Source organism: Cuculus canorus, chromosome 5 (genome assembly GCF_017976375.1).
Source record: "Cuculus canorus isolate bCucCan1 chromosome 5, bCucCan1.pri, whole genome shotgun sequence".
NCBI lineage: Eukaryota > Metazoa > Chordata > Aves > Cuculiformes > Cuculidae > Cuculus > Cuculus canorus.
The window spans coordinates 58,153,360-58,441,717 of record NC_071405.1 but is presented as its reverse complement, the minus strand read 5'-3'; the positions used below and the strand labels follow the sequence as shown (position 1 = coordinate 58,441,717).

Below are 288,358 nucleotides of genomic sequence, written 5' to 3'. Positions count from 1 at the left end.
CTCAGAATATATACTTTTCTCCTTAGCCTTTTATCTTTCTTTTTGGCAAATATTATTAAAAAATTAACTCAAACAAACTTGATTTGTATTTCATCTTATTTACAATAAATAGAGACTTTCCAGGTATCATCAATGAGGTATCTGCAAAGTGTTGGTAATACAAACATTTGGCAGATAACAGTGGATAACGCGTCGACTTATTTTGGTGCCATTAAATTGAAAATAGAAATTTGCCAATGCCACCGCACAAAATTTCAGAGAATGTGATGTTTCATTGACATTATTATAGTTTTTATAGTAAACATGATTCTTTAATTACTCTGCACCGCTTCTCCATATACAAATGCAGAGTCTTTCCATTTATCAGTTGCTACTCGTTATGCCCCTCCTGTTCAGGAGGAGGGAGGGGGAGCTGGTCTTTTAAGTGTTTCCATGGTAGCACAAAAGTGCTTACAGTCACCTCAGGGGTTTACTCAAAATTCCAGTCTTTACTTTGAGCTCAGTCAAAGTCACAACAATCTACAAGAACTTGGCAAACGTTTTTTTTACAAATAGCAGTAGTTCAAATACAGTCAATGTCACCCAAAAGTGTCAAGAAGTGAGGAAGATTGCAAGAGGAAGTGAGGTAGATTTGAGAAGAGAGAATAAGCATGGAGAGAGATAAAAAAAAAAAAGAAAATAAAAAAAGGAGGAAAAGGGGAATAGAACAGAAAAATAATCACCACCTAAATCGATCCAGCAGAGATTTCAGCAGAAAATGTGGTCCATGGGGCAGCAGGCACGCGTGTGCTTTTTGGCATGGGTTATTTATAAAGGAACTATACAATGCACACAGAGGAGGGGTCTTCCCGAGCTTGTAGAGTACCCCCGCTTGGAAAGTTCTTGAAGTGCAGCATGCACTAATGGTTGGACTCAATGCAGTGGGTCCTTTCCGACCTGGTGATTCGATTCTATGATTCTATGATTCTATGATTCTATGAATAAAAGTCCCTTCTGAAAGGTTCCAGAACTGGGTCTGGGGGCTTTAGTGATGACTCAGAGTTCAAAAGACCCTTTCCAGAATAGCCACTGCTCGCACTCTTCGGGTGCATATGCGCAGTCAGGGGCACCCTTGCCTCTTCTGCTCAGTTAGGGTGATTCAGCAGTTTTCAACTATTTATAAGGTGCAAAGTCCCCTCCCTTCTCTAACCACAGCCCTCAGATACTGAGGTAGGAAACTGCATAAAGCCCCAAGCACACACAGTTTCACATTAATAGGAGTGTTTAAGACACAAAACCAAATCATTTAGAAATCAACCCTTACACTACTATTAGAACACACTGATGACAGCAGTAGTATTACCCACTGCATTATTATCCTCTACATTGTTTTCTTGCTGAGAGGACTTCCTTTCATTTCTTTTCATTGTCTATGAACAGCAGCTATACAGTATGAAATAATTCCTTGGTTTTTGTGTAGCATCTCCCTCCTGGACAACCAGAGTAAATTCTATTTACAGATGGATTTATTTTTAGAGATAGCTATAATAATAATAATAATAATCATCATCATCATCATCATCATCAATCCCTGACACCTGATATCACCAATTATGGAATTTTGGTCCTTTATTATTTACCAATGAATAAAGTGTGAGATGAAAAAATCTCATCCATTTCTTCCCACTGACGTATTTAATACACTTTTCCATAATTTCTTCCATTCTAAGTAATATTTGTGATAGTCCAATATTGTCCTTCAGTTACTTGTTGTCTGCTTATATTTCTGCTGTTTAAACTTTAATCAATTTTTACTTATTTCATTTTTTATTTCTTTCATTTTAATTATAGTACTTTAGCAAACTGTTTCCCACTACCATTACATGTTAGAATCTCCGTTTGTGTCATCCTAATTTCCTAGCAATCTCTTTAGTTTTTATTGCTTTCTGTCACAAAGTTTTAAAAAAAATAAATCTTGAAAATGCTCTCACCCAAAGCTGTACTTAATATCTGTTCTATAGAATATATAAAAATAGAGGAGCAGTCTTTATAATGGATGTCTTTTTATTCAGGCTGTTGTAAATGTATCCCCCTTCCACTTCAGATCAAATCTACGTGAATTACACTTCCAAGAGTTCTTTCACATTCTACATGTCATATATCATTTTCCAAAGAACCATGAAGTGGTTAAGTCTCTGACAACAGGTTTCACCTACAAAACACAAATCTGCCTCTGAAGGCAGCTGTATAGGATTGCAACAGCCTACGCGTATTTGCTCAGTTTGTAATTTTGCTGTCCTGGGTAGTGACAGGTGTCATCTGTCATCGGAGCAAAGATACATTCATTTGTGGTGATATACAAGTAAATCTTTCACTTCTACAAACAGCTTCTCAAATCTGCTTTGGAGAGAAGCGGTGTAGGTGACTTCCTTAAATTTCTACCCCAGAAGTGAAATTCTGACTTCACTATGATTCCAAAGCCTTCAAACAATTAGGAGGGCTTGATCTGAGCTGATCTTCAGAAAAAAAATGAATGGAATGTGCCTAGAAACATCAACAGCCAAGAAACATTAGCATCATCTTTGTGTGTGTGTGTGTGTAGGAATTAAAATTCAGCTCCAGTTCCTACTCCACTCAGAATTTTGAAGAACGAGTGGCATAGGCCTTCTAACATATAAAGATGCAAAATACCCCTGGTGACCTGGTGACTTCCTGGAGGAATACAGCTATAAAAGCTGAGTAAACCAAATTAAATAGCCCCAAGTGTTAGCAAGTCTGCATGTATGGCCTACAACCTCAGCCATGGTTTCTGCAGAGCAGGAACAGGTTGTTCCATGGGCCACCTTTGTATTTCCTCACTTCTGAATAGACTCAAGAGCCAGACAATCCCTGGGTAATTAATACTTGAGCTTCAAAATAGTGTTTTTCTTAATCTATGCCACACACATGCCTATTTATCACCGAGTGAGAAAAACTAGATAATCAGAGAAGCAAGATAATGATACAATCTGGTTCTCCATAGCAGTATCACGCTCCTCTGAGTGTAGCAGCTGTAAAAAAAATCAAAAAAACCCCAAAGAAGTTGACACAGCTAAGTTTTCAGCAAGTTACCAAACTAGTTGAGCATCCCTGACACCCTAGAGGGGTAGTAGATACAGGTTCTGCAAGACTAATCCATCTGCTTTGATGTAGCAGATTCTGGTTAACGTGGCAGAGCAATCTGAAAAAAATTTTTTCATTTTCCAAGAGTCAATGTAAAAATTAATTTTGCTTCTGCCAAGGTATCGTCAAATTTCCTGAACACTGTTTTCAGTCTGAGATTTAATCAAATTTAAATATATAAGAAACAAAATGCTATGCTTTTTCTTCCAAATTTTACATGTTTTTCACATAAAAACATAAGCAGACTTGATTCTGTTTTAAGAAAAAAGTGTTACAAATCCTTACCAAAACTCAGCTTGGAGCTTTTAATTATATCAAAACCAGGTTAAGCTACTTTCAAATTCTGCATGTGATTGTTTTTCTCATGTCTGATATCAAACAAAAAATCATAGACCCTCTTAAGCAATCTTACTCCTTACACAATACCGTTCTATCTATCTAACTGAAGAAGTCATCTGTGTAAGTTACCGGAGAGAAAAGTGCTCCAATCTTTTCCCATTATTGTCAGCCTTCTGGTCTGAAAGCCTGAGAATTTTTCTGAAACAGTTGAGGATTTGCTTGGATTTGTAAATGAAAAAAAATTACACTTGTCCAGTGCTGCCCTGACGTAGTTGTGGTTGGATTTTTACTTTTGTAGTCTGTAGTCTGGTTGCACTTAGTATTATTGTTCTTATTTCCAAATTTAGGTTTATGGAACCAATCTATTTCCAATAAGATCATTCACTAAAGCCCCACCAAGAATCCTGCAGGCTGGAACTTTCAGTGTTCTTTAAACTAGAGCCATCTTCTACATTACTCATTGCAAAAACCACAGCTCTTCATCATGTGCAAGAAACTGGAAAAACATGTTGAAAAAGCATTCTTCAAATCAAGTTTACCGACAATTCAAAATTTCTGTTAGCCAAAAAGTTTTTTGGGTCTTTTCTAGACATGCTGATAGCTTTACAGGAATTTAACACGTGGCTGCTGGCTATGACAATGTACATGTTGAAGTTCTGCAGCCCATGAAGACAACTACATAGTTTTGCACATTACCCAGATCCACAGGTACAGAGTGAAAAAAAAAAGCCATGTCACAAACTGCACTTAGCACATGGCTTAACCACTTTGCCTTCTGCCAACAAATCCATTTTCTCTCAGACTACTTCTGACATTCCAGTCCTCTGAGCAATTCTAAACAACTATTGTTTTCCAAACATCAGCATGCCGCAAAAATGCTTTCTACTTTTCCCCCTAAATATAAAATTTCTCTCAGAAAATATCCCTGGCCTGATATCAACACTGAACAATATTTAGTCTTGCAGATCTAGAGATGTATGATGTCATTTTGTGATACCAGAAATAGATTTTAGATTATGGGAAAAAAAAGTCAAGTAATTGAATGTTGAAGAAATTATGATTCTTTGTTGTGGGAAACTTTTTAGTGGGTTTTTGGTTTTGGTAAATCATTTATCAATCATGTATTTGTTTTATTTCTATGGATCTTTAGGACATCCATCTCCAGAATACAGATAGTCTAAGGAGTTTTGAGTTTTTTTCTAAAAAGTGAATGCTTTGGTGCCTTGTCAAAGATGTTGAAGAGTTCTTGGGTTTATTTATGTTCTCCCTAATTAGGTATAAGGCAGGCAGGCATTCCCAGTCTGACTCAAATATTCGTTGCTCTGAAAAAAACTATTCTTTTCAGCAAAGCAAACTTTTTTCTTTATGTTCTATATTCCTAATTTTGCCAGATCTACACTTTGTAAATTTTTTCTGCTTTGTATAGTATTAATGTTCTTTGTAACCTCCAGAAAACTTTGTTTCTATCCTTACTCAGATTCCTTTAAACCACTAGAGTGATACAAAGGCACTGGAGTGTAAATAACGGGAAGATCCTGATTTTCCAATCTAAGGAGAAGAAAACTGAGTTTTTATTAGAGTTTAGTTCCATTAGAAAACTATGACAATTACTTCAAATGAAAACATATTTTCTTTGGTTTCACTGGCGTTATTTTTCATCCAGGAGTTTCAAACCATTAGAAAACAAACCTGATTATTAATAACCACAATAATGGTTTAACTGACAAGTCTTCTCCGCTATCTGAATTAACAAAGCATGTGGCGACTACTCAAGAGGTTTTGTCTATTTAAACAGTTTGCAGTTCCTTGCTTAATACTGTGTGGTTCTAAACCTAGTTCTAGCTTAACTCTGTTTTGTTGAAATCACTACTGTCATCTAATTTAGGCACATATAGAGGAAGAAACAGAGTAAATGTACTTATCTAGCTGGAGAATAAAATATATATATAGTCAGTCACATGTTTTGGGATCTGTAGTTCAGGTATACATCTAGGAATTAAATGTAGAAAACAGAGAATAATTAGTAAATTCGTGTCTGCCAGTTTTGTTACACTCGTAAGCATAAAATCGCAGACTGTGGAACAATGAATGAAGAACTATGATAAAGTAATACATTTTAAAGCATTTTTAAAAGGATGGGATGCAGAAAGAGTTTTATGACCCAACATCATGAGAAAAAGAGGAAGATTAAAGACCAAGAGAAATGAACAAATAGGTTTTACCAAGCAGGTATGGCACAATCTTAAGTAAAACAGTCCGTGAGAGAGTAGCAAATACATTGTAGGATTGCTACTTGTATATTAACAGGGCTAGAAACATTGAAAACAAAATTAAGGATCAATTAGAGTCTTTTTATTCCAGATTGACCAAAACATACTAAGGTTTGTAGTCCTGGACAGAATGATTGCTCAACATCAGGAATTCAGTTACAATACATTTCATAGGCAAAATAGCCTAAGATAAAGCAAAGTACTTCTAATTAAGTACTTTGCCCTGAAAGGAGCACAAAAAAATCAGCAATGTTAGACCTTCGGTCTGTTTAGTCTAGTGAAATTTCAAAAATAACTGCAACATAATAAGAATTATTGATCATTGTGGCTTAGCTAATATTTATATTTTCCAAAATGTCAAGACAAAAAAAAAAAGAAATTTAAATAACAGCACAAAGAAGTAACTTACTTTCAAAATATACCATCAATCCAACCAAATACAGTAAAAAAAGTTATAATTTATTAGAAATGTGCGTTGATTGGACAATGCCCTTCAAAAATTGTTGGTTCAGCACAGCAGAGTATAAAAGCAGCACAGAATATGGATATTCATGGGTCCACAAAGAGGAAAAGTAGATATGAAATACTACAAAAATGTCATGACAGACACTGCATAGTGCAATAAGAAGAGTAGGAGGAAAATGAGCTAGGAGGAATGTACTTAATACAAAGAAATCAAAACAATGAGAAATTTTCGCTGACATTTCTCACAAAGGTCACTCTGAAAAGGAAACAACATCAGTCAAATTGAAATAAAAAAAATAAAAGAAAAAAGGAAAGATAAATATTTTCAAAAACCTGCACCCATAGAATAGGTTGACTTCTCTACTTGTAGCAGGATAAGCACTCAGACCTCCAGTTTCAGGGCTTAATAAAGTATGGACTTCATTTGACTCTAGAGAAGGTCAAAAGAGCCTGACTTTTCAGATTTGAGGAAACTCCCAACTAAAATTAGCAGAAGTGGGATGGGGCTAAGGCACTCCAAAGAAAATCTTGTCTTTTTCCAATAGAGTGACTGGTTAAAAGGGAAAAAAGAGTTACCACTATGTAAATTAATTCTATATTTTAAATATTAAAAATGATAAAACTTATAGCCTAATAAGACTATTATTAAAGATAAGACCTTCTGAGGTATTTTTGTATGAAAACAAGCACACATTTAAGAGCAAAGTCCTCTCAAGAGACTTAAGAATATCAATACAAAATAATGTATTAGATCCTGAAGATTCTACTCAGTTTGTCCTGAGGGAAAACTTTGAACAAATTTAATTAAAAAGTCTTTAAAATCCAGCAGAGACTTTAAGTAATAAGATTCAATCCTGGCACTATTGAAGCAGTGTTTTGACAAAGTTTATGTTTCAGTCCAAAATGCAGTAACAGAAAACATTTTCTATTTTGTTAAAAGTTGCTTTCCGTAGTTTCTGATTTGCTCGTCTGTAGTAGGAACATACATTCACCTTCATTTTACAGATGAAAAACTGAGGCATACAGAGAAAAAAACCCAACCACTTGTTTAACACTATTTAGATATTTTTAAAAGCAAATTGGGATAAAAATAACGTTAAAATCTGGCTCTACATGACTTTCTGTCAAATAGTTGTGGACATTGCAAGCACAGGACCACACTTGCTTCCACGGTCTCATCTCCAAGAAGAAGAGAGGAGAAGCAATGGATATTAACAGACAAAGATAAAAACCAGAACTTAGCCTTTCTTTGATTGTTTTTCCATGTGCATATAAGTGTAGAAGATATCCTGATAATTCGAATGCTGAATGGCTAAATAGATAATCCCTAGAGCAGCCAAACCAAGGCATGGGCAGTTGTGCTGCAAAAAAAATCGCATATTAATGCACGGGAAATCCACTTAATGCTGGTAAAACTTCTGGGAATATCCATATAAGCAAAACAAGTGGCTTTAAAATTTCCACTAAATTTGTTTAGTAAGGGTTTCAACCTTTTCTCGTGTTCAACACTTTTTTGACACAAGCCAGCAACGCACACTTGCAGCGAAGAAGGCCAACGGCCTCCTGGGCTGCATTAGGAGCAGCATCTCCAGCAGGATCAAGCAGGTGATCCTTCCCTCTGCTCCCATCAGCACATCAAGAGTGCCGAGTCCAGCATAAGAGGGACACAGAACACGTCCAACAAAGGGCCACAAAGACTGCTAAGCAATTGGAGCGTCTCTCATATAGAAGACTGTTGGTACAGTTCAGCCTGAAAAGGAGCAGACTTAGGAGAGAATCATATCAATGTGTACAAATACCTGATGGTGGGAGTAAAGATGACAGAGCCACAATGAAAGGACTTGAATCAATGGACACAAACTGAAGTATCTATCCTTGAAGACATTAAAATACAAATGGACACAACTCTGAGCAACCTGTCCCTATTTCCGCTTGATTTGAGCAGGAGGGGTTGGACTAAAAGGTCTCCAAAGGTCCCTTCCAAACTCACCTGTTTTATGATTATTCAGAGGAAACTGTGGCATGGAGGCAGCAGCATCACTATGAACATGTAAATGTCTTGGCCAGTTTCTTCACTGAAAATTACTTTAATCTCTAATTTATACCCCAGTCTAGCTAGTCCCATTTTAAAACACCACTGTGTTTGGGAAGGAGGGTTGTTCCCCTGTGAGTAGGAGCCGGATAAAAGGAAAAGCTGGATAAAAGCCTATCAGAAAACACACATTTATTTCTTCCCTGCAAATATGAGTCAATTCAACTAGTGATGTGAGCTAAGTAAAAGAAGCCATACTGCAAAATTTCACTTGGGGAACATTGCATGAAGGTGTTACTGCTAACAAACTGTTCTAATGTGATCTTACAGCCTGACGAACTAATAGCTTTTGTAGCTGAATGACCAGCCTGTTCCTGTTTGTTGTAGTGTTGTACTGATGAGTGCTTGCATAAGGACAAAGCTAATACTAAAGGAAATCTTTGGGTCATAACCACAGTGATCTCTGCCGTGAGAGGCCCCTGGATAAAAAAAAAGCTTATATTGATGTCAAGGTAGCAATTCTGCTATATGAGAGGTGGATGTAGCAATTCTGTTTTAAGAACATTTTGATCTTGAGAGCATTCCCACATCACCACCTGCAACAAGAGATGTAACCTTCTGTGGGTTGGTCCTATAAACTCTTCAGAGAACATATCCAGCTAAATAAAACTGGCAAAAAATAAGTTAGGCTAATACTGGAGCCAAACTCTGCAGCGCACACACTAGTTTTCATCAGAAGCTAACATTCACTACCCATACACACTAAATGGTTTTCAGCTGTTAAGAGGTATTATGCTCTTTAACACGAATATTTTTGTGACAGTAAAATGGTTGTGTGGTGCCCTAAGGTTTAGTTATGAACTTCCACTTTTTTCCCCCACACTAAAGATATTGTCCACAGTTTTTTTAACTCCCTGCAGTGTACTTGTCCCATGGAAAAAAATCAATAGAATTGAACAGAAAATCTTGTACATCTGGTGGCATATTTCCAAATTAAAGAATCATATCACTATATGGTACTAATAAATGGAATAGAAAACAGCTGCTGAAGACATTTGTAATATTTAGTAGGGGTTGTATTGAAATAGACACCTCATTAGCCTTTAGGATCACTGAAGCTAACTCTTATTGCTGCAGCTGATTTTTTGTGAACCCCTTCCCACTAGTCATAACAACTTTACCTTAGTTTTGGTCAGACCCCATAATACTTTTTGAATTTTTAGAGTCTATTTTTGTTCAGAGAAAAAGAAAATTGACTTTTTTTTACTAGACAATGTTGTCTTTAACTGAAAGTGTCTGCTAATATTACAGGAGCTGTTGCGGATATATCCTGAAATTGTCTTTGTGCATAGCTTCTTACATTTTTCTTTTTGCTGCAAGTGAGATAAAGGAAATAAAGCTAAAACAGATTTATGTATCAATTCCCAAGATGTTTAAGAAGGACATCCTCTTACCTACTACACACAGCTGAAGCAAATGAGCTCAGCTCACCAGGAAGAGTTGCCAAGTGAAAAACAAAAAAAGCTCTATGCAATTTTCTAAGTAAAAAATTCAAAGCTGCATGACCAGTTTCAGTAGTGTGCAGAACTACTAGGATGTTGCAGTCTGGTGTGTTCAAAAGTAGTTCTGCAGGGAGAGTATATTGATTTAATCTCAGATTTGGTAAGATTTGAGGGATAAGATTGTTGGCTCTGAGGAACAACCACACTTAATACCACCTACTAAGTATGGTTTTACTTTCACAGCACTGCCTGCTTTTGTAGCATGAAGGCTCTGAGCATAGCACTGACATTTTCCATGCTGCTCTTTGAGTGGCAGCTTTGAAAAACTTGGAGCTGCGTCATCAATTGTTCCAACAGACCTGTCCAGAGACAAGGAAACTAACATGGATTTATGAACTCTACGTCTATGAATGCTCACATCCAGCCACATAGGGCTCTTATGTATGTCATGCTTTATTTTCATTTCTGCAATTTCATGGACCCTTCTTATGGAAAGATGTGGGATAGAATGTGTCTTCCTAATTTTATCAAAACCTCATTGTTTAACGGAAATACAATACTTGGGATGGAATATCAGAGCACTATCTGATAGAAAGACTAGGTAGTTAGATTGGGGAAAATCTAACTTTGACATACCATTTTCACAGACATCAAACCACGTAAACTCAATTTAAAAGCAAAAAGTAGCTCATTCATTTTCCCCTTTCAAATCATCAACATTAAATAATGGAAGCTTCAAACTCTGCAACCTCTGATGAACTTAGAGCATGAGAAAGCAGAAAGTGGTGATGGGGCCTTAGCTCTACTGATCAAACTAGCCCAGAAGTAAAGGACTCTGATACCACTAACAACAATTTGAAGATGATCTTATGTTATTCACATAATCCTTTCTTTACAGTGGTTTTAAAAAACCTCACTCAAGAATAACAATTGTCTAGCTGTTTACTTAAACAAACATGACTTTTTTTAATTGGGTTTAATCTCCGCTTCTCCCCACAATGTCATTTGTTTTCTGCAGTGTTAGCACTACCAGGAAAATGAAGAGGTTATTGTCCTACATAAGTAACTTACACATGGACAAAGATACCAAACTTTAGATTCCTGCTTTGGGACTAGACTTTTCATAATCCCTTCATAATTTAAAATCCCAGATAAGAATGAACGCAGCAAAGAGAAAAGAAAAAATGCTGAAAGGATTCTTGTATCTAAGGCAAGGAAAAAAACCTACAGTGGAGCAAAACGCAAGAAAGATACACATAAATAAAACACAACAAGGGTCCTTTTAACTATATAGCCCATTCAAGAATATTGTATTTTCTGAGCTATACCTATTTCTGTTCAAGACAAAGACTCTCCCCTACTTCAGTAGGAGTTGAATTAGGCTGTTAATCAGGAGCTCAGAGCCACATCAAAAATACAAGGGTAAGATGGTTTTAAAAAAAGTATTTTTTTATTGTGAAATGTTCCTTTGGACTTCTAAAAGGAAAATGCTTTGCATTTTTTTTTTTTCTAAAAGAATAGGCCCCAGACATTTGGAAAGTATCTTCTCTGAGTCACAGGCACAGGATTCTGCAAAGTACCCCTTTATGCAATCAAAGACACTCAACCTTCCAGTGTTCTATGCACGTCAGTACATCAGATGCACTATTTTGGGCATCCCACAGGCACTCCAAGATCAGGCCCGGTCTTGGCGAGCTTTGCAAATCGTGTCTCAGCCTGATCTGACACTCCAACCTCACAAAGCTGCAGCTTCTAAGTGTTACCGTGTCAGTGAACAGGAAGCTCAGCACAGAGACTCAAACACATCAAAGAATCTATTGACTGCTGAGTTACGAGGAGACTCCCTTCTCCTGAGCTAAGGGACCACGGAGAGAGACAACATATTTGCTGTATTACCTTTAGAAGTCATACGCTGTTTGCAAAAGGGGTTATCTTGTGTCCACACTCTCTGATCTAAGCTAGTGTTTGTTTATAGAGACTGTAAAGCAGGAGGGCTGGGAACCAGGAATGTTTCACAGTATTACTTGTGGTCCCCTCTATAAAGAGGTCTTTGAGAAAACCTTTCAGGGTGCGGGCCAGGGTGGGGGAAGAAGTCACCTGTAACAGCAGCCACATCAGGAGATGCCTATTTCCAGGAAAAAAGTCTAACTTCTTTTGCAGGGTCTGAGTAATCATCCGGATGTACATTTTGCTTTTCATAGAAAGAAGAAAATAAACTAGGAAGGGCACTACAGCTCAGTTCAATACATTTTACAACTGGTGAGCCCAACACTTGAAATCAAATACTCCAAATCTTCTACTGGTTCAGTGGCTCCCAACTAATTTTTCTGCTTACTACTCACCTTAGGTGGTATCTGGAATTTTTTGGCCACGTTTTCAAAGAAAATGACCCTCTAAAACAGTTATACATAATTCAAATGCTGCTGTCATTAAAAATATGAGGTCCAACACTATAAAACAGAGACTAACTCCATAGCTTGGTAATGAAGAGTAGGAAGGGAAAGACAAAGAGATGGTTATGAAACGTATTCTAACCTGTCACAGTGAGACAAAGCTCAAGACAATCGCTTCACTCGGTAAAAGTGGACATGCTTTCAAATACAGATATTTTGTTACCCTTGGTTGGAAAATATCAGTGTGCAAGAGTAAACAGCAAATTAACATCAAGTTCCTTGTGAACCCTAAGAAATTAATGATGGAAAGTTTTCAGTCATTTACTGAGGCTTATGGTGAAGAGTGCATGCCTCCTGCATGTCTTTTAGAACCAGTGTTCAAAGGAGCCCATTTTTTGTTGTTGGAAGATGTGAAAGCAAAAAAGGTGGAGATCCTCAACAGGTTTCCAGCAAATGATCTGAGGAATTGCTTTGAACACTGGCAGCATCATAAGCAGCTGTGTGTCAGCTCAGAAGGGAACTATTTTGAAGATGATCATAGTTAATTTTCTTAATTTGTTAAATAAAAATTACAGGGACAGTTTTCTTTTTTTTTTTTTAAACCTCATATATAAAATTACACGTTGAAGTCCTCGGGTACTTATTTTATTACTGTTAGCCCATCTGCTTGATATAGGAATTAGAAAAATCTGGTTAAAAAAATCAGTATCAAGAGTAGCTAGTCAAGAATATGAAAGCAGATCTCCACTACACTAACAGGTAACAAAAATGTTTCTGGAGTGGGGAAAAAGAACTTTCGTTACTCCAGGCTACTTTTAGTTTATGAGGTGTCTTCTGAGCATACAGCAAATCTGTGATACACACAGGCTATTCAGTCTGTTGCCTGGAAAAGACGAGGAAATGCTGATTGTCTTGATATATCAGTGATTCCTTTACCCTGAAGTGCAGCCAGGAATACAGGTCCAGTCGTGTAGTGGATGTATTAAGGCGTAATGGAGTTCTTATATATATAGTTGCTTGTCTTGTAACTGTATAAATCACACTTAACCTCAAAACCAAGGAAAGACTAGCATTTTTGCAGGCACATGTGTTTGAACTAGGGCTTGCGGCTATCCTATTCACAAAATGTCAATCAACACCCTTTTGTCCTGTAGTTCTTTATGTCTCATCACAGTGGTTCACTGTGCACATGCTACGCTTCTCATCATATACTCTATTATTAAATCAGTCATAAAGTCATAAAAAGATCAAGGAGTCTCAGTATTATTTCAGTAATACTATTACGAGCTGCTAACTACTGTTTGCCCATCTGGAATTTTGCTATGTTAAATTCACTGTTTGGTTCATTATATACTCTATGCACTTTTTGTTTGTTTGCATTGTTTAGATTAAATTTCTCTGTGTAATAAGAAAAAGTCAGGTTACACTCTGTTGCCTTCATGGCAGTGAAACAAGGGCTCTTTAGTTTTAGTTCTCCACATCTGTGAAGTGTCTACCCTTGCTTATAAGCAAATATTGCTCTGAGAAACTAATACTACCTGAACTACTCCAATGCTATTGTACAATTTCGAGAAGCACAAGGAAACGGGGGGGGTTGAGTGGTAGGGAAAGACTACTTAAAATTTTATTTTACTTATAATTCTTCTATGAAAGCATTTTAATTAATGTTAGGTATTTCAATGAAATCACTTTAAAAACCACTGTCAGGACCTATTTCATTTTCCTTTTCCAAGGACTACACAGCTACCGTGCCTGATTTGGGTATAACATAGTTGCAAGTCACTGAAAGGTTGAGAATACGGCCACATACAAGAACACTTAATACACTATGATCTCTTTATACTTGAAGCAATGCTTTTGTGACAGCTCTGACTCTGAGAGTGTCTCACCACTTTCATGGTGAAGAAATTCTTCCTAATATCTAGTCTAAATCTGCCCCTCTCCAGTTTATACCCACTCCCCCTTGTCCTATCCCCACAAGCCTTTATGAAAAGCCCCTCTCTAGCTTCTCTGTAGCCCCTTCAGGTACTGGAAGGTCACTATAAGATCTCCTCGGAGCCTTCTCTTCTCCAGGCTGAACAAGACCAACTCTCTCAGCCTGTCCTCTTAGGGAAGGTGCTCCAGCCCTATGATCATCTTTGTAGCCCTCCTCTGGACCCGTTCCAACAGCTCCATATCCTTCTTACATTGAGGATTCCAGAACTGGACACAGCACTCCAGATGAGGTCTCACAAGAGAGGAACAGAGGGGCAGAATCACTCCTCTCGACCTGCTGGCCACTCTTCTTTTGATGCAGCCCAGGACATGGTTGGCCTTCTGGGTTGTGAGTGCACATTGCCAGCTCATGTTGAGCTCCTCGTCAACTTGCACCCACCCCCAAGTCCTTCTCTTAAGAGCAGGGCAGCTCTTAATCACATCAATCTCCATCATGTACTGAAAACGGGGATTGCCCCAACCCAGGTGTAGGACCTTACACTTGGCCTTGTCAAACCTCATGAGGTTCTCACAGACCCACTTCTCCAGTCTGTCCAGGTCCCACTGGATGACATCCCTTCCTTCTGAGTGGCAACTACACCACTCAGCTTAGTGTCATCTGCAAACTTGCTGAGGGTGCACTCAATCTCACTGTCAATATCATTGATAAAGATATTAAACAGCACTGGTCCGGACCAGTACGGACCCCTGAGGGACACCATTTGTCATGGATCTCCATCTGGACATTGAGCCATAATCAAGAGCATTGACCACTGCTCTTGAATACGACCATCCAACCTTGCTGTCCACCCATCAAATCTGTATCTCTCCAATTTAGAGAGAAGAATGTTGTGGGAGACCGTGTCAAAGGCTTTACAGAAGTCTAGATAGTTCGCATCTGTCATTTTGCCCACGTCCACCGCTGTGGTTACCCCATCATAGAAAGCCGCTAAGTAAAGGGGTTTTTTCCTCATGTTAAGGTGGAACTTCCTGTATTTGTGCCTGTAGCCCCTTGTCTTGATGTACCATTGGCCCATCTTCTTCACACTCATCTTTTAGATATTTATAAGCATTGATAAGATCCCCTTCTCAATCTTCTGTTCTCCAGGATAAACACACCCAGATTTCTCAGCCCTTCCTAAAAAGATACATGCTCCAGTCCCCTTGTCATCTTTGTAGCCCTCCACTAGACTCTCTCCAGTAGTTCCTTATCTTTCTTGAGCTAAAGAGCCCAGAGCTGGACACAGTACTCCATATGGCACCTTACTAGAGCAGAGAGGAGAGGGGGATAACCTCCCTCCCCATGCTAGCACACTCTTCTTAATGCACCCCAGAATACCATTGCCTGCCTTGGCCACAAGGGCACATCGCTGGGTTGTGGTTAGTTTGTTGTCCACCAGGACTCTTGGGTCCCTCTCCACAGAGCTACTTTTCAGCAGGCCAACTACTGACTCGTGCTACTGCATGGGGTTATTCCTCCCTAGGTGCAGTACTGTATGCTTGCCTTTGTTGAACTTTATTAGGTTCCTCTCCACCCAACTCACTAGCCTGTCCAGGTCTTGTTGAATGGTAGCGCAGCCTTCTGATGTGTCAACCACTCCTAGTTTTGTATCATTAGCAAATTTGGTGAGGGTATGCTCTGGTCCTTCAACATTTATGTCAATGATCTGATGAACAAGACTGGTGCCAGTACTGACCCCTGGGGAACACTGCTAGCTACAGGCTTTCAATTAGACTCTATGCCACTGATCACAACCCTCCAAGCTCTGCCACCCAGACAGTTCTCAATCCACCTCACTGTCCACTCACCTAACCCACATTTCCTAAGCTTACCTATGAGGATGCTATGGGAGACAGTGTCAAAATTCTGCTTAAGTCAGGGCAGATGATAACCACTGCTCTCTCCTCATCATCTCATAGGTGCTACATCTCAATTCCGTCTCAAGTTCTTCCCATGACACATAAGCAACTGAAATACCTACTGAGACAGTTTTGCCTATCCCTATCTACAAAGCAAGATGAAAACTCTGAGTGAGTTATACTACATCAGTAGTCTTGCAGAATTCTGCTTACAAGAGTATAGCTCTGAAAACCTAAATTTGTAAGGAAGGCGTTTTCTGCCATGTAATTAATTTCTGACAACTTTTCTTAAAGTCAGCAACACAAGTTGTAGATGAGCATTCCTACAGAGGTCACGCAAGAAGCAAAGGTTCAAAGCTCAAAGCAGTGCTTGTGCAGTCTTCACTTTGACAAATGTGGAGTACGTTTAGTTTCACATAGATGATTGTGTAGAAATCTCAAAATCTTTTGTTCTTAATCAATCATTTTGCTCAGAAACTTTGTTTTTACACTCTGCAGGACCTACTTTTATTTAGGAACGTGACATAAAACAGCACCTTGGGTTCAATAAGCAAGCTCAACAAAAGTAATTAACGAACATTTATAGAAAATTATAGCTGACACTGATCATGCTGTAAAATCAATAGCAATGTTTTTGATGAGCCGTGAACTGTATTCAAACATAATCAATACAGAAGAGGGGGAAGAGGTCATTTGTCAAATACAAAAGCCAAAATGACAAAATCCTAGTTCCCGTTTCTAAGAGTACTACAAGCAGGATGGTTTTGAAGTAAAGGTACAGACCATAGCCTAAAGATGGAATCTGAATAATTTAAAACCTTACAAGAAGGAGAAGATGGACAGTTACTGATATAAGAAGCATTGAAAAGAACAGATGTTTTCAGAAGTTCATAGACTGGCTATTAGAAATGCATTAATGTATTCTGAAACCATCGTACATGGATTTAAAGACCTGTTTAAACCTATATTATTCCCACTCTCCCTGTTCAGCTCAGCCATCACCTTGGATTGTTCAAAATCCCCTGCAAGTAAACTATTTTAAAAAGTTTCCATTGTTTGCAAACAGGAAGTTATAAGAATTTCCTAGACCTAGAAACTTAGAAAATTCAACAGCTTCCTATTGAGGTCTCTGAAAAATGTTTGGGCTTTTTTAATTCATCAGCGATTCAAGCAAAGTCTTTCTCACAGTGTTTCAGGGATTGTCATTTTTTTGCATTTTTATGACAAATCACTTCCTAAAGGAGGGGCCTCGAAGTCTTTATTTTTTAAATAAATTACACATTTCCTCAGAAGATTTAAGTGAAATTGTGGTATTCAGAGATTTATCATTTACACAACAAATCCTAGATTATTAATGTCCGATTTATTTTTCAAATATGTAAAATAGTTTCCAGATATACTTGCTCAAATTCTCTGAAAAAAATGAAAAACAAAAAAAGTTATTTTTTCCTACTGGATGCTGTAATACAGGGCATTCCTGGAAAGGAGGAAACTGGAGTAAGGTTAAAAATACATCTAGTTCTCCTTAGTTCAAGTGACTAAGTTGAAAAGGAAAATTTGAGCTGGTCCTTAACTTTCCCAAACCAGTTTGTTCTTACTGTCTTTGTACTTTGTGGTAATTGATACTACGTACAGCTTCATAATTGGTATAAAAAGGTGGTCATAAATTATTCTCTTACTATGACTATCACATATTTAGGGTTAGGTCTTCATCTTAAGAAGGAGAAAGCTGTCTTTAATAGCCTTTTGTTTACTTCTCTTTAAAAGAATAAAAAGATTTAAGACATTTTCACACAGTGACACTGTGCATTCTGACGCTGTGATCTAGGGATTTTGTCAATTCCAGATTAAAAGTCATCTGAGGTATTGCCAAAATCAGAAACAGAAAAGAATAAGCTTAGTTAAATTTATAAATTCATAACTTTTATGTATTTTGCAAGGAGTCACCAGACCTCTGTGTAAGTTATAATTCTGTCTCCTTTTTATTAACAGTATATTCATTTTTCAGTTCTTTGTAAGGGCTGGTTTTATCTTTTTACCAAGATGATCAATAATGGGTTCTCAGAAAAGAGAACTGAAAACTCAGAGGCCTTCACAGAAGGGCTATTGCTGCTATAGAGCCAACATTTAACAAGAAAATTGTGAGTCTCGTTGTTCAGTACATGGGGATAAGACCCAAAGAGGAGCTTCACTTCTTGGGCATACTCTCCTTTTTTTCCTCTGCAGTATCTGGAACAGATTTCCTGCATATTCCACTCAGGAGCTGAGGGTAAAAGCACTCTAGGCAGTCTAGCTGATAGCAGCAAGAGTTGCACAGAAATGGCTTTGGTTTTATGCAGATGAGCAGTATTTGTCTCTAAAGAGCAGCACTCATGCTGTAACGTTGAAGCACAGTTCAATCACAAATGCTATCAAACCTCCTAAAAAAACACGTTAACACATAGTTTAATAAAAAGTATGTAGAAACCCCATTTTTCCACAAAACTGTTTTGCAGGCAGTAGAAAAGCCAGTTTCCAACCTACCACGCTAGTAGCATGACAAGCCATTGCTAAACTGCTACTGGACTGGGTCATTTTCAGCGCTGCCACAAGCCTAAAAAGACCTTCTTTAAGGGAAAGCAGTTTACAGTCTGTGTCCTTGCTCAAGAAGTTTGTCGAGAACGCCAGCTGAAATGTTGATACTGGTATTATAGACTGTGATGCTTGAAGACTAAACAGAGAACATCAACTTAATCATTTCAATCTGAATTCAGGTCATTTCAGCCACTCAACTTGATGTCAACATCACCCCCACCAAAGAAAGAAATGGATCACACTGTAAAGAACGCTTTCAGAATCTTAAAGGTGACATACATGGAAAAAAGTATCTTCAGCATTTGGGGATCCCAAGTCAAAAGCCTTTCCGTAGCTTCTGCATTGCACAATGCTTGTTTAAAATACATTCATTCAAATTGTAACGCATGTAGATGGTTCAGAAGGGAGTATCCATATTACTATTTAATCTATGTTCACAGCTGCTTGAAATAGTTCAAACTGAACTCAGAGAAAGGGGATTTGCAGTTTCTCTTCAAAGTACAGAATGTACGGTGTGGATCATCAAGTTCTGGTGTGTCACTTACCCTTCGCACAACCCTTAGCCAGAAATAGGGAATAGATTATAAAGGCATGAGGTTTCTAAATGACAGCATTACTGAAATATGCATACTCTTTTTTACATCACAAAAAAAAAACCCAACTAGAATACAGCATATTAGATCAAGTCAGGCAAGGTCAATGCAGCAGCAAAATACTCAGTTATTAGCTTACATTCAGTATGAAAAAATTACTTATTCCATGCCAAGTCTATTATGAAACCAAAGCCTGCAAGATGTTGTATGTATACTTTTATGACTATGCTATACCATTTTTGCTAGTAAATCTTTCTCAGTTTCCAGACATGTCAAATTTTTTCCAGTAAAGGCAAAAAGTTTACGCTTACAGCAAATTTAAGTCTTCTAACAGCAGTTAAGGAAGCTCACTTACTAAACAAAGTCCAGCCTCAGAATTTTTCAAGATGAGAATGGATAAAGCCTTCTGGTTACTGACCTTATAGTTGACCCTGCTTTGAGCAACAGATTGGATTAGAGACTTCCCGAGATCCTTTGCAACCTGAATTTTGCTACATATCCTTAAAACAAAAGGCTGCATTACTATGCATTTTGAAATTACAGGAGCTACCTCTTATATTGCTACACAACCTAAAGTCAAATGTTTCTTTAACTACTAGCCCTCCAAAAGACCAAAAATTCTTTCCATGGGAAAAAAATCCAAAACAATCTCCATTCTGTTTGGTGATTTGTTTGTTTCTTTGAGGGTTTTTTGCATCATTTGCTGTTTCTCCTAACCTCCTCAGGTTTCTCACTCCCCCATGCTTTGCCTATCAAAATGTTGTTGAATACATAGATGGAATTTGGGCTGAAAATATGTGAAATTGAGTCAAATTTCCTCTTCGACCTTTGACAGCAGCTGGTTTGGGATACCAGTGTAGGAAAAGTGAAATAAATTAGGCAAGCAGAATAAGAGACCGGGGTTTTTTAACTCTCCCATTTGCTTCCTTCCACATCAGGACCTCACTTCCCAGACCTGTTCTGAATAAATACATTAATTAGCAAGATATTTATTCTCAGCAACAAATTACCAAATGGTAGCAAAAGGAGAGCATAACCAAAGCTTCAGTTATATGGGGGATCCAAAATACCCTCAAGACAAGAGGAGAAAATGTAAACTATCATCCAGCCCAGCTCCCACACTGGACTAAAACTTTCTTCAGTGCATTTCCTCCCGTACACCCACACACAGAGCAGTTTTCATTTGACTCTGTGTAGAGGCTTGATATGAAAAAAAAAGACACAAAATTTATTTGCAATCCTGGTCCAAATTCCAATGTCGGTGCCAAAAAAAGAGGATAGAAAAAGGAGGAGGGAAAAAAAAAGAGAAAAAAGAAAAAGAGAAAAAAGGTAAAAAGTAAAAAAGGAAAAATAAAAACAGAAACAGAAAAACAGAAAAATAAAGGAAAAAATGGAAAAAAAGAAAACAAGATACAGAAAAAACAGAAAGAACAGAAAAAAAATAGAAAAGAAACATAGAAAAGAGGAAAAAGATAAAATAAGAGAAAAAATAATAAGAGGAAAAGGGGGAAAAAACAGAAAAAACACAAAAACCAGAAAAAAAAAACCAGAAAAAAAACAAGACCTCCCCCCCCCCAAAAAAAAAAAAAATCAGAAAAAAAGAAAGTGTGAAAAAGGGGGGGAAAAGCAGAGAAATAATGGAAAAAAAAACTGGAAAAATAACAGAAAAAAAAAAAGGGAAGATAACGTGAAAAAAATAATGGGAAAAAATGAGGAAAATGGGGGGAAATGGGAAAACGGGGAAAAAAACAGGGAAAGGGGAAAAAACAGGGAATGCAGGACAACGGGGAAAAAAACAGGGAAAGGGGAAAAAACAGGGAATGCGGGGAAAAGGGGAGAGGAGAACAGAAAAAAAATGGAAAAAAATCCCAGAAAAAAAAACTGAGAGGGGGAAGAGGGAAAAAAGTCATTGCTAGTTGAGGTTCACAACTAGAAATAATGTAGACATTAAATTCCTCTTGTGCATTGGGATGTACACAAGAAACTGCAGTTTTAAAAGTAATAATTTGATAGGAAGGTTACTCAGCCAGCTACTAGAAGGGTAGTATAAAAAAAAACCAAACCTATATTTTCTTCTTTTTATCAGATCGCCTGTCAGGTTTTCTTTCCCCTGAAATTCCTCAAAACAGACTATGTGGCCAGATACTGATAAACAGATTAAGCTGCTAGGTGTTATGCATGTAGTATGGCAGTTAATTTTGCAAGGAACAGACAAGGTTTCTTATCAACACCATTCCTTTAATCATTTCCATTTAATATCAAGGGCATAATGTGACCTCAAATATAAAAGCAAAATCATCAGCCTAACTGAAGGAGACACACCACCTCGGACCTCAGTCAGGCTGTACTGATTTACATTTCTAGAATATTAGGCCAATGTTGAAGCAGAGTTTGCCAAACATCACATCTACCTTACAGAAGCTGTAGAACATTTGACCCTGCAAACGCTGTAATAATGGGACCACTCAGACGGGAAGGGGGCACAGCGAATCGGTTAACAATGGTACCATGTGCAATTTGTAAAACGGGAGCAAAAATAGCAATCTACCTGATATGGATTGGAGTAAAGTGGTCTTAGATCTGTAACACCAAGAACAGCCAAAAGACTACAGAAAATCTTGGCTTTATATCCCCTGAAGCTGGCTGCTCCTGTTACCAAAAATGCCGGAGTTCATCTTAAATTGATTACTTGAGGAACATTCTTCGAAGCACTCAGCCACTCCAAAAGCTCACTGCGTACTACAAAGTACTGAATAAACAGAAGCCATGGATCATTTATTCGATAATCTGATTAAAACTGACATCTGATTATATGCAAGATAAATGGCTTCTACATTAAGCTGTTCCCTTTCACCTTTTCCTTTGTATGAAGATTTATCAGTAATGTACATATGATTTATTAGTGATGTCCTTAGTTTTTCACTTAGGGAGTTCTGGTATCAACAGATAGTTGGAGGAGATTATCCCATGGTGCAAGCTGGCATAGAATCACTGAAGGCAATGAAATAATGACAAATTATATCTTCTGGCTATCTGGCCATCTTGAGTGACAAACATAATTCTTAAGCTATTAAAACTGGACAAAGTTTTCAGATTGCAATCATCTTTATTTGACAGCACTAGCAACTTGTCTCCCTACAAGAGTCCCTGTGCCTTCTGCACAAATACTTCTTTAATTTTTTATTAATTTATATTAACAATATTGACAAAATGCCTGGTTTCATTGAATTGTCAGATGATCAAATTTGAAAGACACCTACCCTGAAATGTTTAATTCCTCTCAAGCAATTAATTTATTTCATAGCTAAAAAGAAACCAAGAGACTCAAATCTTTATTACAATCAGAGAGATTTCATATTTACCCAAAAAGGGGGAAAAATGAGGACAACGTGAGAACAGAAACACTTAAAAGTGATGCAGTAGGCTTGTTGTTCTTGAGTTGCAAAACTAGAAGTTCAGAAAACAGCAGAAGAGATCATGCTAATTGTAACAACACTTTGAATACTTCAGCTTTCAGCTGTGCTGTGATGGTACTGCAAGTATATAAAATAAAATATATTTTAAAAAAAAAAACAAATCCTGATCTAATCTATAAAAGGAGAGGAGCTCCTTCCATAGATGTACAGCGGTATTTGCTCTTCATAGGATCTGTATGATGAGAGAGTGCTCAGAGGTATCCAGTTCTGAAACACTTCTGCTAATATGTCTTTTAATATCTACTAATGGAAAAATAAAAGTGATGGGAAAACTAAAAGAATAAGATACATTCTTAATAACTGCTGTAGGGTGTGGAGACAACACAAGAGGAGATGGAAGGCTGGGAATACAATATAGCAGTAAGACTAGTAGATGAGAAAGAAACTAATGTTAGCAAACCAGAAGTTGAAAGTTTATTGGGGTTGGGTGTCAAAAGGTAGGAAACTTGAGCATGTCATGAAAAAACAAAGTCTAGTGGCCAGAGCTGAAAGTGACCTTGAGGGTGTTTACGGGACACTCCTCCCAGCTACAGGATGCAGAACAGCAGTAGGTATGAAGAGCATTGTACTAAAAAAAATTTCATCGAATCAACTGATTTATTTTCCAGTATATTATAATTAAGCCACACAAGAAAAGACAGATGCACCTACTGCATTTCTGGCTGCTATCATACTGTACCAACAACACATTCAGGACTGCCCCAATATCTATTCAGCATATGCCAGACAGTTGGTCTTGTTTCCCAGATCAGGAAGGAAGATAGTAACATTTTCTGCAGACTACTACTAGACATTTGTTACCATGGAATCTGAGAAGCCAAACACTCTTTATCAAGTTTAAATCTTCTCTGAAATCTGCATTTGGGTCATCAAGTTGACTGAAGGTTAAAGGGAAACAGTAACAGGCCTCAGTTTTCTTTTTCTTAAAGTTCTTAGAATCATAGAATAGTTTGTGTTGGGAGGGACTTTAAAGATCACTTAGTTCCAACCCCTCTGCCATGGGCAGGGACCCCCCACTAGATCAGACTGTCCAAGGCCCCATCCAACCTGGCCTTGAACACCCTCAGAGGTGGGGTAGCCACAGCTTCCCTGGGCAACCTGTGCCACTGCCTCATCACTCTCATGGTGAAGAAATTCTTCCTAATGTCTAGTCTAAATCTGCCTCTCTCCAGTTTATACCCGTTCCCCCTCATCCTATGTTCTTAAGACATACAGGAAAACATCGGTATAAGAGGGTGAATACCTGTGTCACTTGTAACATAAAATTTTTCACCAAGTATCTTGTCTCTATTTCTACACAACTGTCAAGAATGCAAACAAACTCTAGATCAGGGACTCTCCCACTAACTCACAGTAAGGTAGTTGATTTTATTGTTGAATTTTAAGGGATATTAAGTCATTTCTTTTAAATAATAAAGGCAGTACCACACAAAATATACCTTTCTACTTTCCTTGGACATCTGGAATCCTCCCTCATCCACTTTTATGCTTTTCAAACACCAATTTCATAAAATTCATGGGCTTATACAAAACCAGACCGCAGTGGTTTCCTACCAGCCCAGTATTTTAATCAATTATTCAAGGCACTTTAGACAGTAGGAAACATTTATCCTTGATATCAATGTGGTTTTAGTAACAGTCCTGGCAAAACGAAGAATTGTCTTTCACACTGCAAAATGAGAAACATTTCTACTAAACACAGCCATGGCCTGTTGCCACCAAAGCAAATATTACTTTCATTACTCTTTTCAAAAGACCAGACTCTTTCGCAAGAACAGTATTCACATCACCTTTAGTCAAGTCTCCTAACGCACAAGAAGTAAACTCAGAAAAAGAAAGGAGCGTTAAGATCAAAAGTTCCAGGATCTTTTAATGAGAGTAAAATCTTTCCACTAAAAGCTCTCCAAATAATCAATTTCACCAAATTATTTGTAAAGGCCCGTGAGAGAATATCTGACACAAGCTCATATGGTGAGAGCACGTGTGAGGCTTCTTTAAGATGTTTGGTCTACTCATCCTGCTTTGTCATTCTTTCTAGACTCTTTGCCTCCTTGCTGTCTGTCTGACAAAGCTCTGCACGACACAGTCTGTGTGCCAGACTCCTCCAACCATGACAAACTACAAACAGGAATGGACTGCAAGTTCTCCAGAGAGTGCTGATGACCTTCTAGAATGGGCTGCTCTTGGATATTTTTTTTTCTAAAACAAAAAAAGGCAGTGGTATCACAATGTTGTTCACACAACGGATTAGAGAACATTTCACTTCTGAGAAACAGCTATTTTACTCCTTAGAAAAAAGGAGTTGGGTAATGGAAAGAGCTTGACCTATTCGTCACAGCCTCAGTTTACTACAGATCACAGACAGAAAAGCGAGTTTTAGCCATCCCCCACCTGGCTGGAAAAGCTAATTTCCTATGTGATAAAAAAGAATTTCCAGTATACTAAAATTCCTGTAAGGATTTGGCATTTGTCTATACCTTCAGAAGATTTTTCAGTAAATCTTATTGACGGAAAATGAATCTACCAAACCTTGATTAAAACCAAACATGTTCTGGTGCAAAGACAAGAATAGCCAAAGGCAAGAGTCACTTTGTAAGTTATCACAACCATCAGTCATATCAGGCCAAACAAAATTGCTATAGTTAGTGGAGGAGACGTTATCAATAACTAAGCTGTGTGCCAGAATGTGAGGTGCTTCAGAGAAGGGAACAGAACACAGCATCTGTTACCGCATAAAGTAGACGACACATAGTCATAGCTGGCTGCAAAATCAAATCAGCCATTTTAATACCCGTATCACCACACAAGGTCTTTCTGAAGTGCAAAAACCAAAGTAATAACTTCAAAAAATCTCACAAGTGCTTTGCTTATGCAGTAAGATAGTGATCGTGGAGTCTTATGTACACTGCTAGAAATTAATCTCACTAGAATAGAAAAGGTAATTGCAGCCTTTACTCATTATATGACTCAGCACTAAGCCATCCTGGAGCAAGGAGACAGTGGATGAAAGGAATGGTTTGGAGAACATTAGGGTGAAATGGACTTTTTTGATGAATAAAAAGAAGCAAAGTTTTCCAAAATGACTTTGTTATTGATATCCAAATTTTTAAGATGTGGTCATTTGCAGGTGAAGCCCAGGTGTTACAGACAATAATTGGTGTGTTTCCTTTCCACAGATAGAACCTTCAGTTACAAGGAGTTCATCAATGATGATTCATACACGAGGAATCCCAAATATACATCTATATATAACATAGATAAGTCATGGCATGATGCATTCAGCACACAAGTCAACATATTCAACAGCTTAAATCATGTAAGGGGAAAGCTCTTCCTGTTCATTAATGACTAATATTAGTCAGTCCTAAATAGGCAAACCAAAGGGAAAACGTGTGTGACAATTCACTGCCTTGTCTTTTTTATTTATTAAGCAAAAGTTTCTTGAGTTCATGCTGTCTGCACAACATTATTTTAGACTCAGGTAGATTTCTTGAGGTTTTGGGTTTGTTTCTTTAAAATCACAGCTGTAATAATCCAGACCCCAAAATTCAAAAATCAATTCAAAAGTCATGTTATCATACTCATCACTTAAATAAAAAGAATATCCTACTAAAGAAAGCTGCAAACAAAAAGACTTGATTTATCACATTTTACTACTATTAAGTGATATTTTAATAAACCTCTATGAAACTTTTCATCAAAAAGCTCCACATTAGCAACATTATGCAAACAAAAAAGATACTTGGTGAACAAATTAGTAGATTCTGTTCACCATGCTACTTTTCTGAAATACAGAAGTTTTAGGAATTTGATGTTAGAGAACAAAAGATAAATGCAGTCTGAAGATTCTAATTTTCAGTAGAGAACTAGCTCTTCATCTCAAAACTATATTTCAGCAGAATGATTTGCTCAAATCAAAGTTGATACAGAGAGATATTTTAAAAAACTTCAAGTGGTCAGTCAAAAGTTTTGCTACTTAATGTTAAGCTACATCTTGAGCTGCTCTATGTTTTTATACTCGAGTTCTTTGAAGTCATGTTCACTTTATCAACTGAATAGTATTTTAGGATGTTTGGTAAGATTTGTATTTCAAGAGGGTAGTTTCCCATCAAAGTTGCATTGTAAAACATCCATGAAACTTAAATGATGCAGCTGTGCTACCCAAGGAAGAATTTTACCTTATTTAGTCATTAATATAACTAACATCTAATGGTAAATTTTAGGCACTGTGTCAGAAAAGCAACTAAGTCTGACTTCAGTTAAGTATACAAAAACACTCAAAATTATTCCAAAGGGATTGGATACTACCTGGAGCACCATTTTAGTCAGGACTACTTTTCTGAATCAGACCTTGACACAGAATGAAAAACATCCAAGTAATCACAGGAAGGGTTTCTTATTCTTAATACACAAACAGGTGAGCTCTGTAAAACACGTTCCAGCAGTACCCTTTCCAGAGCAAACAGCGGGACAGAACATGAGCACACGCTCATTCTCTCCTACTGACCCCATTCTGGAAACAGCAACCTCCAGCAGGCAGTGGGAGCAATCGAGATTTAATTTTTCAAACTGCTAAGCAAGATTTTCTGCAGCTCATCTGTCAACACACGTATTCATGTGATATTTAGGACGACAAATGTGGTGGCCAAGAATTTACCGCAGCCTACTTCTCTGGTAGTCTGTTCACTTGGCTTTAGCTAAAACATTTAAATCCAAAGGACTCCACAACTAACGTTTTCTTCTGTTTAAATGGATAATCTCTTACTTAATCGATTGTTAGCTAAAGATTCTAGAATACCAACACTGCAGGCTGACGTCCTCTCTAGAGGCAACAGAGCAAGCTACAACACAGTTTTCCTCATGATATCTCCTCGCCTTTAACATCTCTAAGCATACAGGTTTTGCCTCTGAGGTTAGAGGCAAGTTCAACGACTGTTTGGTCATCTCCTCCTTCTGAGGCTGATATGAAGAAGAGCAATTACTTCCAGCTGAGAACAGACGGAGAGCTAGGCAGAGTTCATCAGTTTATTAGTTCAGCTCTAGGAAAAAAAAAAAAACCTTTAAGACGATCAGACTGCAGTAAAATCGGATTTCACTACTTCATTTGGAAAACACATACAACTGAAAGGAAAGGAAATGCAGCTGCTACTTATAAATGTCAAGCAGTCATCAAACCATTACTGTTCTCCTTTTATTCTTGCCAGTCCCTCAGTAACTAGCCATTTCCGATCCAGTACAACAGCTGTAATATCGTATATAAATGCATTAATGCTCTAGGGAAATGTCCTGTTTGGGAGAACACTTATTTTTACACAGCTAACTTAAATAATCTTTTTAGGTTTTCTTTTCGTTATCTCAGTACTGATGATTTACAGATTTCACAGGAAGCTTCGTATCAGCCAAAGTATGACTGCACAACCAAAGAATCTCCATATTTCAGGGAAATGTGTAGGCCAATTGTTTATTGGAAAATGTACAGATGTAATCTGGGATTGCTCAAAGATTCAATGATGGGTTATTTTTTGTGATGTTTTTCTGCAAATACTCTGCTTCCACCAGAACTCTGTCCTTATATGTAGAAACACAGTCTGTAACTTCCTGTGACGTGCAAAATGCTACTATAGATGCTTTCCCTCTAACTCATCAAGTCTCCCAGACTTCTGCCCACTCTCTGATGAAAGGAATGTCACTATGCATACTACACTAATTCATTCCAGTGCTCGAGACCTCACCAAATTTCACACCTACAAAGACTACCACTTCAGTGTGTACTGCAGGGCAAATATTGCCATGGATTTGGGCCAAGAAAGACCTTTTTTTTTTTTAAAGCCAATGTCAACAAGATTTTTAGATATGCTGTCCCAGAGTATGTCTCTCTAAAGGCTACTTCTTGACTACACTTAAGGCAATGAAGCTCAGGTTATATCTATTATGATGATCAATTTATTTCACAAGGAAACAGATGATGAAAACCCTCAAAAATAAAATCAAGAGCTTGCAATTTGTAACAAAGAGTCTATAGCAGATAATTTTTATTCTTTGCTCATTATCATAATAAATGCAATATTTCATTGTATTCTGGTCTGGTAAATATTAAGAGCATTCTAATAACATGTTCCAGTGGGTTGCTGGTTTAATATAATGCAGAAACTGTCCACCCATGCTGAATATTCACACACTATGCAACTGTTATCTACTTCAGTCATTTATTACATGCAATGAAGGAAAAGAAGCTCTAAGTATCAAAATACAGACTGTTTTACTGCAAATGTAAATATTGTTTATTAAGTATTGATAATTATCAAGTAATAATAAGTAATTGCTACAAACTGTCACAATTCTTTCAGTCCTCAGTGCCTCTTTTGCCGGTTTTGTTTCAGAGGTGGAAGAATCTCAGGGTGAAGGCTAGTTCAGCTCACCTCAACTTCACAAAGAAAGCAAACAGCTGTTGCAGATTTAACCTAATAATACTGCCACCATCATTTCAGAGTTCTTGCCTTACTACTTACAAGGATGGTATTAGGTTATTTGTTTTTAAAATCTATTACAAGAGTACAATATTAAGGAGAAGCAATTAATAAAGAATAAATTTTGTTTACTGAAGCTTTTGTAATTAAATCATATTAAATATCACTCTGAAAATAAACAGATCTTAGATCTGAATGCCAAAATGTGAAAAAAAAGACTAGAAATGAACTCTAAACCAAGAGGTAACAAACAAGCTGTGGAGAACGAAAGCAGGTAAATAGCTAAAATTCATTCTTGATTTTTTTGTTTGCTTGGTTTTGCTCATCTTTAAGCCTATCCGAACAACATTATGACTCATTTTTTACATCTATTGTATATCTAAGATAAAGTTTAAAGTCTCATCCAATGCCACTGTGTGAAATACTCCAACAGCAACATGTTCACACTGTGAGGACTCTCACCAGTACTTTCAGATTCAAATAGCATGGAACCAAAGCCAGGAACTTCTTTTTCTTCAAATCTATGTTGTACCTCTCTGGCTGAATTTTAGGCAGGACACTGGAAAGCAAATAATAATAAAACCAATCATTCTCATATTTTTAATTTTTTTGCTTGCTGTTTTTCATAACATAATCCAAGATCAAAGCATTTCAATTTTTTTGGCAATTAAAACACTTTTTAAGTAATAAAAATATCAATCACATTATGAAAAGTTTTCAGAGTTCGTTTTCTAAAGAAATAGGCAGTGAACTTTCATTTTGGTTTAAAACCATTTTATTCCAAAGTATATATACACATATCTGTAGGTAAGGCTCAACCTCTGAAGACTAGCAGGTTCTATTGTGAAGTCCTGTATTTTTACTTAAATAGATGCTAATAAAATCAAGCAAACAAACAAACAAAAAAAGACAATTTGCCCTAAAGAATTCTAGCTTGAAGTTTCCATTGCTGCAGCTAATGGATTTTTGCAGTTACTTCTCCACTGTTGGAGCTCACTAAGGAATTACATCAGATTTGTTCTTATGACCCAGGAAACACTTCAGTTTTGTCCTTACGGGTCCCTGTTGCTTTGTCTTGCTTCTTTCTCTCTATCTACAGTGAGAGTTAAAACCACAAATCCAATAAGATGAACCATTCATTAAAAGTATGTGAGATGGTACCTTTTTCTTCATGTTTTTAAGCAGCAAAGAAAGAAATAGAAGGAGAAAAAGATCATACATCTACTTCAAAACATCATCTAGAGAAGCCATGCAACTTCCAGAAAACATGAGGGAAAGAGCATTACTGGAAAGGGTTTTTCAGAAGTAACATCACTAATTATTATATCTGCTGCTCCATGAGTTCCTTCAGACAACAATAGGCCCCAAGGTTTATTATGTCAATTTTATCTTTTTCTTCTAAAGTAATCTGCTGTTCCTCTCCACGCCCCAGAATCCAAGTTCAAACTAGGACTGAGACTTCTCACTCTATACAGCTACCTGAAAAAGCGGACACCAGTTGGTTTCACCTCCACTGAGCCCCTAGCAGAGTGCATGGCAGAACATGAATTAGTTGCACCTGCAAGCAGTAACAGGTCAGACAGCCTGATTACTACAGCCATGAGGCACATAGGCTGCCGTTACTGCAGCCCAGCTCCAGCGTAGTGCCCAACACAAGAGTCCCACAAGCTTCCTGAAAAGATGGACTCAGTTCAATTACTTGAGCTGACTACAACTGCTTGGATTCCTCCATTTCTACACACAAGTCCATCTCCCTCCTACCATGTAAGTCACCCAAGTTTCACTTTCCCACAACCAGGAAACAAGCAAAATAAGCAAAAGTTACGCAGTCCAGCTATGACTCAGTGAAAGCATCACTGCAGATTTTCCACTCACCCTGTGCCGTGGGGTAGGACCTCAGAAGACACAGTTCTTGGAGAATTCTGGCCAGGTGTGGCCAGGTTTGTTCTTTCCTCCAGAAACAAGGTTCCACTTCAACTCACACAGAGAGAGGCTCTCCTGAGCAGTGGCTCTCCTCACTGCTGGAGAATGCAGTAACTCATCCCTCTAAGCACAGCCAAAGCTGCTTCCACTGGGCTCAGCTCCATTCAGCTTCCCCAGTAATCACAGTAGCCAGCTGGGGACCCTCAGGGCTCACCCCTTTGCCCTTCCTTCCCCCTCACTGCATGCACAACACCTGTGTAACAGTCAACAGTAAACAGTAAACATTTAGTCAGAGACAGGAGCTTGTGTGATATCACTAATATTTCTTAAATTCTGCCATTTCTGTCTTTGGTATAGACAATCAGTCTTATGCTGTCTCTACAACTACCTGAAAGGAGGTTGTGGAGAGGAGGGAGCTGGCCTCTTCTCCCAAGTGATGGGGGACAGGACAAGGGGGAATGGCTTCAGGCTCTGCCAGGGGAGGTTCAGGCTTGACATCAGGAAAAAGTTTTTCACGGAAAGGGTCACTGGGCACTGGCAGAGGCTGCCCAGGGAGGTGGTTGAGTCACCTTCCCTGGAGGTGTTTAAGGGACGGGTGGATTTGGTGCTGAGGGACATGGTTTAGGGAGTGTTAGGAATGGTTGGACTTGATGACCCAGTGGGTCCCTTCCAATCTAGTGATTCTATGATTCTATGATTCTATATCAGGCAAAATTTTCTCCCTGCTGTGATTTGTCCTTACTTAACAATTTATATAATAAAAAGAATACTTCTTCGGCAAAATTTGTCCAAGCAACTTATGAATGTAAAATAGACAAAGAATAAAGAGTAGAGATCATTATCAATCAAGGCTCATGACTGGGCTCATGATTGTTACCTATCATAGAATCATAGAATTCTATTCTGCATTCATTGTATTAAGCCAAGGAAAAAAGCTCTTTGCACCAATCCAGAGGAGAAAAAAGAGGCCCTGGAGTAGAGTGAGGGGAGGTCTCAGAGGACTGTTATATCTAAAATTAATTTTTGCATGTGTTTGCATCTGTACCTGTTAGAGTAATGATCTTTTGTTCTCCAAAAATTACAGAATACCTATAGATATTAGCATTTGGTACAGCAATTCTGCTCTTGGAGCACCATTTATCTTTAACATAACTACGGTAGGGCTTTCCCAGTTGGTTTGTTTATACTGTTTGTTGGCCTGCTATTACTACGCGCACTACAGTGAAATGTGCTTTTTTCATGAGGTTATGTACAATCTTGCAACAGCATGCTACAAGCTTTAGGAGAGGGCATATAAAAGTAAATATCTCCTACAGATATGACCTGTTCCTGTCTTGAGTTCTGCCCATGCACGTAATATTTTAGTAAGGTTCCTGTAAAGAACCAGAGGACTCTGAAGCACACTTTTATGTCATAATGACCTATCAGAGTTAAATCCTAGCTGTTATATGTTTGAGAACTCATGGGAGGCATCTTCAGGTAGTATCCATCCCCACGGCTCCAGTGAGCTCTACAGAAAGCCTGCAAGACCCTAAGAAATAATTCAAAGATTTGTTAGAACCACACAAGACAAGATGCAAGTTCTTCGCGCTGATGGAAATAGCTTTAGAAAACAAGGGTGCTTTGACAGACCAGTATTGCTTGACTTCAGTCTCTTGGTCTTTTTCCATTTGATCCATCTTTTTCACCTTTTCCACCTATCTTTTAATCCCCTCCTGTCCTTTTTTAGCCTTTCTACTTATTTCTTTCCCCTTTCCTTTCTTCACTGCTTTCTCATAGCCTTCCCTTTTCTACCACCTGTTTGCCAGTAAAAAGTGACACAAAATGGGAATCCTGGATGACAGATGCATGTTTGATCCTTCTCTTGCTAATTTATTGAACTACACAGAAAGAAAAATCCCCACTGCTGTTCTTTCTATAAATTGTTTAACTTTGAAGAAAGAATAGATTTTAACAATCTCAATAGACCTACTCATTCTTCCATTTGCTCACTACCATGTTTTTTTCTTCACATTTATACAATTCAAATGAAAGGTTCGGTCCTGCTTTCTGTCAACAGAAATAAGATCAGAGGTTTCCTTCCATTTATATTTCCTCCTGAAGTATGTTCTCCGCACCTTTTTTTAAGGTTTCTTAGCCCTTAGCCTCAATATTTTGCATGAATTTACATAGATTAAAAAAAAAAAAAAAAACAAGCAACAACAAAACCAACCCTTTTGTGGAACTCCATAGACACTGCTATTTTGATGTAGCATGAAACGGTTTCCTGGAATTCAACAGCTTGACATTCCTAGACATGTAATGATGCAATATCATGGATAACTCATTTTTAGTCTCTCTCCCTTCATGTTTTCAGAACAGCCTGGCAGCTGTGACTGGCATGATCTGACAAGAATAAACTTAACTGAAAGCTCTGTCACTCCTCCTTTATATTTCTGTTTACTGCTTTGGTCAGCGGGATAAAGGCATCACACATACCGCAAATGCTGAAGCTCCATTACTATACCTTACAGCTTTGCCAGCCAAACCTACAACTCCTGTGGTAAATGGTGAATGAATAGTTGTTGTAAACAGCTCCTCAACAACGCACAAGATATGAGTGTCTCATAAGTACGTGAAGTCTGAAGTCTCCCTTTAGAACTGGATGCTGCTTTGTTCAACAGCCACAAACAATTCACAGTCCACGCTCTGCTGTGGTCCTGGTTGGTCTTGACTAGTGGAGTTTAAATTCTTAGCAATATCCAGTTACTGACCACATTTGTGCAAAGATATCTTTTGGCACTGGTTTATCTCAGTTAACAGAAATGGGGTTGGAAACAGTAGGAAGCAAATTAAGAATGTCTGGCAAGAATATTTCTCTTTTGTGTCCCTGTCACATTCTTTTCTGGCAACACCAGTGTCTCAATGAAACACGAACATGTGTGTAGAAAAGGGCTATGTTACGCATTTGTGCAATCGAGCCATGTTGCACTCCAGGAAGAACATCGACGCTGGTGTAACTGCATAGATTGGAAGGCTCTTAAGACACGGACTATTTAATTTCTCACGGTCTGTATTAATAAAGTAGGCATCCAAGCGGTGCCAAATCTTAGCAGTTTTGTGAAGCCTGTAGCAGAGTACTGTTATATTCTTTGTTGCAATCAGTTTCATGCAAGTCTATGATTTTTTTTCTTATAAACCTAGAAGAGTGCAGCATCAATCAATTAATATAAATAACTGAAATAGATTTTTTAATATCTGGTGCTATATGTTCAGTCCTGAGCTATTAATGTGTCCAACCTACAATACAAACTGTTTTTTTTAATAATTATTAGTATGCCAGTGGAAGCTTTGCTGTGATTATTGTGCTGCTGTACTACAGAGGAAACTGTTTTCACCAGCTTACCATACCTGAGCTATCTTTTGTGTCCCTTTTTATCAGTTCTGGCTCAAATCCCTATCAAATTTGAAGATTATTTCCAGACAGAATACCAAAACCTACAAAGTAAGTCATAATAAAATAAGAAATTATCCAGCAATTAGGATTCTTGATACCTAATATATCCTTTAAAACAGTAATTTCCTGTGTGAAAACAAACTGCTGAACTCTGCTTCTAGAAAGATGCAAAACAGGTTTTCTCCTAAGGTGAAGCTTTAAATCTTAGTTATCATAGAAGTGAAAACAAACATATAAAAACACTGGAGACCTTCTAAAAATTAAAACTTCATCTTTTTATATATATGTATAACCAATTATATCACTGCAGAGAACATGAGTCTCTGCACAGGAATATTGGATTGATTCCTGGCCCCAGAATGATTGCCAGAATTTTCAATATCAGTATCTACTGAAATTCTCTGTAGGCCATGGTCAAGGTCACCTGCAAATTTGTAATGTAAGTGTAATACAAGTGGGCTCAAGGTGAAACTGGGGGCCCCCTATGTATGACACAAACGTGGTGATTTTAGTAGTCAATAGAAGGAGTAGAGACCAAGAATGATCATAGGAGACAGAGCTGGAAATCCAACCCAGGGCCCTTCGGTCCCTTCCAGAGTCTTGTTCGCCAGAACATGTTGCTTCCAACAAGCACAAACCATGGTGTGATTAATAAGCTACTACCAAGGGAGCTGTTGAGCATCTGTGGAAGCAAGCATAAGGTCCAATTCTATTTATCAGGAATAAAATTAATCATTTTGAGTTTTAAACCAATCTATTGGTTCAATTTTGCTGAGTTTTTATGAAAGGTTGATGAATGCTCATGAATTGCTTTCTGTCAATAGCCACAGTTAACCAGTAATCTCCAAAGTGAACAATAACCTGACATTTTCTTTGGTCTGGTTTTCTAGAAAAGGGAAAATTAAGTGATCAAGATACTTCACTGTCTGTCTGTGCTCACCCCAGGAACTTTTGATCCTTCTGGTCATCTTCAGCCACGTTTGAACATGGAGTGGACATCTGAAAGACAGATGAACTTTTACAAAAATCATTAAAGTGGGTAGAAGAGAGAGACTCAACTTAGTGCCCTGAGAGATACTGTCAAGCAGGATTCAGCTATTTTGTATTCTGGTTGGCAGCAGATAATGAGCCGTTCACCGGAGGATTTGAGACCAAAATATTCAGCTCACATGCTGCCAGTAGTCTGTGAGATGCTGAAAGGAATGTAGGAGAATATAAAATTATTCTAGTGTTGAGGATTAGATTATAAATGTAAACTGGAGAATAAGCCTACTTGAAACTGTACTCCCTTCATTTCGCTGCTTGTTTTTATATTGCTTCCATACTGGCAAGACTGTTCTAAGCAATTTTTCTGAAAGTAAAAAAAGAGAAGGTCCCAACCTCAAAGAATTCCTAAGCTAGGAAATAACAGCCACATCACAAATATCGCTGTCTGAGTTAGAATGAGATAAATAACAGAAAGGAAAGATTGCCAGTAACCATCATAAACTGCTATTTCTATTATATCACTATACGTTCTACTTCTTTTTTTCATCTTCCATTCTGTTTTACACAAACTGCTCCAAAGATTTCTAAAATAAATACAAATAAGTCAGCAAACTTTTCACTTCTCTTTTTTTATTCTGTATAAATAAACTTGAACTTTAGCCACAGCAACTCTCACCTTGTTTGGCCTTGAGATAACTCTTTTTTGTTTCCCCAGCTCACTCCAAGATGACCTTTGCAGTCAGTCAGGAAATGTCTAGAGATTATGAGCAGACAGTTGCTTTGATGCACTGTGGAGCTGGTGCCAGTGGGAAAGAATAGTATTTTTTATTTTATTTTTTATCAGTTTTCAGGGAAAGAAAGAGCATTTTTAAAAGGGAGATTACATACCCAGCCTTGTCTATTTTACAGGCTTGACTTTCTGTGAATAAAACAGGATGCTGCATGAGCATAGGACTGGATCCTTCCATCTAGTTCACACTATGCAGGATCCTGTTTCAACAACTTCGTACAGAAAATTTTTAAGTTATGGATATAGACCAAACTGAAAGCGGATTAATGTAAGTCTGCCTTTATGTATCATACCTCCCTTACTGTAGAAACCACCTTTCCAAGCCTGTCATTTCTCCCACATCACACAGATCCACATTTATTGCCTTATCCTCTTTGTCTTATGTTGCAGCTTTTATGGATCTGCAGAGTTAGGGCAATGCCATTTTTTCCCCAGGTAATAACCTAGCTGGTTTAAAATGTCCTTTGCTATAGCCTTTGTGTCCTACAGGTAGGAATGGATTGTGCAGTTGGTCCAAGCGCGGAGCTTCCATCAGCATCACAGGGACTATCACATATAGTTCATACACAGCATCAACTTACTAATCCTGAGGAAACTGAGAAGTAGTCTGTGCCTATATGATTTTTCTTGCTGCTGGACAACAGCTGAAATAGAAAATCTCCTGCTGCTACTGTTTTATTTGATCTATTCAGTACTATTTCAGTGTATAAAAATCTGTAATATTTTAACAGCACCACCAAAAGCAAGTTTTTGCTTCTGATGTGGGGAAGCCTTCTTTCTCACATATGTATCTGGTTAATTTTCTTAATGCACACCTTTAAATATAGAATTACTACGATTTCTGAAAATAATTTGCACAGAAATCTCATGAATCAGCAGAAATGCTTTAAAGTTACTATTGGCATCCAGGTTCTGTTAGTTTTGTTCTTGAATGAAAACAGCAGTGTCGTTAATAAAAATATCAGTCTTGATAGAGAACAAATAGCTTTTGGTATAAATAGAGCACATGGCACACATGCAGCTTTTTCAGGAAGTCAAGGGGAGTGTTAACATTATGAAAAGCCTGTCCTGTCTCAGCTTCTGTGTGTAGACAGAAGGATCTGTAAGGATCTGCTGAATCTCCCACCTGCATTTGAAATATTCCGTATAAGAAGTTTGTCCTCCTACTGTTCGAGGGGTTTCCTCTTTATAAGGTTGGAGGTTGGGGGAGTGGTGTGCCCTAATTTCTCACCAATACCTGCCCTTCTTACCAACTGACCTGCTTGTAAGGAAGCTCTTAGTCCTTATCTTTTATACTCACATGCCCCTCTGCTGACACTCAGCTCTCCACTCTGTCTTCATGGGTAAGGCAGTATGGAAAGTGCTGATAAGAGGATTAGCTGGTGAAAAAAATCCCAGGCAACAGTTTGCAACCACACAGCATTTGTGCATATCACCATGAAGGCTGTGTCCCTGGAGAGAAATATATCTCACTTCGATTTTGCTATCTCAAAGTGGGCCAATTAGCCTAGGTTTGTCATCTAGGCTTCCTCTGTGTCAATGGAGAAAGAAATGAAAGCCATCTGAGAGAGGCAAATCTGTCCGCCTATCTTAGAAGTCTGCCTTTGGAGGATATCTTATCCACGTCTCTCCACAGACAATGGATGCCTGGTGGTAAGATAGCTAAAATTAGTCACGACAGGGTTAAAACAGATCAAGTGGAGACTTCCACACTTCCAAGAGGGAGAAGAATAAGCTTCCCAGTAAAAGAGCACAGTTGTGTTCAGGGTCGTTTCTTGCACTTAGCGTCAATGATTGCCTCCCTAGATCTAAACCTTCGGAGTTGGACAGCAGAGGAAATAAACAACACATACTTCATTGGAACTGCATGGGGTGGCTGTACACACATTAAAAGAAACTGAAAAAACATATGGTCCATGGGAGCCAGGAAAGCCATCTGCAGAGGAAGTGTACAGGAGAGCATGCGAAGCAGCAAGCAGCAAACACTCCCGAAGAGCCGCGCGTGTCTCACACAGCAGCACATGTGACATAAACCACATGAAAGAGGCCCGGCGTTCTCTGCTGTCAAAACTGCCAAAACAAGCAGGCACAGGGCAAGTGGGAGCAACAGTATGGTCACAAGCACACATTGAAATACACTAGTAGAAAGAGAATGTCTGAAGTGCAACAAGCAGACAGAAAATCGTAACGGAGCTTTGAACTCCAAAAGTAATCTTTGCTGCCCAAAGCTAGGGTCATTCTTCTGTTTTTCTGTTTACTGATTTCTGTACTACATTGTAACATCTTTATGCTTGGCTGATGGCTGGGAGTTCCAAGCAGAGCCTAACAAATCCAATGTGATAATAATGCCCTTTCCTGAGACAGGAACCTTGCCAAAGCCAAGCTAGAAATAATAATGTTAGAAGCAATGTTTTAATACTAGCTGAGCATATCTTATAGTCCCATTTGAAACTAAAACAACAACAAAAAAATTTGATCATAGTTTTGAAAGCCTGGAAAAAAAGTAGCGATGTGTTTTTGTTTGGTTGTTTGCTTTTTTTATTTATGGGAGTGGAAGGGATGCCAGTTCTTATGGTGGAAGCTATCTGATCCTGTTCATCTGTGAAAAAGTACTGCTGCTGTTGTTGCCCCGGTGTTATGGAAGTAGAACCTAATATCAAAGTGAGGATGTAATCACTAAGAGTCTAGCAAGAGCTTCAGAAATAAATTTATAGTACAACTGGTTGACATTTAGAAGATACAGTACAAGAACCTTAGGATTTGATACTAAAACCCCTATGTGAGTTGACAATAAAATGATCTGCCAGAATGCTCCTGTTCCACCAGGACTAAATCTGGCACAGCAAGAGTAGATATAATACACCAGCACTAGGGAAGGAAATCCTGTTTGCAACAGCCTCCACTGCTGTTTTAGCACACAATTGACTCCTGCATATTTCCATTCCTGATCCTACATACTCTCATGGAATAACATAATTAGTTCACAGAAGTACTCCTGGAAAGGCTCTGCCAAGGTCCCACGCAATGAGTTGAGAGCATGTCCTAAGTGGGTCATTATGGAAAGTCCCTTGTAATTCATTCAGATTTTAATAAAAGGAAAACTCAGCGTTTAATAACTCCTCATCTGAACCTGGATTTGTTTTGTGACATGATACAGGAGAGGAAACTATACCTTTACAAGTAATAAAAGAAATTCTAAAGACAACTGAACGTCTGTGTTTGTGCTTATTTTACTAAGATATGTCTTAAAGGTAAAAGATGGGTTAATTCTTGCTTTTCTTCAAAGCTTAATTTGTGAGACATGTTTTCTCATCAAGTAAGGCTTAAAAGAAATATACCAGTCTGCTCAGTGGCATTTCTCTCTGTGCTCCTGCTCTTCCAGTCATTGCATAGGCATGGACCAGCACACCTGATGGTCAAAGAGAAGGATGTCTTCAAGTGTAGTTTAAGGGATTCACTCAGGCAGTAAAAACAAGTAGCACTTAAAACTAAATGCAGAGCTTAAATGTAGCAGAATGTAAAGCTTAGAACCCTCAAAAATATATTTCTCTATTTTTAAATGAAATGAACAAAACATTATCCCTATTTCTGTTGGCTGCCAAACTGAATAAATGCTGAGGTGCCTGTTTCTACTCCCTATGCAGATAGTTTCTCCTCAGTACGTACAAATGCTCATGTTAACGACAGATGTCTGCAGTTCCTGAATAAAATCCTTACCTTTTGTTCTAATGTCAAGCATGACGCACTGTGGATACAGCAGAGTGCTCCCCTCAGCATCTCAGCTCTTCCTCCACTGTGGGATCCTCTCAGCAGCCTCATCCCAGGCTTCAAGAGAGGCTGCAGGAAGATTGGTCTCTGAGTATGGCTGCTCCTGTAACAACACCCCAGGAAAAAAAGTCCTTCCTTTCTTTCAAATATCTTTTCATGTGTCATAGAGGATTTCACGAAGCAGCACCAAAAATATTAGGATCAGTGCAAAAGCATAAAAAAAATTATCTCAAAAACAATTCAGGACAAGTTAAAGCAATCAATGATAGGGTTAAAAAGTAAAATGAATTGGCAAGGAGGGATTCCAGAGAAAGATAAAGAACATATTTCTTTGAATAAAATATTGAGTAGCCATTGCTCAGCTTACAACTCTTACGATGTATATCTGTCCTAAGAAGTGACTGAGAATACTTTCCATGGCCTTACACAGTAAACTTCCTATGGGAGCGTATTAACCATCCTTTCTGTTTACTTTGCTGAGTCTCATAAATAACCAAAAGTAACCCCAACCAATAAACAACCTTCCTCTCATCTTTGCAACCACAGTGATAAATATATCTTTTGGTACCTCTTAGAATATATCATAAAGATAAACCCTGTGCATGCACCTGGTTTTGGCCAGTCACTGCTCCTTTCACAGTTTATGTTTATCTTTTGAGGGAAGAGAACTTTATTTGAATGAACCTGGGCAGCCCTACACCTGACCGTCAGTAAGTGTTTTCTTCTAGTCTTATAAGCTAATAGACTTAGTTAGAAGAAATATCTGCTCTTTCAATTAGCACAAAACCACTCAAAAACACCCAAAACTCAACACATACAAAAAAAAAACACAACTCAAAAAATTGTCAAATTAGCATGATTCTCAGGTTCTCAAATGCCTGCATGTCTATAGTCGATGGGATAAGTATCATTAACATTTAAGTGGAGCAGCGAAACAAAAAAGATCCGTATATTGTACATAGCGTATTGAAGAGAAGATTGTATACTGTAGATTGTAGCTGTTTATAGCATTTAACCACCAAACCTCAATCTAGTTACATTTTTCTAATGCAGAACTATTCTGAATTTTATTTAGATTTTACAGTTCCAGGTTCTCCTCATGTGGCATCACCTGCAGAGCCAAGCAGAACAAAACTGATCATATGAAAGCATCAGTCTACAAGGAACTATTCCATCATCTCATGATCACGTCTTCCCTAGACAGACAGAGTCAGGCTGGCTTCGCCTAGAATATCTTCACATCCTCTGTGCCTCAGCTTTGACTTCCATGAACAGCACCAGCGCTGGTCCTGCATTCCTCCTCCTCTCTGTGTTTACTCAACGCCCTTGCAATGCTGGGTTAGCACCCAGCTCCTCTCACAGCCCACTGAGCAGCACCTTTGCAGAGCTATTGCAGCCATTCCTCTGTGATAGGCGGTGCGCTTATGCCTGTATGGGTCATTTCCAGAAACATACCTTTGGAACAGACAAATGCAAGTTTACATCACATTCACGTGGATTTTAGAGTGCAACGGAATAATCAGGCTTCTTCAGGTGTGCATGAGAATCAAACTATGGTCAAAGATTTCTGCCCTAAATTCAGAGTGTTTCTCCCTATTCTGTAGCAGCTGAACTAAAAGAATGTTTCTCTACTCAAACTTGTATTAAAAAATGAGTCCTGAGTGGCTACAATACTATCTATTACATTTGCAGCAATATGTTGCATGCTGCTTCAGAAGATAAAAAATATATAAAATTTGAGCAAAAACTAAAAGTAAAATGTCTGCAGACCGCTAATATTCTGCAGTGGAACAATAACCATTTTCATTGTCAGAAGTCCACTCTCATGAAACAAACAAGGAATCTCCTTTTAGCTTTTGCCATTGGCAATGAAAAAATAGCATTTTTTCAAATAAATATGCACAAAATGGCCACACTGTGGTATGACCCAAAATCTGAGGCAGATTTGAATCTACATTTTTTAAAGACTTCCAGCTACTTCTGAACTGATACTCCTAAAATACCCAGTTTGCAAAAAAAAAAACACTGCCACAGTTTCAAAGGAAGCTCTGTGTTTATGAATTAGTTCTAGAATAAAACAGTTTTTTTAAACAGTTTCAGTCATTGATGCTGTAGAGAATAAATACAGTCAAGATAGCATTCATTATGACTTCTCATATTTGACCGATAAATCATATTTCTGCAATTATTTCTCTTGCATGTAGGTACTACAATAATATATAGGACTTTGGGGCTTTAGACATGCTACAAATGCTTGAACACAGCTATTACTTTAGGCATCTTTATAACTACAAAATATTCTGTCGCCTGTAGGGAAGTTCACATAGTTCACACAGTTCCAGGGAAGCAGCCATAAAATCCTGTCCCGATGTCATCAGGTCAAAGTTTCTGAATGAAGTGGACTAAAATCTCAGCTGGGAAGCTTAAATGAAGTTTAACTGGTCTCTTCCATTATGTTCTTGTTGCTGTTGTTGTTATATTAAAAATACATTTTGATCCCATAGATGAGGGTAAAACATATCTATAAAGCTACTTAGCATTTGTTGAGCTAAGAAACAGTACAGAAAGGTGAAAAGGGAGAGGGAAACTGAGAGAAATAGAGAGGAAAATAAAATTGAAGAAGGAAAAGAGAAAGGCTAGAGAGAAACAACGACAAATAAAGACAGGCTGCACTACTTCTGCAGGAGACCAAAGTACTTCAGAAAGGGAAAGAGTGAGATGTTATTTACAACAAGAAATTTTCATAGATAAGAAAAAATAAATGAGTCACAGTGACACAACATGATGGAATTTAATCCAGCTGTTTGTGTCCTATGGCAACCTCAGATAAGCAATATCAGAAAAATGAATTAGGAAATCCAGATGGTAATAAATATTACTCTCATCAATAAAGAACAGATGCCAAAAGTACTTTTGACATATAAATTTTATTTTACTCTGTTCCTGTCCTTTGGCTATTATGCTTCAAAGTGAAAGGTTGGACAAGACAGTCTTGATCTCTGTTTTTAAGTTACTACACATGCTACTCTTACTTTTCCATAAACTTGTGTTACTGCGTTAAACCCCTCCTGCAGATGAAGTAACATATGTAGGTACATACTTTATTTTATGATAAACCCTCAAATCTAGTGGTTTTTAAATCCTGCATAGGAGCAATTTTCAACAAATCCTATCTTTTATAAAGTGCTAATAGCATATTAATTGTGCAGCACCATTCTGGAGTCCAAACACTTTAATGGACATTCTGGTCTTTTTTTTTTTATCTCTTTGGAGCTCTCAAAATATCTGTCTGGAAAAGATAATTTTCATCAAAATATATGAGAAGCTAAGAAAGTATCTTCTGCTGTGAAAGCCAAAAAGCACAAACTACATTGAAAAAAAGAACAGTTCCCATTTAATCGAAATCAGAATTTAGAGTTTTATAAAATTATATTTAATAAGAATTTTAATAAGTAAATAAAAAACAGCTCTGACCAAATTCATAACTAACAATGATGTTTTCCATTATGGAAAGGAGGAAAATTCCTTTCTTTATCAGCTACTAGAAGAGTATACCCTGAGCTAAGAAAACATCTAGTCACATTTGCTTCAGAAATATCATTGGATATCTCATTCCCTCAGTCAAGTACTTTTTATTTATTATTTTATTAGCTGGAAAATTAAAGGATAATTAGCAATTATGAAACACTTTGGAAAGAAATATGAAAAAAAAAAAGGCACAAATTAAGACTAAAGAGCCAACCTACATTTTTGGTGTTTCTTCACAAGTGTTCAACTTCATAACTCTTAACAGTGTTGACATATGCGCAGAAGGGAATTATGCTTAAAAATCTGTTCATTAGTAGCTAACCTGTGGGTGCATTATGTTCTTCCAGGCATGAAAAGAAACCACTTTCAGAATGCCCTCACTTATCCATCAAGTAAATCTTTATTATAAGCCTTATTTAAGGGGCACGTGTGTATGAAGAGGTGCTCAGTTTCAGCACCAGATGTAAATACTTAGTAGAAAAAAAAAGCTGCTTCTACCATCCATACCGCTAAAGAAGGGGGAAAATATTGCTATTCCTAAATTCCAGCTGCTATAGGAGACATAGGTGTGCCTGGTAGTTGTGGCAAAACATAACTGTGGAAAGCCAAAAGACTTTCAGTGGAGGCTGCCAAAGCTAGCATGATGTACAAGTTAAAATTAAACAACACATCTTACAATGTGCTGGCATTCTTATCTAAAGACAGGTGAAATAATAAATCTCAAACTGAGACATTACATCTGTGTCAAAACCACTTGTTTTATTAATATATCAAACACAGAAATAAATATAGGCTTGTTGTCTCTTCCCTACTGGAAATTCTCTAAAGGGAAGTACTCACATCTGAAATATGACTGAGAACTTGCCAGTGACAGCAAGCAGTGCATTACCATCTTTCTTCACATGTAATTCCACATGTAGCTCTTCTGCCTTGAAATTGTCCCTAGACAGCATGTAGGTAAGATAAAACAGTTGAGGAATGCATCACGGACATGTATCACAGAGGTGGCAGTTCAGATCAAGCAACAGAACATGCACCATGCTAGTATTTACCAAGTCCTAATCTTCACATAAAAAAAAACCATTAAGAAATTAGTTAAGGTGGAAGTGCACAAAACTAATACAAGTTTGTTTTTCTTTTGGCTAGTCTGTAGTAAAACTGCTGAGTGATATGATTCCATATGATTCCTGAAGATGTAAGAGCTCTTTAAATGGCTTCCAGTAAACTGATCCAATATTTACGCTTCTGGATAAAAAAAAAAGAACTAATGAATATTCTCAAGAATGGGCCATGTCTGCTGTTGATATGAAACCATACGGATCCACTGAGGTCAGCTAAAGCATGTTGACATTTGTAGAAGAAACTTTGGTTGGATTCAGTTTCATGGGTATGTCACACCAGTGTTTTCTCCATACAGACAAAACTGGAGTCTGAAATCCATCTCCTTGGTGAAGGCCAACCTATATAATCAACTTTATATGAGAAAATGCAAAGCGTTTTATACGGAAAAAACTGGTAGCGTGACAAAGCATCACTGTAATTTCCTGCATTTCTCAGCTTAGATTTGGAAGCTTTTCCTTGACAGTGGTGAGCTATCTAATAGCATTTAGAATCACCTATTCCTTTTAAATTGGGTCATATCTATCTCTTAGTTATAATGCTATAATCCTGGCCATTTGGATGCAACAAACTCTGTATGTTTGTGTGACTCCTCCTGCGGTACTTCCAAAGGGATTTCAAAGCATTCACCAACATTACCCTTAGTTTTACCTGAGAAATCTTACTTTCTATCTCTCATTCCTGCTTCTGCCAGCAGAAAACTTTACCTGCCTAAGCATAGCAGTTAATATTTAATTCTTATATGCCAATGGCAGCAAGGTGTCAGGGCAAAATTCTGCACACAAAGAAATCTAAGTGGAAAATTATGAGTACATACTTACCCACTGCCTTTCAAACCTTCGTCTAAGAATACAAGCAATCGAAATGAGAGGAAAATGGTTTCTGTAGCTTAAACTTAATATAAAATACGCAACAGGGCTTAACTCCATTCTCGGAACATGACTGCGGATCAAAGAGATATAGGTAAGTGTACGAAGACTGCTAGAGGTCTGAAGGTTAAAATGCATAGCTGAGCATCACTGTTTTGCATTTTGCACAACTCTTTCATAAGGCAGGTTCTGAGTGCTTCAGTGTTGACAAGCATTTCAACTGCAGCAGTTCAATGCTGCTGTCAGTTTTAAGCAGGTATAACAGGGCAAATGCACCAGAAGCATATAAGAGGCCTATACACACATCGTAATACTTCTTTGCTGAATTTGGATGGCTATCTGGAATATTTGGCAGCAAAGAAAGTATCAATTAGAGCCAGGTCACTGTAGCATGAGTAAAGTTGGCTCTGGCCAAGAGGGAACTGCTCCAACTTCTCTTCTTTTTAATTGCTTCTGACATCTCATGAAGTAAATAAAACAACAGAGAAAAGCATTCTGGAAAAAAAAAAGTTGATTCTGTTTGTATTTCAAATACTCTAGGGAGTAAGAGAGGGATGAATACTCACCTGGCACTTGTTACAAAGAAATACAAAAAAAGTCAATAAAATCTGTCTCTTCAGTATCCATCTTTTCTTCCTCCTTACACTCCAAAGCTGCACAAGGGCCTGAGCTGTGCATAAATGCCCTTTTTATCGAGACATTGCGGATAGAACGTGAAGCTGGTGACTTATGACAATTAGTGTCCACCAAAGGGACATGGGTAACAATATTGCAAACACAACAAACAAAAAAAACTTCAAAAGCATAACACAAGAGTAGGTAGTTTAGAAAACATATATAAAACAGTTAGTTAGTCTTAAATGACATGGGACTGCTTTTAACCACTATACTTATAACAGCTGCACAGCTATGAGGAATTTTAAGTGGTCAGATAACGTTCCTGTTGCAGAGATAGGAGTGTGCATACCTCAATATGGCACTGTTTATTTACCTGTTGTGACTTTTAAAGTGAAATATACAATGTAACAAACTTTTAGGCCACCATCCCTGATTAGCTCAGTTCAATTTAATACCTGCCACAGCATCTGTATCACCTGAGGCACAGCCTCAGCACACCTGAATGGAAAGAAACATATAGAGGGATTCAGTTAATCTAAAATCTAGGTGTCTAGCCCATATTAGTTTCCCAAGTTACCACTGGAAAGAGACAGGATCACTCAGAAAGTTAATCCCTTCAGCTATTTTAGGCATTATTTTTTAAAAATGATGAATCATTTGCTGGAAGTGTCCATCTCTCCCTACTGTATAAAAGAGATGCCCAGCAACTGGATTAGATTAGATTATTAGATTACTAGATTAGAAACCTAACTTTCAGTTACCTAAAACTAGGTGTCATGAATCCCTCTTACAGTGCAATACTGACAATTTCCTAACTTGTAGACTACCAGCTAATATTCTGTGTTTGAAACTTTCCTCCAAACTATTTTCTCTCTGCAGTCACAAGCAGATGGATACACTGCATAGCAAATGTACGTTTAAACAGACTCTGCTGTTCCAGGTGGAAGGATGGTATTAGTGGTCTCTAAGCACTAAATTTCTGATATCAAAGTCAGAGCTCTATCTGACTAAAACCACCAGAATCCAATAAAGGATCTTTAAACTTCCTTTTTAGATGACATTTTCACATTTCCAAATAACTACAAGAAAGAATTTGTCTGAACTCAATCTGATCTTTCATATTACTGTACTGAGATTCTTTAATGAGACTGCTTCTTTGTGCTAATAATGCTGTCCCTTTAGAAACTCCTGAGATAAAAAAAGGACTTCTTAGCTTCGTAACATCCACAGGGGAAAATTATGTTTGTGTTTCTGCTCTTGCCCAAAAGGAGTTGTTTCGTGAACATCAATAAATGTCTATGCATTAACATCTATCACATATTTAACATTTAGGAGGCTGCAAATAGTTGTTGTTCTCCAGGCATGGAGATTTCTGCACAGAATGCTCGTTATTATTCAGACTATTTCTTCTGTTGTTTTCTGCCTTATACTACAGTGAGAACTCTCATCTCTCTAAAAACTCCAAGAGAAGAGAAAGGAGAGCAAATGTCACATATTTGCAATATCAACTCATAAAACCACAACACAGACAAGAAATGGGTTTAAGCCAAAAAGGCTGGAGCCACATCCCAATCTGAGCCCTTCTACAGAATGAGCAGACTGAGATTCTCTGTTCTGGTCTGGATTCAATTCTGCTGTAGATGGAAATCATTTATACTGATTAAGAAAAGACTTGCCAGAAAAACACAACAATGCCACTGAGTTCGAATCCACTGTCTTAACATCTCTCCAAGTTCATAGTGTACCTAAGAACATGCAAAGCTGACTGCGCTCTTTGCAAGTTAATTTCTAGGGCAGAAGTCAGGAACGGGCAGACCTTCCTGTAGAACTCCTTAGCTATCCACTGAGTTGACAAATCAACTCATTGACACCACCCTACACACTGCTTCTGTCCAAATTTTTGCCTTCCTTGAATGTGTTACACCTAGTTTTCAAACTTGAGTTCTCGCTGCTGACAGTGTGATGGTGCTGATGTTACTTACTCTGAGGGCTCCTTCTCCAGCCAGTCAGTCATTGGCTATAGATGTATTTTCCTTCTCTTAGACCTTGAACCTTGAGGATGAAAAGGATATTTATTGGCCTGTTCAGCCTCTTATTTAACACATTTGCAACAATTACAGGCAGTTCAGAATTACATCACCACCCAGCACACTCAGTCCATTCAAATGAGGGCTTGTGCAGCCATCTTTAGACAGATCAATGACCAGTCTTAATTCTACTATTTGGTGATAACAGATCTATCCCAAAGGAAAAAAAAACATTTTTCGTATCATATTAGCCATTAGATGTCTGTCTTTATTAAAATTTGCTCGTACTTATTCAGAGGTTAACATTTGTGAGAGACCCAAAGACAGTCTTGGATGAAAGAAGATATTCTTGAAGACACATGAGTTAAAAGTTTTGTGTTTCTCCTGATCATTTCTCTTCTGGCAACAACTGCTTGCCTTAAGACTAGGAAAATAGCTGGGTTGGGACACCTGAGGGAGTGTAGAACTTACCCTGGAGACTCTCTCACTGGCAAGTAAACTTTCACCTCTGACATGTAGGTATTTTCTCATGGCATCAAGGAACTAGTAATGCCAAGGTCTGTGCAAACAGCAATGTTAATGGACTGTAAGTTAATGGACTGTAAGTCCATTAATGGCTCAAAACAGGCAAAAATCAATCAGAACAAATGCAGGAGAGTTTTAATCTGCAAATATTTACTCATTTGTTAAAACCAATGTTGGTTTTACCATTGTCTAGGTTGCTACTCAATTATTTTTCAAATTCTATAACTTTTTCATAGTTTTTAATTTGTGGGTGTGAGTATTTAATGTAGATCCAGGCCACTGGATCTGATTGGACCCCTAAAATATCTAGCAGCATCATGAGGAATATTCACAGAAAACTGAGATAAAACTAAGAGGCTCCGGCATTATCTAATATTAAATTTTAAATTACCTTAATCTTTTAAAAACTGGGGAATCACAATGTACTAATTGGTCCCACAAATACTAATTCAGAGGAAAAAAAAAAAAAAAAAAAGGCATTTTCTGCCTTAAATAAGTTACCAGCTCAGAAAAGACTGAATAGTTGCATCACTCACCCTCCATATTAAGCCTCAAAATTAAATCCATATGCAAAACCACAGTGCTGGTAGTGTATGTTTTACTCTTAACTGACTTAACTGGAGCCTCAGCATAAATTGCAGGACCCACTACAAGGGAAAAAATATCTTGTTTCATTTATTTATATTAACATCTCCTGATTAAAATAATGACGGAAATAGACTCACTTGATGCTATAGCCTGATTTAATAGCACAAATGGTAAGAAATATAGAAAAATATATCTGCACTTATTTTTTCTCTCACCTATGAAAACAATTGTAACATCTAAAATGGTTACTCCATACATACAAGTTGATCTAACGTTCCTATATCTCCTCTGTTGAAAACTTGGAGCTTTCTGGTGTTAACATACTGCATGACAGACACTGGGATCTCTCTAGTCCTCCTTCTTCCTTAGACATGGGCTATACATGGGGAAGCCATACAAAAACAACCAGAAGTTCTCTACAGAAAATGGGCACTGGTGCAAGTAGATGTTACCATTGACAGCTTCTCCAGAAATATGAGGCCTTACAAAAGACTTGGGTTGACTCAATCACATGTAAGAATTTACTGAACCAGAAAAGAACTGGGATTTCTTTAAATTCCTGGGGGAACTTTTCATGAGCCTCTTCATGTTGAATGTCCTCAAGGAAACCTGTAACCTCATCTCCTTTTTGTGACAGTGTAGATATTTTTGTCTTGGAAATGTAAACTGACACAAGGGCTGAACTGCAAATGCCAAAGCAGTACATAGAAATATTAACATGCCGTATTAATACTTACTGAAAAAAAAAACCAAAACAGTATGGGAGGGGGAAGAAAAAAACAAGACACTATACCAAGCCTAAGTTTTTAACGTACAAACAAGCAGCTACTATGGCAATTGGCATGGGTTTTTTTTAATCTTCGTCTCTCCAACAAAGACACCACTACAGCCTGTTAGCACTGTAAAGGCTAGAAGTCAAACATGGGTCTGATGAGAAGATCATCAACAAGCTGGCTATGGTTTTGCACTGCCACATTGGGAATCAAAGCCAGTTTCCCCAGACAGAGCTCCAATAATCAGTCTGCTGCTACATTTTTCTTCTCTAAGGACTCTGAATCATCCTATTCTTCTGCGTACTCCTCCCACATACAAGTTCTCATATGAGGCAGCCTATCCTTCCTAGCAAGAAAGGCTGCACAGAGATTCCCTCGTGAGCATGTGTAATACTGCTGCTGAATTGGCTAAGGATGTAACACAGAGCACCAAGAGACCAAGCACAAAGCCAGCCTGGGAGCGAAGAGCAGAGTCTTGAACTGCAGTTCCACCAAGCCCTATACGGTAGCGTGGGAGGTCAGCTATATATCAGATTACTGCCTCACTCTACAGCCAATGGAATGCTAAGCAGGCAAACAGCCTGGTTTTCTTGCATTATGCTTTTCTGTCCTTCAGGGGGAGAAGAAGAAGGGTGAGGAAATCTAGTTCAGCCTGAAACAGATTTGTTTTCCAATAGCATATATCATGCCAATTTCAGCGATTCTTCACTCGTTCAAAATTATCCTGAATCACTTTTAGAAAATGCTTCTGAAAGTATATCTGAGCTGAGTAGTCAGGAAGATCTACAGATCCCTGCTTTTTTCAATTTTCTAGAAGTAATTTTGAGCATATCAGCCAATTATGAGAAAGTAAGTTTGTCAATACTATCAATTTCTATTTCTTCTAAGGTGGCATAGGTTCTTCTACAGAGTACCTTTAAATCATTCAGTATTTGATTCATTATTCTGTGACAGGCAGAAAAGACAGTATGGAAGGTGGTAGCACCACTTAACAATGACGAGTAACAACGTTTTCCATGACACAGTAGTATTGAAAAACAATGCTTTCCACTGAGCCTCAACATTTCACGCAGAGATTATGCTCAGAAGTTAGTCGTGGTAAACTGTGGAAAAAAACACCAGAATTACCGTCCTCTCCTTATTTAGTGCAGAATAACATTTTTAAGGACTTGCCAAATAATTGAGATCATGCTTTTGTTTAAAATCAGAAGAAAAAAATGTTGCACTGAGGGAAAAACATGTGTTAGCCCTGCAAGAGGCACTGTTGTAAGGCAGTGTCAAGGGATAGGGCAGCACCCACTGGATTCCTACTCCATTTGGCTTCATACCTCTCCTCTCCAACATTTCTAACCAAATCTCCGAAATTAAAGGTCATTAAAGGTTTTCAGACAGCAAGTTTGAATTATTTTTAGAACATTTTCTTTAAACCATACTGTGTTCAAAGGTGAAGTGATGCCTATGCATATCCAGTCCCAGGCATATAATAAAAATGGTCTTGGATTTTCATATTTTATAGAATTAGAAAGTTTAAAAGTAACAATAGAAGCAGGTAAGAATTTGCATTAAGTTGGGAAGTAGGCATAACAATCCATTTAGCTTGGTTCTTTAGCAGAAAACATTTTCACATGTCCCTTCAAAACATATTTCAATTGGAAGAGTATTTGGTTCTGTAATATCTAAGTAAATCAGAGAAGCTTCTTATGGAAAACAATTTAAGTGCTTTAAGTTTGTAGGAAGCTGAGGTGGGAGGCTTATTGGCAGGCAGAAAGACATTTGGGAGTTTAGGGGAAGTCTATTTAGTCATCAGACTTGTTGAAAATCTCCTGTTTTAAGAAAACTTAGTTTTCATAGAATCATAGGGTTGGAAGGGACCTTAAAGATCATCTTGTTCCAACTCTCCTGCCATGGGAAGGGACATCCCACTAGATCCAGGCTGCCCAAGGCCCCATCCAACCTGGCCTTGAACACCTCCAGGGATGGGGCAGCCTCAGCTTCCCTGGGCAACCTGTGCCAGTGTCTCACCACACTAATGGTGAAGAAATTCTTCCTAATGTCTAATCTACATCTGCCACTCTACAGTTTATACCCGTTCCCCCTTGTCCTATTACCACCAGCCTTTATGAATAGCCCCTCTTCAGCTTTCTTTTAGGCCCTCTTCAGGTATTGGAAGGTTGCTATAGGCTCTCCTCTGAGCCTTCTTTTCTCCAGGCTGAATCAGCCCAATTATCTCAGCTTGTCTTCGTATAGGAGGTGCTCCAGCCCTCTGATCATTTTGCAGCCCTCCTCTGGACCCATTCCAACAGCTCCATATCCTTTTTACATTGAGGATTCCAGAACTGGACACAGTATTCCAGATTAGATCTCACAAGAGAGGAACAGAGGGACAGAATCACTCCTCTCGACCTGCTGGCCACTCTTCTTTTGATGCAGCCCAGGACATGGTTGGCCTTCTGGGCTGTGAGCACACATTACTGGCTCATGTCGAGCTCCTCATAGACCAGCACCCCCAAGTCCTTCTCTGCAGGGCTGCTCTTAATCACATCAATCTCCATCATGTACTGAAAACAGGGATTGCCCCGACCCAGGTGCATGACCTTACACTTGGCCTTGTCGAACCTCATGAGGTTCTCACAGGCCCACTTCTCCAGCCTGTCCAGGTCCCTCTGGATGACATCCCATCCTTTCGGTGTGGCAACTAGACCACTCAGCTTGGTATCACCTGCAGCCTTGCTGAGGGTGCCCTCAATCTCACCGTCAATATCATTGTTAAAGATATTAAACAGCACTGGTCCCAGTACGGACCCCTGAGGGACACCACTTGTAACGGATCTCCATCTGGACTTTGAGCCATTGACCACTACTCTTTGAATACAACCATCCAACCAGTTTCTTATCCACCTTACCATCCACCCATCAAATCCATATCTCTCCAATTTAGAGAGAAGGGTGTTGAGGGGAACCATGTCAAAGGCTTTAGTTTTGTGGTGTTCGTTTGGCTTTCCAAATGCCTGTCCCTACACAAAGCAGTACCAAATATCAGGGACATCTGTTGAACTCTAGGGAATTCACTGGCGATTTTTATATATAACATCCCCCTAAGGGGAACAAAATTAATGATAACAGCATTATGGTGACATGTTGGAGAATGATGTTGTGTCATGCCAGTGCAAGAACTCAGAGATCCAGTAAGTAATTTCCATGTACCATTTCTATGACTTATCGGATGTTACTGTCATACAGAGAGAATAGAGGAAGAAGGATCCAGGGAACCGAAAGCCTGTCAGCCTGACCTCAGTACTGGTGAAGGTTGTGGAGCAAATCATTTTGAGTGACATCACGTGGCACTTACAAGATAACCAGGTGATCAGGCCTACTCAAGTTTAGGAAAGGCAGGTCCTGCCTGCCTAACCTAATCTCCTTTTATGACAAGACAACTCACTTAGTGGATGAGGGAAAGCCTGTGGAAATGGTCTGTCAAGAATTTAGTAAAACCTTTGGCACAATTTCCCACAGCATCGTCCTGGAAAAACTGGCTGCTCATGCCTTAGATGGGCACACTCTTCACTGGGCAAAAACTTTACACACTGGTAGTGAGTTCGCTGTGCACTCTTCTCGCTGCCCTGAAGGTCCTGAACTCCAAAATGTTGTGGTCACTGCAGCCAAGGCTTCTCTTGAGCTTCACATTCCCCACCAGCCCCTCCTTGTGAGTGAGAATAAGGTCCAGCATAGCAGGTCTCCTCACTGGCTCCTCTGTCACTTTGGAGAAGGAAGATATCATGAACACATTCCAGGAACCTCCTGTATTGCTTATACCCTGACGTGTTATCCTTCCAACAGAGAGGTGGTTGGAGTCCTCAATGAGGAGCAGGTCTTGTGAATGTGAGGTTCCTTCTACTTGTCTATAGAGGGTTAGTGGCCTGTGGTAGACCCCAAGTATAAAGCCACCTGTCCCTACCCTTCCTTTAATCTTGACCCATAAGCTCTCAGCTGGCTCATCCTTCACCAGGTGGATCTCCATGCACTCCAGCAGGTCATTGACATAGCGGGTAACACACCATCCTCATCTCCCCTGCCTGTCCTTCTTAAAGAGCCTGTATCCTTCCATTCCAACACTTCAGTCACAGAAGTCACCCTACCACATCCCCATTATGCCAATAAGATCATTGCCCTACATGTGTATGCACATTCCAACTCCTCTTGTTTATTCCCCATGCTACATACATTTGCATAGAGGCATTTAAGTTGGGTCCCCTATGAAGCCGTCTTACCAGCTGGCATACCTGGATTTTTTTGTGCTGCTCCTCAGGCGCTCTCCTGCTGACCTGTGATCCTTCTCCAGGCTCTGATCATCTAGGAGTGGGATGGATTGAGGTACCCCTCCCCCTGCAACTTTAGTTCAAAGCCCTCTTCACCAGCTTGACAAGCCCATGATCATGGATGCTCTTCTCCTCTGATAGATGAACCCACTAGATCAGGTTTCTCGAAGCAAGTCCCATGTTCTAAGTAGCCAAACCCCTGGCTGTGGCACCAGTCCTGTACCCATTTGCTGATTTGCCAGGCTCGACTGGCCCATTCAAACCCCTTCCCTTTGACCAGGAGGATTGATGAAAAAACTTCCTGAGCTCCAGAGTCCCTTACCACTGCTACCAGGACTCTGTAATCCTTCTTTATACTCATCAGATGGCTTCTGGCTGCATCACTGGTGCCCATGTGGAACAACAGCAGCAAATAGTAGTCAGTGGACTGTACAAGGCTATATAGTCTCTTACTGATATCCTTGACAGAAGCCCCCAGTAAGCAGCACACCTCCTTAGAGAGTGCATCAGGTCATCAAATGGGTGCCTCTGTACCTGTCAGAAGACAGACTCCCTCTACTACTACTTTTTGTCTTTTCTTAGTTGTGCTGGTTGTTATTTTGGGAGCAGATCAGATAGCCTTACCCAGCTCCAGTGTCTCACCTTATGACAGGTCTTTCCTCTTTAGTCTGTAGGGTGGTGAAGGTTCTGCAAGGGCACTTCAGGCTTTGGGGAAGTGTCTTCCTCCTGCTGGTCCTTATCATTGCAAGCTTCCATTGGTCTGCATTATGGGCCCTCCTCCCTTCTTGTGTGCTGCCTGGGGAGGTGCTGTTTTGCCATAGCCTGTGGGTGCACTGCAGATAGCGCTTGGAACCACCTAAATAACTCCTTCTCCCCTCAGCAGCTCTGTCTGTATGGAAGCATTATCCACTGCTATGGTGGACAGTGCACATCCCTCAGCAGAGCTGCAGCCTTTGCCTTAAGATGAGTGCCCATCTCATCGAGGGTCGGATCGGATGAATGCCCTTGACTTGTGCAGGTGGTCACAGAGCAGTGCCCGGTTGCTGAGTTATGTGTACCTCAGCCAGAGGAAAGCCTTCCTGCAAAGAGGTGCCCTCCCTGTGCACCCTGCCACGCAAACTACTGTATCATGCGCTCTTTGCCCGCTCTGTAGTGCTGCCTAGGCCACCTTTTGTAGGTGTGGGATGGTAATAATCACCCTGGCAATGCCAAGGCCCCATCAGTGTCTCCTGATGGATTCTTCACTGCCCTGGTATTTCCCTGCCTAAGGAAAACCCCCTGTGTGCTGAGGACCCCCCCTGCCTCTCTGCTGAGGATCGGACCAGCTCCAGAGCAGCAACCCTCAGCGACTGACTGTTTATTTACTGATCCTTTTTATACTGATTATTTCCTATTAATCCTCTGTGTACCAAAGTACCTAACTAATCCTTGGGCATAATGCTACAGCTGAAGCATAAGGTCATTTCTGTTCTGGATGAGACCACAGGAATACAGCAGTCCTGTTCCACAGATGTCAATATATACACACTAACCTTAACAAGCCTGATGCTGAAAGGAACTCAGCTTTAAAATAGCTTTCATCTAAAATACTGTCAGGACAACACTTCTGAGCCTCGCTCAACACATCTGAAAGCATTTAGGCTTTTAAGGTCTCACTGAGAAACAGCAGTAACAAACTATAGACTTCCTCAGTCCACTTAAGGTAACAATAGGCAGAGAGAAAGGAATAGACATTTCAGGACTTGAACATTTGCACTGGAATCCGACTGATCATTAATAGCTTTAGCATTTATTTAAAAGCAAGCAGACACATACCATAGATTGAGGAAAAGGAAAAAATATCCTGAGTGAGTGGTCTATCCTAAGGGTACCACAAAAGCTATGAAAGAAAAACATGATAAGCAACATATCAGAACAGTGTGCTGGGTTGTTTAAAACTTTAGCCAGTGTTTAACTAACTTACTGATGAATTGCAAGTGAGCTGTCCTAGCTATATCCGGCAACACTACAGAAATGAAAAGCAAATGAAGAAATTAATTCTACTGCATACTATTGTCAACATCATCACTTCTTTTCCCTCTACCACCTCAGCAACTAAATTATCAGTGAATCACCATGTCCAAATGTTTTCTTCCAGCCCCTCTTCATAGGGATATGTGAGTCTGACTTTGTGAAAAATCAGAAAAGTCTGTCTGACTGATAAGCAAGGAAAGAGAATGTGTAGGGGAGAGAGAAATGCCTGAAGCCAGAAGAACCTGATTCCCTTCAGAGTGCAGCTGAAGTGCCTGGAAGGTGCCAATGGCTCTCTGGAGGTTTATGAGATGCTTTCTTCAGTTTTGTTTGGAAATCAAGCTTTTGCTTTGACTTTGGTACCTGCATACAAAACTGGCACAGGAGAGGTGTTGGTGCAGATGGGTCAGGCTATATTTCCGTCATGGAATGACTTAGCTCAAAGGGACAAGGTACCCTGATCCTGTCACATGAAAATTTAATCTTGTCTAGCTCTTCACAAATTCTGAGGCCAATTTTCTGTTACTTTGCCAAGAAAAAAAAAAATAGCAGATTTCACTGAAATAAAACACGTGGGCTAGTTGCTGATGAAAAAAAATGTTGATCTCGCATAGATAAATCACAAACAAGCAAGACATGAATCAAGCCAACTACATGTAAGGTCAGAAGAGTGCCAAAAGAGACAGTTCTGTCAAATCTTTTGCAAAAGTTTAATAACAGTCTAAGATTAGTTCACAGATGCCATGTACTTTAGCAGTTGCTGAGAAAAGGACAACACAGTGTTTATTACTATATAATTTGTAACTTTTTCTTCTTGTTCTTTCATAAACACATTGGCTGAGAATCATTATTTTGCAGCTGCCAGATGCACTAAATCTCCGATAGCAGTCACACTCCCAGCTTTAACTTGTTCTCAAAGAAAAGGCAAACACTGTGAGATTTAGTAAACAACTAGCCTGCAAACTGAAAACACCCCACAGTCCTGCCTGCTAAAGTCACTCACATAGGATTGAAATCAATTTGAGACAGCAGTTCATAATTAGACTCTTTCGTCAGGGGACAAAGGGGTAAAGTTTGTTTTTCAGTTTCATTTTCTTGGACAAATGAAGACTTTTTAGAATTTGACCTCTGAGTTTGTTAGCTTTCCCTGTGATATGCACAATGGCAGTGCTAGTCAAAAGCATCACTTGACCAGAGACAAAGGGGGCAAGATACTGGTTATGGCAAAAGGGAAGAGTGCAGCCACTGAAGAGGAACATCCCTGAACTTTAGGAAAGGCTGAATATGGATCTGGCATCTAGGGTTTAGGCTTATTTCTAGAACAAATAATTCTGCTGTGCATGCTGCAACAAATGGATGAGTGATTCACTACAACATGCTGGCCTAAAACAAAGCCATCTATTCTGTTTGTAAGTGGAGGTTCACTTGGGAGCCTGCAGTGGGGCAGGATCCTGACTAAAACTCATTGCTACCAGTGAGGGATTTCCAGATGCTTCCAGTGGCTTTGAACCTAGGTAAATTCCTCTCCATGCTTCAAATACTCCTCATTGGCATATCAGCAAGGAGACATGTAAAAGAAACCCAGAGGAGCAGGCAGGGACTGGTAGGGCTCAGCAAAAGCTCTAGGAGAGTTCAGTCCCCTTCAACATGTTGCTAGAAGCCTTCCTTTTCATTCAGTGTTGATTTCCTCCGTTTTCCAGATTTTCTTTGATCATGTTATTTGGATTTAAAATATTGTGGAATTGTAGTCCTTCCACATTTTGCCTTAAAGAAAGTAATAAATAAAGATATGTTAACATGATTCATAGTCGAATGGATTATATGGGGAAATCATGAGGGAAACTGTGATGAAAAATGCACTGTGTAAAAATCACTGGATAAGATGAATTTCAGAATTTTCTACAAACACCCTGAAACTATTCTTTAAACTAATACTTTCATCCAACAGCCGCTCACAACTGGGGATTTTATAGGTCTTAATATAAGCCTGCCAAGAGTACTGTGGTCACAGTTAAATCTGAATAGCCTCTCAGAAAAAAAAAAAATCTCCATTGAGACAAAATTAAATAAGTTTGGTTTCTATGACATTTGGAGGGAGAAGAGTGAAAGAAAACTCAGTGCATAACTAACAGTTGCCATCTGCTATGCTAGAAATCAGTATTTTCACTTCCCAAGATAAAAAAACTATAATAGATAGATATGAGGCTCTTTCTCATGACTGCAAGTGGCTATTTTGAGAGGAGGTTGGTTGTGAATTTAAACATTAAGATCTAACTTTAAATGAGCTCACAAATTACGGCTTTCAGAGTAAGCATCCAAGGACATTAGACAGGGAAGATGTAAGATCCTGATTCTGAACTTGAGGGGTTTGCACAGTTTCCTGTAAATAAATAAAAAAAATAAAAAAAAAAGCGGGAGGGGAGGGATCAAGAAGCACACTATGAGTACAGGCAATGATTCAGCCTGAGGATAAATCTATACTGCAGCCCAGAACAGAAGTGGGATAAATGTGCCAAGCAGATATCCATATTTCTGCTCTTCAAAACCAATTGTACCAGACTTTGAGATCACTCCCAGAATCTACCAACAAACTAACACTGCAGTTTCTCCAGGCAGGCTACTCTGATCTTTTGAAGAAAATGGTCTCTGCTGGGTTTTTTTGGCAGCAGCTCTCGGTCTCTTGGCAGCTCAAATAACCTGCCAGCAGCATTTCACTATTGCCATGCCCTATGCCAGGCTAATAGTCATAAGTTTTTGCACCTACTGCTTATGCTGGGCCATTGTGATCTGTGACATTGCTATGGGACTCAGCTCAAGTTCAATGACTATTGCAAAGGTACATAAGGCCATAGACAGTCTGCTAAAGAGCTCAACTAATTCAGGAATAACCCTGCTATTAGAGCTGTTTCTTAATAATCACAATTAAAGGAGAGGGTGTGGGTAGAGGTCAGGAGGAAAAAAGGAACATCTAATGAATATAATCCTGCCAAACTGATGTGACATGCTATGTTGATTCTTCGTGAGGGTGTGGGTATGTGTGCATGTGTGTGTGTAGGTGAGAGAATGCATACATCCTGAAAAATTCTGGAATACAGAAGATTCAGGGTCCCAGAAATTTTACCGTAAAGTCAGTATAGATTGAAAACAGAAAAAAAAAATGCAACAGGTAACTTTCATCTTTCTCTGGAAATCTCAGCCATGACATCATTGGCACCTTGCCAAGAAAACCTTTACTTCATGCATAACATTTTATGATTCTAGCTCTTTAATCCTAAATTTGAGCAGTGTAAGGTCCTGCATCAGTCTTTCCTGTCTATGTAAACAGCAAATACCCAGCTGATGTCATGTGTCTTTTGAATCCATCATCAGAATACATCACTTCTTTTAACAGAGATAAAAGCCAAGTCTCTTTGCTAGCCAAGAACAAAAGCTGCATATCATTTTCAGACACTTAAAGCATAAATGCTCAGCTGGTTCAGTGTGTCACATGGGCCCCTGCTCTGAAATCCAGTCTTGAAAAGAGATCAAGACATGTTGTCAATCCATGTACAGAAGATACTTAAAAGGAGCACTTGCTGGTGTTAACACAATAAAAAAATTCTGAGTGAGCAGTAAGTAGGGAGAGTCCTTTACTGCAAGCAGATTTCACAGTGGCACTATGATGAGGGATGGCAGTTTAGCCATTGACTATCCCATCACAAGGTTATCAAAAAGTTTATGACTAGAGAAAAAATTAAAAGACTGACTCTCTTTGCCACGTTGAGTGATAGGTCACATCATCTTAAACAGTTAAAATAATTACAGGTGTCAGTGTATATTTGTCGATTGATTTCTAGCTAAGCAAGGTCAACGGCATTTTAAAGTAGAGGCTTCCCCTGGGGTCAGTATACAAGTCTGATTGTTTATATTCAGGATATACAAATAATACATAAGTAAGCGTGGCACTCTAGACTACATTTGACAAAACCACGTAGAAGGACTTCAGAGTGAAAATTTCCATCTCCAAAAAATATTTTTACTTTCAGTTTCTACATGCCTTTGCAAGTCATTAGATTAAAGCTGTAAGTCACTTTAGACCATCGATACTGCACCAAAATGCCACCAAGAAACAAGGTTAAGAAATGTCTGCAGTTATCTTACACCAAAAGGCACAGCTGAAACAAAGTAGAGGAGATTTCACTTACACAAACCCTTTGGGAGCCTAAAATGCTTCAAGCATTTTAAAAATTTTTACTCTTACTATCCTCCTTCATTTTATGTGTTTCCATCTCCTTTGAATGGATATCAACTTCTGACCTTAATGGAACTTCAAACAAATTTTTTATTTGGAGCAATAAACTTGCCTCAAAAAGTATAACACTTCCTTGCTCAATTTACTAACAGCAACAAAACCCAATTAATGATTGAATCTGTGCCAAAAGAAAAAGCTGGGTTGGTTGAAGTGTTTTGTAGAAAAACCTGTTAAGGGTTCCATACACCTGCAAAGAGTCTTGGTCTTTGCAGCTACATTTGCCCTTCAACCAAATTGCTAGAGACAGTATCAGATTCTAAACCTGGCAGGAAAATAAAACTAAAACTAAAAAAAAAATAAAAAAAATTAAAAAAAAGACCACCACCACAGGAAAAATAAAAAAAAATAACCAGTATTGTTCTCTAGCAACATAGCAACGTTCATTCTTCTGGCCATTGCAACACTCGAGTAACCACTCTACTCTTCACATGACATGACATACTCATACAATCAGCCATACTCCTCCCATCTCAAGAGGATATTTTGTATTTCTTTCTGAGGTTTTTTCAAAACAAATATTTGCTCCCATTCTGCACATCCTGAGTGCTGATCCCAAACTCTTTTGCTAGGAAAGCATGTTCTAGGGTACGATCTTTTGTATGAATAATTTCCACAGTAATCTACTTTCCTACCCCCACATGACTGGATTAAAGTGTTATGGGGCCCAGGGTAAAACCAAACAATAAGAATAATCTTACTGTCATCATCACCAAGTTTCACAGTGATTCCATTCTCATGTTTTCCTCATTCCATCCTTTCCTTCCTTCTCTTTTAGACAATTAATTTCTCTACTTGCTGTCCCTCAGTCTGAAGTCTTCCCTGCTGCTCGTATGAAAGAGTGTAAGTTACTGACTGTTGAAAACTTCAGCTGAAATGCAGCCAGGTCAAGAGGAGGTTACATAAAAGTCTAAAGGCAACTTTTTTAGGTCACATTCTCAGCAGTGCAGATTCCAAATGTTTCGGTAAGCAGACTGCACTTAACATTCTAGCTGATAGTATTTATCAAATTAATTCTGTGTCCATAGACAGTTTTTAAAGTGTGTTTTTACCATGCACACCCTATAAGTCCATGCTGTACTTGCACCAGACTACCTATACAGCCAGGCGTTTGTTTGCACCCATGCACAGAAAGAAATTAACTTCAAAGTAGTTGGGTTTTTTCCAAAATAATTTTGTAACATAACTATGGCTGCTCTTTTCTGTTGTGTTTTTTTTTTTTTTTTGTCCTCTCTGTATGGAGATTAGCTAATCTTTGAAATGACAAACAAAATGAAAAGCCTAGTCATTCTAAATATATTGTCCCTGCTTGTTTTCCTTTCCTGACATCACTGTGTGTGCCAACTCGCATCACTGAGAGGAATCTCCAGTACACAAAAGGTGTTTACTTTGTGTTTTTCCTTAGTAAAATGACCTTTACAGTATTCTGGTTAAGCATTCTTATGACTGAAGATTTATCTGAACATTTTAGAATTTGAACCTCTGGGGAACTCTTGCGAACGCACTCAGTTTGGTTGCAAATCTCAAGAAAACGTGTGTATTTACTCATAGCTTCCATAAATCCAATACAGCTTATGACTGTAGGTATGAGCGGACCAGAAGACAGCAGCAATATAACTATAACTGTAGCTGCAAAATTTATCCTTCAGTAAAATAATACCGCATTTTTCCCTGTGTATTTCTTTATATAATAAATTTAGGTAATCCCATACCATATGGCTGCAGACACTTTTTTTACTCAATGATCAGTATGTTCATGAAACTATTACAGCATTTTATGAGTTTAGGGTGAACAGCATCTCACTTCAGTCCACATCCTCCCCTGTTCTGTGATAGGTTTTTCAGGCAAATTGGTCACAGCAATAACTATTGTTCTACATCATATGTTTAGCCATACTCGTTGCTAGAATTTCAATAATGAGTTCATTCTCCAGCCAAAAATTAAGCTTTGAGAAACAAATGCTTTTCTCACTGAAAAGTTGGAAAGAGAATGTAATCCAAAGCTAAATACAAATGACAGGAAAAAAGCGAATTCTGTCACTCTTTCACCAGGCAAAAAAAAATTCCTATACATATCAGCTTTCTGGTCTTGCTAGATTACACTCCCGTATCATTCCCTGTGATTTTCTTAGCATCATATGTAGAAAGGAGGAGACAACAACAAAGAGCCCCAGCAAGCATGATCCAGACTGTCAGTCAGGATCAGGGTCCAGGCTGTTGGTGACAGCTTGCCGTTCCTGTCCTCATTGGTAACTCTCTGTATCCCTAAAGATATACCCTAGAAGAGGCACAATCGGTAGTCTGGCAGTCAGAGCTAGCTTATGCTGTTCAAACAGACACTGGAAAGATGCTGAGCAGAGAACCAAGGCTCAGAAGCCTGCAAAAGACCCAGCTAAATTCTCAACCGAGGATAGCAATTCATGTCTGCCTTAAAAAAAGCAAAGCAGGCAAAAAGCAAAAGGCCCATCATTATTGCCAAACTCTGCATCAAAAGTATGTCCCTTCACAAGGTTTCTGTACAAGAGAAATAAAGCATTTCGAAGTACAAAAGGGCTTACACACAAATCAAAATAAAGAAAAAACACCCCTTTTCTACCCAGTCCTGCTCTCTGAGAGTCACCTTCAAGTATCCCACTCTCCCACCTTCTAAGAACTCCCCTGAGCCTTCAGTTCTTGGCCATATCTTGTTACCTTGCTCCAGGCACCAGGTTTAAACTTTGCTAATGAAGCTCAGCTGAAGCCTCCTCACCCCTTCCAATGCCAACAACATTGCTTTTAAAGCTGTTTTTTTAAAGCGGTTCCATAGAGATGTAGTACAATTCATTACCTTTTTGTTCCCGCTGGCTATTTTTACAGGTAAATAGAAATCTGGTGGAATTTGCAGAAGTGATGTATTATTTGACAGATACAAATTTTTCAAACTCTTTGAATTCATGACAGCATCATATCTTTGATATGCTTTATCTATTTAATGACTATCCTATGGTTTATGCTATGATCTTCGTTGAAGAGGTGGGCAGTCTGAGGTATGGAAAACTGGTTTGGCTTGCCCCATGGCAGGCAAGGCAAGTGAATAGTGAATAGTAGGGCCTGGAACTGTAGGGTGTTCATCATTTTATTCCCAAATGTTCCCATAAATGTTTTCTTCTCTTCCTTTTTCCAACACAACTAAAAATTTTTCACTTCCTCCTTGATTCTATGGTTACTCATCTTTATGTAGTTGTTCTGCTGCTAGACAAGTTTACATTTTAATAATTGCCTATGCAGAATTACACAAGCTGGGAAGGCAAACAATCAAGTACAAAATCAACATTCCAAAACAGGGTGAGCTTTCCACTGTAGAAATAACAATGGTAATGAAAGAGGAGTTTCACATATATAAAAATGTTTTAACTATGAAAAAACTACAAGCTAGTGTTCTTAAAGGATCACATACAGGGAGAAAGTAAAAAGCTCACAGGCTCTAAAAGCAAATGAATTACCAGACATGGGTTAGCATTCCCCTGGTAAACATTTCAATGCATGCGTTATAAATGCTGTCAAAATTTCACCTTTGTGGTTATGACTGGTATGCCAATTAAAAACTTCATAACCTTTATACACATACTTTCTGCACTTCATTTGTATGTATTCAGCTATATGGTCCCCTTTAACCTACTAATATACTCAATATCGGAATAAGATGTGGCCAGGAACCTGTTGCCTTTAATAAGGATGTCATTAAAGAAGAAAAAGTATGTTTTGACTGACAATCTACTATGCATGAAAAATATGTGGATGGTGACGTAGTCAGTAGCATCGAGATTGTTCGGAGGGTCCCAAAGTCATAGTCATAACTGGTACAGAAACATCTGACTACTATGCCATTTTAATTCATTCAAGATAATCTTCTCTCACAACATCACGGTCATGCATGCTGGGATGCAGAAAGGTGTGCAGGATCCTCTGTTTTCAGTTTAAGTTCATATATTTATTTGCTTGCTTCCAAAATTCAGAGACCCAAGCTTCACAGCGAATTTCTTCACAAACATGCCTTTCCTTAATGTATCACAGGCAATACGGTTTTGACTTATGGGTTGTTTTTTCTACTCCAGCCTACATGGGCTATCTGACCTCAAATAACATCTTCCAACAGAGAAAAATGGAAGGTGTAAAGCAAAATGCCTACTTATTCATTCTCATCACATTTTCCACTGCCTCTTTATTTTGTCTCCAGAAAGGTCTGATTAAACACAACTTCCTACTTGTTCATAGAGTGGTTATTTCATATGGAGTACCTCTAGCTCAGAAATAAATCTCTTGTCAAACATGAAACAACACAGACTGATCTATTCAGCAATACAAAGGTGGTTTCTAGCGTGTGATGAACTGAAAAGCTACACGCAAATTTATTAACCCCAGGAATTAAACGTCTTCCTGATTTTAATCTTTTTTGTCAATTTATATCTAAAAGCAGAAATACTCTCATTATCTCTCCCTGAAGATATATACTTTATTAAATGTCTTATATACCTACTTTATCTGCTTATGTTTCTGCAAGTGAATAGGAGGCTGTATTTTATCCCTGGCTTGTGACTACCGTTCATGTTCTGAAAAATGTTCTAGCAGTTCTGGTTTTATTGCATCTGTATGCTAAATAATATTCTCTATTTACCATGGCAAAAAAAAAAAAAAAAAAAAAAGTTGTTCACAGACACAAAGCCAGCATTTGGTTTTGTTAGGATCTTAGTATATGGAGTATGATTGTAGGAAAATACATATACTGGAATTCACACAGTGCCTACAGTTTTTTTTTCCCTATTAAGTAGATTGAGTCACGAGAAAGAAAAACAGAAGTTAGAATTAAAACTGTCCAAACAGGATAGGCGCTTTGGATCAAGAGTGATGTCTTTTAAATCTGTAAATGCCTGAGAATCTGAGCAAGGATATGGGATGTGCTTTCACTTGTGAAAAATGTTAGTGTGTTAGGATGCCAGTGTGAGGTAGTACAGTTCTTCAGTTACTCGTGGAGGACAAGACCGAAAACAAAGATTCAGTGTTAGCCTAAATGGGCAATGGAGATAGTCTTGCGTTAACGGAACTATCTACGTACACACCAGCTGTGGTATAGAGACACTGATCATTGGTACTGTGCCTGAGTTAATAAGCATAGCTGCAAGGCTATATATTTTACTTCAGGCCCATTGCCAAGACAGAAGACAGTGTGCATGTGTAGGTACAGACACTGAAATTACATTCCAATTTCTGCCTCAGCTTGATGTTTCCATATAGATTCCTTTGGTCAAAGTTTTCCAAACAGCCTTCAAGTCTGAATGCCTTCTCCATCACAGGAAATCAGGCTTATTCTTAGGAAGTAAATTGCTTACATTCGGCTGATATATCTAAGGCTGTGCAGGAACACAAGTCTTGCACTTGCTGTCTTCGAAAATGTTCCTGCACAACCTTCATGCCTCTAATTTCCATCCCTGCAACTGCACAATAAAACTGTCCACAAATATTTAAAGAATATTCTTGAACACTTTTCTGTAACAAACACCATGATACTAATAACTTCTAAACAGAAGATAAGCTTTCCCGGCTTGCTCTGTGCAAGTGCATCAGATTCTTGGTCTTCACTTGGCAAAGTTAGCTACCTTGGAAGAGTTGGCTACAACCATGTTCAGATACAAAGAGCTCTAACCTATAAACAGTCTTGTATGAAAAATTCTAAGGTGAAATTCATCACAGTGAAAACCTTCTCATATTGACAACCTCATCTATCTACTCTATGTCTTCAGTTCTATGCCTACTTCACCTGTATATTTTCTGGGAATAAAGAAGCAAACGTTGGAGCTCGTTAAGAGTGCTTGCAAACAAAAAGAATGGGCAGAGCAGGTGACTGGACATCTGGCAGCTGACTAGTTCATAGAAGCAGCTGACTGACACCTTTGCCTGTGTAGTTTTACTTGTAGTTTTACTTGTAGTTTACTTGTTGTAGTTTTACTTTACCGAGCTGACAATTTTCATATGTCTTGTTAGAGCTTCATTAAGATATCTGCTCCTGTACCAAATTTGTGCTTGGCTGTGTTTGAAGAGAGCAGTCTGTTACACAGATATAGCCAAACAAGCATAAAGTATGATCACGTGTTTCATTTCCTTATAAAATTAGCCAAAAAAAAATCTACCCTTACCAACTCCACTTAATTCAAGCGAAATATAAAGTAATTTGGACGTCTATGTTCTCAGGTCCTAGCAAATATTTTGACTGCCATGTTCATTAGACTGAGGTGTTTGCTAACAAAGGTAGACTATAAAATAACAGACTGTCAATTCAAGGCCCGTGTTGTCCCACAGTCACCTGCTAGAGGATTTCCCAGATATCGAGTGAAAGCTTCCCTAGGCAGAACTGTTGTGGAATAGTGCTTGTGCTTTAATTGTTTTTAGTAGACAAAGCCTTTAACCTCAAAAGGCCCATAAGAAGTTTTCCTCACTAAAGATGAAATTATTTGGTTTCTCTAATGTTACTGGGAATTGCCAGACTGTCTTATTTCAGAAATTCTAAGGAGTTTTGTTTCAGCGAACGTAAGGATGATTTGACAGAAAGATTAATTTTAATTTTTCAGAGGACAGGGAGGTATGTGCTACGCATGACACTTGTTGGTCTCCTAGATGACTCTCTCCCAGAACAGCTTGCTCTACTCCACATGCTGTACAACTAGGCAACACTGTGGTACCAAATAAACTGCGATGACAACTTTCTCAAAACTCCTTCCCATTCCCAACAGTAACAAATGTGACACAATTTGGGAGATGACTGTAATCGCTATAGGTATTATGCTAGATGTGATATGAATCTAGAAGGCATGAGTCACAGCAGGCTACATTTCTAATAAAGCAGTATAAGATTCTAAAGAATTTTTATTCATGCCAGTTGTCTTTCTTCTTGTAAGCAAGTCAATGGAGCTAATGATGAATCTAAAAATTACGGGAATGAGAAAGGCTTGGCAGGATTCAACACTGCTGTTACGAACTCTGGGATGAAGAAAAGGCTACACACAATCTTAAATTGCAAAAATAAGTGCCCATATTTTCTATGAACTTTTCATCTTACATACGTACACTATGCAGCTTGCAGTCCCATTAAGTAGCAGACTGCATGAGAGTTTCAACTGGGGTGTGTCAAGGATTCTTAGTCATAAACTTCATAGATTATTTTATTTGCTCAAAATAATCTCTTGGCAAGACATATTACTTCCCTGCCCTCGAGGCATTGTTTGTAATAAAAGCCTGCAAATAGCTATACCAGGCAATTTTGTTATTCAGTCTCCTTCCTCAACATGAAACAGAATCTCTTCCAGTCTGTGTTCTCCCTGAAGTGTCTACTGTTACTCTGTGTGTACACATTGTGCAACAGCTGCTGCCTCAAACTGCTGCAGATACTGGTGCAGAATAAAGGAATGACTAAATGCCAGAACTTTTTATTTTGTAGCTCAACAGTGAAGTTCAACATTTGCCTTATTAATATAGACCAACTTCATAACACAGATAAACTGCAGTATAGGAAGCATTATCAGCTCTATATATGTTGTGACAACATGGAGAGGACTTTGAAATTACAAAACAGGCTTTTCATTTTACATTTCAATCCCTTCTACATAGTACATTTTAAGAAACTGGCCTTTAAGAAACTCCCAGGCAGGCTGCTTCCTAGCACAAAGATTATCTTCCTTCTGAGCAGCACATTACTGTTTATTCATCACTCCTCTTAGCTATTTTAAATGCATATCTTTCAAGCTGTGTAATGACAGCATAGTCCTTTTTTAATATACATGTTATTCACTGTCTCTACCACATCACGGCCAGCAACACTCAGCTATGTATTGCATGGGTCTTCCAATGCCTTTTTTCCTGATGGTTAAAAAAATATTATGTGGTATTAAGTAATGGCATTATTAAGAGTGCTCAATTGGACCCACAAATAATTGATTGCTTCTGCCTAATTAAAAGAAGAAAAGAACAGAGTAAAAGTTTGTATGTGATAGGGCATTTTTTTTCAAATGTGGTTTCATTTTGTGGTAAAACGTATATGTTCTGTCTTGTGTGTAATTGAGTCTTGCCTGATCTTATGATATGAAGTTAATGCTGAAGATGAGAAATGCTCTGTTTGATAGGTGAATGTAAACTCAAGCCTCTTTTTCACTTCACCTGTGATTATCTTGAGAGGAATATAAGCCCTGCAGCTGCTTGGTTACAACACACAAAACCACACCAGGACACAGGCTGCTAATGGATGCTAATGAACAGCTTTCATTTACTTCATAGGATCAAAGGTCCCAGTAATATAAATGTACAAACATACGTACTTATGCTCACCTCTGCTGAGTAAAACATTTGAAAATGCATGTCCACAAGTATGCCCTGAATTCTAATGAAAACCAAGGAAACTCTGCCATGCACTTGAATTTGAATACATGCTTTACCGATTCACTGACTAGAAATACTTCACTGAGGCAGAGACTAGGTGCCTATATCTAAGGTTACCTTTGATCCACTGCTGACAAAGGAAGTACATGAAAAAGCCTTTTGATAGGGAATACTAGTTTTTTTCCTCTTTATTCCTTCACAGACAACGGAAACCCACTTGAACTTTGAAGTACAGTAAGCGGTTTTAGTTTCAGGAATACAGTGCGGATGGTATTTTTTTGCTTCATACTGAGAACTGTAACTATTTCTTGAAAATAAATGCTTTTTTCTTTCTAGGCAAAAAAGGCTTAAAAATTATTGAATGCCTCATTTTTCCTCTAGTATTACAGAAGTACAAAACTATATACAACTCCTTTAAGAGAACCCTTATGCTACAGTTAATTCCTTTAAAGCATATTCTTCTCATAGAACTGGATCACTTTTTGCCAACCCCCAAATCTGACTAATAGTAAAAAAATGTGCTGTGCATCCATTATAATTCAGAAGAAATTCAGCTATAAGTATATCTGCTTATTAAGGAGTAAAGGCTCAGCTCAATAAAGTTGTTATCCATTAATCAGATATTCCCACACATTTTTTATTTGGGAATATGACTGCATTAGATGCAAGAACCTCAAAGATGAAAAATATCCAATCTGATTTGTGTATGCAGGCAGCTTGCAGACGTGGTTTGCATAGGGAATACGCCTGCAAAGAAAGAAGCAGGGTATCCTTGTCAAGCACATATGCACCAACATATTTTCTAACTGTAATTTATTGTAGAGTGACTCTCACAGGTATGACATTGACTGGCTGAACACAATGTCCTGGATTCCATCCCAGAGGGAAAAGGTTATGCCCCACATTCAAATCTGCACGCCTCCAACGCCTCCAAACAGGTGCTTACCGCCTCTGGGAGCTAACCATTAGCTTCCTTATCAATAGCACAATAAACACCAGCAGAGGATATGCCACAGAAAGTCATAAACGGCAAGATCCTTCTCACCTGACTTTAGTTGCTAAAGCTAAACTAGTTAGCTGTTCCTTTAGGAAACACAGAGCACTTCTAGGTGCGGCTTCATATCATCCTAAAATAAATGAGATCTTCTGAAGACTCTGTTTAACAGAGGAAGGACCTAAGCAGCAAACCTGGACTGAAAAATCTGCCTTTGAGATGGCAGGCAAAATGAATTCCACTAAAAACAAGCCAAAAGTTTTTTTGGGCATCATGAAAACTTTTTAGATCTTCGCTACATTGTAAACTGATAGTGATAATAAACAACCCAGCTCTCCATATCTTCAGTGCTTGCCATGAAGTTGATATTTATATATTTATACATTTATATTCATATATTTCATGCCTTTATAAAAAGGTATATTGTGTATTTTTAAAGCTTTCCTTTTACGTGATTAAACATAGCAAACAAACTGCTGTGAATTGTTTTAATGCCATGCATTTCAGTATCATTATTCCAATGTACATTGTCCTATTACCCCTAAACAACAGTTTCAGGATAGGTTATTAAGATCCTTTTTCTACTTATGTAACTTTAAACAAAACAACAAAAAAAAAAAGAAAAAAACAACAAACCTTTCTATTTTTATGTACTAGGGGATAACATTATAAAGAGATTCTAGACAGGTCTTCTCCTGAGAAAAGTTCACTTCTTCTTCTGTAGTAACTTTGTATTTCTTTGTGGTTTGCCCTAGAATGATACCATACTTGAAACCACACAGACTGATTCTTTTTTTTAAAGTTAGTATATTGTTATCATAGCAGATCTCATATTCTTGTACTTTACCATTATGTTTATGGATGTGAAACACTGACATATGATTTCATTTGATGTGATGTGATAGCACATTCACTTTGCTCTTCAGCTTTCTGCTGAGAAGGAGGATACTGACTGCAAGAAGGGAGGAAAATAATCTCAACTAGTATAAAATGTCAGCTGTTACAGAGCTCAGACAAGTTGAATGTCCAGCTCTACATTTCCTCAGTTTCATTTCTGACATCAGCACTTCAGAAACATACCCTTATCAAAACTTCAATCCCACCCCTCTCAATGAAAATTAATCTGTTTGTTTAAGTCAATAAAGTTTATAAAAAGCTATGACATTTTTCACTGAAGGCTTTATGCAGTAAGCAAAGTTATTCTGTGTATAATAACTGCAAGAGTCCAAATTAATTCTGCATATAGCACCAATTAAATGACTGATACTGCAATAGAAATTAATTACTCAGATTCTGAGAGTAAACATAAACATATTAACTAAGTCTGAGCCAACAATTACAATGGTGAGGCCACATTTACACTTAAAAAGTGAAGCATTATCAGTGTTCTTACAAATACTTACTGTATATCCACGATTATTTTCCAACTACCTTTTTTTACAGTCTCGGATGAAGAAATACTAAGAAGGTTTGGACTTTTAAATATATTCTGCAATGAATATTCAATGAAAATATAAAAGGACCCTGAACTCAGGAGGAAGTAAGGAAAAGGGTTTGTCTCCAGGATTCATGGCAAGAGAGTGAATGATGGATTAATCACATAAAACTTCCATGCACTCCAGTTTTAACAGAGCTCACATTCTCGAATGCATCCAAACATCAACAGGTAAATTCCACTAGAAGTGTTTCAACAAGTCTGTCATCTCTTGTCTACTAGAGCAGAGCTAAGTGGCAAATTCTGGCATCGGCTGTAAGGGTGTAAATTGGTATTAGCTCCACAGAAGTCAACAAATCTGGGTTTACACGCTGTGGTAAGAATTTGAACCTAGAAGCGTAGGACAAGCTGAAATTATGCATCAGATTTTGACCTCAATCATTGTGGTATATTTCTGGTATACACAGACAGTTCAAAGTTGAATTAAGGTTTTAAAGGCATTCTTTAAAATATGCAGATGAGTCCAAACTACAAAATCTCACCGTACCCATCAAGCAGAAGTATTCTGATGAAAGATTACAAGTTCATATACACTTTTGGAAGAAATAAAAGGTAAATTTTGGACATTATTTTTCATTTTGAAGTGGACAATTTCTGGTTGCCTGCTCCAATCTCCTCACTTAAGATAAAAACACTTGTGAAGTTCTCTGACTGCCTTTCAAAACTAACCTCGACCTACTGCTACATGAAGAAAAGCTTGATCATAACACTCCAGGCTCCAAGGCACAAGCTCACAAGAGCAGCAGCCCCCTTGGCTTCCATGAGACAATCCATCGGAGAAATTCACTGATTTATAAAGAGCTTAGTGGGCTGACCACTAAGAATTACAACAACCTATCAATTAAGCCTGTCCAGATAGGATCAGTCGGTTTCTCTTTACTGCTCTCTCTCTTGCCACTTTTCTTTTCCTGGCAGGGCACTCATCATTACCATCATTTCTTTTCTCTCTCAGTTTATCTTGAGACACTTGAGATTTGTCTTCCGTGACTCATTATACAATAAAGAGGCTTATTTCAGATCACATACTTCATAGAATCATAGAATCACGAGGTTGGAAAGGACCCACTGGATCATCGAGTCCAACCATAGATCATATACTTTCATAGATCATATACATTCAGATCATATACTCTAAAGATAAAAGCACAGACAATCATTTTGGCTTTACCCTAATATGCACAGTTTTGAAGCTATCTCATTCTTTGGGTCAAGAATTTTTCAAGGCATTTCCTGGGATAATCCAAAGAGCAGTAATGCCTCCTCGTACACTGGCCAGTCCAATCGCCTGATGCGTTTACACAGTTCAGTTTAGAGTCCAACTCAGTCCCCGCTCAGGGTTGCCAAGCTCACTCCAATTTTCCCTTACCACACACGCAATCATTGCCTGACGAGATCCTTCTTGTTCCCTGACATTCAGCTTTCCACAGGAGTGCAGGCCAAGCACACAGAGGCCGGGGAATGCAGAGAAATTAACCATTTTTGGAATCTGATTACTTTGAAGCCGTTTCACACACTCCAGTCACATTTGGTCGCATAGAGTATGACGTGACGCAGCGAACCTCCCTTCTTAATCTTCAGAAGCTTTCCTGCTTTCCTTTTACCTGAAATCCGGATTACGTGGGAAATTCTTGGCTGAAGTAGCATTAGTCATTCTGTTCATCAAGCATAGCTGCTGCGGGACACCCGCAGCTGCGACGGAGCGTTAGTCATGTCATTCCTTAAGCGTTATCCGAGGGTCATCCCCATGCCCTCTTCTCCAGGGGCAAGGAGAATTGGGAATGACAAGGCACTGGGCTCCCTGTTTCCCCCCCCCTCCCAACTCCCTCCCCACGATCGCTCCTCTCTTCTCCCCATCACCCCCCGGCCCGTGCCCTTCCCAAGGGGGATGGGGGACAGAGAAACCTAAACCACAATTCCTGCTATTTATTCCTTCTCCTGTAGACCAGGAGCCCCCGCGGGCTGTGTGTCGCGACCGGCGTGCAGGAGGAGAAGATTTTCATTAAGTGAATTAAGTTAATTAAGTGAAGATTTCTCTCATTAAAGTGACTCAAAACAGCCCGGGGGGGCGGCTTCGCTCTCGGTCCCGGGGATGGGGTTGTTTTGCGGATTCAAACCCTATAACCCACATCAGGGTGGCCGAGCGGAGCGGCTGCCGGTCTCGGCTCCCCGAGGGCCCGGGGGACGCTGCCGGTCTCGGCTCCCCGAGGGCCCGGGGGACGCTGCCGGTCTCGGCTCCCCGAGGGCCCGGGGGACGCTGCCGGTCTCGGCTCCCCGAGGGCCCGGGGGACGCTGCCGGTCTCGGCTCCCCGAGGGCCCGGGGGACGCTGCCGGTCTCGGCTCCCCGAGGGCCCGGGGGACGCTGCCGGTCTCGGCTCCCCGAGGGCCCGGGGGACGCTGCCGGTCTCGGCTCCCCGAGGGCCCGGGGGACGCTGCCGGTCTCGGCTCCCCGAGGGCTCGGGGGACGCTGCCGGTCTCGGCTCCCCGAGGGCTCGGGGGACGCTCGGAGAAGCGGCTGCCGGTCTCGGCTCCCCGAGGGCTCGGGGGACTCCCGGCGGAGCGGCGCCGCTCTGAGGAGCGCCGTTCGAACTCGTGGCGCGCCCCCACGCGGCGCTCCCGCCGCGACGCCCGCTCCCCCCGGCGGTGGCAGCCCCGGGCGCGCCCCCGCCCCCCGGCCCCCATGGAAAGTTGTCTCTGGCCGCGGAGCCTCCCGTTTCCTGCCCCGCCGCCGCTGATTGGCCCGCCGCGCCCCCAGGAATGCGAGCCACCCTTTAAAGCGGCGAGCGGCGCCCGGCGCCGGCAGAGTGTCGGCAGTGTCGCTCCTCTACCGTTCCCCGGGGTCGCCCGAGGAGATCAGCCGCCGCATCCCGGAGGATCGCTCTCCCCGGAGGTGAGTGCCGTAGCGGCTCTTGCCGCGCTCCCTGTCCCCTCCGAGGGCGGCGGGGGTACCTGCCCCCTCCCCGGGGCGCAGCCCTCCTGCCCCGGGAGCCGCGGGTGACCCTGTTCCGTGTGCCTCTCCCCAGGCTGGTGCGGACACAGACCTTTGCCATGGGGCCAACGTCTGCGCTTTTCCTCCTCCTCTTGCTCGGAGCCTCCGAGGCCAAACGCACGGCAGGTAAGGCCACAGCTCTGTCCTCTGGAAGCGGCGGCTCCGCTGCTCGGGCAGTCGGGGACGGGGAAACGACGCTCTTTGGTGTCTGTGTAGGCTGCTGGGCTCCAGCGCAGTGGTGAAGAGCACCAGAGTTTTCGATGAATAAAAACTTTTCTGACCCGAGCATCAGCTGCTTGGGAACTTTCTTTGGTGTGGAATGCACGTAGCCTTCGGAAACAGAAGCGCAGCCTCCAGGATTTGAGAGCGTGATTTGCCCACCTCTGGGCAGAGGAAACGGGGGATGTGATGTAGGAACTGTCTGGAGAAGGAACGGGGCGGTTGGCTGCTGTCGTGGTGCTATAGAAAAGCTGCTACTAGGCTTGCTGTCACCCTGCCGGACTAAGCAAACTGACTTTGCTCTATCCCAGCATAGGAATATGGCAGTCTGGGCTCCTGCTGTCTATTTCTCCTCTGCAAGAGCCTAATGAGGTGCCAGAATGGCTGTTACCTTTGTGTGTGTGTCAATCAGCGGGTACCTGGCGCTCCTGGGCTGACTGGCTCCTGTACAAGAATGCACATGTACTGCCACACAGCAGCTCCTGGTGGGACTGGCACACCATTGGAGCTACTGTCTGCGCTCTAACGTGAAGCACTGTACCTTGTACAATGTGCCCCGTGAGCTGACATGTTAAAGCAGTCCTGGGAGTTACACACACCTATTCAGCCTCTTGTCCATTGCTCATGATGCTTGTTCTGCTCTCTCTGCAGAGTCCAGGAGTGACGATAACAGTGTCTTCGATCTTTTTGAACTCATTGGCTTCATTCGGAAGGGAGCTGGGCGCCGGGCACCTGGAGTGTACCTGGTGAAGGGACCAGAATCCTCCAGCCCTGCTTACCGCATTGAAGACGCCAGTCGCATCCCTGCTGTCCCTGACTCAAAGTTTCAAGACTTACTAGATGCCATCCATGCTGAGAAGGGCTTCATCCTCCTGGCCACTCTCCGGCAGGCCAAGAAGAGCAGAGGCACGCTGCTGTCTGTGGAACAGAAAGATGGCTCTGGTCATGTCTTCAGTCTGGTATCAAATGGCAAGGCAGGCACCCTGGACCTGAGCCTCTCTGGTGATGGAAAGCAGCAGTTAGTGTCAGTAGAGGATGCCTTGCTAGCTACAGGACATTGGAAGAATATCACCCTGTTTGTGCAGGAGGACCGAGCTCAGCTTTATGTGGGATGTGAGCAAATGGAGAATGCTGAACTGGACATCCCCATCCAGAACATCTTCACTAAGGACCTGGCCAGCAGTGCCAGGCTCCGTATTGCCAAAGGGGGCGTCAATGACAACTTCCAGGTAAAACTTTCACTTGTATTTTTGCCTAGTGTTTTCAGTCATCATCCTTGACGGTGCATGAGCTACTCAACTGTCTAAATAGCGACAGATATGCGGTAGTAGGGAGAAAGGGTTACATCACTGACTAGTTTGTGTACCTCTGATATGGACCACCTCTGAATCTACTAAACTTTAATAATGGAGCTTGAAGGGTGAAGCACTAGATTTGCAGGGGTAGAGCTTCCTGCAGCAATAAGAAAGCACTGAAGCTTCCAAACAGGTAGCGGTAACTGCATTGCTCAGCTTTTTGTAAGATTCAGAATTTCATGGGGTTTTTTTCTTCCTGCCCGGAGAGTCGCCAGGTCCTTGTGGTCAAGAATGAGAATGTTAGGTAGCAGGGCTTGTCATCAATAAGGGGAGTAAAGCAATGTGTTTCACTTTGCCATCTGTCTCTCGTGAAATTACTCTTAATTATCCTACGTGACCTTACATGCCCACAACCTCTCTGCAAGCAAGTTGTACTTCTTTCCCTTGCAGTTGCTGCAAGTAGCTGTAATTCTTTCTCTGTCCACAGGGACTGCTGCAGAATGTGCGGTTTGTGTTTGGAACAACTCTGGAAGCCATCCTGAGGAACAAAGGCTGCTCCAGCTGTAAGTTTGCAATCTTCTGAATCCAATGACCTATTAAAAATAAGATTTCTCATTACGTTAGAAAGACAAGTCAAAACAGAACTCAGAAGTATGCTGACATGCAAATCTATGTTGCATAAGAAATAAGATCATATTTCTGGAGGCACGCTAATGAATCTGGTGGCAGCTGTTTAGCAGGTGTTACCCTGGAATGATAAGTGCACGTGGTAAAAAATGCATTTTATGTTGTGTGGTTTTGTCTTTTAGCAACAAGTGCGATCATTACTTTGGACAACCCTATCAATGGTTCCAGCCCAGCTATCCGCACTAATTACATCGGCCATAAAACAAAGGACATTCAAGCAGTCTGTGGCTTTTCCTGTGATGAACTAACAAATATGTTTGTGGAACTGCAAGGGCTCCGGTCTATGGTTACAACACTTCAAGACAGAGTTCGGAAAGTGGTAAGTGTTGGTTAAATTCATGGTACTTTTTCATTAACTGGCACTTAATGAATGAATGATAACCTGCCCTTGGAGAGCCTCATACAGTAATAACTGTACTCTGTGGCTTTTGTGGAAAAGGGAGTTTTCTGTATCAGCTTCTCAATATCTTCTCTCTGCTGCTTTCCCCTTCTCCTCTCTAAGACTGAAGAAAACGAACTCATTGCCAAAGTGGTCCAGATCACTCCTGGAGTATGCATTCATAATGGAATCTTGCACAAAAATAAAGAAGAGTGGACTATTGACAGCTGCACTGAATGTACCTGCCAGGTAAGATTCCTTATTTTCGTAGATCCTCTGTATATAAATTCATGAGTTGAAATTAGCAGACATTTCTAAATGATGTTCTTTCTTAAAGTGAATCCTGCACAGAGCTGAGTATACTGTAGTAGCCAGACAACTAAGTTCACTTCATCCTACTAGATCTCCAGTATAAAGGCAGCTTTCATACAGTGTTACAACAGCAGTATTTTGGAAAAATATACAAAGCATAGCACTGATACAGCTGTTAGCACACTTTTTAGTTCCTTAATTTGGGAAATGTCTACATTCTTTACATAAGTCCATCAGTAAACTAAGTCAGCATCAACAGAACTGATTTATAGTAGTATCAGCTTTGCTCCCTGGGATACTTTTACTTACCTTCTGTCCTTGCTGAACCTCCTGCTGGCATAGCAGACGTCCCTGGTACTCAGTAAAGGCTCTTAAACTTATGGGATTTCTCTTTATCTAACAAATGCTTCTAGCTGTGTCCTAATTAGCTGTTATAGCTTATATGAAAGAGCAATCCCTTCCAGATTTCAGTTTAGATGTTTAAATCCCAGAATCACCTTTCAGGATATTTATGCTGTGTGTTCTGCTTCTGTGGAATGTTGAAGTACACTAAAACATGCAGTTTCGGAGTTTGAAGTCTTTGCTTGCTCCCCTTAACTATAAGCATACCTTAGAAAAGCATCTTGGAGTACTAGTCTACCAAAGAGTGGGTTAACTAACCTGCTGCTGTTTAGAAACTAAAAGCTGAGTAGTTATACATGTGAGATCCAAGGCATCTCGCTAAGCTCTGCATCTGCTTCCATAGGTCTCTACCTCTCTTGTCTTGTAGCCAGCAAATGATACTGTGACTTCTACATTTGCCTCTTTCCTACCAATGCTTTTACTCAGTGTTAGCTGTAATTGCCTTAATGTAGTCATTTGCTTGGAGATTAAAATAGTAATCATGAAAGCTTTCTTCTGACCAAGTTGATGCCTTCAAGAAGCAAAACTACAGGCTGCCCTTTAGCTCCCCTTGAGATGGGAGGTGGGTATTCTTACTCTGCCTGCTTGGCTTAAGGATCAAAGACCTCTAAGTATAAGTTATAGATTTCATGGCTCTGGAGCAGAATCCACTAAACTGGTTTTATCTTTACCATATAATCAGCTTAAATCCATATTAACTGAAAAGAAAGTTGGCTTCTCATTCTTGTTTTATTCCCTTGAAGTCTGACCTCATAGTTTGGCTACCATGTCGATAGTCCTTGACTCTAGCCAGCATCTGGTAGCTACTCTTGATCAATGTCTGCAAAACCAAAATACATCTACTCTTGACTGAAAAAACAGTTGGGTGAGAGTAGGAATGAGATGAAGCTTGACTAGAAATACCTGGAACTACACTTGGATTGTATTAGCTCTAAATACAAGAGTCTCTTTTTTAGATGTTCTGTTGAATCTTTAAGTGAAGAAAAGATCTCTATATCTTTTAACCACACTCCAGGCATTGTTTATATTCAATTGATTATTGCAATTTTCACAATTCTTTTTAGAACTCTGCCACCATATGCCGGAAAGTTTCTTGTCCTCTCATGCCTTGTTCTAATGCCACCGTGCCTGATGGGGAGTGCTGCCCCCGATGCTGGCGTAAGTACTTAATACCTTCACACTTCTATAGCAGTGGGATTCACATAGATAGGCTCATGCTGCTGTAAAGTATAACCACATCTAAGACCTTTTTTTGTGGAGAGAGGGGTGGAAGAAAATACTCTGGAAAAACAGGTATCTGGAGTTTTATTCAGAGCTGTATCCCTCTGCAGCTAGCGACTACGCAGATGATGGATGGTCTCCTTGGTCCGAATGGACTTCATGTTCTGTGACCTGTGGGAATGGGATTCAGCAGAGAGGGCGATCCTGTGACAGTCTCAATAACCGCTGTGAAGGGTCTTCTGTACAGACTCGGACTTGCCACCTTCAGGAGTGCGATAAGAGATGTAAGTACTTAATCTACTCACACTGGTAATAAAACACAGATTGCTTTTATTGGTCTAGTGTTAACAGCAAAGATTACCATGTAACTCTGTCACTGGGATGAAACGTGGGCTTCTAGCTTTATGGACTTGCATTAATCAGGTAAAGAGGAGCAATAGTTAATGCAGAAAATAGACATGTTTGGGCCCTGCCCCCAGGACAAAATTTGTGGCCAGTTTGGGCATGCAATTTCTCTAGCGACAAAAAAACTTGATTTGTGACTGTGCCGAGGACATCCAATATATAGAGAGTCTTTGTTACAGTTCTGTACTGGCTACGTCCTAGGTTGCTGTGCTGCAGAAATCTGTTGTTTGGGAGCTCTAATAACTGATATCTGTCTCTTGTAGTTAAACAGGATGGTGGCTGGAGTCACTGGTCGCCATGGTCATCATGTTCCGTCACATGTGGCACGGGTATCATCACTAGAATTCGTCTCTGCAACTCTCCAGTACCACAGCTGAATGGCAAACCTTGTGAGGGTGAGGCAAGAGAAAATAAACCTTGCCAGAAAGATCCTTGTCCAAGTAAGTGTGTCCAGGTGGTAATGACTATTTGGTAGCTTAAGCGGTGAACTTCCTGAATAGTTGCTATACAAACTAGTTCTAGTAAACTTCTCTCTTTAAAATCGGAGGTGGGCTAGGTGCAAACATCACAGGTTAATTTTAGATGGAACTGAATTATTTTCTGTGGCTCTTCCCTGGAATCCATTAATCCTGTCATGCACATCTGGCCAATGTCTGAAGTGCTCTCATTACGGAAGTTAGTAGCCCTTGGTCAGGTAGAAACTAGTTGTACTACTGAATTTAAAACTATAAATGTCTCTTCTCCCAAGTGACAGAGGACAGGACAAGAGGGAATGGCCTGAAGCTCCGTCAGGGGAGGTTCAGGTTGGATATCAGAAAAAAATTCTTCACAGTAAGAGTCATTGGGCACTGGAACAGACTGCCCAGGGAGGTGGTCGAGTCGCCTTCCCTGGAGGTGTTTAAGGAACGGGTGGATGAAGTGCTGAGGGACATGGTTTAGGGAGTGTTAGGAATGGTTGGACTCGATGATCCAATGGGTCCTTTCCAACCTTGTGATTCTGTGATCTCCCTTTAGTTAATGGCAACTGGGGACCATGGTCTCCATGGGATGCTTGCACAGTGACGTGTGGAGGAGGCCTTCAAAAACGTAGCCGACTCTGTAATAATCCTGAGCCTCAGTATGGTGGGAAGACTTGTGTAGGTGAAGCCAGAGGGACTCAAGTCTGCAACAAACAGGACTGTCCAATTGGTGAGTATCCATTTTCCCATAAACATCTAAAGGTTGTGGACAATCTTGAAAATTCCGATTAAAAAAAAAAAAAAAACCTTGACATAAGCCTCTAAACCACAAGTGATTGATAGAATTCTGAATCAGCATATTGGCCACATACAGCACTGCAGCAGCATGGTAAGTGTCCCTCATCTTAACACGTTCTTGTTTGTTTCTTAGATGGATGCCTGTCTAATCCCTGCTTTGCGGGGACTACATGTACCAGCTCCCCTGATGGTTCTTGGAAGTGTGGTGCCTGTCCTGCTGGCTACCACGGTGATGGTGTCCACTGTCAAGATATTGATGAGGTGAGAAGACTAGAGTTTTACACTTGAAAGGGAGTGAAAGAAAATAGGAAGGGAGAATAGAATCCTGTTTTTTTATAATGCTAACTGTTGTTCTCTTCCATCTCTTAACTTGTATTTCAGTGCAAAGAGGTTCCTGATGCGTGCTTTGTCTTCAATGGAGTGCACAGGTGTGAGAATACTGAACCTGGGTACAACTGTTTGCCATGTCCACCACGTTTCACTGGCACACAGCCTTTTGGTCGCAGTGTTGAGGATGCCATGGCTAACAAACAGGTATTGTCAATTTGAGAACTGTTCTCGGTTATGGAATCTCACAACACTACTAAACAACAGAGAGCAGCTGTGCATTTCAGAGAAGAAAGACTTTGGTACAATTAACAAAATGCCATTCTATGCGATTCAGAACAAGAGGAATACTAAGCAGTTTCTGTTGGAGTTCAAAATAGTTCTTAAGAATCACTGTGCTCCTCAGCCATGGAGGATTTGGGTGGCACACATCATTTTAGGGGAGTAATCTAACCAGTATTCACTTATGATCCAACAGTATGTGCTTTGAAGATATTTTAGTGCTTGGTTCTGTTTGAAAATAAATAACAAGAAAAACAATTAGTGCAATGGCTGAAGTTGAGGGAGTGGTAGAAAGTAAAGCATGAAGCTTTTTTTTCAGATTGAAGGCTCTGTGATCAAGACAAGCTTGTTTTCTGTGTTTTATTTGAATCTCTGGGGAAAACGAGGGATAAAAATGTTTCCAATGGATTGAATTTCTCTGTGGCCTTCTAGGTCTGCAAGCCACGTAATCCGTGCACAGATGGAACACATGACTGCAACAAGAATGCCAAATGCAATTACCTTGGCCACTTCAGTGACCCCATGTATCGCTGTGAATGTAAACCAGGCTATGCTGGCAATGGCATAATCTGTGGAGAAGATACTGACTTGGATGGATGGCCAAATGAGAACCTCGTTTGTGTTGCCAATGCCACTTACCACTGTAAAAAAGTAAGTTTTTCCTGTTTTCTCATCTGCTGTTATAACAACTTGTCTATCTGAGAAATATACAGATATGTTAGGTTTGAGGTATAAACCAAGTGTTTATCTAGTTAGAGCTGTTAAACTATCCGCTCTGCAAATAAAACTGCTAAAATATGCCTCTGTCTATGGATAGCATTGTCAAAGTATTGCTAAGAGGCTCTTGCTGTTCCTTCAGATATTTCTGCAATAAGGGGAGAAATTGAAGCCTGACACAATTATAAATGTTTGTTAAATGTTCTAGGAAGATTCTAGTTTAGGTTGCTACCTTTATCAGCTTTGCTCTCACAGATATTTCTCTCTAGGGGAAGAAAAAGAGGGTAGGGATCTCATAAGCAGCCAAATCTTTGTTTTTAAAAATAATTTGAACTATGGCTTTCTAGGACTTATTCTTACAGTAATGGCTAGCTAAAATGAGAGAATTACAGTAATATAACATCTGCCTGACGTATTATGATTTTTCTTAATGACTAGATCTTTTCTGCTAAAATCCTTGTTGTAGTCATGCCAGGTGTAAACAGTCTGTATTTTCTCCTTCCTAGGATAACTGCCCTAATCTGCCCAACTCTGGACAAGAAGACTATGATAAGGATGGGATTGGTGATGCCTGTGACAATGATGATGATGATGATGGTATTCCTGATGACCGGGTAAGGCAACACAAAAAAATAGCCTTTGAGAACATAGCCCTTCCATTCCCCTTCCTGGGCCTGGGGTCTAGCTTCCGACCTTAGGATTAAGAGAGGACTATAGGAAACTGCTGGCACTGACAGCTATCGCAGAAACCTTTAGATATGCATAACTATGCGGACAAACTTTCTGCAGCTGGTTGAGCTTTAGAAGTGAATCTTCATTTTTATTAAGCCTTTCCTATACTCATGCAAGCAAAAGGGTGTTTTGAGACAGAAGCGTTCCAGTTTTAACTGTTTCCCTGCCTTTCATTTCTCTTTTCATATAGTGGCACAAGCAAAAGCATGATCTGGTTAAAGCTTTATACACTTTTTTAAAGCTTGACTCTTTTTTGCTATTGCAGGACAACTGTCCATTCATCTACAACCCACAGCAGTATGACTATGACAGGGATGATGTTGGTGACCGCTGTGATAACTGCCCCTACAATCACAACCCTGATCAAACTGACACTGACAACAATGGAGAAGGAGATGCATGTGCAGTGGATATTGATGGAGATGGTAGGTGGCCTTTAATCGCTGTTCTAGATGTGTTTTCCAATCACAGATTAATCAAACGTACCCAATGTACCACTGATTTCCTACCAGAATTTCATCCCTGAACACACAAAAGATCTCTGGTGGTTTCAAGACAAAAAGACTACTGAAGTAACAATTGCCTAACATGAATCGACTTCAAAATACACATGTTTTGGCACAGTTAGATTCTAACTCTACTCTTGCAGGTGGTAGGAACAGAAGTGTGTGGCAAAGCTAGCGATGAGTCAAGTTTCGAGACTTTCAAATGCTACTCAAAATGCTTTCAAAAATATCTCAAGTGTCTAGTAGTTTTATACAGCCCTTTGGAGTATTTAGATGTCTGACTCATTCATGAACTCTCCTTAATTTTGTAGGGGTCCTTAATGAAAGGGATAACTGCCAATATGTCTACAATGTAGACCAGAGGGATACAGACCTGGATGGTGTTGGAGATCAGTGTGATAACTGTCCACTGGAACACAACCCTGACCAGGTATGGGACTTGCATTATAGAAATAGAAAACTGGTATTATAAAAAATGTAATATGTTGTGTATTGTAGAAAATATTTGATCAGCAAGTTAAAGCTTAAATATATCTTGTCAGGAATCATTCTTAATTTGCCAGTTAGTGCCTTTATCAAATAACATGCCCTCACAGTTCAAACAGCTGCTAGGTATTTTCTGAAAAGCAACTCTATCAAAGATCTGAGACTACTGCGTTTACTCATCTCTGAAGCACTTCTTAGATTTGTCAGTTGTAGAGATTCTCACACTCGGGATATATAATTTCTGGGAGTATTGTATGAAAGCTGCATAGGTAGGAACTACCCTCTTCATAGCCTGTAGTGTTGTGTTCACTTAGACACAAAACCACTCTTTAATCTTTGCCCTTACATTCAAAACAACTGCATTTCAAAATGTAACTTTTCTACCAGTAAACTGAAGGCAGTGCAAGTTGCTTTCCTCTAAGAAAGGTGTATTCAGAGACTTTAAATTCCTTCATAAAAATCTAGGGGATCCGTGCAACCTAGTGGCTCAAAAACATTTAGAGGCAGAAGCAGATAAAGCCTGTGCCATCCTGTCAAGTACAGGGCTGTAGGTTTAATAGCTTCAGGGACGTAACTGGAATATTTGAAGGCTTAGAAAAGCTGTTGCAAATTAATGGCATCTAATATAGCATGGTTACTTGAAGCGTTACTTGAAGCAAAAGCAGTGTTACTTGAAGGATTTAAACAGATGGTATAAAATTTCTTGGTCTCTGTCACTTCCTTTACTACCTCCCTACCTGAAGGCAGAAAGTACCTGAAGATTCTTTCAGGCAATATTTCTCTCTCACTTTGAAATCTTAATATAAGGCTTTAATGGTTTTTCAAACACTTTTCTAATCAAATTCTAAGATATTAGATTTCAAACAGCAGAATTGGTAGCTATGCAAACAGGGGGATATGCCTTCAGTGTGCACAAACACCATGGTCATCCACCAGTGCTGAGGACTACTATGCTAAACTTTGAGGCAGCCTCAGGAATAACTGGATTGTTTTTCTTATTTGTCAGCTAAATTCTTCTTTCAGAAGCTGACTGAGCAAATGACTGGCTAAAATGTGATCAGCAAGCACAGCAGTTCATGCAGCCTTTTGACCACTAAGGGAATAATTGTCTCAAGTTGGGGGCATGAAGAGCATTATAGATCTTTACGATAAAGTAAACCACAACACGGTGTGGAACCTGTAAAACCAAGATTTGGTAGATGATGTCTTAATCTTAGTCTCTACTGGCTGGGTGCAGAGTAGTGCTACCCTTATCTGGCCCTTGGAACCAGGTAGCTGCGGGAAAAGGTGGTTTGCAAAGTAACCTGTGTCCAGTATGGTAGACTAGTGACAGTAGAGTCACATGGCAGAAGGGAGAGGAAAAGCTGATGATCACGATGCTTTCTGCTGTTGTGGATTCTAGTTAAAACTAGGACAGCACTAAACAAGCCCCAAAACACTTAGTACGGGTAGCTTTAAGTGTGTATTAACCCTAATACCTTATGACATTCTTTTGCTAAAGCAAGCAGGACTTCCACTTAATTGTAGCTATTAATACTCCTATTTCAGCCTTTTTTTATGTGGCTTTTTAAAATGTTGGGGTGTTTTTCCCTTTCTTAGGAAGATACTGATTCTGACCTCATAGGCGATGAGTGTGACAACAACCAAGATATAGATGAAGATGGCCACCAAAATAATCTTGATAACTGTCCGTATGTGCCCAATGCCAATCAAGCTGACCACGACAAGGATGGAAAGGGAGATGCCTGTGACCATGATGATGACAATGATGGTATCCCTGATGACAAAGATAACTGCAGACTGGTTGCCAACCCAGATCAAGCTGATTCTGATGGTAGGATGAACAGTATCGTAGTAGCTCTTTAAGAGTATCTTCCAATAGTTTGATGCTATTTTTCTTATACTCTCTGGGGTTGGACAAAACTTGCAAGTAACATAAAAAAATGGGATGCCTGTACTGCTATACTGCTCGTTAGGCATAATAAGCAATGTTAAAATGACCACGTATCAAATTTGCTCCTAAGTCTCTATCACGATGGAGTAAAAGGGGATTAATACAGTAGCTGTTGTGGCTTCTGTAGTGTGTCTGCCAACAGTACTTGGGCAGTCAGATCTGCAGTTAAGACTTCAACTCCAAGTTGTAAGGTTCAAAAGCAAACAGCAGTGGTGATATAATGGTGAAATTACTTGTCCTGCAGGTGATGGACGTGGAGATGCTTGCAAAGATGACTTTGACCAAGACAGTGTGCCAGACATTGATGATATCTGCCCTGAAAATGTGGACATAAGTGAGACTGATTTCCGAAAATTTCAGATGATTCCCCTGGATCCCAAGGGAACATCCCAAAATGATCCAAACTGGGTTGTTCGTCACCAGGGTAAAGAACTGGTTCAGACAGTCAACTGTGACCCTGGCCTTGCAGTTGGTAAGGGGAAACTAACTTACTGCTATGGTTTTGGGTGGAGGAGGGTACGGGAGGAGAACCTGACAAACTATTAAGAAGCTGTGTAAGAATCACAAAAGAGCAGTGCTGAAAAATTTCTCCTTTAATGCCCCTGTAGGTTTTGATGAATTCAATGCTGTGGACTTCAGTGGCACCTTCTTCATCAATACAGAAAGGGATGATGATTATGCTGGCTTTGTATTTGGCTACCAATCCAGCAGTCGTTTCTACGTTGTCATGTGGAAGCAGATCACCCAGTCCTACTGGGACTCCACACCAACCAAAGCTCAAGGCTACTCGGGTCTCTCCATCAAAGTTGTGAATTCTACCACTGGTCCAGGAGAACACCTTCGTAATGCTCTGTGGCACACAGGAAACACTCCTGGCCAGGTAAGAGTGACATTTTGATAGCCTGCTCTTCTGCACTGTAAGGCAGACTCTTCTTCCAAGAAGTTAAACACTTACAGGGGTCTGTACATGCTGATCAGAATGGCATAGTTGTCTCGGCAAACACCAATAACTTTGTAATTTTACCTAGTCATACAAAGTATTGTATAAAAATTGACAGGATTGCACACTGCAGATTGGCTTTCCGGCAGCAGTGAATATTTTCCTGCATAAAAGTAAATTTAAATGTAGTTGGCTTCAAAATATCCCACTGTAGAGCCTAATGACTGACTTTACTATTCATGATGCTTGTCAAGACACCTTCATGTCAAAATAATGGCTATGTTATCTCAGGCCTTTGGTTAATAAAAAAAAAAAAACATTCTTTCATAGGTGAGAACTTTGTGGCATGACCCTCGTCATATAGGCTGGAAAGACTTCACCGCATACAGATGGCGTCTTAGCCATAGACCAAAGACTGGTTACATCAGGTGAGCATCATCCTTTTATCGTAAGTAATTATCACAGGGGAAGTGGATGTCTGTAAAGATGAACCTAAGAGAAGCTTGTCAAAGATGGCTGACATATTACCTCTTTGTAGGGTTGTGATGTACGAAGGGAAGAAAATCATGGCAGACTCGGGACCTATCTATGATAAAACCTACGCTGGTGGTCGGTTAGGACTGTTTGTCTTCTCTCAAGAAATGGTGTTTTTCTCAGATCTTAAATACGAATGCAGAGGTAAGGAAGACATTGTATTTAAGAGATCCTATATAAATGAATTGGTTCAAGAAAGCTGTTCTCAAACAAAGAATGGATTGAGAAATAAGAGCTAAGAGGGGAATTAAATCTGTGAACTTTCATGGCTTGATCTCAAGCTAGTTCTGCTGGCAAAAGCAGGACACATTCTTGCTTGCTTACAGGTATAATATATATTTATATTTCTATCCTGTTACTTCAAAGTATCACAAATCCGTGTTAAGTTCCAGATGTGAAATATATCTCAAATGTCCTTTAAAATCTCACTCGAATGAATCAACACAGCTGACAAAGTCCAAAATGAAAATGCAAACCACTGATTTTTAGCAAGCATGGTGTGTGACACGCAGAAAACTGATTTGCTTAAAGGCAGGCAAAGTAGAAGGTTGTTCATATGTTGTACTTCTTGCTGTTCTGTGGAGATAAATACATATGACTAGTTCCAGGTGCCACAACCACCTTAAATTGGGACTTCATTTTGTAATGGTTACATAGACTTCAGAATCTAGTCTAACTCGAAATACCTAAGCACTTGCAGTTTTCTTTATCAATATGTTCATTAAAAATGTCTCCAGGGGTTAATGTCTTACATGTAATCATGCCTAATTTTTTTCTTTTTCACAGATCCATAATCTCAAGGTTACTGGATCCAGAGACTATTTAAAAATGCTGGTATTGCACCTTCTGAAACTTTAGCCTTACGAATCCTGGGACCATTATATTATTCCTTCCTTTATTCTTTCTGCATAAATGTGGACTTAAAACACATGACCTGCCTCAAGAGAATGCTTTTGAGAGAATGAAAGTGAACATACTTGGTATCTAACCTCTGCTGAAGTGGAAGGAAACAAATGTGTCTTGCAAATGAGAATTGTCTTCACTGAACAAGCACACTTCTTTCAGTACGAAAGACATTTGTTTGCTGTTTATCACAGTGCGGTGTCACTGCCTCTCTAACTGGAGGTCCCATGGAGTAGCATTTTGTAAAAACATCTTTGGATGTGCTGTGGACTACTTAAACTGAAGACCTTTCATTGTGTGGGGAAAAGGGGGTTTGGGTGGGAATTTGAACTCTGTCTCTTTTTCTTTATGGGCAAGAGGATTTTTTTTTCATGAGGGCTGTGTTACCATGGTTTACATCCGTTTAACTTGGAGAGATGATTATCGTTTTATGTCATATCTTTCAGATAAAACCACAGCCTCTTACTCTATTTGTGGTGAGCTAGATCAGCTGCTCTATTACCAGGAGAAAACAGATATCACAAAACTGATTCAAGTTGGGAAGGGGAAAAAGGATAAAAGCTGGCACACTGGATCACACTAGTTTGGGGAGAACTGGTGTTTACAATTAGATTCTGCTTTTTCCTGATTAGATGCAGATCTTCCTTACCTTTAAATGTTTTCTTTCAGATATGGTGCCAGGAAGCACCGTCATCTCAGCTAGCACTGTGCTGTCCTTCAGGAAACCAGCACGTGCTTCGCTTTATGGTTAAAAAGGCACAAAAATAATAGTAACGAAAACATTCCTCTTCTACATGCCATAGATGCTTTAAACCCCTCACCTCTTTGGAGGGGAGGAGAAGGGGCCTGTAGATAAAATACTGAAATTGTAAAATAATTTATTTTTACCTATCCTTGATGTTATAATGACTGAGGGATTATTGATTAAAACAACAAGAAATGCGTCAAGACTATCCACCTAATCCTTGTTATAAGTCTTCATGACTGTAAGATTGTAAATAGAGATTATTTATTAACTCTGTTCTATATTGAACCTAGAGGGGGGTTAGTTGGGGGGGGGGGGAACAAAAACCTAGTCTGGAGCAGATAGTGGTGATGTATTTGTTACAAAGAGCAGTTTTCCCCATAAAGGCTTTGAGGCACAGGGAAAAGTGAGGTGGGGAATGGGATGTTTGTTTTTCTCAGTCTGAGCTCAGTGTTGGCTTTTCCTTTCTTTGTGCAAGGCAGGTGGTAGCCTGGCGGGCAACTGCTCTGCAGTGCTAAAACTTGAGTCCCTTTAGATGGGGAGGCAGTTCCCATCTCATCCCTAGCGCTAGAGATGAGGGAATGCCATGTGCCATCATAGCAGTTACTTAGTGCTGGGCATTGCCTGCAGTGCTTGACCACTGGTCAGTAGCCCTGACACAAAACCAGAATACCTGTCCTGAGGAGCTTTGAGAGAGACACAATGAGTGCCATCCATAGTCATTCAGACTGCATGCTAATTATTGTAACAAGCAATGTGCAGCTACAAAAGGAATTCTTCACGGACTAGACAATTTCAAGACCTCCTTACAAAAGAGGGAGAGGGCTTAATGTACAGGAACAGAAGACTCTTTTCCCCAATAGAAGGAGCAGCATCCTTACACCTATAATATTTCCTTGCCTTTTCAAAAAAAGGAAAAGAAATGAACACAGTGAAAGTTTTACGTACAAATATTACCTCATTGTTTTGTGACTGAGAAACTTTTGGATTAAGCAGAGTTCAAATGTATGACAAACTTTAAAGCTACTGTAGTACTAAAAAGTTAATGCTGTACATAGTCAAAATTTCTTTGCAGAAAATGTATTCCCAGTAAGGAAATGGCATTGGAAAAAATATGTCAAATACAATTTCTAAGGTGTTATATTTTCTCCTGTCATCTTGTATACCATTGCTTGTATTTTTATAAATTATTTTTCTTATTGCCATTGTAATAGTTAATCTCATAATTGTGTAGATATGCTATTTAAATAATTTATCATGAAATGCTACCTGTAGAGTTAGTATTTCTATTTTTATAAAATGTTTGCACACTGAACTGAATTTTTTCCTTCCCTCCTCCCAATGTTCTTGCTAGCATGATTTTCTAAGAACATGCTTTTTTTTTTTTTTGTAAACATTTTTAACCATTTTTCATTTTAAAATTAAGTTGTACAATAAAGCTTCTGACGTATGAAGAACAATAAACGAACAAGGACATTTATATTTACACCTTTTTGCTCTAGTTTTATTTATTTCATGTAATACTACTGTGAATCACTGATATATTCACCATTATTTGTGTCAAGGTGGGCTTCAATATAAGACATGTCTAAAATTTTTACTTGAAGACTATGACAAGAGAGGACAAATCTGATATTTCACTCTAGATATCCTAGCTTGTTTCCCAGGCGGGTAGCTTGGACTACTGGCAAATTTGATTCTGAAAGCTTCACTAAAGATTTCTGTTAGTGTCTACACAGTCATGCTGCCCTTGATGAAGCCGCAAAGCAAAACACTTGTTGGGGCATTTCAGTCATCCCCAGACAGGCCTACCCCCTATTTCATTCTGTCACTTGAAGAGGCGGCAGGATGACCATCTCTAGGGACAGATGAATATCTGTTAATACATGACTGATAAAAAAAAAAAAAATGAGACTAGCCCTGTAGCTTGGGAACCCAGAGGGGGAGGGGAGAGATAAAGAGATGATTATAGAACATGTTTTAACCTGTTGCAGTGAGACAAGACCCAACCCCATCATGTTGGATGTGTTCAAAATAGAAAAATATCATTCAAATATAGACATTCTTCTTACCCTCAATTAGAAGCGCAAGAGTGATCAGTGAGTTAACATCAAGTTTCTTGTGAAACTGAAAAAATGTGCAATGGAAACTTTTGGAATGGACTGAGGCTTATGGTGAAGAGATCTCAAAGGCCAAGCTGGTGCCCAAAGGAACCCAATTTTTTTGCCAGTAGAAGATGTGAAAGCAAAAACAACGGAGATCCTTAACAGCCTTTCAGAAAATGGTTTGTGGAATTGTTTTGAACGTTGGCAGCATCATATGCAGCTGTGTGTCAACTCAGAAAGGAACTATTTTGAAAGTGCTCGTATTTGATTTCCTTAATTTGCTAAATAAAAAGAGTTACAGGCACTGTCTTGGGTTTTTTGTGTTGGACCGCGTATTTGTTCTAGACTGAGAGTGCTAGTGTGATTAAAAAGCTGGTCGTGTGGCACTCTATCAGTTGCTGGAACATTCAGCTAAAAATAGAGCACTTAGGACTAGTTGCTCAGTCTTCACTTACAGGAGCAGTTTGCCTTATGAGCCCTTTAGCAAAGCCAGGTGCTTTATTAGGATTGCTAGATGTCCATGTAAGAAATGTATTTACGGTGTCCTGCAGGTACACAAGATTAGGTTTTACACCTCCTCATCCTGAAGATGAAGAGTCCTGTTCTTTGATGAAGAAAAATAGGAAAAAACTTCAAACTTTTGAGGACAGTCATGTATCTTTTATTTTATCCTACTGAGCACAAGGAGAAAAAAAAGACAAAGAACTCCTGATCTGTTGCTTCCAAAACATGAGTAGCTGCTGAATTCCTGCCCTTGCCAGTTACAGGACTGTCAGCTTCACTCCTCCGGAGTGAGATGTGGTAGTCAGCTGTGGCAGTCGGGATGTGTCGGGATGTGTCAGTCCAACCCATCTGATCTTATCTGGACTCGATATACAAAATGTCCTGCAGTTCTGGTCTTTCCAGGGGCACCAAGAACAAAAACTACAAAAAATGAAGTTCCAGCCTGGGGGAAGCTCTTTACTTGTAGGAAGTATGACACACTCTAGATTTAGAAAGCCAATTAGCTGTATGAACAGAAATATCTATGTATGGATAGATGTAGCTACAAGTTGCTGCTGATGTTGGGGTAGATAGCCTTGGTAGCCCATTCCAATGACCTTGTCTGAGCCCAGACCAAGCTTTCATGCTAATTTGTTGTATGCATTTATATAGCTTTTATCATTGCAGTAGCTGAATTGGGGATGATAGATGCCTTAGAATAATAAAGGCAAGCCCTATGGCCCTATGCCTTGTGTTAACCCACAGGTTAAGTCCACCCACTTGTGGCTCAGGGAGTGTGAGTACAATAGGATACAATACAGAGCTATCCGTGAGGTAAGTTAGGCCTATGCTTGCCCAAAGAAACCATTGTTAAAGAAAAACTAAACAGGAAGAGCATGGAAAGGGGCCACACTGCACATGGCAAAAGCTCCGTGGGTGAAGCCTGTGAGAAACGTGCTGTTCCCAGCTCCCTGGACTCATCAGTGTGATGGATAAGTGTACCAACTACTGCATGCCACTTCTAGTATTATTGGATACTTGGCCAACTTTTTGCATAAATAATATTTGAGTTTCATGCTCCTGCAGAGTATGCAGCGCTTTCTTACCACAGCACAGTCTTCTCAGAGTCCATGCAAATACAGTAAAGTATTCAGGTGGTAATCTGCATCAAACTGGGGTTCAACAGGCACAGTAGTTTAACCTATAGATATTGATAACCTATGGACATAAAGAGTGAGATAATTGTAGCAAGATCTGCATCTTAATGACAACAGTGCATTTTTTACTGGTATTGCCATGATTTTGTAGTGAAGTCCATAGTATGGTAATTGGTTGATTTTCAACATACATTAATTTTGGAAAGCGTTGCTGAGATTATAGAAGAGAGCATGTTAATATAACCACAAGAGGATTTCTAGCTCTTATTTCTCATATTTTCCAAGAGAGAAAAAACAGGTGCACAAAGCTGTATTTAAGCAGAGTTAAGATGAGAGGAAGAAAACTCATTAGAAAAAAGTGCTTGGCAAGAAAAAAGTCTTAAAAGATAAAATCTTCCATAGGAAATACCATAAAATTAGGCAAGTATGAAAGAGAAACTTGAGTTTTCAAATTTAGATTAATCTAGGAAGCCCAGCCATCATTTGTCTTTCATTTTTCAACTGGTTTCAAATTCAAGAACTGCTAGCCTAGGCAAGACATACAAGAGTTAAACTGAGTGTTGCCAACGTATTTTGTCAGTCTCTCTTGATGACTCTGCTGTACGGTGAAAGCATTTCAGTGTTGTTATGAAATTAGGGTAGAATGCCTCTGGCAATAGCCTTCCCACAAGAACTACGCATACCAAACACGCAAAGCAAACAATAGGAGAATAATGGCATAGCACAATATTTCTAAAACAAGGTAGCAAGTTTTTAAGTGAAAAAAAAAACCCTCCTAAATACAGAATACCTGTCTGAAAATAAAAATTATTCATGCACTTGAGCACTCCAGAACTTAATAGACATTTATGAGCATTTCAGTTTGCTGTTTTAAAGAAGTCTAGTAGATAAAGCACTGTATATTCAGTTGCAAACAGTGAACTATTTCACACAAACTTAAATGACAGTGAGCCTTTTATTCTAACTCCTGGATTCCAGCCAATCCCTCAATGAAACGTATAACTGGATAACTGTAGGTTACAGCATTATAGCATTCAAGCAGCTCTATTCTATTTTAAAACAAAACAGTTTCCCTCACCTTTAAAAAGGGAAGGGAAGGGAAGGGCTGGGCTAAAAAAATAGATTCAAAAAAATAGATTAAAAAAATAGATTCAAAAAACCTTCCTATTTAGCAATATCCCAAGCATCTGCCAAAACACCTTGTCTTCTGCGTCTACCCTTCAAACTGTGAGATTCCCAGTGGTGGGACTCATTTTTTGTAACTAGGGGAGGAAGCACTCCTGGCAGTGTAGCAGATTTTGCACCTAAAAGCAAAGGAGAGAGATCTAGTTTAACGCTGTGGTTAGAAAGCCTTTCTAAGAAGCAAAACAAACATTCTCATATTACTTGCTAAAATCTTATGCAAAAAATAGGGAGTTTTAATCAACTATGAAAACTCTCACCATTACTGAAATTACAGAAGCTGAGTTGCAAACAACAGCCTCTCACCTATCCCTCCCTGACTGGGAGGTAAAATCACAACCTTTCCAGCCCATGAATCGCTGGCAAACTTATTCACACTTCTAGACTAGTCCTTGCTACTCTGACGACATGTTTAAGCAGCCTTTTCCTTTCTGATCCACACAGCAGATAATTTTTGCACAGCCTGTTTTCACTCTATGCTCAGCATGTCCACTGACTCTGCAGGAGTTCTGCTTGGGAAACGAGAGGGAAAGCAGGCACTACAGATCCACAAAGTAGATATCGGAAATCATCTGGCTTGCAAAAAACCTCTTGGCTGAGAATTTTTCTGGGTTTGTTTCCCCTCTTCTTTTTTTTTTTATTATCAAACTGGAAGTTTTTTACCTCTTGATAGAATTACTTTAATTTAAATTTGAATTTGGGGTGTATAAGAATGACTTCACCGTTTTTATGATTGTTGTCAACATATTTTTTTTTTAAAAAAAAATAAGGATATTTAGTCTGGCACTTGTCTTTGAAATGGAAAAAAAAACTCAACCACTCTAAATCTGCACATAAACTGTAAATCTGGACTGAACTTCTCGTACGATTACAGTATACTAAAATCAACATTAGAGTTCTTTAAATCATCCTACTCAAATATATGCATTTATAGTATGTATTGTATATTTTAAGTTAATACATGTGATTTATATATACTTTTTTATATGCATACACTGTTCACGAGAATTATTGAATAGCCCCTATTTTTCTCTTTCAGTAGAAACCACTATGGAGTTTGTAATTTAAAAGGACAAACCACACAGCGTCAAAACATACCTATAGCAGAAAAGCAATATTAACAGTTTAGCGCTGGCCACCATGAACACCAGCACTGCACATATATTATTGAGGAGTCTTAGTAACAATGACAGAAGGGTTTGGTCATATACATTGCTCAGCAAATAGATGCAAACACACCAAAATCTTCTCTTCATGGTTATGTTGCTTTCACCCATACCAAATTTTTGGAACAATATTATCCATATGGTGCTGTAAAATCATAGTGGGAAATAAGATTAGGAGCATAAACCAGCACAAACCTACACATGAAATTTCTTATTTGTCAATATGAAACAGATTTCAAATCCTACAAGTCAGAAGGATTACTTTAATAATTGGTCCCCGATGCTCTGCTGTGTTTTGGGACGAACGGAGCTATGAAAGACTGAAGAAGCGAGTTGTCAGAATCTTTTACCAGATACAACGTATGCTGAATGAGGGTATGTATTTTGGTAAATTTGTTTCCAAATCCTGAGTTAGGCTACAAATGAAAAATCCCTTTAAATATCTCAATCATCACTTGCTGCATCACTCCCCGAGGAGAAGCTGCCGCATTCCAGTGCAGCTGGAATTCCAGTGGCCAGCCTGACGCAGGGGTTATTGCAGGTCAGAATGGAGAGACACTGAACAAACAAAGAAAAACCCATAAATCCTCCTTGGCTCAGCTTTACTTTTACCCTGATATTGTTGATGTTTCAGCAAATGACCTTGTCACTATAATAGGAATAATATCTCCATGATTCTATACCTAATACCAGTGAACATTTTACTAAATAATTTTATTTCCTGTACCTTTACTTTAGACTGAAAATAAACACAGAAAGGAGGGTTAGAATTGATATTTCACCTGTAACATCAAGCAAGAAACAAAATCTCCCAAAAATACTTGTTATTTAATGTAATAAAGTAGCAACCAAGCACAGATAAATATTAGGCCACTAATTTTTGACATATTCTCTGAGTTTGGGTACGGACCCTAAGCACCTTTGGAATAGTATTTCACAAGTGTGAGATCCCTGCTATTTGCAGTGATTACAACTAGTGCAGGGTACTCAGCACTTCCCAAGACCTGAAGTGAAGTAACAGAGTCCCTGTTGGAATATGCACTTCAAGTCAATAGTCATTCAAACTTAGCTGCTCATCCCTGAATTGCCAGCTGTGAATGAAAAGTCGTATTCATGGCTTCAGGAATATTGCAATGCTTAATCAGCAACAGGCTCTTCCTTGAGGGTTCTAGGAAAAGCTTTTTCATAACAGAGAGAGATTTATAGTAACAAAATAAACTAGAAAAGTATGAATTAATTAGCATTTCTATAGTTTAGTATAGCTATTTTACATGAAAGAGAACTTAGTTTTCTTCAAAAACTATCTGAGCCCCAAAACCATGTTTTCGAGAAGGACCTTTAAAAATATAAAATTCCATGTGAAAATGACTGGATCGTAGGTAGATTACAGCCAATGGACAGTCCTGCATGAATATCATACAGACAGCAAATACTCTTGAAAAAACATTGTCAGTATTGTTTTGATGGTAAAGAAATTATGACACAGATTTAAAACTTTTAAGGCAGATCAGAAATGCATCTAGATGAGATTCATAAAGCTCCATGAAACATGCTTACAGCAGTCCTATGCAGAGCAATGGGATTACGCAGAACACACAGTCTCCATGGATTGTTATTGCTGTTGCAGATCAAGTAAAAAATAGCAGAAAATGAAACAATAAATAGCACTTGCTCTCTGCAAATATGGTGTCCCATTTACATTTTTAATTAAAAGAAAGTAGTTTAGATTCTGATCTTTGTTATACCATGTACTGCCACTCCCTCAGGAGTGCACAACCACTCAGACTAGCAACTCCATAAATACGATTAAACTCTGGGCCAGTATATGCATTAATTTAAATATTTGGATTAGTTCAAGTAAGCCCTATACCATAATGCAGCCATCACATAGTTAACATTATACCTATAGGTCTTTTCTTGTTGAATGTTCAATGGCTAGTATATCATCCGAGAAAGAATTTGTCCTTTTAGCTTAAGAGGTTGGCAGTGGGAAAATCTACTGAGTTTTCTTTGCTAGAATATCTCTCCCTCACCACACCTCCCTCTCCCCCAAAGAAAAACACAGATTAAAAAGAGAACCGTGTGCTTTTTAATAATTTCTTCTTATTTTGACAGTACAAGGCATGAAATTAAGACCTTACCACCAGTTCAGTAAGTACGTAGAAAATTCAGAAGAGCCAGGAGTTAAAGAGAAGTTAAGCAAAGACTTGCAATGAATTTTTATTATTATTTCAAACACAAAACGTCTGGATTACCCTCCCCCAGCTAGCCATTACTATAAGGTTTCGCAATCTAACTATCTAGTAACTGCTAGGGCAAGCTTCTGAACTTCACTTTTATTCACACCAAGCCTTCACAAGGGACTGCCATCTTTCATCACTTAGTTACACTTCTTACTGTGTTCAGTTCTGGACCCCTCATCACAAGAAGGATGTTGAGGCTCTGGAGCGTGTCCAGAGAAGAGCAACAAAGCTGGTGAAGGGGCTGGAGAACAAGTCTTACAAGGAGCGGCTGAGAGAGCTGGGGTTGTTTAGCCTGGAGAAGAGGAGGCTGAGGGGAGATCTTATTACTCTCTACAACTACCTGAAAGGAGGTTGTGGAGAGGAGGGAGCTGGCCTCTTCTCCCAAGTGACAGGGGACAGGACAAGAGGGAATGGCCTGAAGCTCCGCCAGGGGAGGTTCAGGTTGGATATCAGAAAAAAATTCTTCACAGTAAGAGTCATTGGGCACTGGAACAGCTGCCCAGGGAGGTGGTCGAGTCGCCTTCCCTGGAGGTGTTTAAGGAACGGGTGGATGAACTGCTGAGGGACATGGTTTAGGGAGTGTTAGGAATGGTTGGACTCGATGATCCAATGGGTCCTTTCCAACCTTGTGATTCTGTGATTCTATGATAAGATTGTTCGCTATGTGATTGCACTCATCCCAGGCTCAAGAACCAGAACAGCTGAGCAGACTGATGCTGATGTTCTGGTCCAGCAGAGGACTTGTGCATAAGTCTTTCCCTTCAATCAAACCAAAAGTCCAGTAGAATGCCCAAGGGTAGAAAACTGTGTACGTGTTTGGGTTGTTCACTGAGTGAGGGCTCAGCAGGCGGCAAACTGCAGCAAACTGCACTGGGACAAGGTTTTAGCCAACTTCATAGAAAAAAAGATTCTGTGCAAAGGAAGAAAAACAGAATTATTCAATACATTTCACATCCATTCAAACGAAGCCTCATCAGTAGAAACTGAACTTTGCAAATTGTACTTTACATTTTTCACAAAGACATGCATATCTACGGGACAGCTACGCTAATGTGTACGTACATTTATTTATGAGACAGAACACTCCCAGGAAATTTAATGATATTCAAGAATTTATTTTGAAATTAAAATGCAACAAGATACGATAATGACAATAGTAATTAACTCTTAATAATAAAATAGTTCATGGAACAGTTTTCAATGATCATAATGCATGCCTTTCACATTGTCTGAAATGATACTGTACCAGCATAAATTCACTGATGGAGATTTAATCGCTTGCAGAAAAATGATTGCGTAAAGAAGCATATAATCACTCTCCCCTCAACTTCCAATCTTCATGTCATTTGTAAAAAAAGAAAAGAATCATATGCTGAACCACTGCAAGCACAAGTATTATTTGCAAGAGGAAAAAGCAACGTGAATTTATGATATTTCTATTCTAAAGTTAATATAGCCCCCCCAAAAAAGAGCTGGAAATAATTCCCAATTGGCTAAAAAAACTGACAAATAAAAACCTTTTCATATCTGTATGTGGCTAAGTCTGGCTTCTGCTTCTCTCAGTGAACATCACCTATACTTATATGCATATGACCCCGACTGCTTCTTTCAAGAGGCAGGAATTACTTATTTCTGAAGGTACAAGAGTTTCCTTCAGACATATACACACAAATATATATATATGAATTATATTAATAATTACATTTTCCTTAAAATATATGTAAATTAATGTATTGCAGTAAATCTATCTATATCATGGACTGCAATACCATAATGATTGCAAAACCAAAATTCTGCATAACCAATTACACAGAAGCACAGTTTTGTTTGCTTACACAGCACTACACAGTTTAGACCACATGTAGCAGGCCAGAAAATCAAACTATTTGCAGAAGATTATGTATATATGTTTAAATGTCCTTTAGAATTAAGACCATAACAAAGCTCAACTATGTAAATGTTACTTAAAAATAAAAATAACAGCTGACACTTCTCACACTTCCATCTGTGGATGTATTTGCCTTAAACTGGACTCCACTGGGATCTCCATTCCTCAATACAATTAGCACATTTAATTATATCTGAACTAACAGCAAACTCACCTATAGAATACATTAGGCAACTTAAGAAATTTGATAAACATCACAACCTTTTGGTTATGGCCAGGAACAATTCCTTAAGACAGAACTGAGTCAACTTTGTGGGAAACTAATTCCATGGAAAGGTATCAGGATTTTCCATTTTATGCTGTACGCTTTCTCATAAGCAGTACGTTGACAAAAATAACGCACTACTGTCTATTTAAAGGCTAATTCTGGATCTACCTTTTAGTATATTAATGGAATACAATAAATCAATATAATTCATTTGAACTTAAACTTATGGATAACAGCAAAACATTTAGCACTTATGTAAAAACAATTAGAAAGCTCTGAAGTGTGCTTTATTTCGCATTTACTTTCATTGTATCTAAAGATTACTTTTTCACGTAATTTTAAAAAATCAGACACTGATTCAGACTCAAAGCCTGATGAGGTTACGATATTTGTAATTATATTATTAATTTTGTTTTTAGTAAAAATGAAAAGATTCAGGGACTCTGAAAACTCCAAGCATTTCCTTCCTCCCCCAACAAACAAAAAAAAAAACTGTCACAAGCAAAGTTAACATAAACCCAAGATGCTTACTAACCATACAGACTTGAGGTCTATATTGTTGAGCATTACCCAGCCACAACTGAAACAGATAATCAGAACAACCCATTGCACTGCTCTGACACAATGCATTATTATGACTCAAAGATATTTAAATTATAACGTGACAAATATTAACACATTCACTTTAAAGACTTTTTCCATCCAATGTCCCACATGGGAGTTTACCTGATAGCTGGAATCTCATTTCTCTCATCTTCTTTCACTTCACTACATAGTAGCTACAGTGCATGGCATTTTGCTTGATGTAACGCATCTTATCTTAAAATACACTAATGAAGAGAGATGGTAGTCGGTGCTGAATCACACTTGACTTGGCACTACATCTGTTCAGACTAAAAGAGAACTCTAATTCATGTGAAGGCAGCAAGTTGAGAGTTTCTTGTTATCGGTTGCTGAAGAAGACTGGTGGTGTAGTACATAGTCATATTAAACCCGCATGAGATCAGGTTGCCGCTGGCAGAGGTGGCTGTCTGATGTTCCCCATCAATCACCTCCACCGTCACCCCACTCCTGGGGCAGATCGCTTCCTTCTTCCCTTACTCCACTCTTCAGATACTTGCATCTACAGGCACAGCAAAGCTGGCATGTGAAGTTAGCTGAAAACTAACCCAGCAGAAAAAAAAAAACAACCAACACACCAACATTTTCTACAGGTATTGTACTGTATTTCTATTTTCTTCCTATTGCAGCTACGGCCAAAACGTCATAATGGGCAAATATGGCAGGTGGATCTGGATACCACGTATGTCTGCCAGCGTAAAAACACCAACAGCAACCCCTCTGGCTTTCTGATAAGGTGAAATCACCCTAAAAATATTAATATTCCCGTCACTGTAGAAAAGCTAAGTACGAATAAGAAACAGCTGTGCTTATAATTAAGACATTATATTAATGAGGTATTAGGATGTTCCAATGAATGTGAAAAATGTGTCTCCAGATTCAGAATAGATTAACATAAAGAAAAAGAACTACCTTGACAAAACTAACAAAATTTATTGATTTCCAATACAATTAAAATATAGCAGATAATCACAAATAACTTCACAATTTTCATGAAAGAAAGGAAGGATGTAGCTATCCCTGTCTAAAATCCGGCTTATGTGAACAGTTTGCTTTCCAGAAAGAGAAATGGTCTTAGGCTAAAAATTTAAATGTAGATTTAGATTACTATATGACTGTATAACGGTATTAATTAAAGGACACAAACCAGAGTTTCCAAAATCTTTTCTTAATACCAAATTGGGTGAATTTAATTTTTGCTGGTTAAAGTCTAATCTTTCTTTACTGAACTAAAAGTAATGTATAGAAATCATGCAGTATATATATTTTGCTTTCTTCTGTGTAAACCTGAACTCCTAAAAGCAATTTATTATTTTTACTACAGACAGGTCATGTTTGTTTATATACTGCTGAGTATATCTTATTAAAAACATTAAAGAAATACTTGGATTTTTGTGTGAATCATTACACCAGCTACTAGGAGAATATCTGCTCTCCACAGAAGAGTTTCTACTACCAAAAAGATAATCTATATGTGTTGTCAATACTGTTTTTCAGTTGACAGAATTAATCAACATCAATATTATATTTCACAGGAGTCCTAGTCTTAGAGTCAATTATGTCAGGGCAAGAATTTTAATAAACATTCTGTTATTTTTTGTGTATTATTTTTGGCACAGTTTTATGTTTTATAAAAGCACATACTTGTGCCACCATAATAATCGGTCTGTGTTGGTGCATACCTTTGGTGAGAACCTGCTTGGGTTTTTTTCATCATAATCAAAAGCCTATTCTAAAGGGTTGTTAAGAGTCTCACCTCCTTTGGTTTGCAGTGGTATGCTGAGAATGTCAGCCTCTGTGGATGGCTCATTGTTCGTGCTGATGCAATATAATGGTTCATCCAAGAAAGAACGTTTCTTCAACCTTTTTGTGTTGAGTGCTCTTGACATAAAGTGACCTTCAGTAACACTCTTATCTCCCATCTTCAGTAAACCTTCTAAGTCATCATGTTCTTCTGTTTGGGCCAGTGAATCCTTTGATAAGTGACTATCAGCCATTGCTTTGCTGATATAGTAGCCAGGGATTTCACTCTTTGCATTAACACATAAGCTTTTGTCTTCAAGTCTAGCCTTTTCCTGAGCCATTAACATCCCTACAATATGGTCTTCAAATAACATTTTGGAAAGAGTAGATGCAGAGTGAAAAGTGGAGTCTTGCCTTGTGTAACAAGGGGGACTTAATTCACAAGAAAGAGATTCCTGAGACTTTGGCATGGTAACGTTGCTCATTGTTCTCTGAGACTGCATACATTCTTCCAGAAGAGTCTTAAGCTGCTCTTCAGAGAGGCCCATTTTTTCTTCAGTCTGAAAAAAAACAGCAAGAATTTCTTCTGTCAAAATATGATTAATGAAAAGCAGTACCATAAAACAGTTTGAGTGATACAAAAGCACTGGCAGAACTCTCACATTGATACGAATGTTTTTCAATTCAAGCTGAATTTAAATGTACATTTACACGCTTACATCATTTATGTAACATCTTCACTAGGTTCTAGATACATTAGATGCAGAAAATTAAAAAAGAAGTCTGAAGTCCACGAGGCACTGAGGGGTCTTTGATTTTGCCTAGTCTTTCACTAGATATCATGGCTTTTTAATTACAGAGCACGCACTTTTTCATGTATTTTGGTTTGTGGTGTATACACACAGATACACACACACTTTAAGATTTTAATCACTGAAAGCAAAATAGCACATTGCTAAAAGACTTTTCAACAATGCAACTTGGGTCAGAAATGGTTTTGGATAGCACCAGCCCACAAAGATTGTCACATAAAGACTGAAGTATTCCTTGCCACTAACTGTAGAAATAGAACATAGACTGTCTGAACCATGTGACAATAAGCACATCAGTTATCATACATCAGTACAGGACCTACCACATCAAGTACATCCCATGGCAAGTGACAGAAGAAAGCTTCATTTTCTGCATGACAGTTTTACTGCCTTCTACAAGCGGCACACCTTGGATAGCTTATAGTTGTATCTTTTCAGGCAATTTCTTATTCAGGCAGTGGCACACTCACATCATTTTTATCACGTAGGTTTCCTTTACTGGACATTTCTTAAAATTTTATATTAAAGATAATGACTGATATTTGCTGGCAATGGTGAAAAATAGCAAAGGACACCTCACTAGGAGAGGTTGCAGTGGGGAGTTACTCTAGCCTTTACAGTCCTTCATTCTCCTTGGTAACAGAGAAGTACAATACTGCCTGACAATTTAAAGATTATAATGAGAAGTACAAGACATGTTTTAGATATGCATAATACATTTGCCCTCTAAATATGTGATACAGAATACACAGTAATGTATGTTATTAATGTTATGGGTGCTATGCAATGTTTAACAGAAAAATATTATTTCTACAATCAAAGCCTCAGTTTTACCCAACTTCCAAGAGACAAACTCCCTAAGGCTGCAGTGATTTATGTCAAACAACGTGTATGTTCTCTATGTAATGACTATTAACGCAATTTACTTCACATTGTGCTAGAGCATAAAACTATGCTCCCACCCAGGGAGGTGGTCGGAGTCGCCTTCCCTGGAGGTGTTTAAGGAACGGGTGGATGAAGTGCTTAGGGACAAGGTTTAAGGGAGTGTTAGGAATGGTTGGACTTCATGATCCAGTGGGTTCTTTCCAACCTGGTGATTCTATGATTCTACTGTCATTTCAAAGGAAATATTGATATCAGATGTTTACCTGACTACTATTTTTTTCCTGAAGATCTCTCATCCAGCCACAGGTGTGATAGGAACCTGTTCCATGTATATGACCTGACGAGATCTCAGCCTAAATAGCACATGGTATATGGATTATGCCTGAAAACTGATTATTCATGTCCATTAATGTAGACAGTTTTAAATCAGGAAGGAAAATGTATTTCTTTGTAAAACGTGTTGTGGTTATTAAAATTACAATGTGAAGCTACAAAGTGGACAGGACTGATACTTCTACTTTCAGTCACCATTCTGTATCGACATGTTCAAACATTAATAATAGCTACCAACCGCTACTATAGACTGATTACTTTGCAGGTCAGGCACTACCTGATGTACTTAAACTCTATTTTATAGATTTATACAGTCCTTTTTTCACTCATCTTTTCCTGCACAGACCAATTTCCTTCCCAAAGACACTTTGAGTTCACTTCCAACACACAGAAGAAAACTGCATTAAAGAAATGGAGACGTTAAGACAAAATTAAAAAAGCATCAGCAGACTACCAGACAGCTCTATTTAGATGAACATGAAATCAGGTAATTATGTTGAGATGCAGCTAATGTTGGTATCAATCAATATGGCTTGATAATAGCAAAAATCAAACCACAGTCTTAAGCACTTATTTGGATAACAAAGTAAAAATTATGACCTCTTCAAGCTTCTCTCAGCCTTTTAAGTTTTAATCCTAGTGCAGAAAGTACTCACTGATTAAAAAGAAGTCAGACAGGGGAAAAGCAATTATTAGCAAAACACATGACAAATCAAAAAAGAAACATGGAATTTTTCAAATTTTCACTGTTAACTTCCTCTACTAGACTATGCTGAATTTCTTTCATTTCTTGGACGAGTATTTTAACTTGCATGACAATGCTGCTTGCAAATAGTCATTATTAGAACGGACCCTCTGTAAGAGACAAGATGCATTTACTCAGGCAGAGCACCACAGTAACATAGTTATAACACTACTGGAAACACAGCTGCATATGGAGTATATCCACAGGGCAGAATATTATGCTACATAGACGTAACTTTGCAAATCCACATGGATTCCCACGTTTTTGAGTGTGTGGTTCTATACTAACATATTTCAAAGCCCTTAGCCAAGATTATTTGGAGGCAATTTCATGTTAATGACAGGGCAATTCACTCACTGCAGAAAGAAATTCTGCATCTGGTGTAAAGGAATGACTGAGCACAAAATGAACTGCAATGTGGAAGATGATCTTGTCCTGTCTTTCTTCTGCCCTTTTATTCCCCTCACCCCCATCCCATTTTTGCAGAATCTTCTTTTCCTTGCCCAAATTTATTTTTTCCTTTCAGGAAAATCATATGGTTTGTATTGCCAATTAGGTCACAGATCACCTTGATTATTACCACAGGGCTAGTCAGGGAGATTTAGAGCATAAGGCAAATAGGGAGGGAAACAAGTATAACAGCTATAGAGTGAAAAAGTTTGGTACTTCCTGGGTTTGTTTTCCCCCAGAGTGGCAGGCTTGCAGGCAAAGCAGTCAGTGTAAATCACTACTCACTTTTTCTCTTTCTTTACCCCATACTACCTTTGGATTATTTTATAAAACGGGCTTGCAAGGATGCAAAGGTAGGAAAAGAGAAAGTATTTAATATACCCCTCAAAAAATCACATTTTAAAATAATAAAGGCCTACTGTTTACAATTTTCTTGTGCCAAAGTAACTTTAGGGTTAAGGAAAAATATACAGTAGATTAGAAGATATCTCTTAAACAGCCATCCACTATGGAGCAAGAAACTCCGACTGAAATGAAAGCAGAAAGGCTGCTGTTGAAATCATAAAACTGTGCTTGGGGAAACATGTAACATCCTAAAGAGAGACACCTCACACCAAAACGGCTGTGCATTTGTAACCAAATGAGCTTTTTACTCATGCGATCACATAATGCAGCAACTGTATTGAAGTTCACAAAGTATACGACTGTGCTTACTGGAAGAAATGCTGTCACAGCTAACTATACTAGTTTAGAGTTACAAGACATAAAATCAGTAACTCAGTCTTAGGGAGACACTAGATTCTACTTCTCCCAAGCCTTCAGTGCCCTCACTGTAAATAATTTACAACTCCTATACAGAAAAAATACTTCAAGATATTTCTTTAAAAATACAAGGACATAAAATTAAAGTAATTCAAAATGCAGAAACAGCCCCCTAGATGAGGAAAAATGAGCCATTAGGTCTGGTTCCTATTAGAAATAGGGAAACCTTTTAATTGTTCTGTCTAATTTTTAATAGGACACTGAGTCCTATTCATTTCCTAGGCTTTTTTACCGTTAATGATCCAAAAAACTAATTCCTAGCCAGGAGTTTAGGAGCCTGCTAATGACCTTTACCGTTTATGTGTGGCTAGTTTTTCATACACTTGCGGCCCTTCTCTGACTGAAGATTTCTTGTTCCTTGATGAATTCCTTGGTGAGATGGGTCTATAGAGAAAATTTTACTGCATATGGTAGGAATGCAAACACGTAGATTGCTGTGGACAGACCTGCTGTGACTAGAGGCTTGCAAGTTCAAAGCTTTTAGCTTGTTTTCCACATCTAAACAGCAACAGAGACACAACACTGAAAGGTCTTATCAGATTTTAGCATGGGGAGAAAGCTAATACTTCAGGATTACCTCCAAGTATAGTAAATAATCATAAAATAGTACACAGTAAATTAAGCAGTACTAGAAAGGCAGGACTATTTAAGGACTTATGTAGCTGGCATGTGTATAAACGTTTATTTTGTTGCTTGATCTGGAGGTATTACAATCAGCAGTTCTAATGATAGTTTATTCACTTGAAATAGTTTACCTTGATGCACTAATTTACTTACATTTTTACTAATGGGTAGAACTGCAACAGTCAATTCTAAACTCCTCTCTTCCTGATAGGAAGACTCTGTTTAAGAGTACACTGATCTACTGAAACAACATTCAGATTTTTGACGTAACAGCACAGGATTTTCTTGGGAAGTTTTCATTCTTTTCTGACTTACTAGTAGTTTCTCAGACTACTCTATTCTGCTTTGAAAAGGTAATCCTTGCCTTATATCTCCACTTACTCAACTCAACATGCACCATCAACTCCAAGGTCTCACTTTTATGCATCACACCAAAGCACCATGCAGTTGTCTATGACAGTGCAGGTAAAGTGCTACTGTGCAATATTAGTAATATGCTGTGTACAAAACCAAACACATCGTGTCATTGTGGAAGAGCTTCTTACAATTTCCAGAAATGCCAAAAGCTCTACAGAAGTCAGGATTGGTGTCCATAACTTGTAAACTAACTTGAAGTATGGGAATATGTCCTTATGAGTCTGTTGGGGGTTAACTCCAGTAGGCAACTAAGCACCACACAGCTGCTCGCTGGCTGACTTGTTCTTCCTCCCTGCTTCAGGGGGACAAGGAAAGAAGCAAGCAAGAGCAAAAGCGATAAAACTTGTGGGTCAAAATAAAAATTGTTTAATAAGCAAAGGAGAAGGGAAAGAAGAGAGAAAGAAAACAAAGCAACTGATGCAAACACAATCACTCACCATCTCCCATGGTTAGATCAACGTCCAGTCAGTTCCTAAGCAAAAGATAGGTAACTTCCTAGAACTCCTTGTCTTCCCTGTTTATTGTTATGCATGATATAGGGTGGGAAATGCCTCTCTGGTTAGTTCAGTTCATCTGCCTCATGTTCCCTCCCAGCCTATTGCGCACCTCCAGTCTATTCACTGTGGGGGCAGAGCGAGAGACAGAGAAGGCCTTGATGCTGAGCAAACAGTGTTCAGCCACAGCTAAGACATGGCTGCGTAGTCAGCATTGTTATGGTCACGAATCCAAAACACAGAGCCATACCAGCTGCTATGAAGAAAATTAACTCCATGTCAAACAGACCCAGTACAAACACCCATACATCCACTTTTACAAAGAAATCCTGAAGTACCCAGCGCGTCACGTCACAGCTTTTAGTACCTGCTTGTGTATTTTAAAAGAATTAAATTATGGAAAAAAAGCTTAATGACTTAAAAAGAAAGTTAATCTTTCCTCTCCAAGGCTATTTCAGAAGAGTTATTTCAGAACGCAATGAGAGAAAGTGTAATGAGAGTAGATCAAAGACATGCTTACGAGTGTGTGAGCATGATTCTGGGGAGGACGGTAAAGGGTATTGATTTGATGGTGCTAAAAATTGAGACTTGAAACTAAATAATGGATTCAGAAATTAAGAGCTCTTTATGCTACAATCATGATTCAACATCTGGTAGCCCTGTGCTTATGTCTAGTCTGGGTGGGCTTGGGGAATTCTGTACTGTTTCAGGAAAGACATAAATCTTTAAGAATGCACAGGATTCCTGAGCCATAGGAGAAAATCTCTTGCTTTTGCTCTTTGCCTCCTTCTGATAGTTACACTTTCCCCTCTCTTATTTTTTCCACTGTTTCTGTTTGTTTAAGGGCAGAATGAAAAGGTCTGTGTAGTCAATTTTCTGTAGGTGCTGCTGCTAAGATATAGAAAGTAGAAAGGACAGAAATATCTAGGCAGAAAACAGGAGCACCAGAGAGAAAAAAAAGAGGACGAGATTAGTGGGTGTCTGGTAACAGCACTGTCTGAAAAGAAAAATCAACTTGTAACATCATGAGCCAACAGAAGCACATCATCAAAGCCATTACCAGTCTCATGGAATCACATAAATTTCCATTGAAAAAAAAAACTTAAAAATAGTATTAAAAAAATCAGAAGAGAAAATAGCCTCATTAATAAATTAGAAATAAAAACCCTAAAGGATTTTTTCCCATTTCTCTCACAAAGAGAAATCTTAACAGACATCAAAAGGCAATATGAGTTTATACAATTTTACTCTCATTCAGAGCAGAATGAGACACAAAGAAAAGTAGGTGAAAATTATGATGAGGAGACATGGTAATCGTAGCAGTTCATTTCTTTGTGATTTTTAAGATAGCTCACAGGTTATACAAGTAAAACTAATTATGACAAGTTCTTGCAGGCAAAAGCTATATTAAACATGCATAATTTAGGCATTACAAAGAGGTATAATACTTGTTTTTATTTTATCTTTCTCAAAAATATCCAATAGCTTCTGGTTTGAACGTGCAAATAACGAAAACCTGCTTCATCATAGAATCACACACATAGAATCAGTTGTATCACACCCTATAGACTTTAGAAAGAGAAAGCAACTGGTTGCCAGAGGTGACTGAAGTAGGGAAAAAAGGAAGCTAAAACATCTTTTACAATCATTTTTTACAATCATTTTTTCTTATTTGAAACCATAAACAATAAGCAACATTACTCACAGCTGCAGAGTTTGCATGGTAGTGTATTAGGACATAATGAAGAGGTTTCAGTGGCTGCAAGTGTGAATTTTCTCTTGGAAGCATACGGAAATAATTTTATAACTTTTAAAGATCCAAAGGGCTTTATTTCTGAATTGCTAAGAATTGTACTTTTTATCCTTCATTTTCTGAAGATTACTTTCAATTTTAGCTTCATTTAATGGCAGCTTTTGATCTAAAGGTTGTATTAATATTTTCTAGGTGCCTGCATGAGCAATGAAGTTTTCACCAAGGGACACCAGAATCTACTTTTTTATATTTCAGAACCTAAATAGTACTGGATTCAAAACTAAAGATTTCAAATATCAAATATAGCTCACTGGAATCTGTATTTCCATCAGTATGCTGGCTTTTTCTGTCATTTTAGGAGCTAATATTACGTAAGATTTATGCATCATGTTAAAAAGGAAAACTAAGGGAGTTTCGATTTACTGTTCCAAAACAGTAAAGCTGTTACAAAACCTTCTATATTTTATTACCCAATTAACTTATGAATATTAAGCTTTACACAACTGTCCCAGTTTAGACCCCCCCCTCCCAGCTTGGTTGGCAGCTAAACACGGGCAGTTGAGGTATCAATTTACACACACACAGGGAAGGGGAAAAAGGGAAAGGGAAAAGAGAGAAAGAGACTTGTGGGTTATGTTTTATTGAAACAGTAATAATAAAATAAAATAATGAGAGGAATATAATAAACTATATATACAAATATACAAAAACCTGTCCAATATTCAATATTGACAATATTCAAGAGGCATTTGGACAATGCCCTAAGATACATGGTGTGATTTCTGGGGTTGTCCTACGCAGGAACAGGAGTTGGACTCAATGATCCTTGCGGGTCCCTTCCAACTCAGTTACATTCTATGGTTCTCTGAAATAGAACCTCCCAATGACTATATCTCACCACTGACACTGCAGTGTAGGCATGCGGAAAGTTCCATGCTGGACTCAGTGACAGATGGGAGCTGGATTCAGGAACTAGACTCTGGAATGCACTGATCTGGGATTGGGGGCAGAAGACAGGATAAGATCCTTACTGGATGCCAGCCATCAAAAGAAGAGGGCTTGACCCTCATAATCCCTCAATTTTATATTGACTATGATATATCTGGAAAGGAATGCTCTGTTGCACAGTTTTGGGTCTCCCATCCTGTCTGCTCCTCCCTGCAGGTGCAACTCTTTTTTCACCTCTTCGACTTACAGCATTCCACAACTCAAGGATGGCTTTGGTTTCTACAGGAATAAGTATAAGCAATGGGTTTTCTGCATACCAGTGCCCTGTTACTTTGGTGATAACAATAAATATTAAGCATTTATGACTTCTAGAGATAGACACTTTCTGAAAAACATGTTGTTAACTTTCAGAAACTGAAGCTGCTTAGACGAGGCTTAGATGAAAAGTTAGAAAACTGTTTCTGCTTCAGCTCAAACCAGAACAACAACAAAACTAATGGCTGAAAAAGGAATATCAAAGGAAATTCTGAATATATGGTATAGAATACATAAGTACAAAAGCAAATAAAGGGTAACATAAATTATTCTAAATGAAATTAGAGTTATTTTTCCTGGTGGTGTGTGAAAGTAGCCTGACCTTCCTAAAACAGAAACTGCTATACATTAAATAAAAACTTACATTAAAATAAACATAAGTTATAAAGAGTATTTTATTAGTGGCTGGAAAATGTTACTACCTAAGCAGCTGAGTCTGCTGAGTTAAATTAATTGACAAGACAAATTTTGATAATAAGAGTCTCTTTCAGAGATACTAAGATACACTTTACGCACCTGAATTTACTCCAGTTTTTTTAGTTCAATCCTCTGTCATTTGAATTTCAGAAACCAAACAGGGCCAGGAAGATCAAGCGAATAGTTTTGATCTTCTGATAACAAATAAACACAAATATAAGTAGAGATCTAGAATTCTAAAATCATGGGAACTTCTCAAGCAGTAGGATCAATACATTAACAGCAGGTTCCTTTTACCAAGAAAGCAAATACCTTTAAACAGAGGTTGCTTTTTTAAAAAAACAACACCAGATTTCCAATATCATAATGAAATCTAGTTCTGCCCAAGACATATCATAAAATGTTATAAAGTTATCCTGTTCTCCTCCCTAACTTCAACCAGTGTTCATAGTGCTCTTGCACCTCCTGTCCCAAGACCCAAATTCTGGCTCTAATCATATATTTAATTTTTTATATGTTGCATAATAGAAAAAAAAATCATTTATTAAGTTTCAATAGTTTTTGAACACTGTTGTCTTGCTACTGAATTATACTCCAGCTTCCATTATAAGCAGCAGGGCACGAATTTCTAGAAGCAGGAATCAACAAAGGAAAAAAATTGATTCAGTATATTTAATAGAACAAAAGGCAAGAACTATAATTCAAAGTAAACATACATTAAAATATGCAATTAAATGTGCACAGAGTATATTTTCCTGGCCAGGGCAAAGAGGTACTGACTTAATACAATGTTAACTGAAAGTCAACATGTCCTAGTAGTCACTAAACAGTTAAGAGTTGACTGTACTTTATAAAAAATAATTTAAAAGTTTAAGAATTTTAAAAGTGGCATAAACCATGATGTAAGTCTCCCTTGATTTAAATACTAAACTATGATTAAATCCTCTAATTTAAAACACTTTGAATTTAAAATCCATCCACTACAAGTTGTCAACAGATGTCTTGCAGGAATTCAGAACTTCTAACTTCAGATAGCTCAATGTTTAGTTCATGTGATCTACTGCATTTGTAGACATAAAAAACTAACCATTGTACTATATATGAGTCCCTTTAAAATTTTTTTCTCTCATTTCTAAAATCTTCCCCAAGAAATACGTAGCTATCTGGTTTTAGAGCATTTGATTTCATAAACTTTCAAGTATTCTGCTGTTAGAAAGCAAGCTGTTTTTATTTTATTTTTATGTGAGAAAATGTAGGACACAAATTCCTGAACTGGTATTTACAATTCATCAGTCTGAATAAGACTTTCATTTTTTAGCCTTTACTGAAGAAGCAGAACTTCTGCTGTCTAGGCTACTTAGAATTCAAAGACAGTTTTCTAAACATCTCGGTGTGTATTTTTAGCTGTTTGTTATTAAGCATTTAACAGATTTCTTTTCATAGAACTATCTTTCTTGAGTATTATTAAGTTGTGGCTTTAATTTTCAGCAAAGCCAGTAGAGTAGACAAAAATTCCTTGATGTGGTTGCAGCTGTTTTCTGTTAGAAAAACCCATTTATTTTTCTTTTTTTGGTCATGTTGGCTCTTATTTTTTTCCAAGAAATAGATACAGTGTAGCATGAGAGCATCACAGCATCTTATTAGATCCATTTTAAAACTCTGCGACAAATTATCTTTTAAGATCTCAAGAATACTTACAGTTCTATAATTTGGGTGGGGGGACACCTGAATATACTTAGTAATATAACTAAGGACAGAGAGATTTGTTTCTTCATAAGAAACTTCACCGAAACTGCTAAAACACAAAAAAAACTAACAAAATGCCTCCATTCAATAAGAAGGAAAAAAGGGAATCCACAAACACATTATCTAGATAACCTATGTAGTTTGGTGTCAATTAGTCTCACTAAAAACAAGAAGATCTGGCCCAAGGAGCAGCACACCACAAAAAGTCACCAAAGCAACTACAGACAGAAGCTTAAAAAAGAACAAAATAATAGTTTATGTATTCTAGGAGTTCAGGTCATATTTCCTGATATTCTTTAAGAGTATATTTTAAAGTGAATCTTATTAGTTGTCCCTGTGTCTCAATAGTAACACATACCTCTGAATACTGACTTCTATACAGCTTACAAGGTCCAACACAAAAATACTGAGACAGTGCCTGTAACTCTTTTTATTTAACAAATTAAGAAAATCAGTTATGATGACCTTCAAAGAGGTTCTCTTCTGAGCTGATGCACAGCTGTGTATGATGGTGCCCACATTCAAAGCAATTCCACAGAACATTTCTGAAAGGCTGTTAAGGATCTCCATAATTTTTGCTAACACAACTTCTGCTGACAAAAACTGGGTTCCTTTGAGCACCGACCTGATCTCCACGAAGAGGCAGAAATTGCAGGGAGCCAGGTCTGGCAAATGGGGCGGGTGTTCAAGCACAGTGATGTTGTTATTAGCTAAAAAGTGCCTCACATTGTCGGTTGGCACACACCGACATTTTCCAACTAAGGGTGAGAAAACATCTATATTTGAACACGCGTCCACTCATACTGAGTGAAGCAATTGAGTAGAGCCTTGTCTCACCGTGAAACGTTAGAACATGTCCTATAACTATCTCTTTGTCTCTCCCCTCCCACTCTTGGTTCCCAAGCTACAGGGTTAGTCTGGAGTTTTTTGTGTCAGAGCCCATATATACATATGTTATTTGGTAAACCTGACCACCATAATATATTTTGGAAACGGAAATATTCCCTCTCAATAACAGAAGCATGTTATGAAGAAGTTCTGCTGTACATGGAATAACAAGACAGAGAAACTCACAATATTCTCTAGTGAAGTAGTACATGTAGTATGCAATATCAGTCAGTCACGTTAAGGAAAAATGCATGCAGTTTCTTTTATATATGTGGTTTACTCATAGAGTTTTTGGCTCGACATTAATGATGATAGGATTCCTCTCTCTGCTTCATATTCAAGCCACCTAAATCAAGAGCCTCAGCCAAGTCCTAACGTTCACTGCAGTTCCCCAAGGTCCACTCAGGCAGCAGAGAGACACTAGCACTTCAGATAGTAATTCAACCCAGCTAAATTCTGAAGAAAATAACACTTAAGAGTTTGGTTACAAATTACAGTTTTAAAACGGAAACCTTTCTTGCAACACAATTCAAATTAGACTAAGCAGAAAAGGAATAAATGTGAAGGAGTTCAATATTATAACAGAAAACTGGTAAATCGGACCTGACATTTCAGAAAGTTGTTTCTGAGAAATATGTCGAATTACAGAATTACAAAGACATCTAGCTTTAAATAACAAGACCCATAATGTATTACAGTGGCTTAGTTTTCATCGTCTTATTGTAGTTCATCCCCCAAGCTCAATAAAAGTTTGAACAGTATTGCCATGTACTGGCAAATGCAGACACTCAAACACTAAGAGCTAGGATACCTATCCAAAAATACCAGGTCGAGTACATCTGAAACTGTATTTTTTTCTTGTTTTGATCTTTAAAGTGTTATAGTTTTTAAGAAAGGCTTGGGTTTGTCTCTTTTTTAATAGGAGCAAAGATTCTAGTGCACTTATGACACTGCAAAAATCTAGAGGTTTAACGATACTAAAAATTACACAAATTGTGGGAAAAATAAAGAGAAGTTGGCGATATTTGTAGTTACGTGAATTGCAGATACGGAATCCTACCTCACAATGGCAGGTCTACTAAGTCCCTTGAAAAAAGAAAAAAAACAAAGTTCCTATTCACTGCTTACAAAACATTTCTGGCCCCTTCAATTGACAGTATGAATAATCACACTCACTGAGGAACATCCCATCTAAAACCTATGAAAATGTCATCACCTTATAGAGAAAATCCACTGTATGTGAGTATAGATAAATGAGTAAGGGTAGGGACAGTTTTGCCACATCTCGGTCTCTGCTAATGAGAGGTCAGAGAAAAAAACTGATACGAAATTTTATTTTCTTTTTGTGTTTGGTGGGGCTTGTCACCACAGGGCAAGTGCAAAGTTTCTATAGGGAATGCCATGTCACAGCTATGCTTATCAATGTGGGCATGTATTTTATCGATTGAAAAAAATATTTTCTTTTTTAAAAGAAAGAGAATAATGAAGGAATGGAAGAGTATTTTGAAATTAGATACCTGCATTAGCTCTTCTACTTCCATTCACAATGGAAAATCAAAAGCCTTTAGGAAGGACGTGATGAACAATACTGCCCCAGGGAAAACTTTTTATTTGGAGTTTCAAGCTTGCCTGCACCCGTTCTTGATTTTAAGGGAGGTGGACGTATCATTTCAGTAAGTACAAGAACAGGAATTAAACCTTAAAATATTCATATATACATTACCAGAAAATTTACATTTACTATGTAACAATAAGAAAACCTAAGACTGAGATAAAGCAAGTTATTATTAGAATAATTACTTTATGTTTGACAGCTGTTTATTTAAAAAAAATAAAAGAAATCCAAATGATATTATTCATTTTTTGCCTAACTACAAAGGTCACTCATCAGTAAGTCTAGTTGTTAAAGCAAATCTTAGTTTTGATCATTTATTAAAATCCTTACAGTTTTTCCTCAGACTTGTCTAACGCATATAGTAAATAGGCAACAGTATCATTGAGCACACTCCTGCTGGCATGATAGATTTTCTCTATTACTATAACTAAAATCCATGTGTTTTAAGTCCTTGCCAAACTAGAAACGGTATAAGCATTATAGGACTGGGTAGGAGAGCCAACCTCCTTCATTTTCTTCCAGATAGATGAGGAAAAACTTACTCTGTGCCACAAAATTCATGATACTTTTTAATTCTCTAGGTCTTGGAAATAAAAACCCATTTCAAGTGCATTCTGTTGTTCTTGTTATCATTCATAGATCAGGTCCCAGCACAAAGATATCTAGAAAAGTACACGCATTTGAAATGTTGCAGTTACTTACTGTTATTATCCTGGTCTGTGTAATGAGAAGTATGGGTGTATGTATCTGCATACAGAAAAAAACATAAAAGCTTTATTCACTTTACAGATACAGTAGATTAACTGGAAGTTATGGGCCAATAGGTACATAACACAACGTGTAGTACATTTCCTTCCCTCCACTTACTCATTTTCTGGTAACCCTAAGCCTGGTAAACAGAGAGATGGCTGCATGTTTGTAACTAGAAGCACTCCGTTTGTAACACAAACCCACCAGGCAGGCTCTTGTACTTACTCCTTGTCACCAAAGAGAATGCCACAAGCCAAGTGAAAGATGTATAGAAAACCAGAGAGACCAAGCAGCGTATACTAAGAATAAGAGTATGAGCTTTCCTGCAGCAGGGACAAAAAAATAATTATGCTCATGTAGAAATTTAAAGGCTTTAAAATAAAATATACTTACATTTTAAAAAATACTGTCTTGATGACACAGGAATATTTTGGTGTTTGAATTTTTCACACGTTTTCTGCTGAACATATATATATAATGCAATGCAAAACAGCTGTGTCAACAGTGATTATAGGAAAATTTAGGAAAATTCATACAATTCTAGAAATAAACAAATTATTAAGATTTAAAATGGTGCAACTGTATGTAGCTCACAAAAAATTAATGTTTTGCAATTTGAAATGTGCATTTTCTACAGGAATAGCTAAAATAATTTTTCAACTTAAGGTTGGGACAACTCTGTTTATACCCAGTTACACCATTTCACAAAAAGGAAAAAAAGTCTTAATCTTTCCTCTAACAAAAGACATGAAAGCACCAAAACCTCATGTTTTCAAAACAAAGTTATGTAAATGTACTGTGCATTTGGGATACAGGTGACTCTACTGGAGTCTGTCTTTTGCCCATGAAGTCAAAGTTCACGTCACTCATAAGATCTGAAAGATTAATTTACAAAAAGTCTGTATGCTCACATTACAAGGTCAACGGCTTCAACACAAAGCACTGTGCACCAGAGTTGCTTGGAACTTTCTTTACCACACATTGGAATGTTTTTGCCCAGTTGCTTTGGTAAAGAAAACAGCCGAAGTTCACAGCTGTGTTTCTGATGAATTAAGGATGACACTGTTGCTTTTAGAGGATGCTACACTACCCTCAGTTATGTGGAATCACAGCTACAGAATCAGTAGTCAACGACACAGACAAGTGGTTTGTTTGCATCTTCCAGGCAGTTAGCAGAAAGCTACTCACTCACTATTCTAATTCAGATAAAGAGTTTCTGTTGAAAAACACTGAGAAAAGAACAGATCACATTTTTTTTTAAACAAAACGTAGAAGAGTGGATGATAATCAGAAGTCATAGTTTCTTTAATTGAGGACGCTCGCTGCTTAGGTTATCAAGCTTTTCCATTAAGTTTATCAATGTTTCAAATTTTCAAAGGAGTTTCAGGATGGGCAAATTACTCAAGTTAAATGTACCAAGGATCTGACTGAAACACAATTCATACATCAAGCTAAGACTAGTATAACAGATATTCATGGAAAGATACAAATCTCTGAAAACACACAGTTAGTAGCACTTTCTAGCATTACTACACTGCATAAAATACAATAAAAGCATACTAGAAGACAGGGAACTTCTAAGTAACTGATTCGTTTATGCTAATGATAATAATGAAAACATAGATAAGTATCTAATCTGTTGCTGTCACACACATAAAAATAAATACCAAGACTGGCTACAGTTGCAGTCTGGAAGGATGATGCTGTGTAGTAATATAGCCTCTACAATGCAACTACCTGTGGGTATACCAGCCTGAATGGCATAATTTGAGAGCCATATCTAAATGCTAAAATACATGGGTTTTAATTAAGACAGACACATCATGGTTCTGAGCCACGTAATGATATTCTATCCTTTTCAGAGACATCAGAAATCCATTCCTTCTGGAATTTTAAAAATGAATTGTTGTGGATCTCCCTGGCCTGCCTCACAGGAGACACAACCACCTTGTTCTTGCACTGTGGAATCCATTCACGTGTATTCTCTCCATTATGGTACTAAGTACCACTTGATACAGGAAGTCTTTTAAAGCACCTGATGCATCTTATGCAGTCAATGTTTTACTTTATACATTACTGGAAGTATATTCCTTACATGGGTCCTTCATCTGCAGTTTCACACGAGCTAGTTTAATATTGTCTAGTGAGAGCAATAGGCTGCAAGTCCCCATGCTAAAAAGCCATAAAATGGAGTAGGGAGTGAGTAACCTGAGGAAGGACATTGCATAGGTATTTTTGTATTTTATTCTAAAGTTACCCTTGGGAAAGGGGATTAAGGCACTTCAGTCTCCCTGCTCAGATCTGGATTGGCTAAGCACTAGGTCATAGAATCTTGGACCTTTTCAGGCGTGCTCTCTTTGGTTTGCCTCTCCTAACACAACCGAGCCCAGTGTCAACGACAGCCATGAACAGTACTGCACTGAATCTATTCTATAGCTCACTGAGGATGGATGATTTTTCTCGTAGAAGATCACAGGTGCAGTTTGAAATAGCATGCTTACTAGGAACTAAATTTAGTTCTACCATTGCTTGGCAAACATTTGAACTATCAGATATATGGAGTAAAATTAGAAGAGCTCTTCCTTGTTTGAAAACAGCAAACCCGCTTCAGCATTGGCTCCTCCCTCCATGGGTCCACAGGTCCTGCCAGGAGCCTGCTCCAGCACAGGCTTCCCATGGTGTCACAGCCTCTTTTGGGCATCCACCTCCTCTGACATGAGGTCCTCCACAGACCTTGTGTGGATGTCTGCTCCACCATAAACCTCCGTGAGCTGCAGTGGCACAGCCTGCCTCACCATGGTCTTCATCAGGGCCGCAGAGGAATTTCTGACTCTGGCGCCTTAAACACCTCCTCCCTCTCCTTCTTCACTCACCTCAGTGTCTGCAGAGTTGTTGTTCTCACATATTTTCACTCTCCTCTCCAGGTGTGTGCAGCAACATTTTCCCCTCTTAAATACGTAGCACCAGAGGTGCTACCAGCATTGTTGATTGGCTGAGCCTTGGCCGGCTTTGGGTCTGTCTTGCAGCCGGCTGGCATTGGCTCTATTGGACACGGGGGAAGCTTCTAGCACTTTCTGACAGAAGCCACCCCCTGTAGTTCCCTCGCTACCAAAACCCTGCCATACAAACCTACCATACCAAGGTGGGTGGTAGGGCAGAGAGGGTTTACCCACATTTCTATCTCTCTCATGATGTTCCTGGGGCCTACTTGGTAGAAATTCACTTCTTGGGTTTTTCCAAAAAAAAATAGTCTCACTAATGAAAAGGAATTGGGGATTTCAGCCTCTCTAACCTGCTTGATTCATATCTACATATGTGGAGTTGGGGTGAGGGTGTGCAAGTATACACGCATACACACACACGCATCCTAGTGAATTCATTTAATCATTTACTGGCTTATTCAGAAACCCAGAAATATCAGGATGAGCACAGCAAAAAGCTGCAAATGAAAACAGTACAAAATAATAAAGTATTAAGAATAAGTTAGTAACTGAAGGGGATGCCTATAATACAAATTCCTACTCTGCATTTTTAGGCGGTCAATTAAAAAATCCCAATACTTGACCCTAGGACATGCCGAGAAAATCTGGATCACTGTATGTCCCAAAACCACAAAACAGACCCATATGTTCATGAAACAAACCATATGGAAAAAATCCATCTTTTAAAAATATCCAGGAATAATAGCAAGACCCATCAAAGAATTCTAATAATTTCTGTAAAGAGGAACTTCAGATTTATTTTCCTCGTGGCAGAGGAAAAAAGTTCACGCTGAAAACCTCAAAAGGTTACCTTGAGATGTGAGGGGGGGGAAGAAGTGAAGGATATTTGTTGTATTAAATAAGAACACAAATATAACGAGATAACAATATAACTAAAAGTACAGCTTCCCTTCTCCAAATGAAGCCTCTTCATTTCTGATGAGCAATACTTGGTTGAGAGTTCTACCAGGAGTGAATCTTTTGGGTTTTGGACAGACCCAAGGGCCATGTACTCTACTGCCTAAGTAAAAAGGGACATACTGTAACGAACACGGGAGAAAAAAGACTTGCACTGCTTCAAACATTTACATTTGGTTATAGCTACAGTATAAAACCCTGTCTGTCTGGGACAAGAACAGGTTGAGTGCCAGGGAACTAATGATCCATCTCATTCAATGTCTTGTTCTAACCCAAAAGTGAACTTGATCCTAAATTTAAAACACATCTATGGCTATTCTGAAGCTGTTGCAAATTAAACAAAAGGAGATTAACCTGCTAAACTTAAGTTGCTACTAAAAATCCTATGTACAGTTTGTATCATGTATAAAATAAAGACCAAAGATACTGTACACATAAAAGGGTATGTTTACTATCCAATTTCTAATCCTGGCTTTTCTACGGAATTGTTTCTGTTCAGCCATTTACTGTATCTCAATTTATCTGAAAACAATTGCTATTTAAGGCACAAAATGGTTCAGTCAAAAAGCTTGACTGAACCTGAGTTCCTTAAATAAACGATACTCTCCAATAGCAAAGACAATACTAATATGGGCAAGCTATGCAATATTGTATATGCTCAGAATGAAAATTCAGACCTACAAATCACTTTGAGTAATATTGTGGCTTGATTCTTACAGATGAATTGAGAAATTATTAAATTCAGATTATAGCAAAAAAATTCAGAGTTTGAGAAATGTAAGCACACAAAAAGTCAAACAATTAAGTAAGAAACTGTATTCTGTATTTCTTCCGAAATCAGAAATTAGCAGCACTGGAAGTGATTAAATGTTACATTACTTGAACACTGAAGCATAATATTTTATTGAGAACCATATAATGGTAAGGTAAGTAAACAGTAATTGAAAGAGAAATACGTATCGATGAACAGATCTAGAAACGAGAGGTGACATGCACCATAAAAATGAAGGAATGTTTAATTCAACCCCCCCTCAATTATTACTGCCTTCATAAAATATTTCATATAATTTAGGACCATACGCTTACACCATCATTTTCTGTTCATCTACCTCACACTCACAGAAAAAAAAGTCCATAAGCAAATGGACTACAGCCTATCCATCAGCACACATCTTCTAATCTCCACATATACATTGACAGAGACTGTAATCACATCTGATCTGTTAGCGCAGTTCAATGAATCCTGTATTGCTATTTAATCCTGACTGCTATCTATGCTACAATTGCCAACTATCTACAAAGGCCCTATTGCACAGTACATCTGACATCATAAAAGTACAGAACTGTAGTTAAAACTACAGTATTACTAAACATACTAAAACCATTCCTAAAGATGACTACCAAAGGTAACTTTCTGAATCCAATTAGCTTGCACAATTACAGCACTATCTGAAGAGAACAAGGTTTTGAACACATGAGCAATTGAGATGATAGAAAATACCACGAGGCAACGCCATGGCATATTGATATGCTCTTTGTACCTGCATATTTCAGTATTCTTGTCATACAGCAACAAAGACCTTGAGTAGAGACACAGACAATATTGAGATGTAAGATTATATAATGGGGCTTTCGATAGCATCAAGGAACCCTCAGCCTATGGAGGGTCAAGGGGGAAAAGGTCTTTAAAAATTTCTTTTTCTTTCTAATTTTGGCTTGCTCAAAGGACTGCTCGGGACCAAGGTGTTCAGAACCATTATATAACAGGCTACTGTAGTTTGACCCTCTTGCTCATCAACTGCCTTGATGTATACATACAAGAGAAATTGTTATAAAGTAGTATTAAAAACCTACTTGTATGTCCCTGCTTGAGAGGACTTTTCCTGTAGAACACAAGAACTTTAGGGCTCCTGTATATCCTCTAGCATTTTTATCTAGGGTATTTTCCCCAAAAAAGACAAACATATCTAGACAAAATCCACTTTTACAATTTTCAGATATGCATCTTACCCCAATCTTTCCAAAAGTCAATGATTACTATCATTAGAACACTACCATGATGTAATTTGTAGAAATACGATGTAAAGTATACTGTTTATATGCATGACAACCAAAAGCCTCCTATGCATGCTTTTAAAGAATTTCCTCCTTTCTTGATAAACATTAAGAGCACTGGGCTTGTCTGTTTTTATTCAGCATGAAAGAGTCAATGAGTATGGTATGTCTTACCAGCTGTCCAATAAAATAAAAAAAAATAAAAATAGAGAAATAAAAAAATAATTTGTTTCAAAGAAACTATTAGAAGTAGATATCAAATATTTAGTCAGATTTCTTCCAACTGTACGAAAACATTTTATCAGATATAGAAACACAGAGTGACAGCATAGTTGAGATCGGAATGGACCTCTAGAAATCGCCCAGTCCAAACACCCTGGTTAAAGCAGAGTAGGTTGTTCCTGGCTGTTTCCAGTCAGGTTCTGACTCTCTTCAAGGATGGAGACTCTACAACCTCTTTAGCCACATGATCCAGTGTTCAACCACTCCCATTAGTTTGCAGGGGTTTTATTCTCCTATGTTTAAAAGTATGTCTTGTATTTCAATTTGTACCTATCTCTTTTTATCTGCAGGAAAAGATATGAAAATAATGCTTGTGAAGCATGCTTTGTGAGTTAGTTTCCACCAAGTGCATCCTGATTCTAGTCAAACTACAATGAACATGAAATACTTACGAAAAGAGTGTCTAAAAAAAATTCACACAATGCCAGGAATTTAATACTCCTAACCACACAAGATTTTAAAGCTTTCTTAAAAAAACAAAACAATATGTGCCACCATCAACGAGCATAAGGAAGACTATCTCATATTTCATCTTCTAATACCAAGTTAATTAATTTTCCTTTAACAATCTCCGTAAATCATCATAACAGTTTAACAACACATTGTTCACAAATATGTCCATCCTTTTCTGGGCTTGCTAAAGTTAATATTTGCTTGACTACTCTAAAAACCCAAAATAATTGGCCAGTTGTTGGATTACATAAGATGGCTAGCAAAACAAAGCTTTAAAAAACCCAAACACCTTAAATTGTAAGCACATGAAAGAATGGATGAAATTCACCTGAGTTTTACATTGCAATTTGTTTTCAAGTTTAACATTTACCAAGAACATTTCAGTACAAAACTGCTCTGTGTCAAATACATCAAATGCACATGCAAGTCTGAAGTTGTGTGAGTGGCTGGAGTGCCACCGACTGGGATGGCTGCTCATCAGGCCACATGCAAACTATCTTGAAAACAGCTGTTAGCAGGAAAATGATGCAACAAAAAATTCAACTCGGGCAGCTATTATGGATCTCCAGGACAGTGTTTGCAGTCCATGGTGTGAATCCATGGTAATGACAGTTCCACTATCAGTATTAGGACAGCCACTCTGGTCATACTTCTGGACTCTCTAGAGAGGTGGCACACAGTGATACAATACTCTTCATAGTGCATTAATCCACACAGAAATTGCATACTTTTGCTTTATCTTACTGCCTTCTCAGGACAATGAGTCCTCTCTGCCAGTCTGGCTGATTGCTACTCTGAAATACACTTATTTTTCCTTCAGATGGTTATAGGGGCAGCTGATTTACCAACCACTTACTGAATTTGTGCTAAATATCATGTTTATTCCCACAGTGTACATGCAACTGACTTTAGAGCCACAACCTGTTCCAGTTCACGGTATTTCTTTCTTCAACTACAAAGAACAAGCTGCAGATTGCAAGCTAGGAAAATCTCCAGAGATTTCTAGTAAGAGTCTAGATTTGTAACCTCTGCATAATAGAAATAAATTGATGATTGCTATCCCATCACGAAATCCAAGCAAATCATATAGATCAAAGATTATTTTAAGCCTATAAACCTCAACTGAAAGCTTTCAGTTACCAAACTACAAATTAATACTAATACTCAACCAACTTCTTCAAAGTCATTGTCTCTATTGTCTTCCTTCCTTTCTCCTTTTTAAATGCAAGATTGCCTCCTGATTACTAATTCTATGAGTTTTCTTTGACACTTTGACACTACATGTGCCCTAGTAGACCAATAACACTATTTAATTAATTGGGAAATACTGTTCTGTACCAGGGTTATATTTTTTTCCTAAGTGATTCATTATAAAACAATAAGGTGTCCACATAATTAAACCAATTCCAAGTCTCAAGATAAGTTAATAATTAATATCCCAAGATGCAAAGCATTTTTTAATTTTTATTGAGGTTTCATGACAGCTTAAAGAATCAAATCCATACTTAATGCTTTTGAATGAGTTTTTTGTATGTTTTGCATTTTTTGAAACACACTATGACTCATGTAGTTCTTAATCTGCTCTAAAACTATGAAACTTTCCACCTGAACAGTTATTCTCCTTTCTATAATATTTGTGCTGTTATTTCTAATCATAGCACCTTGATGAACTGAATCCTAACATTTGTAGACCATTTCCATACAGTCTTCATTTTTGAAGATATTGACACATCTGTCAACTTCACGATACCAAAAACTAATAAGCATACTGTTCATTTCAATTTCCAAGTCATAAATGAAAACTCGGAATAAAACTGAACCAAGAAGAAATACCCCCAGAGCCACATTTCACTGACATTTTGACAGTGAATCATTAATATTTCTAGCCTGCTTGTGTAAATAGATTTAAACCCAACTTCAGTCTATTATTTCTAGCTAAATGGCCTCTGTCTGCTACTCTGTCATAGGAAGAAGTCTTTTGTTTTGATACTGTTTTTCTTGACAAATCTTTTTGCTGTTGCACCCTTGTTATTTTTTCCTTATTTTTAAAAAATAAGCACTACTTTTGCTATTTCCAGTCTCTTAGTAACCACTCTTGTAATCATCTTTAGTTTTGACTATTAATATTTCTAAGAGTTCTCCATGCAGTAATTTAAGTTTTATGAGGTCCATCAAACAGAGAATTTGAAAACACTCAGTCTATGTACAGAATCTACACTGTTTTTTTTAGTTGTGGATAGAGATGCCACTCCACTGTTACCAGAAATAGTAAGGTTAGTACCTGTAGACACTTTTTACAAATGTTGTCCTTGGCATGGCAAAGAGATCTTTACTGAGTAGTGGGCTTTGGTCATCCTTTTATTACAAGGAATTGCTAACATACATGTTTCCTTCCTTGACATTTCTTGCTCACTGTAGCTCATGTGAGCCTTAGCCTTTTTGAAACTCTCTCTCTGATTAAACAAAAACCTGATGGTTTTGTTTTATATTCACCTTTACTACCTTATTAATGCGATATTGTTAGCCCTTTTTAAATGCTTAATGTGTTTGAAGTCAACAAGTGAGTCCCAATCCTTCCTTTGCAACTGGATTACCTTCACTTGTGACCTTTCCATTTTCAAATGAGTTTGAAAGTTACAGGGGGTGGGATGGTGGTTGTTTTTTAAAAAGCTCTCCTTTCAATCCTTATTCCCCTGAGATCGTTAGTTCTGTTAGTTCTCAGAGTCTGCTTCTTGACATCCAGTGTTTCTATTTTGTTTTCTTTGCTAAACATTGTGAGCACCGTCATTTCACTGTCACATCAATCAAGTCGTCTTTCACTTACCCATTCCTAGATTGCTTCTCACTATTTAAATCTGCGTCTATAGAAACTTTCTAGCAAGTTGCTTTCTTTTTCCTTATCAAAAAAAAAAGCACTATGACAGTACCTAAAGAAAAAATAAATGACATCAGTGAATCCTTGTTACACTTACTCTATTATACCACTCTCAAAGGATATGTGGGTAACTAAAAATTTCTTTATACCACCAAATTCTAGATTGTTTTGCTAATTGCTCACAAAATGCTGCATCCATTTATTCATCTTCTGTGGTGGTCTGCTCATTTTTACTTTATTTTATTTTTCCTTTAGACTTTACCAGCTCATTCAATAACTCTAAGTGCCTCTAAATTTTCAATATATATGCTTTTTCCTTCTAAGTCTTTGGCATGTCCTTGAAAAGATGGAACCCCATTATTGTAAGTCACAAAGTCACATCAATTCTGTCACATACCTTCAGCGTATATGAAGATTTCCACTTACATGATTTATTCAGCATCATTCTTGCAACAGTATACTTCTCTAACATCCACTTACTTGCTCCTGCACCCAACTACCCCAACAGTTCCCAAGATACATATCCACTCTAGTTTCTAGATGAATCCCCAAGTTGCCATTGCTGTATGCCTGTGGACTTTCATTGCTCATTCTGCCCCTCATTACTTACATAAAGCTCATGAAACATCATCCTGTGACCAAAAATCAAAAGCAGTCTTGTCGACAGCAACCTATATGAATAAGCACAGAGCAGGGGTCATCTGATGACTCTCAACAGCCTTTCAGGAATACTTCACATTAAGAATCCCAGAAAGAAGGAGTTCATCTGCCAGACAAGTACTTTAGGCTGCTCTCAGGATGGAACCATTAACCACCACTACCTTTCGGTACCTTTGCACTGCAGACCCAAGATCCTCACAGTGTTTGCAGAGGTATAAACTCCTCTTTCTCAAATGCCAGGTTTTCATCTTCACTTCCTGCCTGGATAGCAAACGTATTCTTAATCTCAACAGCTGGTTAATTACAGAATACAATCTGCCTTCTGGTGAGATCAGAAACTGCAGTGGCTAATTTCTCCTGTTAATGCCAATGCTAATTTTATAACCAGTTGGAATCTTTGTTCTTTGAATATACTGTGGACATACTCATTAACGTACTGTAACCTCACTAATTGCCCTTTGTCATGTTCAAGATGGCTTAAAGTTTGGCAGTTTATTTTTAACTTCTTTTCAGAACATCAGCCATAACTTGGCTTTTTTTGTGCTAACATTTATGTCATCTATTACTAAAAAGAAAGATGCCAAAATGGTTAGAAAGAATAGATGGCTGAAATGACAGTAAATTATACTGACATATTTTTCCTACAGGAAGTTAAAGATGGATATTACAAACTTGATGATACCACCAGAGGGAACATTCAAATTCAAAGACTTAATAACATTTGGCATAAATACATCACAAAAGAAGCCTACCACCTGTGTGAACTTGCATCCCATGAGCAGAATCAGTTTCAGCTCAGAATTTCTACAAGAAAGATCTGATTAACTCCTAGTTCATGAGTCAGGTGACTTTTTGAATAAATAATGGATCTTTGTCCCACAGAGGGATATGGACATTCTATAGTATGACCAGCCTTATTTGGAATGAGATCTACATTTGGTGTTTTTAACAACTGTGCTAGAGATCCCTTGGCACTTTAAGCATACAGGTTTTAGGTTTACCACCTAAAAAAAACAAATACTATTTAAATTCTTCCCATATTTTTCACTGGAAAAGATATTTGCCCTCATTTCCTGCAACAAAGCTGTTGCTGTGTTCTATTAAAATAACTGTGCTATAACTCTCCTAACTTCTGTGAAGGGTTACATTTAGAGGCTGTTTTGGTGTTTTGTTAAATGCGGTAAGAGACAGTAAAAGTCATTTTAAAGTGCCTAGCACTAAGCCTAAAACCAGAGGTCAGTAAGGGCTTAGAAGAGTTAAAATTAGATACAAAAACACTGATAAACATACAAATGCAGTAATGTGAGGAAAGCCACTCCTGTCCGACTTGGCTCTCATGTGCTAGATGTGCTTTCACCTTCATTACGCCCTAGGCTGACAGCCACTAGCAGCGTAGGCTGACAGCCACTAGCAGCGCAACTAGCAAGTTTTATTTGGGCTTAAATAAGAGAGATTGTAATTAGAGAATACCCAATACAGGTTTCAAATACCTCTACAATCCTTTACTATTTTTTTTAAAAAAAGAACACTTGCAGAGCCTTTCAGCGTTAGTCAGCAACTACTTATTGACAGATGAATGGGCAAGCATTCAAATATGAAGCTTTTTCTTTGCAAAACACAAAGTTAAGTTCTAAAGGGGACTAACACCTTGTAATTACATATTCCCTTAATTTAGGATGTAGAAATCTAGAACAATAGGAATGATTTCTGGGAGAAAGGCAATGATTGCATGTGAACTACTCTCATCTTCCAGTGCACATGCTCAAAACTAGCAATACATTTCCTACATATACAGTTTTGCTGTCAGAAAAAGAAGGAAATTTGTCCCGTGCTGGAGAAGCAAAAATCTATAAAGTGGACAGCAATTGTAGTAGGCAAATCGTAGTAGGCAACGCTCTCAATGTTTAAATAAGACAAAACCAAGACAGAAAATTAAGACTGATAATTTTAAACAAAAGAATACTAGGTAATCATATGCCAAGAATTTAACAATTATTGTATATGAGCCTGATGTTAAAATTACTTTCATATCAAATTAAGCTTCCAAATAAGTAAAGAAATCAACTTTCTTTTCAAATGTTAGTTATTCAATGGATTTTAAGACTACACATTTATTCATATTCAGATGATGGGAACACACGACGCACTGAATACTCCAAAAGGCAAATCCAAGACAACTGTGGCATTAATTTCACGTTGGCATTTAATATATACTTAGAGCCCCACCCTCTTGCTTCTGGTTTTAGCTTTGTCATATTACAGGAGCTCTCAATTTGACCTCATCTTCATCTAGCTAGCAGAGGTGGCCCTCGGTTACTCCTCAGGATATCCAGAACCATCTTTCTTCTTTGCTCTTGCTAAAATGAAAGTTATCATAGAATCACCAGGTTGGAAAGGACCCACTGGATCATCGAGTCCAACCATTCCTAACACTCCCTTAAACCATGTCCCTAAGCACTTCATCAACCCATTCCTTAAACACCTCCAGGGAAGGTGACTCGACCACCTCCCTGGGCAGCCTGTTCCAGTGCCCAATAACTCTTTCCGTGAAGAATTTTTTTCTGATATCCAGCCTGAACCTCCCCTGGCGGAGCTTCAGGCCATTCCCCCTTGTCCTGTCCTCAGTCACTTGTGAGAAGAGCCCAGCTCCCTCCTCTCCACAACCTCCTTTCAGGTAGTTGTAGAGAGTAATAAGGTCTCCCTTCCGCCTCCTCTTCTCCAGCCTAAACAACCCCAGCTCTCTCAGCCGCTCCTCATAAGACTTGTTCTCCAGCCCCCCTCACCAGCTTCGTTGCTCTTCTCTGGACACGCTCCAGAGCCTCAACATCCTTCTTGTGGTGAGGGGCCCAGAACTGAACACAGTACTCAAGGTGCGGTCTCACCACTGCTGAGTACAGAGGGAGAATAACCTCCCTGGACCTGCTGGTGACCCCATTTCTGATACAAGCCAAGATGCCATTGGCCTTCTTGGCCACCTGGGCACACTGCTGGCTCATGTTCAGTCGGCTGTCAACCAACACCCCCAGGTCCTTCTCCTCTGTGCAGCTCTCCAGCCACTCTTCCCCCAGTCTGCTGCACTGCACAGGGTTGTTATGCCCCAAGTGCAGGACCCGGCATTTGGCCTTGTTGAACCTCATCCCATTGGCCTCAGCCCAGCAGTCCAGCCTGTTCAGATCCCTTTGCAGAGCCTCCCTACCCTCCAGCAGATCCACACTTCCACTCAGCTTAGTGTCATCCGCAAACTTGCTGAGGGTGCACTCGATGCCTTCATCCAGGTCATTGATAAAGACATTGACCAGGGCTGGACCCATTACCGAGCCCTGAGGAACCCCACTTGTGACTGTCCTCCAGCTGGAGGTGGAGGTTATGACCAGGTTACTCAAGTTTTTATCCAGTTGGGTCCTGAAAACTTCTAAGGATAGAGATGGAACAATCTCTCTAGGCAATTTGTTCCACTCCCTGACTGATCTCATTACGAAAAAGCTCTTTGTCTCATCCAGTCTGAATCTCTTGTTTCACATTATGTCCATGGTCTCTTGTCCTACCATCATGAAATGCCTGAATTCTCATAGGTATTGGAAGGTTGCTATGAGCAGCCAACTCTTCTCCAGGATAAACAAGACCAGCTACACCAGCCTCTCCTCACACAGCAAGTGCTCCAGCACCCAGATTTCTCTCTGCTGCACTGCAGTGATGTCTTCCCTTAACTGGGGCATCCAGAGCTGTATAGAAAATCTAGATGTGGTCTAACAAATGCTGAGCTAAGGTGCTAATCACTTCCATCACTGTCCCGGCTCTGCTCCCATGAATACAGTCCAGGAGGCTGTCAGTCTTCCTTGCTGCCAAGGCACACTGCTGCCTCCCATGCAGCTCGACACCCCTCTCCTCCAGGACACCTGGGTCCTTTCCAGTGGAGCTGTTTCCAGCCCACAGGTCCCCAGCGTGTACTGTTGCTGGCAGTTCTTTACCAGGTGAAGGACTTTGCTTTTACCCATGCTTAATTTTATAATTAGCCCATTCCTCAAGCTTGCTGAAGTTTCTCCAGATGGCTATCCTGCCCTCAAGTGTATCAACCAGCGTCACCCCAACCCCACCCCCAATTTGGCATAATCTTCTAACTTGACAGGAACACTTCTCACACTATATTTTATAACCACTATGAACAAAAAGGAGTTCACCTATGTAAATAATGCTTCCCAGTTTTTGCTGTTCTCTGGAAATATATTATCTAAGCTAAAAAGCCCATAACTAAGTAAAATCTAGACTAAAGAAAGTGTCCATATCCCCTCCCATCTCCAATTAGTAGCTAAATCATGTTTAATTTTCCAAAGTGATGGAATTTTATGCATTAAGCAAAGCTTTATCTCGAGCTTAAAACAACCCTATTACAACAAAAGAACCTGAAGTTACATGCCTCCTCTGACTGGCTGGATTTCTGCCATTCATGCTTACTATACAACACAATACCATTAATTGATGTCACAGCAGAGGAATTTTCCTCCCCTGGAGTCACATATTCTAGAGAGGCGACCATTCAGGACAAATACCAAATTCAGTACCCAGTTGCAGGTTCATGCCAATAAAGACTGAAGAGAAGCAAGAAAAAAAGCACAGCTATATTAATAATCACAGTAGTACTCCAAAGAAAGACAATATCTCTGTAGTTCATATTCACAATACTTCCTCACAATATAAAGTTAGAAGTGACAATGGACGAAGCCTTTCTCATTGAAGGGAACTTGGGCAGAAATAACAATGTGTGGTGCATTGAGAGAAATAATGCAAGAAACAACAGGGGTTGAAGGATTAAAAACAGTTTGAATTTAGACAACAAAGGAACAGACAAAGATACCAAAAGAATAACTTCATTTTTTTTTAATATTTCTTAAAGCATTATTCAGTGATCCACTGTGCACTATTTAATTCTTATTTCAGCATGAAGAAAAGAATCTCATCAGGGTAGGTATTGTGATGTGGAATTCAACAAACTATTGTTCACAGACATTGTCTATTCATCTCTGCCACCTGGTTTGAATCCAGTCTCATTAGCAGCAGCTAAAAGCTTCTTGAATTTAAAAGCTTTACAGACTACAAGTGGAATAAATGTACACAGCCTCAGCGGAGCTTGAACCAAATAAGGATTTCTGCTGTTTTAAAGAAGCATGGAAAAGGGCACACTTGGATTGACCTGAACTGAGGATGTTAAGTTTCAAGAACTGAAATATTATTCTACTATTCTTGAAAACTTAGTAGCAAACAAACTATATAAAAAAGGGTTGTAATAGATAATGGCTCTAATCTATTAGGCATGAATGCTTTTATACCTTGTTGAAGGATTCAGTAATTATAACTTTTATTTTTAAACAATTTTTTTAACATGCCTTCAGTTATCTCTCTTCCTCCTTCTACCACATCCACAAATATGTTGTCATTTATAATCTCAAATAAATAAAAATATCTCCAGTGTCAATAACAATTAAGAAAATCAGCCAGTTGAATGGCAGCAAGAGATTTTGAGAGAAATATTTATAAAAATCATTGCACAAGGCAAATCTTTTCATAAAACAGATTATGATCTTGTATTTCTGATTTATAGGTAACCTGGATGATGATTTGAAGATCAAAATCTTTGAAACAGAACTCTAACATGCACCACCAGGGGCAAATCCTGTCTGACCAACTTAGTGGCTTTCTATGATGGGGTAACCACAGCAGTGGACATAGGAAAACCAATGGATGTGATCTGTCTGGACTTCTGTAAAGCCTTTGACACAGTCCCCCACAACATCCTTCTCTCTAAATTGGAGAGATATGGATTTGATGGGTGGACGGTAAGGTGGGTAAGAAACTGGCTGTATGGTCATATTCAAAGAAGAGTGGTCAATGGCTCAAAGTCCAGATGGAGATCCGTGATGAGTGGTGTCCCTCAGGGGTCCGTACTGGAACCAGTGCTGTTTAATATCTTTGTCAATTATATTGACAGTGAGATTGAGTGCACCCTCAGCAAGGCTGCAGAAGACACCAAGCTGAGTGTTGCAGTTGCCACACCGGAAGGACAGGATGTCATCCAGAGGGACCTGAACAGGCTGGAGAAGTGGGCCTGTGAGGACCTCATGAGGTTCAAAAAGACCAAATGTAAGGTCCTACACCTGGGTCGGGGCAATCCCTGTTTTCAGTACATGATGGGAGATGATGATTGAGAGCAGCCCTGCAGAGAAGGACTTGGGGGTGCTGGTCAATAAGAAGCTCGACATGAGCCAGCAATGCACGCTCACAGCCCAGAAGGCCAACCGTATCCTGGGCTGCATCCAAAGAAGTATGGCCAGCAGGTCGAGGGAGAGGATTCTGCCCCTCTATTCCTCACTTGTGAGATCTCATCTGGAATACTGTGTCCAGTTCTGGAATCCTCAACATAAGAAGGATATGGAGCTATTGGAACAGGTCCAGACTAGAACTACAAAGATGATCAGAAGGCTGGAGCACCTTCCATACGGGGACAGGCTGAGAGAGTTGGTCTTGTTCAGCCTGGAGAAGGCTCAGAGGAGACTTCACAGTGACCTTCCAGTAACTGAAGGGGGCCTACAGGAAAGCTGGAGAGGGGCTATTCACAAAGGCTTGTAGTGATAGAATGAGAGGGAACGGGTATAAACTGGAGAGGGGCAGATTTAGACTAGACATTAGGAAGAATTTCTTCACTATGAGAGTGCTGAGGCACTGGCACAGGTTGCCCAGGGAAGCTGCGCTGCCCCATCCCTGGAGGTGTTCAAGGCCAGGTTGCATGGGCCCTTGGGTAGCCTGACCTAGTGGGATGTCCCTGACCATGGCAGGGGGGTTGGAACTAGATGATTTTTAAGGTCCCTTCTAACCCAAACTATTCTATGTTTCTATTATTTTTTAAATGGCTTGGAAAAGCTATTCAGACCTGCTCACTTGGTCTGGGCACAGATTGTCAAGCTGTCCCCTACTAGGAAAAATGTACTTCTAAGAAGGTACTGAGTGGGAAACAATTTTGAATTCTGATCCTACTGCCTTCTCTGCAACAAGGAGAGAACAAGAGCTTGAAGGAGATCCATCTATTCATACACTCCCCTCTCTATCTTCTTTACAATGACTAGTTTGTACAGTGACTAGAAATAAGAAATTTCTTGTAGGAGGCATGGAAGAGAAGGATCACACAAGGATCAAGGAAGGAAGCTACATAAACTAAAGTAGACAATAAAAAGCATGAGACAGTGCTAAAGATGGGAAGATATTGTAAGAAATGAAGTTGCAACCACCATAACTGATAACAACTCAAAATTGAGACCATCACTGTTGTAGAGAAAACAGACAAAGAGAGGAAGAGGAAAAGAATATGACATCAGAACAGGCAAACAGAAGTTGATGTATGAAATACTAAAAATCCTAAAACTATTTTCCACGTCATCAAAACAGTTGATTTACCTCAAAATTCTATCAAGAGCCATGAATAAGAAGGCACATCTCTGCTCACTTTATAGATTGTCCCGCTACTTTATCACCTGAAATCATTGGGGGGGGAGGGGAAACACAAGCAGCAACTCTGCAGTAAGAAAAAAAGGCAAGTCACGCTAAAAACAAGAAGTGAACCCCAAACTTTCCAAAAATAGTATGAATGTTAAGTGTTCCCTATAACAGTGTCATCTAAAGCAAATGAAATGCTTTGAGACTCTTGTTACTGGTGTGCTCTACCTAGGATAAGAAATAATATGACCAATGGATAGAGATGTATTTGCATCCCCTTTCATTCTCGCTAATACTACAATGCTTTTAACATGATAACCTTATATTTAATAATCAGAGTCAGTAGTATATAACCATATTTATTATGACTTTATGGCACAGTTTTTCTTGGCTCACTTCAAATTACAAATTTATAGGTATTTCATACATAGAAAGACTTCTGATACGTTCAGTAAGACTGCGTCCTCAGACACAGAAAATTAGTCAAGAGAAAATGTGGTGGGTCATTCAGGGGTTATCGTCTCCCCAGTATCACAGTATTCTCTCCAGAAGTCTTATTCTTCATTTAAGGGTACCTAAACAGTACTCCTCTTCCTTGACTTAGCCGCATAAATTTATTGATCATGACTAACTGACATGGTTTTATATATATATATAAAGACAAAAATAAACTAGTAAAATAAACCTATTTCCCTGAAATAGTCTAAAAAAGCCAAAACCCAAAGTCTACAGAAGCAATCAAAGCAGGATGAACCAAACCACAAAAAGGAGGCCAATAAGTAATTAGTTAAGTACCCATGTTCTGAGATTTCTAAAAACTAATTAGGCAACCAAATTGCAATGACTTCAGCATGAGCTGTGTGTTTTAATTACTCTAAAAAAACCTCCAACCCCAGAAACCATATTTCCTCCTTTGAGACAGTGCATACATCTCATTGCTACTTCTTCACAGTTACGAAGTGTTTGACTTTAGACATATAATTGACTGTTAAATACTGTTCTCCCACACTTTTGCTCCTGGTGTTTGCAAAAACTCCAGATGTTATGAAAAAGATTCCTAAATATATAAATAATGATAGAAGATAGAGGGTTTATGTACTCACATGTTATCAGAAATCTGATGCCATATGCACCACAGTGTATGATAATCCTACAATAGTATTTTGTATTCAGAGTCTACAAGTAATAATACTGTAAATTTGAAAGTTCTCCCACCACAAAAAAAACCCTGCATTTGCTAACTCCGCTTCATAGAGACCAGGGATTTTTCCAACTGCTAGATGTCCTTAAGAAATTAGCACTGTGATTTCTACAACCAGATGGTTGTAGAAAAAAAACAGTGTAATTATTCCTGTGCTTATCAAAAATGAAAACTATTTCTGAAGATTTTGTTCTAAACAAAAAATATATCTTTATGGATTTTTTCTTTTATGTGGGGTACTTCTAGCCAGCAGTCAACAGCTCACCTGTCCTACTTTTTTGTCTCATTTATCATTAATATAAAAAAGAAAACAACAAAAACAACCACCGGACAAGTGCTCAGAAGGTTTTATATAGGACTTCAAATTTGAAATTGTGTATTTGTTAACATAAAAACAGTGTTTAATTAAATATTTTTAATGAGAGTAACAAAAAAAAAAAAACTTGTCACACCTCTTCACTGGCCAATACAAGTATTTTATTAAACAAGAAATTTAAGGGTTATATCTATTATAAAAATAACAAGTTTGCTAAAATTTTCAAATCCAGTGGATGCAGTCGGAGCTTATACTAATTTTACTCAAAATCCACGACTTTGAAAACACAAGCATTAACTACAGTGTAATTGCTATGCTACCACAGCATATCTGCTTAACAGACTGATGGCCAAGGTCTTTCAATATATTATTTCCTTCATCTTACATTTCTATTTCTCCTTTGAAAGAAGATTGAAAACTAGGAAATAATACTAACAAAATGCTATCAATGAAAAAGATGTCAGGGATTTTTCTGGGAAAACAAACTATCACATCCTTAAAATAATGTCTAGTTCATAAAAAAGGTGAGGTATGCACTGCTTATTTATATTACAGTGAGGCAACTGGACCTGCACTTTTGGCTTTTTGTTGTTTTCATAAGCGCCTGGTATTTAAGTCTTAAGAATTATGTACTTAAATTTCTTAAGAATGTGATAAACCTACATCTTTTAACACGCTTCTGAGCATCTCTAGTTTCCACTGTCATCAATATAAGCAAAACACACTCAGCAATGTGTGGTAATTTTATTTGCACCACATACACAGACTTGGTAAAGACATAGGTAGCACTCAAGTAATGAGTAATGAATGCTTATAAACAGCAACAAATACACAAAATCAAAAATGCCAATAACATGAGCAACTGAAAGATTTAAATTTATGACTTCTATTTCTTCCTTCTAGAAATATATTTCTCCAACAAGATTAAGCTACATCTATTGAAATCAGATATACTTCTTATAGCTATGTAATTGAAGAAACAATATTAAATCTTAGCAGTTAATCACCTTCAATATTTTGCATGCCATTGGTATTGAATTTTACATCTGCAGTCAGGAAAAAAAAAAAAAAAGACAACCATCTTGCTATTACTCAGCAGGATACAGATTCCTTTTTGTAAGTGGAATTCCAGACATTCCGTCTGTTTCCCATAAAAGTAGAAAATAGTTGGTCTTAAAGTAGATCAGTAATAGTACATCTAAATAGTGTAGGTAGAAAGCATATCCAGACAAACAATACATCCATAGCGAAAAAGTTTCTTATTCCTTTGTACAAAGTTCATGCACACAAACCATTGCTTAAGCAATGATATGATTGACGTGTCAGAATAATGACATTTCTTGACCACTAAAGAGATAAAACAAACTTTTAAACGTCAGATTTACAAAATGACTGAATATAACAGACAACTATCAAAAGGGAAACAAAGGAATATCTATCCTGTTTTCACTGTCTTTTTCACTGTTTTCACTGGCTGTTTCCACAGCCAGTCACCTCAGGGGTTGTAGCTACCTTGCGATGTCTCATTTGGTCATGCAAAAACTCTTTTCACATGATTAGAGTTATGCATCTAATTTATTATGTATACAGAATGTGCGCTTTTCCTATTGTGAAAGCAAATCTCCATGTTACTACTGTTAAAGGCAGTAACTCCATAGGCAAACATTAAATTTGCATGAGCAAATGACTCTGCACATGGTATGTGCACTGTACACAGTTTAATGATATGACAGCGTTCTGAAAATCTAGCCCTGGTTTCTGTTGTCTGACTGTAGGCAAGACAGAATTCTAAGCAAGCATTCACATCTAAACACACATATATGTGTACAAAGCTCATCTAAAAAATCATCGTTCAAAAATCACACAAAACTCAAACTTCACACACAGAACTGTCATAGTATTTCGATCCAGTTTTTAGTGTAACATGAGTAAGCTTATAATTAAGTTATTGTTATACAGAAAATGTAAAAAACCAAATCATTCCACATGGTATATGCAACCACAAAATTGCACTTCTCTCATAGAAGCATAGCTTTTTTGCTATGTTAAGAAATTCCCGAAATAGTCTAAAACTTTTATGGATTTTTTTTTATTTTCTCCTAGGCATAGGCCATAATGATTAATTATGTTATTTTTCTGTCATTTTCATAATTTACCATAACGCAAATTACAGGCCTGATCCTAAGTACACATAGGACAAAACTAATCCATAAATATTTATTTGAATTTAAATTAGACACATGGACCTACAGTATCAGGCATTAAGTAGTGAATACAGAATAACAAACCTATAAAATATGAAATAAGATTCATTTGTGTACTTGAACAATCTTAAGCATGTGCACATAACTATGACAAACAAACCTACTCATTTTACTGTTTCACAGTAAATGCAACTATATCATGTAAACATCTATGAAACTTAACCTACACCACAGAAGCACTCGAATACACAAATTCCAACCACATATTTTCAACAGAGCTATCACAGTTATTCTGGAGAAAGAAAACAACTAAAACCAAAACGGAGAGAAGTTATGTCTAGAAATATTATTTTATATTATTATGTCTTTTGTATATTATATATATACTCAATAACATGTCTCTGAAGTAAAATCCTTTGAAACTCAAGATGAATTCCTAACACGTAATCAGCTTTGGTATTTAGTTTACTTACACTCACAAAACCCCACTTGTAGCAAGGTTTCCCTTTTTATTAAAGACTGTTGTGCAGATATATGTCAATAAAACAATCATAATTAAAGCATGCCAAAAGCTAGAGATGAACTACTGATATTCCAGGCACCCTTAGCAAAACTATCATCCTGGTTTTATAAACAATCACGAGAGTAACATGCTTATGACTTGTATACGATATTATCTCTCCTAGAGAAAATAAGCCTAGGATATTTCCTACTTCTTTACTACTTATATAAATGTCCCTGATAAATATGTCTGAATAAAAACAGAATTATGGTAACTCAAGAGGAAAATTATTTCTAGCATCTTCTATATAATAACAGCTTTAATAGTTTTGTGACCAATATTCCCTTTTTCCAACAAAACAATAGAACCATAGAATCACTAGGTTGGAAGGGACCCACTGGGTCATTAAGTCCAACCACTCCTAACACTCCCTAAACCATGCCCCTCAGCACCTCGTCCACCCGCCCTTAAATACCCGCAGGGAAAGTATTAACTCTTAAAAACTGAAAAGACACAAAATAGATACTGCACTAAGCGAAATACATAGCATTCATTGTGGCCTGTATTGTACTGTTGTTTCAGCCCAAGTACTATATTTTGAAAGGCTAGTTCTTTTTCCTTACTGCTTTGCACAATTTAGGTTATTATTCACATTCAAATAGTACATATGTCTTTTAACTGATCAGAATATTTTATTTTATTGATAACTTTACTATTTAAATGAAGTCACTCAGAATCAAGTAAGAGCAGAAGTCTGGAGCACAAGTTCTATAAGGAGTGGCTGAGGGAACTGGGGTTGTTCAGTCTGGAGAAGGGAAGGGTGAAGGGAGACCTTATCGCTCTCTACTACTACCTGAAAGGAGGTAGAGAGGTGGATGTTCATCTGTTCTCCCAAGTATCAAGTGATAAGGAAAGAGGAAACAGCCTGAAGTCGCACCAGGGAAGGCTTAGACTGGATATTAGGAACAAGTTCTTCACCAAAAGTGCTGTCAAGCACTGGAACAAGCTGCACAGGGAAGTGGTGGAGTCACCAACCTGGAGGTATTTAAAAGGCATGCAGATGTGTCACTCGGAAATATGGTTTACTGGTGGAGTTGGCAGTGCTAGGTTTACAGCTGGACTCAATGATCTTAATTGTCTTTTCCAATCTAAATTATTCTAAGATTCCATGAAAACCTTCTTAGTCAAAACCATACTACATGAAAAAAGAACCATCTTTTTAAATCTATTTCTATTTATTTCAAAACTATGCATCTGATACTTTCTATGTTGAACTAAAATACTTGCGATATTTAGATAGATGTTTTAAACAACTTATACATTAGCAACTCACAACAGAAGTCCAAAATACAAGGCCACTGTTTCTATTATCACTGGCTTTCTATTCCAGAATTCATTGTGAAGACTAGTTCAAATACAAAATATCTATAGAAGAAGAAGATAAATGTTTTCAAGAAAATTGATTTGGTTTGGAGTCTTCTTTTTCATACAGATATTCTGCTCTTTCTCTGGCACAACAATAACAAAAACATAACAGAGTAACACTTTTGATTCTCCAGCTTGAACGTTTATGATAAACTCTGTTCCAAAACCTATAAAGGGAAACATGTAAATATTTCAGATTACCTGTAAATTATTATGCACGCATGTTTATATCTAAATAGTTTCAAAAGCAGCAGTAATTCTATATAACTAATTTACAAGGCTTCAAGAAAGCACAAGAAGCCCCTTTTACTTCAAGAGATATTCAAGATGTTCTTATTTTAAAATCTAAGCCACAGGTAATATATTCCATTCGATTCAGTCAAGATTTAGACAGGCAATAAATGCTGACGGAAATTACCACATAAATGACATTCCATGAAACTAGATGGGGCTGAGAATGAAAGAGTTATTTTATCCAAGTAATAATACTCATCCTGTACTCAAAATACAAAATAACATTTATCTGCTCAAAATGAAATGACAAATCTCTACTTTCTAGTTCTTCAGAAGCTAGATTTGTAAAAAACAGTCCAACAGACTTTTCAATGTTACCAATTGCAGTCGTGAGCGTAGATAATGACTGGCTTAGGCTTAGAACCTTAAACTGACTTAGACTTTAGCAGGTCCCTTCAATATTTCAAGCACAAACTATGAAACTACATGAGAGGGTTTTTTCATACCTTTTAGGCAACCTGATTACCAAGCACAAACAGCATTCATAATCAGCACATGAATACACATGCAGGACAGTAGCTATGTAAAACTAAATTAATTCCACTTTCTTGCATTGTGCTTGTTTATATAACAAGTTTTTCTATAGTGATCATTCTTGTAATGATTTAAATACTTATACATATCTTATCTGAAAGAGATGTAATGTTTTAATAGAATATGAATTGTTCAGGAAAAGAAATCTTAATTACCTATGGAAAAAATGAATATACAGACTTCTAATTGATCTTATGCAAGGAATCTCCCTCTCTGAACTTACCCGACACCGACTAACTCTCTGCATCTACAGTTAAAACTTTCAAAGTAGATCAATATGCATAAATCACTTTCCTTTCTGTACACAGGGAGATTCCGTGAAGGATCTGACAGTACAGAGAACTTTGGACAGACTTCCCCTTTCTTGACAAAAACAAACTCAAAAGGCTGAGAGAATATCAGCTTTCAGAAGTATTGTCTCAGCACTAGAAGAAATTTAGTTTATTCTTGGTTTAATTATTGTTTAATTATTTGCAGACTGCATTTTTTTGTGCCAATGTAATACTAGCTCGCCAAGTTGAAATATGCGTGTTAACTACTTTAAAGCATTCTACATGAGACAGCTATGCAAGAATGATTCAAACGACATTCCTGCAATTTCAGTCCACATTAGTATTTAAGAGTGATTTTAAGACATTTTTTTCTCTTTTTTTTTTCTTGCAATAACGAATAACCAGAATTGGATGTTTTGCTTCAAAGCAGAAACTTCCTACAATTTTCAGCTGTGGCTGACAACAGACTGTTGTGTAGATGAAGTGAATTCATTGCCAGGGGCATTCATTTCACAAAGTTGTGTTAATGATAAATTAGATGATGTTTTTGTTCAGCTGGACCAACACTAAATTCAAAATTTAGCTTGCTATACCATAAAACCCACAAGAACAGGCATTTTTCAATCTTGCATACTATATTGTTCTTATACTACATTGTTTTACTTGCTTCTACCCTCTTTAAAAACTTTAATAATTAAAGACATTAGCAGCTTCACTGTATTAAAGAATTCAAAGCCATTCCCATCTTCACTTTGTATAGTTTTTTTCCTTTTGTCCAGATCACATTTGGACTCATTTAGAAGAGGAGTGTAGGCTTTTTTAAGGCAACAGTTTTTCTTTTTTAGTGAAAAATGACCTAGTAAGGCCTAAAGATGTACGGAGATAAATTAACGTGTAACTTGGCTGTTTTCTCTAGCTTTCAGCAAACTTAAGTTTACTGTATTTCTGCATGAGATTCTGGTACCCTGCACCAAAAGCATACCTCAACAATCCTAAATTTAACCTAACTTTAAAGTTTACATAGTTAAGTGAATTTGCACATCACCTAGCAGCTTATCGTTTCAAATAAATTATTACTGTGTAAACCACTGAAATGGTTTAAAATGGAGAAGATTAAGAGCAAATTGAATTAGAAAATGTTTTCTGCTCATTGTGTTCTAGAAACAAAAAAGGGAAAATTATAAATCAAATATAAATCAATATTAAAATCACACATTAAAATCTCCTGCCCTCACAGTGAAATACGCTTTCAGTTATTTCCATGCACAATGGAATTTATAAAAGTAAATATTACTCCACATTCAAAACTAACTAAACATAAGATGAATGGCACAGAACCACAGGTGGTAGCATCCTAACTCTACAAATAGGGCTGAGATCTACCATTGCTGTATTTGGTATGGTTAGTCCACTCACACACTATGAAATGCAAAGAGAAGCACTAAAAATAATAATAAGCAGAATACAAACAGAAAGTCTAAGACACAGTAGAGAAGGAAAAGCTAAAGCAGTAAATAGCATTTTACAAATAATCCAGTGTCTGGAGTTACTGTAATAGGTTCTGCCAATGTCTTGGATGTCTGCATCAAAAACTCAGTGCCCCGGTGTCAGGTGCAGCAAACATTTAACCGGTATTTACAAATAATTTTGGTAAAGGAATGACATGTAAAGTTGTGAATTAATAAAATTTAATAGTGAAGGATGGTGGTGAATGCAGTTTTTCCACAAGCAATATGAAGTTTGCTAATATTCAAACACATTTTTTCCCATAAAATATTATTTCCCATGGGTTTTGGTTGGTTTCTTCCCTCCTCCATGGGATTACAGGGAGGTCAACTGTGAAACTACAAGGTAGATTTCAGCCTAATCATTTCCTACCCGGCAAAAATCCAGATAAGTATAATATAATTAGTAGCTTGGAGTTGGTTTATTGTATTTATTTGTTTGTGAAGCAAGCTCAATGGGGCATCAAACTAACTGTGACACATCTCTAATGGTTAACCAAGGTCTTCACTTCCCACATTCTCAGCATCAATTCATTGTTTTCAGCCACTTTTAGTTGTGTTCTCAGACAGTATCTGTCAAGCACAGAAAATACTTTCATGAAGGTCTTACCAAACCAGACATTCCAAGCATGGCTGCTAAACTAAGGATTTACTGAAAGGTCTGAGTAGCAAACGAAAGTAGTAACTTCAGTATTAAATTTCCAAATTGCTCTACCCAGGCAGATCTCTACGATAACTCATACTCCTCTGTGAATTCTCTAAAGATTTTGTGGGATTACAGTATGTCTTGATTTATTTAATCTCTAAGAAAACGCACATACAAAAGAGCCCTAATGAAGGCAATTATATATCAAGAATTAATAACAATGTATGGAGCAGATACATATCCTGAAAATAATTATTTAAATGTTTTATCTATTTTTTCCTCTTGTACTCAGAAAGGACTTAGAAACAAGAGAAAAAGATAGCATTCTCCAAAACAGAAAAAGTCATTTAAAGTCATGTACTATCTGTCAGTCAACTGTTGAGCAACACATATCAATAGAAAGAAAGAAAATTAAAAAATCCCAACCAAACAACACACAAAGCACAAAAGCGCAAAAAAAAAGGAGTTCAAGTAGGAATAATAAAATTAGCTGAGCTGGAATTGTTTCTGGCACTGGCGTTTATTTCTAACATAGTTAAATATAATTCTGACACCTAAAGACTAAAAATCCTATTATTTAAGTTCTCTGTACTGGTTAAACTGCCAGTTCCATGTCAAGAATGTTAAAGGAAATCCTTATGCCCTACTTGAAGAAAATTACCAAAACAGGGAAAACCGGTTTTATTCCAGGAGTACCTTGAAAACTGAGAAGGTACGAGATCTTTTTTTTATTATGTTTTGAATATAATAAAGACACCTTTTATAACTGTAATAAATAATATCTTGTAACTTATCCCACAGAGGTGAAAAAGTAAGAATAAGAATCAAAATCTCTAATTTAACTTCTGATCTTCTAATAAGATGAAAAGTAATCTCTGAAGCAGCAGTTGTGCAGATGCACGTTTTACCTACACAGAAAACATTCTAGTTAAGAAAAATATAATTAGCGGCAGCCTAACACTGACGGCATGAGTTTCTGCTCTAGTTCTTTCCATGACACCAAATTTAGAAGAAGAATTTAAATCAAAATATTAGTATTACATCATCTGCTTTTTCACCAGCTCACTGAGATCCTGGCCATGTTACTTTGTGTCCACTACATCATTTGTAACATCTCCAGTTCTCTAAAATGCTTTGACTTCTGCAATACAATACCAGGGGGTGGAAAAAAAATAATAATTATGTAACACCATTTTAATTTCATTTTTCCATCACAATTTTCCTGATTTTAAAAAGCATCACTCGCTCACATCAACTTCACTTTCTTTGCCCCACTTTTGACACATGCAATTACTTATCACATGGAGGAAAATGTCTGGTTTATCATTATCATCTGAGGAATTTGCATATGGGCTCTTGATTTAAAAATTTCCAAGGCCTCCTAAATGAGCAGAAATAACTGAATTAGGAAAAAAAACACAAAGCAAAAGAAAACAAATCCATCACTCATTTCAGCTCACTTTCCTTGACTTTCCATAGCAGTTTAATCCCATAAAAATCCAAAGTAAAGCCTGTCAATTATAAAAGAAAAGTGCAAAGCTCCCGATTTAAGGACTAGTTACAACTCATTAAAGTAAGGACACATATAATTTGAAGCATTAGAATGTATGCTGAAATACAATTAGTGCCTATGAATCAAATCTGGATGGATTAAACTAATTCCTGGAATGCTATTATGGAGAGTACCTTGTGGAGAAAGAATGATCCTTCTGTTTGCACAGCAACTAAACAGCTTCAATTTACTTTTAAAATTGACTTGAATGGAGATAAAGGCCCAGCATTTCCAAATGTGGCCTTCTAAATATAATCAGCCTGAATTATGCCTGTTTCACACTGCAGTACTTGCAACCTGGTTACAGGCAGCAGGGATAAGGCTGCACTCAGCTTATTTCACTGCTTAATTTATATGGTAATTACCACACCACAGCCAGAATGGAGAGCATCTGCCAAAACTGAAGGCCTCAGAATAATAAAACTGACATGTGCTGTGATATTGTTGAAGTGCTGACTAAGAAACTTCTTTTATCTCCTCTTGAAGCTATAAAATGGTATTCGTGTTATTACTAGCAGGGAATTTTAACAGCCCTGCATTGACAGCAATTATGTAACACATGCACAAAACAATAGAGTTTCACATCACTTAATAAATCCTTGAGCTCTCTTAGCTCCAGATCTATCGCTGGCTGGATTTTATGGTCTGGTAGTTCTATCTGACCTTCAGAACACTGAAGTATACAAATCACAAAAGCACTAGAAAATTATTAGAAACAACTGGCTTTTTTCCCCTATTAGATCTATTTAATGAAGAGGGCATGATGCATAATCACAGAGGTTAATTAAAAGATTTGCTCACTCACTTTTCACTGGAGCTAAATGCTGTTGTGAATCCCAGCAATAAAACAAGCAAGATCCAGATAATACTTTTCCTACCAAGAACATCTTCTTATCAAATAGCACTCGCATTAAAAAAAAAAAAGCAATTCCTGTAGCATGTAACAACAGAACAAATTAAATCTGATTTGCCTTCTGTTAATTTTTATGAGAATAAAGGCATAATTTACATAAGGAATCTAAATTTGCAGCTGATTTCCCTGCTGGTATTATCAATACAGTTTCCAATGCTATGCTTTATTTTTTTGGCTTTAATACATTGCACCTGAAGCTCTTAGCTTCATGAACAAAGCTTCATAAACTAGAAACTGTCTATTATAAACATTTTACAAAAAAAATTGCAGATAAGGAAGTATGGGTAATTGAAAAACAGGAAATACGAAGAAAAGTCAAAAGGCCATTTCTGTATCGGAACTTATACTAAAGATTAATTCATGAGGCACAAATCCTCCCTCTTCCTCCTCCAATCAAAATTATTTGATCGGTGAATCCATTCAAAACTAAACACTGTTGCACCTTCAGAAGATAAGCAGTCACTGAAAGTCACATTGTTATAAGACAGAGAATAAACCAGCTATCAAAGTTATTCAGATAATAATTTACAACACTAAGAATTCGGTTCCCTTACTATTTACCACTTATTTCTCTCCACACTTTATATCTATACTCCCAACCTATTTACAGGTTACACTCTATGTTAGTCATTCCTGAAGAGTTTGATTAACATATGCATAACTATTATTTCTAACCATTGCCCACAGATTGGTCTATATTCCCTACAAGACTTAATTTTGCAATTTCCTGAATTTGCATAATTCAAGTTTATTACCATTACATAAGTTCAAGTTAAAGACATGCCTTCCTGAGAATGTACCCTGAAGCCATTATCACACTGAACTTGAAATCACTTTTACAAATGTAAGACACAACATCTTCTTTTGCATAAAATAACAAAAAGCTCACTGTCCTTTGCTGCTTTATTACATTAAAATTCTTACTATCGCTTCGAAGTCACTTTCTTCATTACTGCTTTCTAGCTTTGTCCCTAAAAATACCAGTAATAGAAATATTTGTCAGGATTTACATTGGAATTTATTTCTCCAATCAATTATCTTAAATGAAAAAAACAGTACAAGATACTGCATATGAGTGACAACTCCAAGCAATAAACAACTCTACTTTCTCAATCACACAGGCATATCTGTTAAATATATGATAAATAAAAGAAAAAAAAAACTTTTAAAATGTAGTATCTTTACATGCAAACGATCTTATCCCAATATATGATTCTTTGGATTTTTAGAACAGAAAGAGCACTAACTGCAAAAACCTGCATTGGCAAGAGCACCTTCAATCAGAAAATTCTATAAAATTGAGAAAGTAATACACATGACTTGAACAAAAAGAGCAAAGTCCTATAGACTGCTTCTCACAAACCAGGAGCTTCCAGCACTCTCTTAATAAGTTCTGTAACACTTAAGCCAATAGTAAAGGACAGGCACTAAATGTTTGTTTTCTGCAGAATGAAGACTCCCTGCTGAGAGACACCACTTTTCCTTGAGATTTCTTTGAAGCAAAGCTTTGATTTACAGAAAGAAAAGGAGCTAGGAAGAAAAAAGGGCTGCTACAACCACATGTTCATGTTTGTATAAGCAGTTATCCAGTTTTAACCTTTCTTCCATTAACATCCTAGAAAGTGAAGCCATCCAGAATATTTAGTTAAATACTCTTCTTCACAAAAAATATTGTTTAGTGCACAATACATAACAGATATATACCACAGAATAATGACACTACTTTGCAATAAAGCATTACAGAAGATGAATTCACTCAAAAGAAAAATATACACTCTAAGCAAAGACTATCAACAGTCCAAGCAGAAAAGACTATATGATCAAAATATGAATAACAACTAGATCCCATCAGAAAGAGCCCCCCCATGTGTCAGAAAATTAAGATAACCACATGAAGAATAAGGAGGTACTCTAAAAAAAGGGGCAGTCACAGAGGGCATACAAAGGGAGATTCTTAATATGGAGTTATTTAATTTTGCATTTGGGAAAAAGAACTGATCACCTTATTTGTTTTACTCTTTAAATTACAAATAAATTTTAAAAAAGAACATATGAAGATAGTGTGCAAGTAGTCTTGAAGGAATAATTTAAAAGTGTGGGACTTCTTCTATGGAAGGAATTCAAATAAACCTATTATCTCCTAAATAAAATTGGTAGAGTAGAAAAATAAAAATGGGTCATACTAAGAAGTAGAAAAAAACATTTCTTACAAAGTGCAGTTAGCGCCTTCAGTCTTCCAAGGACAACTTATCACAGTGGGTTAAAGACTGGAATCACAGAATCATAGAACCGTGTAGACTGGAAAAGGCTCTTAAGACCATCAAGTCCAGCTCTTGGCCTAGCACTGCCAACTCCACCACTAAATCACATCCCTAAGCACCACATCCACATGTCTTTTAAATATCTCCAGGGATGGTGACTCAGCCACTTCCCTGAGCAGCCTGCTCCAATGCTTGACAAGCCTTTTAGTGAAGTAATATTTCCTAACATCCAACCTAAATCTTCCCCTGTACACATAAAAGACCATTTCCTCCCATCCTATCACTTGCTACTTTGGTGAAAAGACCAACATCCATATCACTACAACCTCCTTTCAGGTAGCTATCAAGAGCAATAAGGTCTGCCCTCAGCCCCCTTTCTGCAGATTGAACAACCCCAGTTCCTTCAGCCGCTCCTCATAAAACTTGTGCTCCAGCCCCTTCACCAGCTTTGTTGCCCTCCTCTGAACATGCTCCAGAGGACCTCAATCTGCTCCTTGTAGCGAAGGGCCCAAAATACAAGACAGTATATGACATGTAGCCTCACCAGTGCTGAGTACTGACTCTCTTGTCAGCCAGGCTGGTTGTTTTCTCTGCTTATCTTTTGGCACGTGGGGACAGCTTGTTCCTGCAACTTTAAGATTTCCTTCTTGAAGAATGTGCATCGTTCCTGAACTCCCTCACCCTTCAGGACTGCCTCCCAAGGGACTCCGGCAACCAGGCTCCTAAACAGGCCAAATTCTGCCCTCCAGAAGTCCAAGGTGGCAGTTTGGCTGACCTCTCTCGTCACTTCTCAAAGAATTAAAAACTCTATCACTTCATGATCACTATGCCCAAGTTGGCCTCCAGAGACGATGACTCAACCACTATCCTGGGCAGCGTGTTCTAACGCTTGACCACTCTTTTGGTGAAGAAAACTTTCCTATGAGCCAGTCCAAACCTCCCTGGCACAACCTGAGGCCATTTCTTCTTGTCCTATCTCTTGTTACTTGGGAAAAGAGACCAACACCCACCCTGCTACAATCTCCTTTAAGGTAGTTATAGAGAGCAATAAGGTCTCCCCTCAGCCTCTTCTTTTCCAGACTAAACAATTCCATTTCCTTCAGCCAATCCTCATAAGACTTGTGGTCCAGGCCCTTCACCAGCTTTGTTGTCCTCTTCTGGACACAGTTCAGTAACTCGATGTCTTTCTTGTACTAAGGGGCCCAAAACTGAACACAGTATTTGAGTTGTGGCCTTACCAGGGCCAAGTTCAGGGGCATGATCACGTCTCTACATCAGTCACAAGTCCTTCTCTGTTCATAAACAACAAGTCCAATGGTGTGCCTTCCCTAGTTGACTCACTTGCCAGTTGAAAGTAGAAACACAGCCTTCCCCTGCAACACTAACAGAGAAACAGAGGCTTTTCTCATAATGCACAGGGGGCAAGCAGGCCAACAAAACAAGACTTCTTTCCTAAAGAGATTAAAGAACAGTGCTAACTAACTGGCAGCAAGGAACGAAGAACGCCTAAATTTGCCAACAGAAATGTGTAACAAGTAAACATCTTCTCTTTGCCTCAAAACTACATGCAAACTTCAACAATGAAAATTTTATCCTGTGGACACCTGTATTAACCAGAGAAATTGTTCATCGTTATTTTAATACTACCTATAGCTAGAAACAATAGTCATTGCATTGAACTGTGGTGCTAGATGTTGTACAAACACAGAAAGAAAATCCCAAACAAACTTGTAAGTATATCCATAGAAAAGCTACATATACACAGGTAGTAAAGTACCAGGAAACCACTGAAACTCCACTGCTCAATATGCTCGACTGTCTTAAACCAGAAATGTAACCCTCATCAAAGGATTGTATTCATCATCACTTCATGCATTCATCATGATGTACTCATCATCACTTCCTCTGAAAGTGTTTTGAAAAGGCTTTAGGCAGAATGGATGAAGAGCAGCAATATGTTTGAAAATATAACAACTGGGGGACGAAGAGCACTGCTCTGCTTTGAAGCCATGTACTTATCTCAACCATGAACTAAAGAGGACAGGTTGAGAGAAAGGGAAGTTAAAAGGAGTGAAAAAGAGCCTTGCAAGTGGATACATGCAACCTGCGTTAGATGTCATGGTGGGAGAGGTCAGGGAGCAGATAGAAGGATAGCATAGAAGAAAAAGTATGAAGCAAGTGCAAGAACAGTGTTATACCCTATTTTTTTGAGGTCAAAGAATACAGAGGATGTGACAAATGTAATGTAAGAGCATAGAAGCAAATCAGTTTTCATTAATTCTGTCATCATCTAAGACAAAACACATTTCCAATAAGAATTTGTTTGACACCGTTGAGTGCCATTTATAACAACAATCAACAAAGTAGTGCAGTTACAGGCCAGTTTAAGTCATGTCACAGACAAAACTGAAGGAGATTGAACAATGACTACAAATAGCAGTAAATTTATTTAGAGCTGGGCGAGTAGTCAAAAGATAGTTTGTTATTTTGAGATGGCAGATACCATAACATACAGGATAAAAAAGATGACAAATCTCAGCTCTATGAGAAATTAGATCATATGCAAGACATTGAGAAAGAGAATGGGAACAAATGTAGTAGTTGGGGGGAGAAGGGGAGGAATAGACAAAAGGCTTCATTTCTTAAAACTTATCTGAGAGAAGTACAAGAAGGGAGATGCATCGCAGTTTTCTCCTACACATCCTGGGACAAACAGTTAACAAAGTCATTGTCTTAACTGGAAACTACATTTTGGGAGAAGAAGTATCAGAACATTGATTTGACAGAGAATTTTATTATTCTCACCTAGAAACCCATTACGTTTAAAACAGCTCTCATTGCAGGAATCAAATTCCAGAAATCATTTCTCAAACACAGTATCAACATATAACTAATATTTATCATGCAAGTTGGCACTGTTACTTACCACCACATGGATGTAGTTTATTTATGTAGATGCTAGAGCCAGTTAAATCTATTACCTTCATTTTCCATATAAACTAGAAGTATCATTATGATTTTAACAGATATTCCAATATAATTTAGTATTAAAAACTTGAAATTTATACAAAAGTATTTAATTAAGTCTTATTGCAACTAAGAGTTTTCAAGTTATTTATGATAAATACTTCTAGCACCTGCTTCACTCTTGTCCACAGTACTGTCAGCAAAAAAAAGAATAAACAGGAAACTTACTTTAATCATACCAGTGAAATATTCAAATTTAATCAATCTACTATTAATCTTATTGCTTCTCTTCATGTTAAATGAAGAAATAAAGGTTTTCACACTAGTATTTCCCCCAGGTGGAAAGGCCACCACATCTCATCATGAAATAATTTTGTACAATCACATAATGAGAATGAATTTTTGTAAAATTTGAATAAATAAGATCTGTTTGAACCTGGCAACAACCTGGCAAGAAACTTTAGGATCTGGTAGATACTTTCAGAAGAAATAATGTAGAAGATGGTACATCTCAACCATATTTAGATAAGTTATTCTATTTCCCTTTTTTTGGTGCAATGAAATATGCGTTATGAAAATGTTTTTTTAAACAAGTTCAGCTTTTATGCCAAACATATGCTTATTCAGAAACCAGAACACATGATATTAAGTGAATCAAAATAAAGACGTTTGCTATTTACATGCTAATGCACAGCATATTGGAAGAACCCAATTGGAAGAAGGACTAACAATGCATAAAGCAGGCAAAAAATATGGCTATGTTCCTGTGGTCAAAAGCATTAGCAATTAATTTCAGTAAACAATCATTGAAAAACATATTACAGGATTGTCTGGTGGACAAATTACTCTTCAAATATGCAGCAGAACTTTATCTTAGTCACTCCTTCCCATTAAAGGAGGTGAAAGGAATCATGGTAGAAGTCAGAAACAAATTATTCTCCTTTTCTGAAGGGTGTCTAATACAGGCACAGGATCAGGTGTATTGAATTCAATCAGTTTCAGGGGAAAAAAATGGAATAAAATTAAGTATAACAATCCACCTCATCATCCTGATGCAGGGTAAACCATTAAATGGTTCATAAGACCTTCTCAAGCACTAAACAATAATTCTTTTTATCCTGAGGTTACCTTTACATCCTGCAGACACAAATTATTCTGTATCAAGAAGATAAGATTCATGGCTTTTGGAGCAAGCTCCTGCAGGTAATCAAAGCTCTTGACAGCACTGATACATTCACTTATTTTTGTTCTGCACTATCCACACCATTTGCTCACTTTCCTGCGAAGTTCAGCTACTCAGCTAACTGAATATGTGTACTTCCATATTATTCAATTAAAAAAAAAAAAGACCTCAATAATTAATAATCATATGTTGTATTTGGCCAATGAATTGCATAAACTTGTGAAAAAATAATCCCAGAGATGTATAGACATTTGATGATAAATTTAAGACTATGCAAACCAGATTTAGCTCATGTTTTAAAGGTATTTACTGCAAGTAGATTTTTTTTTTAAAGTAGGTATCAACATATCAGTGGTGCTAAGAGGTAATGCTATTTATACATAAGTATGTATACACACATCTATATACATACATATTCAATATGTGTTTGAAATATTTTTTAATTTATATATTTAAATAACATCCCCAAACATACACCTGTGGCTACATTTTGGCAGGAAAAAACCAGCTGCCAGTGGAAAACATTTCAAATAGCACACATATAGCCAGCAAAGGTGAAACTATCTTACTTAACAGCTTGCTTGGATACACATTTAAACCTACTGTCTGCCATGAAGAAATTCAACACATCATCAATTATGCTACTGTATTATCACAAATGGCCAAGTAGTAGGATAGAAAAATAACTATATTTATTATTCTTCCTATATAAAATTCTTTCCATTAATGCTCAGCAACACTCATTCGGCAGCTGAACATTTTTTTAAGCAGCAGTTAACAATGCAATTCACAAAACAAAGATAAGCTCAATGGTTTCCAGGAAACTGAAAGATGAAAGAATGTGGAGAGAGTCAGCCATGGTTTCAAATGAAGAACAAGTGAACTAAGGTCAAACTAAAACCTAAAAGAAATTCAGCAAGGGCCCAAAAACCACAGTACAGATACATTTCATTTGGATTGAAATTTCACAATGCATTTCAACAATGCATACAATACATTCTTTGGTATATTAATTCACTGGGGACAATTTTTTTTCAAAATAAAGGAGGAACTCAGATTTCAAAGTCTTAGTTTCATTACTTCAAGCATAAATAATACTTAACAGACTTTGCAGTTTTTGTATCGATTGTAAAGTATGTTGAAGTCTTATCTTCCAGCTTTTTTTCATGTGCCGAGTCCCAGACTTAGCTGAAGCAAAGAAGACTCGTAGCCTACGTGAGGTAAAGTGTAGTGGAGGAATCCATAAATGTCATCATTTCTGAAGCCAGCACCTACTAAATAGCCTAGAAATGTATTCCTCCCCCTTGAAGAGAATGTGAGGAAACCTACCATTATACAAATCCATTTGAATAATTCATTTTTGCAGTAGTGGAATAAATACAGCATTCTATCATACACAAAAAAAATATTAATAAAGTTACCTTTATACCCACTGCAAGTTACTCCCTAACACACAAATCTAAATTCTGCTCAGTTAAATTAGCCATAATTTCCATTTAGGAAACAAACAAACAAAAGAAACAACAATAAAAGGTAAAGATTTTATCTGAGGGATTTTTTTTTAATACATTTTAAAAAGTCATCTCTTGGACGTTAAATTTGTAAAATACCATATTTTTTAATTATAAAGCCCAGTAAAACCATGCATTCATAAATAACATTTATAACTGCTGACGAGTCACCTCCTCTACTCAGAGCAGAGAATTCATTCCCAATTTTAGGCAGTGAATTACAGTGGTTGAGGAAAGAGTAAAGAAGAAATTTAAACGCAATGCAAATTTTAAATAGATAATTTAATTTGCTAAGCTAGAAAAATAAATGAACATTAAAAGCTGCACATCTGGAATCTTGCCAAAAGTGAGAGACAGTCTCTCACAACCTGTATTGTATACCACAGAAATGATATTTACAGCAGTAATAATATGGTCTAGAAGCATGCCTAGGCATTCCTCTTCTGAGCTACAGTGAAGAGTGCCACCTATTGAATAACAAAGAGTATTTCCAGAAACAATTAAATTATTCTGGAAGCATGTCACTGACATACTTCCCCCCGGTTCTCAGGCTAAGCATTCAGTTTAGCTTTTCATCACACAGCTTCCTGGTAGAAAGCAGTTTTGCTGCTAACATTGTTAAATGATTGATGGTTGGCAAAATACTACTCTGGTGTAGAGAAAAGGCACCTAATCCACACTGCATAAGAATGACTTATTTTTTTAGACATTCCTGCATCAAATAAGGAAAAAAATTAGCTGGCATATATGTTGCAACAGAAGGAGGTACCATGCTATTTTGTCCAATCTTCTCTAGTAATAACTGTATTTTCCAGAAACAGAAGATTAGAAGGTATCAAGGACACAAAACTATACTTTCTATACATTTTACTTCACTCTTAGAAGGAAAAGAAGTACTTTCATTCATAGTTGAATATTTATTTACTCTGGCAACCAAAGTATCTCAGATAGGACCTAATACATAAATAGCTCATATCCATATAATATATTCTGAGTCATGCTACGGAGTAGCACCAGATAAGAAGACACAGTAAGTCTTCCCAAAGAAGGCTTCCCAGGTGTTGCATAGCATGCAGCAAAGCTAGCCTTGCCATGAGTTACACATTGGTAAAATATTCTATGTTTATAAACACTTTAAACAAACATTACAGTCTATCAATTTAATGTTCTAAATATAGGCAATCTAGTCAAGGAAAAATGTGTGGTATGTTGCAAGAGTCTGCGTGTAGTGTGATACCAAACAATACAGTCATAATCCAACCAAGACTTGGAACAGACCCACTTATATACAAAATATTTGAATTAGTCAGCAGCCCACTGCATTTCCCAGGCCTCCTGTAGACTATCACACAGTTCCCAGACGCACTTCCTCAGATTGTGTTTGCCTCATGCACAAGGTCAGTATTGACAAAGAGTGATATAAAGGTCAATGACTAGGAAAAGATGACAATACGCAGACGTAATTTATCAGTTTACCCATTAATCTATTCAATATACTTAAGCTCCACAGAATTTCTCTATTTATTTGCTTCCCATCTTTTAACTGTCTAATATAATAGAGCAATGGATTAAAATTAAGTTCTACTATTGTTTTGGTACTGTGAACAGATAAGAGCTAAATAAGCTGCCTTAGAGTAGCTACAAACACACACAAGTGAACAGCCTCTAAAGCAACCACCGGCTCCTCGTCCGAAGCTTTTGTTCCCATTGATTGTAAGTACAGAAGCTCCATCTTCTCTGTAACATGGCCTTTGCTATTGGAAAGCTACCGTTAGGTCTGCCTGAGACATCTCTTCTCCATGTTAAACAGACCAAGTCTCCTCAGCCTCACAGGTCAATGACTTTAACCCCAAACCTTCTCGGTGGCCCTCTGGTGAATCAGCTCAGGTGCGTCAACACCTTTCTTTCCTGGGAAGCCCACAACTGAATGTGATACTCATAGACACAGCCTGAGTACCAGGTACAGGTTTTGCTTATGTTGATATGTTTCTTGTGTTAGCCAAGTACACGGCTAACCTTCATCACTCCCGGGCATGCTTCTGGCTCACGTGTAGTCTATCGCCTACAACGATGCCAGGTCCTTTTCAGCAGGGCTGCTCCATGACCAGTCAGACTCCACCTTGCAATGGTAGAGGAAGTTACTCCTCTCTAATGCCAATCTCTGCATTTGTCCTTGACAGATTTCACAGAGTTCCTGTCAGCTCGCTCCTCCAGTCTGACTTCCAGGGACTGCCCTCCCATCTACAGAGCAGATCTAGTCATTTCATCAAAGATGGCACTTAGGTTGGTCAAACATGACTTACACTTAGTAAATCCATGCTCTTTATTCACAATCGCCACCTTCATTTGCACACCTCTTATTTTTATTGCCTATACTGATGCCTCTTGCTAATGTATCCAAATACTTGGGGCTTCCTAGTAAAAATCCAGCTTCATTGGGTCACCCATGCCAGCTGTCATTGCACCTCAGTCTCTTATACACAACTGTATCAGTTTGTCTTCCCCACATAGCACATTCTGCGGAGAAACAAAAGCTTTCTCATCTCAAAATAGAAAAGTAGCACTAAATTAAGTTGCTAAAATCTTAAAAACATGTGCACATAACCAGGTTTTAACTGCTACTGCCAGCTTCATCATGCAATAATGCTCTTCTGAGTCTTCAGCAGTTTCATTTCTGACTTCCCCAGAGCACGGCAAACTTTCAAAGTTTTGTACAGTTATTAAAAAAAAAAGAAAAGGCAAAAAGGGAAAGAGATTTTCCTCCTGTGATCTTACGAAGGTTTATGAGATTAGCCAAATGACAACATTGGCTTTCAGGCCAAACAAATGACAATTGTATCATCTTAGGACTCTTCTTTTAAATTCATCTTTTTTGAATGTTTTATACGTTTTCTCCCTAATTCTCTTCTGTATAAGCCACTTTGTAGGTCTCCCAGCACAGAGCAAGCAGAATGTTTACAATGTATATTTAAAAAAGAGTAAAAAGATTTATGAAGTCCTTGAGGTTCCCCTGTCACCAGTTTTTAGTTAAAATGTCCTTATTGTAACTTGAGAGTAATGTAATTAATTAAAAATATTGAAAGAGAAAAGAATAGTAATACATTATTTGAGAGAGACACACAAGTTTTGGGTTGTCAGTCTCAGTTCTATGACTTAGAAATAACTTAGTATGCAGAAATTATGTTTAGCAATAGGATTCTCTTGGATTTTAAACTGTCTTTTCCATACCCATTTTTACTCAAAGTAGTAAGAAGGATGAGATGTACTGTACTTATTCTAAAATAGTAATGATTTTTTACTGTCATTTTACTTACATGCTCCTGTTTTAAAGGCCCTTGCACCTATTAAATTCATGTATTAAATGAGAATTAAATTAAAAAATACATTAAATTAATTCAATAAAAGTATATAACTTAGCATATAATAACTTAGCATATACAATGTTCCCACCAGACCTGGTCCTTCAAAGAACACTGAATTACATGAGCCATTAAAAAAATGCTTTTAGGATATATTTATATGTGGTTGTTTATGCTATCCCCCTCTGGGGAGGAAGATAAAGTAATAATTTATCTCACTCTGAAAGACACTATGTTAATGGGAAACATGCATAATGACTGAAAAACATTTCCCAGATTAAGAAAAATTATTTGAGACTTTCACTTGTATATAACTTTGGGGATTCCTTCAGGAATGTACACAAGGTTTGTAGAATTCAGTTTTATGGAATGATAAACTCCAAAGTTTTCAAACTCAGGGCAGAAAAATACAACAAAAATTGGAGACTTACAAAATTTTCCTCTAGGCATTTCAGCTGATGATCTATTTCTTTCAGACGATTTTGTTGATCACATTGTTCCTTATTGTCCCGCAGAACTTTTTCACCTGGAACTGCTTCTAGGCTTCTGTTTGCATAAGCCAGAGCTTCCTGACAAAAGGAAGAATAGGCAGAAGTTAAACATATGACTTCATATTGCTTCAAAGCTGGACGAGTGCTCTTTTGACTTCTATTATGAAAATACTGTTATACTTGGAGTAATGCGTCGATTTCAAATTTCACGAATGTATAATTTTCATAACGCACATTTTCAAATACAATAGCTAAACATCAGGCGGACTTATTTCAGTAAAAGAATACTTCCCCTTCAAATTTTAAGAGGAACTTCTAAGTCTAGAGAGCTAACATTTTGATGCTTAAAATCTCTAGAACAACAAAAATCCACTGAATGATGAGTTCAAAGCCTGCTACTACTAACCATATCGGGATCAGAATTAAGCCAGGAAGAACTAAGCTGAAATGACTGTAGGTTTTGTTTACTGGATATCAATGAGAAATAACCCTCTCTAAGTTGGAGTTAGATGTACAACCATTATTAAAGGTGTGGGTTACACATTCTCACATCCTTCAGTAGCTTTGGATGGGATTCTGAAGTTTGTATCTGTCCTGAATACACTCAAGGTTCAACATTACATGTAATTTGGATCATTAAAAATGACAAGTATTGGCAAAACAGTGAAGTTATGTTGTAATTGGAAAACAACAGAGCTTTCTCTTGCAAACTAATGGAACTACGGAACTCAAGGAGTCCAAATCATGGGCGGGGGGAAATACAATCAAAAAAAACCCTGTTAGTTAATTCAACCCAGTGGAACCATTTAATGGAAACATACCCTATTCATTCTTATTTTCAGAAGCAGCTCAAGCAGTCTTAATAAAGAAACAGAAGGAAAGGAATTTCAAGTACCATTTCTAATTGGAAAGAAAAACAACCTTTGCAATTTAACATTGAACAGAAAATTTCTCAATTACAATATGTGAAAAACAAAGAACATCTCTAAACAACTTCTAAACATCAAACAAATCTATGAGTTTTGACATTTATACCAAACTATTAAGTGCCTGAAAATAAACATTTTAACCCAGTAAAAATCTTTGAATATATATTTACAGTTGGCAATACTTGGCAGTACCACAATGCCAGTAAATTTTCCCTTAACAGAGAGAGATATAAGTAGTACCATCTGTTAATGACTAGAATCTCTCCAAATTGGACTGAAACTTAATGTGGGCCACCTAAACCCAAATTCTTAATAGTGGGCTCTTAAATACAGAGGTTTTTTAACGATGTATGATGTTCAATGTCAAGAAGTCTGCATGACTGGCATCTATACAGAACATAAAAAACCAAAAGACTTATTTAAACTTATATTTATTAATATATGAAATAAGGATATGACGTTTATATCTGCAATATAAATACAAAGCTGGCAAAGCAGCTTTAAGTATAACAACTTAAAAACTTCCCTCTATAAGAGGAATTGCTTTTACATGGCTTTGTTCTTTCAGTGATTTTAATGCAAGTGAAATTATTCATGGAAGGGCGAGAGGAAGATGATAGCACCATATTTTTTTTCTTTTTATATTAAAAAAAAAAAGTTATAGCTATTTCTGTAATTACAATTCTAAATCCAGTCTTTGATCTGTGCATGTACAGAGACATTGCCATGTCAGCAGCTAGTGCTCAGCATAGATCAGAGCTTCAGTCGTAACTCTTTGTTTTAAAAAGCACTGTTATGGATGCTCCTGTAAGGATATGTAACTAGTGGTAGTGAGAAGTCACTAAATACTGCGTTACACTTCCCAGTATTTTATTTTGGAGTTGGTATGCACAGACTACTGGTTGAATATTTTTTATATCAATTCAGCCTTCATCAAAGAACAGAGCTTGAAGTGCAAACAGCATGTCTGAAAATATTATTGCTGCAGTACCAACTTTCTTTTCCACACACATATTTGAAGCAAAGGTTTATGTAGATCTCTGCCTTAGCCTTTCAAATAGTTTCAGGCATACATGTTTCATTGTACAGACAGCTCAGCTGCTGCAAGAGCTTACAAGCCCCTTCTTCAAACTTCAGGAAAACTACATATCACACTCAGTATGATTTTAAGCCTGGTTGCTTCTCTAGTAAGATAATATTGTTCTATCAAAAGAAATTCTTAACCAGGGTAAACGTGACAATTCTATTCTCTGCAAACTTTCCTTGAATATCAATTTCTGCCACAATACTGAGCCAGTTCTTACCAGTGTGCTGGATAAAATTTGAACTAAGAACCAGAAAGCAGAAGTAAAAAGCACTTGTTTCAACATTTCTCCAACACCAACATCCACAACTGATATAACTGTATTTAGATGAGATGGTAAAAAAATTGTTAGTATTTACTCTCTTCTCTGATCAGCATGGTTTTGCACATTTCAATTACATTCCCTCTTACTCAATTTTTCCCCATCTCTGTGTAAGTCACTCCTTGCACAGAAGCCATCCTATGCTTCTGAGCATTCTGGTAACCAGTTTTGCATTTTTTCTGTACTGGTTACGAGATCTGGGGACCATGGATGCACAATAGTCAAGCTATATGGTGCACTACAGACTTGTACAGCAGCAGTGATATCTTCCGTTTCATCCTGTATTCCTTTTATAACTGTTCCAAATAACCTATTTGATATCTGCTGCTTTCACAGAATCATTTTTACAGTCCTATTTCTCTCATCTCTGAATAGTAACTGATCAGAACTCACACCATATGAGCAAAGTTAAGACTTTTCCCCACTTAATAATTTTTTAATATTTTTCTCAACATGTCATTAAATAAATGCAGGAAGTATTACATCACAGCCAACATTTTATTGCCAATGTTTCAAACGTTTCAAAACATTTTATGTTTCAGTTATATCACACATGTAGGTAGTCAAGTACCTTTGAGTTTAAGAAATACCTAAAAGTCTTAGAGATGAGGTAGGAAATATAACATGAGTGAAGATAAAAGCACTTGGCAACAGCCAAAGCTGTAACAATTATAATGCAAAATAGGTACATCCAGCATTTGAAATGCCCAAAATTATTTGTTGCACACCCTTTTCTCCAAAATTCCATAAATAAATAAAACCAAAATCCCATGTAATGAAAGATGTTGGCGTCACATAATCTTGAGTCACAAAACCAGCTGATCAGCTTATTAATCTGCTGCTAACCATGCCCTGAAATAGAGATACCGGTCAAAACCAGCTATTCTAGTGAAGTGCAGGCATGCAATATAGGCCATGAGAGAATTAATTAATTGAAACATTAGTGCATCTTCAGATATTTTTTATCATTTTGAGTATTTGTTTAGTTTTAAACTGTTAAGTATATAGTTTATTGCTATAATTGAAAAATGGATTATTTTTCTGATACAAGAAACCCAATCAGGTATAAAAGAACTCATCAAGGTACTACACAACATTACAGTAATTATCTTTATAATACAATTAAGCAGACAGATATTATCTTTTTTTAAAACATCGTCTTCATTTCATTTTACTTTTAAGCTGGTAATTGTACTCTTCACACTCTTACACTTAGTTTTCTTCATCCTACCAACTTTCCTGTCTCTTCCAGGACTACATTCAATTTAACTTGTTTTTTCCCAAAAATACTGAGTAAGACAGAAGCTTTTTAAATATTTCACTAAGTTGGCACAACAACAAAGACACACTGCAGAGAAATACAGTTCTGATGAGAAACATTTCCATGTAAAAGAGAACATTAGTAATGGAAAACCATTCTGAATCCAGCTGGAGTCACTGCACAAAAAGATGAATCTGTGCTCCTCTGTAACAGCTCATCTCTGGTACTGTAGGATAATTAAAGCCAGTCGTTACAGATTTCAGGGTCAGAGCACAGTTCCTATATCCTGACAAAGTATCTATCAGTGGTAGAAAGCAGATCTCCCACTGAGCCAGTGGTGATTAAGAGTTTGCATTTTTAAAGTTATATCTAATGCATTTCTTGGAAGTAAAGAATGTGCAGCTTTATGATAGGCAACTCTAGGCTAATCTTGTTTTAATTACTTCTAAAATTCTAACTGAAAATCCAAGCAGATAATTTATACACTAACAGCTTTTCCCAATGTTCCCCATCACTAATGCATTACACCCTACTGAACAACAGCAGATGAAATCCACATTATGAAAATCAGAAAGAATTTCAGTACCGATTTTTATAAGAAAGATTAATATCACTGAAATCAGCCTCTTCTCCAAAGAAAAGGATGTCCATGTTCCAAATTAGACTTGTGTAGCGTAACAACTAGACTAATTCAAATTAATTCTGTACTTTCAGAGGTGTCTTTTTGCCTTCTCCTAGAACCTTAATTTAAAAAGCTGAACTCGTAAGAAACAAATATTGGAGGGCATTCAAATTTATTTCCATAGCATATGAGCCAACACCTTTATCTAGCAATTCAGTCTTATAGCATTGACATCAGTTATGGGAGAAGTAGTGATACGATCTAAGCTGAAATTCAGTATAAAATAAATCAAGAAAAACTTATCTGAGACTTCAACATTACCAGATTATCACTAAAAGATTTGAATACTACAAATCCCCAGTCCTACCAACACATATTTTGTTTCTCACAATGTAGATTGCACCTACCAAATCAAGGTCCAGGAAGAACTTATCATTGACTTGCCTAAAGTCTGGATCACAATGAAAGAACAGCAACCACTAGATACCCTGTGTTCTGCTGAGAGAAGCAGCTTTGAACACAAAGAAAATCAGGAATGAAGGCACCTACACGACTCTGGAGTGAACAGGGAAGGCAGCTGGAAATCAGACTTCTAGAATTAGGTATCTGCACAGTGAGATTTGTTTTGTTGTTTGTTTCATTGTTTTTTTCTTAAATTTGTTTTGTATTTATGCAAATAGTGCCTTAAATCCAGTCTTAAAATAGCTACAGCCTCCTACTCACTTCAACTTAGTTATTGTGTTTAGCTCCTTCTCTAAACTTATAAAACCACCTCTAAATACTCCTATTCTTTGGTAGCTTTCATCAAAATGACTCACATGTTTAAGTTTACCTGAACAAAACAAAAAAATTACAAATGGAATCCTGTAAGTGTTCCCTGGAACTACAATGACTGAAAGCCTTTTAAACGCTACAAAACAAAGTTAAAGGGCAAATGCTTTTCACTAATGAGGGAAGCTTATGGTGACTATCTCTTTTTGATTGTTACTTTTAATATTATTCAAAAAGATAATGCATTACTTTTAAATAGGCATACACAGAAATGCAAGTTTCTATTCAAATCCTTTCAAGTTTTTACCCGAAAAGGAAGCAGCAAGAAGCACTTGGACAAACGCTCCTTAGAATGTTCATTACCATAGGCAGTCGCACTAAATTCAAGTTGCTGTCTCCTACCAGTGAGCGTCAGACCCAGCAGCAACCATTGATAAGCTCAGGCCCATCAGCTTCAGATAATGACTAATCGCATTTGCATAACTGATTACCCACTAGAGGGAGTCGCTGTTTCACACTTTAAATCCCAGGTGGTAAATACAGAACATCAACATGTGACTTCCCTGGAACTGCCAGAGCAACAGAAAACACTATTACAGGTAAAACAATACCTGAAGTTCAGGACGAAGATAATATAAAAAATTACAATAAAGTGCTCTTTAGAAAAAGAAAAAAAAATCCCACAGTTATTTTAGACATTCAGAGATATATCTCACACTGGTAACTGAAAACAGTTTTTCCAACGTACGCTCTTATGGAGCCTCTATCTATAAACTGTAAATTGTACAAAAGTAAAAAATTCTTGTGCAAATTAGTGCAAAATAGGAATTGTGGTATTTCATGTTGCATTTCCTCCATTATATCAGGGCAACAATACTGGGGCATAGGATAAATTGCAGTCTTCTACATACAAAATTCAAACAATCATTTCTCAAGGCTGACATCTCAACAGTTTCCCTGGCAAGGAAAAAGGACAAACACTGTTAAAAACAAGGGAGATAATTTAAATTTATTTTCTACAGTCTTTAAGACTGATTATCAGTAATTGCTTTATCTTTCATATCATAAATGTAGAGGCACTTTTGGAATCCTGAGTTAAGAAGAAATCCAATTCTAATTCCCAAAGATGAATTATTATGGGAGAGGCGTCACTATGCTGACAAAACCAGAGGCCCTCATGCAGTTTAAAACATCCGAGTTACCAACTCCTGCATATGAAATTTCTTGTTGAAAGTGAGGAATCAACAAATGTTAAAAGCAAGACATTTCTTTAATTATATATCACTCAAAATAACAACATACTAATTTTCTGTATGATTTCTTTAGCCAATATTTTCACTATTTAACATATATACTTTGAGAATAAATAGGACATAACTGAAGAAAAAAGCAAAAATACAAATGTATATGCATGCTGTATTTTCACTTAATTCAGATCTCCACATGCACCAAACAAGAAATCTGCAACATAAGCTCTGTTCTGCAATATACCTGATAAATCTGGCTTGGAGATTTTGAGCAAGAGTTGGAAATAGCAGAAAAATCCCCCCCATTAGAGAGTAGCACTTGAAGCTTAATGTTTATCTCATTGAGGTGATGAAATTCAATCGGTTCAGGTGTGTATCCTTCTCCTGGTGCTAGCAAACCAGAGACATCCTCCTGTTGAAAGATACAGAAAATATTTAATGCTCATTCCCAAAGGAAACAGACTATAAAGGCAGTAACATGTCAAGTGCATTTATTTTCAGTATATAGATGAAATATACCAATATTCAAGTACCAAACACACTTGAAAAAAAACCCAACTCCCTTGATTAAGTTCTCTTTAAGCTGTAGTGAAGTGCTTTGGATAGTTAACCCCTTTTCCTTAACGATGCATCTCACTTTATGGCCTCTTAGCCAAGTTTGTCAAACCTTGAAAACAGTCTCATGCCATGCCAAGCCATGCCTATCACAGCTCCCCTCCATGGATGGAAACTCTTCCCTCATGATTTCTGTAGTCATTCAACATAGCAGTTCCAGCTCCCTTTTGAAGGATCACAGAATCACAGAATCGTTTAGGTTGGAAAAGACCTTTAAAAACATTGAGTCAAACCATAAACCCAACACTGCCAAGTTCACCACTATGTCCCTAAGCACCACATCTACGCATCTTATAAATACCCCAGGGATGGTGACTCTATAGATAACTTCCCTGGGCCTGTTTCAATGCTTGATAACTCTTTCGGTGAAATAATATTTCCTAACATCCAGCCTAAATTTCCCATGGTACAAACTGAGACCGTTTCCTCTCATTCTGTTATTTGTTAGAAGAGACCAACACTCACATCACTAATTGCTTGTCACCATCTAATTTGCATATAGATCAATGTTGGACAGTAAGTATCACTTCATGGTGCCACTGGCATGAAAATCAGTTCTAGAAGTGTTGTGCTCCTTTGCAAGATAGTGCAGAGGACAGAGATGAAGAGGAATGTGTCTGGCCAACATAGATCCTAAGCAGAATACAAAAAGAACGTGCTAACAGCTCACATTTTCAATGCTAATACCAAAATGGAAAAGCACAGCCCTCAGAAACTGTTCTCAACGTCACCCTAAATCACTTCTGTAATGCTTTGCATCTCAGCGCTCCCTGTCTGCACACTCAATCTGGAGACATATTATAGCTTAGGTCCAAGGAACTGTACAGAGCTGGCCATATAGCAAACGTGCGACGGGAAGATACTTCTTGCTTCTAAAAAAGATAAATGCAAGTCAACAAGCATAAAATTGAGATGTTCTCAACTACACTGAACACATCTTGACAAATCCCCCACAATGAAATTGCATCTCAAAGTCTGGTAGCAAATGCAGAGATAAATCTGTTCTGGTATGCAATCAGACCTGCCCAGCAGGTCCAAATCATAGAAATAAAGAATGGTTTGGGTCAGAAGAGACTTTAATATCACCCAGTTCCAACCTGCCAGCCATGGGCAGGGACACCTCCCACTGGATTAGGTTGCTCAAAGCCTCACCCCTCCTGGCCTTGAACACCTCCAGGGATGGGGCTTCCATGACTTTTCTGGACCGCCTGTTCCAGTGCCTCACCAGCCTCACAGTAAAAGATGTCTTCCTAATATCTAATCTAAATCTCCCCTCTCTTACCCTAAAACCATTACCTCTCATCCTATCACTGCACTCCCTGATAAAGAGCCCCTCCCCAGCTTTCCTATAGGCCCCCTTCAAGGTACTGGAAGGCTGCTATAAGGCCTGCCAGGAGCCTTCTCTACTCTAAGCTGAACAACTCCAACTCTCTCAGCTTGTCCTCATATGGGAGGCGTTCCAGCCCTCTGATCATCTTCGTGGCTCTTCTGGACTCACTCTAACAGACCCATGCCAAGGACTCCAGAACTGAACACAGTACTCCAGGCAAGGTCTCACAAAAGTGGAGTAAAGCAGGAGAATCACCTCCCTCAACCTGCTGGCCACACTTCTTTTGATGCAGACCAGGACGTGGCTGGCTTTCTGGGCTGCAAGCACGTATTACTGGCTCATGTTGAGCTTCTCATCCATCAGCACCCCCAAATCCTTCTCTTCAGGGCTACTCTCAATCCATTCTCTGCCCAGCCTGTAACCCTGCTTGGAATTGCCCCAACCCAGGTGCAGGACCTTGGACTCAGCCCTGTTGAACTTCATAGTGTTTACACGGGTCCATCTCTCAAGCCTTAAAGGTTCCTCTGGATGGCACCCTTTCCCTCCAATGTGTTGGGAAGCTTGGTGCGCCACACAGCTTGGTGGCATCAGCAAACTTGCCAAGGGTGCACTCAATCCCACTGTCCATGCCTCTGACAAAGATGTTAAACATCATTGATCCCAAAACCAACCATTGCAGAACGCCACTTGTCACTTGTCACTCTTTAAGTGTGGCCATCCAGTCAATTCCTTACCCATCAACTGTTCCATTCACAAAATCCAAGTCTCTTCAATTTAGAGACAAGAATGTCATGCAGGATAGTGTCGAATAAATAAAGTGGACCATAATACACTACTTTCTATTGTCCTCTGAACGAAGTGGAAGCACTAGACTCCCATGCGGTTCAAAGAAGGAAATATAATCAGCAGCTATGTCTAAAAGGACAACCACTTTCCATTCAATAAGAGAGAAAGTCTGAACACAATCAGGCTTAGAATGAAACTGCAGGACCTGATGCTATGGCAGAAACCAACTGGAGCCAAATCTCAAAACGAGGATATGAGATGTAATGCGACACTTGCAATGTGACACTTGCAATGTATTGCCAAAGAACAAAAGAAGGCATCTGTAGGAAAGCAAAGGAACTGCTTTGAGGGAAGTAGCTGTGGCACTTCTAAAGCCCCAGTATGTCACTACAGAAACACTGGGAGAGACAGAGAGAGTACAATTTTTTCCTGATCACGATTTGTATGTTTTTTTATTCTCTTGATAGCAATAACACCTGACTAATCAATAAGAATACAAGCTCCTAGCAAAGACAGTTGCATATTATAAGTGAGCTTGGCCCACTTAACCCAAACAAATGAACTCATATTCACAAACACATGTTTGTTCTCCACAGCAATCTGGCACTCTTGTCTCACACTCAGGAAAGCAGGTCTGCACAACCACCATTCACTGGGAATTACACAAGCAGATTACATCTCTGTCCTGACCACAAAGAAAATCAGGTAGGACCTTGGAAGGGCAGGACGGATATGTGGGAGAGGACAAGGGAATGTTGCTTCTTTCTTTTCTTTTTTCTAACAGAAGAGGCCAGCACCTTGCCCTAAAACTTCAACATCTGTCTTAAAAGTGATTCATGTCCACCACTCCTTTACAGGTTTCAGATTAGTCCTCTGGCTGTTCAAGCAGTAGCATCCACACGAGACGAGGAAATATCAGCTTCCAATTACAATACCACTGCTATGAGGTCATCCCTGATTCACCCCTAATACCCTAAAACACACTGGTTACAAAAAGGATAACCCAAACACCTGTCATAAATTTCCTCCACACTCTACTAAACAAAAAACATCAACAAAAAAGAAGTAATCCATTTTGTGAAACAAAATCAGTTCTTCTAACACTTTCTCATACAAGTATGATGACATAACCAGTAAGCCTGACCCGGTCATGACCTAACTCCAGAAGAGCCACTCAGAAATATCTCTAGAAGCTCGCCAGCTTAGTGGAAGTATTTGTGCAGGTGAGACAGTGACCATCCTAACATAAGCATGCCATGTGGTACTACACTTGTGCCATGCTAACTACCCCCTAATCAGACACTGAAGAGCACAATGCAAACACACAGAAATAACTCTACAGGAGTCAGTTAAACTGCAACTGGGTCATTAGCTACAGCTCAGCATCTGTATCCCATGCTCTCATACCCTAAGCTCCAAGTATTCAAATCGCTCCAGCAGCTACTTTACTCCAGGGTTAAATGGACTCACACATTCTCTTTTGTAACTTCAAGATGGCTTTGCCTGGATAATAAGCTTCTGTCCTGCCAATGTTTCTTGTCTGTTAACTCAGAACGATACTTTTATAACAGCTTATTACTGCGGAACATCTGAAACAAATTATACCCCTGCAGCTTTGACAATGAGATTAACACCAATATGTACTTCTAAAATATTTTAAATGCTCTTAAAACATCTACTTGCTTTAAAAAACAAGAAGTGCTGTTTGGACATGTAACATATTTAGTAGTATGAGTCAAATGAAGTTATCTAATCCACATTACACTACATAGAGGAATTCACATCACGTAGCCAGCTCTGCCTTGATTGATAAACTCAAAAACGCTACTTTAGTCCATGTGCTTGCACCAGCTTTTTAATAAAAAGTCAGAATGAAGTAGGATGAAAGTGGCCATCAGCTGGACAGTTACCTGGGCCAGCTTCAAGCAGTCTAGATTACTCATTAGCCGGTAATTTCCCTATGATTTTTGTTATAAAGCAGCCACAGGAAATGCCTCACCCATAATATAATTCAAATGTGGGAGAGGAAGAATCCACCTCCAGACTAGACAGGTTTAAGTAACTAACTATTATCCTTTCTTCTATTCTATTTTGGCAGTAGATCTAGGAGCTGTCTCCTTTCAAGAGATATCTACTACAGACTAGACTAATCCACAAATGACCATTCTCATTCTTTTTCATCGTACCAAGACTCACAGTAACACACATCCTGTGTACTGATCTATTCATTATCTGATATAAACAGTAAAATTCCTATAGATCATGCTCACATGATAGTGACATGTGCCAAACACAAAATCTGAATAAAAAGTATACTTTTCCATAGCCTTGATGCTTTGAGAACTGGTGGGGAGGAAAAAAAAAAGGTATAAAGGTATGCATCGCTAGTCAGAATTTGCATTAGCTACCCTGCATTAGCTACCCTGCATAAAAGCCTCTAAATTTTGTGAAGCTTAAAGAAAAACTCAATAACTATGTATGGTTAGAGAAGACTTTTGCAATCAGTAAAATAATTAATTCTGTAAAAAAAAGCCACTATTCTGTAGGTCAGAAAGCTATGATGTTTTCTAGCTGTTTAAAATATCTTCACACCTTTAAATGCTGACATTTATCAGTCAAAGGACCATGTCCTCAAATTGAAATATTTCCTTGACCAGGAAAGAAGACCAGAAGAAATGCTACTGTTAATCAAACACCAACCTTTCCAGCAAGAGGAAAAAAAACCAAACAAACAAAAAACAAACAAACAAACAAAAACACCCCACAAACTTCTCCTTAGGGTTTCTTCCCATTCAAAGGCTGGATAAAGTACCGTTTTGCCACCCTTATATGGGATTATAATGCCAAACCTGTTGCAAGTATATCTAATAGAATACCTTGAATCTTTTCCCAAATGCACAGACAAAAGATCAATTACATAATGATCCAGTGAGTTTTAGCTTTGTTCTGCAATATGCAACAAACTAAAAGAACAGTAAAAAAACTCTCCTAACCAGTAGACCAACATTAGGCTAAAGAGCCTTCCACTGTATTTTTCTAAAGCAAAACCATGTCAACTAGGTCAAACATCTCTGTTCAATATCATTTGCTGATTAATATTTCACACAGACAAGTAAGTCAATCTGCAAGGTCAGTGTTTGTGTCTTAAAAAAATATGTAAAAAGAGGGAGCTAATGTCAGGTCAAGAGGAAGACTGGTGCAATTTTACATAAGTTAAAAGTTTTTTCATCTCATTAACATAAGCACTGAGTGTGGCTGATAGTTTCAAACCTGTGCATACCGATGATCAGCAAAGATTATTTTCTGTCCTCCTACTTTCGTTTAGTAACTGTGAAAGAAGAGTCACTTAAAATACTGCACACTTTTTAGTCATTCAACCCTCAGGTTTTCCTGACAGATGCAGACTCCCTTACTTATAATTTGCCCCTAAAAGCTCTGCAAATGCCAAAACTTAGGGTGTATTTACCAGTTTCCTTACAGAAAGGAGAAAAGTTTCGGACCACCGCTCAAATGAGTTTCAACTTAGAAATCACATTGAAGCTGGGTAATTACAGATTTGTTTAATGTCACAAACTGTAGGTAAGTTAGTTCTGCTTCCACATTCACCAGTTTGGATTCAGATGAAGAAAATCCCAAGCTCATCTCCTTGCCCCATATCCTAAAACAGTAATTTATAAACATGGATTTTAATTACATTTTAGAAAAGAGTAATGAAGAGCAACACCTCTTGGACATACATATAAATTGCATTTGCTTTTGTTTCTTTCTCTCACACCAAAGTTGCTGTTTAACCTACTGAAAAATAATTTACTCCAGATCATTTTTAGCTGTACGGATTAAACAGAAACCAGAACTTGGATATATGTTATTCATTCTACAGAAAGTTCACGTTTCCTCTTAGGAACTATGATTCACTGTACACATACAAACGTGAAAAAGTTCATAACATTCCTGTAGACTTAACATAATGTACATTTTAATGTAAAAGAAATGAGAAAGGTCACCTAATTTTTTTTGCACAAAGCAGGCATTTTCCCAATATTTCTTCTTATTTACTATGATGCCAGTTTCTTGAAGCATTATAACAATTTTACATAGTTTGAGCATACTCATTCTGTGAAAACACATATATTTAGCATGTTTAACGCCATATATAGTTGAAAAGTACTGTTAAGTTCCAGTATGATTCATTTTCCAAATCAAATTTTGTCTTCCCATACTAACACCCTTATGATTACCTCTGTAAAACAACAGAGTCCTTGAGAACTCCTTCACTGTAACTTTCCCCTCAAAGCAGTAAGAAATAAAGGTCACCTCCTAGTTAACTGGGAGATCAAAAGACTCGATGTCTTCGCATCGCTAGGAACCATTTTGTGGCACAGACTCTCCTACAAGTAGTGATTGGTGGGAAAATCAAACACAGTTTTCACTCTGCATGAGGAAAGCTATTTCTATCTACTTCAGTTCTTGCCATCCACCGCAGTATGCAGACTGCACGCCCTTTAATGATATTATGTTAAAGCATAAGTGCCTAACGCTTAAGCAGGCTTTGGCTCCTCTGTATACTTTTAAGACCAAGTGAGTTCGAAGCCACACAAAGACATCACGTTATTTTTCTAAATGGATACATAAGCTTCATCAATGTATATTTCCCCAACTGCTACATTCAGAAGTTCATGTCCTCAAAAACTTCTCGGAGTTTCTTTGAAGCAGTTGCTGGTCCTTCTAACAGAGACCACGGCACTAGTCACTTAGATTGATAGGCGTCAACCTCACCTTTTTACAGAGAAAACAGGTTATCATCTTCTCCCAGTGTGCTTCTGAGGCTCCTTCCATCCGTTTTTAACTTTTCTTTTAAGCTCTGCTGTTTTTCCGAGTCCAAGCATGTCCAAGTGTTAGTAAAATATACAAAGCAGCCAATGAAAATTCATTCTTGGAGACAAAGCCAAACGGATTTGCCCAGCTTTTTTCTCACCTCTCAGTAGGTTTCTTCATGGTAGGACCAAAATCAAATCAATTTTAGATTTACTGTAAAAATAAGCCAAAGACAACAGGACAGTACAAATTAAAGACGCCATACCTCAAGACCTTGCAATTCAATTCCATCCTCTGTATCTTTCAATAGTTCGGTTAGCCTTTGTCTTTCTTCCTCAAGCAGAGCAATCTGGCTTCCCGAATCTTTTGCTAGCTGAATTATTTACAAAAAGAAAAAAAGAAAACCAGAACTCCATTAGTTCAAACAGCACCGAAACAAAATTTTTAAACTCTGAAATTAACGTCCCAATCTTGTTTATTGCCATAATACAAATTATCACTCTGGAAAAAAACATCTCCATAATAAATTGATAATCTCGTAAGAGTCTGACATAGCTGGAGGGGCAGATATTTTTCATTAGATGAACACTCATTATAGCTGCTAGGTCTTCACAGAAAAAAAAAAAAAAAAGCATGAAAATCAAGGCATCTCTGTTCTGACTGAAAGAAGTCTTGTGTAAGTAAGGGTCCCATGCAGGCTATGGATAAATAAAGAACAGGTATGAATATTATTCATGTATAAGAACATCTTCCTTTAACTTAAAGTAAACACATTTAAAGAAAGTCTTAGTAAATACTTGCCTTCAAAACAAGCTGAGTGCAGGTACAAGCAGCACAATTCAATATCCAGTGCTCTTCAGCAAATACACAGAAGCAGTACTATTCCCCATCTAAGCAGAGAACTATCTTATACAATACATGAACAATACTTTTTAACAGCAATATTTTTTCATTTATGGCTAATTAACTTACAATATTCCCAATTAAAAAACCCAACTGTCTCCAGAAGAACTCACATGATATTTTTTATTTAATATTTAACAAAATATTAATGATCTTCTGCTTTAATGCTTACCTCAATATTCCTTTTAATGAAATCCGGATTGTTTCTACTCTTGCTATGCGTTTTTTCTGCTTGATTGAGAAATTCATTTGTTTCTAATTCACTTGGACAATCTGAAGTTTGAAGAAGAAAAGTTGCTAAGTTATAATCATTCCTTTTCTGATTCAAAGAGAACTATAACTACAGCAATCCCCAATTATATCTATAACAAACATGCAAAGTGGATAAACAAAGTTCTTATATATTGTTTTCATTATTTACATAAACTATATTGCTATATTTAAAACACAACTATTGTCAAAAACTAATCTCATTTTTAAGCTTTTATTATATGAAATGATTCAGTGTTGCAAAGGCTAAAATACTTTTGGATTTCTGACCTCAAAAATGTTAAATATGGCCCCTTTAAAAGCCACAACATTCCTTTGATCCCTATCATTGTTTCAGTTTTATCATCAGTACAAAACCAGACAATTTTTTTGAAAACCACAGAACTATTTGGAGACATATCAAGTACATTTTTTTTAAATAAAACAGCTGAAGAACAGACAATATAGTTGGTATTATTATAACACAGCTTATAAAACAAATTTTATTTAAAAATAAAACTCATCATAAAGCTGTCAAGCTATTAAACAGACACATGATATTCTGACATCACCACACATATTTTTTTTCAACAACAGGTTTCTATCTATAATACAAAAATCAGCATATACTGTTTTTCGGAGACTTATCAGTTTTAAAACAGCAGTTCCTTTAGAAACAGCAAATATTTACCACCACAAATCACAAGTCAAAGCAAAAACAACCAACTTCTCAATTTCAACAACTACCTCAAAAGTAAGCATGGTACTTTTTGCTTCTCTGGAAAGTAGATATTTGAAAAAAAAAAGGGTAGGCTATTTGCCTAGATGAAAAAAAACAATTTAACATCTTAGATACTAAAAGATAGGCTATGGAAGCTTACATAGAAGTAACTCTTTCAGAGTGAGTAGATTGAAACTGAATCCCCAAAGATATTAAATAAATTCCATGCATACCTTTGCCCATATTTTCCCCAGATCATGTAAATAATGTGCAACAGTCTTACCAATGAGACTTACTCTCAAATTGCAATTAAATCTTAAAGGACTGAGATAGTTGGATCTGACCAAGAACTCTATCACAGTTCAAATGCATAACTGTTCTCTGAAAACATCCTAAACTACCTTTAACATTACCAGGTAACATCTTGGATCTATCAACTGGATCACATGAGAATTTACCAATCAATATAAACATGATAAGTTGTATCATGAAATGAGTAAAAAACATCAACAAAACATGCAACATATATGAAACATTACTTTTAAGTTACATGTTAACTGTAGAATAAGCATTTTTGCGATGGAGCTATCACACGGAACATCTCAGAACATTCAAGCGGAGAAGGGACAGACATAGATCACTGAGACGAAGAGTTCAGTGAAGATTGCCATGGCTAAGTGAAAGAGAGACTGAAGCTCAACAAATTTTGCTGACAAGTTTTGGCAGATCTGGCACAAATTTCAAAGCGTTGGTACAAACCTTGATGAGACTGCTAAAGCAATATTATAAAACTAATTCATACGTTCTTCTTCACAAGTTGAGCTCCTCTTGTTCAGGGCTGACCTTTGTGACAATTGTTACATAGAAATCCAAAAGCAACCAAAACAATAACATCTTAGCTATTCAGAAACCATATCAAAAGCCTCCAGCAGAAATAGTAAAAGCCACTTAAGCAATTTATTGCTTAGAAGTTGTAAGTGATCTCTACTTCATGCATTCCCAACCTAGTAGAATGTAGAATATCTGAAAACAGTGAAAGCAACAGCAACTCCCAGCCATGCCTGTGCTGGGCGTTGTGGAAGTCATTGCTGTCTTGAATACCGGTAATGAAACCTGTTATTACTATTCAAGGAGACTCCAGCACAACCCAGAAATTGTGAAGGTGGAAACTGAGGGCCAACCTTCATTTTAAGGATGTAGTGAAGACATATGTTAGGAAGACAGAGAAATCAAAAGCACGGCACTGCTCCAATCATTGTGAAGAAACATTTAATAACGTAAAGTTAAGGTCACATACTGGTGGACTAAGACAAGTGATGAAGTTCAGATTTAAAAAATAAACATTTCCCATTCTAAAAAATGCATAGATTCCACTAATATCAGTGGTTCGACCAAGAGGAACACCCATTTATTATGTCCTTGTCGTCTTAGCCGGTGATCAGGAAGAGAAGTCCCCTCTGTTTACATAGAATGGTAGATGACAGAGAATTAAACAATTGCAGCTGATAGCAATGGCAGCTGAAGCCATTTTTCTTATGTCACAACACATGTGAAAAATTACTCAACCACACAAATTTAAATTTCAAATAGGGAAAGAACAGAGGCACAAAAGCACAATTCTTTCCATTTTGAAGTGCTGGACACACTAAACTTCTACCAGGATTTGAAACCCCTATACAGCACACATAAACAAGTGATGTCTAATCAGTACAGATGTTTGATTTTTGCCATAAAGTACTTAACCCATAAAAGCAATGCAGCCTTTACAATAATTAGCATAACAAAATATAAAATGAGTTGTCTGAAGATTTAGGTTTGTCACAATATACATGCAATTTCTCTTGAAAACAAAAAAAAAAAATTAGAGAAAAGTTGTATATAGCACCAGACTTAATTTTACATGGTTTCTTAAATATAAATTAATAAAAATTACAGGATCTAGGTAATTTACAGGATCTAGGTAATTACAGGATCAGGATCTAGGCTTTGCTTGCCTACATTTTTTTTTTACTATATCCTGACATCTACTGGACGGTTTTTAAATATCACTTGAATCAAATTCTGTTCTTCACTTAATAATCCAAACTTTAACATAGAAACAAAAGCCAGCTACCTTGTAATAACAAGTTTTGTTGAAGTGTTTAAATCACATATTTCTACCACTATTATACATATACTTCCAACATTCAAGCTGAGATTTTTGCTCTGCAATAACCATTCAGACTTCAAATCCTTGTTCTCTCCTCAATAAGAAGGAAGACAGGATGCACCACAATTCTATTGCCTTTCAACCAAGAAATCCTTTCAACCAAGGTGTACAGATGAAGCAGAGGATTCAAAATGTGCATATGATTGACACATCTTTGAGAACTCTAGTCCCAAGACAGAGTATTCAAACAAGTTTTTTAAAACACAATATTGAGCGGTTTAGATAAGGTACATTCTTGACATACTCAGTCTGGTTTTGTTCACCCTGCCCCTCACAATAAAGACACTGTGAGCACAATACCTGTGGTTTGTTTCAGTGTCTCCCCCTGTAAAAAGACATTGTAAAATACCCAATATTTTCTTTTTTCAGATCCCTGCGAGCAGGCACATCCTCTGTGCATTCTTGAAGAAAACTACCAATACTTCAGAACATGCTTCAAGTGGTTGCTTTGGAACATCAACAGAATTGTATTCTCCTGACTCAGCAGAGAAAACATTTCTAAAGAGTTTTTAACATTTCCTTTCCTATTCTATCTATAGCTTTACATTATTAGTATTCACTGTAATTTGATCAGAGTATTTTTTGTTATATATCGTATTCCACATTTCTCTATATCATTAACTATTTGTTTATCTTTCCTGTTAGAGAACCCAGTCCTTCCTTAGTCATTTGTCTATTCTTAACACAGCTATAGAATTCAGTGTTTTAAATGCTACTTAAGATGGATATTATTTTTAGTTAAAAAATAAACCCAAACATTTATTCTTATTAGTTTGTTCGTGTTCACTTTGAATATTTTTGTCACATCATGATGAAATCCACGTATTATCTGATCAGACTTGCTGACCTTTCCTTCCTGATAATAATCAATCACGTCTTTAATATAGTTTCACTTTTTCAAACTGCCATCTATCCTAGATTTTCTTCTCTAGAACTCTTAGGAAAAAAGTTTATTAAAAAACTAAGTTCACATTTTATATTTACATGTTTTCATTAGAATCACATCCTATATTACTTGATGATCCCTTTTACTCAAGTTCTCTATCACGTTCAGAATCTTAAATTCTTTTAGAAGTCAATTAAATGTAACTTAGTCACTAACAAATTTAATGTAAATGACTCCTACCCCTTGTCGGACCATGTTCCAAGACCTAGGCTGTGCATACATCTTCCTGTATTGTTTTCCAACACATACCTCAGTAGTTAGTGTCATAAGGTGGCCCCATTCATTTAGTTCTCGTGTTAACGTTTCCTAAAAAGGCTCAGTATTTCCCTCCTTCTGGATTTGCCGTATTATTAGACACTTACCATACTACTGACATCACTTCCTTCTCACTCTCTCCCAATCCCACATGAAAATTTTCTCCAAGATACAGGTGTGACAAGGCCCATACCCTTACAGCTTCTAAGAAAAAATTTTAGGCCTAATATTTTTTAGCTGCCTGTCTTTCCTATAACAAGTACTCCGACTGGCAAACTCTCTTACTGAGATCACCAATACCACACATCAGTAACTTCAGCATTTTGTTGGTTTACCAAAGGAATTTTCAATTTCTTATTGCTCAGATGTTCCAAAATGGTAAAGACGTCCATATTTTTCAGCAGGTTTCCACTCTTCATTTGCCCTATACCTGCTATCATCACTTTATCAGTCATACATCCTTTCTGAAATCAGAGAAAGGATGTTTGCGATCAACTTATTTGCCTTATTTATCCTGGATTTTTATCCTTCTAGAGTAGCCAGCTCTTGGAAAAAATGCAGTTTCTAAAACAAATTTAATGTTAAGGTACAATTTCTACATTTGCGGTAGTCATAGACTTGTTTGGGTTGGAAGGCACTTTAAAGATCATCCACTTCTAACTCCCCTGCCATGGGCAGGGACACCTCCCACTAGACCAGGCTGCCCAAGGCCCCACCCAGCCTGGCCTTGAATGCTTCCAAGGAGAGGGCTTCCACAACCTCCCTGGGCAACTTGTGCCAGTGCCTCATCACCCTCATGGTGAAGAATTTCTTCATAATGAGGAGTCTAAGTTTCCCCCTCTCCAATTTAAAGCCATTACCCCTCATCCTATCACTTCATGCCTTTGTAAAGATTCCCTCCCCAGCTTTCTTGTCGGCCCCCTTCAGGTACTGGAAGGTCACTCTAAGGTCTCCTCAGAGCCATCTCTCCTCCAGGTTGAACAACACCAACTCTCTCAGCCTGTTCTCGTATGGGAGGTGCTCCAGCCCTCTGATCCTCTTTGTAGCCCTCCTCTGGACCCATTCCAACAGCTCCATATCCGTCTTATGTTGAGGACTCCAGAACTGGACACAGTTCTCCAGGTGGGGTCTCACAAGAGTGAAGTAGAGGGACAGAATCTTCTCCCTCGACCTGCTGGCCACAATTCTTTTTATGCAGCCCTTGATGTACTTTTGCACGCAAATATTTTTATTTTAAAGTCTCAGAAGCTTTATTTTTATAGTATCCAACAAAAATAGTAATATCAAGCAAAATACAGGATAATGACATCAGAGTATTTACATATTTTTCTTACTTACCAGTTGTATCCTGCCCTGATGAAATCAAAGCTAAAAAGAGTTTCGTGTTTTCTACCTCCTCATGGCTGCCAGTTGTACCAATTGACTATTCAAAAGAAAGAAAGCATAAATAGACAGAGACATTCATCTATTTACTTCCAAATAAATACTTTAAAGCAAAACATTCTGTAATGTATATATGATCCTCAATCCAAATCCACTGAAATTATGAGATGCACTCAAACCGACTGCAATCATGTTTTTAGCAACTGACATTTGTAGTCATGTACATTATACAATACTTAACCTCAGAGGAAATACTAAATCTCATATTCCAAGGCTTAAAGGCACATTTAACTGCCAGAGACCAGGATAGGAATAATGTAAAGGAATTTTTGCTGTAGCATTCTCATATCTTCTTCAGGGGTGATGTCCTATTTCTTCAATAACAGCCAGTACTGAAATAGATGGACCTAAGAATGGTCACACTAGGGCAGAATAAATGCTTTTAGGTCTGAGTTCACAGACTTCACCTCTTGTCATGCCTTATCATACCTTCAAGTAGTGAGATCAAGCATAAGACCTACCCAACACATATTAACACATATTAAAACCTATTCAAACGTTACTTTTTAAGATCAGTTTCTTCATTATCAGCCAACCGTGAGTTATTTAATAAAAAAAACATATCTGTGAAACATGATAATTCTGTAACAGTACTGTCAGGTATACTATATACAAAATAAGCAGTATACTTCTAACCTGAAGTTCCTCACAGATCTTTGCCCTCATTTCTTTGCCTTGTTTTTTAACTGCTCTCTCCTTAAATTGTTTTTTTGCCAGTATTGTGTCAAGTTTATGCATTTTCTTTAGAGCTGCTTGAATCTGAGGATCCACATCTGTTTCTTCAGAATCTGCCAAGTTGGAAGAGTTTGCTATAGAACAGATTTTAAGTCAATGTTACTTGGAGGATTTCAACCTAAAAAAACTAAAAAGTAGTGCAAGTAATTTGATAACAACCATAGACAAAAGTACAATTATTCTCAAGCATATATATATCATGTTCATTTCTAAATCTGTTTGTAGTAGGTCAAAATATAAAAGTCTTTGTAATAGAATGCTGAATCAAAACCACAGCTTTAGCAGTTGAATACGGGGGAGGAAGAGCCCCTCATTTGGGGCAAGTGAGTAGAATACATGTTGAAATGGTCTTCATTAAAATGAATAATTCTGGAGTTACAAGAGACTCTGTAATATCTCTACTTTTAAACATTATAGAATTTTCAGTCTTGACTTATATCTCAGCCAAACCAGACTCTGATGCTTGTTCTAGAAAAAGAGATGAGTGATATAACAACAGGAGAGCTACAAAAATCTAACCAAGCTCCAGGGAAGCCCCAAGGACAAAAGATTTAAAAAGAGCACTTATTTCAATTGGCTTGAACATAGCAGAGAGATTTCAACTTAATACTACTGAGAGAAGCTTTGAAGTTCAGTTCTATCTAATTTCTGTTCTAAAGAAATTACTATGTTAGATGAGCAGCACTGCTGCACTGAATAGCATCACCACTGGATGCTGCCTTCTTAGATTGATTGAATCTATGTAAAACTCAAATACTACCATATCATTAAAGAAATACCCTTTAATAAAGTAATTTTTAAATAAAGAATTCACCCAATAACTCTTGCATATCACAATGCATATACATTTTCAGTTTGTAATATTTCTTTATAGCTATAGAATATACACAGGACTAGTGTTAAACACAGGAGCGGGAATGAAGAGATTTCTTTTAACCCCAGTTTAGTCATCAAATTTTATCTAAACTTCAAGAAGGCATCCAAACTTTCTGCTTCACATATTTGCCTTTGCTTCTCCACATTTAAATAGTCAGAAGCTCTAGACTTGTTACCATTTATAGAATGTCAAAACAATGCCATCTAAAACACTTCCATAATTGCTTTCATTAAAATGAGATATTGCATATTTATTTTTAAACTGTGGTATTAGCATTAGCATTGTCCATCTGTGAAATACTGTAATTTGCAACCATAATTTCTAATTTTTTTGGACCGGTGGACCATTATTAGGATATAAAATTTCTAGCAAATTACCACAATTTCTTTGATAGAAACACCTTATTGAAAACACTTTCTAACGTGGCTCCATGGAACACATACAGCTGGTTTCTACTGATCTTCAGACCCTCACCTGCAGGTCACAGCTTAGATGCCACAAGACATATGGTGTAATGGTAACAGCAGTGATAACACATTTCCTTCAAAGATGGATTCAAAACTTGATGAGAAGTGAAGGTATGAGTTTTGACTCCTCCTTCTCTTCTAAAATTTTACTTATTTGCATCCTCTTCTCGCCACCAACAGTGTTTTACCGAGACTATACAAAAATGATATTTGGTCTAGCCATACCAGAAGAAAGCTTTAGTCATTCTTGAATCTGACAGCTTACTGGGATTCAGTACACACTTCTGAATAAAAGATGCCGTACTTGCCACTGAAGTTTGCTGATTGGCTCTTACTTCCTTGACACTAGATTCCCCTCTGTCATCACCTTTATTTTCTTCTGGATAGCAGTCTTCTAGACTGTCTCTTTGACGACTACCAGCCAAACCGACAGGTGTATCAACCTATAAAATGCAAAGTAATTACTACAGTAAAAATATAATTCTTTGAGGGGAAGAAAATATAATCAAAATAATCACACGCTATGATAAAGGCTAACAACGTTCTACACAAGACTGACAAGTACTTCTTAAATAAACAATCAATCTTTGTATCTGATATACACCAACGATAAAGATATCACACCAACGAGTTTTTCCTCAGGCTCATCATTCCACAGACTGACAGATTTGGGACTGCTAGACTACAAAATCAGTCTGAAGATTTTGTGCCGTTTATGCTGCAGCAGAGGGTTCAAAGAACCAGTTAAGAGCCTGTGTGTACAACAGCCTGATCCTTTTTCTGACACTGTGGGTGCTCTGCATCAGGCAGCATCCCAGTCTCTTGCTCACACTATAGAGTTTTTTATAGCCTCTGAAGGGCTGAAAAGTTTATCCTTAACTCGCCATCCTCAAGAGACTGCAATTTTCATGCAACAGCCTATAACGTTCAGGTCAGAACTTGGATTCAGAGTTATCTGATGTAACCTTAATACCTGACTGTGAACCTATCAAAAGATTTTAATACTTCTGTGAAGAATCTAGGTATGATCCCATTATACAGGTGAACAGAGGTACAATGCAATTAGCCTACTTTTAAGTCAATCAATCTAAATCCCTAATTCCCAAGTCCCAGTTCCTACATCCTAACAACCCTATCACATATCCCCTTCCAAAATTAAGTTAAACCCCAATATAATTTTTTCTCACAGGATGGATGAATCCCTTCCAACAGATGTTGTGGAATTCCTGGAGCTGACACGTACTACGAAAAGTTTTTAAAACTTGATTCAAAAAAAACATGAGAGCCTTGTTGTCAAAAATTCAACTTATGAGGATTGCTTAAATGTTTTATTTTAATAAACAAAATCAGTTTAAAATCATAAATGGGATGGAAGTGAAATTATACGCGTACTGGGTCATGTGCCAACAGCCTATATCTACACATTACTGACAGAATTTCCAATGTTTTTACTTAAAATAGAATTTATTTAATAATCTGATTAAAGATAAAGAGGAAAGCAACCAAGTTTTCCAGGTTGCAGACCTGAATAGCCCTTTTTGTGGCAAACATAACAGTAACACAGATTCAGAAAAATTAAATTAAACATCATTCCATGCATGCATAATGAACTACTCTTATTAATGAACCTTCACATAATGCCTTGGCACATCTGCAACGCCCAGAACTCTATGTGAAGTGGAAAAAAAAAAAAGCAGAACCTTTTTTTTTTTGGCCTTCTTCTAAGAAAAATTAGGCATAGAGTTTCTAACCTGCTGAAGGAGAAAAGAATTACCTTTGGCAAACACAGTTCTGGTGTTAAGAACTCCATAGATGTACTTAAAGATCTACAATTACGATAAGCTCTTAAGCTAGATGCAGGCCTTGTAATTTTATCGAAGCTCCTTCTTCTAATATCCATTATGGCCTAAATTTAAAAAAAAAAAAAAAAAAAAAGTGACTTTCCAAACCATCAGTTTATTAATAAAGCAACACAAGCCTAGTAATATTTCAGATGCAGATTAAATGAGCTTCAAATCCTTTCTAGCAATTCAGTGTTGCGAGGTCTTTCCAGTATAGACCAGCTTTCCACTCATGTACACATCTTTTAATATACGTACAAATACATATTTATTTCATCAAGGCAACCAAAGTATTCAAATGGGCTTCCTGTCAAAGAAACTTCAGATTGCCTAAATGTCAAAAGTAATCACGTAACAAAGGAAATGTCATGGGTCTTTTTTGCCCATTTAAAAAAAAAAAAAAAAACAAAAATCACAAAGCTAACATCAACAAAAGAATGAGGGTATTTTATAAGCATCTTGAACATATCAAATAAAGCAGTCAAAAGGATTTTATATTTAGCAGCTCCAAACATGGGGAGTTCCCAAATCCAAACAATCAGTCTCAATTCTATTTTGAGTTTAAACAACAGAAATGCATAGTTCTCTGCAAAAAGTCTGTATGAATCCACAGGAATTAGAAACCCGAGTCTGTCATACGCACTGGTAACTCTCAGAAGGGCCAAGTGAATACAACTTTTTATTTCAGTACAAGAAACATGACAAATTGAGCCACGCATATGGGTCTGTGACACTACGGCACAGCACAGAGACGCAGGCAGGGTGAAAAAAGAGTAGTTTCTATTCATTCATTCCCTTCAATGCATGAATCATAGAATCATAGAATGGTTTGGGTTGGAAGGGACCTTAAAGCCCATCCAGTTCCAACCCCCTGCCATGGGCAGGGACACCTCCCACTAGATCAGGCTGTTCAAAGCCTCATCCCACCTGGTCTTGAACACCTCCAGGGATGGGGCAGCCACAGCTTCCCTGGGTAACCTGTGCCAGTGCCTCACCATGCTCATCAGGAAGAATTTTTTCCTAATGTCTAATCTAAGTCTTCCCCCTTCCAATTTAAATCCATTGCCCCCCATCCTATCAGCACATGCCCGTGTAAGAAGCCCCTCACCAGCTTTCTCGATGGCTCCTTCAGGCACTGAACCTCGGCCCTCCCTGCCCAGGGACACCCGCCTGGGGGCTGGCCAAGAGCTTCTTCCATTTTCCAGAATCAAGTGGAAAAACCAAGTGCCAAAGACGCAAAGCAACACAAAGGAAGAAGCCAAGAGCTGAGACCCAAAGGATTCGGGAGCAAAATCCCAAACGCGTGAACAAACAAACAAAAAATAATCTCACAGGAGATGTTCCAATGGGTGAATGGACAGGGAGAGAGAGAAGGAAGGGGGGAGAGAAGGAAGGAGGGAGGGAAGGAAGGAGGGAAAGAATGAGGGAGAGAAGGAGGGAAAGAAGGAGGGAAAGAAGGAGGGAGAGAAGGAGGGAGAGAAGGAGGGAGAGAAGGAAAGAGGGAGGGAGTGGAGGAAGGAAGGGGGATTAGGAGGGAGAGGAGGAGGGAGGGGGAGAGAGAGAGAAAGGAGAGAGAAAGGGATGGAGAGAGAGAGAAAGGGACAGAGAGCAGGAGGGATGGAGAGGAGGGATGGAGCCTCTCCGCGGAGGCGGGGGCGGCGCGGCCGCTGTTTCCTTGGCGACCGACGCGGTCCCCGCGCGGTACCTGCGGGCTCCGCCTTCAGCGGCGGCGGCGCTTTCGCCGGGGCGGGGGGAAGTTGTTCTTAGCCAGTGATAGGGCTGCCAATGGAATCGAGCTCCCACCCGGCCACAGCGTCCGAACGGGCGGATAACCCCACTGAAGCCTGATGGCTCCGTCCTGGTCGATAGAAACGCTGCACGGAGAGCGTCCTTCTCCCTCACCCCCTCTCCCTCCCCCCCCCCCCCCCCCCCCCGCAGAGAGATGGGCTGTGCCGGGGCGGGGCTGCCGTATGCCCGGGTGTCCCTGCCCCTGTCCCTCTGTTCCTGTCCGTGTGTGTCCGTGTGTCCCTGCGTCGTTGCCCCTGTCCGTGTGTCCCTGCCCGTCTGTCCTTGTCCATGTGTCCGTGTGTCCCTGCCCGTCTGTCCGTGTCCGTGTGTCCCTGTCCATCTGTCCGTGTGTCCCTGCCCGTCTGTCCGTGTGTCCGTGTGTCCCTGTCCATCTGTCCATGTCCGTCTTTCCGTGTCCGTGTGTCCGTGCCCCCTTGCCCCCCTGCCCGTGCTGTGTCCCGGCAGGTCCCAGGTTCCCACAGCCGCGGAGGGCAGCGGCGGCTTCGGTGACTCCGGGGCGCCCTTTAAAGTCAGCGTTGAAACCCGTTACCGGCGTGTTGTAAACGAGCGCCGCAGCCGTTTTCGTGGCAATGCAATTCTCGTAGCTATTGCCTTTCCCACTTCATTGAAAGAACAATTTTTGAAGTGTTTGAGCCAATAGAAAAAAAGTTATTGTGTGGAGCCTTTGCTGTTTCATTCGGCACTCGTTTGTCTTTTCTCCTGCGTAAATTGTCGTGTTTACTTGTGAACAAGGATAATCGAATTACTCCTAAATAAATTAGTGAAAACTTAAAGCTAATACCGAGGTCACAATTTTTTATCTGAATGTTCTTGTGAATAACTAATTTTAATTAATAAGGGGAGTGTAACTACCATCTGAATCCCATCCCTTTTCTACATTCAGATACGATCTGAGGATTAACTCCTGTGTTCTGATTAACTCGTAAAAGCTATAAAGACAGTTACTGGCCTCTACAGCTTCCTCTGATAACCACAGATGTTAAAATCTGGTTTTTATTGGCAGTAAAAAAATTGCCAGAAATAGTTTGAAGAAACAAATGCATCTTGTTCAAAATAAGGTTTTGATTGACAAGGGTTTTTTTTTCCAAAATCTTAACTGGTAGACAGCAAATACATGCCCTAAACAGCGGAGGTTTTATTGATGCTTATAGTGGATGGTATTTTACCATAATATTCCTGGAAATGCCAGTAAGAGAACAACTACAGAAAATATGCTAGTGAACCACCTCTATTTTATAAAATCACAGAATGGTTTGGGCCAGAAGGGACCTTAAAGATCATCTGGTTCCAACCCCCCATCCATGGACAGGGACACCTCCCACTGGATCAGGTTGCTCAAAGCCTCATCCAACCTGGCCTTGAACACCTCCAGGGATTGGGCTTCCATGACTTCTCTGGGCAACCTATTTCAGTGCCTCAATAACCCTATAGTGAAGAATTTCTTTCTAACAGCTTTCAGCTTAAAGCCATTACCCCTCATCCTACCACTGTACTCCCTGATAAAGAGCCCCTCCTCTCCTTTCCTGTAGGAAAGCCTTCAAGTAGTGGAAGGCTGCTATAAAGTCTTCTCAGAATCTTCCCTTCTTTACGCTAAACAACTCCCTCAGCCTGTCCTCTAAACTTAGTCCTGCAATTGCTAAGGCAGTGCCATTGTGGTGTTTGGAATACATAGCGCTTTCCAAATGATGCGGGTCATGATTTGAAGCAAGACCAGAAGACTGAATGTTTACATCCACAAATTGAGTCCTTTAGGCCAGTAATGACAATGAGAAAGCATAGAGTGAACAGTATCATTCAGAGCTAGCTAAACTAAAATCTGCCTTGTGCTCTCTTAAGACTTAGATTAACTATGAGTAATGAGGTATGGAAATCAGGTGTGTATAAGTACCCCAATTTCTATTTATTTCTACAGTACAGTGTATACATTTAATGGTTCACAAACTCTGACTTGCTGTCAGCTTCCTGTATCACAGACCATCATGAACTCAGAAGAGCGGATGAAAGGAGAGTGTCCAGCTCTGTGTTTGGTAACCTACTGACATAAATCTCTTAAAGTGGTGCACGAATAGGCTCCCTACTGCTGCTTGTCCACAGAGAAAGCCTTCCCTGAATTTATGAGGTGGTCCCATCCAAGATGGGATGGTGGCTTAGCAGGGATATATCAAACCACAGCTGATCGTATCATCAGTGAGTATTATCAATGTAGGTCTTAATAGAAGACCTACAGTGGAAAATAAGAGGTTCAAAGTGTTCATCTCAAGTCCTGCAAATTGGACCTTAACAGTCTTCCTCTCTAATAAGAGGACTGAACATTATTAAATATTAGAGAATCTCAAATATTTTTTTTACAGGGGCAGGTTTATTTATAATGAAATTTGAACTAGAAAAGGGTGTGATTTTCTTTTTCGCCTTTCTACGAATAGGTCAGTTTTGTTCTATGATAAACTAGATACTGATTTGAATAAAGAGGAAAAAAATACGTTGAATAGGAGAAAACTCTTATGTCTTGAAAGGGTACAGCAAGAAAAACACTTTTAAGATGTACTTTGCATCCCAAAAGTTATGTTTCAACATGGTGAAGGTACATTTAGACAAGCTGTCTTGGTACTGAGAACACAGTCACCATAGGAACAAAATTCACTTATTCTTTTCCTCCTAATCCAGTAAAGAAGAAACAGAAGTGAGGGAGAAAAATGTGGGGAAATTCTTCCATTACTACCACTTATAATCATACTTCTCTGCTGAACAGCATCTTAGTGCACAAATAGGTAGCCAAAACACTTCTATTGTCCCATGCAGGCTGGAGGGCAAATTACCAAGACCTGCTTTAATGCTTGCTAGTTATTAGTCTTCAATATTTTTAATATTCTTTCATGTACTCACCTGAAGTAGCTTTTCTTTACCACAGGCAGTATTTTTAAGGGACCTTGTTAACAGTTCCAGTACACTGATTAGGAAAAGGACAGCTCATTTTCCTTATATTAATTCCCATAGATGTTACAGGAATAATCAGATGCTTTTCTAGCAAAGGACAAATAGATTATTATTATTTGATTGGTATGTGCAAAGTCAAGGGCAAAAAGCCAGGAATTCTGGGCCATATTCCAAGTTTTCCAGAAACCCTTGGTGAGGATGAGTCAAGATCTGCAGTGTGCTCCATCAGCAACGGTGGTACAGCCTAGTAACCTGACAGCTGAAGAGGAAAAGCTGAACTAAAATCCTAAGTCCAGAGTCAATGGTAAAACTTCCATCATGTTTAACAAAGCCAGGTTTTCATTCTTTGGCTTGGGAAAGGTCCTTCCTCGACAAGACTGTCTTCCACGCTGCCACACCTTCTTCTGCTGGCAAATAGTAGAATTTAGGAAGCAGGAGCTCAAAATGGGGTGTGTCTTGCTGAAAAGTCTCAGTGCTGGGGGGGTACAATGAGTTGGAGTCTGCTACTAGACCAAGAAGGGAAGGGCAAGGGAACCAGAAAAATTAGATCCTACAGGTGTCTAAGCATCTTCTTCTGTGGCTTAGGATGTGATCCAGTTAAAAACAAAATAGAGGGTTTTCTTTTACAGAAAATGGAGGCAAAGAAGATAGAATACTGCTTAGGTGAGTACTGTGCACAAAGGTATTTTTGCAGTAAATCACCATTTCAGCGCATTATGTTTAGCCCAGGGGAACCTCAGGATGCAAAAGAACTGCTGTGTAGAGAAACCCTGGTTTGCATTAACAAATGGGTATTCAGAAATCGGATCTGACTTAGTATTTCTTACGCTTTCTTTGAAAAATAGTCGCTTTCTCCTCACAGAGAAGAAACAAGAACTGCTCCTATGCAGGTGCAGAGGGGCTCTCACTGAGATGAAGTCTTCCGCATCCCATCCTTGTATTGTCGCCCCTGAAGAACGCAATCAGAAAAATCAGCCTCTGTCTACTCTTCTCCACCTTCGGCTGGTTTAGCAGCTTGAAAACAGACCTAGAACAAAGATGACTTTGGGGTGGTCCTTGCTGTTCCCCCTCTGTGTTCTCCAGAGGGAAGGAAGAATCAATTTGCTCCTGGAGTGCAAACATCTGCATCTGGAGTTCTGCAATTTTCTACCTGATGTGTTCTGTTTTGTTGTAGGGTTTTTTCCCTAAACTGTCCCTGAATTACAAATTACTGAAGATTGCAGTGGCTGACCCTGAGGTCCCAGTGTGATAGTTACAGTCATCATTATAATTAGTTTAGAAATCCTGCTGATATCCCTACTTTGGCACAGAGACAGTCCCTCCAATTAAAATAAGAAGCAATCTTTTTGGAGAGATAAGAATGTTTAAGTTTGAAAGCAATGACTTCAACCCTATCTTTTTTTTTGGGGGGGGAAGAGGGTGAGTCCTCTATAGCCAAAGAAAGGGAAAACCCCTAAACCCATTATCTCATACTGACTCCTATGTAGGTTACAGAACAATTACACAATAAATTTTATCAAACAAGATTAGAAAGCAGGGATATTGCTTTTTTAATGTTTTCATTCTTTATCTAATTATGCAGGGCAAGGGCAGGTGACATGAGAGGAAGTACCTGCATTTTGTGGGCCATGTAATCACCTCCAGAGCTGGTTATTTTCACAGCAGCTTATGGGACAGCTCCTGTTTAACTGGAACCAGCTGCTAAATCCCAGTCCTGCTGATCTGGAATCACAGACTTTGCTTTCCATTGTTCAAGATATAGCCCACCAATACAAGAATATTCTCCCAGGAAACAGGGAGCAAAATAGAACAAAACTCACTACAGAAATCCAGACAGCCTTTTCTACAAAACATTATCTATAGGTGTACTTTAAAGTATTTTTAAAACAAGAACAAATGCATTCATTAAGTTACTGCAGCTTAATAGCAATTAGAATTGTTGAAGAGCAGAATACTCAGGGAGTTTCTAGAAAACAACTGGTTTTCTCTGGAAGTTTATCCCATTGTGCAAAAGACATTGTTGCCAAGTAGCCAACCACTGCAGACGTATTTAGTGCTGAAGGACTCTGAGGGTTTTTTTTCTCTTTATTTTTCAAGTGGTGTTTCTTTGAATTTAACAACATTTCTTTAGGATATCTAGGAACAGTAAATTGATATTGTCTCCATAGTATTTTCATCCTTTTTAAAAGATTTGTTCCATTGTTCAATATGTGCTCCATTTTCTGTTTTTCAACTTTCCTTCCTCCAAGTTTACTGTCCAGTAGCAAGTTTTAACCTTTAACTTTAACAAGTCTTGATTTTCTTTTCATATGGGATGCTGGGGGACATTTGTAGGAATTGTTTGAACAACAAACCACCAGACAACAGTAATGACTCAAAGTTACCTCTGTCTTGGATGAAGTAAAAAATCAAACTCTACAAGTTAAATAGATCTTAGTTAAATAGATCTATGTATCTGGCATAGAGTCTCCTGAACTACTGTTTTCTGATGACATTTCTAGCAAAGAGGCCATATTATGAATTTTACAGAGATTATTTTTTCTATCAAAAGATATGCTTTTGTGTATTTTTTAATTTCCCTTACACATTCACATGGATAAACTGTTGAAAGAAAGACTAAAATAAAACATTCCCAAATAATTCTTCAGGTATGGAAAACCACCTTAATTAATATCTTGGTGAAAGATGTCAATGTCTTCAGACAGAATCTGCTAAAAATATACAAACAAGTTTTTACGGGTGTCCTCTTTGAAAGAAAAAAGACGTTTTTGTCCCTACAGTGTAAAACCACCACAAACCCTTGGCTTTACTGGTATGATAAAACTAAACTATATGCAATTTGGCTCTTAGAATTTATCACTGGCATTTCATTCAACACAAGAGTAGAAAGGGACGGAACTTAAGATACTTTGTTTTCCTCAAAGGAGTTCAGATCTGAGTTAATATTTACCCACATTCATTATTCAGAGGGACTTTAACCAGTATCTGTATGTAAGTGGGCCATAAATATTAAATTTAATCCAAAATCATAAGGAAACTATAAATCCTTCTTTGCCTTTGAGGTTTTCAGGAATTTTTGAATGGCATCTATTCCTGGTAAAACAAACACCCTATTAAATTATGTTCTACCAACACTTAAAAAAAAGAAGAGTCTGCTATGGTACTTCTCTAAATCAGCCAAAGAAGGAACACCTTCTCCTGGAATATTTCTTCTGTCTGATTTCAAGCGAGCTCTGTCTGCCTTCTCATCTCTGTATCTAAGAAGCAGGGCAGCCGGGGTTCCCTCCACCCATCTGGACCCACTGAAGACTGCTCCTCACTCCCAAGCTGAGTGGGAATAGCACTGAAATCAAAGAGGAAATGGGAAAAAAAAATCATTTACACAGTAATTTATAAACTTTTTTTAATATATTTTTATTAAAACTTTTGCTTTTAATGCCTTGTAAAAATCCACCACCTTGGAGCTACTGAAAGCTGCTGACTTTCTTCAAACACGTCAAAGGAAGAACAGGTACATCTCTAATTTCTGCTTCAGCAGAACTTTTTCTCACTTTTAAAATTAACCAGTTGGATTTAGTAAGTTACTGTGAACTTGGCAAGATTCTTTACCTTTGTCCTTTTCAAAGTATGCTTTACTTCCATAAGCAGGCAGTAACTACGGATAAAGGTTCAGCATGCACCAGAGGGCTGAAGTACAGGAGAACCACAAGGGAGTACACAGATGTTACTAAATTGTGCTTTTAAGGAACTACCCACAGAGACAACAGCGAATGCATTTAAGGAAGAAGGAAAGACTACTTGCAACTGAACAAGGATTAAAACGTCAGGGTTACAACAGCTTCAGGACATCTGACAGACACAAAAGCTACTTCAGGTGAGTACACAAAATTCACATTCAGAATAAACGAGACATGTGATGACACAAGGGTACAACATACAGTACAATGCCTGAACTCTCACAAAAAAGGCTGGTGTGCTGGTACCAGGGGGGCATGACTGATGCACTCATGAATTCAGCACCAGATTTGAGAATCTTATGTTCATACACTGGGTGGTCATCTTTGTGAGATGAGCGGAGTAGAAAGGTTGGTATCTGTATCTGTGAAGGTAGAAGGAAATCTCCCTATCTCTGACAACAGTAGAGCAACAGCATTAAGAAACCTTTTTTGGGTGAGTCCGTTATCAGCTTCTTCACTCAGCATTCTACTATTGCTACATGGTCTACCACCTTTGGCTCATTGTTTTTTTCCAACAAGAAATCTTAGATACCTAGGTCTCCCCAGGTTACTTTCCATTTTGACGTTAAAGCAATATCCTAATGGAAAATCAAGTCTTATTCTCATATCTACTACCATTCTTGACCCATTTCTTTCACTTGCTAGCTTTCCCGTAAGGAAACAGCAAAGTGCAGTAGCAATGAGTCTATTTTACAGTTGACCCCTTCGTTACTTACACAACACATACATTACACTGTTGGGACATTTGTATATGCCCTTTATCACAGGATCAAACTGTTCTTTCTATTTATGCCCTTGGCACATACATACTTGTTTACTGGAGTCAGGATTTGTCCTGTATGGTCTCCAATCCAGTTTTTACTTAAAACTAAAAGGATGTAAGGTTTTTTTGAAATAAAAATGGTCTTTCTCAGGTTTGACACACATGATGATTTGGGTATCCTTGGCTTTGAAGTTTTAAACCAAAAATAGTAGTTCGAGTTTTTAAGAAGTTCTGATGTTTGGCAGAAACTTGGTAACTGATTTGTAAAAAAAGTCCAGCAAGTTGGGTTGTTTCTAACACTGATTTAACTGGGCTTAAGAGAAAATAGTTGTACTTAATAGTCCATCTTACTTGATTAATTAAATGTGCAGTATCTTGCTGTGTCCACGTACAGGACATTAGGATTTACCCATTTTGCATCTGTCTTCTTCTCCCTACAGCCTCTCCTATTAAGTTACTTTGATACCCAGTCTGTTTTAATACAACATGAGGTTTCCTAGAAAACTGATGTATTTCCATACTTCAGCTACACAAAGTGTTTCCAAAGCCATGTAAAATTTCTAGCAGTTAATCAGGCAGATATCACTGCAGGGATTTCACAGATAAAACTAATAATCACCATCATTTGATATACTGTTTTCATGAAAACAAATTAATAAGGAACACTTGTGTATATGATTCCCATTTGTTCGTTTGTTTAAACTACATTGGCACAAAAAAAAATTAGTCTGTAACAAATTTCAGCATAACAAAGATCCATGGGATCACACATACAATAGAATGTGACTTTCCTCTGTCACTAAAGCTCCCGTTCTTACTAAGAATCCACCTTGGGAAAGATACTGACTTTATTGTTTCTGCTGATTTTTCTTTCGGCTTTACTTTTAGGCTGTTTGGTCTGGATTAGCTCTTCAGGGGTATTCCCCAAAGGAGGCAGGAGCCGCTTCTTACTGTTTCGATTTTCTGAGAGCCACTGTGGAGGCAGCTCAAAGGGCCCAAAACCAAACTGTATGGAATATCTGTCATTTACCATATCAGCTTCTGTGGGCACAGCTGGTGCCACCTGAGCTGCAGAGTCTGCAGTCGTCTGTGGTATGAATTTGTGAACCAAAGTCTCTCCTACCTCTGAACTGGTGGTAGGAATTTCTTTCTGATGAAAGTCACTACAGCCAATGGATTTGGTCTCATTCTCCTCATCTTCCATTGGCTTGAAGATTTGTTGTTGCCCAATATGAAACATCTCCAGAAGCTGGCTCCCCGAGCGGGCACTGGGCTCCAGAGTAGCATCTGCAACACCACCCGAGCTGACAATGTTTCTCCTGCTATACCTTCGGTGCAGCTGTACTATTGTCCCCACTAAACACTTCCGTACAGATTTGTTAACAGTTAAAAATAACAAAGGATTGGCCAGCAAAGAGACTTTGGGCAACCAAATGGCAGTGAGGAGCAAGAAGATTGAAATATCTGAAATATTGAGTATGGTGCGGTAAATTACCAAAGTCACATAGGGGACGCTGCAGAAAATAAATATCATAACCATGGAAAGCAGCATGGCATGAAGCTCAGCTTCTCGCTGGGAGGCGTAAGGGATAGAAATTGTATTTTGAGGGGTCCTTAAGGCAGCTATGATGACTTTCTTCTTCTGGCTGGCACTCAGTGCCCTGCGAATAAGAATCATAAACAGAAATACCACAGCCACTGGTACAATCACAGTGGTGACGTTATAGACGACGACGTATATCAGGTGGCCAAGGGAGTAACTCCAAGATTCAGAACAGGTAGACATGGCATAAATATCAGACACATTGGTCAAAGCAAATACTGGAATGCTGGCCACTATTGCATGGGCCCAGATATAGATAACAAGGTCTCGGGATTTTGCATCAGATATTTTTCTTTCCAGAGGGTATAAAACAGAGTAGTACCTGTCAAAAAAAAAATTAAAAAATACAACTGATACAGTGCAAAGGGTGAAGTCTACAATGAGCATGGTACTTATGAGAAACTTCTCAGGAGCCATCTGAACATAATGCCCCAATTTCCTAACTGAGTGCCCACTGACTACCTGCTTATGAGAGAAAAAACGTCCCAAGGGTCTGCCTTTGCAGGTCTGTGCAAACTTCAGGATCACATTATTGGAGGTGAATAATTCTTTCAGTAATTGGGACTACAACACTTCAACTGATGTGAATGAACATTATTTTGAAGATTTCATCATTTACTTACTTGTACATTCGACAGTATTTGTACACAGCACAAAATTTCAGAAAACGTAGATATATTGCACTGTAAGGATATATTCACAGTTAATTTGAAAAGCTGCTTTATTATAGATTTTTGCTATGGATATTTGGAAAAAGCTCTTGGGCACAAACTATGTGTACCCATCTACTGGAAGTGTGATGGGGTTTTATTTTGCACAAGCTCTGGTTGGCGAGGCCCTGAGCAAAGGAGTCAACAAAGACTGAACATTCTGCGTGTACTAAAAAGTACATCTCTTACACGCACTACAAATTTCAGGCACTGATTCATTGTTTGCTTACTACTGTGGACTTTTAAGCTCACAGACTTTTCATGAGAGAACCATCCTTCTACACTAATCATTGTAAGTGGTAGCTGTTTGTGCTTTTCATGAGGAAGAATACAACATTTACTGGTGCAGGGCAAATGATACGCTGTTCCAGTCGCAGCGCTGGTGTGAATTACAGATAGTGATGCTGTATTTATCAAGACATTAGAGACATATCACTTTGTGAGGTATATGGTTTGTTTTTGTAGAGCTAACATATTCTGTGGTGCAACACAACAACAGACTAACAATAATTTTATCCAACATATATGAATTAACTATTTTTGTAATGTAAACTGTATTAAAACAGTACCTATACTTTCCTAAAAATATCCAGTTTACAGCAATTGTAAAGATGATAGAGCTGTGCATTTAGGTGGGATTAGTGACAGCTAATAATAACAAGCAAAATTAATGGAATCCAAAAACTTAGTCCAAAGGGCCACTGTTGTTTTAGACTGATCTTCTACATACAAAACCCCTCTGAATTAATTCTGGTTGTATTGTTATTAAAAACAAATGAACAAACAAACAAACAAAAACCAAAAACAAAACAAAAAAAAAAACACAGAAACCCCCCCCCCCAAATCTACATTTGACATTTGAAATTGATGAACAATCTCCCTCAGGCATTGGTAAAGTCATCTCACGGGCCATGGTTTTTAACTTGCACAGTTAAAAATGTGTATTGTGCCTGTATTCTGAAGTTATCTGGCTTCAAGTTCCATTACTGAACAAAAACTATTAACAAGAAGAAAGAAAGGATAAAAACTTCTCTGAAGAAAAATCTATAGACTCAAAATCCTTAATAAATGCCCAGAGATATCAGAGGAAACAGAAAAATAAAGGTACAGAGAAGAGTATTTATCCCAGTACATCCTGGAAAGAAGGTATGTACTGTGAGCAAAGCACTGGAATAAGATATTTTCATGTAACGGCATAATGCAACAATAAACAGCATTTACAAGACTAATACAAAAGGAAGAAAAAGGCTTCAAAGGGAGAGAGAAAAATCAAGGATCCTGGCCAATTTTATCTCTTACCTGTCAAGAGCAATGGCTGGAAAACTAAGGATGGTCACTGAGCAGAAGACTTTGTGCAGAAACTTGGCAATTCTACAGAAGAGCATTGTATAGATCCACCAGCAGCAGTGTGGGCTGGCACTAAGAGCAATGTCAAAAGGCACACAGACTAGGCTGGCACAGATCCCCGAGCAGGCCAAATTCTTAATGAATCGGTTTGTAACAGATTTAAGTACCGATGTTCTGCAAGTTGACCACAGCACCATGATGTTACCTGTGAGTAGAGACAGTAAGGATAAACAAAGCAAAAACCCAAATCAACCAACCAAGCACACCCCCCCACCAAAACCCAACCACTATGATTTTAACAGATCTGAATGTTCCCTAGTACTGCAAATAAAAATACGTGTTTGGGGTTTGCCAGGAGTCACTGATATGAACCATCACACTGTCCAAATTAAACTGTCTGTGTAATGGCTCGTCACTTTACAAATCAGATGACTCCCCAGCTATCTCCATGCAATGTGTAGTAACAAATGAATTTTAGAGGCCAATACCCAAGTATGATATTCAAACCATGGTTTTAGATGCTTTAAATGCATTAAATGAGCCAACCCGAGTATTCAAATATAGACATTTGCTAAAGTGCTCATAAGTTAATAACTAGCACATCACTGTTTTTTAAAGATAAAAATGAACTGTAAGGAAACATAAACATATAGTTTTAACCTGTTTGTTTGTAAGCACATCACAACAGCTTGCTTGTTTTTCCACTGGCCATTTCAATGGCACAGATGGGCCTGTGTGAAGCCACATCCAGAAGACATTTGTTTTATTTTTATTTTTTTTCTAGAGATCTTATCTACACATAATAACATGTAATTAAACAAACTGAACAGGCAAGAAAAAAAACAAAAAAAAACCAAAAACCCCCACACTTGATGCACATAATTTCACATAAGTAGACACAGAATGCAACGTACTGTTTTGGATATTCAAGACCTATACACTTGTTTCAAAAAGCACAAATGGATGGCAGTGAAGCACAAGTACAGAGAGAAACTAGCATTAGCTGAGACACTTTTTCCCTTTATGATTGTATCCTACTTTATCCAGATCTCAGAAAGAAATATCATATAACAGAGATAATTTTCCCATCACAAATTTCCCTGTGATTCTAACTCACACAGCAACAGCACAAAAATAAATGAAGCAATCTGTCCTTACCGCATGTAGATCTGGGCCCCTTCTATTGCATACTAGGATGTCAGAAAACTTACACTTAGAATATAAGGCTTGATCTCTCCTCTCAAAACCTGTCTTTAGCAAGATGTTTTGAGGTTTTTTTAAATAATAATAATAATTAAAAAGAAAAAAAAAGAGTACTACCAGGAAATAAAAAAGGCTTACTGAAACTGTGCAAAAATGAACATTAACATTGAAGTCTTATCTTGAATTTCATAAAACACCCACAGCTTCGGTTTCTTCCAATTAACAAAATTTAAAGATGATACTATAAGTGAAGGAAACGCAGACACTCACTACATGACCACAGAAGCGCTTATTTGCTCAAAGTGCATTTTATGCACACAGAAGGACTCCAAAGACAGATCATGTATTTCTAATTGAGTTGTCCAATTGAAACTGAAAGTTTCCTAATGTTTCAGTTAAAAGTTAAAAAAAATCATAAAACCAGCACAAAAACATGCAAAGTTTTCTCAAGGGTTTCACAAGTGTTTTTTTCTAAAATTACAAGGCACTGGATTTATTTTCAGAAAGCATTCATCCCTTTCATGAATTGACCTAACAACGAAATGAAAGCAAACATGCTTTATACAACTGCTCCCTAGTAATTATTCATGTTTCTAATGGAGAGAAATCTCAAGTGGAGCACATCTCTCTCGATGATACTATTCCCCAGCTAATCAATTCTAACGTAGTTTATTAAATAACTCTCTTCTCCACAAGACACTACGCATTAGTCATTAAATTATAACAGCTCAGTGCATGAGACTGTAAAACTATGTTCAGATTTTCCTGTTGAAGAAATACTGCATTCAGTCATCCAGTCCACTGTGCACCACGAAAAAAATCATCCTGACTGACAAGTATTAGAGAATTAGTGAAATTCTCAGGAGCAGCCAAATTATGCCGCTGTGCTCTGTGCATAGTTCAGGTGTGAGCTAGGTGTTTAGCACTAGCAGTAATGACATGGTAAAGGCCAATGTCATCCTGATAAAATATGTTTCTCCTTTATTTTATATCTCCAGGAAATATAGTGAGTAGATCATAGAATAGATCACAGAATGGTTTGGGTTGGAAGGGACCTTAAATATCATCCCGTTCCAATTCCCTACCGTAGGCAGGGACATCTCCCGCTAGACCAGGCTACACAAGGCCGCAGCCAACCTGGCCTTGAACACCTCCAGGGAGGAGGCATCCACAGCTTCCCTGGGCAACCTGTGCCAGCACCTCATCACCCTCATTGTGAGGAATTTCTTCCTAATGCCTAGTCTAAATCTTTCCCTCTCCAATTTAAAGCCATTCCCCTCCATCCTATCACTACATGCCCTCATAAAAAAACCCTCCCCAGCTTTCTTGTCAGCCCCCTTCAGGTACTGGAAGGTCACTCTAAGGTCTCTTCAGAGCCTTCTCTCCTCCAGGCTGAACAATCCCAACTCTCTCAGCCTGTTCTCGTGTGGGAGGTGCTCCAGCCCTCTGATCATCTTCATAGGCCTCCTCTGGACCCGTTCCAACAGTTTCATATTCTTCTTATGTTCGGCATTCCATAACTAAACACAATACTCCAAGTGAGATCTCACAAGAGAGGAACAGAGGGGCAGAATCCCCTCCCTCAACCTGCTGGCCACACTTCTTTTGATGCAGCCCAGGATACGGTTGGCCTTCTGGGCTGCGAGCATGCATTGCCGGCTCATGTTGAGCTTCTCATCAGTGAGCACCCCCAAGTCCTTCTCTGCAGGGCTGCTCTTAATCACGTCATCCCCCATCCTGTATTGAAAACGTGGATTGCCCCGACCCAGGTGTAGGACCTTACACTTGGCCTTGTTGAACCTCATGAGGTTCATGCAGGTCCACTTCTCCAGCTTGTCCAGGTCCTCTGGTGTAAGTAGTATCAACAATCAACAAAAGCATAGCTACAAGCGTAATAATACTGCTTGACAAAACAACTCCATTTACTTTTCTACAGCTGGACAGCACGGAAAGTTTAGCTTCCTATCTCCAAGAAAAGTTACTGTTGACTACATAAAAACTGCACATTGTTCGTAATGTATATTGTTGCCACTTACCAGAAGCCCTTTTGAGTTGAAGTGGAATTGATTTATGAGGCTGTCAGGTTTGTTAGTGTTTTCATAGGCTACCTACAAATATATACAATGAGAGAAAATGGCATGTTCAGCTGCTGACTCAGATACCCAAAAGCAGCTGCAGTTCCCCACGCTCCAATTCATTGACACTACCATTCTTTGGCTTGATTTTATCTCTAACCAATAAAAAACCCCAAGTTTTTGTTTGCCAAGGAGATTTTTCCTATGGTTGTCCGCATAAAATGCCAGTGAGATCACATACTTGTTCATGCGGCCAATGTGTATACCAAGTAACAAGTACCAAGAAATATCAGAAAGTCAAGTGTAAGGTTTTTGATAAAACAGTGCACCATTTCAATAGAAGCATGCACTATTAACTTTCAAGTCTACCTCACAGATTTACTATTTAGGTATAGTACTAAAATGTAATTTGGAATGACTCTTCTATATATTCACATTGTGTCATGTGTCTTATGCAAATTACTTTTTGATAGCTGACAAAATAATTACTTCAGTATTTACTACCTGATGTGCTTTAAAGAATGGAACCATCATCTGGTTTTGGCAGGTGCTTTTGACTTGACAATGTATTCCACAGACAGTATTTAATCAGTTGTATTTAAAGCTTCCTAACTAGCTAGGAGATACTAGGTCAATCAAGCCACTTGCTTTCAAAATGATCTCTGACTCTGGTTATTAAAGAAGTACTTCTCACATAGTAATAGATATTATTACACTGCCCTGGAGTAAGGGAGAAGATGGTTTTCTGGGTTGTTGGTGGTCTGTTTTGTTTTGGTTTTAAGTCTTTCATCTAGTTTGAATTGCATTGATTTTATAACCTTAGTTCCAAAACAAGAATGCATATAAATGCAGAATGGAAAAATAAAAGAAATCAGAGGGGTTTCATTAATACTTCAGAGGCTGCTAAACAAGTCCTGAGCTATTCTTCAGGTTCCTACACATGAGCTTCATTCAAGACTCCAGATTCTCAACTGTTGAATTACTCCTACAGATTATCACATAAGTGAGTAACAAGGAAATTAAATTAGTTCTGGTACTGAGCGATCCTAAACGTAGGTGGAAAGAATAAAGCGTATAAACAAGATATTAGTTCTAAGATGAGGAAGAACTCTTTAGAAAGACAAAGTCAGAGCCTGAAAGGAGAAAAAAGGATAAGCAGACACTTGGGACGCTGGAAAATTAGTGGGTGAATATCCCTCAGGGAAACATTCTTTTTCCACTTACACCTATGAGTAATTTGTATATTAATAAGCTGCTCTGATGAACCAGATCAGCTCGGTATAGACTGGTAGCTCTTTCTTCTGATGCCTTCAAATCAAATATTTCCCTTCACGCATCTCAAAGCCACCCACTCAGAGAAAAACGTTACACCAGAAACTTTGCCTGGCATTGAATGTTAAGACACTTCAGAACAAAGCTGCTACATTTCCTATTTCACTGCTCCTCAACTTTCCCCAATAACCCCTTTCCACAGAAGAGGATAACAACATTCCAGGCAACAAGGTAATTCAACAAGCGTGATAGCAATCGTGCTCTGAATCTTTTCACAATGTCTAGAGGCACTTTTCTGTTCTGTATGTATTAGTCATTCACTGTCAAAAGACACTAGTCTAACACCAATGTTCATGGCTTACAACTGTGCTAGGCTGTTGCACATCCTCACAGTGGGCAAAGCTGTTATTTTCTATCATGGATTAGTTTGGGGGTGTTTCTGCTGGATAACTGGTCTTGGGCTACATAAGTTTGGATTCAAACTTCCTAAGTTGCATGGGATTGTACTGGCCAGCTGCGAGGCACCCAGGGAAATCTAGAGTGAACAGGCAGCTGGAAAACGTAGCCTTTTGCTGGTTCTTCTAAGTCAGTACTGCCTGGGGCATGAGTGTCACTTACAAACAGTCACATGTGATACAGCATATTCTGGTCACACTGAAGTCCACCACTAAAGGAAAAGGATTAAGTGTTTTTCTCTAAAAAGGACAAGTATATCTTTGGTCCTCTCAGAGAATGAGCTATGTCTCCAATAAATCTTACTATACCTGATGTTAGTTGGTAACTTTGTCAGTACACAGACTGAATGAGCAGGAGTTAAGCATCCGGTTCATCTGTGCCTTTGAAAATTTCTCCAAGTTAAACAGAGGAATGAGAAATATTAAAAGTAACCACTGCATGAGAAGTAGTTCTTTACACTTGAGAAACAAACACACATATAATGTCTGCAAAACAAGGTCAGAGTTTGTTTTATACTCTTATATTATCATAAGTATCAACATTCAATAACATATCCATGTACTGTACATGTACCAATTCCACTGTATTCACACTGAAAGGATGGTTGTTCCCAGTGATCCTCTACATTTTTTTAAATTGAGAAATATCACAGATAAGCATCCACACAGTACCTGAAGTCACACAGAAGCACACTGAGAAAGTAAACACGAAAACACTCCAAGGCAGCATGCTGCCAGGACAATGTCCTTCACACCTTTATAGTGTTTCAAGTTCACTGTACCTGCAAGGAGTAACATTCTCTGAGTAGTCATGTTATCAGAGTGCATTAGTCTGATTCAAAGCAGCAAAATACATTTTTGCTTCTCTTCCAAGTTGTACCCTGCTAGCATTTCACTGCCAGACACAAACTGTTGATGCGGGCATCAAAGTAAACTTCCTGAGACCAAATCTAACCTTTTGTAACATTCTAGCTACCAACTTCAAAATCCAGGGATAAGATTAACAATTGCACTCCAGTTAAAAACAGTGGGCAATAACTTAATTTGCTGCTTTATTTACTTCATTTTCAGTTTGCGCACATATGCAACCAAATATTTCATATCCAAAATGAAGTGTCTGCTGCAAGGCGACTACATTGGAACAAGGTTTGCTGTATACCAAACCTTTTTTTCCTCCTTCATGAAATAGGTGATCTCCGTAATTTTAAGATGTTTCTCACTCCTATTCTTGTAATTCTCATTCACATGTTCCTACTTACTTGATAAGTACTGATTTAGAAGTATAAATATGTAAAAGATTTATCAGTGTGGCGCTCTGCTCACCGAACTGAGCCCAACTGACTTACACCATGCACTAACTTGCCCAGTACAGAGTGTTTCAACATAGATGTAAATTATATCAGAAGCCCTTCAATTGAGAGTGTGATACTTGTCTACACGGTTTCTGTTCCCAAGTGTGTAGTTACAGAGTAGAAAAGATTTTAGGGAAGGAGCAAGTTCATAGGAACTTAGTTCTGGGAAGCAAACATAAGATTTCCTTGCAGGTACAGGTAAATTGTTGACTTTTGTTGCAGTATTGCATTTAAAGTTGTTCTTACAGCAAGCATGACTTTTGTGATGTGATGGTATTTGTAATGTCAAAATCACTATGGGAAATGATCAATAATATAATTCCATTTGTGACTTCTTTTACCATTGTCCTTAGTATTTTGTAAATTTATTGTCTGTAGTCAGATTCTAAAGCACCCACATCATGCTAAAAGTCTTGGATACCCACTTATACTTCTTTCAGATATACCTGTCTGAAGGGAGATAAGAAAGTGCTGCACTGATAATTCTTCACTTCTTCATACCCAGTGACACTTTTTCCACTTCACTTTTTGTACTTATTGTCCTATTCAATGGACAGAATGTCTAGGCAGGGACAATCATTTTCTCCTTTTTGATAAAAAACAGTTCTTCAGCAACCACTACAATCATTTTTAGCCAATCAAGGAAATAACCAAACCTGCCTATTTTGCTGAAGTACAGTTGACTTATCCAAATTCCTTGCCTCTATTTTAAAACCGATGTCCTCAAAGAACCTGAAACTCTTCAAGCTCCTTGGAAGGAAAAATGTTTAAAGAATATTGTGTCTGCAGCTTCAGGATCTTGGATTGTTCTCACATCAAGAAAATATGACAAAGGTATAGCTTTACCTTTGAAACCTAAGCTAGGAAATTAAAAACCTAAAAAGAGAATGTCCAGATTTACTGTGCTAACCATATGAGGGATATAAATCTTTTCGAAGTTATTAACTTTTTGAATCATAGAGCCTAAGGGATCAGCTTGTTTTACTTATTGCAGAAATTAAACCAAATATTTTTAAACTCTAAGAGTTTACATGACTCCTATGAAAGTCCCCCATGACATGGGGAACAATGCTTTTACGTCTCTATAGAGAGAGGAAATAGAAATAAAAAAGGAAACAGATAGAGAAGAGGTAAAAATATTGGTGTCGACATCATCAACATACATAAAATCATTAACAGAAGTACTGGATCCTACATCCCCTTTGCCAACCAGGTATCCCATCTAGTGAACCGTCTGGCCTCTCTTACACCAGGCTTTGTGCTAGTCGCTCCCAGAGAGCAAATCTGATGTTCTTACTGAAACACTAAAAGGGACGCAAGTGAAACAGGTAATTTTTCTGAACAGCCAATCTGTCTGTTCTTCATAGTACAAGAGGAATAGCTTTTGTACCTCGGAAAAGGACCATTTTGAACCTGTATGTCATGAAACAACTGAGGTGATGCAATAGTAGCAATAGTAGCACTTCTTATGCAAGGTGATATCGAGCAACACAGCAATTTACTTGAGTTCCCTGACCACTGTGCTGAATCTAATTGTAAATAGCAATCTTCACACGGGGAGCAAATACATTTAAGATTTGCTTTTAAATAATAATGGTATGTGCCAGTAGTTCTTTGTTTGTAAAGAGCCTATAGCCACATCTGTTGGTAATCTTGTGTGACGGATGCATCCTACCCCCTCATAACCAAACCAGCAGCCAGTTTGGCTCAGGCCCCGGAGGAGGAACAAGCCTGCCGACAGCTGGGGCAAGAACTCCTCCAGGAAACCTACAGGTAGCAGAGTAACACAGCGAACACCAATCAGGAGCCTCGTGCACAACTCTATTATATGAAATTTGTCTACAAGTCAACCAATCATTTAGTTATAATGTTGTGTGATTTAGTATGCTTGCTCTGAAGCGCTGGACCACAAGCTGGGAATTTTCAATTAAAAACTTCCCCAGCACGTACAACCTGTTCAGTCAAAACAAGGCCTCCAAAGTCAACAAAACCCAGGAAAATACAGGGGATCCAAGGATACAGATCATCAACACAAGCTGCACCAAGACAAGGTAACAATGTGTCTGAAAGACAGCAAAGGAATCCAAAGAGAAATAAGACCCCAGACCCAACTATTACTGCTGGACCAAACCTTCACAACCCCATTTCCCCTCACATATTTCCTCCATTTAGTAAGAGCGTGACCTTGTCATCAAACTCAATGAAGTCACAATTTTATTTAAATACAAGTTTTATCTAAAAAACTCATTCATGACGCTTTGCTACGTATGTTGTGTCACACCTCTTCAGATGTTCCTTTTTTTGTCTGACTTCACCAATAGGCATCTGCAATTCATATTAAGGCATGTCGGTGCTGTTAAGGAGATGTGGTCACCAAGAGGTGACTTTACACATCACAGATGCAGCTCAACATTCCTTCATTTAACGGGATCAGCCCCAGTCTACTCTTCCAGGAAAAACTTGCAGGACCCTGTCCGCTCTGTGGGACATGCCAAGGTCCATGAAGGGACTGACAGCTTTGCACTTGTGAAGCTATGGTAAAACTCACGTCTTTTAGAGCAACTCCAGCATTTGGCCTGTGCTGCAAGCTGCTCCAGCATCCACAGCAGCCAGAAGCCACAACTTTCCACCTTCTGCTCTGGACCTGATGACCTCCTGTGCTGTTCAGTCTCACTCCCTCCTGCCTTCACCCTCATATCCATACAAAATCCTAGTAGACCAGAACACAGCACGGAAGTGGTCCACCATCATCATGCTTATGTAAAATTACTTCTTCTGCATCTAATACTTTCCCATTTGTTCACTCAAGATATTAAGAAAAACTTATACAATAAACTAGTTGCTGTGCCATATTGCTGTATAGCAGATATGTGAGATCTATACTATCTAATAGTATACAACCAAGAGGACACTTTGAATGAATTTCTGGTTAGCTGATTTTCTCTGGCTTACATATTGAGGAAAAAACAGAAATACACACAATTTAAAATTAATTATACCTAACAGAGTAGCACAATTTAAAAAGCCTGTGGTAATTACTAGTAGTTGGAAGACAGACTCTATATTTGCTTTGGTAATTGAGGCTAACTTGCACTTTCGATTAAAAAAAATAATTACTACCCATTAGCACCAATTTTCATCCTCCACTGCAGCTGAAATTATAGTTTGTAGCTGAAAGACACCATAGTAACAGCAATTTCATAGAGCAGAAATTATTTTCTGACCTATTGGGCAGTCTTGTGCCTTTTTTTCTTTATACAACTAAGACAGATCTGATGTCATTTCTGTATCGGTTTGACTCTGCTTCCCTTTCTCCAATGTGTGAAATTATCATAAAAAAAAATTCATTCTTCATATAGTTTGCCATGCAGCTATTCACCAGGTCACCAGCTGGGCATATTTGCTCTTGATTCTTTATAAACAGATGTCTTTAGACAGAAATTACATATGCTTAATACATCCTACACAGTGGGAATAATTTATGTTATATTTAGTAACAAGCTTTTTCTCCTCCCTCCAGAGCCGCCTCTGAGATGAGTGGTTCTCTCCACTACTTCCAGCCCTGTGAATGGACTCAAACAATACTTGCTAGGAAGAAGAAAAGAGCTGGGAACTCTTATGCATGTCTAAAACACCATGAGTTATAAACTGAAAAAAATCAGCATGACACTAAATCAAATACTACCAACAAAAAAATCACACGGAAAAATATTCTGTCTAGTTACCAGAGTGAGTCATTTCACTGAAAAAATATGAATCTACAGAGCCAAATCAGATTTCTTCCAACTTGCTCAAGGGAAGAGGTATGTTCCTGTCGGATACCTCAGGCCAGGCAAGGTGCTTCACTGTCAAGATCTCACTGAATGCAAGAGGTGGGGGTCTGGTTTGGTTTTTTTCCTTAAAACTTATAGACCCCTGAGGTAAAATTTGAAATTTTATTGATCAAATATTTAACTCACAAAAACTATTATTGACTCTTCCCACATTTTCTCTCTCTCTCAGTTTTCTGCAGTTCCCCACTTAGAACTCCACTGTGGGACTTTTGAGGTGTCCACTTTCCAATCTACTTTCTTTCACATTTTTAATAACTGAGTTCCACTTTCTCTGCTCAAAATCCTCCCGGCAAGAGACACTGCCGTTCCCAGGTCCGGTCTCTGCATGACAGCACTATTAAGCCCAGAACAGTATTTGGCTTAGTGAGATAGGCAATAATAATTCGTCTTTCAAATGCCTTCATGGAAAATACTATGAAAACCTAATATGATTGCTTACCCCTTCCCTTTAGTTAAAAAAAAAACAAAACCAAAACCAGAAATTCAGCTTGAGCCATACCCTGTATCTCCTCAGACAGGCATATAGGTAGCAGACTGATCTAATCAGGACTGATGACTCAAAATCCAGAGAGACATGCCAAGCGCCCGGGACTGACTGAAATAAAGGGAACCAGATTCAGTTACACAGACTGAAGAAACACTGACATTTTTCTTGACCTTAAGAATAAGAATGGATTTTAAAATTCTAGGTCTGGATACCCTTTAGCAATAAAATAATCCTGAGGGCAAAGCAAGCTGTAAAATGGTGTAACATTGACCCAAAATATACCCCTGCTGTGTGGAAAGAATATTATAGGTTTCCTTTAACCTATCAAGAATTCAGATGACTAATCTACTGGAAAAAGAAGATAATACAAATGGGGTTTTATAAGTCTCATATTTTCCCTCTAGCATTAGAAATAAAAAAATTAGCCATCCGCATTTGCACTTCATAAGTCGTTGGGCACAGCAAAAGATACTCAACACTGAAACAAACAAACTCTGAAACTCAAACAAACTCAACAAACACTGAAAATTCTTATCACTACCAAACAAGGTATGTGTTATTTATATTTCAGCAATAGTCTTTTGTATTTCTACATTTCAAGTCCACTTCTCTCTTTTGCTTTCCTACAAAACCTTTTCCTACAACCATGTCACAATGCTTGGGAATGTATGCACGATATATTTGTGTAACTGCACCTCTTGTACTGAATCATCCACTGTCGGCGCACGACAAATGTTTAAGATCTCTACACCATACGGAAACAAACAGAAAATAAAAACAATCAAGCAATTCCTCTTGACTTCTGCAAATGAAGTATCAACAAAAATGTATGCCAAAAATCTATAGCAATTTCAGCTCTTCCATGAAGAAACAGAAAGATGTGCACTGGCTAGATGCTAAATTTTCAATTGCAAGTAATAGCTACATAATTAGTCCTGTTAACTTAAAAAAGGAAAATATACACATTTTGCACTCTTCAGGGTGAATATGAAGAGCAAAATAAAGTTTGCGTATTTTACTAGTCCCTGGAAAATTGCTATTGCAAATCTGAAAGATAGCAGAGCCATTCCAAGCCATTCCAAGCTAGCAGAGCCATTATCCACAGGTGTTTGGCATACTCCAACTAGTGACCTAAACACATAAAAAATGTGCCAGTCCTTTAACTGAGGCATTTAGAGATTTGTCTATCAAGATTTGCAACAGAAACACTAAGATCAGTCTGAATGAAACATGGATTCTGCCAAAGTGATCCCATTTCCTTTTTTTCAAAAAAAAAAAAAAAAAAATTATTACTGACAGACTGCAATGTTCCAGTGCTGTCCTAGGAAAAGAAAAATGTTTTAGCACAGGGAGCTATGACAACCCTCTGTTCTGTTCTGCCAAGCCACTCCTTTGTACAGAGAAACCTGTGGATGCTCCATGTCCATGATACATTTGGACCTTTGTGCTAACACTGTAAAGAGGGCCACAAATGATGACGCAGCTCTAAAAGCTTTAATGTATGAGAAGAGCCTTCAGACGTTTCTTTTCTAAAAGCATAGTAGAGGAAGACTTTATCAGTAAGGTAACAAACTTAGAATCGAAACAGCAGACAGTCAAGATTAAAAGTAAAGAAAGAAAAAACAAACACCTCATAGCATTTTATTGACTCTACAATTGCCTCTGGAGCCTACTCAATAAAAATTTAATTTCCAAAAACAGCACTATAATGATGCAAAAAAAAAAACATTACATAGGAACTCAAAGACATGTTGTTTAACCTTGACTCATTCTAGGTCAACAGACCACAGTGGAACCTGCACGCTGAGGAGAGTAAGGGTGTCCCACCTGTATCCTAAAGCAGAATTTGGATGACGTAGCAATTCCCCAATTCCTGTACAATTATTTTTGGTGAAGATTATTCATTTTTTGTTCATGACTCTGTGTTCCAACAGCAAACAAATGAAAACCTCTTGGTACTTCAACAACGGAAAAGTTAATTTACCATTTCAGGCTTTATTGGCAAACTATACTAGTAAAGAGATGCAACTGACGACAATAGTTAGATAAATATTTCATATATCATCTTGTGTATATATAAATCAATGCAATAGTAATGTCTGAGTTGTATATACATTAATAATTACTGTTACTGAAGTGCAGTTTAAAGTGTACTTGTAAGTCTTAAGCTGTCAGTACAGGGCAGCAAATACTGCCAGTATGCCAATAGCCTTTTCTGAGTTTAAGTGGTTAAATTAAACAATGCATCAATTATTTTGTATGCCATTTGCAAAGTGTATGCCTTTGGGTTTTTTGTAAAAAGAAAAGCAATTCTCTTCTGGGCCAAATACTTGGCTAGTGAATTCTGCCATATGGCTATTACAATATCAATGGCACTCATGTAGCTTCTGCAATGTTTTGAAGCCACACACCATAGATGTGCCTGTCAGTGTACAGGGAGCTCCCTTGCAAATGTCAGTGGAAGACACTACTCTCTCAAGGCTCTGTTTTAATGTGATTTGATAGTGATACTCTGCAAAGAAAATGGAAATTAAAAATAAATTTCATAATGCCATACACTAAGAGAATTGTAAAACGACTCAAAGGACCATTTCCATTCCTTGGAAATGAGCAGACTTAATTGGGGAGCATTTTTATATATCTTTTTTTTGGTCATTCCACTGATCCAAGGCTGCCTGATTTATGAATCCATTGTAAAACATTGCACAACTAGCTTTGCTTTGCTGAGATTATAGAGTCTCTGTAGGAGACGCAATGAGACTTACATTATAAATAAACCTACTTAGAAAAGCTAAAACCAAAACAAAATCCAAAACTGAAACCTGAAGCCACTCTTCATCCATCAGGCAGGCCACTGTCAATGCTTTTGCCTGTCCCCATACTCACTTCCATGAACTTTCCGCCTTCTCAGCCTTGCGAAGATTGTGCCACAGGCAATGATGGGAAAGCAGGATTTGCAGGTCACCTCTAATTCTCCCCAATATAAACAACTGAAGGAAGAGAAGAAGATGGACAGTTTTCCTGTACTCTTTCAACTCCTTCCTGAGGTTAATATGCAAGAGTAATGCCACCCATAAAAGAGGGAGGCAGGTTTTTTTCCCTGAAATACAAAAGGAAAAAAAAAAAGAAGGAAAGAGGCAGAGACTACCCTCTGTACATATATCACACATACCAAGTTCAAATTCCATCAGGGATATAAATGTTCAGCTTTAGCCTCCCAGAGGCACAAACTCAAGAGCATTTGATTGATCTGATCATAATTTTTAACTCTCTCTGCAACAAAGGACCTGACCCAAGCCGCCAGCAGAGCCTTCTTGTGTCAATGGTTCATTCCTCACATCACTTAACACCACCTCAGTGTGACAGGCATTACTATACCCCAGTGTTCCTTTCTGCAGCCTAACAGGAATCAGAAAGCATTATCTGGTTAAATTCGCATTTCCTTCAAACATCACATTTAAATGAGCACTGATAATGCAATTACCAGAATCACACTGCTCTGAAAATACATAAAAACTGTAATTCGATGAAGCAGGCACCAAAATTATTCCTGTTCTTCTATCCTAATTTTTGTCTTGTTAACTTATTGTTTAACCAATTTAATGTTGCTGGGAAACAGAACAAATGTTGAAGAAGAGATGCTAGCCTCCTCTTCTTTCTCCACATATATACTCTTAGAGTCATTTATTCATTTGTAAGGATTCCTTATCACATTTAAAAACAAGTCTTTTAAAAAAACCTGTTTTCATGCTGTCTGTTGGCTACAACAGATATTAGTGGGTATTGGTTTTTGCCTAAATGCATCCTTTTTCTGCCAAGTGTTACATTTGTGAATATTACTAACTCAATTTAATTATTAGTTTTCCATTTTTACCTTATTTGATTTGTTCATGGTTGGTTTATTTTTAAAAACATTTTCAATACTTATTACTAAAGCTATATTGGAGTAGTCATGTATATTTCATGGAACTGCTCTACAGGTGAGATCTTATCAGAGGATAAAGCAGAAAAAAATCTAATCTCAAGCTACCATTTCAGTACAACGAACACTCAGCTCTACAAAGTAATGAGAGGCAAACACGGTATGGCAGGCAGTATCTTTTATTAAACCAACTGCAAAGACTGGGAGGGAAGAGGGAGAGAAAGAGAAGCCTTCAGGCTAAAGGCAGACCTTGCTTGGACACAGGAGTCAGTACACTTTGATCTCTATTATTATTTACAAGAGCTGGTTTTTATCTGGTCTAGCACAAGCCTGGTAGGATACTTCTTACATTTACTGAAATGCAAGTAAACGGAATGCAAAATAAAGCTGAGTTTATGACAAATGTGAATACTAAGTAATCACACTAACTCAACTGAATTACGGGTAAGTCACTGAAAATAAACTAACTTGATTAAAGACAACCTCTTTTTTACCCAGGAGAAGTTGCAAATTTACAACTTTGGCAATGTTTTCTAAAGAACAAAATTTTCTTTCTCATAAAAACCTATATAAATGCAGAAAAATGTTTTAACAACACTAGAAAGGCAGGCCTACATCTCTTATTTTAGAAACCTTAGGTTAGCCCAAACTTCATCACTCCACTGGAACAAAAAGACTGTACAAAATGAGCCCTGTCAGTACTGCAACATGCCACAAAGATTGTGTTTGGCAAGAAACATCCATGCGGAGTCTGAATTATTGTTTCTTAAGCATAAATTGCATCTGTGACTTTATACAGGATGGTAAACACTTCAGAACACTTCACTTTATCTGGTGTCCACACAGATGGGACAGAGCAGTCCCAATGCTCCAGGCATGACACCAAGTTTCCTGACACCTACTCAGTTGTGCAAGGAAAACCAAAGCAAGCTCCCATACTTTGTTACAGTTCTGAGGTCTAAGTTGGACACATAAAGGAAAACTCAGATCTGCCAACAGTTTTGAACTCAGTTGTTAAAACAAATATAGGCTGATGTCCTTGTTAGCAGCAATAAATATATAAAAGGTTAGCCAGTTATTAAGTCACATCTAGAACTTTTGAGCACCTTTTTATTCTATTTTGAAAACATTTTGCTCTGGTGACTGACTTCCATATAAATCTTCCTATTAAAACTTTCATGAAAGTAATCAAGGTCTTTAGCGTGAACTAAAACCCACAGAAGAGCACATGACCTGGTGTAATAGCACATAAAATAAGAAGACCATTAGCTTCATTTACCTTACCAAAGACGATGATTCATGGCAATAGCTGATAGTAAATCAGCAAAATGTTTCTTTTCCAGACAGAACAAAATACAGGAACCTTCTTCTTTCCTACTGAAACACCACCAACACGTCAGGGCTCTGAGTAATAACCCCATCTGCTTCTTTCTTGCACATACTTCTACGCAGAAGCAGCCTCTTCCACCCCAACACCCTTCCTCTCTGCACCTCGCTGTAACACTGCCTTTCCATATCACCTCTTCCCTAGTGTATGACTTTGCTTCTTAGGGTACAGAGCACAAAAATCTCTCTCGGCCCTCGTGATAAATACTGAGAAAGCAGGAGTATTCGGTGCCCACACGACGTCACCAGCTGTGCTGCCCCAGGCTCAGCGGTGCAGCTTGTGCTAACAGCCACACCGAGATTTCAGTCGCTGCCTCATACCGGGTACCAGAGGGTGTGAGATGCTGTGGATAGCAGAGTATTCTTTTCCCTTACCGTGCCTGAATGACCAGAGCAGGGAGATGGAAGTGTATCACAAAACTGGTTGCACTGCCTGATGGGTTTTCAGCAAGTTACCTTAGCACTTTCTCAGCTTTTAAAGTGGGGATGTAGATGGGGCAAGGCTGGGCAAGAAAGGCAGAAAGCAAGCCATCCTCTCTGCCAGAAAGGTCTTCAGAGAAGCACTGACCACTGCCACAAACGCTTACAGTAGGGTTACAGACATTCTCACACAGACAGTGTCATGTGTTAACATCAATCTTGCACTCATGCTTTTTACAGTTAGGCAAAAAAGCAAATTTCACACAGGCTGACTATGAGGGCCTCAGTGGCCACTACTGGCCCCACCCGGGACCCTCTGCCTCTCCCCACGGCTCCAGCAGCTGTGTTCAACCTCTGACCTGGGCACAGCATCCTGGTACCAGCTACGCTACAGCTGCACCTGCCTACCATCCCTTGTCCTGTCCCTTGGCTAGATCTCAGACCTACGTCACTTTATTTTCCAGTTAAAGAGATTAAACATTGTATGCTGCCACTTTCCTCCTCAAGAGAGAAACATTAAAAAGATGGCAAATATCTCACACAGGATCTACTCTTAACCCATACAGAGCTTCTTTTTTCATTTGGTCCAGACAAGCTCCTTCTCTTTTCCAGCTGGGCTAGCTGTCTCTATGGCTGGTTTCCTAACAGGAAAGAAAGTTAAAATACAGCAAATCAAAAACTCTCATTTACACTTGAGATCAAATCAAGGTTCCCCAATGCTTCACTGAAATATATGGCACTTTCTAGCGTGTGTTTCTTAGGCGAGTATTGATTCAGTTACAGGTCTATAATTTAATGCTCCCTGCTAACTACTAACACATTACTAGCTAGTATCTGTGACTGCTATTACTTGCTGTTCGAGCAGTAGTCACCCTGCCAAGAAAACAATTATAAAAAAAAATCTGATTGCACTCAGGAGGTTCAGGTGAAAAGACGCAGTTATAAGGTCACAGGAAAAAGGAGATGTGAGGAAACTCTTCAGTCTGATTGCTAACTTCTCCATAGACCAAACTAATTTTCTGTAACTCGCCTCCATATCTACAGCCAGATTTCACTCTTTCTTGCAGTTCTTTACAGGCTTTCCAACTGTCAAGAGTTAAAAAAAGCTTGGGTTTTTTGTTGTTTTTTTTTTTAATTGCATGCCCCTGTGATGGGTCTCAGTTTATAAGAAACCTTTTGGGAACCCTCGGAGCAGCAGCAAATTGTTCAAAAGACTCCCCAAGTCGTAGCAGAATCATTCCACACAGTAGTATTATTGGATTAATCAGAATAAATGAAAGCACTCAATAGCCAGCAGGAATTTTCCAAGTAATACTTTTCCAGTGTAGTAAATCATTTTGCAACCCAAAATTTATTTTAAAAATAACTTACCTGAAGGAAAATAGAAGTGGGTTTTTTTGCGTGTGTGTTTTTTATTTAAATGAAAAGTTGATTTCTAGATCCTCCAAAGGTACAGCCTGGTCAACATCTAGAATGAGACACCAGAAATGGGAGTACTGAGATGAGATCAGATGGTTCTGTAAGTAGCCAGGTTACCTCTGGGGGTCACTTCTCACCAATTTTGCAAGACCAGATCATGATTCTTCTGGGTGACACCCTAAGCCTGATACCCAGGAGATGGTGAACATCCATCCATACGGCTTCTCAGGACACACAGTCAAAACTCACTCATAACACTGACAACTTCAGCTGTGTGGGCTTACCTGAACACCACAATCATGTGCTTCTGCTATTACCTTCACATACTCATCACCTACTTCGACAATCACTCTTTTGTTCTTCCCTCGGTGTTAACCTAAAGGTTACAAAACAAGGGGTAGGAGAAGGCAGGGGAAAGTAGGGGAGATTTTTCCATTGTTGGCAATTGCTTCCCTGTGTGAAATTAAAGATGTTAAACAACTTTAACGATTAAAGTTTCAAAACTCAAGATAAATGATTGTGCTATCAGATCAAACTAAGTGGTTACTGTCACTCAATAAGGCCAGGCACCAAAAAACCTCAGCACAGTATGCCGATATAATTGTCCCCAGGTGTGGTAGTCCAATTCAATGGCCACTCCAGCACATGATGGCTGTTACTCCATTACCAGGTGCAAAAAAACATTTGAACCCTAATTTCATTTTAATCTGAACAGATGTGCTGACACTGAATAAGAGTGATCTTTTAAAGCAAGTTTATATAAACGAATGCAAAGTTGTGTGTAAACATGGTTTATAAATGATTACATATACATTAGCTAATATATTGCCTGAATAAGAAGAAAGACCAACTGCTACTTAGCAAAGCAAAAATGTGTTCAAAGATGGATATTTTTTTTTAAACAGGAAAGCTCACCTTTCAGTATGATTTCCTATCCCTCCCAGAAATCCTGTCTTTAAAATATGACAAGATGACTAGATCCCATATATTGCACCGTTCTTCATAAGCGTGCTTCGATAAGTTAGTGGTTAAACCAAACACATTCAGTCCTTGTCAAAAATAAAACAGGGGTATTTGAGAAATTCTATTCCTTAAAAGAAATAATTAGACAAAAACTACTGTATTTCAAGAGTCATTGCTACATTATATTGATCATGCTGTACTTTATGCTAGCAACTGAAAATACATGGAAATGCAATAGCATTTTCGCCACCTGAGGCTCCAACATACACTGCATAGAGCCATTTACTTGCAGTATGATGTGTTTAGAATCAGTTCACACTCAGGGTATTCTTATTGCTTGGGTTTACACGTTCTTTCTGCCCTGTGGCAGCATAAGATAGCCATCTCATCCCAAGCAGGCATACCAGTTTCACAGATCATCTACTTTCACACTAAAGCACAGAATGCCTATAGAGCCAGTTTGCAACAATTTAAAAAAGGAGTGGTCTCATTCTTTCAGGCTAGTATTACTGGATAGATATGACTATACAGTATATGAGGACGGCCTTGACAGATGACTGAAGCAGTCTCAAAGTCTGCCTGTCTTGCAGTCCATAGGGAAGCCTTGCAGACTGCCTGCAGGCAGCCTAACTCACCTCATTCACCGAGGGACTGACCTGAACCAGGTTTCTCTCCATTCCTCCAAAGAAAAATCAAATAAGTTCTCTTTCCAGTATCAGATTCTTAGAAGCATAGAAGCATAGAATCACTAGGTTGGAAAAGACCTCTTAGATCATCAAGCCCAACCATTCTATCTGCCACTCAACCATGTTCCTGAGCACCTCATCTACCCATCTTTTAAATACCTTAAGGGTTAGTGACCTGACTCTGGTGTTATCTGCTATGAAAAGGAAAGCCAAAAGTTAGAACAGACTGTGATAAAAATATGTATATAGGCATGCTGACACTGTTCCTCATGCCCACAGGCAGGAGAACAAGAATAAGTCCTACAGCAACACAGAATTCAATAGCCCTTCTCTCCATAAATGTGGGAGGCAGCTTTGCTTTCTGATAGAAGAACAGTCTCACTTTGAGATAAAGTGCTTCCCTTCTCCTGAGATATTGTTGAGAAAGCCTGGAAAGACATTCACTGCTCTTAATCCATCTCCCTACCATGGGGGAAATCATAGAATCACCAGGTTGGAAAAGACCTCTTGGATCATCAACTCCAACCATTCCTATCTGCCACTAAAACATATCCCTGAGCACCTCGTCTACCTGTCTTTTAAATATCCCCAGCCATGGTGACCCAACCACCTCCCTGGGCAGCCTCTGAAAGTGCCCGATGATCCTTTCTGTGAATAATTTTTTCCTGATGTCCAGTCTGAACCTCCCCTGGTGGAGCTTGAGGCCATTCCCCCCCGTCCCACTACCCGTCACCCAGGAGAAGAGGTCAGCACCCACCTCTCCACAACCTCCCTCTTGGAACTGCGAAGTTACCTACTCTCTGAAAACAGCACAATGTATGGACAGAGAGTGTTGCCATACTTCATCAATGATGCTAAGATACTCTTATAATTGTAGCATTATTAACAGACTATTATGCAAATAGCTACCATCTTTGTTAGTTCTCTACATGACATTAAACGAAGAAACCACCAAATAGCAGCAGTGTATATAGGTTCCAGAGGCTCTATTTGCCCTTCCTAGACATTTCCAAGTATAATTTCTTTGGTTTAGACGCTATCATGTTGAAACACCTTTGACATTGTAACCTGCATTTTTGGTTGCAAACCAACCATGTCTGACCTTCACATTAGCCCCATCAACTATAAGGTATTCCAAGACAACTACTTATTCAGATCTGTCAACATTAGTCCCTAAGAGATTACTGGAGAAACAGAATTCAGAGTGGTTCAGTGGTTTTCAGCTCCTTTGGAATCTGGAGTGCAATTTTACTTTCTTAAATGCTTAAAATAATCAAAATAAGTCTTCAGAAGCTGGTACCACATCATGCGGTATCAGGCTTTGCCAAGCGCATGGGTGTTTTAGTATCTCCTTTAACTAGATCCTTTTCTTCTACTGATTGCATTTTAAAAACAGAATAAAACAAAAGGATATCTTTTCTCTCCTATTACAGAGGCCTGTCACAGTCAGGAAAAAATTAGTGTGGTGGCAACCTATTTTCTTTCTTTAGATTAAATTACAGACAGAGAATACCGAACTCAGCCAAATCTAGTATGAACACTAGAGAACTGTACTGGATGAAAATAAGGATAATAGATAAAATTTTTTATAAGTGAAGTAAAAGAACATTTGGTAAGACAGTATTGATACCTGCAGCTTTTTCTCCAAGTATTATAGTAATTCTGCTGACCTGTACACGATGTTCCTTGCAGTGTTCCCTTCCTCTATTAATGCATCAATGTTTGGGTGAAGCAGGCAAAATAAGAATTGTATCTTTTAAAACATGTGCTCCAAAAAAACACGGACATGCTAAAGAACACTCTCTGTGGCAACATCCCACTACAATTTCCTGATGATTAGTAGTCATACAGACCATGTCACTGTACATGTAGTGTCCCAGACTTAACCAACACAAGACAGACATGATGCATCTGCAAAATACAGATGGATGCTATATCCAGACATCACACAGTATTTGTGTACTCCAAACAAAACAGGATGACTGTTTCTGTCTCTGTGGTGGGAGTACATGTAGTAAAGAAAGGGCAGTCAAACAGGGCAAGTGGCATAACTGTTTTGCCCAGGAAAGACAGGAACGGTGGGAAGGCATGCTGCCCCAAGTGAGTTTTTTAAATAATACTAATACTGAAGTACGACTTAACAGAGTTCAATGACAAGGTCATGCTCTTTCTTACTGCATGGAGCAAATATGTAAGGGAAAATGGGGTTGTACATCTTTATAGCTAAAGAATTGCATGTGCTTATAGCCAAAGGGCTATACGTGCACATCCGGTTCCCTATGTTCATAGCGCTTATCCCCAATTCACTTACATTCCCATCTGGGGATCTGGCATGAGTTCGCTCCAGAGTTCAAATCTGAGGTTGCACCAAGCAAGCTCTCGGGCATCAGATCCATCCGTCTGGACGTCTAGTTTTACGTTTGTGCAGAAGTCTGAAGTTTCACAAAAGACTCTCAGGCATTGTCTTTCATAAAATAAATAATTTAATAGAGGGATACAGCTACACGGTCAACTTCAGGGAGAGAGGCCAACCTGAACAAAGACATCCTTGGGCAATGATCCCCTTACAGATCTCATGCACCCCTCGTGTGAAGGTTTGGTCCAGCAGCAATAGTTGGGTCTGGAGTCTTGTTCCTCTTTGGATTCCTACGCTGTCTTTCAGACAGGTCATTATCTTGTCTTGGTGCAGCTCATGTTGACGATCTGTATCCTTGGAGCCCCTTTATTTTTCCTGGGCTTCGTTGACTTTGGAGGCCTTGTTTTGACTGAAGAGGTCGTACGCGCTGGGAAAGTTTTTAATTGAAAATTCCCAGCTTGTGGTCTAGTGCTTCAGAGTAAGTTTTGCTACTCATCCTAAGAAAGCAAAGCAAAGAGCGTACTAAATCACACAATAACATAACTGTAAATGATTATATTTAAAATGTTACTTAACTAGGCTAAACAACTAATCCCTGTTAAAGAGGAGGATTGTGGGGTGTGCAGTACAGCTCCTGTGCAAGAAGCATTCAAATGAGGCTCGCCAGCATCTGTCGTTGGCAAGAGATCAGAGATCTCGTTGCTTGAGAGGCACCCCAGCACACAGGGAGACCATTGCCATGCAACCGCCCTGCCCAGCAGGGAGAGCTCAAAGAAGGCTCACTTAGGCTGTCATATTTATGAGACCAAAGTGGTTGACTCATAGTCAGAATTGCAGACAGGGCTCCTTATTGGTGTTCACTGTCACTCTGCTCCTTGTGAGTTTTATGGAGGAGTAATTGGCCAAGCTGCAGGCAAGCCTTTTCCTCCTCTGGAGCCTGAGCCAAACTTCTGCTAGATTGGTTACAGGAGGGGGGTGGAACATATTCGCCACACAAACAAGACTGGTGAGTTTGGGTCTGACCTGGTTCCTTTGGTAGCCATGTGCTTTACATAAGTGGGAGTTTGCTGAGACTGCTCTGAGAGAGTGTTTGCCAAGTGGCTGCTGCGGAGAACGTGAGAGGGTGGGATGTTGAGAGGTCTGCAGGGTGGTCCCTTGATCCCCTTGACCCCATGGGGGCTGGGCACAGCTGTAGTGGAGGGTACAACATGACAAAAGGCAGAAGCTAAATAACCAGAAACGTGTAGTGAACAGGGTCAGTAAAGATGGCAGAGTGCACTGGGAGCCCTCATCAGGTCACAATTCCATACACAGGCACAGATTTACTCCTCAGTTTATCTCATCTTACTTCACTGCTATGCATCTTTAAAAGGGCACAGAACAGTAGGAAGAGAGCAATCTTAATCACTGAAGCTAAAGACAAGCAAAACTAATGAAACTTTCCAAAAAACTAGCAGATGTTAAGCTCTGGGTTGCTTTATCAGGCACAGAGCTATCTGGCTTTGAGAGATTGGAGAGGAAGGACTACACAGGATCTTGCCTGTCCGATGCAAAGAGAGTAGACCTGGGATCTCCCAACAGCTCACAAGAAAGAACGGGGTCAATGGTCAGTCTGTATCAGTACTGGCAACACAGGGAAGTGCCCAAGGGGCATTCTGGAGGCTCAATTCAGGTGATCAACACCAAAGCCCAGGACCAGACTTAAGAGCTCTATATGCTAAGCGCAGGCAGAGATGTGGAGTCTCCATGTATGAATGAGATGGTGATGCTAAGAAGAAGGTTTTAGATACATTAAGAAATACGGTACCTTTTTTAGACAACACAGACCTGTAGAAGAAAGATAGGCTAGCTGTACGTCAACCAAACTGGAGTCAGGCTGAAAACTGCTGGAAAACAATTAAAGTGAAATCCAGGGAAACCCAAAGGCACAAAGGAGCACTTGATTCATACTGACACAGTCCCAAAGACATTGTGGCTAATGCTCCTATGAAAGGGTTAAGGGAAATAAACAGCCTAATACAGAATACAACAAATAGAAAAGGTGAATCAGACCACCCTCTCTGTTCTAGATACTTCTTAAATCTACAGATATTAAATTTGAACAACTACCTCATTATTTTCAACTTTTTTCAATTAGTTCAGGCAATAACAGTATAAAATGTATTTTAGTCACTTGTATGACTGATTTGTTTTTTCTACAGTATGAAAGAAATGATCCAGTTACGCCATTAGAAATACAGACAGATAGACAAAAAAGTAAGGCCTGCTGGAGTCTGAACACAGCCAAGTGACACAAGCTATGTAGAGAAAGATACCAGAGGTTTTAGGAAAAGTGAGATTACCTCCTATTTTATCAGTCTTCTGGAAGAAATTGTTGAGTCCTTGCATGGAATTGCTTTGACAGGCAAGAGAGTAAGTTAAAGCTAGTAGAAAAAAAGCAGACTGAAAACAGAGTCTCTGTCCTCCAAAAAAATTACAGGTTCTTTCCTCCCCCCCCCCAGAGAATTGGCAGAACAGAAGGAAGGACAACATTTGTCAGGAAGTAAGCCAGTATTCATGATGGTGAAGAATGCAAATTACAGTGTTGAATATCGTAACTAATAAAGCATTTTAAAAGGCAGCAGTCCACAGCAATATCCCAGCAATCCCCAAGGACAACGAAAAAAACATGAGTGGAGAATAAGATTATTAGAGCCTTCCTGCCATCACCATTTCAGCTTCAAGACTGCTTTCATTACTAGTATACCTGCCATTTGCATTGTTGGGCTAATCTAACGCCTTACCATGAGTGGGTATGCAATTTCTTACCCAGACAGCCTTCCAGTCCAGTATATTCTCCTTATTGCAATGTTTCTATGGAAGCTGGCGGACTACAAGGCACCAGTTCTTGTCCCTGCTTCCAGCTGCTAAATCTAATTTAAAAATGCTAAAAATAAAAAGGGCTTACTTGTGACAGCGCTGTTCAGAAAGCAAGAAGCTGTACATCCTACAGGGATAGCATTAAATCAGCAGTGAAGAGAGGTAATATAATGGTTGTTTCACTGGTATTTCTGCCATTTGCAAACTTCCTAGCAGTACCTAGCCCACTCTCAGAACACTTTGAGAACTTCTTCCTTGTTAAGATATTGAGACAGCTGCAAGTATAGGAAACAAACACAGAGGAGTCCCAACTCTTGGACTTCCAGTTCAGCTGTTGCCCCAGTGACCACCTATACTGGACACCCAAGAACGCAGAGAGAGTCATTTACAAATTCAGGTCACCTACTGGAAAGACTGTGGGATTTGGAGGTCAGCTCCTGGTCAGATCATAGTTCTGGACCAGCCAAGAGACCTGTCTGCATGCATGCATCTGCATGAGACAATTGGGAGACTACAGGATCCTGGGCCAGCTACTGGCTAGACAGTGTCTAAGACCAGCTACTACAGAGGGATGCAAAATGATGTGCAAATACGTACAAATGATGTGCAAATATGTACATGCTTATGTATTTTACACTAATGGGCTTTCATCCTGAGCAGCCAGAGAGAGGAAAATGAGGCTGTCATTGATGCTGTTTGTGTTTGCAAGAGTGCTGCATTTTCTTTCTGTGCCAGTCTGTGTGGCTGCTCATGCACAGATGTACATATATATGGTGTGCATGCGTGCCTCTTGAGAATGTGTTCTCATCCTTGCTATGGCTGGACCTGAGAGGACAAGATCTGCAGCAGGCTCACCTCTATCAGCCTGTGGGATTCAGCAGCAGCTAAACAGCATCTCTTCTCAGTGGGAGAAGAGTATACAGTTTCCTAGATCTTGAAAAATGTTCCAAATAAGTGGCAAACCGACTTTTTCCAACACCACACAAATAAGAAATTAAAGATTAAAAGAAGAGAATAAAAATCTCATTTAAGTGCTCATGGAGCCTGCTCAATAGCAAGCCAACAAATGAGATCAGTAACAGAACCAACACTGTTTAAAATTCTTCCTAAGTGCTTAGGTTCATTCATGCCTGAAATACTAACTTACTACTCATAATATTCAATTCAAAATCTCGATATATCTAAACTTTCACCAAGTTCAAGTCAGTGATACATACACCAGCTGTCATTTGAGCAAACATAACTAACAATGAAAAGCAAAACATGACATCCGGTCACTTAGTTAAACAGCTCTGGTTAGTAGCTGTCATTAAAGCGTTAACATGGAGACTACAGACAGTAAAATGATCAGTACTGATCAGTTTCACCCTAAACAGGGACCAGTTTAACATCCTCAACACACAGGACCTTTAAAGACATCAGCTAACCTCTCAGCAAGTCTGAGGAACACTCCAGCACACAGTACCCCTAGAGAATCAGGCTCTTGCATTACAGGTATAAATCATCACATCTTACACATTTCCAGACTGGGGACATCATTGTTTTCCCTAGGCCTCTCTTTTAAAACATGATGATGCTGAATGGTCCCTCATCCAAAGCCAGACAAGGCACCTCTGCTGAAGCATAGGAAGAAGAGAGGTCTCCATAGCAACGGGGATCGCAAAGGCTCTAAGAGCCCCTCTTCTTCACCCACTCCCCAAACTCAATTTTTCTTCCGAAGAGAATTGCTTAGTAGTTCACCTGAAAACACACGAAAAGCAAAAAGCATAATATTCCAGACAGTCTTTATCAAGGGTGCAACCTGAACTGGGCTTCCCATTGCAGGGTCCATTATTCCTGAAGCCTGGAACTATGCATAGAAAAATGCAGGGGACATTATTACCATAACATTATGACACTGTAATAAGTTGTTATTATTATGTAATTATTATTACATGAAAATATTACCATTCATATAATTACATCTGCCTGATGCTTCTTATTAGACTTGATTTTCATCCACTCTTTGCTTTGCCAAATTTTAACCATTCCAGTTAACTGGCATCAAAGTTAATCTATGCAAAGTGCCTGGCTTAGAACAGTTCATCTAAAACAATTCAGTTTTTTCAAAGAGTGACACCAGTGTAATAAAAACATCACCCTTCCCACCCCCAAACCTTTGGTGCACATTATATTTTTTCCCCCTCAGATGGTTCTACCCTTCATGGAAACAGGGATACAAATTTTTGCTGGAGCTCTTGAAGACACACCCCTCACTCTAAAAATTCTCTCAGTCTAGCCTTTCATCACATACCTGCAGTATTTCGTACAAGACTCTGCTTCATCCTTTGTAGAAGATGCCTGTGGCAAACTTCACTGATAGCTATTCCAAGATATAATACAGATATTTATTCCTTATGCTTTTCACCTTTATGCACAGGTTACCTAGACTGACAGTTACTTTATGGTTGTATCACATTAGGTGCTGCATAGCGATTCAATTTTACATAACTGTGCAGAGATGACAAGACAGGGAGATGAAGATCAGTTTCAAGGGCAGGAGGGGCTGGAGTTCAGGGGAAATCCTCAGGAGCTGGGGTAAGCCTGAAGCCCTGCCTCTGCCTGTCCTGTAAGACACTTCGAAGGCAGCAGGGGTTCACTCTTTACTTGGAAATCTAGTATGTTTCAAAGCGCGCGATTATAAATGGACACCTCTCTTCATCTACTTCACCATGTGGTTAGAATTCAGGAGGTAACCAACCTAACTAACTTTGGCTTCCAAAAATATGCCTTAACAGTTTGAACTCTAATCTACAGGTAACAGAGCTTCCTCAGCCTTTCCAGTGAAATTTGTCTGTACCAGACGGATTTGGGAAGACAAAGAAATAAGTAACAAAGAGTCTCATTCCCCAAACCCTAATTAAAGCATTGATCTACAAGGTCAGGAAAAGTCTTCTGGATTTGGGATTATTTGGGGCGTTTTCTGTGCAGTTTTTACTAACTGTAATATGCATATTCTTTCTGGGGAGTAGATGCTGGCACTGAGGACATCTCTCATTATTTACTAGTCTCATCACTAGTCTGGGGCCAGTTGTCCTAAATATCTGAAAAGAATGATTTTTTTTTTTTAAAGAAGAAACTCATGCTGTTTTATCTACATGGCTAAAATTGTGAACAAACTCAAATAACTTTAGGAGCAAATGCAGACTCTCATATGTGGAAAATATGAAAAGAATAGAAACTACAAATTGTAATAATGGGATATAATCTCACACAAGCCTAACAAGACACTAACATTCACCTACACACACACTACAATCAGGAAAAGCAATATAAGCGCCTCCATTTAACTGCAATTATAATGGTGTGTAAATTTGTATGTAAATAAGTGAACTGTGGAAAAAAAATCCATGCTAAGAGTAACAAAGCCCATTATCTTGATCTCCCTCAAAACTGTTATTTCTGGTCTTCTAGTTCCCTTCTCCTGAGAATAACAGAAGGTGCCACTGTCCATTGCGTTTCCCCATCAATTTTATCTCCCTTTCAAGCTAAGCTCACTGTGCATTCTGGCTACAAGTGCTCTTTGGAGATCATCTTCATTTCAACTCCTTCAACTGCTTCACTCAACAACTGAAAAGCAGCCGCACCCACCTCCAGTCACCTCTCCTCACCAAAGCTCCAAAGTAAAACTCCTTCCTTCTGTCAAAGGTTTGGTTGCTGTGCTAAAGTAGCAATTAATCTCTGCAGACTGAATACCTCTCATGGCAAGAGAAAAAGATCCTTTGTAGAGCAGTATTGCTCCATTCCTATATTCACGGCACATCTGATCTCAAGAATCTTCTTTGATAAAAAAGAAGATACTTAAAATGTGCTCGCTTTGAAAAGAACTCCTATGTCAACTCAAGCCTTAAGAAAACCAAACTTTGATTTGCCATTCATCCATTAAGTTGTCACCTATTTAAAAGTCATTGTCCACCTGTATCCTTTTGCAAACTAGTGATAGCCACAAGAGTGAAAGCATAACTCCATATTCTTCTGAATCAAAGATCTAATTTTTTTTCACAGTTACCATGTTCAAATACTCTATTTTCATAAACTGTTAATTTGGTTTTGAATAGCAACGAAGAATATAAAAGAGCTTTTTGCTGTCCTCTTTTTATGCTGGAGGAGGGAGTGGAGGAAATTATCCGAATTTAAAAAATACTATAAATTTCAGGTTGCAAATTTAAATTCTTAAATCCAATGAAAAAAAAAACTATAAGCTTTGGTCTACCCCTTTTACTTCACACTGAAAGATCTGAAGCCTCTACTTCTTCTGACTGCAAGTGTGCGATGAGTGACACCAACAGCATTAGTGATTCCTCCTTTGCAGTCAATCCTCAGAGCATGAAGCCTGAACAGCCTAAGATATGTCCCCAAGAATGGAAGAGTGAGTCACTGCATGAGCTCCACCTCACAACATGGTCTTCACAATGAGAGAACAAGAGAAAATCTGGAATGCACCCAGCTTATACGGGTCTCAGAAACGGAAGAAAGGAAAACAAAAAATAAAAACCACTTTCCTCAGGCAATCTAACAGAACTGCTGCACAGCATGTTTCTTAAATGGCGGAATTTTCCTTACCTCTGGGTCCTCTCATCCATAAAGCCAATGCAGATACATCTGCACAAGCAGATGAAGCCCCCAATCTATTAGTCACTGTAGGAGAAGCCAGCAGCCTCACTTTCCTGGCCCACTGATCTCAGGCAGTCCAATCAGTCTTCACCACAGCAGCAGGGAACAAAAACTCGTCTCCCCTTGAAAGGCTCCTGAACTCCGTTACTCAATTTGTCCTGTGAGAACAGCCCTATCCATACACAGCAAAGGTACAGGCAAGCTAGCACAGTGAGAGTCGTGGGCACAACCATCAGCAACCTGCATTGCTCTGGGACACGCGATTAATATGATCACAACAAATCATACAAAAGCTGAAGCCTATTCTCCAGCAAAAGGAATCAGCTTCCTCTTTGGAACGGGACATGGGAATCTACAAATTTTCCTTCTCTATCATTTGAATAGTACTTGTAGGCCCTCTTCCAAATAAAGACCTACACTGTCACCAGAAATCTCTTTTTGTCTTTTAAAGAAAAATTAAAAAACAAGCAGCACTCAAAGAGGAGCAACTGCAGAAACTGTATGAAAAAATATGCTTTTGTTATGGATTTGTATCATTGAAGGCACTCTGCTACTATGGCAATAGGTGGCAGAACAACATCATGAAGTGGACAGACCCAGAAGACTCTGAAACAAGAGCCCAGAGACAAACAGGATAAGACACCAAAAAAAAAAATCACGAGGATGAAGAATGTGGTCTCCATCTTCAAAACTTCAATAATTTGACAGGACAGTAATTCTAAACCTAAATTCTAATTTGTCCTTCCTTTCATCAGCTTCACATGAATAACACCATACCTTCAATAGCAGCCATTTGAATTTACCAGCTAAGGACCGCATCCATTTGGTGGCAGGTGGAAGGAACTGGCCTGAAACACAGGTTAGACAAAACTAGTACAGCTCCTGCAGTTCTTACACAGCCGTAAAAAAAATATCTAACTTGAGTCAGGCAGAATACATAGGGAACCACAGAGCAGGTAGATCAGTATAGGATTAGTGGAAGCAAAGCAATCAATCTCAAAGCAAATCTCCAGCATTTTTGTTCTTCCGTTGACGACTTCTATATCCTTTCAAATCAAGTTAGGATGCGCAAAGGTCAAAACTCTTGACACCCTTTACCACACAAGATTATATCAACTAAAGGGACTCGGTACTGACAGCATATGTCGCTTCTTGCGTCACACTGCTCCTGTCTGCATCATTCCAGTGACCAATAAAATCAGCCAGTTCTTTCCATTGGTACCTTTCACTTCCCCTCATATTCAAGTTAATGAAAGTTGCAGTATTACACACAGAAATTCAATGCATTAGCTTTCCTTTCACTAAGCCAATGTGGGGCAATTGAAGGGTACAAAACCCAGTCATTCTTATGAGTGAGTTGACAGAAGCAGCAGAATTATTTTGACTTCTATTCTCCTAAACTAACTTTTATTTGAAACAACAGACTTAATCAAACTGTACCTACATACCTATGGCTTAAGCAGACTATTGAGTGCAATGCACCCGACCCAGACATCTCTACTTGTCATTTCAGAGTTCCTAAGGGACACCCAGGTTCAAGCTTTGGCAAGTTTGTGACAACTACATAATCCCTTTCAAAGCCAAACAAAAATTCCAGAATCTAGTACCATTCTTATTGCTACCTAAAACAAATAATTAAATAAAGAACATTTTCAATATATTGTAAAGCAACCATAAAGAAGAACAGCTTGATTCTTTCTTGTCCTTAGCACTTTCCTTTCACAACACGGGAAAACTTAACGTAGGAATTTCTCCTACCATTACAAGTCTCCTCACAGCTCCCAAAGAAGAGTTTTAAATGGGAGAGAAAAACACACTGTACATCTCTCTCACAACTATCACTATCACATTTTTCTGCGCAGCATGAACCCAAATTAAATTCACAACCCCAGCTGTGATTCTTCCCTCTTGCAGGACCTGGACCTCTCCATGCTGTAGACCGCTGCTTGTGTCAGACTCCAGTGTCCATTATCCAGACAGAGGCACATACATTTGTTCCTTTCAAGCTGGAAAGAAATCACTTCTTCCTTTTAAAAGGGTAGTGCTATTTTATCCAATAGCAAAGTGGCTTGGGCACGCACAGACGTTGTGGGATGTGCAAGCTGAACATCCACCCAAACCAGAAAGGATTCAAACCCACACATGCTACCTCTGAGAGTAGTCCTAATTCCTCTTGAAGAGTTTCCCCTCTGCAAGGAGGAATCCTGAGACTCATTGGACCAAAGACCACTGGACCAGATGCTATTCTGCACCCCAAATGCGGGGCACACCTGATGGAGAAAGAAGCTGGATGCTGCCCATGCTCTAAGGACTGTGGCAGAGAACAACTGAAGATGAAAACTTAAGAGCATTTGCGAAAGTGTAAGTGTGAAGTAAACATCAAGTTATTCTCCCTTGCTGATGTAGAGATAGTGTGCAGCACATGCGCAAGCAAAACTACTGGCATGTATGAGGGTTGAGCATGCAGGCATCGAAGCTCTGAGACCTCCTGGAAATGGGAGCTTCAGCTTCTTTGTGGCTTTGTTTCCATTCAAGAGAGAGAGAACAGGGATGACATGGGAAAACATTTTTAAAGACTCTCAAGTTTTCATCTGTTAGGATAGCATGTGCCATAAATGGTACTGAAATAATGTTTGGGGGCAGCAGGGAGACTGAAAAAAAGGCAGTTTCAAAAAAACAGTTAAAATCTGTTTCCATCACCATAAATTCATGAGGCCCACTGCCAACATTTGTGATTGGACTACCACACTTTTACATTTAAAAAAAATGTAATATCCTCTCCTGTTTTACTCTTTGATAGGCTTGAAGGCTGAAGGCATGAGTACGCGAGAGTGAGGATACATGATCATGAAAGTAAGTCTGGACATATGATCCTAATTTAAGTTCTTAAAGCTCAAAACCCAAAAGATAAAGAAATAAAATTCTGACTTTTTTCATCCAAATTTGTTATTTTTAGGACACTATTTGGTTGCTACCATTTTGCACCAAGCACTATCCAACAAATGGGAAAAGAGAAGTCCTTCCTCCACACTACACATGCACTAAACAGAAAAAAAGCAAGAATTATGTGCGTTACCCCCACAGGACTGAGAAATAATTGAGGCCAAAATACTCAGTGATTACAGTAATAACTAGTAAGTGTACCGCTGACTGAGCCCGGAGCTGAACACTGTTCCAAGACTATGCCTACAATCTTAGAAATTATTCAAGTGATATTAAATATTACCAAGAAGAAATCAATATTAGAATTAATTACCTTGACCACAGGAATGGATTTCAGCATTACTCAAGATGAGGAGAAAAAAAAAAACAAATCCTTGACAGTAAGAGCCAATGACCATCAGCAAAGTCCTGCTGAATTCACCTAAGACAGATGGACACTTTCGTAGTCAAGCTTTGTGTGCAAAGCCTCATCATTTCCAGTATCCAGCTTTGAATGACATAGAGAGTAGCAGCATTTTACTGAAATCCAGCTTACTCATCTCCCAAACAGTACAAAATTGACTTAACAACAGGCTTATTTCGCCTTTTCTCTTTTTGGCAGGAAATTCACATGTATTTCTAACAAAACAGTGTACTATGAGCACCTAGAAAGCACATATACACACATTATGTTCATATATTATTTGTTTACTTCCACATATCTAAAATGCATGATTCCTAACTTAAGTATAACAAGCAGCCAAGACTGCACACGGTTATACATGTTTACAGCATCAAGTATTTCTGAAGAATTCACCTGGAATCTTCCGAAAATGCGTAATTACTGCAGCATGAAACAGAAATTCAGCAAAACTTGTTTAAACTCTTCGCACCATGCTCTGTTGTAAAGATCTAGCCTGATGTGTACCTGCCCATCACAGGGGGGTTGGACCTGGATGATCTTTAAGGTCCCTTCCAATCCAAACTAGTCTATGATTCTAGAATTCATTGCAGTGGAAAAAATAGGGGAAAAAAATCAACCCATTAAACATTTGCTCACTTAATTTCTGATAGAAAAGTTTACAAAATCACAGAATCACTAGGTTGGAAAAGACCTCTAGGATCATTGAGCCCAACCATTCCTATCAACCACTAAACCATGTCCCTGAGCACCTCATCATCTACCCGTCTTTTAAATACCTCCAGGGAAGGTGACTCAACCACCTCCCTGGGCAGCCTCTGCCAGTGCCCAATGCCTCTTTCTGTGAAAATCTTTTTCTGATGTCCAGCCTGAACCTCCCCTGGCGGAGCTTGAGGCCATTCCCCCTTGTCCTGTCCCCTGTCACTTAGGAGAAGAGCCCAGCTCCCTCCTCTCCACAACCTCCTTTCAGGTAGTTGTAGAGATAAATAAGGTCTCCCCTCAGCCTCCTCTTCTCAACATTAAACAACCCCAGCTCTCTCAGCCACTCCTTGTACGACTTGTTCTCCATCCCCTTCACCAGCTTCCTTGCTTGTCTCTGGACATGCTCCAAAGCCTCAACATCCTTCTTGGAGCGAGAGGCCCAGAACTGAACACAGTATTCGAGGTGCACAGTAATATTACGAAGCGATATATATGTATCATGTACCGTTTTCATTTGTGAGGAGTAGCTAACTTCTCATAGCGATAGGTTTTACACACCAGAAATCCACAAGGACACGCAACCCCACGCCTGCAGACCTCAAATGCATAAAGTGAGAGAAACGGAGGCAGCCAGCGGTGCCGGGTACCGCTCGCTCTGCATCCCCCGGCTGCCAGGATCAACAGAGCACAAGGACAAAGCCTCCGGCTGCGCTCCCTTACCCAGCAAAGAGCCTACGAAGATGACAACTTGCACGGCGGTGGTGAAGTGCCTGTAGGTCTGCTCCCGGCCCTCCGCGCCGTCGGGCTCGCTGCCGTTCCCTCCCGGCCACGCCATCCGCCCCGCCGAGGCGTTCTGCAGCTCCAGGGCGCCGGGGACAGCCTGCTCGCTGCCGTTCCTCGAGATCCAGCTTCTGTCGTACCCCATGGAGGAAGCGTCCGCCTTCCCCGAGCAGCCACGGGGCGCCGAGCCCTCGCCTCTACGGGCTGAGCGGAGCCCGCGGGCGCTCGGGCGCTCCCGAGGACGGAGCCCCGTCCCTGGCGCACGAAGGCATCTTCGCCGCGTCCCGGGAAGCGGGGCTGCCTCGTCGCGATTCTACCTCGTAAACCATAACAGCGGTAAAGAAAAGCAAAAAATAAAGCAGGCTCCTCCTCGCGATCGGCTGTCCCATATTTCTCGCTCCTGGGTACCGCGGCGCTTCCTCAACGCGTTTCACCACAACAAACGCGACTGACGGAACCGCAGCTCCCACCGCGGGCGCGTCCTCCCCGCTCCCGCCGGGACGCGCTCCCGGGCACGCGCACCTATCCGTCAACCGCTTTGGAAAAGTTGATGGGCCGCAAGCTCTGCTCGTCCCCCCATTCCAACTCCGCTCTCAGCCTCGAAGGCAGCTTTCCCCGCAGCCCCGCGACGGGAAAGCCGCCCCTCGCCCGCCGCGCATCCCCCCGCCGCGCCGGGAAAACCCTCACACAGCGCCCAGAAGGGGTCAGCGACCGCTCAACAGCTCGCCCGACGCTCCAGACGCGTCTCGGGGGAGATTAAATTCGGGTTTACATCCCGAGATGCGAGGGGGGCGTACGCGCGACGGAGCCTCCCCGTTCAGCCTCCGAGCGATCCCCCTCCGCCCGGCGACATCGCGGCTCCACGCGGGGCGGGGAGGGGCGGGATGGGGCGTCATGGGGCGTCGAGACTCCGCCCCCGCCGTGGGGCGTCTCCATCACGTGGCGCGGGGCGCGACCTGGGGGGGGCGGAGCGACCTCGGGGAGGGTTTGGAGGGGAGGAGTAAGTGATGGAGTTAAGGGAACGAATTAGCTTAAGCGATAGTAAGACTAAAACGAAGAATAAGAATAAGAATAAGAATAAGAATAAGAATAAGAATAAGAATAAGAATAAGAATAAGAATAAGAATAAGAATATCAGGTGGGTGAAGTGCTTAGGGACATGGTTTAAGGGAGTGTTAGGAATGGTTGGACTCAATGATCCAGTGGGTCCTTTCCAACCTGGTGATTCTATGATTCTGTGAATAAGGATAAGAATAAGAATAAGATACAAAGAAGAAGGAGAAGTGAATCTTGGCCAGCTTGCAGTTAGAAAGAATGCGATTGTGAGAGGAGTTTAGCTTGTTTACTGACTGAAACAGGCAACCGAAGGAAGAAATTATTTGTTATAAGTTGCTAACCTATTGTATATTTGAATATTATGTGTATTTTTGTGCTAAAATGTAGGATTAGCTTGAATAATAACTTTTAGCCAGCCTGTGCCTGGATACTTTACGCTGACACAAGGAATTTTAACAAGGCTGCAATTAGAATGAATGGGAAAGAATATGACTGTATCTAATTAAGCCAGATAGCAAGGACTACTGCAATGATAAGAGAAAGAAGAACCAGCTAGGACCAGATGCAGCCTTGAAGAGGTGCCCAAAGAGTCTAAGGGCATGCACAAGGAGGACAGTTGAGAAGTTCAACGGTGATGAAGATCTACGGCCTTCCTCCTGAAACTCCTGAAGAAGACACCCAGAGGGCAGAGCGTGTGCACCAAGGGGAGGAAACTTCTATAAATAAATTCCAGGAACTTATAATAGACACACTTGTTCCAAGAAAAGTGATGAATATGTTATGCTTTGACTTTATGTAGCCTCTGTGAATTGTACTAGAAGTGGCATGCAGATTAGATGGAGCTATCCCATGCATGCCCAACATTGCATTAAAGAATACCCTACTTAGTAATCAAATTGGCATTGATTATTGAGTGTGGCTTTTCATGGATTCACAGCAAATCAGGTATTGCATATCTTAAAGAAACTTATCCCTAACTGATGCTCCAAGCCAAGGAAAAGGCAGAACCAAAGAACAAACCTGAGCTCACCAAGAGGACACAACGATGAAGGAGAAAAGATAAAGACCATCAGAGGCTTCTGAAGAAACAAAGAAACTGTGATGTACATACGAGAGATGGTGATAAGCTATGATAGTGAGTTCTTGGAATATAATGAATACATAACAGGTTTCTTTGAATCTATATGGATATGTATGTTTAACCAACATTTCCTGGAATTTAACCAGTGTTTCCTGGAATCTGTGTGAATATGTATATTTAAGCAGTATTTCCTGGACTCGGTATGAATATGAAACCAGTTTTTCCCAGAACTTATAACAATATGTATGTTTAACCAGTATAAAAGTCATGTAACCAGCCTCAATGGACACACACACATTGGGTGAAATGATTCCCTGTGTGTCCAGCATCACATTAAAACAAGTACCTGCTTGATAATCAAGTTGGCATTGATTATGGAGTTTGGCTTTCCACGGCATCAGTTTCTAAACCAGTATTTTATTAAACAGGCTCATAGCTCTGCGGGCAGAACTTCAAAAGACAGTGCTAACTTCTATATCAACGTATTAATTGTTAAATATATTTTAATGCTTCATTTGCTGGGAAAAGTCCTCTATTGGCATACGTTCGGATTTTAATTGTGCAAGGAGCATGCATTAATACAGAGAGTGCACATTTGCCTTTAATTTGAAGATTTTAAGAGGCTGGCTAGGGCAAAAGCCAAAAAAATGTTTTTTCAGCCATTGGCTGGCGAATCTGGCGATATCCCTGGAAGAACAGCCACCCAGGAGCATAATCCCTCCATGGCAAGGCTTTCTGTGGGACCCCACACCGACAGAACGTATTTCTGTGATCTCTATCCTGCCTCCTGCGAACTTGGATGATACAGGAAGAGCGGAGTGCTCTGGCCTGGTTTCAAAGGCATTTGCTGAGCACAGGGAAACAGGGGATGCCACCACATCTTTCTGCAGCCGCCCTGGAGGCTGCTGGCGCAACCTCTGCTTCTGCCTTGCTTTATCCAGGCCCTGCCTTTTGCAGCCTCTGCTGAGAGTCTCCCAGTTCATTACTTCAGGCACTGCTTTAGTAAATCCATGTCTCTACCCCACTCCCAGCCTGGCCCCTGGCTCACTCACCCTCCTACCCTTTTCCCTCTCCCCTACTCCCAACTCAATCCAGCCAGTTCCAGTTGTTTTTCACTTTCCCCAGGCAGTAATCAGAAGCTCCCACTGTGCTTTCTTCTCTTCTTTGTTTCCTGGGGCTTCTGCATTGGCTTTCTCCTCCTCTTGGCCTCACAACATTCTTGGGACCATTTTGGCCAGCCTCTGTGACCAAACTCTGACCTCCTCCCCATGACTTCCCAGCCACCAGCACAGCACCTTCCTCACCCCACAGCCCATTTCTTTAGCTCCTTCCTCCAGAACCCTTCCCTTTTGTCCGATACTTCACATGGGGAGACTTTTCTCCCCCTGACCATGCATAGGGGGAAGCAAAAGCACACTCTCACATCCTCCATCATTAAATTTTAATGGCTAGAATCAATTTTTAAAGTTACGCAATATGAGAGTTTAAAATTTTGTTTTAAATTTTGGAAGGGAACCTTCTATCTAGATGCAGTCTGGCATGTGTTCGGGGCAGGTGGACTCTTAAGTGATGTTCACTCCGGTAAATCTGTGTGAAGCATTTGAATATTTCCCTCCACTATCCCTCCAAATAATTTGGTTTACTTTGTTTGGGTTTTCATGAGGCTAGCTAGCAAAGCCATAACACTAAAAGATGTCTCTTCTCCCTCACCCATCAAATTTTCACACTTCTGCTGGGGTACAAGACTTTTTTTAAAAAAATTCTCAGAATATTTGTATTATGATATTATTTTTCTCTGGCTTTCTTCTTGGAAACAATGAATTGTTTCAGAAGAAATTTAGAGGAAAAAAATTAAATAGCCTGAGGTAGACATCTGGTCTAGAACATTTCATCCCAACTGGTTAAAATTTTGCCAAGTCATGAAGAAGGGAACAGCTTTAACAATGTGTAACCTGACCCACCCATTGTTATGCAATGTAAAGTGGAAGTTTCCCATGTGCTGTGCTGGGTGCTCCACACAAAGGGCCTGGAAAGTGTAAACTCCTAATTTCTGTTAAAGAAAATTTTACTCAGTTTCTTAATTACTTACTGCATCATATCTTCAAATTGGCCATTCTTGTGTGTCTTTGTATAGGAGAGAAGATGAATCGGTGGCCTAGAAACTTTTGGTTTTATTCTTTAACGCAGAAAGACTATTCATACAGATCGATGGGTATATCACTGGTACCCAGTTGTACCAGTGGTCCAAATGCAGCTGTCATTCTAAGAAGGTGTAAGAAAATCTAGTGGACAATTACAGTGCCCCAGGCCACATTTTATCTGCAAAAGAAGATCTCTGTTGTTGTTAGATAAACACCCACAAAAATAAGGGAACAGAAAAACCGCTGCCACTAGAGGCACATTCCAAGCATTCCCAGACATGGTAAAGAAGAGAGAGAGAACAGCATCAGAACAGTGATACCATTCAGGATTTGGTTTTGGTTAGATACTAATGACATTATGAAACTACCAGTTATTAAATAAGTTATAAACCCAATTGGGACCATAAGGATTATGGGAAGATAAATAAAAACAAGTAACATGTAAATAAAAACATGTAACAAGTTTTCAATTATAGAAAGGCAAATTGAGGGCTATAGAAACTATTCATTACAGTAAGTCCCTCCTTAACCGGTCTATTCATAACAAAGAGTCTGTACTCAGAGGTCGAGGAGCAGGCTGAGATGACCAAAACTCCAATGATATACACCTTGTAAGTAAAAGAGAGGCATCAGAAGATTTTTCATGCAATTATAAAAGTAAAGAAAAATTGAAAACATTATGCTGCAACAGTAGAGATTTAAAATAATGCAAGCATGGCTCTAAAATCTGTTTTTCTTGTTTTCAATTAATGATGGAATCGAATCTTTAGGGGAAAGACAAGGTAACTAATGAGGATCCTGGTATGAACATGACTAGGTCTAAGACAGAAGGACAAGTCCCAAAAATTCAACCTCCTTACCCCTATTTCCTAGCTTTATTTTAACAAGTGGATCCTCTAGGGTAGATTCCCCAGGTCCCCGTTATTCAAGCTCAGCTACAACACCTGGTCCTGGGCATCCTCTCCTGATTCCAGACACCCTCCTTTCCAATGTCCCAATCTTTTACAGTATGCACACTGGGATGGGACGGACATTGGGACAGGACAACCCCTGGAATGGGATGGACACTGGGACGGGACAGACTCTGGGACAGTACAGATGTTGGAATGAGATGGACATTGGGATGGGACAGACACTGCAATGGGACAGACACTGTAATGGCATGCACACTGTGACGGGATGGACGCTGGGATGGGATGGACTTTGGAATAGGACGGACATTGGAATGGGACAGTTGTTGGGAAGGAACTGACACTGGGACAGGACGGACTTTGGGATGGGATGGATATTGGGACATTGTGATGGACACTGGGATGGGAATGGACATTGGAATGGGATGAACATTGGGACAGGACAGAGACTGGGAAGGGATGGACACCTGGGACAGGATGGACACTGGGATGGGAGGGACCCTGGAATGGGACGGACCTTGGAATGGGACAGATGTTGGGACAGGATGGACACAGGGACATTGGGATGGACACTGGGACATTGAGATGGACATCTGGGACAGGATGGACATTGGGATGGAACAGACTGCGATGGGACGGACCCCTGGGATGGGACAGATATTGGGATGAGGCAGACACTGGGATGGGACGGACACTGGGACATTGGGATGGACACTGGGATGGAACGGATACTAGGACAGGGCAGATGCATGGGATGGGACAGACATTGGAACGGGACGGACATCGGGGTAGGACAGACGCTAGGACAGGACGGACATTGGGATGGACGTTTGGAACGGGACGGACACTGGGATATTAGGACGGACACTGGGACATTGGGATGGCCACTGGGACGGGCCAGACGCTGGGACGCCGCAGGCGGGTCCCCGAGCGGAAAGGTACCAGCCGGCAGCCCCAGAGACGCCGCCCTCGCTCTTGGGGCGGTGCAGCCCAGAGGGGCCGCTCGGAGCCGCCAGCACCGCCCCGGCCGGGGGCGGGGGCGGGGGCGGGACCGAGGGGCGGGACCGAGGGCCGGGCCGGGGCCGGGCCGGGCCGTGTCAGGCGCAGCCATGTCCGGCGGCCGCCCCCGCGCGGGGCTCTGAGATGGCGCGGGCCGGCGGCGCCGCGGAGCCGCCCGAGAGCTACCAGCTGCGGCAGGAGAACGAGCTCCAGGTGCTGGAGTCCATCTACGGGCAGGACTTCCAGGACCTGCGGCAGAACCTGCCCTGGAAGGTAGCGAGTGCGGCCGGGGCTCCCGGGGCGGCCCTGCCCGGCGCGTCCCGGAGCCGCTGGTCCCGGGGCGGGGGATGCTGCGCCTGCAGCTGCTGTTTGAATTAATCGCCTCATCTTAAAAAAAAAAAAAAAAAAATTCTTCTTAATTCGTCCCTTAATCACCTGATTACGTACTCGCTTAATTAATTCGTCTCGTAGGCACAGACAGACCTCTTGGTGTACTTATTGTATGCTGTGGTTTACTCAAACGGTGGCTGTTTCCGTGAAAATGAGTCTTAGAGGAGCGGCTGAGGGAACTGGGGTTGTTTAGCCTGGAGGAGAGGAGGCTGAGGGCAAACTATCACGCTCTACAACTACCCGAAAGTGACTCGCGGAGTGATGACACCAAACGCAGAGTTAGGCGCAGGTGTGCGGCTGTGCACAGGATGCAAGGGGGATCTTTCCTCCAAGCTTGCACACCATGTGTCAAAGCTGGTACACCTTTATTGTGCCACGTTGTACATATGCCTTAGGATAACGTGTAGTCATGTCTTCTCTGAGAAGTGGGTAGAGTTAGTAAGGTTAGTCACTGGAACTCATTATCATAGGTCCCCTCTTCTTAGCACTTGAATGTTTTCTCGTGGTAATGGTCTGTGGGGTCTTTGGGGATGAAGATAGGCCGTCTTACTCGCGTTGAACTTTCCACCTCTCCTCTTTGCCCATGCTCTTAAAGAGCCTCGGCCGTCTTCGGGCCTTATCTGGCCCAGCTGGTGGTCCTTCCCGTGACTGTTGTACCAGTCCTTGTTATCTGGCTTCAACCAGATAAAGTCACTGCCCCACTAAAAAAAAAAAAAACTATGTCAGAATTCTATATTTTAGTTAATTCAAACTTATAACTTTCAACAAATGATTTCTTCTTTCAAAAGGAGGTTGTAGAGAGGAAGTTGCTGGCCTCTTCTCCCAAGTGACAGGGGACGGGACAAGGGGGAATGGCCTCAAGCTGCGCCAGGGGAGGTTCAGATTGGATATTAGGAAAAAACTTTTCACTGAAAGGGCCATCAGGCACTGGGCCAGGCTGCCCAGGGAGGTGGTGGAGTCCTAGAGCTGCCCTAGAGGCATTTAAAAGATGGGTAGGTGAGGTACTTAAGGATATGGTTTAGTGGCAGATAGGTATGGTAGGATTCAGTGATCTTAGAGGTCTTTTCCAAACTGTTCAAGAATCATAGAATCACCAAGCTGAAAAGGATCCACTGGATCATCGAGTCCAACCATTCCTAACACCCCTTTAAACCATGTCCCCAAGTACTTCATCCACCTGTTTCTTAAACGCCTGCAGGGAAGGCGACTCGACCACCTCCCTGGGCAGCCTGTTCCAGTGCCCAATGACTCTTTCTGTGAAGAATTTTTTGTTTTGAAGACTTCAATTTTTATAGCTGAGGGGGTTTCATTGTGACTAATTAATGCTCAAGTCTAGTACTCCTGACTCTTTTCCATTTCTCTTTTATGCCCATGTCTAATGGATAGTTCTTCTCTAGTTGCTCCTGTGCCACTGTTTTCCTGTACCTGGGGCTGCTGTCACTTCTTTCAGTTCCCCACCTTTGCTGTTACTGTTATTTCTGTGCTCATCCTGTTGTCTTTAGGCACTACAAAATATATTATAGCCCCTGCTGTCTTTTTTTTTGTGTATTAAACCTGAACTTAAAATTCTTGCAGAAACCTATATCTCTTTGTTTGTTGTTCTTTTTGTGGTTTTTTCCATGGAGTTTGAGAAAGTTGTTAGGAATTTGCTGTGGTTTCAGAAGTGTCATAGACACTCCCTGTTAACTTCATACCTGACATCCTCTTGACTGAACCTGTCCTTTTCCCTGCTGGAAATGCAAAAGGGAAATAGAGGAGAAAGTGGCCATCTTTTAATCTGGTTTTGTATTTTTATTCCACATGGTCTTATTTCTCTAACTGTGTGTCATGTTACTAAAGTCTGGTAGTTTGGGGTGGAGGGAGTTGGTGTTTTGGGTTTTTTTTTCCCAAAAAACATTAAGTTTCTAATTGAAAAGAAAAAGTTTAGAATGTTGATGTGGGCATATTTTACTTTGTTCTGGTTTTGAGTGGGCAGTTTGAACAGGGTAGGGGGAAGGGCAGTTCTTGTTACAATTCTGTTTTATGCAAAACCAAAAATATACACAAAAAGGTTGGAACTATCCATTTGTTTGGCCACAGAAAGTGTGCATGGATGTGGTTTTAGAGTGTGCTGCCATGTCAGAAAATAAAATACTGAATAGTGTTTGTTAGCATTCTAAAACAAATACAGAAGAAACAAAGAATGAATGCTTTAATTTGTGATATTCTACAAATAAGCTGTGTTACATTTAGTTAACTTTTTTCCTACTACTAGCCTGCATTAAGCAGAATACAAGGGGTTTATTTTAAGACCTCCTTTTTTTTCAGTCAGAATCACATTTCTGATAACTGTAAAAATGCTTACCCGGAGAAGCTCTAAAAATATACTGGATAAACTGTTATAATTGGTGAACCAGGTTGATGGTCTAACCTGAATTCTACTATAGTAAGAGTTGTGGGAGTTGTGCGTTTCCATTAAAATAAAACCAAGAAAACCCTTTTACATCTAAAGTTTTGTTGTCCTTTTTAGGTACGACAGCCTCCTGAAATTAATTTAATTCTGCGTCCTCAGGGATTGACTGGTGATAATGAAGTATATGCCAAAGTCGATTTGTGGGTCAAGTGTCCACACACTTACCCTGATACGTGAGTGAACATTAGAACAATAACCTTTTTTCTCTGAAATATTTTTCTCTGTTTTCCGTAGTAAAACATAAAATGAAAACCCATGTAGTTTTAGTCATTGTTCTTCTTGCTTTCTGCATGTCAGTATTTGTTAAGCCTGTTGCATTTTTATGAGACTATAAAATTTGGCAGCTGATTGGTTGTGGTGTCTTGTGCAACAGAGAATAATAGCAATTCATTTGTCAGTGCAAGACTGCAGCCCCAGTTTGTAGCTTGGAGAAGTATAAACACAGGTGTACCTGCTAGCATCTTGGTGCCCTTTTTAAACTTTTTCAGTTCATGACCTACTGAGAGAGGGACTGAGTCTTCACTTTTAAAGCAATCTGCTGTCTTGGTTGTATCTGCTGTTCCTGTTTTCTGCTGTGTTAGCTTTTTAGAAGAGTTCTCCATATGGAACATAAAAAGAGTTGCAGGTGATCGCTAGCTCCCCCCCTCAGCATTTTGGATTGGCAAGTAATTTCTGGGTGGAGTATTGCTCAATGCCCCTTTCATTCAGTCCTTATGCCACTGGTTGTGTCCAAAGCATAGCTCCCTTTAGCCCATCCATTTGTGCTGCGGCATGAGCGGTGTACAAGAGAGATACTGTTCCTTACCAAGTGGTAGTTCAGTTACACTCTGTAACATGAGACATAACAGCCACTATTTTTTCTTTAATTTAAGATAGCATAGCAACATTTTACTTGTTTATTTTAAGCATTTTTAATGTAGCTGTTATTTATCTTTTACATGTGTTTCTTTAGGTTTCTGTAACATGTAGTGTAGTGATAAATAAATTTTAAATGTCTAAATGTTATGCTAGTAATATTTTTAAAGGACTGTTATGTAAATTACTGGTTAAGAGCTGAATTATAAGAGTTTACAGGGTTTCTCTGGTAGTTCTTCTTTTAAGTATAGCTGACAGGTAGTCTGCAGCCAGAAAATTTGATGGTAGGGAATATATAACAATGTTTTTGGCTTTATTCTATATTGCATATGTAATACTTATGTACAGTTTATTTGAGCATTGACTAGTTGCCAAGTGACTATAAGCTGCATTCCTTTTCCTTCACCCACTGTATTTATCAACATTCTGTTGCTTTTTGCACTTGTTTTTTCTGATGAGGACTTCTTTATGTTTTGTTGCTGTTTCCCAGTGTCCCCGAAATACAACTAAAAAATACAAAAGGCTTGTCAAATGAGAAAATAAACGAATTAAAATCCAGGCTAGCTGAACTGGCGAAACAGCGCTGTGGAGAGGTAAGAGCTTTTCGCTTTCTGATGAAATATACCTGTAGTCTGGATGTGTTATGTGTAATAAAATGGTGTAATATAAGGGACTACATCCATATCGGAAGCGTAAGTTGCATTGCTCCTAAGGAAGGAGGGACTTGTTTCTAATCAATGACAGCTTGGATTATATTCACTCTTAAAATACAATAAAGGTGTAAATAGTGCAAGCTTTATGCCTGTTTAAAGGCAGATTTAAAGATTCATGTAATCCTCTAAGGTATTTCAAAGTATAAAAAGTAATACTAGCTCTAATTGAGAGCTTTCCACACTTTTCAGATTAATTTGAATATTGTAAGTGGCTATACTTGTTTAAGCAAACAGCAATTATGTGAGGAGATTTTCAGTGTTATCGTGTTCATCTAATGCTGAATTGAAGGACCAGAGAGCTTAGTTATAACACCCGCTTAACAGTTGACTTCTCTGGCTGTATCACAGTCACTCCATGCCATTATGCCTTTTTTTCCTACTGTGTTTAGGAATAGTGATACTTGACTTCCCACAAATAGAATAAAAGGGGAAAGATGGAGAAACACGTGAAGCTTAGAACTTGTATCCGTTTTAAGGGATTTTTTAAGTCCCCGAGTATGTTTGATATTAACGATACCTACCCATTGTTGCTGAGGGCAGAAATTATGTAAAGAATTACTAGCAAACATTGAATCCTTCATGCAAGCTGGGTTTCTGGTGTGTTTTTTATCACTAGTTGAAAATGTTACAGGTTAACATATTTGATTTGCTCAGTTTGCCTTTTAAAAAGTGAGAAATATACAGCTGTGGAAATTTTCTACTGAAATTGGATAATGTTCTGCTTTCAGTTTCCTAAGCCTGCCAGCTTTACAGGTTTGGCAGGTGGTACATTTTTCAGTCTTGCTACAGCAAACCTTTTTTCTATTTGCATACTACCCTTATTTTGATTGCCAATTTTTATGCGATACTTTTAAAAGTGCTGCTTAAGCCAGATAGCCGTTTTGTTCATTCTTTTCAATAACCAAGAATTTACTTCCTTTTTTTCCAGTATCTTTGGAAATTAGCAGTTTGACAGTGTATTCTGTATTGGGGTTTTTTTCCCTTTTTGTTATGACCCAGCTATGGACATTTGATAGGAAATAAAAGATTCACATTCTCTAAGTAACCACTAAATTGTGTACTACGTAGTCAGTCTGCTCACAGTTCACCCCAGAAGAGCTATAGGCCTGTGGGTGTTTAAATCCTAGTTGGATTTCTGATCTTGTTGAAAGAAGCTACAAATGTCTCGTAGGTTTTCCTAATATTAATTTTCCAAAGCAGGAATTGTGCTTGCTGCGGCGATGTGCAGATACGGTTGTGAGTTACATGTATGATACACATTTTTGATGACGTACACAGTGCAGTCCTGATTACTTTCTCTGCAGGGGAAGGGAGATAACTGTTCTCTCTGCCTTGACAGATATTCTTTATTTAAGAATTTTCAGTGCATTTCTTATTTTAGTAGTTGTAGTTCTGTGAATGCAGAATGCCTTGAGTGGCTCCACAGTTCTAGCTGGGGGGCTAGTTTGCAGAGGAGGGAGTGGATTTTAGTGAAGTAAGCAACTATTTCATAGCAGTAGGTACAGTAATACACAATCGTGAAGGATTTATTGTGTTGCAGCTCATATGTCATTAACACAGATCTTTGAATAGAAAAATATGCCTAAAAGAAGATGAGAAGTAATTTTTTAAATTTTGTTTTCTTATTAAGAGAAATTTGCAGTTAACTGTTTTTCAGTAATTTTTGCTGTCTTTGCTACTGTGGTCAGGGTTTTTTCATGTTACAGTTTATTAATAAGTAGTTCTGACAAAAAATACTGAAATGTGATAAGTTCTCTCTGATAAGTAAGAAAATTGGCAGTCACACTGGTGCTATATATATTGCTTTTTTGAGTTGGGTATCATTTTACTATGTAATCTACTTGTTCTTTGAACTCTGCATGTCATTCAGATTTGTTTTATTTTAGGTGATGATATTTGAACTTGCTGACCATGTACAATCATTTCTGAGTGAGTATAATAAACCACCTTCCAAGTCTTTTCATGAAGAAATGCTAAAAAATCATCAAAAAGAACAAGAAAGACTGGCTCAGGAGGAACTGCGTAGGGCACAAGAAGTTAAGAGAAGAGAGGAACAGGAGGTAAGAGAAATTAAAGTGTGAACAACCTGTATTCTTAAAATAACAGAAATAATGGTGATTTTTGTAAGTCATTATGCATAGCAGTGGGGTTTAGCGAATTGTTAACTTGTCAGACCTGTCAGTATGAGTTGATCAATATGTACTATATGAACTGTCTCCTGTTGCAATGGTAATGTTTTAATTATGTGGTTTTTACCCTTATAAATATGCATGAAAGAAACCTAAAGGTTGATTCCTGATCCAATGAAAATCACGTATAAAGAGGACCTTATACAAAAATGTAAGCAAATGTATATATTAAGTGTTGCATCTTAAACTAGGAGGTATCAGCCAGGCAGACAGGTAATCACACCTTCTTCACTGATAAGAGTGACTGGACTATTCACTAGAGCACAGTGAATTTGATCTAAAGAGACCTTGGACCTGAGCACATTCTTCACTAGAAACAAGGGGATTCATTTATATCTCACAGAGAGCAGTAGTGTGGAGTATTACACTGTGGAAATATGTATAGAATAGCTCTTTTTTTGGAAAGACTGTTTTACCTTATTTGTCTGTCTTTTCTGTGTACGAAACTTTGTTGGATCTGTCAGTAGAAGTAACTTGTCTACAGCTCCATTCTCCTATATCATGCAATTGATGCTGTTGACTTCCTCAGGAAAGCTAATTTGACTTACATGTTTTTAATTTTGTGACATCCACAAATCAGCTTTAATAGCTGCAAAATCAACATCATAGCTGCTTGTTTGGTTGGTTTTTTTTAAAACCAGCACAAGATTAGCTGTTGCATTGCAGGTACTATTGCCATCTCTGACAACACTAAAATTTGTTTCAGCAACGTGAAATCCTTAATGAAATTCAGAGAAGGGAGGAAGAGAAAAGAGAAGAAAGAAAAAAGAAGGAGATTGCCAAACAGGTATTTTTTCTAAACAGGCATGCAAAAACCATTGCAATAACTTCTTCCCAATACTGTAGGATATGCTTATAAAAATCTGAGGTTTACGTTGTTGAATTGTTTGGGGCATCTTCTCATCCAGTGCTTCTAAAAGATCTAGGTTAAGATTGGTTCTTGATTATATGGTGTTTATTTCTGGAATAAAATCAATTGTGGTGGAAAATAGTTAAATATATTAGCATCTTAAGTGTACTGAAATGGATATTTTCAGAGAGATGTAGAAAAAAGCTAGTATGTTAATGTTTCTGGTTTCATTGTAAAGAGACTTCACGTTCTTGTGTGTTAACAATGCTGAAATGTACTTTCTAAATCTCAGCACCTTTTCCACAGCCTCATACTTACATTTATTATCAAAACCTGTTTCTCATGTGATCTGGGTAACTTTATAGATTAATAGTCAAGTAATTGCGTATTTTGAGGTTAGGAGCAGTTTCTGTATCTTGGTGTTTTTTTCTGATTTATAGGAACGTTTGGAAACAGCTGCTCTGACAGGTCCAGAAAATTCTCACAGGAGAGATAATACAGGATGTAGAGTAGCTTCCAGTTTAAATGGGAGCTGTTTGGAACATGGAGTGAATAATAAACACCGACCAAATTCAGCTGGACGTTCAAAGTATGTCAGTTTACATGTGGATTTCTTTTATTTTTCTTTCTTTCTTTTTTAGGCAATCAGATTTTGAAGGGAAATTTGAAGGCAACAGAGTAATATGCCATGTTGTTCATCTGTTTGTTTTGGTTTCTCCCCCTCCGTCCTTCCTCCTCTTCCTTTGGCAGGGTTTAACTAATTAGTGTGCTATGGATAACTTGGGAACTTTCCAGTTAAGAGTCGACTTGGCTCTTAGTTTAACATAGAAAGTATTTGACAGTCATTGGAAAGTGTATTTGGGGCCTACTTAGTTCTCTAAAAGTAAACAGTAAAACATTACCTGTAAAAATGCACAAATATAAAGTTCCCGGTAGAGCAACGTACTGGAGGGAAGGTTAGAGCTATCGTAGAGCTCTTTTGCTTGTGCATAACTAATCTAGGTTACAGTTGGTGCTGATACAGATAGGTTGGGGGTTTTGGGTTGTTGTTGTTTTTTTTTTTTTTTTTTTTCCTTCTCCTTTCCTGTGTTCATAGCTGGTGTAACCGTCAAGAACAGTGGAGATAATCTGGTGTTGATTTTCCTATTTTTGATTCGGATTCTGCCAATGACTTGTTACTTGTTATTTGGACACTTATTTTAATGGAAATAGCGTCTCTGCTCATGGAACAAGACAAGTGTTTCAGAAGTTTGTTGCTGTGCTTTACTGCAGAACACATAAAACTTCCCACACAAATTCTTACGTTGTACCCAAACCTGAAAAGTAAGAGTTACTTTGTGGGTGGACTGTTTGGATCAGGAATTGGCTGGATGTTTACATCCAGAGAGTAGTGGTTAAGGGCTCAATGTCCTGATAGAGATGGGTGACAAGTGGTGTTCCTCAGGGTTCCATGTAGGGACCAGTACTGTTCAGTATCATCATCAGTGATGATACTGATGATGATGATGATACTTGATCAGTGGGATCAAGTGCTCCCTCGGCAGGTTTGCAGGTGACACCAGGATGAGTGGTGGAGTTGACATGTCTGAGGGGTGGGATAATACCCAGAGGGACCTGGACAAGCTTGTGAAGTGAGCTCATGAGATTCAACAAGGCCAAGTGCAAGGTCCTGCACCACGGTCTAGGCAGCCCCCACTATCAGTACAGGCTGAGGGTTGAAGGTTGAAAGCAGCTCAGAAGATCAACTCTATCCTGGCTACGTCGAAAGAAGCATGGCCAGCAGGTTAAGGGAGTTAACTCTGTCCCTCTACTCTGCTCTGGTGAGACCCCACCTGGAGTGCTGTGTTCAGTTCTGGAGCCCTCAGCACAGGAGAGACATGGACCTATTGGAGTGGGTCCAGAGGAGGGCTACAAAAATGATCAGAGGAATGGAACACACATTCTACAAGGAAAGGCTGAGAGAGTTGGAGTTCTTCCGTCTGGAAGAGAGAAGGCTCTGGGAGATCTTACTGCAGCCTTCCAGTACTTAAAGGGGGCTCATAAGCATGTTGGTGACAGAATTTTTAGCAGGGCCTACTGCAACAGGACAAGGGGTAATGGTTTTAAACTAAAAGAGGGTGGATTCAGACTAGATAAAAGGAAGAAATTTTTTATAATTAGGAGGTAAAACAGTGGAACAGGTTGACCAGGGGGGTGGCAGATGCCCCATCTCTGGAGACATTCAAGGTCAGGTTGAGCGGGACTCTGAGCAACCTGATAGAGTTTGAACATGTCCCTGCTCATTTCAGAGGGGTTGGACTAGATGAACTTAAATGTCCCTTCCAACCCGGGCTATGATTCTGTATTTTGAAAGAGCTTCTATGTTGTCATTTCTGTTCTCCTGTGATCACTATACTTGATTGTGTTTATTTGGAGGATGCTCTTGCAGTGGTGTTATTTCTATTAGTTTTGCAATATATTGTACCAAGAAGTAAGAGGCTCATTTGGATAGTGGTCTTGATTCTTTGTGATCTCACATGCAGCTCCATCCATGCATGTAAGAAGAATCAGCCCAATCATGCATGCTTTGAAAGCTTTTGCAAAACTTCTGTTTTCTTGAAGGATCATTTTAGAGTAGTAAAGGATGCAAATGGGGAACCGATTTTAGGTTAGGAAAAATGATTAAGCTAAAGCTGGAGTGGACTTCCAAAATAACATATATTTGCTTTTCGTAGTGTTTTGAAAGTGAATACAAATCAAATCAAACTTAAGTATTTTTCAGAGCTCTAGTATGTTTACTTCTTTACACAGAGATATAGATATTCCCTGCCCCACCTCACAACTGGAACTGCCGTCTTGACACGTAGAAGCTTTAAGGTTTGAATTTAACTCCTGGCTTTGAAGGTGGAGACCCGGTGCAGCATGATGTTGCTGCTAGAAGGTTGGGTGTCTAATCAGACATGTATCCTTGCACTAACTCTAGTATCTTTGAAATTAGTGGATGTTACTATTGGATGCAAAAGGCAATGAAATGTAATCCTCTTGCAGAATTGACACCTTTAGGAACTGCAACAATATTACCTTTTTGATACTGAGAAAAATGTTCTGTTCACATTACAGGCGAGAACGCCAGCTTTCTGTTAGTAATAATGAAGACTCCTCTGGAAATTTTGAAGTTTTAAACTTTAGTACAAGTGGTGCTGGACAACTTATTGTCCATAAAGGAAAATGTCTAGGTAAGCAAAATTACAATTGCAGTTTGAAATACTGGGGTTTGAGTGGGGTTGATTTTTTGAGAGGGACAAGTTAACCAATGTTAACAAGTACAACCTCCGAGAGTGGGGAAAATATTGTTGTAGAGTGTGAGATGTTACAGTCAAGAGGGGGAGAGAGTAATAGGAAAAGTTACTTTGTGGTTAATACTTTATATTTTCTTACCACCATTTTAAGTAAAAAAAATTGCTTCTCCAGATATAATTAAGTAACTGAATAGCCATACCAATACCCCCTCCACCTTCTCAACAGTTTTATGTGCTCTACATAACTAAAATAATGCTGAAAAGTATTTTATAATTTAAATAGCTAGTTTGTCAGATACACATGACTACCAATAAGAAGTCGTTTAGCTTTCAGTAACACAGGAAACTAGTATTAAGCACGAGGTTAGAAGTGCATGGTTCCTCTCCTTCGTTGGTGCCTGTAGCAGTGGCATGAAGGCAGCGGTTTTAATGCAAGCATAAATACAGGCATGGATAAGTATAGGAGACTTTTGAAGCTGAAAGGCCTCCATGAAGTGCTTGTCTATCAAATGTTTTCAGTGTTTGCTTTCAACATAACACTGCCTCAGTAGCATGTTGAAGAGTCTGAAGGTCTCTGGAGCAGAAAGTCTTATTGTATTGCAGTTTGAGGATGAACAATTATGTTACTTTGTGTACAGTTTGACATTTGATCAGCAGGAAGAGTGTTCATTTATTAAAACCTGAAATTCTTTAAAATGTGCGGAATTTTTTTGCCAATGTGTGATTGCATTCATTTAACTACTGCTACAGAGCATTCAGTCTCATCAGACCTGGTATTTTCCATACCCACCATGTGTTTCCAACCACTGTGTTTCTGAAATTGTAAAACGCAGGCCTACTGGTGTTTATTTAGCATTTGCAGGAGTTCTTGTCAAGTCTGTAGAAACCAAAGAAGCACTGTTCCTTGACTCTTTATGTATAGGCAAAGATGAACAGCTTGGTAAATCGGTCTACAATGCCTTGGACATTCGCAGTGGAGATTTTGTTTTAATATATGAGTGGGTTCTGCACTGGCAAAAAAAGATGGGAAAGTTCCTTACATCACATGAAATAGAAAAGATTGAGAAGTGTAAGAAACAGGTAATGCCGTATTTTGTATTTGTCTTAATAAAGGTTAGATGGGGATCAGTGCCTTTCTTGAGGCTGCAAGTCTGAAAATGCGAGTGTTCAGAGTATCTGTGCCACAGTAGATTGGGTGCATTTGGGGTGTTCAGGAGTTCATTTGTAATAATGAAAATGCAAGAAAGTATATTTGCAAGTGTGCATAAATAAAATTATAAAATATTAAAATTTTTAAGAAAGAGGGAATCAAGCTTACCTGGCAGAAACCAAAGTTGTTCTGGCCCCTTGTGTCAATACTTCTTTTTCAGCAACTGATGAGAATGTTGTATATTTTATGTGTGTTTGGTGTAAGTTATATATATCAGTAATGGTGTGTTCACAAGATATGACACAATGCATGTTATGTTGTGTTTCTCTAACAGCTTCAGGGTGCAGAGACAGAGTTCAGCTCGCTGATGAAGCTAAGTCACCCAAATATAGTACGTTATAAATGTATGAACCTTAAAGAACGGGACGATTCAATTGTGGTGGACATATTAGTGGAGCACATAAGTGGTTGCAGCCTTTCTACATACTTACACAAAGAGACTCCAGTTCCAGTTGAGCAATTACGCCATTATGTGATTCAGATCTTGTCAGCTCTTGACTACTTGCACAATAATTCAGTAGTGCACAAAGTTCTTTGTGCTGCCAGCATCCTGGTAGATGCTGAAGGAAACATCAAGGTGACGGACTACAGCATCTCCAAACGCTTAGCTGATATCTGCAAAGCAGATGTTTTTGAGCAAACCAAAGTTCGTTTTAGTGAGGATGGTCTTCCCAGCAAACCTGGAAAAAAAGGAGATGTATGGAGTCTGGGCTTGCTTCTGCTTTCTCTGAGCCAGGGCCAAGTAATCAAGGAATATCCAGTTGCTGTTCCTACCAATGTACCTGCTGACTTCCGAGACTTTCTGGAAAAGTATGTGTTTGTTGCACTCCTGTATCTTTTTGTCTTTGGTTTCTGGTTTTTTTGTTTGGTTTTTTTTTTTTAAAGATTTGGAGAGTTTTTCAGAAAAAAAACCAAACAGCTAAATCCCCCTGTGTTTGTAGTCATAGTTTTTAGAGAAGAGGTGATTGTTCATTCATTGCTCAGGCTGCTGATCTGGGATTTGGGAGAACAAATCTGGTGCTCTCTACTTCTTTGCCCTGCCACCAACTTTGTGTGTTACTGCGGATAAGTCATTTAGTCTCTCTTTGCTTCTGATTCCCGTCTGAATCATAAAAGGTGATATTTTCTTGAATATAAGGAGACCTTTTTGAACTTTTAGGCTTGATATGGAATAGCTTTTTGAATAATTCTCCTCTTTGTTTGCTAACAGGTGTGTTTGCTTGGAAGATAAGGAAAGGTGGACTCCTCAGCAGTTGTTACAACATAGTTTTATAAATATTCCACAAATGAAAATACCTGTAGCTGAAGAAAATACAGATGGTAAGAATCTTGGTTCTTTCTGTATTCTGTTAAATAAGTGGACTGTGTGCCAGTGGTAACAGAAAAATTGAGCTGTGCTAGAATGTTTTAAATTGGCTAACCTTAAAGTCAAAGACTGTACTAGCATTTATATCTATGACTAGCTGGGATGAACTGACTGGTGTTGTCTTATCAGTAGAAGATGCTGGTTCTTTAATTAAGCCCATAAATTCATCCACCACCTGCATGGTGTGTCAGCTTTAACTTTGTCCATGAAAGATTCTGTTCCAATGAGACTTTTTACTTCATTATGTTCTTGTTAGAATTGGTTCCTTTGTCCAGCATAATTAATGTTAGTAATTAAAAACTGTATTAAGGTTTATGCTTGTACCAAAGCTTAACTCTACATAGCAGAGCACTTCTGCATTTTAGGTCTTAGATGCACTTGAAGTTATTTTAGCTTTTATCTTCTTCCTCATTCTTATTTGACAATTCCTTCTGCCTTATCCGCATACACCCATTCTACCAAATGGTGGTAATTTTGATGTCCTTGTTACAGATTCAGCAGGTACAGATTGCATCCAGACAGTTGTACCCAGCAGTCAGATATCCAGCACCTCATTCTTCACAGAAACACAGAGACAGTTTTCGCGCTACTACAATGAGTTTGAAGAGTTAAAACTACTTGGCAAAGGGGCTTTTGGAGCAGTCATCAAGGTATGGCGTAAAAGTTACTCCTCACTATAGAATCCTCTTTGGGGATGTGTTTGTTTTCCCTAAAGCAAGCAATATATTCAATGTTTGAATGGTTTTGTTTATTATTTTCTAGTGTGCTGTGCCTGTATTGTGGCTTTTATCTGGAATAGAATAGGTTAATAAGTTTTGTGAGAGATTGCTGGGAGTCTGGGGAGAAGCCTGTTAGTATGGGGAAGCTTGCATTTGAGTTGTAGTAATTTTCCAGGTGGAAGGAAAACTTCCTCTTCCATGAAGGCATTCTCCTTCTGGCTCTGCTTGGTAAGGCAATGTCACAATTTGAGTTAAGAGTATGGGAGAATATGGGGGAGAAGTCTTACCTGTCTGCTTAGGCCTCCTCGACAGTCTTGCAAGGATAAAATTCTATGATTTGTCCAGCCTGTTGGGTCTGCAACAGTGTCACTGACCAGTCTGCCTGGACCATATCAGCGGCGTCCAAGGACAAGTGAATTCGTCCAGCCTGCTAGGTCCATGTGAACAGTGACACTAATTAAACCCCTTTAGCCTTTTATACCGATTAGTGAAGTTTCTGGAGACTTCTATATGTGCACACAAGCCCATTTTATTCTAAGAATTTGTGACCAAAATAAAGGTTTTATGGTGGCTGGAGATAAGATACTGTTTATGAAAATACATCTTAAGCAGCATGCAGTCAAGAACCAAGTATAGAAAGGAGTAATACGCAGGTAGAGAATATCAAACGCCCGAATATAGAAAGATACTAATAGTTATGATATTAGAATACAGTGTGCATAACGCAAAAATCTTGCCCAGTGGCATCCTAGGTGGGGGAGAAGATGAGATTCAGCCCATCGACTGACGTCAGAAAGTTTTGATGGAATCTTCCCCCAAAACTTTTCCCTTTTCCGTTTTTACAATAGCTTGCACCTTTGGGCAGAGTTTGGGTGGAGACTGAGCGACTTCAGTCACACTAAAAATTCCCAGTTGGAGTGATTTGCCTCAGAGGCATGAAGGGGGTGGGTAGGAGGTGTGTTAATTATATTATAATGAGTAAAGTCCAGCTAAAGTGCACACTTAAATCCTGGCTGCTCTTAATGATTCCATGCATGCAGTGCCCTTTCTGGTACCAAAGAATGACTGCGCTGCTTGAGGGCAGCCCCCTGTACTATGTCTCAGCAAGGCAAAACTGGCCTTTTCCATGGTGACCTGATACCTTTGCTATGAGCAGCTACAGCTGTCTCTCTTCACGGAACTTGTTTTTTTTACCAGGAGGAGGAGGGGAGAAATTTGGAGACACTGGGGTTCTCATTTCTCCCCACGTTTTATTTTTCCACAGGCACTTATAGGCATTTGACTTTAGGTTTGTTTTAATTTTGCAGGTGAGAAATAAGCTTGATGGTTGCTATTATGCTGTGAAACGCATCCGCGTAAACCCTGCCAGCAAGCAGTTTCGAAGGATTAAAGGGGAAGTAACATTGCTTTCCCGGTTGAACCATGAGAATATTGTCAGATATTACAATGCTTGGATAGAAAAACATGAAAGCCCTGTTCCTACTATGTCATCGTCTGAAACAACCGAAGAGAAAAGAATGCCCACCAAACCTGGTCTTTTCATACTTACCACTGAGGAGACAAACGATGTAGAAGCTAATGCTCCTCCTCCAGTTTTGACAAGTTCAGTTGAGTGGAGTACTTCGTGTGAGAGATCTTCCAGCAACAAATTCAGTGGGGCTGATCAGGAGTCCAGTGATGATGATGATGATGAAGGTGATGGAGTGTTCTCGCATTCATTTTTGTAAGTAGGCATCAGTATTGGCACTAATAGGGAACGTGAGCACAGCTGGATTTTGCAAGTTTGTCTTTTATCATACTCGCTTCTTTTGTCAGAGGTAATTCACTGCATTTTTGTTCTGTCCTCTGGTACAAAACCACTGTATTTGCCTGCCAGGTAGAGGAAAATTCCTAGCTAAAAAGTGGTCAGCTTAAGAAGAAAATTGTAGTTTAGGCTTCTATAAGTTTCTTACGTCTGATTGTTTACTTTAGTTACGTTGGATTCTTTTTTTCAGTGTTGAGAGGTAAAGGTTTTAATAAACATTAGCAAACATATTATAAATCCTGATAAATACCTTGCTTATGCTGTCTTTTCTGGTTTGATTTTCTTTAACGTAATCCATACCTGCCTCTGTGTGGTCTGTTTCTTTCACTCATGATGGGTTTTAGTTTAAGCAGGTAAGTAAATTTATCTCAGTTCTGCTTATAGCATACAGAAATTAAATTTAGCTGGTGCAGATGCGTATATTCCTTGTAAGAGACTGAGGAGTCAAAGGAAACATTGCTTTGCCGGCAGGATACTTTTTTTGGTTTGGTTGGGTTTTGCTTTTTTGATTAAGGCACATGGAAGGTCTTCAACAGAAGCATAGAGTTTTACCTTTTCTCCACAGATAGTTTCCAGATTTCTTAGTAAATGTTTCTTGGTAATATTTATTTAAGGAAGGGGGGGATTTTAACTGTCTCTTTTAAACAAAAAAACGCTGGGGATTTTTTCTGTCTCTTTTAAACAGGCCAACCACAGACTCTGAAAGCGAAATAATTTTTGATAACGAGGATGAAAACAGTAAAGGTGATCCTCCAGTAAGTATAAAGGTAAAACTGGTGAAAATGGAAAGATCATAAAATAGTCTTTGACAAGCAAACGGGTCAGTTGGGAGGCTTTCTTTCACTCCCAGTGTAAATACAGAAATGTCTAAGGTTATGGTCCATTGGAGTACATGTTGTGCCATTATAGAAATGATGATCTGATGCAGCTAGTCTGGATTCTGTATCCCATAGTATTCATTGAGCTAAATGTGAGTTGCACTTTACAATCATGAGCCTGGTTATTGCAAATTTAGGACTGAAGTATGTAAATGGTTTATTAATTAATTATATAGATTTTTTAACATCATCTGAAAATTGAAGTTCTGGTCTGCTTTTAGATCATATAAATCAAATATATTTGCTCGTACTAGCCGAGCGGTGACAATACATGTTGTTAGCAGTCAAAGAGAGGTAGGAAGTCAGAATATTTGTAAGATTTTCACTGATTTTAAGATTTTGTGTCACATCACTTGCTGTGGACAGTCAGTGCACTGTCCCACTGGAAAGCTAATGTGAAGTTTCCCACGGAATATAGAATCTGTCACTGCCAATCCTGATGATTTGTAAAATGCTCTTATTAAAGCTTCATCTCCTTCCTCTTTCTGGTGTAGCTGGCGTGGCAAAGCTTTCTATGTATAACTTAATGATATGGCAGTGCATTTTTTTGTCACACTGTATTTATACACTATATGAAAATTGTTGGTTTAGGGGGTTGCATTATTACTTCTATTAAGTAAGCTTTGTATTTATTATTTTCAAAACCTTTTTGGTTTGGTTTTTGTTTTTGTTTTTTTTAATGTGACATAGTTGAGACTTCAGTTTCATCCACATTTTCAGGAATGTTTTCCCTCTAGCATCCATGGCAAAATGTTATTCATTTGCACTTTGAAAATGAGGGTTGGGTCATACCTGTTTTTTTGTTTTTTTAAAAGCACTGATGTCACAAAAAAGAGAGTATATTATTTGGCTGTTGTTAAAACACAAATGTGGAAGATCAGTTCTCGTTATTTTATTCTAGTTATTAAATAGTAGTATTAAACTCTGTATGGATTCCTGTAGCTAACTGTTCTCTTCCTTTTACCGTGATAAAGGATGAAGATGGCAATGAAAAGAACAGCTATGGAGGAGAAGACAGGACACCAGTCATTCAGACAGTGCATTATCTGTACATCCAGGTACAAACCTGCTTGCATTTTCAGATAAAAGGATGCTGTTTATTCCAGCCTGCAGAGATTAATTACTGTTTTGCATAAGAAAAGTAGTGATCTTTAAAAATGCAAATGAGGCTAAGTTCAAAGTTGTTGTTGTGGTAGACTGGCTTTCTGAAAGGCTTGGCTGGTGGAAGGAGGTGTGCCTGGAGAGAGGAGTTTTGTAGTGTGTAATGGGATCACTGTTGTTGCTTGTGGCTAAGTAAAAGCCGGCAACTCCTGACCTAACCTTAGAACAACCCATCCAAATGACCTTTTGGAGTCTATGACTTCCAAAACAGTGTTGTACCTTGGCTTGTTATTTATTTAAAATATTCATCCCCACCCTGTAACACTGTAGCTGGTGTTCTTGAGGTTGGTTATAGCATTAATTCCCAACATGGAGCTCAAGTGTACTGTAACTTCCGGAGGTGAAGTTGTATTTCACAGTTAGAAATGTCCTCATTCTCCTCGAAGGCACCACAGTGTGTATGCACTTTGTTTTAACAGAAAACAGTAATTTGCAAAGCCATTGTATGGCCCTAACTGTAAGCGTGAAATAAAAGTTCAGTGGGTTTGAGGCTTCAGGCTTCACTACTGACATTTCATTTGTTTTTAAGGGAGAAGTTGACTATCATATCTAACACTTCCGTAGTGATGTGCAATTTTTTATAACACATTTAGTGCTAGAGCTTGCCTGGCAGGAAGATACAATTAGGTGGAGTTATATTTTAATATCTTGTTTGGATGTGTTATGTATGTTCATAATATAAACAGTTAAGAACCCAAGTAAAATAAAGTCTGAGATTCTTTAAGATTTGGCTTAAGCATACGTTATTGGTTAGCTTGTTTCACCTGGTTTTTAACATTTGTGTTGGAGAATGGTACAAAAGTACAAGCTTTGTACCATTGTCACAGAAAATGAAGTAGGACCCATAAGTGAATGCATATTTTCCAGCTGGAATACTTCTCTCAGGAGAATTCCAAACAGCTGAATGTTTTGGTTATACTGTTTACTCCTGAACTGTGTGGCACAGAACCAGGCATTAATGCATATAGATAAGTTTCTGATAGTCTTTTCTTGACAAAAAACTGCTCTTTCCTCTATTCCCTGCATATGCCCAACTGAAGATGGAGTATTGTGAAAAGAGCACATTACGGGATACTATTGACCAAGGATTATATGAAGACACTAGTCGGCTTTGGAGACTTTTCAGAGAAATTTTAGATGGGTTAGCTTACATCCATGAAAAGGTTAGTTTTAGTATGACAACTGTGACTCGTCCATATTAAGTTACGTTATGCCTCTTTTCATGTGGGTTTTTTCATGTTCTGTTCAGTTTGAGGTGTTTATTTCTATGTAACTGTGTTAATTAGCAAGGTTTGTTCCTTGCCTTTTCCATTATTAATGTGTTTTAAGGGTTTAGAATTTTTTTTTATAAACTTGAATTTTATAATTAAGCACTTCACATTTTTCCCTTCGTCACAAAAATTTGACCAACTTTAGAAGTGTTTCGTTAGGTATCAGTCAGTGCTGAAGATCGTTTCTAGCTTCTGGAGTACAGTATATGGTCTTAATTGAAAATTAATCATTAGTGACTTAATGCAATAGGTTTCTCACTGGAATAAAGCTATGTAATACCATTTTCTAGTCTATTATAAAGTGTTTCATTTTTAATTGTGTTTATTGTTTAATATTCTGTGGGTGGTCTTTTTGTTTTCCTACTGCAACAGGGAATGATCCACAGAGACTTGAAACCTGTGAACATTTTTTTAGATTCAGATGATCACGTCAAAATTGGTGATTTTGGTTTAGCTACAGATCATCCTGCAAATGCAGTAAGTACAGGTGAAAGTGGATTTTAAAAAAAATTAATTAGATGTTGTAATAACATGAAAGGTGAAAATAAAACATAAAAGCACAATGCTCTTGGACTTCCTTGTGAATGCCATGAACTTTTCTGTCTAAGGTTCTAGAATTAAATGTGAAACGCCAACAAAGCAGCCAGAAAGACCAACAGAAGCATTTCAAATGCCATTTACAATATGTCTGTTTTTCTGATTTCAGGTGGTCTCTAAACAAGAACAAAATCACTCTGATGGTTCTGCTGTGTCTGACCCGTCAGGTTAGCTTACATAGCAGCTTGTTCTAGATGATTTTAGGCAAACAGTTACATTCTGCAGTTTTGTACACTCTGTTAGAACTTCTATTCATTCTTTGAAAATCGAACCTTTTTTTGGGGAGTGGAGGGGAAACAATTGCCAGCTTTTAGGTAGATATGTTAAATGCAATCTGGCAGTTTTGACTGTTAACTAAAACTTAATTTGCTTCCACTTTGGCCTTCTGCCATAGATCAGTGCGTTCCTCATGATAAGGGAGCATAGAGAACCCGTATATCTGTTCCAACTGCACTTCTGTTCTCTTGCACAGGACAATTTCAAGGCTTTAGGGATATTTGCTTGGTTTAGGTTTTTCTGACACCTTCCATTAGAGGGTGAATTTTGTGTTTTGAGAAAACTTTAGTATGTTTTATGTCTTAAGATGAGTGTAATAGGAGTGAAATTTAGTAGTATTACTTGTGTGCTGACCTGTCACAATTCTGTAAAGCAACAGAGAGGTTTAGATACTATAGATAGACGCAGGTACTTGGCATGTGAAGGTAAGAACTGTTTGTTTTGCAAACTGTTCTCAACTGGGTCTCTCTCAGTAAGGACTGCATTCCAACCTGGAAGAAATAAGAACGGAAGATGAGTGAGGTTTTTCTTGACTTTGAAGCTGTATTTCACTCCCACATTCTTGAAGCTAGCGCTCTCATCTTTTGCCTCGTAGGTAATTTGACAGGGATGGTTGGCACTGCCCTGTATGTCAGCCCAGAAGTCCAAGGAAGCACTAAATCTACGTACAATCAGGTATGAATAGACTTGACTTGATAAAAAGGTAGCATGGAATCTAAGGTACCAGGTACTATTTAGGTCATTCCAGCTCAACAAAGATGAATTTGAGGTGGAATAGGTCGTGGTGGGACTGTTATGATAAGCAAGAGAATGAGGAATGTTCCTTTGAGAGCAGACCAAAGGTAGAAGGATATGGGCAAGTCAGTTTTTCTGCCTGTGCTGTGAGCATGGCTTGATGGAAGCGTCTTCAAGTTGGAAGCAGGTAATCATGGAGGATATTTAGAAATAAATGGAAATAAATCTTAATCTTTAATGCAGTTAAAATGTTGCCATCAGAAGTACATATTGCTCTCCTGGGTTCCTAGATGGTGATTTTGGGAGGTGAGGCTACAATTTTTCATCTTGAGGATTGTGTTTATATGCAGATATGAGCTGAATTTCAAAGCCGGAATGTTTTCAAAGTGGGAGTCCTTTATGTCGTGGCAGTGCTGTGGTGATAGAAGGCATTGAAGTCTACCAGATATTAATAGACTGTGTCATTAAAAAAAAAAGGAAAAAAAACCAAAAACCCCACCCCTCTCTCCAGCTGTAATATACTGTGAAAGTTAACCAAGATGTTATTTTTTTCTCTGCTGTCAGCTTCTGCAGAGAATTCACAGGTGTGAATTTTTTTCTTCCTTAGAAAGTGGACCTCTTCAGTCTAGGTATAATATTCTTTGAAATGTCTTACCGTCCCATGAGTACTGCATCAGAAAGGATCTTTGTTCTTGGTCAGCTAAGACTGGTAAGTACACAGATAGAGAAGGTGCATTCTGTGCATGAAATAATTGAGAAGTAAAAGGATGCAAAACACAGCAAAAATTTTTCCATGAGGAGTGCTTTAAAAACAAAAAAAGCTTATAAAATATATAATGAAAAATGAAGAATAAAATCAAGTGTTAGTGACATTCTCTTAATGCACTGTGGACTCCCTAATGGCATTACCATCAGTCGGTGTTCTATCTGTGAAATTAATTTTTATAGTGCAAAACGTTAGTAGTGTAAATATCAGATAAAGACACCATGTCTTTAGTCCAACTGGGTTTAGACCTGGTGGGTCTCTTTCAGGAACCAGTTCGCATTTGTAGTTTGTAAATGCTTGTGATTATGGGCTGTGTCTTCATTGAAATGCTTTTATGATGTTTTGTACAGTGACACTCTTTTCCTTTTAGCTCTTCAAACTGAGTTTGCTGTGTATGTTTATTTCTGGTTAGGGGGAGGGTCCCCATGGGCAAGAAAAACGCTTAGTTTTTCTGTTTAAATATGTAGAACTTAAAAATAAGACTAGCCTGAGCAAGCTGGACTGCTTACCATAATTGAAATGTGGGATTTATTTTTTTTGTTTTGTAGCCCGCTATCATATTTCCAAAAGACTTTGATGAAGTCAAGCATGCAAAGCAGGTAATTTTGAAGACATTTTAAGCATTAGGTATCCCCTATCAAGAAACGTTAATTGTTATTTTTCCCACTTAATTTTAAATTAGTAATCTCTTATTATGTGACATCAGAACAAAGTAAGGGCGGGAAAAAATCTCAAAGGAATATACTAAATTGATGTGGAAATACACTTACCCACAGAATTCCCAGAGCACAGTCATACAGAAGTGCAGAGCTCGCTGGCCAACCTTTTAACCTTTGAGGGACAATTTTGACTTTTTAGGCTCAGACAAACTCTTAGCTTAAACTTTTGAAAGAAATCTGTATCACAGAACAGAAAGAGGTGTGCAAGCTAAATTGAATGCTTTGAGTTTGAAAATAGCTGTCAAGAGCTGTTTTGGACACCTCTGTGGTAGAGAAATGAAGTGATAAAGAGCAATGTAATCTTTTCTCGACCATCTAGAGTTTTTTCCTATGCTATTGGACTCTTGTTGACCATTAGCATTAAATTAGCTTTTTGTCTGTTACGACTGTGAAACAGCAATCTGCCCATTTCAAGTACCACTAAAATGTTTCCATCTTGTACAGTTTACTGAAATATGCCAAGAAGATTCCTCATTCTTTAAGATCTGTCACTCAAATCTTTGTTGTCATACATGTGATTCTGTTTTCTCTTAACTTTGTTAATGAAGCCAGAGCTAGCATAGCATAGAAAAACAAAGGGTGCTGCATATTTTGTCATCTTGGGAGTCACATTTCTAATAATTTTTGTGTTTTAGTAAGTTTTATTCAGATAATAACAGAATAAAGGATATTTAGAATTTTATAAGCAAAGAATATCCAACCCAAAAGATTCAGACCCTGCTTCTTTTGTTCCCTGTGGAGTCTCATTTTTTTTTGTTAACATGATGTGACTAAGAAGTTTGTAAATTTGGCTAATATAGAACATTTTTCTGAACTGTAAAACTTATATTTAATTTGTAGAGATTGGTTATTACTTGGCTCTTGAACCATGATCCTGCAGCACGACCAACAGCTGTGGAGCTGTTAAAAAGTGAACATCTTCCACCACCACAAATGGAAGAGTCTGAACTTCATGAAGTACTTCACCATACCTTAGCAAATGTGGATGGAAAGGCTTACCGGACTATGATGAGTCAGATATTTTCACAGCGTATATCTCCAGCTATAGACTATACCTATGACAGTGATATGCTGAAGGTTTGTAGGTGTTAAGGGGATGTGTGGGTTGGTGTGTGGTTTTTTTCATAAGTTGGATTTTTTAAAGGAAGTTTATGTGGGTAAACTCAAAAGATGTTTGAGAGAATTGCATCTCTTAAGAGTAACCTTCACATTAGTTCCCATTTAAAGCTACAAATCTGTACTATGTGGGCTTGAATAATCACTTCCCACTTGAACCTTGCATTCATTCTTCAGTGAAGAAATGAGCAGTGTTTGATTGTTGCAGCTTAAGGTTTAAACTTATATCCAGATGATTACTTTCTTTACTCTGAATTTCTGCCAAGTACTTGCATCTGATTGCCAACAGACTATGTTGCCTCTCGACGCTTCCTCTTAATTGTGGAAATGGAAGTAATCCTTCTTGGTTTCTCAACTGTTAAATCTTTCTATTTCTAGAGAAGTACAAGGTAACACAGTACAGTAATGCTATGTGTAGCTGTAGTTACTGTTTATTTTGCAAGGATTACAATTTATTGTAGTGGGATGGGATAGCAGAACGCTTGTTGTCCATGTTACATGGAATGATTGCCTATATTACATGGAGTGTTCATGGCCTATGAATTATACATGTACTTTTTATTTGTGATGGTTTCAGGGTAGTTTTTCTATTTGGGCAACCAAGATACAGCAGCATGTATGTGAGATTGTCAGCCGGATATTTAAAAGACATGGTGGGTGTGTTTACAAAAGTTTTTCATTACCTTTTTGATGATTGAATGCATTTAAGAGAATGGAATGGATTTACTGCTATCACATGAGTTGGGAAGTATGTTCATTAGCTGCTTATCACTTGAGTTTTGCATTGTTTTTTGCTGTTATTTCGGCATCCCACTAGTACCTGTTAACTTCAAATCGGAATGATTTAAATTTTCTTTAGAACGAACAGTGAAAATATTAATTATGTCTTTGAATATATTTGCTTTTTCTGATAAGTCTGTTTGAGCCTCTAGAAGTAGAGAATGTTATGTAAAATGGAGATCTGCATAAAAGGATATCTCTATAGTGAAAGACCAGGCATCCATGTAGGCACAATAACTTCTCTCTGAACATAGCCAGAATGGGAATGGTCTAGGAGAGAGCATGGAAACTGAGCAAGTGCACAGTGGTTACTTTCAGTGATACAGCTCTTAGCAATGATTTGCTGAGCCAGAGGTGGCTGCATGGTGTTTAATAGTCTGTGATGGTCTTTCTTTCCAGGACTCTATCTTGTCATTAGTAATAATATTTGCTTAAAAACAGTATTCGAGAGAGGAAGAAAACTTATGCACACACTGTCACATTTCAAATGTTATAAATTGTATCATTTCATAAGCATTCATAATAATCTATAAAAATAGAGAAGTTTCTATTCTAAACTGGGAGGCTTCCTAATACATCATAATCTGATTAAGCATGATCGGGATTTGGTGGTATAAAAGAATGAGAAACTGAGAAATGTGAAGTCAAGTAAGGAAAACTTCTCCCCCTCACCTTCCTTTTAAAGCTTGACAGACTTTGGAAAGTATTTGTCAGCATTTTAGAGATTGAAACGTTCTCATTCTTTCGGAAAAAAAAATGGTGTGAGAGGGTAGTTTTTCCATTAGATTGCATCTACTCTGTAATGGTTAAAGCATTTCTTTGTATTCGGGGCTTTTTTTTTCTGATTTAAATTTTTATGTCAAAATCTCAGTGAAGATGTGAGTAAGTGAAGATTCTGTAATAAAATAATCATTTGAGAATCAGTAGAGAGTTTGAAACAGAAAAGTGATTTTCAGTGATGGGTGATGTTATTGCTAATAATGTTTCAATGAAGATTGGATTCATATAGATAGATGGTTGCAAAATATAGCCAGTAAAAAAGGCATTTGAGATTTCAATGTGAACCATAAACTCTTCTAGTATGTTTTTGAGACAGAAGATGCCCCATGTTTGAAGAATATCTGTTCTCTTACCCAAGTGCCTCTAGCCTGAAAGAGTACTACTGGTACCCGTAGAGTTTCTCATCTGTTTCATATGCATGGTTTTGTGAAAGGTGGTGTTTAAAGAGGGCTGGGGAACTGGCAGTTCTCCTGTTTCTCTGTGGGCTGCCTGCTGAGCCCAAGCAGCATGCACAACAGAACCTAGTTTGTTTGATGACTTTCTTTAAATGGTGGAAAAGGAAAGTCTGTTAAGGACACTTAAAATAATGTAGTTTTTAGAAGGCATTGCTTGAGACAATCATGTTCCAGGAAGGTTGTTCATGATCTTGTAGAAGTCAGATGTTAGTTCTGAAATTGGAGATAATGGTGTTTTACTGTTTCTGTGCAGGAGCCATCAAGTTGCATACTCCGCTGCTCATGCCCAGAAATAAAAAACTATATGAGCATAATGAAGCTTCATATTTCATGGATCATAGTGGGATGCTGGTAATGCTTCCTTATGACCTCAGAGTAAGTAGCATCATCTCTGCAGGCAAAGCTGGGTTTGAATAGTGCTGTGGTGTTTTTAGATACCTTTGATTCACTAGTCACAAATTTGATTTCGGCTTACATTGCTTCAACAGTCAGAAGAAATATATCTTTCAGTGTCTGCTCCTCTATTCCTTAGTGCTGCTTTTGACAGCTGGAGCCCTGATGGCATAGGCAAGAAATACGATTTTTTTCTTACTTTTATTTTCCTTAATAGGAGTGAAAGCTGACTGAGCTGTCTTTTTTTTCCTCACACATATGAGATGAGGCTTTTGCCATGCCTTTCTTGTTTACGTGTCTTTATAGAGAATGTGGATAGCAGTGCAGTTTTATGTTCCTCAGATATGGCAAGTATTATTCTAGTCTTGAGAGGAATTGCTGTTTGCAGTTCAAATTTTACTGTGTGGGATTCCTCTATCAGTCATAAACAGTTATATGCAATGTTGGCCTAGTTAATTACCTTGCACATAATTTAATGAACAAATGGTTCAAGTTACATTTTTATTTATTATTGACATTAAAAAACCTGACTTTTTTATTCCATTTCATTAATTCATTTATAACGTCAAGCTGTACTAGTATGATTCACAGTCAAGGATTTGTGCAGGATCTACAAAATTTGTCTTTCTGTTGAAATTGCTTGTTTTACAAAATGTGCTGACCCCAAAGATTTACTTAAAAATACTCCTTTGTATCTTTACGTAAACAACGAAACAGCTGCTTATACTTTTTAGTATGCTTATGGGTGATGTATGATGCATTTTGCACGCATTAAGATGATTAAGAAATGTCCTTGTGTCCTTCTCCGAGCTCTTCCAGGAACTTGGCACAGGAGATGTTTAAAACTTGCAACAAGGATGGTTAGATTAATATTACTTGTCTATGGCAAATATTTAAGACATTATTACACGTATGAGAGTTACAAGTATTACTGCACAGTAGTAATTAGTTTTCAGTTTTTTAGAGCATAGTCAGACTGAATGTTTTTTGTTTAAAAAATTGTGTTTTGTTTCAACAACTTTAATGTATTTGTTTCCCAGATCCCTTTTGCAAGATTTGTAGCAAGAAATAACATATCAAACTTGAAAAGGTAGGTAAGGGACATAAAGATGATGTTTTGCAGTTGCCAGGCTTCATGACAGTGACCACTGAAGATACTGATTTGTTCTTTATTGTTTCTTCTAGATACTGTATAGAACGTGTTTTCAGACCTCGGAAGTTAGACCGCTGTCATCCCAAAGAACTCCTAGAATGTGCATTTGACATCATTACATCTACTGGAAATAGCTTTTTGCCTATGGCAGAAACAATTTATGCCATTTCAGAAATCATTCAAGAGTTTTCAGTGCTACAGGTAGATTCTCTAATTATCCTCTTTGCTCTTTTTGTCATCCTAAAATTGTAATCTAAGTAAATATTTAGTCTAATGTGTTTAAAAGGGAGAGTTCTGTTAACCTTGACAGCTACAGTACTGTTTTCATGTTTTTCCAGTTATCAGTTATAGAGCACTGTTATTTAAATAAAAAAAATGCTTTTCATAGGTAAATTTGAAACAAATCATAGGTTTGCGTGCAAAGGAAATATTAATTGAATCCTTACAGTGCCATCAAAATAACATCTTCCTTCTCTTCACAAGTAATTATTGTAGAATGGGACAAGTCTTGCCATTCTTTAGTTAGAGATGGAAGGTAAGGTGGTGGAAGGAGGGGTCTAAAGTTATTTTTGAGCTATTATTAAATGTTTAGGATACCTCTTCTTAAGCAAAATGGAATACAAGTAAAACTTTTTTTTCCTTTCTTCCTTTTTTCTTTACCCTTTGTTAGGAAAGAAATTACAGTATTTACTTAAACCACACTGCCTTACTGAAAGCTATACTTTTGTACTGTGGGATACCAGAGGATAAACTCAATCAAGTTTACATCATTCTGTGTGATGCTGTGGTAAGATACTGGTTATTAATCTAATCCCTGTGGTCATTACTGTAGAGTGACTTATTTTGTGGAACTATCTCTGAAAATGAGTAACAGCACATTGCCAGCATGACAAGGACTATCCTGTGGATATATAAAAAGGCTGGCTATCTTTGGGCTGTAACCTTAGATTAATTGCTCTGCTGTTACTTCTGGATTGAGATGTTTTAAAATTATTATTTTTAAATATGCATATATAATAGAATTAGTCACCTGTATAATTAAGAATGGGTAGGCTATTCCATAAAAACTTTAAAATGTATCTTAATGTCATGTTGGTCTTTTCTACCTTATAAGCAGAGAAAATAGATTAAATAAATTTGCATAATTAAGGCAGTGTTTAAATCCTGACAAAATGCCTTTTTTATTTCCTTTGGGTTTATTCTTTTTTTTTGTTTATTAATTTACATCAGCATTTCAGTATTTATACAGAAGTGCTTTTCAACAACGTTGCCATTTTTTTTCTCTTTGTTGGTTCTTGAAACTAAGCCAAATTCAGCCTCACTACAAGACAGGTGAAAAATGTGTTATTCATTGGTTTTGTTCTTTAACAGTCCTATTACAGTTTGTAAATGCAGCCTTTAATTAAAGATATTGGAAAATCATGTTTTAATTCTTCTCCGTAATTTCTTTTTTGTTTGGTAGCTCAGTTGTTGAAAACATTTGAATGTGTTTCTCTTGTAGACTGAGAAGCTAACTAAAAGAGAAGTAGAAGCCAAATTCTGTAATCTTTCTCTCACATCAAACAGCGTAAGTAATTTTAGTTCAATGTTAATTTCCCTGTGCTTTGCAATTTAATTAACTGGAATAAGAAAAATAAACTGTTACATCTGCTGTTCAAAATAGACCAGTTCCAAAGAGACTGGTATGATTTTATTGTCTGTTCTCTCTGCAAGTCGGTATTGTAACTATCCCAAGTTTGCTGCTTCTTTTAGATGTACTTTTAGACTATTAAAGGATAACAATTAAAGGGTAAACAGAATACTGCACAGTGGTATTTACTAAAACAAACTGAGAGGAAAAAAAGTTGTCTGCAAATGTTGATGAATGTGCATAAGGAGTTGAGGTTAACTTCTGATGAGAAGTTAACACCGTGGCGAGACGTGTGCCTGTCCGTTCCTTTCTTTAACTGACTAGGTAAAAACAGGCTGCTGGGCAAAAAAAAACTTCAAAAAACAATAGGCATTTTACTTGCACAAAGTCAAGTTTTTTTTTTTTTTTAACATGACATACTATGAATTCTGTCAGTTCAGCTACCTATGTTTTTTATTTGGTTTTTGTTTTTAGCTTTTGAGACTCTACAGGTTCATTGAGCAGAAGGGAGAAGCAAGTAATGTGTTTCCATTTTTAAACACAATGATAAAACAAAAGCCAGGTGTCACTCAATTGTTGAAGCAGGGCATGAAGGATTTGGAGGAAATCATTGGTCTGTTAAAGCAACTTGGAATAAAACTTCAGGTTTGTAAAATACTCTGCTAATAAATTAATGTGTTTATAGGCTGTTGGGCCTTTTAATTTGCCAGAAAACCAAAGTAATGATATTTTAGAACAGAAAAGGCACATCAAGATATCTTTTGATGGCAAGTTATAATACTGGCATTGTTTGTTTGTTTGTGTATTTTTTTAAAGTGCACTTTAAGAACAAGACACATTCCTGTCAGAAGTCTCTGGGTTAATTTATGTCTAACGACACACAGACTCTTTTTCAACTAAGATGAAAGGCATTACCTAGAGCATAAAGGAATTCTAAGTGTTGAATCAAACTATAAATATTTTAAAAATAAAAAAGCTGATGAACACTAAAGGGCCTCCCCTCCTCTGCCTTCCCCAAGGCTTTCTGGTTGGGTTGTGTGCTCTGGGTCTCTTGGGATGCTTTAAGATTATGGCATCATTTCCTTATTTATAATTGTATTTTAAGTATTTGAAGTTAAGGAGCGTTTCGTATGTCTTCCTTATGCGAGAACAGTGTTTTCAATCCATACTGCTAATGAGAAATGAATTATATTAACTGGTAATATTGGTACAAGTCTTATATACATATTCATTTTTGTTTTACAGGTTTCTATAAATCTGGGACTAGTTTACAAAATACAGCAGCACAATGGTATTATCTTTCAATTTATAGCATACATCAAAAGAAGACAAAGAACTGTGCCTGAAATTCTTGCTGCAGGTGGCAGATATGATCATCTGGTATGTGCTGATCTGTTTTAATGAATTTGATTTTTTAAAAAACATGGAAAGATGAAAAACCTTTTTGGCATTTTGCAAAGATAACTATTTGGGTCTTCCATTTTGTTTTTTGTCTTGTTTTTAGATTCCACAGTTTAGAGGGCCACAGATGGTAGGACCAGTTCCTTCAGCTGTTGGAGTAAGCATAGCTATAGATAAAATAACTGCTGCTGTTTCCAGCGTGGAGGATTCTGTAAGTCTTTTTCTGGAGGTGGCGGGTTTTGTTTCTTTACTCCTGACAGTTCAGTAACCTAAATAAGATGTTTAGATGTGTTGAAAATAATATCATACTGAAACAAACAGTAAAAATCAAGATGACCTGTTTCTTCTGTGTTTCTCTACATAGAATTATTTAGTGAAACATTAACTGGGGGGAGAGAGGATATTCAGGCTTATACCCTTTTATTTTTAATCTAAATGGGACATTTTTCTCCGCCTGTGGATTTTTTTTCAGATGGAAAAGCACAACTGCAGACATTTAGCTAATAAGTGTTATTTTGCCCCTATCACTTCTTCCTTTATGAAAGTATAGAATGTGGAGATAGAAGGTGACTTAACAATTCTTAAGTTACTACTTTGTACCGTGTCACACAATTTCACTTGTTTGTGGGATGTGTATTTGTATAAATAGCTTTTCTCTATAAGAATATATAGACATTTCTAAGCAGAGTGGGGAGGAAAGAACAGAACAGGCGAGGATATTTTAAGCTGAGGCTGTTCAAATGCTTTTCATCAACGAGTAAGGGGAAAGGTGGTCTTGTGTCTAATAGCGTCCCCTTTGTCTTCCCTTTTCCTTCAGGTTTCTGTCAGTTCATGTGACCTGCTGGTTGTAAGTGTTGGCCAGATGTCAATGGGCAGAGCTATCAATATTGTTCAGAAACTCTGGACTGCAGGAATTCCAGCTGAAATAATGTATGACTGGTCCCAGGTAGAATTTCTGTCTCCATGTGTTAACTATATTGTTCTCTGCAGATCGGTGCAGCTTCACGACATCCTTTTTAAGTTTTTTCTAGTTTTAGGGAGTTGCAGGCTGATAAATCTGAGCGTGGAGGGTGCTGTTCAGATACAATAATGTTAAGAAAGCCTCTCTGGCCTTGCAGCATTCTTCCTTTCGACCTCTCAGTGTATTTCGAAGTGTGATGGACCATCTTCATGTGCTCCTCAGAGCACAGCGGAAATAAGTGACCTCCAGTTATACAGAGCATGGAGTCTTTTTGAAATCAAGAGAAAAGTCACATAATGAATTTTAAAGTGAGGCCACTTAGGTCCAACCAAGTGAAGTGAGTGCTTCAAAGCAGATGCGTATTTTGTACTTAAGAAGGCAATAAATCCCCTTTTCAGGGAGAGCTGCAAGTAAGATCCCTGAATTTGTGAGTTAATCTTCAGTAAAGGGCACATCTGGAACAGTAGCATCAACTTTTAAATATATCCAGATGGCTGAAGACTGTCTGGTACAGAGGAAACATTGACATCATTATACTGTTAGAGAAAGAGTTTAGTAAACTGAGGTACTAAATATGCTATGGAGTCCCCATGTAGTCACCGGAGAGAAGTCTGGGAGGGAGGAATGGCAAGATGAGTTGTGCCTTTTTTTTCTCAAGTTGAAACCAAGCAGACCTTTAGCCACTGCTGCCTTGCTGGAGTAGTGAGCTATGTGGCAATGCTGAAATGCCTTTTAGTAGTGGTGGCAGTTCTCTGAGGATTGAGAGTCTGGTTCGCCTCTAAGTATGCCAGCTGGTGACTAATGAAAGAAATGCTGTGCAGTTTGTCATTCTGAGTCATGTGCTGCAGATAAGACAGTTTTGAGCTTGCTCACTTAATTGACTCGACTCTCTTTGTAATCTTTTGCCACAACATATCCAATAGTTTCCACCCCTCCGAACTGGAAAAAACTCAAGTCATTATGCTTTTCCTATGATCCCCCTAGGTTTTCTTCTTTTTGCCATCCTTAAGGGAGGAAGATTTGGGTAGTCCTTGCCTGTCTAATGCCGTCCTGTGACCCACTGCTAAGTCAGCATAGCAAGCCTTTCAGTAAGCTCAGGACTGAAAATGATGTAAGTCAGCCTCTGGTTTTCAGGAAGCCCAGCTGGAGTCAGCTTTCCTGAAGCAGTATTGACAGACTACTAGTCGTGCAGGACTGAGCTATTAGTGAAAGTTGCAGACAGTGGTAACTGTTTGACATTACAATGCACATTTTTACAGTTATCTAGACGCTGCAAGATCTGGGCATTCTAGATGTTCTCTCTGTCTAGTGTAGACTTAGACAGATTTCAAGGAGCATTAGGTGAATAAGTAGAAGCGTAACGGACTTGTTAATAAAGCTTTCCTCTCTCAGAAGGATATCAAATTATTTTAATTAAGGACAGAGGATTCTAATTACTTAGGTGATCATTTTATAATCTGTCAAATTTCTGTCCCGTTCCCCTTCCCCTCTCCCCACTTTAGTCCCAGGAAGAATTGCAGGAATATTGCAGATGCTCTGGCATTACATATGTGGCTCTTGTGTCAGATAAAGAAGGAAGTCACGTGAAGGTAAGTGTGGGACCAGAGGATGCTCAATCTTTTTATGTATTTATAATAGCTCATTCTACATTTCTTTTTTTTTTATTTTTAAGATTATAATTATTTTCAAGAAGACGTTTAAGTAGGTGGAATTCAGGTAAATACAGCTTTGGTTGCCACAGTCCTTCTGAAGAAGCCTGGGGTTTTGCCCTACGCAACAGTTATTCACTGTCATCATTATCTAGAAAAGTCCAAATACTAGTGCAAACATTGCTTGACTTTCTGTCAGTGTGTCTTCTAAGTAGAAAATTTTTTTTTTGTTGGGGTTGTTCAGCCTGGAGAAGAGACTCCAAGGAGACCTTATAGCAACCTTCCAGTACCTGTAGGGGGCCTACATGAAAGCTGAGGAGGGACTGTTTACAAAGGCTTGTGATGATAGGACTAGGGGCAATGGGGGCAAAGGGTATAAACTGGAGAGGGGCAGGTTAAGACCAGATGTAAGGAGGAATTTTTTCACCATGAGAGTGATGAGGCACTGGAACAGGTTGCTCAGGGAAGTTGTGGCTGCCCCATCCCTGGAGATGTTCAAGGCCAGGTTGGATGGGGCCTTGGGCAGCCTGATCTAGTGGGATGTCCCTGCCCATGGCAGGGGGGCTGAAACTAGATGATCTTTAAGGTCCCTTCCAACCCAAACTATTCTATGATTCTATGAGTTCTTTGAACATACAAAATGAGTTGGTTAACTGAGTCATCTTTCCAGCTGGCAGCTTTCTGTGTTACAAAATGAAAACTAAAACATAGATCTAAAAAACAAACCATCCATGTAGTGCAAGTGGTGAGAGCCTGAACCACACTCCTCCTCTCTTTAAGCTAAGGTTAAGTTGGAAAGACTGGACTGTGTCACAACATGAATTGCTACCTTCTGTGCTCTGCAGCCTGTGGTTCTGGCCCCTTTTTAGAAAGTAAAATTTTCAAAATACTCTTGGTTCTGGATCATTAGGAAAGAGATCATTATTCTTTGAGTAAAGATTCATTCTTTAACTTAAAAAGTAATCATCTGACAGCATCTGATATTTTTTCACTCTCCTTGTCATTGTAACAGAGACAGCAAATAACTGTGCTGTAACTGTATGAACAAGTAGATTTTGGTGATGTGTGATACATCAGTGTCTTCCATGAGACTGTTACAGAGCATTCTTTTAAATATGCCTTTATTGGAGCAAAACCAACAAAGAACATGCTGAAGAGGTGAATGGTGGTGTACTGATTAATCTCTCCCCAGTGGAGATGGAGTAGATATTCCAAGTTTTGAACATGTGAGTCTTAACTCTTGCAAACTGAAAGACAAGCCTTATTCCAACAGAATTCCTTAAACTAAAAGAAAAGCCCAAACCCACATATACTGTCATTAATATGGTATTTGGTTCATAGGTGCGTTCTGTTAAAAAATTAATTACCACATATTAAATATAAGAAGCCAAGATAGTTTAAGCTTTGGGAATGCGGGGGAAATAATTTGGTTGGGGGGAAAAAAAGACTAATCAAAGATTTAATTGGAAGTGATTTACTAGTAATGATGATAGATTCTCCCCTTTGACTGCTTCACCTTTAACAGTTGACTAATCCAGTTTGGTTTTGATTAAATTTGAGAAGTTTATTCATATGCCATTTTAACAATTAAGAGCCACTAAAATACATCCTAGGTGAAATCCTTTGAGAAAGACAGACAGACGGAGAAAAGGATTTTAGAATCTGACTTAGTAGATCACCTGGTCCAGAAACTGAAAAATAAAATCTGTGACGAAAGATGTAGTAGGTAAGTAGCATAAAATGTCAATGTGAATAGTCAAAATCAGAAGTGAATGTATGTTTGCTTTAATGATATGATTTTAAGATATGCTCAGCTAAACTTTTGATTTTATTCAATAAAGAATAACAGAGTGAATTCCTTCTGAGGGGAAAAGAAAGCAGAAGGCTTGGTTATAGAATTTAAGAAAGAGACTGATTTCACTGGCTGCTGTTGCATTCAAACATTCAAAATCCATACTGCTTCATAAGTTAATGTGGTTGTCTTGCTCAAATGCTACTATAACACTATAACACTGGTATTTTGTATAGCAGGACTGCCTGCAAGTCCCTGTTACTGACCAGAAGTCCGTTAAGTTTGTGCGTTGTGTAATGATGTAAAGCAGCAAACCCTTTCAGTATGAGGTAGTGCTGATACAGTATAAATTAAGGTGTAATTGTAGCACACCTGCATGCTTTGGCTGGCACAAATGAAAGCAATGCCTGCAAAGACTCAGGGTAAACAGCAGCACCCCATTGTACTAGATGGTTGAAATTACTATTCAGTGTCATCAATACAGTCACACCAGTGCGTGTAAGCAGTATAGCTGTTATTCACACACATTGCTTACTAAATATATAATTATTCACACATATGTTTGTATGTCCTGGCAGCAGGAACGGACATGGTTTACTCACACAAATTACAATTAAGAAACGAAAGGATTTGAAATACATGACATTTCTGGATAGTCTTAACAATGAAGGAAATTGTTAGACTGGGAAATGCTTAACTCAAGCGGTAGTTTGTGCAGGTGGTTGACCTCTCCTGCTACCCACCTTTTCATTCTCCTTTTTCTGGCCTCAACCGGTCCTGTCAGTTAACTTTGCAACTAACCTGAGTCTCATCTGTTTTGTGACAGATCTACAGCATCTATTAGAAGCTGTGAAATAAAATAATTCTTTCTCAAAATTACATTATTTCCAGATCCTGAGGACAGAGTAGAGAAAAAGCCCACATTTGGTAATACTAAACAGAGAAATGCAGTAACTATGCTTGTAATAACACTGGCAAATTTCTTTGTTAATGAATCCTGAATGTGGAAAGTAAAGGGATCCAAACTAATTATTCAAAGATTCTTTGAATATGTGTGATCTTAAGTCTATTACTTTGATATTTCAATATTATCTCTAGAAACCTGTAAGAAGTGGTAGATTAAATTAACAATTTAGAGAGAACTCTCTCATAATATATTCTAATATTAAGATCTAAATCACATTTGCATGGTGGAGAGCACTTTTTTTTTATCCATAGGAAACATAAAGGTTGCTTCTATATCAAATTTTGTAATGTAATTTTGTATGATTTCCTGTCTGTTCCACAACAGAATTTAATCTGCAGATACGTGGTGGGATGTCTCCACAAATTTTTCTCTCTTGGAATTAAACAAGTCTGTATGATAATGTGAAACCATGTATTATTACAGTATTTCTTTGTTGTTGTGATTTTTTTCCGTAACTGTCTTTGTTTATTTTTAGAGAAACCTCAGATAATCTCTCAGTACCAAATCAAAAGGGATCATTTACTAATACTTCAGGTATTTAGTCTCTTGTTTCAGAACATACAAACTGTTTCTGCTTAAAAACTGTTTTATAAGAAAATATCACAGGGACATAATTTTTTAAAATTAAAGTGTTACCAAAGACGGAGTAAGAAAATATCTTATAGTAGTGCCTCTGGTTAGAGACACTCCTAATCTCAAATGCTGTTCTTGGCGACCTAAAACTGAAAGTTTCTCCAAACTAACAAAATAAGCGCTCAAATCAACAGGCAGAATATTTCTCATATGAGCATCCATTGATGTAGTGATTCAGGAGGTGAAGGAAGCAGAAAAACATGACCATTTCCTAGCTGAGGAGAAATTAACTTTCATCTTGATGAAAAATGATGTGACCAGTGATTGTTACAGTGTTGAGACCCATCAATATTGACCTGCTGTTCTACTAAGATTTTTTTCCTTCAAATGAAAATATTTTTTACATTTCTAGCTACAGATTTGCATTCTTTGGTGAAGTTTGGCATTTTTGATAATTATTTTATTAAATACTGATCTGGCTGTTGGTGGTAGTGGTGGTTTATGACAAACACTTTACCCTTCCCTTGCATAACAGTCAGGGAGAGAGGTGGCCATGCTTAACTTGGGGTTTATGTATGTGTATGATTACCAGAAGTAGCAATTTGAATTTCAAACTAAGCTGTTTCAAATTTTAATAGTTGTTACTTGGAGGAGCTGGGGTTTATTGTTTGTTTGGTAATTGATTCTGCTGTGGGACTGATCATGAAATAGTTGCCTCATTCTTGAAATAGAATCACAGAATTGTTTAGGCTGGTAAAGATCTTTAAGATCAAGTCCAACCCTTAACGTAACACTGCCAAGTCCACCGCTAAACCATGTCCCTAACCGCTGCATCTGCACGTCTTTTGAAGCCTCCAGGGATGGTGACTCAACCACTTCCCTGGACAGCCTGTTCCAAAGCTTGACAACCCTTTTGGTGAAGTAATAATTTTCTGTGACCCAGTCTAAGCCTTCCTTGTTGCAACCTGAGGCCATTTCCTCTTGTCCTATCGCTTGTTACTTGGGAGAAGAGACCAACACCCACCTCACTGCCACTTCCTTTCAGATAGTGATAGAGAGCAATAGCGTCTTCCCTCAGCCTCCTCTTCTCCAGACTAAACAACGCCAGTTCTCTCATCCGCTCCTTAGAGGACTTGTGCTCCAGCCCCTTCACTAGCTTCATTGCCCTTCTCTGGACACACTCCAAGACCTCAATGTCTTTCCTGTAGCAAGGGGCCCAAAACTGAACACAGTATTTGAGGTGTGGCCAGCAGGACTAGGGAAGAGATTCTGCCTTCGTATTCAGTATTGATGAGGCCACCATCACATTTCTGATGCAGGCCAGGATGCTATTGACCTTGGCCGCCTGGGCACACCACTGGCTCATATTCAGCTGGCTGTTGACCAGCACCCCCAGGTCCTCTTGCATTGGGCAGCTTTCCAGCCACTCTTCCCCAAGCCTGTAACATTGCATGGGGTTGTTGTGGCCCAAGTGCAAGACTCAACGCTTATCTTTGTTGAACGCCATGCACTTGGCCTTGGTCATTCATCCAGCCTGATCAGATCCCCCTGTAGAGCCTTCCTTCCTTCAAGCAGATCACCACTCCAGCCCAGCTTGCTGTTGTCTGCAGACTTACTGAGAGTGCACACGATCCCCTCTTCCACATCACTGATAAAGATACTGAACAGAACTGGCCCCAACAGTGAGACCTGGGGAACAGCACTTTTGACTGGCCGCCAACTGGATTTAACTTCGTTCACCACAACTATTTGGGCCCAGTCATCCAGCCATTTTTTATCCAGCGAAGAGTACACCTCTCCAATCCACGAGCAGCCAGTTTTTCCATGAGAATGCTCTGGGAAATGGTGCCAAATGCTTTACAAAGTTTAGGAGACAACATCCACAGGCTTTCCACCATCCCCTCAGCAGGTCACCAATAGTTTTTCTCTTTTTTTGGTATTAGATAAGCTACATTCCTCTGTGAAATTCTGCAAGCCATTTGGAACCTTTTATTAGTTTCAGGGAACACTAATGTAAAAATGCCAAATTTCTTAGTCTTACCAACCAGTCCTTCAAAATAGTAAGTGAGTGTTTGAGAATTTACATGCACATGTTTCATTATCCTACCTACTTGACTGAGTTGGGGGGGAGGGGTGTTTAGCTGCTTTTTGAAACCTTTTCTACACAGATCTTAGATTATTAATATTTGTGAATTTTCTGTTTCTTGCTACTTACTATATAAAGAAAGAGTATAATCTAGAACTGTGTGTTTGCATTTTAGGTGCGTTTGAATCACATGGAACTCTTGTAGTGCCTAATGTTAGTGTTATAGCTCCCGAAAAATTATCTGCCAGTGCCAGGCGTCGTCAAGAAATTCAGGTACACACATACCAAACAAATATTAAGAAGTGATCCTTAGTAGTTAAGGAATGGTAGAATTCATATGTTCACTATTGCCTAACTTACAGAAATATGTCCTGTTTATTCTTTATTCATAAAATACATTATGAACAACACAAAAGCTTGACAGCAAAGACCACCTTTTCTAACATTTTGGATCTTGGGAAGTATCTGTGGTGTTGTGGTTCAGCCGTCGCTGTATGTACATATTAGGAATCTTATTTTAGTAGGAAATATGGTTCTGGAATTTTCCTTCTTTTTTAATAAATGTTTAAGTGTATTAAATAAGTTAAGCGTACTTTTAATTTGTGATTTGTTTGTAACAGATACTCTGTTTCATTATATTGTCTCAAACTAAAGGCCTAAGAAGAAATTGCAGATTTTAAAATGCTAGATACAAATGCCAGAGTTTGCATATGTAGGATAATTGGCTTCAAAATTCAGAATACGTGGTTAAACAGAAGCGTAATCGTATTTCCTTTTCAGTCCAAATTTGGATGTGCAACAAAAAATCCCCCCTATAAATAGTTATAGGAACCCAAATAAAGAGCTTTGACCTAAATACATTTGCTGTTTTCAGGTTTTTAATATATGAATGCATCTTTCCAAGGCACAAAAGACAACTTAGTGCAAGGCTGCAATTCCATTTGTAAAGTGCTACCTTTTGCAGGATTACTAGCTTGCTCTGGGAGAAAGCGTTACAAGGCATGACCCATACTTTGGTTCTGCTTTCAAATCAGTCCCATCTTCAGCTAGAGATGATTCACTGTATCCAGTCACAGGCTCTCACATTCCTCTGTATAATTGTGCAACACCCAGAAAAAGAAAGGCAGTTTTTAACTACATAGGCAAGAATTCACGTTATAACGTGCAGTTCTAGCTGCTTTCGTACAGTACTACTATTAGAAAGTCTTTACTGCTGCTGGAAGACTGGCTCACCACGAGTCTGCTTCCTGTTTGCTCTTGAAGTATTATGGTGGAATTCTTACTAAAAATTATATTAAATGTGAATTGTAGTTTAAATATGATGTAGTTCTACATCTTGTGTTAGGAGCAGCCTCTTGTTTCTCGTAACCTATGAAACAGAAAATAGGTGTTCCCAATCTGTATTACAGAAGCAGTGTATTTTACTTTTGCACATCTTGTGTTGCCAGGTGCAAACAAGACTTCAAGCATTCGTCGCTAGCCTGCAGCAGAAAACAAGTGAAATCGAGATTTTAGCAGTAAGTATTTGGCAGAAGCCTGAATTGCAAATTCTTAATTGAACTGGATGATGCAGTTTCTATCTGGAACAAACTACTGCCAATAAGCCTCACTTCAGAGATACCAAATGAACTAAACTGGTTAAATAAGACCTGATGTGCATTCCTTTAACACTTGAAAAGTATTTCTAATTGTGTATATTGGACAGTTGCATAGAACAAAATTTAACAAGTTGTAAATTCTTGAGCAGTACTTACGCTAACCGCTATGGTAGTTAATAACTTGTTCCCACTAGATTTGCTCTTAAATTTATACCAATGCAACTTTTGTTTGTATATAACTTTCAGACTTTGCTGACCATGTCACAAAGGACTTTGAAATGGTGTATACATACTGCCTCTTTCCCTGTGCTTATTTGGGACTTTCCATAATGGAATCTTGTCAAGAACAGTTTGGTTAAAATGCTTAGAAATGGACATTTACCAAGGTCTTATCAACACAAGTGCTTCATTGGAAATGAAATAAAGAAGTCTGACTTCCTTCAGTATAGCTAATCTCCAGCTGGAAAACTGATAACAGAAGAACTGTTAAGTATTGATTTCTTGGTGATATTTTTACAGGTAGATCTACCAAAAGCAACTGTGATACACTTCTTATCATTAGAGGTAAGCAATTAAGTATTGTTGTTAGAACTCTAATTGAATAATAGATCATAAATTCTGTTCCTAATGAAGTGGAATATAAAATTCACCCATTGTATTTTTTTTCTCCTTCAAGGAGTTTGAATTAGGTTTTAAAACTTGAAAGGGATTTTTTTTTTTTTTTTCACTCAAGGAGCTTGACTGAGGCTAGAAAAGTCCTTTTGTCAAATCCCCAACTTACACAAGATGTCATTAAGAAGTCCTAATCCAAAGTTCTGGGGTTTTTCCCAAGAATAGTTGACTGAAATTAAGTCTTGCTACTCATTTGCAGAAACCAATAAGCATTAATAGCAGATTCAACAAAGGTGTTTATTGAACTGTTAATGAAGGAGGACCCAAAATACAGAGGCAATGGTTTTGAGTACAGTAGCTGAAACTTCTCTTAGTGAAGCTAAGATAAAAAGGGACTGTCTATAAGTATTGTATTGACACTTTCAACAACTCAGAAACTGTTTGGGGAGGGCGGGGGAAACCCACCAAAGACAAAAAGCTTCTTTCTTTCCTCCAATGACAGCAGTAGCTTTCAAGTCCGAAGCTCTTCCTAGAGAGATTAATGCCTGTGCACTCCCCAAAAAAGGGACTTCAGAATGGCATCTTGCCTGGAAGTGGATTTAGTGCTTTCATATTTTTCATTTGCTGCTCTGAAGTAGTGCTTGTCTGGTAATCGGACCCCGGTGAAACATTTGAAAATATTTTCAAAATACATAGTTAATCAATTCTATCCAAAGCACGGAGATAGTTATTTCAAGTAAAAGGTGATAAACTAACTAACTAAATAAATGCCTATGATAGGCTTGCATAATTCACTTTTAACCACCACAGTTCTTATATCCAGCACTGCAAAACCTTACAACTTATTATCACTAAACTGTGTTAAGAAACTGATCGCTGAATTCCTAAACATTTTAAAAAAATTAAAACAAGTTGCACATGTTTATATGAATTTTGTTTGAAACCTGTTTTAATTAAGAAGCATTGATGCTACACATCAGAAGACTGTATCTTACCGGAAGTATTTCCTTCATGAGAGGATGTAACTGTATCATAGTTTCTTGTAAATTTTTTTTCTTAGTTTGACAAAGATAGACAAGCCTTTGATGCTACTGTGAGACAACTGATGTCACGATGGCCAAAACAGAGATGTTCATATTTACAGGCAATTTGTGATGAAATTTACAGTATCAAAATGGAAAAGAGGTAAACTTGTTAATTTCTTTATAGGTACATAAAACACCTTAATTATTTCTGCATTCAAACTTTACTAAGTGAGATACTATTAATTTGTCTTCCCCTTTATCTCTCCCAGAGGAAACAGAAATATTCAGGAAATGTGTTTAGTTCCTTGAGTACCGTGGGAAGATTTTACCTGTCCTAATCCTCACTTGTGATAAAATGTAAATTATTGGCCATGTAAATTCTTTGGTTTTATAAGTCTTTGCAAGAAATTCTAAAGGTATTCCCACTGTTCTCTCCTTTACTGCTTTGCTCATACTGAGTAGCAAACTACCACATACATCCAGGTATACTGCTATTCTGCATAGTTAACCCTCTTTTCTCATGGGAGGGACTCAGCTTCCGTTTTAAAATTCATGAGCATGTTTAATTCCTCCTGCTTTGAAGGAATACAGTGGCAATCTGGAACAGCTGACAGACTGTTTAGCTTAAACTAACATGATGCACACTCTCCCAAGGTGCAGTAAAGCCTGAATTTCTTTTCTAAGCATAAAAACACTTATGTTCTACTCAGTCTCCTTGTTGGATGCTGGCAAGGCTAAAATAGTCTGGGTACATCTGGTTTTAAGCCTCAAATTTTTAACTCCTGCAGGTAGTGGTACAGTTAAGTAAGAAATAGGCATTTATTTCCTGTTGTGGGTTTCATTTATAATACATTTTCTTAAACCTCTGTTGAGATACCTTCTAACCTTTAAGTGAGACTAAAAATTGGTGGATTCCTTTTTCTTAGAGATGCACCAAAATCGCTTCAGTCTTGCTAAAGGTTACTAAGGCAATGAAATGAAATATTTTTTTCTTCCTGTGGTTTGAAAGACTGTGAGCAACAGAACCCAATAACTACATGATCATATTCCATGTAATGTTGGGTGTGAATGTAATGCAGCGCCTGATGGTCTTCCTTTCCCATTTGATGCCTGCACACAGAACAGTGCTCAACCATAAGCCTTCAGATCATTGAATGCAGACTGAACAGGCTAGATAAAGAGAAAGAGAATGAAGGGGGAAATTGTAGTCACAGCCAAAGGAACTAAAAACTTAACTGCTTTTCTACTGAATCTTTGCAGTTTGCTTATTGGTAAGATTTGCCACAGGTATTGTAGCTTTTGAATCTGCAGTTTCAAATAAAATTTCTCTCTTTTCCTTCACTCTGCAGGGTTCCTGCACTTGTCCTGTACAGTTACCGAGATGAATACAAGGTTTTGTTTTAGTGCTTAAAGCATCTTCTGTAGGTTGCTTTTACTAAGACAACAGTGTGTTTTGTCAAGAATTTCAAAAAGCTGCAATAATGCAAGACAGGCAACTAATGCCTTTTTGTGTGTCCAAATTGAATTTCATGTGTAATATAAAACTGTAAATTTATGTCAAAAAGTGGAAATCGATGTTTTATAGGCAGTTAAGAAGCAAGTCTGGCTACAAGCACAAGTATGTGTTATCATAATTCTTGCCCCTTAGGCCACAAGGGTACTATGAGCTTGCAGGTGTAAAACTACTGTTCTTTTTTTAAATAGTTTCAGAATGCCTTTGAGAAACTCAGTTCAAAGATTACAGAAGGATGAGTTATCTTCAACTGTAAAAGCGTTTTAAATTTTTTGAAGGTTTTTATGTAATAAAATGATTGGCTACTGAGCCTTCTTGAAACATGTATTGCAAGCTTTTGTTTGTTAAACTTACTGTTTTGATATCTGTATATAACATGGAAAGTTGTCGCAAACTTGTCTGCCTCTGCTTTTGCATTCAAACCAAGCAGCTGCTTCCTGAGAGATGAAATAAGACCCAATACAAGAAAAACTGGTTTCAGACCTAAACTGAAGACTTCCAAGGGAAACAGTGTGCTAGAGGCATAACCAAAGTTTTGAAACTAGCTTTCTTCACATGGGTTGTCAGATTAAGTTTGAAGTTAATTATAAGAGTCTCAGCATTACTATGACTATCTTCTGAGGCTAAACTGTAACATGGCCTCACGAGGAAAAGTGAAATTGAACAAATCTGAAGATGAGTTACAGTTAACTATGCATTATATTTCACATTGAATTTACAGAATATTGGAGTGAATATGCAGAAAAGTTAGGGATTGCTGGAAAGAGAGTGGTATTTTCCCTCCCCACACAGTACCTTCTTTGTAAACAGCTTACTTCTGTTTTGTTCTCTAACATAGGTCATTGCCTTTAGCACTGCAGGCTTACTGCATTAAGAAATCCCTACTTATTTTTTCTACCCTTTTCTTGTAGTGAAGAGGGGGGCAAAGTTAAAATATGTAAAAAGGTAACTGAAGACAAACACAAAAACTCTTGGGAACTCTGAAAGTTGTAACAGTGACAAAGTAGCATCAGGGAGTCAGTCCTAAAAGCAGAGATAACTATACTATTCCTTGTCGTGCACCAAGACCAGTCACATCAGTCATTACAACCAAATTAATTTCTCAATTGTGTTTAATAGGAACAATTAAGTATTGATCTTTTACATCTGCTTATACGATGGAGCTACGTTAAGATATACAGTATGGGGAAATTCAGATGCCTGAATATAGTGAAAGATGAGGTTTTTAAAAAAAAAATTTAAGTGATCAGCATTTTTAGCCATGCCTGAAGGGAACATGATGCAGAGCCCTACCCTTCCTCCCACCCTAAGCCAGGGTCAGCACCACAGGATCAGCCCAGGGCAAAGGCACAGCTGCCTGACTCTGCAAGAGCTCATGCACTGTACTGGCTGCCTTAGGGATATCTGCACTGCATCACGTAGACATGTCCCTCAGAATGGGAAAGCTGTTGTTCCTGATTATATGCTGGCACCCACTTCGCATAGCACTGCTGAGTCTTATCTGTAAAACCAGGCATCTGTCACTAGGACTCCCACTCCAATCCTGCTCTGCTCCTGGTACAGTGCCTTTCTCTTCACCCTGTGTTACCCCCCACCACAAAAGGCATTTTTATACTGCCCACTGGTAAAACACAAAACAACAGCAGTCTGAGCACAGAAATAGTTGGTGGCAGAGCTGAAAGCTATTTCAGTATAACTCTGAAAATACTCCTGCCATACAACAATCTACAGAAAGCACCTTCTGCTTTCAGTTTGAACAAAAGTACTGATCCCATCCCAGTATCCTGCCAGAAGGAAAGTCAAAGACAAGTGGTAACTCCAAAAGAAAGGGACTTCGCTTTAACCAAGTTACAGTGCTGGGAGAACACTGTTCCATCATTGTGTTGCTTTACTCTTCTTGTTTTTGCTTTTCTTGTCTTTTTTCTTCAAGCCATCCATGTTAGCTCTCAGCAAGTTTGAATATGCCTGAAACAACAACAGGAACCATTAAAAGAACAAATACGTAAGTGACAATATACTAGAGATAACAATTTACATATTGCTGATGGGTAGGTATCTGTGTTTTTTCAGAGAATCATGCTCTTATTACACCCTACACTGGGAAACTATTGTTCCTAAACCAATGCAGGGAGTGAGATAAAATACAACAGGATTTTTAAAAAAATAAAACAATACAGGTAGATGAGTAGTCTAAGGTTAATCTCTATGTCAGTTCAGCACTGAATCAACCTGTTCACAGCTGTCTCATGCTTTCTACTGACCACTCCCCAATACCTACAGAAAACAAAGATAAAAGGCATACAAAACTTACCATCTGGAATTTATTTACTTCCTTTGAGCTCACCTGCAAAGTAATACTGTCCGTTAACCAAGAAAACACTGGCTGCTATTAAAAACCAAGTATCAGTACATGTTTACCCACCAGCAACAATCTAGTGGTTTTGGCAGTGGTTGGATCAACTCATCACATTCAGTGGTGGGCTGAATAGGACTTCAGTGACTTAAGAAACTGAAAACACTTCCCAGTCGATTAACAAAATCATCAGAAGACCACTCATCCCAAATCTGAATGTTTTCAAGCAGAAAGAACGTGAAGAAACATTGTAAGGATGGTTTTATTTACTTGTAGGACTGTAAAAACGTGTTGCAGCCCAGACTCTCTCAACTATTTCTCAAAGTAATGTTTTTCTATGGGTTACACCACAGAAGTGAGCTGAAGTCAGCTAAAAACTTCCCCGATCTCTCATTCAAGCTATACACACATCAGGTTTTCAACTTCAGTTAACATTTCCTGAAATACAAATAGGTCTGTAAATGAGGAAAAAAAATAGGTATGCTAAACAAAATTAAGGCTTAAAAAGAGTCTACCCACACATTCTTGCCAAGATGCAAGGATCTCTTTCCTACAGTTTCCCAGTCTGGGAACAGTCTGTTCTTTCCCAAGTTGAAAGAACTTTCAGTAATTCCATCAAGGTCTATAGGAAAGCTACCTCTTTGTCACCTGAGGCTTGGGTGTAGGTGTACACAATCTTTCTTCTGGAAGCCACACCACTTGTTTTCATACTGCAGGTTCTACATCTGTCCTGTGTCTATCTGCCCCCAACATCGCTAGAAGCACTTTCCCCCTTCCCTCCAAACAATTTCACCTGACTGAAAACATGGGATCCAGGGTTGCTGAAAACAGGCGGGTTACTTTCTGCTGTTCTGCAACAACATTCTGAACCAAAATCCAGCATACAAAGCAGAACTATAAACTACTGTCCTATCTCTAACGCTGAGTATAAGCATCAAGACTTCAGGTAAGTGTAACATTTCAGCATCCCAACTTCTGCTGTGTGTTTAGCTGCCATACAGTTTCTCTGTGGATTTAAGAGGATAGTTCTCAAGGCATCCATTTAAAGACAAGTTTCACTTAAAATATGGGGCATTACATAAAGCCAAGTAGGGACACTAATCTTTCTAACCCGAAGTTGTCACTTACCACTGTGCTGATTTTCTTCTTTCCATCAGTCGCTCTTAGGAGACACTTATTGTCTGCTGGTTCAAAGCTTTCTACATGGCCTTTCCGTGGGACTGGTTTTGTTCTACCATCATCTGTATTTAAAGGCAGAGAACGTTTATCCGTATTCCACTAAAACCACCAGATGCATCCTAACATGTTAGAAATTGGTGATGAAAAGATCTGTAAAACACTGTAGAGTTTAAGGCCATCTGAGCTGACACTGCAGCCAAATTGTTCACAGACCCCTTCCTCTGTAGTCTCAGAAGATAAACTACATCTGCAGGATAAAAAGCGTAGATCCTTCCACTGCCACGCTGTATGAACTGCCTGCCTCAGCAGCAATATGTCTCAAAATGTGTGTCAAACCGCAGCCTAGGACACTGGACTTCTCAAGGAATGCCAGCTAGCCAGAAACCAGAAAAACACACAAAAGCAACACTATAATTCTCCTGTTACAGAAATTATTGTTCAATTGTCCCTATATTTCCTACAGTTTGAAATAGGGTGTTGCTTCAAAGCTATCAGTAGTGGAACTAAGATGATTGATCTGTCCATACAACCACTCCTGTTTCCAGATGCTCTGAATTACAACTGCTTCTTTTAACATACACGCTAACACCACTAAGTACAACTTGGGTGCCCAGCTCTTCCATCCAGTAACAGGCTTCAAACTTACATTTCTTCAGCGTTATGAACACACTCCCTGAAGTTCTGCACTTTTGGAAGAGCCTGGTGAGCTCTGTCAGGAACTGCAAGAGAAACGAGACTCCACACTTGGTGCAGGCCACCCCACAGGTCTTCCTTCCTTCCCTCCCTCCTCCCTCCCTTCTCTCCCTCCTCCTTTCCCTTCCTCTTTCCTCCCCCTTTCCCTCCCTCTCTTCCATTCCTCTTCCCTCCCTCCTCTCCCTTTCCTTCCTCTTCCCTTCCCTCCCTCCTCTCTCCTTGCCTTCCTTCCCTCCCTTCTTCCTCCCTTCCTCCTTTCCCTCCCCTCCTTCCTTCCCTTCCCTCCCTTCTCCTTCCCTTCCTCCTTTCCCTCCCCTTCCTTCCCCCCCTCTTCCCTTCCCTCCTTCTTTCCCCCCTCTTCCCTTCCCCTCCCTCCCTCCTCTCCTTCCCTCTCTTCCATTCCTCTTCCCTCCCTTCTTTTCCCCTTCTCTCCCTTCCCTTCCTCCTCTTCCCTCCCTCCTCTTCCCTCCCTCTTCCCTTCCCTCTCTCCCTCCCTCCCTCCCCCTTCTCTCCCTCCTACCTTCCCTCCCTCCTCTTTCCTTACCTTCCCTCCCTTCTCCCTCCCTTCCTCTTTTCCCTTCCTTCCTCCTTTCCCTCCCTCTCTTCCATTCCTCTTCCCTCCCTCCCTCCTCCTCCTCCCCTCCTCCCTCCCCGCTCCGGCCGGGCTCCCCGTTCCTCGGGAACAAGCTCTCAAGGGAGGCGGGGGCCCCAGCCGGTAACACGAACCCCCGCGAGCCGCCGCCACAGCCTCGCCCCCCCCACCCCGGGGCCCACTCACTTCCCCCCCCTCGAACCTGCTCGCTCTCCAGCAGCACCATCCTGCGCGCGCCACCCCACTGTGCCGCACGCGCATGCGCGCGTCGGAGGGGAAAGCGGAAGGGCGGGGGCGGGGAAGGAGGAGCGGAGGGAGCGCCACGTCAGTCTCGCGCCGCCAGCCCCGCCCCTGCGTGAGGCGCGTGCCGCGCGCCACCGGCTTCGCGCCGGACGTTGCGGGGGGGGGTTAAGGGGCGGGGCCGGGGCGGGCGGGGGTTTCACACGTCGCGTCCTTAGTGCTCGACGCCCCGAGGGGCGGGTGCTGAACGGGGCAGTTTTCGGCGAGGCGTGGGTTAGGTGGGACGGGAACGTGCGGCAGGAGAGTCTCATCTGGCGCCTTGTCGTGTTTCTCAGTAGGGAAGCTCAGGGTTTGTTGTTGTTCTCCCGTGGACCTAATGATAGATAGCGCCTCACCTATATGAGGGGAAAGTAATACCTCACCTGTATGAGGGGAAGGTGACGTCTCACCTATATAAGTCGAAGATAACTCTTCATCTGTGTACAAATGAAAAGGAAAAACTTCCCTTGGGCTGACAGGTGCTTGACCCCCCAAGGAATCCTCACCATCCATTGAGGAGCTCAGGACGGCGTTCGAGGCACAAGTGAAATGCCTTCTTGTGTTAATTCTCATGGTGGGTCTCATAGATCAGGCAACACTTCATAACCTGGGAGTCCAGCCGCTCGGGGGGACCTTTATAGAGTTTACAGTCACTTCTTGTCCCTGTGCAGGTTAACCGAGAAGCAGTAGAGGGTGCTGTGATTGCACACACAGAAATGAAACTGCCCGAAGAAGAAAGAAACAAATACTCAAGAAGCAGGTCATCACAACATGGCCATAGTTTATCAAAATCTATCAGTTTATTAAATTAACTCCATTATGTTGGAGTCAAAGCAAGCATAGAGATCCAAGACAGCCTTTCTCTAACTGTGTGGTATCCTCCTGATGTTTTCTCACGTGTATTACTTGCAGTTGAAGAGGGAAGACTTAAGAAAAACAAATCTTACTGTATAATTGTGGAAAGTGATGGTCCCTGCCCCTAAAAGCTTACAGTCGGTGACCACAAGAAGTGAAGACAGGTGTCATTGCTGACACCTACTTCCCCTAATCCTGCCCAGTTGCAGGAGCAGTCATAACAAACTTCTAATTACAAGAGATTGTTTTGTCAGAAATCAGAGGAGGGTTGTGTTTTCAAGAGAGCTTTGGATGGCTAAATAGCGTTGCAGATTTTTATAGGCAACTTGTGAAAGAAGAGCAGAAATGGAAAAACTCAAACAATTGCAACATACTCTTCTGCCTTGGAAACTCCCATGGTCACAGACACTGGAAGGCAGAAGTACGTTTCCACTCATGCTTGCCAAAAGGGAAGATGGGTGGTCTCACAGCTGAAACATTGGGACTGCAACTATCACCTGAATTCTGGCCCTTGAATTCGCTAGGTAAGTCTTGTGTCACCTTGAAGCAGTCTCCTGACTTCCCATGACAGCTTTTCTTTCATAAAGCTGAATAAAGATATGTCAGTAGTTGTTCTCTATACTTTCTACACAACAAAACCCATTAATGTGGGATGAGCACCATGGAGTTTTTCCCTCCTTTGCAGAAACATCTTAGCCCACTGTAAAAAGCTACTTCTGTTGCTGAGGTATGCCTTCAGTACCCTGTGAACCTAGGCCTGCCCACGTTAATGTGGCTGAAATGGCAGTAGAGATGTAGCTACAGTATAAGAGACTGTACAAAGACATTGGGCACCTACCTATCTGGGTAAATTTCTTTTAGGAACCTGTAGCACCAAAGCTTCTGGTGCTGCTGTATCCTGGAATAAGGGACAAAGGGGAAACCACTGTGAAGAGCTCAAGAGAGCTGCATGAAGCTTACATTTTTTTAAATCTATTGATTTACCAGCAATTTTTCTGAAAATATATTTTTCTCACTGCTAATAAAAGAAGTGGCTCCACTGAACTGCTGAATTTCTTTCTGTAAGAAAGGATTTTATGTGTGTGTGTGTGTGTGCGCGCGAGTTAGCTTATCTTCCTGATCTTGAAGTTGTTTTTCAAGCCAGCATGTCACAATTTAATTGGGGGAGAAGCCTTCATCACAACTTGCAAACAAGGTGAAGATGGAATATTTTTGACGATTCTTTTCCAAAAAAAAGATGGAACAGGGGAATGCTGACATTGCTTTACTTTTGCCAAAGGCTGCCAACACTCAGAGGGAATTAGCTATTCAGCTGGCGAAAAAGTGCTGAACAAACACTGAAGGAGCTAAAGGGATACTCCCAGTCATGATATACTTGCTTTTCAGTCTATCTCCTACCCCAGTCTAATGCCTTCCCTGTCACCCCATGCCCTCAGAAAAAAGGAGGGGGGAAGTAAAAAAAAACCAAAAACACCAGGTTGGATTAAAACAGTAGCAAGAGGAATTGGTAGATCCTGAGAGTTGGCAGGGGTATTAGTATTTTGTAACCTGATATGTCATGTGACTAAAGCCAGGCAATAAAAATAAGTCTCTTACCAGCCCTCCTGTTTGCTCAACTTTATTATATGGTGTCAGTAGAGAACTACTTTTTTTGGCAAAAATTTAGCAAATGAAGCCACCTGAATCATTAGATCCTGAAGGAAATCTGGCAGAGAACTGGAGGAGGTTGTTGCTGCGCTTCCAAGTTTTCCTGGAAGCAAGCATGTATTGAAGGGAAACGGAGAAGGTGAAACCTCCTCCTCTCCTAAATGTGGTGGGAGGTGCAGGAAGCTTAAAAACAAAATTGTTAGAAGTAAATTAAATTCTTGTTCAACTTTAGTAGAGGTTGGCAAAGATCTATTTGAATTAGCTAGAAAATATTACATCTCTTTATGGATATCACAAACACAAATTCAGCTGCTGCACACCACATTGAGCAGAACTGTAATAACATACTGTAAATTGCAGTTTGCTCACCACAGCGCTCAAGATGAGTTAATAACGGATAATGGCCCACAATTCACAAGTGGATTATTCTAGTAATTCTCTTTGATCTGTAAGTTCAAGCATACCACGTCAAAGTATAGCTATGCACAGAAAAAAGAGTCAGTGTTACAGCAAAACCCCAATAACAGCCCCCCCTTTGCAAGTCTATCATTAGCACTGTACAAACAGAGATGCACCACACCTCACTGCTTTACTGACCTCACCAGATCTGAGATTAATGGGCCTTCAAGAGCCAACATTTAATAGCAGCTGGTTGGGCAGAAAGACAGTTAACTCTGGAGTAGCTTCCAAAACATCATAGTATCATAGTATAGTTAGGGTTGGAAGGGACCTTAAAGATCATCTAGTTCCAACCCCCCTGCCATGGGCAGGGACACCTCCCACTAGACCAGGCTGCCCAAGGCCCCATCCAACCTGGCCTTGAACACCTCCAGGAATGGGGCAGCCACAGCTTCCTTGGGCAACCTGTGCCAGTGTCTCACCACTCTCGTAGTGAACAAATTCTTCCTAATATCCAGTCTAAATCTGCCCCTCTCCAGTTTATACCCATTCCCCCTTGTCCTATCCCCACAAGCCTTTATGAATAGCTCCTCTCCAGCTTCCCTGCAGCCCCTTCAGGTACTGGAAGTTCGTTATCAGATCTCCTCTGAGCCTTCCATTCTCCAGGCTGAACAGGCCCAACTCTCTCAGCCCTCCGATCATCTTTGTAGCCCCCCTCTGGACCCGTTCCAACAGCTCCTTCTTACATCGAGGATTCCAGAACTGGACATGATACTCCAGATGAGATCTCACAAGAGAGGAACAGAGGAGCAGAATCACTTCCCTCGACCTGCTGGCCATGCTTCTTTTGATGCAGCCCAGAACATGGTTGGCCTTCTGGGCTGCGAGTGCACGTTGCCAGCTCATGTTGAGCTTCTAATCGACCAGCACCCCCAAGTCCTTCTCTCCAGGGCTGCTCTCAAGCACATATGTCCCATCATGTACTGAAAACAGGGATTGCCCCTACCCAGGTGCAGGATCTTACACTTGGCCTTGTCAAACCTCATGAGGCTATCACAGGCCCACCTCTCCAGTCTGTCCAGGTCCCTCTGGATGACATCCCATCCTTCTGGTGTGGCAACTGCACCACTCATCTTGGTGTCATCTGCAGCCTTGCTGAGGGTGCACTCAATCTTGCTGTCAATATCATTGATAAAGGTATTGAACAGCACTGGTCCCAGTACGGACCCCTGAGGGACACCACTTGTCATGGTTCTCCATCTGGACTTTGAGCTGTTGACCACTACTCTTTGAATATGACCATCCAACCAGTTTCTTATCCACCATACTGTCTACCCATCAAATACACATCTCTGCAATTCAGAGAGAAGGATGTTGTGTGGGACTGTGTCAAAAGCTTTACAGAAGTCTAGATAGATCACATCCGTTGTTTTACCCATGTCCGCTGCTGCGGTTACATCATCATAGAAAGCCACTAAGTTGGTCAGACAGGACTTGCCCCTGGTGAAGCCATGCTGGCTGCCATTAATCACCTCCCTGTCCTCCATGTGCTTTAGCATAGCTTCTAGGAGGATCTGTTCCATGATCTTCCCAGGCACAGAGGTGAGGCTGACAGTTCAGTAGTTCGCAGGGTCATCTTTTCTGTCCTTTTTAAAAAATGGGCACACCATTACCTCCAGTCACCAGGGACTTCTCCTGATTGCCATGACTTTTCAAATATCATGGAGAGTGGCTTGGCAACCACATTTGCCAACTCCCTCAGGACTCTGGGATGCATCTCATCAGGCCCCGTGGACTTATATATGTTCAGGTTCCTCAGGTGTGCGTGAACCTGATCCTCCTCTACTGTGGGAGGCGGTCTACCCCCCTGGTCACCATCTTGCTGTCCCATGACCCAGGAGGGGCGAGGAGAGCAGTTATCGGTGAAGACTGAAGCAAAAATATTAAGTACTTCAGCCTTTTCCCCATCTGTTGATACATGATCCCCATTTCCAGTCATCAGTGAGGATACTTTCTCTTTGATCTTCCTCTTTTGATTGCTGTACCTGTAAAAGCCCTTCTTGTTGGTCTTTACTTCCCTTGCCAAGTTCAGCTCCAGCTGCGCCTTGGCCTTCCTAACCCATCCCTACACAACCAGGCAGCGTCTCTAAACACATCCCGGGTTCCCTGTCCCCGCTTGCACTGCCTGTGCAGTTCCCTCTAGTTTAACCAGCAGGTCTCGACTCAGCCATGCTGGTCTCTTCCCTTCCCTGCTTGATTTTCTATATACGGGGACTGAGCGCTCTTGCGCCCTGTGGAAAGCTTCCTTAAATATTTTCCAGCTCTGTTCCACTCCCTTGTCTCGGAGCACCATGTCCCAGGGGATCCTACCGAGTAATTCCTTGAAGAGCTGTAAGTCTGCTTTCCTGAAATTTAGTGTCCTGACTATACCCCTCACCTGTCCCATATCCCTCTGGACCTTGAACATCACCAGTGCGTGATCACTGCAATTCCAAGCTCTGTGCCAGGGAAGTGAAGAAGAAAAGTTTTAACAAGAGCAATGAACAGTTATTCTGTTTTCTAGTGATGGGTGGATTTCCAACAAAGCAATTAGCAGGGTACATGGGAACAGGTGAATGTCAGCCCAAGATCGAGTCTTAACATTCTTTATAAGTGGCCCTTGTGAAAAGAAACGGAGGACATGCAAGGGCATGATGACCAGAGAGCTGTTGAACAAGACAGATGTAGAGGTACAAAGTGATATTATTTGCCTGATCAGCTGCTAACCACGAAAAAGAGAGAGATTCTGAATACCTTTTAGATTCAGACAGAGAACTAAACACGGCACTTTATAAAGATCTTTCTGAGACCAAGATATGCCACCAGAAAGCTGCTGAGCCCCTGATGAGAAGGCCAACTTCCAAAAAGAAGCTCTCCACAAAAAACAGGTCTTCTCTCATGTCTTAGGAATCAATTCATGTACCCTGAGCTCTTTCCTAAATGCTTTTGTTCACCTTAGTGAATTTATCCTATTTTATTTAACATTATGTTTCTTTTTCACAAAATGAGTTTCAAAAATAGGTTAAGAGTAACCTTGAATTCAACAGGCACCAACTTTTGTTGCCTAATAGCGATGTTAACAGTGATTTATATTTTGTGAGGAAGACTAGAAAATAGATATAGATATGTTTCTTAAAACTCTAAAGCACCACATAACTATTATAGTGCAACAAAAGCCTATCTGGAGAGAGACACAAAAAGGTTGCTGGAAAAGGGCTTCATGGTTTTGAAGTACCATCCAGATTTTAGAAAACTTCTCTGTTGGGGAAGGTAACTCTTATATGTATTTACCATACTGTTAAGTGTCTTACACATGCTCAAAATGGTTTTCTGATGAGCCCCCATCTCACAAAAAAAAATGGGAAAAGAAAGCCAAAAGAA

The 288,358-nt window shown here is 38.9% G+C and overlaps 5 protein-coding genes across 17 annotated transcripts; 2 read left to right on the top strand and 3 right to left on the bottom strand.

The window, feature by feature from the left end:
• The first annotated feature begins 74,292 nt into the window (after window positions 1-74,292).
• Window positions 74,293-90,319, top strand: THBS1 (thrombospondin 1). The gene is made up of 22 exons (XM_054068322.1): window positions 74,293-74,430; window positions 74,564-74,655; window positions 75,400-75,977; window positions 76,531-76,606; window positions 76,853-77,049; window positions 77,233-77,358; window positions 78,888-78,981; window positions 79,155-79,328; window positions 79,713-79,889; window positions 80,464-80,637; window positions 80,839-80,966; window positions 81,087-81,239; window positions 81,747-81,965; window positions 82,538-82,645; window positions 83,029-83,188; window positions 83,581-83,699; window positions 85,355-85,589; window positions 85,954-86,181; window positions 86,318-86,589; window positions 86,980-87,077; window positions 87,188-87,327; window positions 87,970-90,319. Exons 2-22 carry the CDS (start codon window positions 74,589-74,591, stop codon window positions 87,975-87,977), a joined length of 3,531 nt encoding a protein of 1,176 aa, XP_053924297.1. The 5' UTR covers window positions 74,293-74,430; window positions 74,564-74,588; the 3' UTR covers window positions 87,978-90,319.
• An 8,070-nt stretch (window positions 90,320-98,389) lies between these two features.
• On the bottom strand, window positions 98,390-182,425 carry FSIP1 (fibrous sheath interacting protein 1). 5 transcript variants are annotated; one of them, XM_054068140.1, is made up of 11 exons: window positions 182,080-182,425; window positions 180,905-181,036; window positions 179,396-179,573; window positions 177,688-177,860; window positions 176,947-177,031; window positions 171,401-171,501; window positions 170,591-170,698; window positions 163,024-163,194; window positions 156,484-156,621; window positions 101,701-102,247; window positions 98,390-100,487 (listed from the first exon to the last, which is right to left on the bottom strand). In XM_054068140.1, exons 1-11 carry the CDS (start codon window positions 182,167-182,169, stop codon window positions 100,477-100,479), a joined length of 1,734 nt encoding a protein of 577 aa, XP_053924115.1. In that variant the 5' UTR covers window positions 182,170-182,425; the 3' UTR covers window positions 98,390-100,476. The 5 variants fall into 5 exon arrangements, with proteins under 5 accessions (XP_053924115.1, XP_053924114.1, XP_053924112.1 ...); XM_054068139.1 differs by having other exon boundaries at window positions 98,390-100,446; XM_054068137.1 differs by lacking the exon at window positions 98,390-100,487 and having other exon boundaries at window positions 100,500-102,247.
• Window positions 182,426-189,149: 6,724 nt separating this feature from the next.
• Window positions 189,150-228,906, bottom strand: GPR176 (G protein-coupled receptor 176). 3 transcript variants are annotated; one of them, XM_054068177.1, is made up of 4 exons: window positions 227,981-228,013; window positions 223,993-224,063; window positions 193,827-194,079; window positions 189,150-192,139 (listed from the first exon to the last, which is right to left on the bottom strand). In XM_054068177.1, exons 2-4 carry the CDS (start codon window positions 224,006-224,008, stop codon window positions 191,032-191,034), a joined length of 1,377 nt encoding a protein of 458 aa, XP_053924152.1. In that variant the 5' UTR covers window positions 224,009-224,063; window positions 227,981-228,013; the 3' UTR covers window positions 189,150-191,031. The 3 variants fall into 3 exon arrangements, with proteins under 3 accessions (XP_053924152.1, XP_009562971.1, XP_053924153.1); XM_009564676.2 differs by lacking the exon at window positions 223,993-224,063 and having other exon boundaries at window positions 227,981-228,906; XM_054068178.1 differs by lacking the exons at window positions 223,993-224,063; window positions 227,981-228,013 and adding an exon at window positions 210,820-210,842.
• Window positions 228,907-234,312: 5,406 nt separating this feature from the next.
• Window positions 234,313-278,464, top strand: EIF2AK4 (eukaryotic translation initiation factor 2 alpha kinase 4). Of its 6 annotated transcripts, none has more exons than XM_054067345.1 (39): window positions 234,313-234,501; window positions 237,128-237,243; window positions 238,416-238,518; window positions 240,525-240,698; window positions 241,534-241,614; window positions 242,118-242,266; window positions 244,777-244,892; window positions 245,878-246,035; window positions 246,440-246,975; window positions 247,376-247,485; window positions 248,024-248,181; window positions 249,558-249,973; window positions 250,740-250,809; window positions 251,907-251,990; window positions 253,134-253,256; window positions 253,737-253,841; window positions 254,071-254,128; window positions 254,833-254,912; window positions 255,580-255,681; window positions 256,287-256,337; window positions 257,298-257,534; window positions 258,151-258,226; window positions 259,842-259,963; window positions 261,022-261,071; window positions 261,167-261,335; window positions 261,805-261,921; window positions 262,636-262,701; window positions 263,239-263,409; window positions 264,010-264,144; window positions 264,269-264,376; window positions 264,983-265,111; window positions 266,629-266,715; window positions 268,389-268,501; window positions 270,010-270,068; window positions 272,369-272,466; window positions 273,642-273,710; window positions 274,311-274,355; window positions 275,464-275,588; window positions 276,778-278,464. In XM_054067345.1, exons 1-39 carry the CDS (start codon window positions 234,373-234,375, stop codon window positions 276,830-276,832), a joined length of 4,950 nt encoding a protein of 1,649 aa, XP_053923320.1. In that variant the 5' UTR covers window positions 234,313-234,372; the 3' UTR covers window positions 276,833-278,464. The 6 variants fall into 6 exon arrangements, 4 of the variants coding, with proteins under 4 accessions (XP_053923320.1, XP_053923319.1, XP_053923321.1 ...); XM_054067344.1 differs by having other exon boundaries at window positions 250,740-250,821; XR_008449978.1 differs by lacking the exons at window positions 268,389-268,501; window positions 270,010-270,068; window positions 274,311-274,355; window positions 275,464-275,588; window positions 276,778-278,464 and having other exon boundaries at window positions 250,740-250,821; window positions 273,642-273,716.
• SRP14 (signal recognition particle 14) lies at window positions 278,036-282,097 on the bottom strand. 2 transcript variants are annotated; one of them, XM_054067349.1, is made up of 5 exons: window positions 281,961-282,078; window positions 281,120-281,192; window positions 280,423-280,535; window positions 279,253-279,285; window positions 278,036-278,906 (listed from the first exon to the last, which is right to left on the bottom strand). In XM_054067349.1, the coding sequence occupies exons 1-5, from the start codon at window positions 281,982-281,984 to the stop codon at window positions 278,817-278,819; spliced, it is 333 nt and encodes a 110-aa protein (XP_053923324.1). In that variant the 5' UTR covers window positions 281,985-282,078; the 3' UTR covers window positions 278,036-278,816. The 2 variants fall into 2 exon arrangements, with proteins under 2 accessions (XP_053923324.1, XP_053923325.1); XM_054067350.1 differs by lacking the exon at window positions 279,253-279,285 and having other exon boundaries at window positions 281,961-282,097.
• Window positions 282,098-288,358: the final 6,261 nt, after the last annotated feature.

Coding starts and splice junctions, on each gene's coding strand:
- THBS1 (XM_054068322.1), top strand. CDS start 74,589: ATGGGGCCAACGTCTGCGCTTTTCCTCCTCCTCTTGCTCGGAGCCTCC. Junction 77,359..78,887: donor GCACTGAATGTACCTGCCAG/GTAAGATTCCTT, acceptor AATTCTTTTTAG/AACTCTGCCACCATATGCCG. Junction 82,646..83,028: donor ATGGTATTCCTGATGACCGG/GTAAGGCAACAC, acceptor TTGCTATTGCAG/GACAACTGTCCATTCATCTA.
- FSIP1 (XM_054068137.1), bottom strand. CDS start 182,169: ATGGAAGAAGCTCTTGGCCAGCCCCCAGGCGGGTGTCCCTGGGCAGGG. Junction 171,502..176,946: donor ATCAGGGCAGGATACAACTG/GTAAGTAAGAAA, acceptor TTCAAACTTCAG/ATTGTCCAAGTGAATTAGAA. Junction 163,195..170,590: donor TTGAATTGCAAGGTCTTGAG/GTATGGCGTCTT, acceptor TGTATCTTTCAA/CAGGAGGATGTCTCTGGTTT.
- GPR176 (XM_009564676.2), bottom strand. CDS start 228,185: ATGGGGTACGACAGAAGCTGGATCTCGAGGAACGGCAGCGAGCAGGCT. Junction 194,080..227,980: donor CTTCGTAGGCTCTTTGCTGG/GTAAGGGAGCGC, acceptor CTCTACTCACAG/GTAACATCATGGTGCTGTGG. Junction 192,140..193,826: donor CCAGCCATTGCTCTTGACAG/GTAAGAGATAAA, acceptor TTTTTTTGACAG/GTACTACTCTGTTTTATACC.
- EIF2AK4 (XM_054067344.1), top strand. CDS start 234,373: ATGGCGCGGGCCGGCGGCGCCGCGGAGCCGCCCGAGAGCTACCAGCTG. Junction 240,699..241,533: donor AGAGAAGAGAGGAACAGGAG/GTAAGAGAAATT, acceptor AATTTGTTTCAG/CAACGTGAAATCCTTAATGA. Junction 248,182..249,557: donor CTTTTGGAGCAGTCATCAAG/GTATGGCGTAAA, acceptor TTAATTTTGCAG/GTGAGAAATAAGCTTGATGG.
- SRP14 (XM_054067349.1), bottom strand. CDS start 281,984: ATGGTGCTGCTGGAGAGCGAGCAG. Junction 279,286..280,422: donor AGAAGAAAATCAGCACAGTG/GTAAGTGACAAC, acceptor ATTACTTTGCAG/GTGAGCTCAAAGGAAGTAAA. Junction 278,907..279,252: donor AAGTAAATAAATTCCAGATG/GTAAGTTTTGTA, acceptor TTGTTGTTTCAG/GCATATTCAAACTTGCTGAG.